A 288,358-nucleotide genomic window follows, 5' to 3' on the forward strand; every position below is an offset into this window, starting at 1 on the left:
AGGACTGACTTATTTCACCTGCAGTATAGCTGGCTAAGATCCTCTCTCAGAGTAATGCTGAGAAACTGGTAAGCTTCATTATTTTGGTAGATTTTTACTTTTGTGAATGCTTGTTAATGCCCATCTTATCTATCTCATGATGTTACAGTATCTTTATTTCTTATTTTTATTAGCCATAATGGAATGTCTTGACTGGACTTTAGGCTTCCTATGTCAGTCCACCCTGCAGATTGAAAGACATTAGATTCCTGTTCATCATTCAAACTGAGAAACAATTCTGAAATATTGCAATCATGTCACAAATAAGCTGTAGATAACATCCAGGAGCTGAAGGCATTATAGTTTATATGGACATTCTAAATGGAATGTGCTTTTAACATGCGTTTTCTCAATTAAAAAAAGGCATTTTAAAAACGTGTTTATTTTGAAGTGTGATCTCACTTGTGTCTTAGGATAGATTTATTTGTATGACCCTAAGGTACTTCCATGCCAAAGGGAACCTTTGCATCATGACTTGAAGTCAAAAGTCGCTTAACCTCCCTACTAAAATGTTTAGTTCCTAAATAAAAAAAAAACTCCAGATTCCTTCTTCTCCTTGTTCTAGCTCCATCTTCTTAGTGTCTGTACGTCCGTCTGTTTCCAGTCGAGCTGAGGGCACGAAGCAGCTTCAGGTTCCTTCTCTCGGTTCATTACAGGAGTGAAGAGTCAATAGAAGTGTTGAGATCTACAGTACGGTGCAGACAGGTCGCATCCCACATGAGAAAGCTCCAATACTACTAATACCACTACTGCTGCTGCTGCTGCTGCTGCTGCTGCTGCTCCACAGCCTTTTTGGTCTCAGTCAGTCTGTGCAGTAGTAGAGGCTCCATTTGGCCCGTGTATTATTATTATTATCATTATTATTATTAGTCATACATAGGAATCCAGTGTCAGGACAGGAGGACGTCACCTTTTTTTTTTTTTTTTTGCAGTTAAAGTGGCACAAACGCAGCTGCAGGAGGAAAAAAAAACAAAAACAGATACTGAAAAGTGCAAAGAGTCTAAAACTTTTTTGGTCGCTAGTTAGTTAATCTATAAACATCTATGTTTTGGTTTTATGAGACACATTTTGGTTTTGGTCCAGAGAGGTTGCAGGATCAGAGAAGCCAGTGACCGCAGCAGGTTTTTAGTTTGGAGATGAAGAGAAGCTGCTCCCCCTCCCTCCCTCCCTCCGAGCCGAGCCGAGTCGAGCCGAGCCGAGTCGAGCCGCTTCTGGCAGGGCCGAGCTGGGAACAGGAAGAGCGAAGGAAAAAAAGAAAAAAGGCTGATCTCCTGTGGCGTCGTCCGTCTACCTGCCGAAGATGTTCTCGTACTCGAGCAGGATGAGCTCCACGATCTGGTTCTGGTAGACCATGTGGACCGCCATGTTCCAGGTCTCGGTCTCGGGCCGCAGCAGCGTGGGGCCGAACACGATGGCCACGCTCTGGGTCGTCATACGGTTCTCCTCACCGTAGTCGATCACCCTGCAGGAGAGGAGGAGGAGGGGGGGGGGGGGGGGGGGGGGGAGGAGGAGGAGGAGGGGGAGGAGGAGGAGGAGGAGAGTTAGATGTTTCAGAAAAGACACGAGGACACGTGTAGAGACAAACTTTTAAAACAGACGAATCACGTCGTCTGAACGGACACTGTCTGTTACTTCACTGCTATTCTTTATTTTTCAAGTCAAACACATTAAAGTCAAGATGGATAGATAGATAGATAGATAGATAGATAGATAGATAGATAGATAGATAGATAGATAGATAGATAGATAGATAGATAGATAGATAGATAATAGATAGATAGATAGATAGATAGATAGATAGATAGATAGATAGATAATAGATAGATAGATAGATAGATAGATAGATAGATAGATTGATATATAATAGACAGATAGATAGATAGATAGATAGATAGATAGATAGATAGATAGATAATAGACAGATAGATAGATAGATACTAGATAGATAGATAGATAGATAGATAATAGACAGATAGATAGATAGATAGATAATAGATAGATAGATAGATAATAGATAGATAGATAGATAGATAGATAATAGACAGATAGATAGATAGATAGATAGATAGATAGATAGATAGATAGATAGATAGATAGATAATAGATAGATAGATAGATAGATACATAGATAGATAGATAGATAGATAGATAATAGATAGATAGATAGATAATAGACAGATAGATAGATAGATACTAGATAGATAGATAGATAGATAGATAATAGACAGATAGATAGATAGATAGATAGATAGATAATAGATAGATAGATAGATAGATAATAGATAGATAGATAGATAGATAATAGATAGATAGATAGATAGATAGATAGATAGATAGATAGATAGATAGATAGATAGATAGATAATAGATAGATAGATAGATAATAGATAGATAGATAGATAGATAGATAGATAGATAGATAGATAGATAGATAGATAGATAGATAGATAGATAGATAGATAGATAGATAGATAGATAGATAGATAGATAGATAGATAGATAGATAGATAGATAGTCACTTTAATGTTTGTCATGTGTTGACCTGTATGAATAAGTTCATCAGGTACATTGATGAACTGGTGCGATTGAGCAGAAAGTTACATCCCGACATCCCAGCTGTGTAACAAATGATCTTTAAATGTTAATTTGAAGGATTTCTAAACAGACAGCGTCCGGTCGGCTCAGTGACCTTTATATTACACGTCAGACTTGAATCACGACCTGGTGTTTGTGTCCTTCAACCAACCAGGAAGCTTGAATCCTCCCTTTCTCTTCTGCTGCTGAGTTACAGTGTTATAATACTGTGTAACGCTGCTGGTTTGGAGATGTCTGAAAATAAATCCTAATGATCGACCAATCACTGCAGCGACTCATCAGATGTAAAGTGTCTGTGGTTTTTCTGTTTAGTTTCAGTGTAGATGAAATATCTGTGAGTTTCAGAGTGTGACTGGATGAGAGATGACAAAGTGTGTGATGTGAGTGTGTGTGTGTGTGTTTTCTTACTTCCTGAGGTGTTTGAAGAGGACCTGCATGGTGTCGTGGTTTGGCTTGGGCAGCTGTCTGACCAGATCTTTGATGGAGTGAACCCTCTGCTTGTAGTCTGAGATCTCTGCAGGATGAAAAACAAAACAAAATAAAACAAAGTGTTTTTTAAAGTCTGAGTGAAGAACATGAATCATCACAGAGCTGTGAAACAACCCTTTAATGTCAGAGACTCTGTAAGTCTGGTCTGGTCTCCTCTGTGTCTCTAACCCTCCTCTCCTCCATGTGTTTGGTTACAACAAAGCCGGTGAGAAATCAATCCATGGAGCGGTGGATAACGTTATATATCATATATTTTAAAACGTAAAGGTGAAATCCAGCGATCTGATTGGTTGTTAACCGTGGTATAATGAGCATATACCACGGCTACTATTCTAAAGCCTTATCACAGCGTAGGATATCACTCCGCCTCAGGCACGTATGACTGGTATGAATGGAAGTTGTTGTCATGTATCCATGACAACGGACTGTTGCAGTCCATAGCAACAGACAGTTGATGTTTTTACGATGTTAAAAAATGTAGTAAAGTAGTGTAATTGACATGTTGAAGGTGAACTTTGACCTCCAGAGGGTTAACAATGGTAGAGGGGACTGAGCAGTGACAGAGGAAAAGACCAGATGCAGAACTACTTGGAGCTAACAGCTGGACAGCTGGGAACAGCTTTTTATTGAATAATCTATTCCTGGTTGAATAAAACTACATGAAATTGATTGCGTATCCCTCTTTCATATTGTCATTATTGGTAACCGTTTTATAAAAGCAATATATCACTCCAGTCCGTGGTCTATGCTCATTATACCACGGCTAGGGGCGTTGTTCGGCCCGACGTGAAGCGGAGGGACGAACAACGCCCTTAGATTGCTTAAATAACATATACGATGTTACAACATGTGTTTGTGTAGTCTTGACCGTCATGAACAAAAGATTCAGGGTTACGGAGCGCGTTTGTGTGGCGGTGCACAGAGAGGAGAGCTGGGACACCGGGCGGCGACTGAGCTCTACACTGATGTTACCAGGTTGGTTTTCAGCCGTGAGACGCCAGGTGAAGGCAGAGAGCCTCTGTTCTCACTCGTAACAAGTCACAAGTCGTGTAGTTAACCATCACAATTACTCCAGAGCTTTTTAATTAAGGTATAAATGTAGCAGAGCCACAGGAGAAATCCTGCTCAGTTCCTCTTTAATCATTATGTAGGAGTTTCCAAAGTCAGGACCAAAAAAAAATACAAGAGGAGTTAAAATCAAACGTTTCACATTTTATAAATCTCTCTGCGTTCAGTTTATACTAAATAAATAAATAAATAAAATCAGTAAAATAAAAAGTTTTTCCATGAGAAACTTTGTGACAGGAAGAAGTTCAATAACACGTCGTCGTTGTCGTTGCTTGGTGGTTTATGCAGCAGTAAATTTCCAGACCCAGTCTCTCTTCTGACAGAAAGAGGTTTCCACTGACAACACACTTAGTAACACCGACGCTGCTCCAGGTTCACACCGAGGGAACGCATGAATAAATAAAAGGTAGAGGTGTGTGTGTGTGTGTGTGTGTGTGTGTGTGTGTGTGTGTGTGTGTGTGTGTGTGTGTGTGTGTTAGAGCGCGGTACGTACTGATGGCGCTGACGAAGTCGTGGAACAGGGCGTAGGTGAAGAGCGGCTCGGGCAGCTCCCTCAGATACATCTTCAGAGCTCCGGTGGTCACGTGGATGTCCTCCCACTTCCCGTCCGTCAGGTTCACCTTCTCATCTGCACACACACACACACACACGCACACACAAAAACACACACACACACGCACACAAACTGTCAGGTCACATGTGTGAAAGTGTGTGTGAAGCGTCTGTAAACGACACAACGGGAAGAAACCACGGCGACAACAGCAGCTACGTTTTTGCTCTCAACACTGATGTGCGTACTTGATTTTACGAGACTGAAATAAACTCACTGAACTAAACTTGAGGGAACGACTTGCTCACAGAAAAGGTGAAACCATCCCATCATCAAGTCGGACCAGTTTTGACCAGTTTTCCCATCGATTTCCCCCTGTGAGCGGCTACAGCAGTAAAACACGGCTTATTAACGGACCATCGACGGTCTAATGATGTAAAGATGTTTGGTGGCTGCAGCATCGTCTGCTGACTGGTTGGTTTATACGACCGAGTGTTAGGGCCACACTGACAAACATAAAAATCACAAACTTTATTCTCGTAATTTATGACTTTTTTTCTCGTATTAAATGTGCGACTTTATTCTCGTAATTTACGACTTTATTCTCGTAATGTTATGACTTTTTTTCTCGTATTAAATGTGCGACTTTATTCTCGTAATTTACGACTTTATTCTCGTAATGTTATGACTTTTTTTCTCGTATGAAATGTACGACTTTATTCTCGTAATGTTATGACTTTTTTTCTCGTATTAAATGTGCGACTTTATTCTTGTAAATTTACGACTTTATTCTCGTAATGTTATGACTTTTTTTCTCGTATGAAATGTGCAACTTTATTCTCGTAATTTACGACTTTATTCTCGTAAATTTATGACTTTATTCTCGAAGTCTGTGTCTTTTTTTTTTCTCAATGTGGCCCAAATACTCTGTCGTAGGTATACGTATGTATTATGTTTCACTCATCGACCAAACAAAATGATTTAAATGTAAAACACCAAAAAAATCTAAAATCTTTGAATTCAAAGGAGCAGAAAGAAGAATTAAAAACCTGCCCCTCCTCTTTTACAAGACATGAATTTAAAAAAAACAAATTAAAATAGCTGCAAGTCAACACACCCTTCGATTAGTTCATAGGTTACAATTCGTTTTATTACCAAATTGATTTTCTTGTCATAACAAAACAAAACAGATCTAAAACTAATTAACACATTTAATTGTATTTCCTCAACACACCGGCTTTAATTGTTTATCTGAATAAATATAAATGTTGTTTCTCTGGTGTTACTGAGCCTTTGGAAAACCTTCACCTCTGCAGCACAAACACACAAACACATCTACAGGACAAAACTCTGTCACACGACCAGGGCCGTTGCTATGAATTCTGGGCCCCCTTAAAGAATACTAAAGTGGGCCCCTCCCCCTAACTTTTCCTTTTTTTTTCTTAGACTACGTATGTATTATTGTTTTTTTATTTAGCCTTCTTTGTTTTGATGCTAATGCAGCATTACACTGCAAAAACTCAAGTATCTTAGCAAGAATATTTGTCTTATTTCTAGTCAAAATGTCATTTCTAGTCAAAACAAATCTCATTCTACTTAAAATAAGACTCATCATATTAAAAGCAGCTTGTTTTTAGACACTTTTTACTTCTTTCAAGCAGATTTTCACTTGGAATAAGTAGAAAAAATCTGATAGTGGAGCAAGTTTTTCTTCCTTATTACAAGCACAAAAAACTTATTTTCACTGGCAGATGTTTCTATCTATTGTGAATTTAAGTGAAAATTATCTAAAAACAAGTTAATTTTTAGGTGATGAGTCTTATTTTAAGTGGAAAGAGATTAGTTTGGACTAGAAATGAGACATTTGGACAAGAAATAAGACAAATATTCTTGGAAAGATGTTGAGTTTTTACAGTGTACTATGAGTATTAGTCAGGGTCTTATGCAGAATAAATCAGTCATACAAAGATTAGACTACTGGGGTTTTTTATGGGCCCCACTGGGCGCTGGGCCCCTAGAGTTATCATCACCTTTCTCCCCTATAGATACAACGGCCCTGGACACGACGGTAGAAACCAGGTGACTCACCGTGATTGACAGCGAAGCGTAGTTTCTGTATGACGGCCAGGTTCCCGCTGACTCTGTACAGCCCGTCCACGCACAGAGCTGCAGGGCATGATGGGAAGAAAACAGCAGCTCAGTGTCAGTCTGTTATCTGATATAATATACCTGTTGTTGCTGTTAACCACTCCCTTCTTCTACTACGACTCAGACAGGGTTTATACAAGAATCTTGAAGTTAATTCTAACACCTTTTTAAGACTTTTTCAAGACCTTCTCAAAATTTTTTAACACCTCACCGCCACTTCGAGCTGTAACCATTTACATCAGTGACACTTTTAACTGAACAGTTTTAGTTTTTGTGATAAAGACTATAGACCACTATGATACAACAGAATTCAAAATAGGCTGGGATAATAAATCAGAGGCAAAGTTTATCAAAAAACAAAACATTGTTGTTTTTGTTTTATTGAGAGTGGAGCAATCTTCTGTTCTTTTTCATGAACCGGTTCATCTTTGTTCTTTAATAAAATGAATAAATTCACACACTTTTACAATGTGTTTTAGGATTCACACTCTTGGACAGCTAATTCAGAAAAAATACCTTCAATATTTAAGACTTTATAAAGTTGTGAAAAGACTTTTTAATACTTTTTAAGGGTCTTAATTTTCCTAAGATTGATTTATCACCTTTTAATACTTTTCAAGACCCTGCAGATACCCTGTCAGATGATAAAACAAACCAGAGTCACTTCCTGGTCACTCACCGTTGTTCTCCACGTGGTCGATGCACATCTTGACGAAGCTGGGCACCGAGCTGCTCTCCCTGTGACACAGACTGGACAGGCTGCAGCCGAACACCTGGTCTGGAGAGGACACACAGACACACACAGACACACACAGACACACACAGACACACACAGACACAGTCAGTCAAACAGGAAGACTCACTGCTGTTGTTGACCTGCGTTGTGTCTTTTCTCAGACTCAAACTAAGACTTTATTCTACTCTATTATAGGGCTGGGACGATACACTTTTCTCCTGATTCGATTCTTCTACGATTTTTTGGATGGCGATTCGATTTAAATTGCGATTCTACGATATTGCCGATTCTCTCGATTTTTAGTCTTTAGCATTTTTAACATTTATCTGCACACAAATACTGTAGGAGCCTATAAATGAACATACTCCATTATAAAATGAACTTAAACCCTTTTCAAAACCGGTACTCTCTGTATGTAAAAAAGACTAACACATTTTTCAAATTTTTTTTCCCAAAAAGAAAATCGATTTTTGAAAAAAAAAAAATCGATTTAAAAATCGTCAAAAAAGATATCACAATATATATGTGAATCGATTTTTTCTCCCACCCCTACTCTATTACTACTTTATTGTCCACTGAACTTAAATAAACTGGCACTGGGTTACAAAACAGACCCACATCAAACCATCAGTAGACAAACACATTATATTACACAGATAAAATCTGTATTTATATATATATACATACATAGCTATATATACATAAATATATATATTGTTATTGTCTGTGATATTTTGTAGTGATATTTTATTGTCGGCTCAGTTGTTCTTGTTCTTGTTCTTGTTGGCTGTACTGTTATTTGTTTTGTTCTAATTGTGTGTCTGTTGTAGGTGAATATGTTATTCTGGTCTGGTTTGAAAATATAACCTTAACCATATGGAGGTTTGCATTTAAATTTCGTTTATACCTTGGTATGAATGACAATAAAGGAATTCAATTCAATTCAATTCAATAGAATATATATATATATTTTTTTTAAAAAGTGCTCTGAAATGAGAAGAAAGTGCTATAAGCAGATCAGGTTTCTAGTCAGTTGTAGTACTGTTAAAAGTTAAATGAAATTGTGTTTATGTATGTATGTATGTATTCTGCATATGCGTTGTGTCTTTGTCTGGAGCAGAGCTGTGAAAATGAATTTCCCCTCGGGGACAATAAATCATGAATCTGATATAAAGAAATAAACACAAAAACTTTATTATGAAAGTTTGATAACACAAAGAAGATAAGATACTGCACTAATTCTTCTGCAGGGGATCAACAACAAACTTGGACTGTTTTACTTTATAAAAAGGACTTAACAGATATTATGTCTATTTTTTTCTCTCTCATAAACATGTTAGAGTTTTGTTCTTTGTTTGTTTTTATTTCTTTATTATATTTTTCCTCTTCATAGGATCAATAAACCTCCATCTTATCTAATCTGATCTTAAATGATTTCCCTGTTTTGATCTGTCCAGTCTCACTACAGAGCCGTGTGTTTTCAGAGATTTGACAATTCAAATAATTCACCTTCAGTTTTTTATCTCAAATTCAAAACCACCAGACCTGAATAAGATAAAGTTTTAGTGTGAAACTTGCAGCCTGTTCGTTACCTTTGATGTAGCCCTTGTCCCTGACGGCCTGCAGCGTGGGCCGGCGGGTCAGGAACTTCTTCAGCTTGTGTCTGGTCTTCTTGTTGTCCGAGGCGTCCATGCTGGCCGACGTCTTCATGGCTGCAGAGGAGAGATGAGACAAGACCTTGTTGTCCAGCACTCGGACCAACACGCTGATCGCCATGACGGCCGCGCTCGGTGTTTTGGAGTGAAGTGAAACTGATAAGCGGTTGTTTTATAGTGCAGATAACTCAACTCCTCCGCCTGGTTTTGGACTTTATGCTTTAAAGGGATAGTATCATTTTTTAAAAGTGTGGTTGTATGATCTACAAATAGCCCCTAAGTACTTTAATTGCAGTAGAAGACTCTCTACACTCCTCCCGTTAGCAACACCAGCCCATAATAGCCCTGCCCAGAGATTTACAACATACAGTGTTGTGAACAGACCCAAAGAAACGGCCTATTTTCACGGCCTAAAAGAGGTTTTACCTGAAAAAAAAAATACACAGTTCCATTGTTCACTATAATATAATTTTTTCCAGCCCTTCAAAGTGCAGGAAAAACACAGTTTTTATTTGGACCTAACCAACTCACGTATCCCTCCGCCCAGGGTTAGCGCCCGCCGATCAGCAGTTGGTTAGGTCCAAATAAAAACTGTGTTTTTCCTGCACTTTGAAGGGCTGGAAAAAATTATATTATAGTGAACAATGGAACTGTGTATTTTTTTTCAAGTAAAACCTCTTTTAGGGCGTGAAAATAGGCCGTTTCTTTGGGTCTGTTCACAACACTGTATGTTGTAAATCTCTGGGCAGGGCTATTATGGGCTGGCGTTGCTAACGGGAGGAGTGCAGAGAGTCTTCTACTGCAATTAAAGTACTTAGGGGCTATTTGTAGATCATACAACCCCACTTTAAAAAAAATGATACTATCCCTTTAATTAATGTGGATTCTGCTCATTTTTATTCTTTTTAGAGAAACCCTGCAATTAGATTTTATTTAATCCCAATTTATCATTCACTCTTGATTTATTATTATCAGTTTAACCAAAATGTTTATGTTGAAATGAACTTTTTAAAGACTTTAAAGACAGAAACTTCCTGCCTTCAGTTTAGACTGGAAACTCTTACACAAGTAAATCCTAAATCACTTTAGAAATCCTACACACTCCAGCCATGGTTGTGAAGTTAAAGATGTTTTTTATTTTCTTTCTGCCTCATGAGTCCCCCAGTGTATAAGTTGTAGAATTTGTTGACATTTTGTGTGTATAAAAGCAGCAACAACAACTATGTGGGTTAAACAAGAGAGCAAAGTGTGGACGGGTTGTGGAAGAAGTGTGTGTTGCATTTCTCTGTCCTCAGTTTGTTTGTACAGTAGGAATGTTGAATTAGAAACTAAACAGCTTTAATGGCTTTTTTCCCCCCCAAAAAACCATAATTACCACCGTAACCATGGTTACCGATCATAGGGTAGGTAAGGTAACGCAGCCGCCTGTTTCACACACAAACACAAACCTCTGGCTTTCTTTGAGTCTCTGTGTTCTTTGTCGGGTTTGTCGAAACCAGGTGATTCAGGCATGTCCTCTTCAATGGCCTCGTCTGACTCCCACGCCTAATACACACACACACACACACACACACACACACACACACACACACACACACACACACACACACACACACACACACACACACACACACACACACACACACACACACACACACACACACACACACACAAGGAAATAAGTGAGTGGCAGTAAAAACCTGGTCTTGCTGCACCTTTGGACTCTCAGGGCAGGAAAACAATAAATCTGACATGTAGGTTACAAGTGAAACCAAACCAAACAGCCAGTGAACTCCCAGATCGTTTCTCATATTATTATCATTTATATGTTGTTTTTTAACAAATAAAATGACGTGTTTTATCCTCAGTGTTTTAGTCGGACTGTCTCTTTAATAACCTGCGCCTGCTCTGATGATATGAAGCAGAACTTTATCTCCTGAACATCTTACATTTCTTCCAAAGTCGACGTTTTGTTATGGAACAGACCATGTTTTCTATCTGTAGCTACATGTTCCTATTGTTGCCTCTGGACCAATAGGAACTCGCCTGGTTAAATAAAGTTATAAATCTCCTAAACTGAATCTGATCCTGGGACTAGAGTATATATATATATATATATATATATATATATATACTAGAGCAGGTGGAGAAAGAGCGGCTGCTCACGTGCGTGCTGATGGTGTCCTGCAGCGTGCGGTACCAGTCGTTGATGAGGCCGTCGTTGTCCGACTGGATCAGCAGCTCGGTGCCCTGGCGAGTCTTCAGCTGAGAAACCAAACCACACAAACCAACTTACTGATCACTTCTCTACGCAGCATTGAATCAGTTTATTTCTCTACGCAGCATTGAATCAGTTTATATAAATGGTATCAACATCTACTCAGAGTGCAGCTAGAGGAGACTGTGTTGTCGCGTTTAGAAAAAGTTCTTTCAGCCAGTCTTTTCAAATTACACCTCCTTTAAACACTTTTTTAAAAAGTGGCTAATTAGTGGTCAAGGCTGTGAACATTAAATTTCCTGTCATGTTGTCTGTCAGTGTATTAATTGTCTAGTGTTGTTGCTGTTTGTGCATGGCTTCTAATGTGTCCAATGTGTATAATGTGATTGTGTCTTCTGTTGGTGTTGCTGTTTAATGTTGCTTCTGTTTTGTCTGTAGCGGCTGTTTGAGTTCAGTTTTATGTCAGTTTGTGTGTGTCTGCATGGACCTTCACTGAGCTCTCTGTCTTTTGTCCACTATTCAGCTTTTTAATCATTGAATGTATTATTTGTATGTTGATAATCCAAAATGTTGTATTATTTTTCTTTTAGGGTGACTTTAAACATCAGTCCAGGGACGACAGATGCAAAATAGCCTTTTGGCTAATTCTGGCATGTTTACATTTGTTTAAATGTTTTTATTAATGTGCAATGTCCCTGATCCTTAAACCTTTAAATAAATAAAATAAAATAAAATAAAATAAAATAAATGTGTTATCCAGGACGCATCAAGTATAAACTAGTGTTTATGTGTCATTTTTTACATGTTTACAACCAACATTTGATCATTTTTTGCTGCTAGAAGCAGAAACAGATGTCATTTCATTTTTAGAGGTTTGTGATGAAAAGGAAGTAAAACATCTCATCATTCTGAACTCTACTACACCTTGCATCGCTGATGTTATGATCTGTTATTGTTTTCTGTCTTTTTTAATTGTATTTTGTTTTGTGGTCCTGTTTTATTTTTGTTAGGTTGCTTTTGTCTTGTTGTTTTTTATGTTTGCTGGAGTGCAGATATCTGTCTACTTTATGTATACAAGTCTCAACATTAATTGTTACATAACCAAACATTTGCCACATACAGTATATACTTCTATAAAGTATTACTTATTATATACTCCCCTCAGGAAGGCGCTATAGAGCTGCCAAAACTACGAAAAATATTTTTAAGAAATCATTCATACCGCATGCAATCACAATATTAAATTCATAAATGCATTTCAGGACACTTTGGAGCTATGTATATCACCTTTTTACTCTTTTACTCTTTTATTCTTTTACTCTTTTGCTATGCTATTTATTGTGTGTTATTGTATTGTATTTTATGTGGTCTTATGCGTACTGTAAGTGGTGAAGCCAAAGACAAATTTCCACAATAAAGATATTGAATTGAATTGAATTGAATTGAATTGAATTGATCATACTGTAAATAAAAAAAGGAAGTAAAAATATCCTCCTGCAGATTTCTGAAACTACACAAAGAGATTGTTTTGTTTATCTTCCAGTGCTTTCAAGTTATTATATGAATAATAATAAACTGCAGAGCGGTCGCCCACCTCTAGAACGTTCTTCTTGCTGGACTTGGACGTGGACCAGTCCACCGAGCCGCCCCGCAGGTCCACCGTGAACTCGGGTTTGGACTGAGCTCCGAACTGGACCGAGACAAGAGAAGAATCACAGGAAGGAAAATTAAAAAAATTAAATTAAAAAAACACACAAAAGACCTGATCATAGAAACATTTTCTCTGTCGCTCTGTCAAAACACTTTCTCTCTTCTCTGTCCTCAGATCTAATATCTCACTGTTGTTGACACAGACACATCATTTATGAGATTTATGAAAGAATAATGAAGGAAACCAACTGAAAGATGTGTGTGTTGCATATAAACACTCAGCTGGTTTATTAGGTACACATTGATTTTTACAGATCTAACACAACAGTCCTGATTCCCGGTCCCTAATAAACCGACACCTGAGTGCATAACATGCCTGTGTGTTTGATACAAAAAGGGAAATTCCAATAAATCATTTGAAATCTGCCTCTTTGAATGTGTTTGCTGCAGCGATAAGATCTCAAGGTGAAGGAAAACGACCCAGTTACACAACCAGACCTCATTAGCATTTCTTCTTTTACCTTGAGAGCTCATTAACTGCAGGAATAAATGAAATAAAAACAAAAAAAACCAGACCAAGCAGAGACTAAGAGACTGAGGAGGCTCCTCTTCCTCTTCCTCTTCCTCTGTCAGTCCACTAAACATGCACAAGAGAAACCTGAGGGAACTCCTTCCTGTGTGTCGCGCTCAGAAAACAAGACCAACGCAGTCTGAAGTCTGGACTTTACAACAAGGAAACAACTCGCTCCAACCCGACACCGGCCACATGTCTAATAATAATAATGATTATTATTATTATTAGGGCTCAACTCATTGAATCAGCTGATCAGAGCCAGGAGGTGTGAACACTTTTCACTCTGCAGGTGAAATATAAACTGTCTGGGTTTAGTTTAGACAGGATGTCGTTGTAGTGTTTGATCCACCAGAGGAAAATAATGTTGGTGTTGTGTCCGTTTGTGGTTTTATCTTGGAGGCTGTGTGTCTTGATTTATTCGTTTTTTATTTATCTTATTTACATTTCCCGATGTAAAACTATACAACGTTGAGCCTGCAATACATATACATCACAAAGTGTTTAAAGGATCATTGCAAAAACCTGTGTGTGTGTGTGTACGTGAACATGGGAAATATCAGCTGATTAAAGGGGAACTATGCAAGTTGTGTTGCGAACCCTCCTCTCCTTCATGTGCAAAACAATCCATGGAGCGGTTTATTTATCATCTACCATGTTACCATGTGTGTATTTGTGTAGTCTTATTCCCTCATCAAACTCATCAAATACACAATCCAACAACTCCACAACGCTCTGGTGGACAAGTTGTGAGCTGCACATTCACCACGCTATGAGATAATAACACAACGTTACCACACAGAGTTGTTTTAGAGGGAAATACAGAGACTGTTGATGAAAAACTGTCCCTGAAGGCAACGTGCATCAGCGGTTTTGCATGAATTTCCCTCTACAACAACTCTGTGTGGTAACGTTGTGTTATTATCTCATAGCGTGGTGAATGTGCAGCTCACAACTTGTCCACCAGAGCGTTGTGGAGTTGTTGGATTGTGTATTTGATGAGTTTGATGAGGGAAACCAAGAAATCCCATAATGAGCCTCCTCTGTAGCGTAGCTCTGAGCAGCTCACGGCTCTGCTCCGCCGTTCTAAAAACAGCTTGCACCGACAATTAAAGGTAACAAACCTACTGCTACGACTATAGGGATTATGGCAATGGGCCAATTTGCCAAAATGTTGAACTATCCCTTTACCCTTATATTAGATATTACGGTATATCTTTTTAAACTTCTTTTATATGTGAAAATAAAGAACAAACAAAATAAAAATTTGGCTACAGTCCATCGGTTGAGCCCTAATAAAAATGATTATTATTACTGTTAATTATTCTGGCCAGTCTCGGCCTCATGCTGGTGACTGATAACACAGAGGAGGGGGGGTGGGGGGGTCAGAGCATGACAGACAGGACGGAGAGGTCGTGCAGAGGAAGAGGAGGAGGAAGAGAGAGAGGGTCTGTCCCAATATGCACACTCCATCACACTTACACACTTGGCGTGTGCGTTCATGTTCTTAGTGTCAGTTCAGTGTGTCCCGTTTCTCCAGCGACTGAAAGTGCAGCCGCTTGATTTGCACTTTACCCACACTGAAGGTCAGACCGCATCCCAGCGGTGTTTGGCCAAGTATAAATCCCACAATGAAATGATGAAATTCACTTTCTATCTCATAATTATGACTTTTAATGTCATATTTTATATTCATCATGCTCTGTTCATGATTTTATGTTTTTATTTTTTATTTTTTCTTGTTTGTTCTATGTACTTACAGAGTTGGGCTTACATGTTTATGATGTGAATCTTGCGCATAGAGACACTTTAGGAGTAGATGAGACTGATCCAGCAGCACTGGTTATTAAAACTGTTGCTGTGTGTGTTGTAGGGCTGACCTCCAAAAGTCGACGATTCGAGATTCGATTCGGAGGGGTCTGATTCGACTATGAACCTCGTAGTCGAATCTAACCAAGACCGTACCATTCTGACTATATGGGGGTGCCCACGGCTGCTGAGCATAAATTGTTACATAGAATGTCTTTTTTCGTTATAAAAAGACTATTTTGATACAAAATCTGCCTACTTTCTGTTAATAAAGAGTTCAAAATTATGTGTGCGTTTAAACGGTAGTCTTAGCTTCTTACTACGTATTAATAAATCACCCACTGCAGTTGCACAATTAAATGAGCGGAGGTTTTTTTTTTTTTTTTTCAAATGAGCGGAGGTTTTTTTTTTTTTTTTCAAATGAGCGGAGGTGAGCAGTAGGACCGTCAAAGTCACTGCAGAACACTCACGGAGTGGCAAAAAGACGAGGGGCAGAGCCGCCAAAGTTTAAAATCAAGGAAGTCTGACAGTCTAACTTTGTCAACATTTATCATGCATGACCTGACAGAACAGCAAAACATTGTGAGGATACATCTGACTTCAATCACGGAAAATAAATTAACTCCAGCGGTGATTTTTTTTTTTTTTCGATGGATCAGCTGTGTTTACCGTTTCAAGTGTTAATAGTTCTGATGGTTAGACGGATGAATTAGTCCCTAACACATCCTAAAGTTTGACATGTCAGAGTTTTTCAGAAGAGGAACTTGTTTTTTTTCCGACTTCCGAGTTGTAATGAACGCACCATCAGTGTCGGGAGTCACAGCTGTAATCTCGTCCCTCTGCAGCCTGTCTGTCTCTCTGCCGGTGCCGCGGTCACACTGTGTGTGTTACAGGATTGATTAACGTAATGTACGGATTGTCGAGTCCTTCTGACCTCCGTTTGTTTTGATACTACATGTTTTACCCGGTTTCTCTCTGTGTCCACGACCACCGCTATCCTTCACCACGTTGAGGGATGAGGGATGACTCACAGTCCGAGCAAAACATAAACGCATACCCTGGCTCACAATGGCTACTAAAAATCATCCAAAGTGTGGAAAATAAATAAAGGTATTTGTTTTACACCTACCATATTTTTGGGGTGTTTTAGCTCTTTTGTTTGAAACGGAAAAAGTCGCAAATTTGCTGCTATCTAAAAAAAAAAAAAAAAAAAAAAGGTTCGACGATCAGTCGACTACGGCAAAATCTGACGAATCAGATTCGACTATGAAAATCCTTAGTCGAAAACAGCCCTAGTGTGTTGTAGTTGTGCTAGTGTGCGCAACGGCACAGGCTGCACTTGTCAAGTTTGTCCCGATTGCTTTTAAATCTCCCCCCACACGCTTGGTCACTTAATTCATGCTGAACACTATATCTACGTTCAACCGGCAAAACGTCACCAAAGTGTGTGTGTAACCAAGGTAACCAAGCGCACTGAGCCAAGTGTGGAGGACTGGGACAGGCCCAGAGAGAGAGAGAGAGAAGCAGACAGAAGGAAGGAGGAAGCACATACAGAGGAAGAGGAGGAGGAAGAGAGAGAGAGAAGGAAGCACATACAGAGGAAGAGGAAGAGGAAGAGAGAGAGAGAAGGAAGCACATACAGAGGAAGAGGAAGAGGAAGAGAGAGAGAGAAGGAAGCACATACAGAGGAAGAGGAAGAGGAAGAGAGAGAGAGAAGGAAGCACATACAGAGGAAGAGGAAGAGGAAGAGAGAGAGAGAAGGAAGCACATACAGAGGAAGAGGAAGAGGAAGAGAGAGAGAGAAGGAAGCACATACAGAGGAAGAGGAAGAGGAAGAGAGAGAGAAGGAAGAACATACAGAGGAGGAGGAAGAGGAAGAGAGAGAGAAGGAAGCACATACAGAGGAAGAGGAAGAGGAAGAGAGGAGGAAGCACATACAGAGGAAGAGGAAGAGGAAGAGAGAGAGAGAAGGAAGCACATACAGATGAAGAGGAAGAGGAAGAGAGAGAGGAGGAAGAACATACAGAGGAAGAGGAAGAGGAAGAGAGAGAGGAGGAAGAACATACAGAGGAGGAGGAAGAGGAAGAGAGAGAGAAGGAAGCACATACAGAGGAAGAGGAAGAGGAAGAGAGAGAGGAGGAAGAACATACAGAGGAAGAGGAAGAGGAAGAGAGAGAGGAGGAAGAACATACAGAGGAAGAGGAAGAGGAAGAGAGAGAGAAGGAAGAACATACAGAGGAAGAGGAAGAGGAAGAGAGAGAGGAGGAAGAACATACAGAGGAAGAGGAAGAGGAAGAGAGAGAGAAGGAAGCACATACAGAGGAAGAGGAAGAGGAAGAGAGGAGGAAGCACATACAGATGAAGAGGAAGAGGAAGAGAGAGAGGAGGAAGAACATACAGAGGAAGAGGAAGAGGAAGAGAGGAGGAAGCACATACAGATGAAGAGGAAGAGGAAGAGAGAGAGGAGGAAGAACATACAGAGGAAGAGGAAGAGGAAGAGAGAGAGGAGGAAGAACATACAGAGGAGGAGGAAGAGGAAGAGAGAGAGAAGGAAGCACATACAGAGGAAGAGGAAGAGGAAGAGAGAGAGGAGGAAGAACATACAGAGGAAGAGGAAGAGGAAGAGAGAGAGGAGGAAGAACATACAGAGGAAGAGGAAGAGGAAGAGAGAGAGAAGGAAGCACATACAGAGGAAGAGGAAGAGGAAGAGAGGAGGAAGCACATACAGAGGAAGAGGAAGAGGAAGAGAGGAGGAAGCACATACAGATGAAGAGGAAGAGGAAGAGAGAGAGGAGGAAGAACATACAGAGGAGGAGGAAGAGGAAGAGAGAGAGAAGGAAGCACATACAGAGGAAGAGGAAGAGGAAGAGAGGAGGAAGCACATACAGATGAAGAGGAAGAGGAAGAGAGAGAGGAGGAAGAACATACAGAGGAAGAGGAAGAGGAAGAGAGAGAGGAGGAAGAACATACAGAGGAGGAGGAAGAGGAAGAGAGAGAGAAGGAAGCACATACAGAGGAAGAGGAAGAGGAAGAGAGAGAGGAGGAAGAACATACAGAGGAAGAGGAAGAGGAAGAGAGAGAGGAGGAAGAACATACAGAGGAAGAGGAAGAGGAAGAGAGAGAGAAGGAAGAACATACAGAGGAAGAGGAAGAGGAAGAGAGAGAGGAGGAAGAACATACAGAGGAAGAGGAAGAGGAAGAGAGAGAGAAGGAAGAACATACAGAGGAAGAGGAAGAGGAAGAGAGAGAGAAGGAAGAACATACAGAGGAAGAGGAAGAGGAAGAGAGAGAGGAGGAAGAACATACAGAGGAAGAGGAAGAGGAAGAGAGAGAGAGGAGGAAGAACATACAGAGGAGGAGGAAGAGGAAGAGAGAGAGAGGAGGAAGAACATACAGAGGAAGAGGAAGAGGAAGAGAGAGAGAGGAGGAAGAACATACAGAGGAGGAGGAAGAGGAAGAGAGAGAGGAGGAAGAACATACAGAGGAAGAGGAAGAGGAAGAGAGAGAGAAGGAAGAACATACAGAGGAAGAGGAAGAGGAAGAGAGAGAGGAGGAAGAACATACAGAGGAAGAGGAAGAGGAAGAGAGAGAGGAGGAAGAACATACAGAGGAGGAGGAAGAGGCTCGGTCTGAGCAGCCGTAGCAGACGGCTGCAGCTCGTCTCTTAGCCGGCGGCTTCCAGCTGCTCAACACGGACAGGAGAAACTCAGGGAGGGAGGGGCCACGGTGGTAGGATGGCTGCATGGGGGGGGGGGGGAGGGAGGGAGGGAGGTGACACCAAAAGGTAAAGAGATGGAGGAATGGAAAGAGAGGGAAAAGGAAACATCCAGGAAGGAAGAGAGAAAGTTGAAGCCAGACTTCCCTCTAGAGCTGCTGACACGTCACACACAGTTAAAAGCCTTTTAACCTCCTGTTGTCCTTCCATCTGTTCCCTTCCTCCATCCTTCCTTCTTTCCTTCCTTCCTTCCTCCCTTCTTTCTTCCTTCCTTCTTCCTTGAACAAATCTTTTCCCTCCCTCCCTCCATCTTTCTTTCCTTCCCTTTTCCCTTCCTTCCTTCTTCTTCCTTCCTTCAACGAATCTGTTCCCTCCCTTCCTTCTTTCCTTTTTGACCCAATTGACCCAATCTGTTCCCTCCCTCCTTCAATCTTCCCTTCCTTCTTTCCTCCCATCTTTCCCTTTGGTCCTTCCTTCCCTTCATCCTTCCTTCCCTTCGTCCTTACTTCTTCTTCCTTCCTCTTTTGATCCAATTGACCTGATCTGTTCCCTCCCTCCATCTTTCTTTTTTACGATTACGATTACAAAAACTTTATTATCCACTGAGTGGAAATTACACAATCCTTTTCCCCTTCCTTCTTCTTCCTGAATCTTTTCCCTCCCTCCCTCCATCTTTCTTTCCTTCCCTTTTCCCTTCCTTCTTCTTCCTTCCTTCAACGAATCTGTTCCCTCCCTCCTTCAATCTTCCCTTCCTTCTTTCCTCCCATCTTTCCCTTTGGTCCTTCCTTCCTTCCCTTCATCCTTACTTCTTCCTTTACTTTTTGATCCAATTGACCCAATCTGTTCCCTCCCTCCTTCTATCTTTCCTTAGTTTTTCCCTTCCTTCTTTCCTTCCTTCCTTCCTTCTTTCCTTGACCCAGGAGGACAACAGGAGGGTTTTAACAGACGAGGAGGAAGAGGAGGAGGAAGAGGAAGAGGAGAAAGAGGAAGAGGAGGAAGAGGAAGAGGAGAAAGAGGAAGAGGAGGAAGAGGAAGAGGAAGAGGCCTTTTTACATAAAGAGCAGCAACAACACAACACAGAGATGATGACAGACTCGTCCGGCGCTGAATGAACCTGAACATTAATCTCAGCCACAGAGTTACTGTCTGGTCTGATGATGATGAGAAATAACTTGTTTTTTCTTTTCTTTTCTTTTCTTTTCTTTTCTTTTCTTTTCTTTTCTCCACAAACAGACAAAAACAAAAAGAACAGAAAGCTTGTTGTGTGGCCTGACCCAGCTGGTTCCTCCTCCCTGTCCTTTAGCGAACAGCAGCGTTGACCCCTGCAGGACGGTCCAGGACGAAGTCCAGTTCTTCCTGCAACACATCGATTCAACCAAACTCATCAATAATCAGATATTCAATCATTTCTACAGGTGAAGTTATGTAAAGGTAAAATGACTGACTGGGCTTTTTATGCCTTTATTTTGAAAGGACAGCTGGAGAGAGAGCGAGAGAGAGGGGGATGAGTCCAAAAATGACTGACGTGATTAGGAGTCATTGTTCAAACAAAAACTAACTTTATGCAGGGTTTATAAGAGAATCTTGAAGTTAATTTCAATACCTTTTTAAGACTTTTTCAAGACCTTCTCAATATTTTTCAACACCTCACCGCCACTTCAAGCTGTAACCATTTACATCAGTGACACTTTTAACTGAACAGTTTTAGTTTGTGATAAAGACTCTAGACCACTATGATGCTACAGAATTCAAAATAGGCTGGGATAATAAATCAAAGGCAAAGTTTATAAAAAAAAGAAAGAAAAAGAAACATTGCTCCACTCTCAAAAAACAAAAACAACAATCTTCTTTTATTTTTTTATTTAATGGTTTATTTAAAAGGGACAGTTCATGGCTCTCAGCTGTAGCAGAATTAGCTACCAGCTAAATTTCATCTGTCGTCCCTGAGCAGTTTGTCCAGTTATGTACCAGTTCATCTTTGTTTTTTCATAAAATGAATAAATTCACACACTTTGACAATGTTTTTTAGGACTCAAACTCTTGGACAGCTAATTCAGAAAAAATACCTTCAATATTTAAGACTTTATAAAGTTGTGAAAAGACTTTTTAATACTTTTTAAGGGTCTTAATTTTCACCAAATTGATTTATCACCTTTTAATACTTTTCCAGACCCTGGGGACACTATACCCTGGTATCATTAACTGGAACCAAAATGAATGAAAAAGGAACAAAAACAACTTTGAACTCGGCGTCGGCGCCACTCACCGGACTTTCTTGCCGTGCTCTGTGATCTTCGTCACGTTCAGAACGCCGCACTTTTCAGACGGCTGCAGAGGAAAACACAGAAACAGAAACAAACGTTAGAGAGAGCGACATCGTTTCACAGACGCACACATCATCCATCACACACACAAACCCTGATCCACAGCAGGAGGAGAGAGGAAAAGCTGCTGCTGTCAAACACTAAAAACACTGTAAGAACACCGCCACCGCAGAAACAAAACACACAAACACAGAAACACAGAAACACAGAAACACAACGCCACCACAACACAACCACAGCAGAAACAGACTGAGACAAGAAACCAAAACAGCAGAGAGAGAAACGAGAGAAGCTGCTGGATCGTTAGTGAAGCCACCGCAGCAGCGTTCAGACCTTTTCTGATTAAGAGCAGAGATGTCACGATTACCTGTTTTCACAATTAATGACGGTATTTAACGCCACAATTAACTAATCATAAAGATTCCTACAGGAAATATCCTCACTTTCCAAAAAAGATTATTATGGGAACCATATCGGTAGATGAGCGTCAAAGTAAAGGTAAATGAACAGATACGGGGTTAAATTACGTTCATTTTACCAAACATAATATTGATTTGGTAGGAATTTAAATGTTAGTGTTTCATTTGTAATAATAATAATAAAAAAAGATTAAAATAAACTTAAACATTTGGTATCAATGACATTTAATGACTTGAATTTTTCAAACATTTCCCCCCGGGGGATTAATAATTGGTCCTATAATAATAATAATAGATAATTCAAATATTTTTCGCCAATAATTAGTAATGTAATTATATTCGGACTATATTTGATTTTACACATTCATCGGGTATAAAATTACATTATTGATACATAATAATCTTGACCATTTGTAATACCGTGATTATTTCTCTGACAATAATTGTACCAACCAAGAAAATCAAATCTATAAATCGTGACATCCCGAATTAAGAAACCAAACGACCCAAAAATCTGTTTTACCAAAATGTTTCTGAGTGATTCAACCAAACCAAGACCAAGACCCCCACAGACCGATCAACACAGTTTCTACTAGGGCTGGGGTTAAAAAAATCGATTTTCCGATTCATATCGATCTTCATTTGAAAGATCCGATATTGATTCATAAAATCCTTGGATCATTCCTTTAATGTCGCCATTGCACTGTTGCACTGTTTCCTTCTGGCGTGGCTAAATGTTAAATAAATGTGCATGAATGTAGCTGCTTTTCAGTCAATTTAATGTAAACATGAATATATTTTTAATAACACACCAGGTTAGAAAGTTGCATCTTTGTACAATCTGCAACATTAGTTTTGTGAAAATCTCTTTCATAACCAAGAAAACTGGTTATTAAAACTGAAATATCTCTAATAGTCTAGTAGTTTTAAGCCAAAATGGGGGTCAACCTTGAACAAATTGCAACAGAAGCAAAACTCAACTGATTTTGTGTCCTCAACATGTCCTGAGTGAGGGAAAAAAAAGACCCAAATATATCCCATTCATACGCCTATTCATTATTGTTCTCACATGAATAGGGTAAAATCTTTAACCTTTAGATATCTCCATGACAATTACCCAGTTGATTACTGACATTAAGACAGACAAAAAATGTATTACACTTGCAGTACATTTTTTGTTTGTCTTAATGTAAGTAATCAACTCAGTAATTTTCATGGTGATATCTAGAGTTACCGCCGAGGGCGCTGAGCGCTGTGAGCGCCCAACTCAATAGGGTTTGAATGAAAAGTAGAGGCCCAGAGCGCTAAAAACGCGTCTGGTGGACACAGCCCCTAAAGGTTAAAAATGTTTCCCTATGCATGTGAGAAAAATAATTAATAGGCGTATGAATGGGCTATATTTTGGTCTTTTTTGAAACTTTCTTTTTTCCCCCTCACTCAGGACATGTTGAGGATACAAAATCAGTTGAGTTATTCTTTTCTTTACTACATTTTATTTTTTGTCTCTAGAATACCTACTGTGAAAGCTACTGTTGTTGTATTACTGCTGCATTTTATCTCTCATTGGTTCATGGCTGACGGTATCACATGACTTGGTCACATGTCTCTGATCATCAGCCACACAGGATTTAAAACACCTGTGCAAATCAGTTGGTTCAGATCCTGATGAAGACTGTTTCTGTCGAAACGCGTTGATCCCTTTAATAAAGGATTTTTAACTACACCTCAGAGTGCCTCGGACCCATCAGTTTTGGACTGCCTTTTACTCTTTACCACTATTTGCACCAGGACGGTCTGCTTGCTGTGTTTTATCTTCAGTTGAGTTTGCTTCTGTTGCAATTTGTTCAACCTTTTTTCATAAAATGACTGGACTATAAATGGATCAATATCGAATCGAAATTAAATAAAAATGAAGTGAATCGGTAGCGACGCCCCCCCCCAGCCCTAGTTTCTACACAGGTTCACGTCCACAGCTCGTCATCGACCTGCGGAGGAACTCTGCTGGGAGGAGGGGAGGAGGAGAGGAGGAGAGGAGGGAGGGGGGGGGTGAGGGGGTGAGTACTAACAGAGGCGGGGGGCTTGGGGGACGAAGGGCAGGAGTCAGAGTCAGGAGAGGGGGGCTTGGGGCTCAGAGGAGGAGCGTCCTAGTGAGGAAGAAGGAGAAACAATAAAACACATCACATGATGATGATGATGATGATGATGATGATGATGATGTGTGAGGTGAAGACGACGGAAATCAGCAGTGAGATTATAACGAGGTGAAGTGTGTCGAGTGTCTGTGTGTGTGTGTGTGTGTGTGTGATGACCGGGAGGCACAAGTGGATTATTATTATTATTAATTAATTAATTAATTAATTACACGTGGATACAGATACAGATATGTTTCCCAGAATGCACCTGCACCTGCAGACCAATCATTTCACTCTTTGAATTCATCAAGTTAATAATTAATCAGCTGTTAGTGATAATTCATTATGATTTAAATGAACTCAACTCAGAGGAGAAATGAATTCATTCTGATGTCGTTCATGATGATCTTTCTAAACATGTTAAAAAGGGATAGTTCGACATTTTGGCAAATTGGCCCATTGCCATAATCCCTATAGTCATAGCAGTAGGTTTGTTACCTTTAATTGTCAGTGCAAGCTATTTTTAGAACGGCGGAGCAGAGCCGCGAGCTGCTCAGAGCTACGCTACGGAGGCTCATTATGGGATTTCTTGGTTTCCCTCATCAAACTCATCAAATACACAATCCAGCAACTCCACAACGCTCTGGTGGACAAGTTGTGAGCTGCACATTCACCACGCTATGAGATAATAACACAACGTTACCACACAGAGTTGTTTTAGAGGGAAATTCATGCAAAAACCACTGATGCGCGTTCCTGTCGGGGGCGTTGTGGAGTTGTTGGATTGTGTATTTGATGAGTTTGATGAGGTGAAACCAAGAAATCCCATAATGAGCCTCCGTAGCGTAGCTCTGAGCAGCTCACGGCTCTGCTCCGCCGTTCTAAAAACAGCTTGCACCGACAATTAAAGGTAACGAACCTACTGCTGTGACTATAGGGATTATGGTGATGGGCCAATTTGCCAAAATGTTGAACTATCTCTTTAAGCTTGATTGCTTTGTTTTTAATGTCTTGATTATTTCAATAAAACAAATTGCCTCGATGACGTTGATGTAATTACAGCATCGCTCTGTCCTGTTGTGTGATTGATTATTGATTATTCTCATGCTCATGGATGATTTCAGGGACAGACAGGGCTCTGATTGGTCGGTGCCCTGTCGGCACGACGACGACGACTACTGACTTTGTGTTTGTACGGGTGGAGTCGGGTGGAGAGAGCGCGGAAACGCCTTTTTTTCGACGGCCGCTGCAAAAGTAACAAGTCTACAACTGAAACTGTGACAGAGAGAAGAGCTGAACCTGCAACAAACTGACTCACCAGGGGGCAAAACAACAGACAGGGAGCGTTGTAAAAGGTTTGACAGCAGAAATGATCTCTAGGAAGTTGAAGGATTAAAACCTGGGTGGACAACCTGGTCAACTAGCTGCTGGAAAGCTACAGGGGACAGAACCCCTTTCTGGGGTCATTCTGCTGGAGAAATGATGTAAATGCAAATATTTAGGTACTACAATGGCATAAATAGTCATACAACTATAAAATTTGGCAGAGAGTATCTTGTCACATAGGGGGAGGCAGGAAAAAAAGATTCTGGGGTTTGTTGCAACTCGATTTTAAGATATCACCCTCAACATCCCAAAAAAAGTACTGTTCGCCCGACAAATTCTCATGAAAATTATTATTTTTCAGCACTTTATGGAGAATATCTATGCTTAACATGTATATAGAAAATGTCCTTAATTCATAAGCTTCCATTTGAGTCCAAGATAGCCTTTCTATCTCCAAAGCTCCACTTGCTGTGGCCAACGGTCTTCTCTATCTGTCAGTTCACTTTGGGGAGACCAGAAATAGAATGTTTTCTGATCAGGCCAGTTAACATGGAGTTTTTCACAATAGGTGTTGCGTTGTTTGGAGACAGCCTGTAGCTTTCCAGTAGCTAGTAGAAAGGCTATCTAGGACTCAAATGGAAGCTTATGAATTAAGGACATTTTCTATATACATGTTAGGCATAGATATTCTCCATAAAGTGCTGAAAAATAATAATTTTCATGAGAATTTGTCGGGCGAACAGTACTTTTTTTTATCTTTTTTGGGATGTTGAGGGTGATATCTTAAAATCCAGTTGCAACAAACCCCAGAATCTTTTTTTCATGCCTCCCCCTATGTGTCAAGATACTCTCTGCCAAATGTTATAGTTGTATGACTATTTATGCCATTGTAGTACCTAAATATTTGCATTTACATCATTTCTCCAGCAAAATGACCCCAGAAAGGGGTTTTGTCCCCTGTAGCTTTCCAGCAGCTAGTTGACCAGGTTGTCCACCCAGGTTTTAATCCTTTAAGTTCCTAGATGTCATTTCTGCTGTCAAACCTTTTACAACGCTCCCTGTCTGTTTTTCAAAAAACTGGGATTTTGCCCCCTGGGTAGAGTCACCTGCTCTGTAAAATGAGGTTTATAATAATAGAAATAATAATAATAATGATAATAATAGAATAATGAAACGCCACCTTGTCGCTGGGCTCCTGGACGTAGGCGCTGTGTCTCCACTTGGTCAGGACGATGGGCTCCAGGTGTTTCCTGTCCAGACTGCGGCTCTTCTGATCCGACGGCTGCGGAGGGGACAGGTTGTACTGGAGGAAACACAACCAGGAGGTTTTAATGTTTTTACCACATTAAAATGTTCTCAGACACACACACACACACACACACACACAGCCAGGTATCTGCTCTCAGAGGTGAATGTGTGTTTTATTGTCCCTAATGTTGAACTGATGTCAGAGGTCGGGGTGGTTCGATTCCACTGTCATATCAATTGAAAGACAAAAAAAATACTTAAAGAAAAAGATGTTACAGCTGAACGGTGAAGTGTTTTCTTACTGTTCTCATCTTAAATCAGTGTCAGTGACACCCCCCGTTTTGCAATTGGATAGAACTTGACCACTCGTTAGCCTAATAGCATAATTGCCTAAGTCATATTTGAACATTTTCGGGAATAAAAGAAAAAACACAATTTCTAGCAAGCAAAGTCAAAAAGATGACTTAGGCAGATAGTGATTTTGGACTCTAAAAAGTGTTCTGATTGGTTGAGGACATTGGTTGAGATATCTCAATTTGGCCGAAAAATGACTTAGGCAATTATGCTATGAGGCTAACGACCTTGAATATCCTGTTTTTGTGTTTGTGCATGTAAACATCAGATCCCAGAGAACTCTGAAAGAAAAGGGGAAACTGTGGCATGTAAACGCCTCATCCTGGTTTCTGACAGCCGCGACCGTCTGTGCAGGCGCAGCAGAGTGACGTGTCGGCAAAACAGAGAAAAAAAACACCACGAGAACCTGCACAAAGAAGATGCAACTGTCAGAAAAGCAGGACGCTGGTACTGAACATGTAAAGGATTTTGCTCTCCTCTGTGTGAGACACTTTATCTGATCACTATGTTCTTAATAGTGTTATCTTGGATCTTGTATTCTGTGTTTTAACGGTATTTCCTATATTTTATCTCTTATATGATCACAATTAGTGCATATTTTATTTATAATGATGCGTCTCTATGTCACTATATGTCTTTGTGTTGTATGTTTTTTACCTTTATGTGATTCTATGAGCTGCAATCCAAATTGCCCTTTGGGGACATGAAATAAACTGAACTGAACTGAAGGTGGATAATATGAATAACCAGGTTTCTCTATGTTCATGTAAAAGCAGCATCCTGAATACCATCATAACCGAGATACTGAGGTCCATGGAAACACACTGACTGGACGGATGGTGATCTGATCGGTCAGATGGGTTGCCACCACATTGAACACAAGTGTAAACGGTAACGCTTCCTGTATCCGCACACAACTATGTACACAGGCGGAAATACTCTATAATTCTACTATTTTTTTTTTTTATTATTCATATTTTTTGATTTACCTGCGCAAATATGTGATTGGATGTAGAGAGATAGATAGAGAGATAGATTGATAGATTGATTCTGAGGGGAAATCCAGTAGCAAGAGAAAAGGGATGTTGAAAAGTGAACTGAAGTGCATTAATAAAGAAAAGAAGATGTGGATGTGCAGTGAAGAACTTGGTGTCTGTTTAGTTTGTATGTCAGTGCATCGATGTGTGTTGGTGTTTTGGGACTGACTGTCAGATTGATTAGTCCAGATAAAATAAGTGATAATTGAACACGAGTGTATGAATGAATGAGTGCAGAAGTTCCCGCTCATTTCCATCACTCAGTCACAGCTGCTGCACCGTTGTTGTTGTTGTTGTTGTTGTTTTTTTTACCTTTGGCAGCTCCCACTCCGACCTGGAGCCGTCTGCACTGTAGTAATACGGCCTGCCCTGGTCGTCCACGTGCTTTAACCACTAGCACACACACACACACACACACACACACACACACACACACACACACAGACACACACACAGAGGAGAAACACAAGACTCATCACCGAGCCCTGATATTGACAAAATGATTTGTGCAGAAGCTTCAAACCTACTGACGGTAGGTTCAGTTCAGTGTTTCTCATCTCAGGAAACAGTTCAGAAATGTCATCAGCTCACATCCCGTCCAGATTTGGCCACATAAAATCAGATTGCAAAAACTTTTTGTTATCCATTTACATCTTTTCATCAAAATGCTTTTTTTTTGGCCACTGGTTTATGATGCTGCACAACGTCCCTTTAGGCATCAATGTGAATTGTGCCACTTTAATTTAAATTTATGCAATGAATCCATTTTTGTGGATATGCCTCTGCAATTACTCTGATTAAAAACTGTTTCTGGATGATGAGGAAGTTGCTTGGAGTGCGTCATTAGAGAGAGAAGCAGCAGCAGGAAACAGTTGCAGCGCTGCCTCGTCCTCTCCGCTGAAGAGGAGGAGGAAGAGAACAGGTGGAAACCAAACCCCCAGAGCAGCCGGTACCTTCTCGTTAGTAAAGTCGCTGACGTACAGCGTGTGTCCGTGCTCGTCCATCTCCTCCGACCAGCCGCGCGGCGGAGAGCCGTACTGGCTGTCTGACTGGCTGGAGTAGGCGCTGAAGCAGGTGTCCTCCTGCAGCCGCCCGATGGACAGAGACAGGAAGGGAAGGAACGACGGAGAGAGAGAGAGAGGAGTGGTCTGCCGGTGGAGAGAAGAGAAGGAAAGAGAGAGAAAGAAACAGAGGGTGGAGAGAAGAGAAGAAGTCTTTCACCATGAGGGGAAAAGGAAAGTCAGGCGCCCACAACCAGTAAATCATGAGACAGTGAAACCAGCACCAGTTCAACACAGACACAGACCAGAGGTGGACAGTAGTTGGACTTCGTTACAAGACTTAACTCGTTTTTTTTTTTGAAGATCTGTACTTTACTTGAGTTTTTATTTTAATCAGGACTTTTACTCTACTACATTATTCTGGATAGATACTCTAGACACACTTCAACCAATGGGCCTGAACCAGGATTTCAATATGCATGTTATGTTGTAATCCAAGACATTTTTCTAGAATGTAGAGATGGTTTATGATGGCTTTTAGCCTGATACCTATTCATAGCTCTTCACTCTATTAATGCACTGGTTTTATTTCTTCTTCCTTTTTTTCTTCTATCTGGGTATCTCTGTTTATGACGGTTAACTCCTGAGCCCCTTCAGAGCCCCATTGGTCTATGTTATGTGAATATATGGTTTATCAGGAGGTGTTTCATGATTGTATATGTGTGTTTTTTCTAGATTGTTTTAAGAAAAAATGAATTGACTGTGTTTCACCCTGTAAACTACAAGTCCCACCACCAGGGTGCACACAGGTGTACTGCATATCACTGATTGGATTGGGGAGTGTGTGTGTGTGTGTGTTGTTCTACCTGCCCGTCCATTGTCTCAGTGTATTGCTCTGATGAAGGTCGTCTGAGACCGAAAGCTCAGCCTTTAATAAAGTGAAATTGCATAGATCCCAGTGTGCGGAGATCTTTCCCTTCAGTTTGGACACTTTTGATGCCTCCAGCACCTTGGCAGAGAACCAGCCGGGTGAAGGCAGCCCCCTTTTTGCATCACTCTACTACATTTAAAAGTTAAAAATATATTCTTTTACTCTGTTACTTTGACGTTTGCCACCTCGTTACTCGTTGCAAATTAAAATAGAATTAAAATTAATCATCAAAGGATCACAAGATACTTTTGATACTTAACCCTCTATGGTACGCACTATGATGGCAGTGGGGGGAAAAATATTTGGAGTGTTTTTATGTCTCAAAATAGACTAAATAAACATAATCTAAAGAAATTTTAAAAAATTATTTATTTTTGGAAGTTTTGGGGATTTTTTGCCTGTAGGCAACATTGTACCATTACGGTTCATCATCTACTGTATTAGAAACACCGACCAGTCTCTGTAGACTTTCACCTTCACTGGCCTCATCCTCATCCACATTCTCATTCTCATCTTCCTCATCATCATCATAATAGCCTGATGTTTACTTTACTGCATCCAAAATCAAATGTATTAAGGATAAAAAACAAAATTATGATGAATTATATGTTTTTGAACATTATATTTACACCTGAACACACACTACCATAGTCTCATAATGCAATATTGATTCCATAATGGTCCACTGTCGCCTCAAGGCAACATTGCAATTTTCTATAATGGTACGTTGTTGCTTTGGGGCAACAGGTGCATTTTAACAAGTTTCTATTATTTAATAAGTAAATAAATTGCATGGAACTATTAAAAATTAAACTTTACTAATCTATTAGTGATAATATATTTTTTTCCAGATGAAAAAGGGCCAGGAAGTTAATGTATGTTTTCAGACCGTTTTAGTGGAGCAAAATGGCAAACCTGTTTCCTTTGGAAAAAGTCTGCAAAAAAGGGTTTCAGTGGCTTCTTGAAAGTCATGTGATAAATTAAAGCATTGTTATTGGTTCTCTAAGGTCTCCTCTCTTTTTTAAAGTATTACAGCATTAAATGGGATGAATTGTGGAGATGTGACAGGACAAGAAGTGGTATGTCGCCTGAGGGTAACATGGTACCATAGAGGGTTAAGTTCAGTCAATGTGAGCTACTTTAAGACTTTTACTCAAGTGATTTTCTTATAATAATAATAATAATACATTTTATTTGTAATGCACTTTACATTTATGCAATCTCAAAGTGCTACAGTGCAAGCTTAATTAAAAGGGACACAAGTTAATAAAAGTTAATAAAAAAAGACAATGAAAAGTATGTTATACTAAAAATCAGCAGAAAGCTTTCTTGAATAAATATTATTGGTGACTTAAACTTTTACCAAAGTCATTTTCAGCTATGATATTTGTACTTTTACTTAGTTATTTATTTCAAGTACTTTATACAGTACAGTACACCTCTGACAGAAACCCAGTAAACCCACAGGAGGCAGAGTGACAGTTACAGCTGTCGGCCTGTAGGTGGCAGCGCGGCACAACACACACTCAGGCTGATTCAGGCTGGTTATGTCACTGTGTGTGTGTGTGTGTGTGTGTGTGTGTGTGTGTGTGTGGTCACTGCAGTCAGCTGTGCACAGTCTGATCACGTCTTTTTAATCACACTGTTTTTTTCCTTTTTTTTTAGACACACGATTTAGTTGTTGATGGATAACGGAGCTGCACGTCACAGTGAAGATAAAAAGAAGATAAAAAAAAGGTGTGTTTTGTTTTTGATGATTCAGATCTCCCATAGCAACGTGTCTCAGCCAGAACATGAATGACACAGACGTCTCACTCTGTTGTGAAAACCACCAGGAGTCAGGAAGTAGAAGAGCAGCGCTGCCGTCGCTGCTGCGTTTTTAACATCTAATAATGTTCAGTCATTAACGTCTCTAATGACGAATGGAGCTTTAACATGACTCAGCAGATATTGATTGTGTGTGTGTGTGTGTGTGTTCTTGAAATTCTTGTCTTTTGAAAACCAGTTTGAGCTCAGAGTGATGACATCATTGTTTGATACTAATTAGTGTTGGACTGATTATCTGGATCTACTCCGTCCATCATGTTCATTTCTACTCAGTTCATCATTTCTCTCGTGTTGAATCTGTTTCTCCTCATGACTGAAGCTCTGCTCTGTGTCTCTGTGTGCAGCTTTGTCACAATCTCTTCTGTTTAATTACAGAACTGACATCAAGTTAAAGGGATAGTTCACCCTAGAATGATATTTCGCTCATTATCTACTCACCCTCATGTTGATAAAGGGCTGGAAGAAGTTTCAGAGTCCTCCGTGGCTTCTCTGAGTTACAGGGAGTCTCGGCATAGCAGTGCATGTCCATATAACGGTTGCAAAGGGACACCAGAGCTCTTCGTAAAAAAACACACACAAAAAAACATCCAAATACCTCCATGATGCTCGTATGTAATGTCCGTCTTGTGCTGAAGCCCCAAATTGCGTAATTGTCCCGAAAAAAATTAAATAAGTCTATATTTTAAGCTTGTTTGTAGCGGAAGCTTCTCGAAGCTCCTCTTCCTGGTCCGTCCAAATCTCGCGTGATTCGCAGTAACCGCACTGACGCCGGCGCAAATCACGCGAGATTTGGACGGACCAGGAAGAGGAGCTTCGAGAAGCTTCCGCTACAAACAAGCTTAAAATATAGACTTATTTAATTTTTTTCGGGACAATTACGCAATTTGGGGCTTCAGCACAAGACGGACATTACATACGAGCATCATGGAGGTATTTGGATGTTTTTTTGTGTGTGTTTTTTTACGAAGAGCTCCGGTGTCCCTTTACAACCGTTATATGGACATGCACTGCTACGCTGAGACCCCCTGTAACTCAGAGAAGGGACGGAGGACTCTGAAACTTCTTCCAGCCCTTAGTCAACATGAGGGTGAGTAGATAATGAGCGAAATATCATTCTAGGGTGAACTATCCCTTTAAGACTCTGAACGAAGTGAAGTTTAGTTTAACGCAGGTTGATGGAGAACAGATGAACTCCCGTCGGAGCAGCAGCTCAGACTGAAAACAGACCAGACTTTCACACGGTCGCATCGTGTTCACATTTCTGAAATGACAAAGACCCGAGCTTCACAAAAACTCATTTCTGACATTCTTACATCCTCCTGTGTGTGTGTGTGTGTGTGTGTGTGTGTGTGTGTGTGTGTGTGTGTGTGTGTGTTTATACACTGGAGGTGATGGATGGTGTCGGTGTCTGCAGCTGAACTTTCACATAAAAACAACTGAAATGTGAAGAACTTTTCCCCAGAGGACTTTTCCCTTCACATGACCTCATCTGGTTTGGCTACCTGTGTCTGTGTGTGCATGTTTGTGTGAGTGTGTGTGTGCATGTTTGTGTGTGTGTTTGTGTTGCCTGTACATGCATTGTTTTGTTTTTTTATTATTATTTCTGCAGCTTTTTTTCTTTTGACACCCTCCCTCTTATTTCAATGTCTGGTTCCTCACATCAACTGCTTTTAAGGAGTTTAAAGGAGTTTTTTTTGTTGTTTTTCTATTAAAATGTAGTTTTTTCTGCTGTTTATTCTGTGTCACCACACTTTGTTGTTTACATAATAATCCTCTTGGAAATCCAGACGTCCAATCATTTTGATACAGAAGCAGTGTTTTGGTTTCACTGATTATAAATATGTCTTGTGTTCATTTCTGCTTTTACCAGCAGCAGCTTCTCCTCTAGTTGTGTCATGTAGCATGACGATGTCTGCAGGGTTGAGCCTGAACGCGTTCAATGAACCATCGTTCCTGAACTCGTTCATATTTTGGGCGAACGTGAGCTGAACCTACTGGATTTCCGCTTGATGAACGTTAGTGTGAACGCGTTCATTCTGGCGTTTGTGAATGACGCTCTCTAAAAGTCTGACTTCGTTCAGGAGGGTGTCAGGTTTCCATAGAGCCTTCTGGGTAAAAACCAGCTAAAACACTGTAAACAGGTGTTAATATGCAGTGGAAAAACCAGCCAATCAGGCGACACCAATCAGCTGTTTGGATCAACGGCGGAGTGATACAGCGTGTGGTGAAGCCTGTCTGTGTGGAGGAATACTGACCCAGTCGGTTAGTAAAAGATAAACGGGGTTAGAGAGGGAAGTTCCAGTAATTTGACATATTTGAGAATTTTATAAAAAAGTAATGCAATAGTTACTTTTCCTGGTAGTTACTTTCATCACGTTCTAACTCAGTTGAGGAAAGTAAAGTAGTAACTATCACTAATACTGGTTCAAACTGCTAAAATAACTGCTGTCTGTGGTTCGATATGGGCTGAGGCAATAATTATAGGAAAAATAACAGCTTGTAGCAACATATTGATAAAAAGAAAGAAAAGAAAAAAGAACTAGTTCAGATTTGGAACCGTGAACTTAGTTCAAAATTTTGAATTATGAACTATGAACTTTCTTTTTTGGTGTTCTGTGTTCCTCCACTCTGAATGAGGAGATGTACGTCTGTGTTTTCAACGTTGTCTCCCTGTTGTCCATGTGGCTACTTGTGTGGCGGTGTGTGTGTGTGTGTGTGTTGCCTCTGTGCTGTTCAAGAGTTCACCTGTGTCGTTCTGTGTCTTGGGTTTCTCCTGTATTTTACTGTGATCTGTATTTTTCTGCGATCTGTATTTTATTGTGATTTGTATTGTGAGTTTTATGTTGGGACTACAGATGGAAAGTAGCCCTAGTGGCTAAATCTGGTACAACCATCTCTTCTCTGTTCTGAAATTGATTAATGGTATTGTACACTGTCATAAACTAAACTAACTAACTAACTAACTAACTGAACTAGTTCCTTTTAAAATGTGTGAACTGAACTTTGAACTAGTTAATGTAGAAAGTGAACTTTCCCAACGCTGGATGGGTGTGTACATCAGAGTGTTGTTGTGTAGGTGTGTAGTTGTGTGAGCCCCTGTACCTCGGAGCTCTCCCCCGCGCTGTGGTTTTCCCCCCTAGAGTTCCCGGTGCTGGTGTCCCGGGCCCGCGGCGGCTTCCAGGTCCTCTCCTGGGTGGAGCGGTTGTAGTAGAAGTGGCGTCCGTTCTGGTCCCTGTAGGTCTCCCAGTCGCCCAGCGTGTGCAGCGGCGAGCCGGCGGGCAGCGGCGGCTGGTGGGTCTGAGTGATCTTCAGCTCCTGCAGGTTGGTGTAGACGGGCGACTCGGAGCGGCCGCGGCCTGACGAAGACACGGTCTGACAGAGAGAGAGACAGAGAGAGAGAGAGATGGGTTTAAACTGCTGTTAAAACAGTTTCTCTTAGAATTTAATGAAATATGATTTAACATATTGAGGTTATTAAGAGGACCAGCTACAGTTGTAGTCTACTTGCCAGTCCATAGGGCCCCATTGTGAACCCGGAAATGTTGAGTACCCCAAAGTTTTATGTTAGAAATATATAGTATGGGTCCCCAGTATTCAGAAACTGCCGGATGCTAACTTATATATATTGGGGCAATTAGCACAATTGCCATAATTAGCATAAATTAGCATAATTTCCTATATGGGCAATATTTCAACAAAATTGACTTGGCTGATCTGGACAATATTGGAGTGGTTTCAGGGGTTATTGATGATGCTGAATCCATTTCTGACATTTTCAAAATTCAAAATGGCTGTCTAAACCGGAAGGGACCAGATTTAAGTGGGCCGATTTTGATGGATTTCATCTGGTCCCTTCCGGTTTAGACAGCCATTTTGAATTTTGAAAATGTCAGAAATGGATTCAGCATCATCAATAACCCCTAAAACCACTCCAATATTGTCCAGATCAGCCAAGTCAATTTTGTTGAAATATTGCCCATATAGGCAACTATGCTAATTTATGCTAATTATGTCAATTGTGCTAATTGCCCAATATATATAAGTTAGCATCCGGCAGTTTCTGAATACTGGGGACCCATACTATATATTTCTAACATAAAACTTTGGGGTACTCAACATTTCCGGGTACTCATTGTTGGCAAGTAGACTATTGTGGTTGTAGCCTTTTTCTTGGAGTGTATGTGTATGAGTTGTTGAAGTGCACGGTCGCAGTTACTTCAGACAGTCAGTGCTTATTATATGATCCATTTCTTTTTTATTTATTTACTTTGCGGTTGTACTTAAGGTATTGAAGTATTGAATAGAATCTGAGTAGAGACATGGTGATGTCTGTGTTGTCTGTCAAATGTCTGTCAGATGTTTTCTGTGGTTTGTTCATTATTAGGGAGCCTTGTTGTTTGTTCTTGTTGTGTCATGTATAAATGTGTGTTTCTTATGTGTATATGTGAATGTTTATGTGTATGTTGTGTGTGTGTCGGAGCCCAGGAAGAATAGCCGATGCTGTTGTCAGTGCTAATGGGGATCCTAATAAAGAAAAGAAAGAGAGAGGTAGACCTGTGAGTCATCATCGGTGAATCTGTTACATAATCAGAGAAAAGCTCCTGGACAGCAGCATGATGCAAGACAGGAATTCACAGGTTTGAGAGGGTGAATCAGCAGCTGGTGGACACTTCATCTGAAACACCTTCAGACGTCTGCACACCTCCTCCTCCTCCCGCTGCTTCACACTGAGCTCCACAGACTGCAAAAACTCTACATCTTAGCAAGAATATTTGTCTTATTTCTAGTCAAAATGTAATTTCTAGTCAAAATCTCATTCTACTTAAAATAAGACTCATCACATACACAAAAAGTAGCTTGTTTTTAGACACTTTTTACTTCTTTCAAGCCTATTTTCACTTGGAATAAGTAGAAAAATCTGATAGTGGAGCAAGTTTTTCTTTCTTATTACAAACACAAAAAACTTACTTTCACTGGCAGATTTTTCTACTTATTTCAAGTGAAAATGTGTTTGAAACAAATGAAAATTATCTAAAAACAAGTTCATTTGTAGGTGATAAGTCTTATTTTAAAGCAGAAGTAAGCGATCCGGTCGTTTTGGCTAACTTCCTGTCAGCAGATGGAGTTAGCAGTCCCCGCCCTCGTCCCTACGTCACCATCCCTTGGCTGCACACACAGAGAGGACTGCCCCTTTATGCCGTTCTCTCTCCTCATTGGATAAAGGTTGTAGGATACAAGGAAAGTTTTCTCCTCGGCTTACAGCAGAGCAGAGTGACTGACAGACCCGTGTTTCAAACACTGTTCCAAACACTCTATATAAGTGATTGCTGTCGAAAGATACAACTATTTAAGACTTATATTAACACAAACATTCCGCTTACTTCTGCTTTAAGTGATACAAGTTTAGTTTTGACTAGAAATGAGACATTTTGACAAGAAATAAGACAAATATTCTTGGAAAGATTTTGAGTTTTTGCAGTGCATGTTTGTGCTGAGCAGAGAGAAATAAAAGAAACTAGTGAAATGTCAATGATCCGTCTGAGAGTGCAGAGGAGCAGCTGAGTGAAGGAGGAGGAGGAGGAGGAGGAGGTGGAGGAGGAGGAGGAGGGCGACAGGGGAAGTTAGCGCTGCTGTTATGTAACAGAGAGTGGCAGCGACCCTTGTCAGGTAGAAATAGGGAAGTAAAACTGACGATCAAGATGCATCCTGAACACTGGGAGGACAGTTTGTCCAGACTCATCCTGACAGCCGACGAGCTGTGGAGGAAACCTCTGCTGCTGGAAACACTGCACTGACTCTATGGATCATTTTGAAACTGTAATGTGTTATTAATTAGAGGTTTTCATGAATATAAAACTAACCCAAAATAAAAAAGGTGGATCCTCATTAAATGGTTATCATCATTATCAATAAACGTGACAGATATTTCAATATCTTTATTAATTGGTCAACAACCAACAAAACCAACCAACCAAATTAAACCAACCCAAACCAAAGCAACTAAACCAAACCAACCACCAAATCAAACCAACCAAACCAACCAACCAACCACCAAATCAAACCAACCAAACCAACCAACCAACTCAAACCAACCAAACCAAACCAAACAAATCAAACCAACTAAACCAATCAAACCAACCAACCAACCAACCAAATCAAACCAACCAAATCCAACCAATCAAACCGACCAACCAACCAAACCAAACCAACCAACCAAATCCAACCAATCAAACCAAACCACCAACCAACCAACCAAATCAAACCAACCAAATCCAACCAATCAAACCGACCAACCAACCAAACCAAACCAAACCAAATCAAACCAACCAAACCAACCAACCAAATCAAACCAAACCAAACCACCAACCAACCAACCAAACCACCAACCAACCAACTAAATCCAACCAAATCAAACCAAACCACCAACCAACCAACCAAATCCAACCAATCAATCCAAACCACCAACCAACCCAACCAAACCAAATTAAACCAAACCAACCAACCCAACCAACCAAATCAAACTAACTAAACCAATCAAACCAATCAAACCAACTAAACCAATCAAACCAACTAAACCAATCAAACCACACCAACCAACCAAACCAAATCAAACCACTCCAACAGGGAAAACAACCATCATGATCTCAAGCCAAATGTTTAGCTGCAATCATCAGATGTTGGGATCAATTCAATGAATGAATGTAATGTAATGTGATCCTAAAATGATCACGTTTCATTTTCTGCCGACTGACCGTTGATTAAACCATCATCTCTAAAACACTTTTAATAAACAGAACATACTGTATAACAACATTATTCAACCCTTCATTATAGCGACTACAGAGCCGCGCGCTCAGATCACCAAGAAAATGAATGAATTACGTCTCAGGTCTTGTTCATATTATGGTCTGGTGGCAAATCAGGTCTGTTGGCAAAACAAAGCCTCTGACAAGTCACTGATCCAGTGCAGAAAGCTGAGAAACCTGACCAACAACAACAACAACCACCTTCAGTGTTTTCATGCAGAGTCGACTGGATCACAACAGTCGTTTTTGTCATGTGACCAAACATGATGATGGGAAAAAACAAAACAAAACGTGAGTTAGTGAAGGAGGAAATAAGCCAGTTGGATGTGGGTTCATAAATTACAACCCTATCGACAAGTGAACACAAAGTGAGTTGAGCAGCGTTTCACAGACACACTATCGCTCTTCAGAAAACCCTGACGCAGGATGACTGATCGGGTCAATGGACTCGCTGCTGGTTGTCAGGATTATATACAAAAGGCTGCGGAGCGCCAGAGAAAGAGAGAGACAGAGAGTCATAAATAACGCCGCTGCCCCGAGGCCGCACAACATCGGCTTTGTGATGTTTTTATTGCAACGGGATCAATGGGGATGAAATATGCAGAAGCAGAGCAAACAGCTGGACGATCCAATACTCACCACCACAGCACGACCAGGTCACAACATTAAGATGGTGGTGATGATGATGATGATGATGATGATGATGATGATGATGATGAGTGCATATTTTAATGCATAATGCGAACATTACATAATGCAGTATGCAATTTGACAGTTGTAAAGAACAGGTTGTAAAAAAACAAAACACAAAAAGGCCCAGAGGAAAAGAAGGAAACCTGTCATTCAGGAAAAGTCAGACTTCCACAGTAACAGCTCAGCAACAAACTACTAAAACTGTAGATACTAAAAGATAATAAAAATACCATTTACTGTACCTCTGGAGGTGAACAACTAGTAAACACATCATCATCCTCCTTGTCGGTCAGTGACAGGACTCTGAGGAAGCTTCTCCTCCAGCGGGTCACTGCCATCCTCCCCCAGCCGTTTATTATCCTCGATTCATTTCATTTCATGCAAGAAAACAAACGTGTGCAACCGTGGCGACGCTGTCTGAGGTCTGTCTGTGTAACACTGAGTGGACAACATGTGATACCAACGCCAGGACAAAACAAAAAAAAGGGGAAGTCCATACAGTCAATCAAATGTTCAGAGGCCGGTTATAAATGTTGCTGTGACATTTGTACGTGCCAGTTACAAAATCACACTTTCCTCTGAAGCCGCGGAGGAAAGTCTTCCTCTTCACGTGTAACTTCACTTGAGCGGCGGCAGGAAGCTCTATAAACAGGAAGTTGTATATTTGCTTCGCTGGCAGATAGATCGGCCGGTCGGACATCCTCAAATGACACTGACTGACAAAAAATAAAATTAGGGATGTCACAATTACTTGTTTTCACAATCAATTGCGCAACTGCACAGTTAATTGAATGTAAAGATTCCTAAATACCGTCACTTTCCAAAAACAGATGATGTCTGAACCGTATCGGCAAAGTAAAGGTAAATGCAGAGCACAGACACTGGTCCATTTACCTATCACAACATTTCATTGGTAGGAATTTAAATGCTAGAGTGTCATTTGTAATTTAAAATAAAATATTAAAATTAACTTAAACATTTGGTATCGATGGAAATTAATGACCTGAATATGACCTGGTCGGCTCGCCCAGCATTTCCACCATTAATTAAAATAACAAAATAACAATAGAGACAAAACCATATATAGTGTGGGTAACGTAGATTCATCCACATTAACGTGAGACTTTTTCATAACCAAATAGAAACTCCTCGTTGTCCCTAGATACTTGTAATATTTTGTATAAACAATGAGTAATGTAATTATATTTTGACTATATTACATTTTACACATACATAGTGTTGTGAAATTAATTGGTGCATAATAACCGTGATAATCCTAACACCGTGATTATTTCTCTGACAATTAGTCGTACCAAGAGAATGTATAATCGTGACATCCCTATCCTCAAATGACACTGACTGAAAAAAAAAACAAAAAAAATCCTCTCAGCATCATCACTATCAGACTTTAAAGTGCTGATTCTCGCCCCACAGGGCCGAGGCAACATGAGCCAAGTCAAACACCAGCTCTCATTATGTAACTAAAGGCAGCGGCCTCATTAAAGATGCACAAGGAGTCACTTCAGTCCATTACTACAGCAGCGGTGTCTTCCTGAGCAGCTGGCGGTCGACATCTGCTGTGAACAAACCCAACGCCTGATCAATACTGAGCTGCAAACCCCCCGCAGACCTCAGGCCGACCTTCCACCTTCCTCTGCTCCCTGTGATAAGCTACTACTACTACTACTACTACTACTACTACTACTACTACTACAGTACCACTACACTGGGCTGGAAGGAACAGGTGGACAGGTGGACAGGTGACTAAAATCATTTAGCTCTTTATTGAGCAAAGTGCATTTCAGAGCACATGAATGAAACTGAGGAGTTACCATGACAACTGCATGTACGGAAGTGAATAAAAAACTATCAAACTGCACAAAATGGAGACCAACAAAACGATATATTTGACTTCTAATGCATCTCTGCATTCAGAGCATGTTCACAAAAGTGAATAAATATCAAATTGCACAAAATAAAGACCCACAAAACAAAACCAGATTCACTGCATCAGGCCACATTAATAAGAAACTGATATCTTTGCATTCAGAGCAAATGGAGCAAATAATAAGAAAGTGAGGAGGAGCATTACAACTGCATGTGTTCACGTGTTATTTTTCAAGTTATTTTTCAAAATAAAAGACATGTCCAACATCAGATGTGCATTAAATATTATTTACTTTTTTGACCAGCTGTCCACGACCCATCCAGAACGGGTCTAGACCCACTTTTGGGTCCCGACCCACCAGTTGAGAACCACTGCCGTAGAGACAGGAAGTAGTCAGGGTGAGTGTATGTTGGGGGTTACAAAAATAAAAGTCCTCCTCAGTTTCTACAAAGATGAGGCTGGGTGAGTAACAGCTGTGTCATTTCTACTGTTGATGGAAACAGAGGAATAATAAACCGTAACACAAGTGAAGATCCAGTTCTTTGGAAATAAAAGTGAAAAAAAAACCTAAAAAAAAACTGAGGAATGTAAACAAAGAGATGGATTCAGTAGAAAATGACCAAACCCTGCTGTTCTCACTAAAACATGTCACAACACAACACAACACAACATCAGCCTACAGCTGCGTACAAACTAGAGCCAATAAAAAAAATGTTTCTGGATATTTTTTTTCCCCACTTTTAGATTTTGAAAGAAATGAAGCAAATAAGGGCAAAAAAACAAGAAAAAAAGACAGTATCAAGAATTTAAATCATAATAATCATATCGAAATGTAGGAAAATATGAATCCGATGCATCATTTGACACTGGAGAAAGTTAAATGTACTACAGGAGGCTGTGCTCATTTTAGATTAGATATATAATAGCACCGATATTGCAGTTTTGTAAAGATGCAAGACCTCAAACTTATTTTCATTTTTCAAATATTTTTCTTACCTTTTTCTCTGTATTGTATTAAAACTTTTATTCATTTGATCTAATTCCACATTTTATGCTTGTATTATACATTGTGTTCTTTTTTTGTTGCACTGAATCTCTCTGTATGCTGACTCTGATCCACAGACATGTTGCTATGGCGACACAATGTAATGTTGGTTGTCAATAGTTTTAATGATGTTCATTTGTATCTCTTCAAAATATAAAAAGCACCTTTAATTTTTCACTTTACACTGGATAAAAACGCCTCTTAACCACGGCGACGGAGCGTTGACCTGCTGCTGCTGCCGAGGCCTGGTTTCCTGTTTGAGGTCAGAACGGCCGGAGAGTGAGGCATGATGGGAAACGTCACGTGCTAGAGTGGTTTTTATCTCAGTGTCGTTCAGCCGCAGACAAAACCACAGCAGAGAGAAAGAAGACTGTGAGGTCTGAGGCAGTGAACGCATCACAGCATCACAGCTGTTTTTTATATTTTAACCCCAGGTCACGTCTGCTGCCTCCTCCTGTGGTTTTAGTTTCAGTTGTGGTTTCAGTGGTTTGTTTCAAGTTTGTTTCAGGTTTGTTTCAGGTTTGTTTCAGTGGTTTGTTTCAGTGGTTTTGTTTCAGTGGTTTGTTTCAGTGGTTTGTTTCAGTGGTTTGTTTCAGTGGTTTGTTTCAGGTTTGTTTCAGGTTTGTTTCAGGTTTGTTTCAGGTTTGTTTCAGGTTTGTTTCAGGTTTGTTTCAGTGGTTTGTTTCAGTGGTTTGTTTCAGTGGTTTGTTTCAGTGGTTTGTTTCAGTGGTTTTGTTTCAGTGGTTTTGTTTCAGTGGTTTGTTTCAGTGGTTTGTTTCAGTGGTTTGTTTCAGTGGTTTTGTTTCAGTGGTTTGTTTCAGTGGTTTTGTTTCAGTGGTTTGTTTCAGTGGTTTGTTTCAGTGGTTTTGTTTCAGTGGTTTTGTTTCAGTGGTTTGTTTCAGTGGTTTGTTTCAGTGCTTCACAGGTCATGTGACTCTAATCTTTAACAGTTTTCTCTGTCAGATCAGCAGCAGAAACACGGACGAGGCAGCGAGTCGAAGAAACACGTCCCCTTCCTTCAGAGGAGCATCAACATGAATGAGTTAGTGACTGATATACGCTGCCCTACAACGCAAGAAGGGGGTAACTCATTTTTTGTCAAAAATGAGATTTTGTCATTTTTGGGACATTAAAGGTTATAGCTACAACTTTTTCATCAAATGGATTAATTTAAAAAAAAAATACATCCACAGAATGTCTAGAGGGGTGCAGAATAAAAGTATTAATTTTACTGAATTTAAAAAAAATAGTATATAAATAATTGTTTAATAAATTTTGGCGGGTCCGAAATACATCTGGTCACGTTGGCAATGTCGGCATGGAACGATCTCTGTGGCAACAGCATTAGTACGTTGATGTCATGTGTAACTGGAAACCAGTGAAACAGAAGGTTGGAGCGAGAGCAGGCAGTGTGAGTTCTACACCTACTGGCCAGAAGGAATTAAACTTGTAGCTATCACCTTTAAAGGTCTGCTACATCATGCAGATAAATATCTTGACTCAACGTGATCTTATTTGGGATATATTTGTGGGTGGTTTTCACAGTAACTCCCAAAAACTGGGGTGAAACAACAAGAGAACACGGTAACTAGAGTTACCTTTTTCTTCCTGTGTATAGATGTTCAACACGTCCTACTGTACAACAAGCTACTACCATAAATGGGAAAAAGAAAGAAACTGTAATATGTGACATGTGAATGTTTAAATATCAATAAAGATACGTTCAAAAAAAAAAAGTCTGATAGACGAGTTATTACACTAATGTTAAAGCAGAAGTAAGTGATCCGGTGGTTTTGGCCAATGCTGCGTTCCAGGCAGGCTTTTGAAACCGTAAATTACAGCTTCAAGTCACAACTTACGACTTTGTAGCGTTCCAGGCAACCCACTCGTGTTTCTCCGACCTGTTTTACCTGTGAAAGTCACTATAACGGCCACTCGTAACTTCTGACCCGTGAACTCGTACCAGATCGAACTGGTATGACTTCACGGTCGGAAAAATACGACTTTCCTTGAACGCACCATAACAGTCCTCGTCGCTACGTCACCACATTCAGGCGCATCCCTTGGCTGCACACACAGAGAGGACTGCCCCTTTATGCCGTTCTCTCACCTCATTGGATAAAGGTTGTAGGATACAAGGAAAGTTTTCTCCTGGGCTCAGAGCAGAGCAGAGTGACTGACAGACCCGTGTTTCAGACCAAACACTCTATAGAAGTGATTGCTGTCGGAAGATACAACTATTTAAGACTTAGATTAACACAAATATATCACTTACTTCTGCTTTAAGACCCAGAGTGGGCTCAAATTCATTTTTCTTTTCTGTACAGCTTTAATAAAATATTGTTTAAAACAACAACTAGTTCCTGTTTTCTCTCTCTGGCAATTTATCGATTTGTTGTTTCAACCGAAATAAATAAAAGACTGGAGCGTCTCTGTTGCTGTGATCAGATGAGAGGTGAGAAGGCAGCGGCGTCCTTTAGATGGCAGCCTGACAGCAGAGAGAGAGGAGGAGCAGCTCTACATCTTCACCTCCTCTCCTCCTCTTTTCTAACCCGACACAGACCAAACCTGCTCTGCTGCATACCAACCACACACACCTGGGCCAAACAAACACACAACACCTGATAATATGCACACACACACACACACACACACTGGAGAGAGTGCAAACCTTTAGGTGCATGAGTTTCCTCTCCACACACACACACACACGTCTAAGTTTGCACATGTACAATATGCAAAATAAGCAGCAGCTTCTCTTCTGCTTCCTTCAACCTACAGATACTGTAGATACTGTACGTTTCACTGGGACAAAGCGCCGCCGCAGTGTGTGTCTGTGTGTGTGTGTGTGTGTGTCTGTGTGTGTGTGTGTGTGTGTGTGTGTGTGTGTGTGTGTGTGTGTGTGTCTGCCTGTGTCACTCTGCAGAACAGAAGTAGGAAACTTTTTTTTTTCCCTCTTTGCTTTAAAACCCTCCGTGTTGCTGACGGAGGGAGTTTTTCTTTTCTTTTCTTATTTCTTCTTCTTCCTTGACGAGGTCTGATCTGGGTTTGATGAGTCGGCAAAAAAAAGCCACGCTGAGTCATTTTCTAATTAACTCTGAAATCTGGACAACACGGTGCTGCTGTGAGATAATAAATGAAACCCCTGAGGAAGGAAGGAAGCAACGCCATCATCATCATCATCACCTACAGCTCCAACCATTACAACATTTCACTTTTCACTGAAAGAAAATTAAATCAGCTGCTATTCTATAGTATTTTCATCATCAAATCCACTTCCAATGTCATTTTCCAGCAACAATCTCAAATATTTGCAGCTTCCAGCCGCTCAGACACGAGGATGTGGATATCTTTAAGTGTATTTAACTTTTAAAAGTGAAGGTATTGGGCTCCAAAAACAGATTTCAGTGCCTCACTTGAGTTTATTTGTTCAAATATGTTGTTGAACTCGCTGCACACAGTTTGTCTGCACATCAGTTTTACACCGAGGCTGCGCTGACGGGGACGAATGACAAGTGAAACCGGTCGCGAGCTGTGACGGCACCTGATCGAAACAGGAAGCAGAGAGAGAGGCTGTGTTACATCAGAGAGGAGCAGCTGCTGATAAGATGACATCACAGATACTACAACACACACACACACACACACACACACACACACACACACACACACACAGACACACACACACACACAGAGGTCAGCTCTGTTGACATGTTCCCTCAGATTTTTATTTACAATCCAGTCTGTCTGTGTTTATTTTAGGGTGTGAGAAACTAAAAATGAAATGTTTGATTTGCTGAGAATGAACCAGGAAGAGAAAACCAAACAAAAAAAAGACCAAACATAAACACGACTGAGCTCTGAAAATAAAAAATAAAACCGCTGTCGAGTCTGAGGTCAAATCTCAGGACAGAAACACACTCTCACTCTGCAGCATGTCGACACAAAACGCTCCTTAGACAGCCAACACCGCCGCCGCCCAACACTGTTACGCAATCACATCTGAACAGACAAAAGGAAAAACACCAGGTGAGTTGGAAGTTCCCATAATGCAACAGGAGGACAGGACACAGCGTCGCCCACGTTTAAATAAAAAGGAAACAGAAACTGAACACTAGCTGACACTTCTCTCTGATTATGTATTTGAGAAGAAAAGAAAAGAAAAGAGCAACGGAGGTAAAAACAGGAGAGTTTGGTTTGCAGGTTAACGTCTGATTCACTGTTTATTCCCACAGATTCATGTGTTTAAATTAAAACCAGGGAAGAAACCAGACGTGATTGATTTGTATTCATTTCACAATAAGCGATAAAGTTCCCATGACTGATACACGTCTGAAACTGAGCTGAGAGGCCAAAATAAAGTTGTTTTAATGGACCGACAGTTCATAAGTCAACATATTCAGTTTTCAGAGTTATTATCTTTCCTGACTCATAAAGAAGCTGATTAATCATCAACTCCTCATTGTTTTCTGCTCAGGGAGGCACAGCCCAGATTATCAACCCTGTGATAGACAATACATATATTTACAGTCACTACGTTTATATGACATGTACATATGGCTTTAATCAGTCTATAACTGGACAACTGAAGTTCATGTAAATGCGTTAGTCTGAAGGTCTTGTGACTGAAACATCTGATATATTCTTATTCATGAGGTAAAAACAGAGACTGCTTGATGAAAAACTGACCCTGAAGGCAACGTGCATCAGCGGTTTTACATGAATTTACCTCTAAAACAACTCTGTGTGGTAACAAGCCTGTGCATATTCTCATTTTGTCCAGGTCATAGTATCTCAAAGGAATTTTAAATCGAAAGCAACTAATAAAATAACCAAGTCCAGTTGCTTTCGATTTAAAATTCCTTCGAGATCTGTGTGGTAACGTTGTGTTATTATCTCATAGCGTGGTGAATGTGCAGCTCACAACTTGTCCACCAGAGCGTTGTGGAGTTGTTGGATTGTGTATTTGATGAGTTTGATGAGGGAAACCAAGAAAACTGTCCTTTTTACTCTACACCTCTCTTTTAGAACTGATAATGGCGACTGCTGTGGTTTTGATGATGTGCAATGCTGCTTCGTCTGTACGTCTATGCCTGTATGTTTGTCACTGCTTATTGCTGCTTATATGTCTTATTGGCTTGTTGCTACACGGTGCACTTTTGCCCAAGACGAATTTCCCCTTTTGGGGACAATTAAGTTTATCTAATCTAATTTAATCTAAAATCCCATGAGCCTCTGTAGCGTAGCTCTGAGCAGCTCACGGCTCTGCTCCGCCGTTCTAAAACCAGCTTGCACCGACAATTACTGTACGTTCACACCAAAAGCTTCCAAAGCGTCAAAAACGCCGGAAGTCAATTCATTTTCAATGAGAGCCTGGCGACACTGAGCGTCCAAAGCGTCAACAGGCGTCGCCGCGCTTCCAAAGCGTCCAAAGCTTCACCAGATGAGAAGTTGAGCCAGGTTTAACTTTAGGGTAATTAGCTATGACGCGGTTCGGCAGCAACCTGTCAGAATAGAGATATACTCGGCTTTTCCTTTTTTTTGTATTTCGGCTCCACAATGACCAGCGCGATCGAACTTTGACGTCAGTCACGTGACGAGCGGCCAAAGCGGCTGAAAATATTTGCCGTTTTGGGACCTGTCTTGTCTGACGCCCACCCTTGAGCGTTTTTGACGCTTTGGAAGCTTTTGGTGTGAACGCACAGTTAAAGATAACAAACCTACTGTCTGCTATGACTATAGGGATTATGGCAATGGGCCGATTTGCCAAAATGTTAACTATCCCTTTAACTAGGCGTATAAACCTGCGGAAACGACGCATATCGCCACCTAGTGTTGAGGAGGCGACTCGATGTTCCCTGTTGCATGTAAACTGGGACGAGGACAGAACTCAGATGAGACGTCCAACTGGAGCGGTGACTTAGCGGTGCACTGTGTGTGATCCTCAGACTGTGTGTGTGTGTGTGTGTGTGTGATCCTCAGACTGTGTGTGTGTGTGTGTGTGCAGAGAGAAAAGCTTCTTTGTGCGATGTGGGCCAGGAGGGTCTCTCTCTGCTCCACACACAGTCACAGATCAGAGGGAAGTGAAGTGCGACCGCCCTCTTCTACATAATCATCCTGACTGAGGTCTGCAGGTCCACAGAGGAAACCTGGTCTGGTTCTGAGTCTAACTCCGACCCGCTCGTGTCTCAGCACGAGCTGCAAGTAAAGTGGGTCAGACCTGAAGAAGCAGCAGCAGCAGGAGAGAGAAACAGAGAGAGAGGAAGCTGTTTGACGAGGGAGAACAACCTGTGTTACCATCTAACTCTAGAAATAAACGTCTAAACTGCAGCTGGACTCACAATCTCTCTTTTTTAATTGTCAAAAACTGCGTGGCCCATTGAGCTTCATCTATAAACTGCAGCAGTGATTCACCCGACAGCAGCTGTGGGTGTTGAGTTCAATCACAAACAGCTCTGGATTAAAAAGAGGGAGCTGTTTGGTCGGGGAGATGAGGGGATGAGGGTGAAGGTTTCAGGAAAAACTGTGACTAAGGATCGATACTTTTGGCACTGAAGGAACTGAAGGTGGGAAGAAGCATCGTAATAATGTGACAATAGATGTAAATGGAAGAGTAAAAAGAAGGAAAGACACATTAAACAGTAACAACAAGTTAACTAAACCATGACTTGTGCAGGGAAAAATATTTTAAAAAATACCAATATCTGTGCATGGAGGAAGTCTTTTGCATACGAGGTGGAGCAGTGAGGTAGTACTGTATGCAAAGGGAGTCAGAGAGCAGTTTCAACGAAAGAGAGTTATCAAAGCAAAGTCGTATATCACCGAAACCCGTCATGTCGTATCGTTACATGCACCCGACGATATCAAGACACTTTTTGTTTTCACGATACCATCACATCCCTGAGGAAACTGTTCATTTAAGAAGAAGGGTGCTGAAGCTTCAGGCCACACCTTTGTGGTCAAAGTACATTTGTTTTGTTTTGTTTTGTTTTTATTCGTATTGATCCATTAAAGGGATAGTTCAACATTTTGGCAAATTGGCCCATTGCCATAATCCCTATAGTCATAGCAGTAGCTTCGTTACCTTTAATTGTCGGTGTAAGCTATTTTTAGAACGGCGGAGCAGAGCGGCAAGCTGCTCAGAGCTACGCTACGGAGGCTAAGGGAATTTCTTGGTTTTCCTCATCAAACTCATCAAATACACAACCTAACAACTCCAAAAGGCTGTCGTGGACAAGTTGTGAGCTGCACATTCACCACACTATGAGATAATAACGGAACGTTACGAGACAGAGCTGTTTTAGAGGGAAATTCATGCAAAACCGCTGATGCACGTTGCGTTCAGGGACAGTTTTTCAGCAAGCAGACTCTGTATTTACCCTGTATTTACCTCGAAAACGGCTCCGTTTCGTAATGTTCCATTATTATCTCATAGCGTGGTGAATGTGCAGGTCACAACTTGTCCACCAGAGCGTTGTGGAGTTGTTGGATTGTGTATTTGATGAGTTTGATGAGGGAAACCAAGAAATCCCATGAGCCTCCGTAGCGTAGCTCTGAGCAGCTCACCGCTCTGCTCCACCGTTCTAAAAATAGCTTGCACCGACAATTAAAGGTAACGAACCTACTGCTATGACTATAGGGATTATGGCAATGGGCCAATTTGCCAAAATGTTGAACTATCCCTTTAAGATAAAAATGTTGTTTATTGATGTGTGTACTTGATTTTACAAGACCGAAACAAGCTCAAACAATACAACAATACAAACTAAACTAAAACTATTTACAGAAGCAGCAGAGAGACGCAGAAAGTAAAAAAAAAAAGTGATTAGTATTGATGTAAATGTTGGAGTAAATGAACTTTTCCAGATGTGTGTGTGTGTGTGTTATTGGATTGGACAGGACATCATGACCATATGCTGGTGAGGACAGCAGCTGTCTGGATGCTGCTCTGCCCCCCCCTCCCCCAGGGGAACAGGCCGGGACACGACGCCTGGAGCCTCTTCACCTTCCTCTGTCATTTTACAACAACAACAACAACAACTGCTCTTTTTACCTCCAGAAAACTATTATTTTCATGCACAGAGCTTATAGGAGAGGGTGAGGGGGCAGCAGGCATCACTCTGCAGAGTAAGACTCCTACTTGTTGTTGTATTTTAGTTTGGTTTTTTTTTGTACAATGAAAAAACATGTGAAATGAAGTTTTCAGATGTCTAACATGTTTTTGAAGCCAAAATTAAAACGGATAAATCACTGTTTTTCTTGAGAGACTCTCTTTCACAAAAATGCATTTTTCTCAGCTTTCTGGAAAAAAAAGTGGTCTTTTTGGTGCAACCAGGCTCTATTCAACTTAAGATAAATCAAGAATGGAACAAGGTACAAACAAATGTTTTTTTCCCTAGTTAAATAGAGAGTCTCCTCTTTCCTTTGAGCTGTTCGGTGTTTTCAGAGTCATAGTACAAAATATCCTATGGGTCTTAAAATATTACTCAAAATGCCCCGAAACGCTGGCACACGGCACTGACTGAGCATTTTATAAAAGGGCTGGCACTCAATGAGTTAATGAAGTCTAAAAACAGCGTCCTGTGTGTGTAATAAACTCAGGCTTAGATATATAAGATCAGTGCTGCGGTGACATCATCATTTGAAGCCACAGAGCGGCGAGCGGCCATTAATCCTCTAATTCCATCTACCTGACCGGTCGCAGCTAATCACGCTTATTCTCCAGCGCTGTGTGTGTGTGTGTGTGTGTGCGTGTTGGCCGGGGGCTGGAGGGGTCTGCTGGGGACAGCCGGTATCACTTATACATACAGTATATATAAGTGTGTGTGTGTGTGTGTGTGTGTGTGAGGGGGGGTTATGTAAGCAGATAGCAGGGGACAGGTGGGGTCAGTGCTCAGGACACATAATGTAATGGATGTGACTCAGGAAGATGCAGAGTGAGTGTGTGTGTGTGTGACTGAGTTGTTATCTAACCAACGCACCGACACCGAGCTGTGAAACTCTGTCACCAGGTAGAAAAATGAATCTTTACATGGAGCCGTTTGTGACTTCTGCTACTGCTGCATCTTCAAACCTTTATTTATTCTCGAAAGGACATTGAGGTTTTACCCTCATTTGCAATGTCGTCGAGATCACAGCAAAACACAATGCACAGCATAGGATAAAACACAGTTACAAAAGTTAAATACAGCTGATTCATTACAAAATTTAAAAACAGTTCCAGACTGTGGTAAAGAGGTTTGAGATTATATTTTTATAATGTTGATGGGATGGAGGAGCACTGATTTTAAGTGTGAGTTGAAGATGGTTCCAGGAGGCAGTACAGGGGCATCATAGCAAAATGCAGATTTACCAAGTTCAGTTTGTACCCGGGGGACTTTAAAAGTGAGCCAGTCATTGGAGCGAGTCGAATATGAACCTTGATTTAAATCTAACAGTGTTGTAATGTATGGTGGGAGTTTTTCAGTAATGGCTTTAAAGATGAAGAGATGTCCGTGTCATCACATGTGTTGTCATGAACGGTCTGCAAAAGAAACGTAGTGAGTTCAGCGTCAAACTGTTTATAGCTTCTACTTTATTTCCATAATCCATAATTTTCTGGTAATAATGACTGTTTGTGAATTTTGCTTGGAAAACCAAGACGATGCAGTGGAAGTGATTTATTTTGTAATGTACAAGTTGAAGTTGATTTGTTTCATGCTCTTCTGAGAAAACCGATGTACAAATGTATCTGTCGACTGTAATGTTTGGTGTGATGTTTGATGTAGCCTACTGTCTGCTTTTTTTTGCGAATACAGAAACGATGTGCTGTAATTCGCTGTACTGAAGCTAATTCTGCCGACTTTGTTGTGCAGTCCTCAATAAATGAATCTAAATCTGGCTGAATGGTTCACATAATGCCGTCATAATCATAATCAGTGCTGTGCGACACCAGTCAGCTATGTGGAAACACTGGTATGATATGACTGTCTTTTTTTAAATTTTATATATTTGTTTGTTTCTTTTCAATGGACCTAGAGTCTAAGTAATAAAGAAGTTTACTACTACTACTACTACTATTTCTATCATTTCTTTTCTTTAACAGATGTTAGCATGCCAAGCTAACTTGCTAACCCTAACCAGGAGTCACTGCAGTGTCCATTATAACCTCTTATAAAGGGGAACTATGCAAGTCTGGTCACGTTTTCCCCACACAGCCCCCCCTACAGATAGTTTCACTGTCATAAAAACTCACCACAACTCATCACAATTATTCTGAAGCTGTTTAATTAAGGTAAAAATCTTGCATAGTTCCTCTTGAAAACACAACAAAGTGAGGCTCTTGTCTGGATCGGTAAGTAAATGCTCACATAGCAACAGCAAAACTTCCAACTAAGTCCTTTAAAAAATGGGATTTTTTTTGTTGTCACTGGCTGAGAAATGAAAAAAAAAAAAAAAAAATCAATTATACAGTACGAATTAAAACAACTGTATAATCCAAATGAGAGAGAGAGAGATTAGGTTTCTCACTATACTCTCAATATAGAAACGCTGGTCTGAGAGGGTTGTATCACCACATCGCAGCTCACAGCTTATTCAGACTCTAAATCACCAGATCTAAATCACCGCTGATGGATGTTTACATCTCCGTTATCTTAATCCGGCCGAGTTGAGCCAACACAGCTGAGGTGGATGAAGATCTGAGGCAGAGATAAACGGAGGCTCTTCATATCTGTGCCGCTGTCCCGTTAATGCCAGGCTCAACATCCTGATACATCAGCGTCTGTTTATACTGCGCCGCAAAACACTAAGTGTGAAAACACATGAAGAAACCTGACGGAGAGACACACGGTTTGTTGTGTGTGATACTATCAGTGATTAATCCTGGGATGTAGCTACACGCCTCAAAAACAGTTTGGAAACGTATTTTCAGTCAATCATTTCTCCCCTTAAAGGGATACGCCAACATTTTTTTTCGTGTCTTGCCTCACTCCTGAGTCCATGACCAGCAGATAGACACCATCCTTTCGACTGTGCGTGCAGTAACCATGGAGATAGAGCCGTATCGCCGTAATTAGCTTAGCTCAAACACTGAAAGTGTATAGGTAGTGTTAGCCTGCCTCCACCTAAAGTCGCTAATTAGCTTAGCTCAAACACTGGAAGTGTATGGGTAGTGTTAGCCTGCCTCCACCTAAAGTCACTAATTAGCTTAGCTCAAACACTGGAAGTGTATGGGTAGTGTTAGCCTGCCTCCACCTAAAGTCGCTAATTAGCTTAGCTCAAACACTGGAAGTGTATGGGTAGTGTTAGCCTGCCTCCACCTAAAGTCGCTAATTAGCTTAGCTCAAACACTGGAAGTGTATGGGTAGTGTTAGCTTGCCTCCTACCCGAGCTGAAACCAGCAGTCAGAAGCTGATTTCATTTTAGCTCTAAACTCTGTAAACATATCACTTTATCCACATTTCAAACATGTTTAGGTGAGAAAGTAGCCGTTTAGATCAGCAGTGTGTCGTTAATTTGTCTAAATACCAGCTGTTTACTATTTTGTTCAGACGAATTCAGCGTTACTCAAGCTAGCCGTTGTGACCAACGCACTTCCTGTTACTTTCACAAAATAAAACCCCCGTTGCCCTTTACACACAGAAAACCATGACGATAGAATTTGTACTTTTACTTTGAAACAGGAAGCTAACCTACCCTCGATGTAGCTAGCTTGAACCAAAATAAACCGTCTTTGCTTGAACCCTCCGTTTTGACCGATCTCGTCCCGTTAGCGGCATTTGACCGCTCAAGATGCCTTACCGGAGAGTTTTGTCAGCTCTAAGCTAAGCTAATTAGCGACTTTAGGTGGAGGCAGGCTAACACTACCCATACACTTCCAGTGTTTGAGCTAAGCTAATAAGCGACTTTAGGTGGAGGCAGGCTAACACTACCCATACACTTCCAGTGTTTGAGCTAAGCTAATTACGGCGATACGGCTCTATCTCCATGGTTACTGCACGCACAGTCGAAAGGATGGTGTCTATCTGCTGGTCATGGACTCAGGAGTGAGGCAAGACACGAAAAAAAGAAAAATGTTGGCGTATCCCTTTAAATAATACTAATCGGTGTTGTGTTTAATATCGTTGGAAAGCCTGATTCGTCACCTTTACAACGAGGTACAACTTGTAAGGATTGTGCACCCGTGGAATGAGCGACACAGCTAAACGTGTAGGTAGCGTAGAGTAGCCTAGAGGTTTTAATCTGATTTACATTCATCAAGTTAGAAACGACTCAGCTGAGAAACTTCTGTGTGTTCGCTGCCTTGCTCAAGAGCAGTGTGTGTGTGAGTGTGTGTGCATGTGTGTTTTATTTTTAAATCTATGTCCAAACCCAGATTTCTCCCCCCTGCTGCTGCTGCTGGTCTGGGGATTTGAACCAGCGATCACTACTGTGTGCTACTGTACAGCTGCTCTCCAGGGTTTGGGACGGGGCCAGAGCGCTGACCCAGAAATCCAAAAAAAGAGCAGCAACTATGTGAGCAGGAAAAAAAAAGACACCGATCTCCTGGTTTGACAGAAAAAGAAGAAGAAGAAGCTGTTGGGGCAACAGAGAGCAATTATGGGATGTCACGAGATAAATCTGAGAGGCTGTGAGGTCATTAACCAAGAGAGGAGGAGGACAAAGAGAGTAGTTCTGAAGAAACTTTTCATTTCTCTTCTCAAATATTTACTTTCCATGTGAAGTACTGGTGAGTTCATGTCTAAAATAACACAACTAAAAACAATCCAGCAAAAGAACATCCCATAATATATCAATATATTCAGGACGAGCTGCTCATTGCTCATCAACACATACAGCTTTTTGTTTTTCCCCCTATTTTTTTCTTCTATTCTTTTTTCTTGCTTTTAATTGTATGTTTAATGTTTTCAGTTTTTACTATTTTGGGTTTTATTTTAATTTATTTTAATGTTTTTTTCCCCCACGTTTCCATTTCTTACTGTTAAAACTAAACATTAGTTTTTGTGTAAAACATATTGAGTTGCCCCATGGTATGAGATGCACTATCTAAACCAGGGGTATTCAATTAAAATTCATTGAGGTCCAGTTACTAAACTTTCATCCAAGTGAAAGGTCCGAACCTTATAAAGTCCAAATGGTGTCTTATAAGCTATAGCCTACCCCTATGTCAAATAAATAAAATCAATGAAGTGCATTTTCATATCTATTGTCAATTTTCAACACAGGAAACATTTAACATAATGCACTTATAGTAAACAACTAGCTTTTTTTTTTTTTTTTTTTTTTTTACCATGAAAAAAGTAGCCCCCAGGCCTGTTATTTCAATTAAAGAGAACAAGACAGAATAAATAAGGGGTTTCCCTGTTTGTTTTTTTGTTTGTTTGGTGCTTTTTTCTTTCTTTTTTTTTTTGAGGCCAAGGTGTCAAAAGCATCTTGATAGCTGCATTGCATTGCATTGTCTCCCTCCATTAAATATGGAGGGAGGCTGAAAATCACAGGATGTGTCTGTTCTGTTCTGGTGATACAAGTCAGTAGTCCCGAAATAGGTGTTTCTCTTCTATAACACACATTCTACATCTCTGAAGCGATGTCTTCCCACATACGGGCTTCCTTCTCCTTCCAAACGGGGCAGAGCTCCGCGTGAAAAAGTTTACAGACCGAGGGAGAACCGGGGTCTGACACAACACCGGCGGAGAAACAGAAAACAAGCACGTCGCACCGAATACGCACCGCTACGGCGTCGCTCTCGGTTGTGAGCGCACATTAAAGTAATGGGCTTGTGCACGCAACAAGAGACCCATCTGAACGGCCCACACACACACACACACGCTTAACCAAGGCGGCGGCGGCGGCGGCCACAATCGCCCGGCGGCTCGCCTTTGACTTCAGCATCAACTTTTTTTTATTTTGGAGCAAGACATGCTGTCATCACTCCGTCTCCTTTCTCTGTCCCTCTCGGACGCACTGGCCGCGCAGGGTAAACAAACGATCTGATTGGCTCAATTGAGTGAAGCTGCCGTATTGACCTATAGCTGAGCCCGCTGTCCCGTCGGAAAAAAATGCTCCAGGAAAATGTTAACTTATTAGAGATTGGTCTCGGGTCCGGATCGAACCATCACTCGGTCCGGGTCCGGACCGAGGTCCGCCATTTGGTGATGCCTGATCTAAACAAAGCGGCCTTGCCTTGCCTTTTTTTTCGTGAGCTTTTATTCCCACATCGTAATGGGTCTGAATTAAAAAACTGAATTTAAAATGAGAAGCCAGGAAAAAATTTGGGGAGAAAAATGTGTGTGTGTGCGCGCAGGAGATTAACGCACTATAAAAACATTCACTGAGTCTCCACCGTTGTTTTCAGCTCTGACTTTGTGTAGATTTTTTCTGTATTTTTTGTATTTATTTTGATCTCTGCACATTATCATGGGTCAAGTCAAACACTATACTATGTTATTGTATGCATTCATTTAATGGAGCACTTTTAAAGGTCCAGTGTGTAACAATGGCAAGTTTTATTGGCAAAATCTGAATATACCAACCATGAATATACAGTCATTGACAAAAGTCTTGTTGCTGATCCATATTATAGGAACAACAAATAATAACTTGACTTGTAGTCGATCAATTGGAATTAGAAATGGCTCATATGAAAGGCAAAACCCTCTAGAATATTTTCATTTTACCAAAATAAAGTTTAATATCATTCATTGAGTTTTATCATTTAATACAGACAGAAAGGTCAGAGTTTGTTGGACAAAAGTCTTGTCGCATCGAAAAAAAATGTAAAAAATATTAATATATAAAATATTAATATGCTTTTTTTTTTACTACACAAACTTGCTACAATAACATCAAGTCATGCATGGTGCATGGTGCATGGTGCATGTTGCATGTTGCATGGTGCATGGGTGAGCGCGAGCATTTTACAGACTGGACCTTTAACCTTTAACATGCACTTTAAACGTGGACTGTGGCTCTTTTAATGGACTTGGTTTTATTCTATTTTTTGTTTATCTTGTCATGTTTTATCTGCAATGTGAGTGAATGTTTCTTGTCAGTGCGCCGTCAATATGGCAATAAAGTTTTGAATCTTGCGATGAGCTCAGCTGGTGATGAACCCAGAGGCTTTTGAAAGTGATTAACTCACAGTCTGAGAACATTTAACCTTTGTGTTTGGATTCTCAAACAGCAGACTCTCTGATTTGTTTTTGAAAAGCGACGAGGCAGATGGCTGCATATGTGTGTGTGTGTGTGTTAGTCTGTGTGTGTGTGTGTGTGTGTGTGTGTTGTAATCCCTCTGCAGCGGTCAGGGCACAGTCAGTTCATTTTCCCATTCAGCCGCACATGGAGACAAAACACAAACGGGCGTCGTCTCTCTCTCTCTCTCTGTGTGTGTGAACAACAGGTTGTTTTATTTCTCTGCTGGACACGGACGCTGCTTTCTCCTACGAACACCACCAGCTCTTGAACACACCACCACTCCCTCTGAGCCGCTGCTTCACGGTGAGTGGATGTGGGTGGAAAGTAAACTTCGCTTGTGTTTTGATTTCATCATTTCATTTTTGCATAGATTTTGTAGGAATGCTCCAATGGCTAAAAAGATCTCTATTGGAACATGAACTAACCACTTGTGCAATCCTGCAATAAAGTATATATACAACTGACTGTTGTCTGTAAACACGAGTGGAAATTCATGTCAAGTCAGGCAGGATTTACAGAACAGAGAGGTCGATTTAAGTTCATTAACCTCTGCACTGACCCCAAACCTCTTCCTCCTTCAATTCAACCAGATCACTGACTGAAACTAAAATCAATCTCATGTATTTACATCCCATAAATCCTGACTGGCTCCTGAGAGGAGCTGGTGTGTTTCCTCCTGTCAGATCAGATCACATCGCAGCAGCAGCAGCAGACACAGCGTCACTGTGGAGCAGCCGGACGCAGCTGGACGAGAACACAGCGCCGAGTCTGACTGACCGACCGTCCGTCCGTCCGACCGACCGACCGACCGACACTCTATGTGGTTGTTTAGGGCCACAGCCGTTAGGTGGGGGGCCACATGATCAGAAAGGTACCGGGGTTCATCAAGTCATTTAAACATCCTGAGGTCTGCACGTGCAGCTATGAGCTTTATATGTAATGTGAAGTCAATATTCAGCTTCTTTTATCTCACATTTGAGACATTTGGTGAAAATAGAACGGCAGAATGACAACATTTGTGCTCAAAGAGCAATCTGACAAAATGTCATTTTAGACTTGTTTTCTACACGTATCTATTACTGTATTCATATCCTATTTCAAGCACCAAAACAGTTCATTCTCATGACTGAAGGAGTGTTTTCACAAGGGATTTGAAATGTTTCAAAAAGCAGACCTCAAATTTCCAGCATTTGTCCTAAATTATTTCTCTCTACAGTGTTCTAGGACAAACTGGCCTCAGTGTGCTTACAGCGGAGGTTTAATATTTAGACATAAAACACTTGAGTATTGTTACATCTGCAAGTATCTTAAAAAGATACATTTAAGAAAATATGTAAAAGTGGAGAAAATGGCCTCAAACCTCAGAGGGCATAAACACGTCTGTATTCAGTTTTAACCAGTGATTTGGTGTTTGAGCTTAGAGTGCAGGGCCACAAACAAAAACCTTGTTTAGGGGGCCACCAACATCCTAGGGCCGGCCCTGGGTCCAAATGTGTTGGAGGTTGTTTCACGGGGCATGAATGAGGAGAACAAGGACGCAACACAGCAACAGTGTAACCGACTACGCAGATAAAGGAGGCTCGGTGGGGTGAGGGGGAGAAAGGAGCTCAGAAATAGTCTAAGTAGAGTTTATTTAACGCCTCGAGTCAGGCCGCTGCATGAAAAACAAAAAAGAGTCGGTCCTGAAACGTGAGTGAACTTAAATACTGGTCACTGAGCTGCTTCTCCTTCAGAATGAAACCAACCGAGCTAAATAAAAACACGGTCATGCAATTTCCTAATTATTTCAAAGAGGAGCTGAACAGAAAGTAAGAGTGTAATTTAGAGCTAAAACAGAAAGAATTCTGTTTTAATAGTTTTGAATTAAATAAATAGTTCTTATATTATTGTGTGTATATGCACAGGATTCATTTCACAACACTAACGCTTCTGAGTCTATGGCTTTTTCTTCTGTATTGCTCTCACCTGGTCTCCTTGTGTGTTCATGTGTGTAAAACCTCAGCTCTGTGATGCACTATCAGGTAATTCATATCCATTTTTTTCAGGGCAACCTAAACTTTAAGAATATCTACTCTGTAGTGGTGTCGTATGGATGTAGAAAAAGCTATTTGATCGGAAAAAGAAAGGAAAATAAAAAACGGAAACTTAAATTTCACAGTTTCAAAGTTAGCTGAACAGAAAATAAGAGTGTAATTTAGTACTAAAATAGGGACAATTCTGTTTCAATAGTGCTGAATTAAATAAATAACTCTTCTATTATCAGCCACATCATTGTACAGTATGTGTACACACAACCAGTTAGTAAGGGTGTGTGTGTGTGTGTGTGTGTGTGTGTGATAACTGGTCTTAATATTGAGGCTGATGTGAAATCTGTGTTATCACGTCTCAGGGTTCAACATTAACTCTGACGTAGAGCTGAGTCAGTGAAACATTGCCAAGTGAAAAGTGTTTCTACTGTATTTCCCCTGCAGTAGGGTTGTACGGTATACTGGTACTAGAGTGGTACCGGGGTACTGACGCATTTAAAACGGTACCATACTGCGCTTAGATGGGACCGGTACTTTCATTTTGCGCCGCCGCCGGCAGTGACGTCGCCACGTGAAGTCGCCGCATTGTAATTTGAGCCGCAGCGAGCAGTGAGCAGTCACAAACGAAGCAAGGTGCTTTTTTAAATTACCGTTACAGCGCCACCTGTCCATGTGCCTGTGTTGTGTGTGTCTGTGTGTGTGTGCGCGCGCTGCGCGCGAGAGAGACTGCCGCCACAGACTCGTTAATTAATGCAAACACTGCTGGTTAATAAGTTTCGTTTTTACCGCGCACCACCACTGGCATGCATGGTCTCCCTCTCTCTCTCTCTCTCTCTCTCTCTCTCTCTCTCTCTCTCTGTGAGTGAGTGAACACAGCGAAGGAGCGCTACGCAGAGATGAATTAACGGAACGATATTGCGTTGGTGATGGGGGGGGGGGCGTTCATGTTCATGTTTGAGTAACATGAACGTTTGTTTCATTATATAAACTACTGATAACAATTTCTCCCAAAAATTACAACTGGTCAAAATAACAAAAAAGGATGCAGTGTTTTCAGACCTCATGCAAAGAAAACAAGTTGATATTCACACCACTAATGTTTCAATTTAGGAAGAGTTTATTAATATAGATGGAATTTTAATCCTGCAGCAGCAGTGACTGTTTACTGATTAACTGATTATTTACTGATGCATAGGTTATAGTTCTAAGATTTTCTATTAAAATAAAGCCAATAATGACATTTTTTGTGTTCTCTTTTTATTTGGAAAAGTACCGAAAAAGTATCGAAAAGTATCGAAAAACATGTTGGTACCGATACCGGTACCAAAATGTTGGTATCGTGACAACACTACCCTGCAGTGTAAAGTCAAAGGAAGCAGGTTATTTAAAAATAAACCATCCAAACTAAAACAAACCCTGAGTGACCTTTTATTTGTGCTGTATGTGACTTCCCCTCCTGTAAAGTTTAACTCCAACCTCCTTTTTTTGGTTGTTTTTTCCACTTGCACTGTGTCCCCATTATTATTATCATTATTAATATTATTATTATTATTTCCTCCGTCTGTTGCTGCAGCAGCTGACTTCCTCCTGCTCCCAGGCTTCTGGCCCACAGCCTGACTCAACCAAACTGTGGGAGGTTTGTAAAAAAAAACACACACAATCAGCAGCAGCCCAGAGCGAGGAGTTGAAACTGGCACATCACAGAGCTAATCTCAGCCCAGCCTGCTTCTGGTTTCTTTTGTCTCACATCACAATGAACTGAAAATGTTCAGGTTTTTGTCCACTGCTTCACAGTTTTATGACATTTTATGGCCCAAAAATCCAGACTAAATGTAAAAATACTAGTTATCTGCAGCCTGCAGCCCTGGAGGGAGCTGTGAGACGAGATTTCAGTGTGAAGTTAGAATCAGAGCAGCCGGTGTTAGTGTGTGTTTACCGAAAAGTTGAGAATCTGTAATTCTTCCTGGAAACAATGTGAAGGACCTGCAGCGCCGTAAACACACACTTCTTCTTTTTATACATCAGCCTCGGTGCTTTCAGGTCAACTCTTCCTTTCCACTTGTGAACTCCTTAAAAAGCCACTTTCTCTCTTTTTTTTTCCTCTCGCTGCGTTAACGACGACTGTGAGGTCAAACGTGTGGGCGACGAGTCAAACGCCTGCAGGGCCGATGAAAGAGACAATATGATGACTCCACGTTGACATTAATGTTCCTATTGAAGAAGAAGTAGTGGCATCAAAAGCAGAGAAACGGACAAACACGGAGGACACAGCTCAAAGAGTCGAACAAGAAAATAAGTTTTCAATAGACCGAATCTCCTTGTTGTTTACATTCTACTTCCGGGTAGAAAACCAGCTGTAATGTGAATGAGATCAATAGTAACGAACGAGAGTTTAGCTATATATCATATTTTTCAGGCCCTATCACCGTTTAGACAAATCTGAAATGATTGAAGAAACATTACTATTTCTGTGTGTGTGTTTTGTGTTGCTATGTGTTGTATTTATTCAGTTTGGGGGAATCACAGTGTCTAGAAAGCATCAGTGGCTCAGCTGACAGGGACAGCTAACGGTAGCTAAGCTAACGGTAGCTAAGCTAACGGTAGCTAAGCTAACGGTAGCTAAGCTAACGGCGGTAGCTAAGCTAACAGCAGGACGTCAGCTGTTCAAACCCTCCCGTTGTGGGACACGACATGAAACTACTCCAGTTAGCTCAGTCATGTTGGAACTCAGATATCCGCTGGAGAAAATATTTTTTCATGGAGCGTTTATTGAGTCACTGAGTTATTAAAGTTAAACAGGTAGCTAACCGTTAGCCCGGCTAATCTATGATAACCATGACTAATTACAAAAATGTGCACACATAAATAGTAATGTTTGTCCAATCATTGGTTTTATAAACTTTACAAACATCAGATTAGTCTAAACGGTGATATAGTAACATGAAAAATGAGATATAGCGAAACTCTCGTCCGTCACTATTGTTCGAATGCTGGTTTTCTACCCGGTAGTTGTAAACAACAAGGAGATTCGTCCTATTCACGGTCCAGACATCATGAAGTCTGAAGAGAAAAAAAAAAAAAGCTTCATGTGTCTGAACAAACAATGGAAACAGTAAAGCGTCATCATGTGTCGGTGGCGCGGACGCAGCAGCAGCAGCAGCAGCAGCAGCAGCAGCGGACCTCATAAACGAGCTGCACTGGAAAAAAAAAAAGAATGAGTCACGGCTGAGACGTGACATAAGTGGCTTTTTCACCCTAACTCAAGGCCGAGGGCTTGGGATTACAGAGTGTAATCAAACTCAAACTCATCAAACTCATCAAATACACAATCCAACAACTCCACAACGCTCTGGTGGACAAGTTGTGAGCTGCACATTCACCACGCTATGAGATAATAACACAACGTTACCACACAGAGTTGTTTTAGAGGGAAATACAGAGACTGTTGATGAAAAACTGTGAGTTTGATGATGAGGGAAACCAAGAAATCCCATAATGAGCCTCCGTAGCGTAGCTCTGAGCAGCTCGCGGCTCTGCTCCGCCGTTCTAAAAATAGCTTGCACCGACAATTAAAGGTAACGAACCTACTGCTATGACTACAGGGATTATGGCAATGGGCCAATTTGCCAAAATGTTGAACTATCCCTTTAACTAATGACATTTCTATTGAACGAGGTTCTTCTGCAACCGAGGGATCAGACCAGTCAGGACGTTCAGAACCAGTTGAGACCGGTTCACCAGAGAGCGAGTGTTGAAGTCGAGACCCCCTTAACCCCAAGAACCGAGTCAAGACCCAGTAAACATGTAGTCAGATGTTCCTTTAAATAGAACAGAAATCACAAGTCAAACATTATAGGAACAATAATTAAGAGCCAGTGTAGCTCATTAGTACGGATCATCCCTTTATGAACAAGTACTTTACTACAAATTTATACAGCAATATTGTTACCTTATAAAAAGAAAGGGGAGGTCCTAAAATGCCCCGAAAATCTGAGACAATCAGTGCAAGTACATTTTTCATCTACTTGTGTATGTGCAAAGAGTAAATTTGCTGTTTTTTATTTTGTTTTTTTTAAAGGGATAGTTCAATAGTTTGGCAAATTGGCCCATTGCCATAATCCCTATAGTCATAGCAGTAGGTTCGTTACCTTTAATTGTCGATGCAAGCTATTTTTAGAACGGTGCAGCAGAGCCGTGAGCTGCTCAGAGCTACACTACGGAGGCTCATTATGGGATTTCTTGGTTTCCCTCATCATCAAACTCATCAAATACACAATCCAACAACTCCACAACGCTCTGGTGGACAAGTTGTGAGCTGCACATTCACCACGCTATGAGATAATAACACAACGTTACCACACAGAGTTGTTTTAGAGGGAAATACAGAGACTGTTGATGAAAAACTGTGAGTTTGATGATGAGGGAAACCAAGAAATCCCATAATGAGCCTCCGTAGCGTAGCTCTGAGCAGCTCGCGGCTCTGCTCCGCCGTTCTAAAAACAGCTTGCACCGACAATTAAAGGTAACGAACCTACTGCTATGACTACAGGGATTATGGCAATGGGCCAATTTGCCAAAATGTTGAACTATCCCTTTAACTAATGACATTTCTATTGAACGAGGTTCTTCTGCAACCGAGGGATCAGACCAGTCAGGACGTTCAGAACCAGTTGAGACCGGTTCACCAGAGAGCGAGTGTTGAAGTCGAGACCCCCTTAACCCCAAGAACCGAGTCAAGACCCAGTAAACATGTAGTCAGATGTTCCTTTAAATAGAACAGAAATCACAAGTCAAACATTATAGGAACAATAATTAAGAGCCAGTGTAGCTCATTAGTACGGATCATCCCTTTATGAACAAGTACTTTACTACAAATTTATACAGCAATATTGTTACCTTATAAAAAGAAAGGGGAGGTCCTAAAATGCCCCGAAAATCTGAGACAATCAGTGCAAGTACATTTTTCATCTACTTGTGTATGTGCAAAGAGTAAATTTGCTGTTTTTTATTTTGTTTTTTTTAAAGGGAGAGTTCAATAGTTTGGCAAATTGGCCCATTGCCATAATCCCTATAGTCATAGCAGTAGGTTCGTTACCTTTAATTGTCGGTGCAAGCTATTTTTAGAACGGCGGAGCAGAGCCGTGAGCTGCTCAAAGCTACGCTATGGAGGCTCATTATGGGATTTCTTGGTTTCCCTCCTCATCAAACTCATCAAATACACAATCCAACAACTCCACAACGCTCTGGTGGACAAGTTGTGACCTGCACATTCACCACGCTATGAGATAATAACACAACCTGGACCGGGTTAACTGGGTTATTGGCCGTTATTGGACGTCTATCTGGGACGTTTATCCTCCTAACGATGGACCCAGGTGGATTTGAAGCTGAGCTGAGGTTTATTCATGAAGCCAGCAGCCGGCAGATCTGGGATCAGAGAGGTTCTTCTTTATTTCAATCACTCTGACAAAAGAGTGTAAAACCTCCAGCAGAGCAGCACGATGCAGCTTCTCTTCTGGTGGGTTTAATGTGTGTGTGTCTGTGGTGCATGTTAAAGTTAAACCGCAGGAAAACAGGCCGACGCTGCAGGATTTTCTCACACACACACACACACACACACACACACAGGTCGCTGTGCAAGTGTTGTTCTTGTTTCTCTGGTTTCACTTCAACAACATGTGGACTTTTCCAAAAAGAATGAAAATTGCTGCAAAGTGCTGGATATAATAACTCCCAGAGCAGTTCTATTTCATTTCATTTCATTTCGCAGCCGTTTCCTGGACTAAGTGACCTATGGCTAAGCCACGCCCCCAAACGCGATGAGCCAATCACAGTGCGCATAGCTAGCCCATACACTCAGACATTCTCTGCTTCCACGTCCATTGAAATGCATTGCAGTTAGTCAGCTTTCATTGGTTTTTATATGTTTTTTCTTGACATTTTAAGTTTAAAATGGTCAAACGGTGTTCATGGGGCACATGTAGCTCCAACACTAGGTATCCTGAGAGGCGACGGGGGGATTTTTTTATCTTTTCCCAAGCCACATCTCAACCGAGAGAAGTGTCTGCTCTGGATAAAGTTATGCAGTAGACCACAACACCAACTAAACCTGGATAAACTTAACAAGGATGTCTACATCTGTTCTAAGTTAAGTCAACAACGTATTTGAGGCAACATATTGTCAGACATATTATTAGAGAGTGTCCGACTTTTAGGACCTTTAAAGCACAACTCACAGACTGGATATTAGACAAACAAACTTGTGAGCACCTGTAAACATGTGTAACTCGAGTTAAACATGTTCGCAGTTGTATGGCTATGGCCGGTGTGTGTGCAATGGTACAGCTTGGTAGATATTATGTGCGAATGTTTGTGACCGGCATGTCTGAATTAATAGAGGTATAGTTATTATGTGCGAATGTATATGTATATATACCATGTCATTCTTTAATTCTCTCTTTTATTTTTTACTTTAATCCGATGCGCTATACTATGCAATACACCTGGCACTTTAAACTGAGTGCACTTTAGGGCACCGTGCAATACAACTTGGTACCCATGTACTCCTGCACTTTAGCACCTGTCACTTTGGCCCAGCACTGTGCACTTTATTTCCCAAACTGTCCAGGTTCCATTACTGGCTTGAGTATCTGACTTGTTTTTTACCTTGTTGTCTACTTGTCATGTTGTGTATATAACTGTGTTCCCCTGTTATTGTATTGTATTTATGTCCTGGGACTCCGGATGGAAATTAGCATCGATGCTATAATCCGGCACATTTACATGTTTCTTATATGTACATTGATGTGCGATGTCCCAGTCAAATAAACAAATAAAGTAAAGTAAAGTAAAGTAAAGATGTTAGCCAGTATCACAACTAAGCATAAAGTCTGCTAGCTTAATGCTAACGTATAATGTAAAACTCCATAGACAGGCTAACAGAAGTTAAGAGAGTGGTCTGTGCAACTGTGTTTTTTATTCTTTTTATTTTATTTTATTTTTTTACAAGAGCTGCTGTGAAAAAGCAGCAGAAGTCTCCTCTCCTCTGTCCTCATCCCTCTCTCTCTCTCTCTCTCTCTGTCCTGTGTTATCTTTTACAGCTCACTTTGGGAACGCTCGCCGGGGGGAATCGTGTATCGACCTGTCTCTGCACAACTTGAAGAATGTGGTGCAGAGAGAAAGAAAGAAAGAAGAGAGGAGGAGGAGAAAAATAAATAAAATAGAAAAAATAAATGCACTCAAATACTTTTCACCTCCTCCAGCTACACAGACGAGAAGAGGCCACGTGTCCCAGGGTTCATAGCGGCCGCATGCCTCGACAGCGCAGAGGAGGAGGAAGAGGAGGAGGAGGAGGAGGAGGAGAGCGAAGGGCAGGTATGAGGAAGATCTACACTTCTGTGCAGAGAAGAAGCACCGACAAGGAACTCTCTAGCGTTCACTTGGACTCTTCTCTCTTTCCTCTTGTATTGTAAATCTGCATCCTTCCTTATGTGTACAGGAGACTAAACTCCTTGGGGTAACCCTAGACTGCAATTTGTCATGGTCAAAACACAAAGATATACTAGCACAAAAGATGGGGAGAAACATTTCCATAGTTAAGAGATGCTCTCATTTCTTAACAACAAAGTTGAAAAAATGAGTCTTGCAAACACTGGTCCTGTCACAACTGGATTACTGTGCGATGGTGTGGTCGGGAACATCGAAAACTAATTTAGGGAAGCTACAACGGGCTCAGAACAGAGCAGCTCGCGTTGCCCTTGACTGTACCTTAAGATCCAACATTAATGACATGCATGTCCAACTTGACTGGCTGAAAGTAGATGCAAGGTTAAAATCATCTCTAATCTCCTTTGTGAGAGACATTTATTATTTTAAAATCCCTGATTGTCTATATGAACAACTTTAATGGCAGCTCACGAAAAAGGTTGTAGTGTACCCATAAATGATCTATTTCCTGTGTGTGTCGCTGTATCTGAGTGTGTGTTTTGACACTGTATATGTGTGATGATTCCTCACAAAATCACATGTGTCCCTATATCTTATATCTGATTTCTGATTAGATGTTTAGATTATTGGCTATATGCTGTTGATTTTATATACTGTATGTTGCCTATGTAAATCTTTTGTTATGTTTGGATTGTGTATTTCTGAATTGTATTTTTATTTGTATCTTATTATTTTTATTGTTACACTGATCGGACCCCAGGAAGAATAGTTGATGTAAACTACATCAGCTAATGGGGATCCAAATAAAATCAAATCAAATCAAATAAAATGTGTGTGTTTTATTGCTGTTGAAACGACCTCGTGTATAAAAAGTTCCCATACAAATAAAGCTGCCTAACATAACATAAGGATTTCAGCAAACACTATTCAACTATACATGATCTATCACTGTAATAATAATAACCAGTTACTGCTGTAACTAATCTAATTAGCTGGATAGTAAATATTATACTATAATTAGAACAATATATTACAATATATATATTACTGTTTGCAAAATACAACAATATACCTTGTCTTTAAATTATGTTTAGGCCGTTCCTTTTTGCACTAGTATTGTATTTAAATGATATATTGTATTTAAGTTAAGAAGTGCTATATTTAAGTTAGGCTGTTCCTTCTTGCACTAGTATTGTATATTTTTGGCGTTTTAGACATTGTAGGATATATTTTATTATATATTTTCTCTTTGTATTTTATTTTATTTGCCCATTTCCTTTGGAGCGACCTTGCATAAGAATATCCTTTTCTATCTCCATCTAATCTAAACTAATGTCACAACTACACATTAATATGAGCTCTGTGTAACAGTGCTCATATTGTAACATTTTATTTGTAACATTTATTAATACAGAAAACTAGTAAATCCAAATGCATATTTGAATTATAATATCACTAAATTTGAGTGTAGCTCCTTCAGGTCCAGTTGGGACCAACAAAAGGAAACTGGTTATACTGGGAAGCTACGCTGTGTGTGTGTTCAGACGGATAAAATAAATCAATGAAAAGTGGAAGTGAAGTGAAGGGGGGATGAAGAGTAGAGTGGTACAGAGCGATCAGACAGGAGGGAACTAACTGCACCGGCCTCGGCTCAGAAACCGCTCCTGGCAGTTTTCCATCTCTGACTTCCACTGCAGGAAGAGGAGGCGACGTGCAGAGAGAAGAGGAGATATGAACTGCTGCCTGTGATTGCTCCAATGACCATGCAAATCTCACAAGGTCGGAGTGATAGGGAGGGAGAGAGGGAGGGAGGGAGGGAGGGAGGGAGGGAGGAGGGAGGTGCAGGGACAAATAAAGTCTGAGACAGTTATACAGCAGCAGTGAGAGGAAACTGAACTGAACCAGTCTGATTTTTTTTCAAAGGAGGTTAAATCTAGGGCTGCACGATTATGGCCAAAATGATAATCACGATTATTTTTGTCGATATTGAAATCACGATTATTAATCACGATTAGGGCTGCACGATTATGGCCAAAATGATAATCACGATTATTTTTGTCGATATTGAAATCACGATTATTAATCACGATTATACATTATGTTAGATAAAACATGTTTTTATTGCACTTTCTATTTGAAACAAACAATAGGCTATGTGAACAAGGCTTTCAGTTCAAAATAAAACGTAAAATAAAAATAAATAATAGCCTAAAATAAAATTTACCCAAGACAAAGGGCTAGCGAAAAATAAATGCCATTGCAGAGTGCAGAGGTGTCATTCTGTACAGTAGCGTACAGATACTTGTGTAAAAAACAAAAAATAAAAAATAAATCTGGTAGAAGTAGCTGCTGATTCAACTCCTTTACTCAAATAAAAGTAAGAAAGTACAGGCTCTGAAATGTAATTTCAAAGTAGGCTATAGGTAAAAATTAATTTTTGCCATCAATGATACACAGAGATGTGTGGGCAAGAGTCTGTCTAGCATGGACCAAAGCACAGCACGGGTGGTTCAGCAGCAATTTGGAACGAATTAAAAACATTTAATGAACAGACCAAGTGTTTTCACACAGGCAGCGTCCAGCAGGTCGGCCTGGCTCAACTGTGCTGCCACCAAACCGGCCATAGATCGCCGTTACCGGCCGTTATGATCACGGTCGGAACGTTTTATTTACACGACGTATGTAATTAACACCAAAACGGCCGCGTGGGGTGACGGGGTCTCGGTCCAGCTTTGAGACCACCCCGCAGCCCGACCTCGATCCGATCCAGAGCGAGACGGCCATAGTGCTACAGCCTTTAGAGGTGCTGACTGACCAGACACAGACACACGTCATGTCTACATACTGTCACCGTCTGCTGCCAACATCGCCTCACTCTCACTTCAGAGTGAGATCCATCCAGTCTATGAGTGAGACGTAACACCGGGCGCAGAAGGTGACAGCTACAGCAGCATCTGAAGCTGCCGACTGACCGGCCGGGACACACACTCTGGACTGTAAACAACATGTAAAGGGAGGATGCGCTCGCTTGTTAGTTAGGCAGCTTCATGGAGCCTTAACCTCTCGTTCGCCCCCTGGTGGTTGGCGGACTATTGGTTGAGAAAGCGCTTGATTTGATATGCAGCACAGCCCGTTTTTTTACATGTTAATAATCGTGACGATCATCTTAATTTAATCATGGCAGCCAAAATCGTGATCGTGATTAAAATTCGATTAATTGTGCAGCCCTAGTTAAATCTAAAGCAACTGGACTTAGTTATTTGTCTAGGAAGACGTTTCACCTTCATCAGTTCATGTAGCATCTGACCAGGCTGGGACTGGTCCAACTATCTGCTGTGGAGACTCACTATTTAACCTCTTGTGTGGCCGTTCACAAGGGTGATGATGTCACTGGTTCCCTTTTGTGCTCCAAGTGCCAACGACAGTCGTTTAAATGACTGCCTTTGATGGAAAGTTGGTTTGGACTTCGTTAGTGCCCTATGTTGTTATAACGACAGTCGTTGGAGTCACTTGCCACTTGTGAACAGTAGTTGTTCTTTGAGGCTAGATTGTTGAATCTCCTGGGAAGGGATGAAAGGGCAGCATTGTAAATTGGAGATAGGTGGTGTCTGAGACCACCTCCCCTGTTGAGGGATGGTTTATCTACTTTTACATAGATGGCTTCTTTAACTCCTCTTTCAAACCAGATAGTTGGACCAGTCCCAGCCTGGTCAGATGCTACATGAACTGATGAAGGTGAAACGTCTTCCTAGACAAATAACTAAGTCCAGTTGCTTTCCATTTAACCTCCTTTGAAATACTATGACCTGGAAAAATGAGAATATGCACCGGCTTGAACCAGTCTGATGTTTCTCCCCCCAAAAAACGAGTTCCATCCTGAACCAAAGAAGAGTGGATTTGCCAAAGCAGCATCAGGATGGTGCAACCAGGAGAAACCAACAAACAAAACACAACCTGCATTAGTGAAGGAAGCTGAAACTGTCTCCACAGGAAACAGAAACACAGACGCAGCTGAAAGCTTCAGGTTTGTGAGGATGCAGCCGTGAACGGATCAAACTCCTGCAGCAGTTTGTTGTTGTTGTGGAGACACACTGTTCTGCTGCTGCGGGGTCAGACAGGCTGGAAGATCGGCCTGATAAGTGTTTGTTGTCTCCAGCATCACTGATCCCAGAGCTGTGAGTCTACACAGACCAACGGGAACAACAGGTCGACACCCAGACCAGTTTTTAGACAACTAGTGAAAAGATGCTGCAGTAAAACACTGACAGAACTGTATTTACTGCAGGTAGCTCATCCTCATCTAACCTCAGGTCAAATAACAATAACAAACCATCAGTCCAGCAGATATCTGATCATCTAACCCAGTGGTTCTCAACTGGTGGGTCGGGACCCAAAAGTGGGTCTAGACCCGTTCTGGATGGGTCATGGACAGCTGGTCAAAAAAGTAAATAATATTTAATGCACATCTGATGTTGGACATTTTGAAAAATAACTTATTTTGAAAGGCACGGGTCACGTGAACACATGCAGTTGTAATGCTCCTCCTCACTTTCTTATTATTTGCTCTGAATGCAAAGATATCAGTTTCTTATTAATGTGGCCTGATGCAGTGAAAATACCTTGTTTTGTTTTGTGGGTCTTTCTTTCTTCTTATTTTGTGCAATTTGATATTTATTCACTTTAGTGAACATGCTCTGAATGCAGAGATGCATTAGAAGTCAAATATATCATTTTGTTGGTCTCAATTTTGTGCAGTTTGATATTTTTTTATTCACTTCCGTACATGCAGTTGTCATGGTAACTCCTCAGTTTCATTCATGTGCTCTGAAATGCACTTTGCTCAATAAAGAGCTAAATGACTTTTTAAAGGCTTAAAAGTGGGTCACGACTTAATGACCACGGGACAATGTGGAGCCCAGAGTGAGACTAGTTGAGAACCCCTGATCTAATCCACTTTATTGGTAGGTAAAACCAAAGTAAGCACACATTAACCGTCATTATTGTAAATATCCACCTTGTGGTCCTTAATACAACATACACTACTCACTAAAAGTTAGGGATGTTTGGCTTTTGGATTAAATTTCAGAGTGCTCCTAAAATGCACTATAACCTTTTACAGGTTAAGTTAATTTAACCTTCTCTAAACTTTTGAATGCACATGTCCAGTTGTTCAATGTTTCAGTCCTTATTGAATAACATGCTGTTCTCTAACAAGGTGATTCACCACTAAAAGTTATTGTTACATTGACATTGAGATGTTTGTTGTGCTATAGCCACCACTGTTGTTAGCTTTTGTTTGAGATAAAGAAATGACCATTGCATCCTTGAACTACCGAAAAGGCTTTAATGATAGAACATCACTGTAGCAGGAACTGTTTAAAGGGAGATTCTTGTCAAATATCTCTGAGTTGTGTATATGTTACCTTACTATTAGGTTGAAAAATGTATTTATAACACAAGCCATTACTCAACTTAATTTAAATTAAAAAACAGTTATGACACATTTTTTTTTTCAACCATGTAGCCTAACGATAGTACAGCCCTCAGTTGCCCTCCAGGGTATTTGTGTACTTTACCCATTTCAGTGTTGTATTGCAACTTGTGTGAATGTGCTTCCTATGTTTTATGTTTTTACTTAGTGCCTGCAAAGCAAATTTCCCTCAGGGGCAATAAAGTTAAAGTTGAAGTTGAAGTTGAAGTTACTGAAGGTGACTGTTCAGTTTTACTTCCAAACGAGACAAGTCAAACTTGTTTTGATGACCTGGCTGCTCTGGTGTTAGTACAATGTTCTTGTTACTCATTTATTTAAATCATTTTCATATTTTATATGAACAAAATACAGATGATGTATAGATAAGGGGTAAAAATGCAGTATATGGGGCAGAAACTACGGTGGAGAGGAGGGAAGTATGTCATCCACGTTAACTACACATGACCACTTCCCTCTTATATTATACACCAATATAATACAAGTATCATATATTATACACCACAATATCTACAACAAAGTTCCTCACAGCGTTATCAGTGTTTAGGTGTCAGGTCACAGCCATGCAGCATGTTATTATTATTATTAATGGTGGTAATAACTTAGATAGATCAGGGGCCGTATTCACAAGTCTTTTATCTCACCACTAGGAGTGCTCCTAACTCGCACTGAAAGTTTTTACCTAGGAGTTTTTTCTTAAAAGCTGTTCACAAAGCCGCTGAGACCGACTCTTACTAAGGATAAATCACTAAGAGCAGAGTAAGAGTGACGCCCTGGTGACGCCCCGTTGCTATGGATTACCTCAATTCTCGTGCACGAATTAGATTAGAGGCGCTCAACACGGTGATTCGTTGACAGCCCTAATATTATATATGGTGATCATAATAATGATGAGAAAAGTAAATGCATTACGCAAAGTTGTGGCCTATAGCAGGATTCGAACCCAGACTGACAACAAGTTTAGTTGACTGAAGGAGCTGCCTTATCACGTGAGCTGTTACTACTAAGTGACATAGTATGTGTCTAGCTCACCCACCAACTTTTAAAAAACATTTTGGCTCATCAGCACGACTGCATCGCAGCGGTCGCAGTCACCTCGGTCCGACCGTTGTGACGCCGATATTGGACAGTCAGTCACCGTCACTACTCCTGTTTTATAGCGTAAATGTTGTAGATATTGTTGCTGTAACAAAAACAAAACAAACACCGACAAAAAGGCACTTTGGGCATCACCCCCCCCCTCCCCTCTGCAGCAATTCGCAGTCCTCCATACATTTGCCTGGCTGCAGCCATTTCTGATTCTTTGTGAATAGGTCTTACTGAGTTAGGAGTCCTCACCAGGACTTCTAAGCTCTCCCAGACTTAGGAGCTACTTTTAGGCCTAAAATACTTTGTGAATTACTCTTATTTTAAAAAACTAGGAGTCCTAAATTTAAGACTGACACGCCCACTTTTTTTAGGAGTTGCTCCTAAATTCGGCCCTTAGGAGCTACTTTTAACCCTAACATTCTTTGTGAATACGGCCCCAGAAGTATTAGTTAATCTGTAGTTAATAAACACTGGCTCAGGTCCAGACATGGACTTCCATCCCATCGTCTCGGTCCTGGAGCTCTGACCTCGGCCGTGACCTTTCAGGACGACGCTCCTGCAGCTTCGTCTCCGCCTCAACACCTTTTACATTCACTGAAGACAGAAAAAAAAAAACCCCAGAGCTGAAGATGTTCCTTATATATAGTTTAGATTGAGTGTCTGGGTCTCGACCTCGTCTTTATTCTATGACTGTGTGAAGCGGAGCAGCAAGGACACGGAGCGGATTCAGCTCGCACTCTAATGATTACAAACGAGCAGAGTGAGTGGACAGTACAGGAGCAGACAGGCCGGGCCGGCACACAGGGAGGGTCTGTCACACTCACAGTCAACAACCAGCAGCGTGTGTGTGTGACTCGTCTTTGTATTATTCATCCAAAAGAAAAAAGAAAGAAAGAAAAAAAGAAAAAAGAAAAGAAAGAAAAGAAAAGAAAAGAAAAGAAAAGAAAAGAAAAGAAATCCTACTGTGTCGTCCTCGGGAAACAAACTGCTGGTTTCTTCCTATTCAGACCAGCAGCCTGAACCTGTACGACCGGTCCTGAACGCTAATGAACACACAGCTCACGTCCGACCAGTTCATCAAGACACAGCTGTGTGTGTGTGTGTGTGTGTGTGTGTGTGTGTGTGTGTATGTTGAGTTTTCTCTGTGGGGGTTGAAGTGTATTTTACATTTTTAAGTGCCACCACCACAACATGTTGTTACGTAGACCATGTGAAATGGAGCGTCACGCGAGTTTAACACTCAGCGGTGGTGAGTTATTATCAGATGTCAGGGAAGGTAATATTTTATTTTGGAAATGGAAAAAATGACATATAGAATCAGAAATCAATAACCAGAAAGTCTGAAAAGATGGAATAAGTGGACTGACTATATAAATAAATAAATAAAACTGAAGAGTCCAGCCTTGAAGAAATGTTTACTAGATCTCCGAAGATAATAAATTTGATGTGTGCTCGCATGTGTATATATTTTTGTTCTATCTTGTGCTTTTTTCCCCTTTTTTTTACTGTCTTTGTCCCACCGCTTTTCCCCCTTTTATTATTATTCCTTTATTTTTTCTTTCTTTTCTTTTACCGGGAACTTTTTAAAATTTTTTTTGATATTTTTCACTACAAATTGCATAGATTATGTAGGATGCTCCAATGGCTAAAAAGATGCGTATTGGAAAATGAACTATCAACTTGTGCAATGCTGCAATAAAGTATAAAAAAAAGACAGAGCTGTGTGTGTGTGTGTGTGTGTGTGTGGGGGGGGGGGGTCGTAGAGTTTTCTCTGTGGGGGTTGCAGTGTATTTTACATTTTTAAGTGCCACCACCACCACATTGTTACGTAGACGATGTGAAATGGAGCGTCACGCGAGTTTAACACTCAGCGGTGGTGAGTTATTATCAGATGTCAGGGAAGGTAATATTTTATTTTGGAAATGGAAAAAATGACATATAGAATCAGAAATCAAGAACCAGAAAGTCTGAAAAGATGGAATAAGTGGATTGATTACATAAATAAATAAATAAAACTGAAGAGTCCAGCCTTGAAGAAATGTTTACTAGATCTCCGAAGAGAATAAATTCTATGTGTGCTCGCATGTGTATATATTTTTGTTCTATCTTGTGCTTTTTTCCCCTTTTTTTTACTGTCTTTGTCCCACCGCTTTTCCCCCCTTTTATTATTATTCCTTTATTTTTTCTTTCTTTTCTTTTACCGGGAACTTTTTAAATTTTTTTTTGATATTTTTCACTACAAATTGCATAGATTTTGTAGGAATGCTCCAATGGCTAAAAAGATGCGTATTGGAAAATGAACTATCGACTTGTGCAATCCTGCAAAAAAGTATAAAAAAACGACAGAGCTGTGTGTGTGTGTGTGTGTGTGTGTGGGGGGGGGTCGTAGAGTTTACATTTTTAAGTGCCACCACCACAACATTGTTACGTAGATGCTGTGAAACGGAGCGTCACGCGAGTTTAACACAGTTATTATCAGATGTCAGGGAAGGTATGAGGAAGAGGGGGGGGGGGGGAGCAGGGAAGAAGGAGAGGAGGAAGAGGAGGAAGAGGAGGAAGAGGAGAGGCGTGCAGGCGGGAGGGAGGGAGAACAGTGGAGAGTCTTCCTCCTCCTCCTCAAACAATCTACTAATCTAATCTGAAATGGAATTACCCCGCGGGCGCCGTCCGCTCCAGAATGGAAGCTAAGGAGCTTTTGTCCCGCAGGAGAGGAGCTGACATTAAAACCAAGGAGAGCTGACAGCGTGCAGCCAACTGCCCCAGCACGACTCTGCAGCCAACTGCCCCAGCACGACTCTGCAGCCAACTGCCCCAGCGTGACTCTGCAGGTCCATCTACTCTCTGTGAAGCTTTGGTTAAAATCACGACACTCACAGACAAAGCAGCAGCTGATGAGGATGAGGATGATTTCAGTAGAAAAAAGTGCAAATTGTTCAAAGGCTTCAAGGAGGAGCAGCTGCTTGGTGACAGTCTGAGAATAAATACATTAAATAATAAAAAAAAACAAAAACTGCAGAGTCGGGTTTGAACTTGTAGCTACGCTCGTTTTTAAAGGGATAGTATCATTTTTTTAAAAGTGGGGTTGTATGATCTACAAATAGCCCCAAAGTACTTTAATTGCAGTAGAAGACTCTCTGCACTCCTCCCGTTAGCAACGCCAGCCCATAATAGCCCTGCCCAGAGATTTACAACATACAGTGTTGTGAACAGACCCAAAGAAACGGCCTATTTTCACGGCCTAAAAGAGGTTTTACCTGAAAAAAAAATACACAGTTCCATTGTTCGCTATAATATAATTTTTTCCAGCCCCTCAAAGTGCAGGAAAAACACAGTTTTTATTTGGACCTAACCAACTGCTGATCGGCGGGCGCTAACCCTGGGCGGAGGGATACGTGAGTTGGTTAGGTCCAAATAAAAACTGTGTTTTTCCTGAACTTTGAAGGGCTGGAAAAATGTATATTATACTACTGCAATTAAAGTACTTAGGGGCTATTTGTAGATCATACAACCCCACTTTAAAAAAATGCTACTATCCCTTTAAGCTCCGACTGCGCAACTTGAACTATTACGCCACAAGCTGCAGGAGTGAACACTTCAGCAAATACTTCTGATCCTCGCCTAAACATGTCTGAGCTCATTTATGACTGAACTTCAAATAAACAGGCCCGAAGCTATGAAGAAACACCACCCAAAGCCCGTTTCATTTCATTTCATTTCACTTCACGTGCGTCGATCGCCCAGTGGCTTCAGATGTCGGGACCAGAGGAGTGTGAGGTCGGGACGACGGAGCAGCAGCTGTGTCGTTTGCATCGTTTCCAAACAGCTCTGAGATGTTTAAATCTGTCTGCAGCTCTGATGTGCAACAACAACACGGTAGATTTAGATTTAGATTTAGATTTGGATCAGCTCGGCTCCCGTGTGAACGTTTCATCTGCTCTGAAAAAAGTGTCAATAATCACGAAGCACATGTCATGCACGGTTGTAAAATCTCTGCAAGTGCTGAGTATTTAAAATAAACACACAGAAAACCACCCCTATAATTTACACTGGCACGGCGCAGGTGCTTTTGAATCTATTCATCTCACAATATGAAGAATTTAAAGTGACATTCTGCAGGTTTATTTCCTTATTTCTCAGCCTGTATTCAGCGGACACGCCCGTCCAGGTAATGCGATCAAAGCGTTGTGTCATTCATCATGTTCTTATACGACACTGTCACACAGATTAAACAGTGTTGTTGGACTGGATTGTGTTATAGCAACAGGTGTTTCTAACATTCAGGGACCAAACTAGTGAAAACCTCTAAATACAATATACTGTAGTACAGCACCACGGTCATAAAATAATCAGTTAACTGTACGACGTCTTTTACACATTTATAACTTCAGCAAACACTGAATATTATGGAAGGTGGTAAATCTGAATGTGATCTCAGGCTGAGCTGCAGGAGTGGAGACGAGGTGTGTTTCACCCATGAGCGCCGTCTTGATTTAATCATAATTCTTGAGGAATTGACTAGTTTTTATTTAGTTTTTATTTAGTCTTAGTCTTTATTTTAGTTTTCTGGTATCTCATAATATACCCATCAGTCCTCATCACGTTAGTTGTTTTAGAGGTAATTTAGAGGTAATTCATGCAAAACAGCTGACAGTTTTTCATCAACAGTCTCTGAATTTCCCTCTAAAACAACTCTGTGTGGTAACGTTGTGTTATTATCTCATAGCGTGGTGAATGTGCAGCTCACAACTTGTCCACCAGAGCGTTGTGGAGTTGTTGGATTGTGTATTTGATGAGTTTGATGAGGGGAAACCAAGAAATCCCATAATAAGCCTCCGTAGCGTAGCTCTGAGCAGCTCACGGCTCTGCTCCGCCGTTCTAAAAACAGCTTGCACCGACAATTAAAGGTAACAAACCTACTGCTATGACTATAGGGATTATGGCAATGGGCCAATTTGCAAAAATGTCTAACTATCCCTTTAAGTTTTAGTTAACTATAATAGCCCTGGTGTGTACGTGTAACTAACTAAAGGTTTATTTCTGCTGTTTTGGTGGAAGCAGCAGCAGCTGAGCTCCTGCAAAAACAGCAACTGCCCCAAGTTGTGTAGCCTACAGTTTCCTGAAAAACTAGTCACACAATCTCATGTCGGCAGAGTTTATCATCTTTAATTTACATATATTTAATCATCATGTTGTGTTTTGGCTGCAGAAAAAAACACGATCCAGTGGCCAAGAGGGAAAATGTTCAGCTGGACAGCGACCAGAACAGAACCAGAGGCTAAAACAAAGCTTAAGCTCGGATGATCCCGTCATTGATCCCCGACCGGTTCATATCACATCTACATCATCTACACTCTGTTTTCTTGATCCCGTGACCTCTGATCTGTGTGATTGTAACATCAGCTGTAACCACCAGGCTCAGGGCCAGCGTACCAAACGGCTTCATGTAAAAAAAAACTCATTTACTGAAGATGCACTGACCCACTGACATCGAACCTTCAACTTACGACCCTCTGGATAAGCTGCAGCAAGAAAGTAGATCTTTGTAATTGAAGACTAAAACCGGCCTGACAGCATGCAACCGCCTCTGTCGAGCTGCAGAAACCAACAACAACACGATGTACGGACAACAGCTTCACACATTCTCAATGCTGAGGTCACACCACAATAAAACTGCAGAAATAAAGTGTATGTGCAGTTTTTAGAACAGAGGAAAAGAAAATATATTAAAGAAAAATACAAAATATAAGACAATGTATGAAAATATGGAAACAAAACTCAAGGCAGCGCAAATAAAAAACTGTTTTCTCTGTTTGGAAAACGAGTTTTCTGCTCCAGGACCAGAAACATGTCGACATCCAGGAGAAAACAGGAAACAGCCGTAGTGTCGGTCAGATTGAAGCAGCTGCTCATAAACACGTCGACTCACAGAAACACAAAAACCCTCGGCACAACGCTCTGACATCCAGCTCTAGTTCGACTTGGTCCTGGTCCTCAACGCCAGGGGCTGGGGGCGGGGTTACCTGACCAACAGCACCACCATTTTTAAAGATAAACATAGATTTTATCAATATTTTATTACGTCTGTCTAACTGCTGTGTAATCGATGCAAACACAGTCGAAGCTATAAGAAGCCAAGCTACAGCCGGTGGCTAATGTTCATGTAAGAATCAAGACGTCTCGCCGTCAAAAACATAGTCGCCATCCACTGTGATTACGATGAAGATCAGTACGGTAGCCAGTAATGTAGGCTGTAGCCGAGGACTTCTTTTAAGTATATTTTTGAGCTTTTTATACCTTTATTGGTTAGCACAGTTGCCCTGTTTTTCTTTTTTTTGGCCAAGTTTGGGCCGAGAATTAAAGCTACTGTAATAGGAGCGACTGGCCTTCAACACTCGCAGGTCGGACCGGGTCGGGTTTTCATTTTCTGGCCCGTTGAGAAATCTACCGTTGGGTTGGAAACAGTTCGAGCTGCTTCCATGTCCACGAAAAATGAAGTCAACTTCTGTTCATTGGTTCTGGTGAAACTGAACAAAATAACAACTCTGAGCTGAAATAGATTAGCGACAACACCCGACTGAATTATTGAGAGAAACGAGTTAAAAACGACATCTTGTCAGAAGCAGCATAATAATTAGCTGTTAAATATCTTTCTAGGATCAGATAAGATCCAGATTTATTATAATCTGAAAAAAAACAAATTAATTCCCCTGAACTTTTCCCACAACTACTATTATATATCATCTGTCTGTGTGCTTTCTGCTTTCTTCAAAGAGTCACGACAATCAGATAAAAAACCAAACATAAGAAGCGGGAGTCCTGTTCCCATGCTGCCAAGTTAATCATCTCTGACTCCGAGTGTCACCGGGGGGCAAAGTGCACACACACACACACACACACACACACACACACACACACACACACGCACACACACACACACACACACACACACACACGGCTCCTTTCTAACCGGCGAGTGAGAAATTACAGAGCTTGCTCCCTGTCGTGGGCCAGACAAGCATCATGAGTCCACATGGGCAGGGCCACGAATGACGAGCAGAAACAAAAACCTTTATTTACATTGGCCCCGGGAGATTATTATTATTATACGGTGCAAACGCTGCTCTGTCATTTAGCAGCTGCACTGATACACTGGCGCTGGGTTTTGCAGAGCAGCGATCTGAGTGAGTGAGTAACAAAGAGCTCCCTTCACATGCACGGGGAGAACAGGCCGTCTAGTTAGTATGTCGTTCATTTAGAGGCTCGTATGGGCGTTTACTTTGAGATAAAACACACAGAGAAGGAGGGAAGAGCAGAGAGAGGATATAGACCTAGACCTAGACCGACCAGCGCTGCCCCATGCTGGAATTTTTAATTTTTTTGAATTATAGTTATTTTCCCGCTACTTACTTTAAAAAGAGCCATGTGGATGTTCAGTAATTTCATGCACTTAAAGAGGAACTATTTAGGATTTTTAGCTTAACTATGCTACATTTTCACCTTAATTAAACAGCATCAGATTATTGTGATGGTTTAATAAATTAACTTGCCTTCTACCTAGCGCCTCTTGGCTGAAAACCAACCTGGTAAGATCAGAGCAGGCTTCATTGTAAACAAATGCACATGGAGGAGAGGAGGGTTAGAGACACAGAGGAGAAGGGACTGGATGGATCGACCATGAGCTTTATTTTCCAGAGTAAACTCACCTCCCAACGTGCAGCTTCTCATTTAATGTTTCTTTATTGTAAACACTTTCATCAGTATGTTCCAAGTTCATGGTGAATATCATCGTCTTTATAAGGGGTTCCCAAATCCTCCTCAGTAAAAAATGGCCAAAAATGAATCAGGGTGGAGCGTCGCAGGCAGAAACTAAACGTTCATGTTGCAGTCAAGGGGGCAGTTGTCGGTCTGAGAAGTGAAGCTCACTTCCGCGTTCAAAAAGCTGCAATCCCCTCGGCTGTCGCTGGGGGCTGGCTCCAGAAGGGAGCAACTCCAACTGAGCCCCATGTTAAAATAGCCGATTTTACAGCTTAAAAAAACATATTTACAGCCTGGTACATTTCATTTTTTTGGTCTCAATCGATAGTTTCTACCCCCGCACACACTCTGAGGGGGGTGAATTTTTTTTAAACTCTACCGTTTTACTATTATTAGGTTTAAAATTCTGGCCAATTAGGGCTCGGAACCGTTGAGTGACAGGTCCGGAGACCGCTGCTTCGAGGCCAGTGGGCGGGTGCTCGGCCGACCAACGGCCACACCGCTCCAAATATGGCAAGTAGAATCCAACATGGCGCGGTTCAAACCCCCGTAGTAGCGGCACAAAACAGACTCCCCCAAACCAATGGGTGACGTCACGGTGCTACGTCCATTCTTTTTACAGTCTATGGTTGCAGTGCATTAAATTAAATATGCCTATCGCATAATTGTGCAAAATAAACACTCATACAAAGTAATTTTGAAAATGAATAACACTATTGTTTATTGTGTTTCACTGTTAAAGGGGAACTATGCAAATCTGGTCGCTTTTCCACTGTGTCTCTAACCCTCCTCTCGGCCATGTGCATCTGTTTACAACGAAGCCGGTTAGAAATCAATCCATGGAGCGGTGGATAAGGTTATTTATCATCTACCATGTTACCATGTGTATATCTGTGTAGTCTTATCTGTCATAAACAAGAGATTACAGGTTACGGGGCGCGTTACGTTTGTGTGGCGGTGTCGCCATGGAGACGAGAGCTGGGACACCGGGTCGGAGGCTCTGATCTTACCAGGTTGAGACGCTCCATTCTCCCTGGAACTAGTTACAATATTGATCAAACCAGAACTAGGAGCTCCTGAAACTGCTTCTTAAAGGTAAAAAATGTTGCGTAGTTCCTCTTTAAGCTCTTTAAGAGGATTGTTGTCTCTTTAGAAGCTCACATGGGCGTTTAATTTGAGTCAAAGACAGAACAGGAGGGAAGAGGACGATGATATTTAAGGTTAACTGGAAAAATAGTGATGAGATTGTTCATAATAAAGAAGGAACCGTTAAAGGAGAAGCTGCACGGTGGTAGGTGAGTTTACACAGATGAAGCTGTTCCTTCCTTCCTTCCCTTCATCCTTCCTTCCTTCCTTCCTTCCTTCTTTCCCTTTGTCCTTCCTTCCTTCTTTCTTTCTACAAGCTACAGGAGTGAAAGTGAAATCAAAAATAAACACCACAGAGTATTGTGTCCTGTCTGCCACTCCTCCTCCTCCTCCTCCTCTTCCTCCTCCCCCCCCCCCCCATCATCTCTGCTCCCCCCCCCCCCCCCCCCCCCCCCGCTGCCCCGAGCCCGTCTCACCAGCCAGCTGTCCAAACAAATGTTACGTAGCCGGCGCTTATGTAATGAAGCGTGGCAAAGTGCTTAGCGCATCCTCTTAGCGACTTCGCCCTGTCGCATCATCACATGCCATCATCATCATCACCATCATCACCGGTCCAAACATCTCCGGGACGCAGCCGAACAAACCGAACCAACCGAACCTCCCGTCTGCTCCTCACGGCTGCAGGGTTTCACAGATTCAGTTTGAGGAAAAAAAGGAGAAAAGGAGAAAAGGAGAAAAGGAAAAGTCCGCGGCTCGCTGCAAAAATCGATGTTATGGACGAGGAGCGCTCACGCTGAACGAACACTGTAAATGCAAACAATGACCTGACTAAAGCTGAAATAGTGCATTTAACTCAATTCATACTAGTTCTTTAAGTTTACTTTATTACACAGAGTTTTCTGTACTTTTTACCTGCATACTTGTTTATTAAGTTTCATGTACTTGGTTTTTCTGAGTTCGTAGCACAGTTTGTGGTATGAGACTCAAGTAAACAGAGCTGTGTGCTCCAGTGCGCATGCCCACGCAAGCCGGTAGAGGCCATGCACAGTACAGCTGGTGCTTTCACGGAAGGATGGATCTAACGTTTATTTCGGTAAGTGTAAAGCTTTTGTTTATAATCTTGTCAATATAATTTAATTTTTGGAATGAGAATTGTTCGAATAAACCAGCCAACAGCCCCGACTTTCTCTTCCAAGACCGGTGGCATGTTAGCATCATGGTTAGCATGTGTGTGTCTGCGCGCGTGTTCACAGAGCAGACGTTAGAAAGTTCAAGAACGAGTCTGAAAAAAAGTGTTGTGACTCGGTCTAAACGGCGTGGTGCCAGCCCCCGTGTAGTGTAACATGTCCCCCCTGTTCCTGCACTAGCCCTGTTGTCTGTTAGCTGCTAAATTAGCTGCTAATGTAGCAGCTAATTTAGCTGTTTTTTAACGGCCATGGAGGGGGCTCCTCCGCAGATCATGGCCGTTGCCCCGGCAACGGGAGCCTCGACGTACTTTTCTAAAATATCATGATATCATGAGCGCCACACTGTGTTGCAGCCTCACTGCTGGCTCTGGGTGCAAATCCAATGCTAATCAGATATAGTAACATAACCAGCTAAATAGGAGAGACAGTTTAGTTTCAGCTGTTATTCGACTATCAAAGGATGATCATGATGATATGAATAATAATTGCAGTATTTTGATCAATGCTGATACCTGGCACTGAGTGACTTTACCCTGTTTGTTTTATTTCATGCAGTTGGTACAAGACCCTGGTAAACAAAACCAAATCAACAGAAGAAGAGAGACAAGGTGGGTACTGTACTGCTTTCATTTAGAAATTAAAAAATGCTGTCTGTTTTATGGCACTAATTTGAAAACATTATTGAAACAATATTAATCAGTTCATCAATTAATCTTTCTTGGATATGACACAACACATACTTATTTAATAATTTTCTTTACATTTGTTTTTTTCTCCATAGCCTAGGTGGTGTCTCTGGCAGTGAAGTTGGTGGCAGTTTGAAAAGAGGTACGCTCGGTCACCAACACTGTTAACTATGTTATCATGTGACAGTGAAATAGACCATTGGTGTTAAATGACTACCATGGTGGAGTAAACAATCCTTTGGATGTGTTTTTTTGTTTCTTAAGGTGTTTGCCGAGTTCTACAGAGTTGCCAGTGAAAACCTCAAAAAAGACCTCTAGGAAGCTCTGGACCACCATACTTCTCGTCCCACTGACCTCTTCAAATCCAGAAAAGGAGTTGTCGGCCAATCACCTGATCGCCTCCTCCCAATACACAAGTAAGTGTTGTAAGTGCTCCTGCTACCTCTACTACTACAGTGCAAGTAATTCTTAAAATTCAATGTTGTTACTCGAGCACATGCATACCTGCACCTGGACTTCTAACAGCCACAGTTCAAACACATGTCTTAAAGTTCTCAGGCACCGTGGCTGATTTCAAAATGTACAGGAATTTTTTTTAGTTCAAATTTTTTATGCTTTTTGTTAGGACTTTGTGCTGAAATGCGGCCATATCTTCATGCTCATAGTCTTTAAAGAGAGCTCTGTCAGACAATATTCCAGAGTGCTAGTTTCTTCTATGTGGTTTTAAAGTATGATTCCTGTGGACACTTTGATTACAAGAATGAACACACTGTAACCGTGGGTAATAACATCCTACCTAAATTTATTTGTGTTCTTTTATTTTGATTGCAGGATTCGGACACTGCAGATGACTTCACCCAGGTGCCTGTTGGGGTTCTTAGAATCATGACTGAGGACACGCCTCCAGTGATTAACAGCATTGCAATCATCCTTGAAGGAAACACTGTCATGGATGAGGTTCCCATAACCTCTCAAGCACTTTGTGTTCTGTTGGCGGCTTAATGTATGCACTCCATCTGGATTAAAGGTATGAAGAAAACATTTGACTTCATCCGTTGAACCTCGGACAACAAAAGCTCAGTCCAAAACTGCAAACATTAAAACATGCTCTTGTGGGCTAGATGTTGTGGCTAGAGATAGCTATACTGGTTGTCTACAGTGTGGTGTGTGAATGAGTGCGAGTATGATGGGGCTGAACAATTAAACAAAACATTATTTAATGTTTTATGCATTTATTTTTTACTGAATTGAATATTATATTTTACTTGCATCTTTTTTTTTTAAATTTTGATAATGAAACTGTGACAGAATACCAGTACTCTAGCTCTACATATTGTATTCTCCAGAAATAAGAAAATATGTGTGATACACAACACAGTGAGAACAATCACTCTCACGAAAAATTATGAATTTATACTTATATGTAAAAGAAAATGTATTGTCAATATAGCAGTGAAATGGCACTATTTTATTTGTTTTTATTTATTTATACAGTACAATGTCAAACTCCCACCCCCAATTGTTCAGCCAAACTCGACCTTTGATGGTCTCTTTCTAGACAAGTTTCAGAAGAATAGCATGTTGATTGTTGTTATTGTTGTTTACTGAAATAGAAAATAAACTATGGTTTTCATAATGACATTTTGTGTCTTCTTATTTAAGTTAACTAAGTTATGTTAAGTGAATTTATTTAAAATTAAGTACTGCTCACTTACTTTTGTAAAGTATATTAAGTACAGGCAACTTATTTTAACTGAGTTCTGTCAACTTAATTGAAGTGGATTACACTTAGATATCTTAAGTGTAATATATTACAAATTTCAAGTAATGCCCACTTGTGTGGATTTAACTATACTGAGATAAATTAAGTGCTCACAACTTAAAAGAAAGTAACGCTTACTTAGATAGAATAATTTCACACTACTTCACACAATTAAGTTCGTTTACTTACTTTTCCCAAGGTAATCGGTTTCCTAAATTTCTTTAAGTAAACTCAACTTGTTAGAATTTACAGTGAATGGATAATAAACACACGTAGTCTGCCTGCGAACAAAAAGCTGCACAATCAGCTGCTGCCACTGTGTGTGTGTGTGTATATATGTGTGTTACAGTGTGTGTGTGTGTGTGTGTGTGTGTGTGTGTGTGAGAGACAGAGAGACAAAGACAGAGAATGGGTGCAGAGACAGAAATACAGAGCCGAGAGGGAAAATAGTCACATAAGCCTGTGAGTGCGTGTGTGAAGTCAAAGCCTCTGTGGATAAGTTTAGAGCTGCACACTCACACACTGGGACGAACACACACACACACACACACACACACACACACACACACACAAACACACAAACACACAGCAACACACACAGACACGGCAGCATGCCTGAGAATAAACACATAAAACACACACGGCAGCAGCAGCAGCAGCAGCTCTTCATTTTCAGATAATTTAATTCCCTTTGCGGTGCAACAACCGGAGAGGAAGCAACAGCTGTGTGTGTGTGTGTGTGTTTATGTGCGTGTTTGTGTGTGCATGTGCATGTGTGTGTGTGTGTGTGTGTGTGTGAAGGAACGTCCTGCAGCCTGACACACGCTTTTATGAAGAAGGAGTTGTTGCGTTTTCCTCTGAGCTCGTGCAGCAGCAGCGTCACATCACTCAGATACAACAGCAGCTACAATAACCTGACGACTGCTGACTCAGCAAAAACACACAAACAAAAAAAAAGACGTGAAGTTTGTGTCTCTCAGACGCACACACACACAGAAGCACACACACACACACACACACACACAGACACACACACAGACACACACACACAGATGATAAAGAAGCCGCTGTCTTCTTACCGTGGTCTCGCTCTCCTCTGGGTACATGCTGTCCTGTGGCCGAGCCGCCGCCGCTGCAGACCAGCACCAGTGTGTGTGTGTGTGTGTGTGTGTGTGTGTGTGTGTGTGTGAGTGTGTGTGTGTGTGTGTGTGTGAGTGTGTGAGAGCTGAGGATGAGTATGATGATGATGATGCAGCAGCAGCCGACGACTCGGTCTATTCACAAACTCTCTCCCTGACTGACATCGTGTCACCGTGGCGACGCTCCTTCACTCACACACACACTCTTACATAAACACACACACACACAGAGAGAGAGAGAGGGAGAGCACAGTGATGCTCGCTCGCCCTTCGCTGAGCTGCCACAACACAACACAACACACACACAGCACAACACACACAGCTTGACCTGCGCTCCCATAATGCCGCTCTGCACAACACAACACAACACAACACAACACGCACACATACGACACAGGACACCCCAGCTGACATAATAACCAGCATGCACCACACACACACACACACACACACACACACACACACACACACACACACACACACACACACAGACACACACACACACACACACATATCCAATTGCAGCTCCCAGAGGGATTAAAAGGAAAAGCTGCGTAAAGTGAGGACCAGTGTGGCCCCTGCCCCCTCAACACACACACACACACACATGGACACACAGACACACACACACACACACACACACACACACACACACACACACACACACACACTTCTCCTCTTTGTTTCTAATCAAAGCAGCCGAACACGACGACACAGTAACGATTTAGACCGGATTAACCCCCGATGGTCAGAACGGCTGTTTAACCTCCTGTTGTCCTCCTGGGTCAGGGAAGGAAGGAAGGAAGGATGAAGGGAAGGAAGGAAGGAAGGATGAAGGGAAAGAAAGAAGGAAGGAAGAAGGGAAGGAAGGAAGGAAGGGAGGAAAGAAAGAAGGAAGGAAGGAAAGAAAGAAGGAAGGAAGGAAGGAAGGAAGGACGAAGGGAAGGAAGGAAGGAAAGAAAGGAGGAAGGAAGGATGGAAGGAAGGAAGGAAGGAAGGAAGGACGAAGGGAAGGAAGGAAGGAAAGAAAGAAGGAAGGAAGGATGAAGGGAAGGAAGGAAGAAGGGAAAGAAGGAAGGAAGGAAGGAAGGAAGGAAGGAAGGAAGGAAAGAAAGAAGGAAGGACAAAGGGAAAGAAGGAAGGAAGGAAGGACGAAGGGAAGGAAGGAAGGAAGGAAGGAAGGAAGGAAGGACGAAGGGAAGGAAGGAAGGAAAGAAAGAAGGAAGGAAGGATGGAAGGAAGGAAGGAAGGAAGGAAGGACGAAGGGAAGGAAGGAAGGAAAGAAAGAAGGAAGGAAGGATGAAGGGAAGGAAGGAAGAAGGGAAAGAAGGAAGGAAGGAAGGAAGGAAGGAAGGAAAGAAGGAAGGACAAAGGGAAAGAAGGAAGGAAGGAAGGAAGGACGAAGGGAAGGAAGGAAGGAAGGAAGGAAGGAAGGACGAAGGGAAAGAAGGAAGGAAGGAAGGAAGGAAGGACGAGGGGAAGGAAGGAAGGAAAGAAAGAAAGAAGGAAGGAAGGATGAAGGGAAGGAAGGAAGAAGGGAAAGAAGGAAGGAAGGAAAGAAAGAAAGAAGGAAGGACAAAGGGAAAGAAGGAAGGAAGGAAGGAAGGAAGGACGAAGGAAGGAAGGAAGGAAGGAAGGAAGGAAGGAAGGAAGGAAGGAAGGAAGGAAGGAAGGAAGGAAGGAAGGAAGGAAGGACGAAGGGAAGGAAGGAAGGAAAGAAAGAAGGAAGGAAGGATGAAGGGAAGGAAGGAAGGAAGGAAGAAGGGAAAGAAGGAAGGAAAGAAAGAAGGAAAGAAGGACGAAGGGAAGGAAGGAAGGACGGATAAAGGGAAAGATAGGAGGAGAGAGGGAGGGGAAAAGGAAGGAAAGAAAGATGGAGGGAGGGAACAGATTCATTCAAGGGAGGAAGAAAAAGGAAGGAAGAAGGGAAAGAAGGAATTGGGGAAAAGGATGGAAAGAAAGACGGAGGGAGGGAACAGATCGGGTCAATTGGATCAAAAGAGGAAGGAAGCCGAAATGAGGACAAAGGGAAGGAAGGAGAGAAGGAAAGGTGGAAAGAAGCAGCAGCGAGACTCCTCTGGGTCTCTCTCTCTCTGTCAGCGACGGGATTAAACGACGCAATAATCTGACACCGACACGGGATCAATATCAGATTAATCCTGATCTGATGATGTGCATCAGACCGCCATGATTTGACCGATCCACCTTAAATACAGTTCTGTTTCACTGATCTGAGGCAGAAAAAGGTCAACTGAAAGACAATAAAAGTGGAAAATTTACATAACAGAGCAAAAGTTAATGTGGTGTTAATATAATATTACTCTGTTAATGCAGGTTTAAGTTGGTTTTCTTGTTGTCACTTTGATTTGTTTTGCCTCTTTATTTTATAGTGTCTTATATATGTGTTTTCAATTTCAAAGTTGAGATTTTGGTATCAATGGAAAGATTAGAAAATAAGCTTTAAAATGATTCCCTAGTCAAAGTCATAGCTACATTTGATGGTTTTCGAGATGTGGCCATTTGAATTACGATCTTTCACTCTCTTATTCTGTTCTAAAACCTGAGAAAATAGCAGTTAAAGTTTTTGCCAGTGACTCTGGCATCTGTTCCTGTACCACGTGATTACACGCTCCCTATACGGTCCCTCGTTGTCATAGAGACGCCATTCAATGACCCTCGGAAAGCGGAGAATCTCACAACTCAGATGCTTTTTACAGCTCGTCTCTATCATAAACGGTTCAGAAGTTGTCATGTTTTGTTGACGTTTTGTAAAACATGTGCAAGCGTGTACGTTCGGTTTAGCATCGTTGCTACTTGGTTTAGCATCGATGCTACGCTCTGTTAGCGTCGATGCTACTCGGTTTAGCATCTGTTTCTGTATCCGTCCCTTCTCGTCATAGATGCAACATTCAATGACCGTCGGAAAGCGGAGAATCCCACGATTCAGATGCAGTTTACAGCTCGTCTCTATCATGAACGGTTCAGGAGATATTTCATGTTTTGCACCGAAGCAACACTCATTTTCAGAGGGTTTAAGTTGCAGGTCGACTTTAATCATCATTTACCTACCTGCCTTTTCTCAATTATCTGGACTGTGAAACTTTGGGAGATTGTTTTTGAATGTCATTGCTTTTAAATTAGGGTAAAAAAAAATGTTTGATTTTGATTTTGGTTTTCCACGTTATCAGCTGATTATCTAAAAATAGAACGTTGCGACATCCGACTCATTTTGATAGAACGGGTCACAGATGTTCTTTGATTTAGGATGATGATTCATACCTGTTGTAAAGATTGAATTTAAGTTTTTGTTGACTTGTCTTGTCTTATACATGTTGTGACTGTAAATGTATGTTTTAAATGTTCGGTTTTTTAAATGTGGACCCCAGTAGCAGCGCTCTAGTCTAGTCTAATCCTCACAATAAACCATAATAGCATATGACTCTGTTAAGGGAGCAGCTGTAGGTGGCCCCACCTCTATAAAGTCTGTGGTTGTATTGGCAAATCAAACAGGACAGATTTAGGCAATAACGGTTTTACCGTCTGTGCAGCGGGGATGAAGTAAGTAAGTACGTCCATGATTGCACAGATGAATCACTGGATTAGCCAAAAACACTTCCTGTCTGAGTTGTAAAAAAAAATGTGCCACATCATGACACATCCACAGACTAATGTCCTGCAGTGGAAGAAGAATATCTGTTGTGCAGCTAAAGGACGAAATAAAAATGAAATGTGTTTAATGTCGAGACGCTTGTGTTTTAGGAAGCTCGTCTCGTGTTTTTTACAGTGTTTGGTTGTTAAAATGTCGGAGCTACAGCAATAAATACAATACAATAAAAAAAAAAATCAAATTACCTTTATTTTCAATTACTTTATTTTATTTTTTTTATGTATATTTTTTGTTCATATGTTGTGCAAAGTTTTTATGTTATGTCTGTCCATTTCTGTATTGTGTTTTATTTCTTTTAACATGTCCGAAATAAACTAACTAAACTAACTAACTAACTAACAAACTAACTAACTAACTAACTAACTAACTAACTGCAACCAACCAATGAAGATGATGGAGATTCAGAGGAGAGGAAGAGGAGGAGGAGGAGGAGGAGTGGAGGAATTTAAAATGAAGAAAGGAGAAGGAAGGAAAAGAGAGAGAGAGAAACACAGTGAGGGTGTGAAACCCGGCTCGAGCCCTGCTCTGTTACACAACAGCCACACACTGCAAAGCTGTGGGTCGGCTGCCAGACTGCCTCAAGCCCTGTGTGTGTGTGTGTGTGTGTGTGTGTGTGTGTGTGTGTGTGTGTGTGTGTGTGTGTGTGTGTCTGTTCGTCTGTGTGTGTGTGTCTGTGTGTGTCCCAGGTTGACAAGAGAACAGAACAGCACTATGAACCCCTGAGGGTTTGCTTGGTAACATGGGCGATGAGCAGAGAAAACAGACACGACCACAGACAGAAACTGTTAAATCCATCACCAGAGATGAATGAACGCATCAAAAAAAAAAAATGACCTTCAAATATCTTAATAATTTAAAGGGTTAGTTCAACATTTTTGGCAAATTGGCCCATTGCCATATTAGCAGTAGGTTTGTTACCTTTAATTGTCGGTGCAAGCTGTTTTTAGAACGGTGGAGCAGAGCCGTGAGCTGCTCAGAGCTACGCTACGGAGGCTCATTATGGGATTTCTTGGTTTCTTTCCCTCATCAAACTCATCAAATACACAATCCAACAACTCCACAACGCTCTGGTGGACAAGTTGTGAGCTGCACATTCACCACGCTATGAGATAATAACACAACGTTACCACACAGAGTTGTTTTAGAGGGAAATACAGAGACTGTTGATGAAAAACTGTCCCTGAAGGCAACGTGCATCAGTGGTTTTACATGAATTTACCTTTACTTTAAATGTAGGAAAGCCAATAATGTAATAAAATTTATGTAATAAGATGCATAATACATTATTGGCTGGTTATTACGTTATTGGCCCAGTTAAAAAAACTTTTGACATTGTAATAACCAGTTATTACATTACATTTTCAAATGGTATTAAGGTTATTGACTCAAGCATTTTATTACATTATTGGCAAATTATTATGTTATTGACTTTATTACATTTAAAATAGTTTTGGTGTTGCTGCACGCCCAACAGTTCTGGTTTCCGCCTCTTCATATTCTACAGTATATTGTCTTTTTTTGACATTTCTGACAACAATGACTCAAAGAACCAAGCAAACTCTCTCTAGTTTAATAACAAGGAGACTAATTGTTAATAATAAAAACACGACGGCAGCGTGGCCTTTGTGGCTGCTGAACACCGACCCAGATGTGAGAGGACGTGGGTTTGTGACAGAAGGCCGAAAAAACCCAAAATAAAACAAAACAATGTGGCAGGAAACATGACGGAGGGAGATAAGAAGAAAAAAAGAAAGGAATATAAACAAAAGAAAAAAGAAAAAGCATGTGGAGGACGACAGAAGCAGCAGCGGCAGCAGCGGCGGTGGTGGTGAAGAGTGTATTCATAGCTCGGCGTCACTTCCACTCCCCTTCTGTCAACAGTCGACGTCACAGCGCCGCTCAGCAAAGCAAAGCAGAGCAGAGCGCCGTTTAATTGTCTCAGTGTTGTCGTTCATTATCCAGCAGCAGCAAAACAAAACAAAAACACACAGGAAAGTTTCTCCACAGCAGATTGTTGCCGTGTGAAAACAACTTGTTGTGTGATTTAACGTCGCTCTCCTCTGAACTGCTGCTGCTGCTGCTGCTGCTGCTGCTGCATATTATAACATGTGATATGATAAAAGCAGAAAAGCAGAATTAGCAGCAGTGCAGATGGCTGAGCTGCTATTAACCCACTGTGTGTGTCTGTCTGTGTGTGTGTGTGTGTGTGTGTGTGTGTGTGTGTGTGTGTGTGTGTGTGTGTGTGTGTGTGTGTGTCCACTCATGTGTGTGTCTTTTAATAACAGGAATTAATGAACAGAGATGACTGAGTGTGTGTGGATAGCGAGCAGCTGAGCAACAGGATGAATATATTACTTATTATTATTATTATCTGATATAATATGCAACATAAGCACGAGCACAAACACACAAAAAACAAAAACACACACACACACACACACACACACACACACACACACCCCCTGTCTGCCATAACTCCACTTCCTGTCTGAGTGAGTAATCAAAGAAATGAGGAAGTGTTTCCTCCAATCAATCAATCATCCTGCGGAGCGTCGTTAAGAGGTTTTAGTTGATTAGAGCCGTCAGAGAGAGAGATGGAGGTTCAGCCGGGGGGCGGGGCGGGGTGGGGGTGGGGGGGGGGGGGTGGGGGGGGGTTTAGTTTCCAAGTTGAAGCTAAAAACAGAGTGTAAAGGAAAAAAAAAACTTTCTTGGTAATTACAGCTCTTTAAAAAAAACTTTATTTTTCTAAATTACAGACTAACACACACACACACACACACACCTCCTTCACACAGCACCGTCACAGAGCCCGTCCACATGGAAACATGTCTCTTGACTGAAAACCAACCTGGTAAGATCAGAGCCTCCGACCCGGTGTCCCAGCTCTCGTCTCCATGGCAACACCGCCACACAACGTAACGCGCTAACCCGTAACCTGTAATCTCTTGTTTATGACAGATAAGACTACACAGATATACACATGGTAACATCGTATATATGATAAATAACGTTATTAACCACTCCATGATAGGGATGGGAATCGAAAACCGGTTCCTCTTCGGAACCGGTTCCAACTTGGATCAATTCCTGGAATCGTGTGCGTGTCTGCTTTAACGATCCCCTTATCGATTCCGTTTGGTTCAGAAACTTGCGCATTAATTGATTAATAACGTTACGTGACGTTACGTTAAAACCAATCATCATTATAAATGGGGGTGCTTAGTGTTTATATCCACATGTCACCGTTTGTTCTCACAAAATAAAGTTAGTGTGGTGTCTGTGTGGAGCGGAGCTGCTGACAGATGCAGCTGACAGTGACGTTTCCTCATCACTAACCTGTGAGCCAGAGCCACCCTCCGGTCCTCCCTCCCTCACGTCGTGAGGACAGGACAACGTCTCCTGAACAGGCTACATATTCGTTCTGTTTTTCTCTCTTTATTCTAACCACTTCCTTTCAGGTTTTGCTCGTAGCCACGTGAAACGGTAGCTGCGCCCTGTGTCTTTTCTCTCGCGCGCTCTCTCTTTCGCTCGCTCACTCCGCATAAAAACGAACGTTATGAAAACAATAACTAGTGAGAAGAATACAGATGCGTGAAAACCATGAAATGGAAACATTGTTAAATTCCTCCTGTGAGCACAGCTGGCCCACAGCCACAGTGGTCTAGTGTTAACCTGTCCAGGTAGGTCGGTCCTGTCTACTTTTTTAATGTTAGAGCCATTAATGCAGTGTTTTCAACCTTGGGGTTGGGACCCCATGTGGGGTCGCCTGGAATTCAAATGGGATCGCCTTAAATGTCTAGTAATTGATTAAAAATAAATAAATAAATAAATAAACTAATTATTTTTCACAATCTTAAACAACTATATTCTTTATACATTCACTTTCTTGAATATAAATCAAGATCAAATAAAATGCAGCATATACAAATATCTGAGCTTGCTCATCTTGATTGAGGGTCACCAGAAATTTGTGATGTCAAAAGGGGTCGTAAGCCAAAAAAGGTTGGGAACCACTGCATTAATGCAAACAAACCCATTTCTCTTTTATTCCCTCACCCAATGAGAATTGATAAGAGAATCGATAAGGAATCGAATCGATAAGCAATATCGATAATGGAATCGGAATCGCTAAATTCTTATCAATACCCATCCCTACTCCATGATTGATTGATTGATTTCTCACCGGCTTCGTTGTAAACAGATGCACATGGAGGAGAGGAGGGTTAGTGAAACAGAGGAAAAGCGACCAGACTTTCACAGTTCCCCTTTAACAGTGAAACACAATAAACAATAGTGTTATTCATTTTCGAAATTACTTCGTATGAGTGTTTATTTTGTACAATTATGCGATAGGCATATTTAAGTTAATGTACTGCAGTATGAAGGTTTAGTTTCTGCCCTCCATGTGCATTTGTTTACAACGAAGCCGGTGAGAAATCAATCCATGGAGCGGTGGAGAGCGTTATGTATCATCTACCATGATACCATATATATATATATGTGTAGTCTTATTTTAATTAATTTTAGTGTCTTGGATTCTGTAGATTCAAGTGTATTAAGACTTTATTTTCTCCAGCTGTTTTTTAAATATGATCTTTGTGCAGCTCAGACTGAACTGTAGAGGTCCAAATATTCTTATACTTCCCCTGTGTAAATGTATCCAAAGATTAACGCACATGACAGGAGAGGGAGGAGTCGCTGTTCATTTCCTAAAACTATAATTACACTGAGTTCTTACACACACACAGCAGGTAACGGTGTATGGGACGTACGCTGAGTGTTTCTCACGAGTGCTGCTGGATTATTATGATCCTGGAGCGAGGAGAGATGATGATGAGGAGGAGGAGGAAGAGGACGAGGCGGTGCAGCGAGGCAGCAAATTAAAACACACTGAGCCCCTGACAACCATTATACTCAGTGGCTGGAGGGAAACATCTGCTCCAGTGGCTCCAGTGTCCCATCTCAGCTGCTAACTTACTGTAAAATAAAATAAAATAAAACAGTTTTCAAACGTGCACCGTTTCTGTTCTTATTCTTATTCTTTCTTTATAACTTTGTCTCATGTGTTTCAGCCTCCTAACTAGTCCAGGCAAAATAGCGTTTTACGACAGACTAATTGTCACAGAAGGTTTTTCACCATCCATCATTTCTATGAGGTGTCTAGAACAACATACTAAAAGTCCTAAGAAATCCTAGTTGGGGAAATATGTTTAATTCTCATCATTATTTACTGTATAAAGTCTATGGTGCAGACAACAATACACCCCAATGGGGCTATTTTTTCCCTTTACTCCTATCACAATGAAACTTTACACAATGAAAGTATCCAATATATGTAACATTTTTTGTATTACAAGTTTCTTTGAAAATTAATTTGAATATGCAAATGAGCCTTACACTAATCAAATATGCCCAAAATACACCAGATTAGGCTTATTTTTTTTCTTTACTCCTACCACAATGAAACTTTACACAATGAAAATAGACATTAAAAGTAACATTTTTTGTATTACAAGTTTCTTGGAAAATACACTAATGGAATATGTATGGTGAAAAACCTTCTGTGACAATTAGTTCTATTTTTGGGTCCAAAATGAGCTAAATTGCCTGGAATAAACCCTGAACAACCAGACCTAACCTCGGCTAGACCCTGACCCGGCCTGAACCGAACTGAAATGAACTTTCAGCAAAAACTCAAACTCAACACTTCCTGAATCCTGAAGCATTTTCACACAAAATATCTCAACGTTTCCTGGAGCCACTTCACAGCAAAATGCTGTTATTCTTCTTTGAAGAAGAAGAAGAAGAAGAAGAGGAGGAGGAGGAGGAGGAGGAGGAGGAGGAGGAGGAGGAGGAAGGTTGGTGCAGACGTTTGTCCTTTTGATCACAGAGTAAATCGCCTCCCTGAGCTTTTTGTTCTCAGGTGTTTGATTCGACAGAGAAGAAAAAGCTGTGAACGAGCTGACTGGCTAAATTGTGATTTTTTTGCAAACTCATCATCACCTCGGTCACAACAGGAACAAGTTCACGGAGTTTCCTCAGAAAGACGCTGAATATTGTAGAGCAGAACAGACTGAGCAGCCAATCAGCTGCCAGAATGAACTGGAGATTAAATAAACAAAGACCCGTCAGCAAATGACAATGAGATGGAGACGTTGGTAATAATCTTTACATCATCCAGAGTCAGACTGTGTGAGATATGAAGCAGCGAGGCGATGGCACATTGACACAGTAGTGAGTGTAAACCAGACTCGATGTTGTAAGGACTGAAGCCTGGAGCGAGATGGGACGGCCGGGCTGGCGTGTTGAAGTGGACCAGTCAGACAAGTAGTGACAAAGTAGTGACAAAGTAGGCCAACGGTGCACGGCCCAGCGCAGCAGCAGATAAGAGGCTGTGTGAGAGGAAGAAAAGCCCCGACTTGCTTGGACAGACGTTGTTTGATGTCACCCGCTGATTTGCATATATAAATATCTAGACCCCGAATATAAGACGACCCGTCTTTTTCAGTCACTTTTTTTGACGGAAAAAATATCGTCTTATATTCGGGTCAATACGGTATTAGGGCTGAACGATTTTAGGAAAAGATCTAATTGCGATTTTTCTGGCAGATTTTTCAATTTCGATTTGTTTCACGATTTTCTTCAAATCATGTTTCAGTGCAATATACATAATGTACAGTAACATTAACAGATATTACATCATTCCATTCAAAATAAATGTCATTACTCTAATGCAAGAATGAAAACTAAAGTTAAGCATTGATTAGAAAATTATTTATTAAGAAACATGCACAAGTTAAAGACACTACTCTTTCATTTGTGGCTCAGCAGCGCACAAATATTTCCTTTTATAGCATTAAACAAAAAAATTCAAACAAAGCAAAAATAGTGAACACAGAAACTCTTAAAGGCTGGTACAAGTCAGGGTGAGGTGCATAACAGCCATTTCTGAAATTAACGAGCAGGTGGTGCAGGTTTCACTGATTGGTTAGCCTGACCTGTCCACGAGCAGCATGCCGCTTCTGATCGGTGAGCTTGGCAGGATGGCACGGAGACGGCATGCATGTGTGAAATAGTCGAAAACAGATCCTAGGTCAGTCAGGAGCACTGAAAAAAATCGCAGCTTTGACGATCACGTGATCGCGCTGTTTGAAATCGCGATTTCGATCAGAAAACGATAAATCGTTCAGCCCTATACGGTATCTTCGGTTTTAATGTGGTCTATCAAAGTCAAATAAAAAGTGAGAGAGAGTTTTAAAACCGCTCAACTACGACTAAACAACTTCAACTGATCCGAGCAGCAGCAGGTTTTGATCTTTTTAACTAGTAATACTCTTTACTTTACACCTGATGCAGAGCGGTTTGTTTGAGGAGTTCTGATAGTGAAATGTGAAACAGCCAGTGAGTGAGTGAGTGAGTGAGTGAGTGTGTGAGTGAATGAGGGAGAACCAGATCAACCTCACTGTGATATAATAATTACACTTCTGGATCAAGTGACTCAGAGTCTGAGAGAAATCACACATGGCTTCACTCTGAGACGAAGCTGGACTGGTTGTGTAGGTAACAAAAACCAAAACGAGCTCGACGACTTTGACAGCTTTGACCTTTTCTCCTGCCATTGACACAGCGCACAACAACAACAACACACAGGGAGGGAGAGAAGGAGGGAAGGAGGGAAGGAGAGAAGGAGGGAGAACGACTGTAGACTGAGCAGCTTTCACTCAGACAGCGAGCCGTGCATGTTCACTTTCAGATAACCTTTAACAAACTTGTGTCATCGGCTGACGTATCAGCGCTTTGTTTTGGCTGCACAGAAACAGTCTGAAAGAAAAACAACGACCAGCGCCAGCAGCAGAAAGAAAGGAAACGTACGTATATTTTAGTGCAGCAGTACGACGGAGTATTACGGCCACACTGGGAATAAAGTCATAGTTTTACAAGAATAAAGTCATAATATTTTATCCTGTTGTTTTAGAGGAGGAAAGTTGTTAAAATGAGGCCGTGGAGCTTTTCATGAAGTTGTGTGCTTCAGTATAGGTTTCACACACAAGGAGATACTTTGAACTTAAAACAATATGCAAGGAAATGCATCTATTCCACATACAGAACCAGAACAGCCTACCGTATCCATTTACTGGTACAATTACCACTTTTTTCCTGTTAATTTATGACTTTTTACTCATTAAATTGCCACTTAAAGTCTGTGAAAAAAGAATTTTCTCAATGTGGCCCTAATACTCTGTCATACAACAGTGTCTGTCTAATCTAATATTTTCTTTTGTACATTTTTACGCCACATCTGAAACTGATGTTGAAAAACAACAAAGTAGCAACCGCACACTCAAAACACTGTGCGTATATAAACTTATTGCAAGCTTTCAGTCATTGTGACCTTCTTCATGCCACATCTGAAGGAATAAACGCATTTTTAAACAGCTTTATGAGTGATTCAATGTAAAAATCATAGGGCAACATGCATCTAAAATATAAAAAACTGTGCAAAAGCGAATGTAAATCTCACATGTCCCGACACAAATAACTCTGTACAGTCGTTTGCTATGGAAGGCAATGGCAGTTCTATTTGTCTAAGGTCTTTACCCAGCCTCATCACTACATCCACTGAGGAAAAACTCCAGAGAAAAACCTTCTAAAAAAAGAAAAATTGGCAGAATTTCTCTGTGTGACACATATTAATGTTGGTATTTAGGTCAAATCTCCACAAACTCCCAGAGAAAAAAGGTCCCAGTCTTATACATGTACGTGTAACTTGAACACAACTCTAACCTCCTCCCTGCAGCCACACACACACACACACACACAAAAGAGAGGTCTACACACCCAGTGGCAGCGCCGCCACACACACACACACACACACACACACACACACAGACCCGGTTTCTATTTTCTCACTGGCTTTTGTTCAGCGGCGGACCGAGCTAACGAGCTCAGGGACAAACACCCCCAGTGACCGAGCTCACGGGCCAAAAGAGAAAAGAGAAAAGCTAAAAGCTAAAAGCTAAAAGCTGCCGTTGGCTCTAAACTCTGAGTGGCAGCGAATCAGCATCGACCAGCAGGAAGAGTCAAACTTACTGTCGCCTATAATGTGCTATAATAAAACAACGAGAGTAGAAGAAGACTATTGAACACTGGCCAAGTTTATTTTCTCTAATCTGATTATTATCATTCTGATCAGAAATTACAACTTCACCGTTTACATGGACGTGAAATAAAGAGATCTGATTAAAACCTTTGTGTACGTGCATCAAGCAGTTAATCGGAATAACGTTTTGCCAGATAAATTAGTTGAAAACAGCACTAAAAGAAGCTTTTCCTTCCATAAACAAACACATCTCACCTTCTCTCTTGTGCGCGGCCTGTTGCCTCCTCTCTGATCAACGTGGACCTGCATCGTGTGCTGCAAACGTTACTTTTGTTTCTGGTTTTCTCTTTAATTAAGCTGCAGCCACAGCAGTTTATACTTGTGCTGCTACAGTATATGCGAGGGGGTCGGCCACAGCAGGACCCTCACACAACAGCAACGGTTCATTTTGCTTCCCTTCCACGTGCTGCATTCACCTGCAGTCGGGCAGACGGCCGTCGGTAACAAACTTTTTAGGCACAGAAGTCGAGAGAAAGCCAGTAAAACGTGGGTCAGGTAAACAATACGACATCGCCATGACAACGTGTTGTCACGTGTATTGTTTTGCCTCGTGCTGACGGACCACTTGTTTACATAGAGGCTTGTTGATGCCGTTTCCTGCAGCGGCTGTCGTCCGTCTGCCGTCTGCCCAATTTCACGTGAATGCAGCATGAAAAATATGATTGAGTTGCTTGCGATATACAACCACAACGCTAGATGGGAGTAATAATTCCTACACAATGTACCTTTAACAAGCAAACATGAAAAGCATAAGCACTTTGCTTAAATGAATGTTTGGCTAATTTTTGCACAGCCTTCTTATTAGCTCGCATTTTTCTTCTTGCACATTGATTTGATCTATTACACTGTTTCTTATTGTCTCAGTGTTTCTATTGTCTTGATGTTTTATCTTAGATTTCTGTGGGTCTTTAATCGTTTCTGTCTGTTTCTCGTCCGTGCAGCAGTTTCCCTTTTTATAAACAAGCAGAATCTCAACCCAGATAAAAGAAGTTTGAACTTTGAACTTGGTTCATAAAGCGACTCGACCACGGCAGTGAAGTGTGTGTGTGTGTGTGTGTGTGTGTGTGTGTGTTTACCTGCAGGTGTTCGGTGGACGAGCTGCTCAGTTCGTCCCCAGACTCTGAGTCGTTGGTGGGTCTCTCCTCCCCGGCCGAGTCACAGCGCTGCGTGTCCACGTCCAGCGGCGCCCGGGCCACGTCCGGGGAGCGAGCCCTGGTCCGAGGCAGCGAGCCGCCATGGCCGCCGTGTCCTCTGTGGACTCCTCCTCCGCCCGCGGCGGCCTGGGCCTCGTGGTCGTAGTCGTAGTCCGTAGGCGTGGTGGGCTGCTGCTGCTGCTGGTGGTGGTGGTGGTGGTGGTTGCTGTCCCGGCGGGGGATCGGCGGGCTGGCGGCAGCGTGCCCCGAGGCGGCGGCGGCCTGAGACGATGGCGAGCGGCGGTAGCTGCTGGACTCGTGTCTGTGCTGGTTCTCGTGGTCGTGGTGTCCCAGGTCCAGACTGGTCGGCTTCACCCAGAGCGAACCGCCGCCACCGCCACGGGCCACGCTGCCTCCTCCTCCTCCTCTTCCTCCCACGGCGGCTTCCTCTCCGGCCGGCGGGTGCAGCGGGACGTGTTTGGGCGGCGGCATCAGCGCCTTGCGGACCTCGCGGACGTACTGCGCGGGCACGTAGAAGGCCTTGCTGCCCTCCTCCCTCCTCACCTGCCACCAGTCCTCGTTGCTCTTCTTCACCAGCAGGTAGCACTCGCCCTGCCGGATGGAGATCAGCCGGTCCTTGGACTTGTACTCGTAGTCGTACTCCACCTCGATGTAGACCTGCCCCGGGGCGATGGGCAGCTCCGCCATGACGGCAGCTACGTCCGTCCGTCCACTCCACCAGGCAGCAGATCACCGCGGCAACCAGGAGACGACCGTCAGCATGGCGTCATGAGCAGAGCTGGAAAACACACAGACGAGACGCACCATGTGAAATAAACATCAACATGTGGTGGGACGTTTCCAATAATCCAATAATCAATACGCTGGCGGCCGAGGGGCGACATGTTCAACAGGTTCATTCAGAATGAGTCTTATTAACTGTTTACATGTGATATGATCTTATCCGATCTGGTGTTTACATGTGTCTAAGGCTGCAACTAACCATTATTTTCATTATTGATTCATCTGTCGATTATTTAAACGATCAATCGATTAGTTGTTTGGTCAATAAAATGTTAAATATCAATCATTGTTTCTCAAACCACCAGACGACATCGTCCTCAAATGTCTCATTTTGTCCACAAACCAAAGAGAGACTCAGTTTATCGTCATAAAGGAACTGAAACAGAACAGAAATATTCACATTGAAGAAGCTGAAATCAGAGAATTTGGACTTTTTTTCTTAAAAAAACGTCTCAAACCCATTATTTAATTATCAGATTAGTTGACGATTAATCAATTAATTATTGCAGCTCTACATGTGCCACTGCATTTATTCAGAACGGACGTTTTACAGCCGTGTGGTATGAAACGGGCGTGTCCGACCAGAACACCCCGGCATGATGCACTGGTTCGCACCGTTTACGCAATTTTCATTTCTTTGGGTTTAAGAAAAGGTTTATTCCACTTCTGGGCTTGTTTTTACTGGTTGAGCTGTTTATATGGAGCATTTTCATTTGGTTTGGACATTAAACCAATTCTAATCAGTATATTTTTGTCTCCATGTGAACCCAAATAATGTAACTACAATGTCTCCAGCCTCAAGACTTTTGTCAAATTACAGCGACACACCAAAAGAATTTAAAGTTAATGTCAGACAATAGACTGTCATGACTGATTCATACTGCAAATTCCCAGAGCATTTTCCCCCAAAAAAACATTTCTGTGGAAAATGTCATATTGTCTTTTCAAACACAAGATATGTTTTTTTTAAATGGGTTGACTGGCGTTACAATGGAGGTGGCCTTTGTCAGGAAGTTGGTTTATTTTCCATTAAAAAACTCATTTTACACCGAGGGGAACAAGAACACAAACACAGAGACAGAGACATGTGACTGTGCAAAATAAATCGAGATCTTAAAGGGATAGTTCAACATTTTGTCAAATTGACCCATTGTCATAATCCCTATAGTCATAGCAGTAGGTTTGTTGTACCTTTAATTGTCGGTGCAAGCTGTTTTTAGAACGGCGGAGCAGAGCCGTGAGCTGCTCAGAGCTACGCTACGGAGGCTCATTATGGGATTTCTTGGTTTCCCTCATCAAACTCATCAAATACACAATCCAACAACTCCACAACGCTCTGGTGGACAAGTTGTGAGCTGCACATTCACCACGCTATGAGATAATAACACAACGTTACCACACAGAGTTGTTTCAGAGGGAAATACAGAAACTGTTGATGAAAAACTGTCCCTGAAGGCAACGTGCATCAGTGGTTTTGCATGAATTTCCCTCTAAAACAACTCTGTGTGGTAACGTTGTGTTATTATCTCATAGCGTGGTGAATGTGCAGCTCACAACTTGTCCACCAGAGCGTTGTGGAGTTGTTGGATTGTGTATTTGATGAGTTTGATGAGGGAAACCAAGAAATCCCATAATGAGCCTCCGTAGCGTAGCTCTGAGCAGCTCACGGCTCTGCTCCGCCGTTCTAAAAACAGCTTGCACCGACAAATAAAGGTAACAAACATACTGCTATGACTATAGGGATTATGGCAATGGGACAATTTGCCAAAATAAATGTTGAACTCTCCCTTTAAACTAAAAAAGTCTGCATGTACTTTAACCTAATGGAAACACAAAAAGGTAGTACAACTACACTACAGTTAATAAACTCATAACAGTCAGTAGGCTTTATATGTAGTAAATACGCCTCGGAGAAGACTCCTCTTCATTTCCTGTCTCTCTTATTACACAACACCGACCGACCGACCACAACAAAGGCACAGACGGTCTGGTCCCTCTCAGCCTAATACCCCCCTAACCCAATCAGGGCAAATGAGTGAGACACAAAGGGCTTTAATCCTCTGGACGTACAGAAGTCGGCTCAGACAAGAGCCCCGAGCAGCAGCAGCAGCAGCAGCAGCAGCAGCAGCAGCAGCACATAGTAAGAGCTAAGGGGGGGGGGGGGGTAGGAGGGGTAGGAGGGGGGGGGCATTAATGTGACTCACATGGTCGTCTTACTCTACAGAATCTCTGTTTCTCTGACCAACTCTCTCCTTCTCTCTCTTCCTGTCAGCTAATGACAGCGGCCGAGGCATTAGTCACATCACACACATACTTTCCTGTTGAAGTCACACATACACACACACACACATTACACACACACACACAGAGAGTTGCAACATGAGGTGAGGCTGCAAACACACCTTGAGCAACCTGAACTTTAGTTTTTTCTAAATGTGCAGAACTCCAGTGACACGTGAAGCAGCCGAGGCTTCGTTTCTTTACACTCTAGAGACTTGGAGCATAAACTTCAAAGACAAAGACAAAAACAGCTGAGCTGAAACTAAAACTAAAAGTGTTTTATTAATTTAACATGCTCTAGCTGCAAGTTACAAGTTCTATATAATAAGTTTCAGACTAGTTCAGATTTTAATCTTGTATCTTCAGCTGAAAGTGAACTCCTGTGGAAACATAAGAGCTATGAAACACACCACTACGCTACACCACTACACTTCCTACCAGTCGCCCTGTAAATCCAGTTACATATTAACCCACAGCTGGGAAGCACATAGACCTGAACCAGGAAACATCAACATTTGAAGTGGCAAAAAAAGGTGTTTTCTTTCATTTCAGCCACTATCCACGACTCTGTGATGTTTACATGAGAAGTTAAAGTTACTATTACTCACCATTAAAAGGAGGCGACATCAGGTGTAATGAGAGTCTGAACGGCTGAGATAAGAGATTTAAACATCACAGCAGCAGTGGTGAAGTGTGAATGTAAACGTGTGCAACTGATCAAATATTAGCTCCTAAATCACTGTAGAGGAAGAGTGTAGTATAAGAAATGTCAGATTGATCACGATTCATGTTCCTCATTAATAAAAACAAGACCATGGAAGAAAACTGACTTATTTATCTGTGTTTAAACTTAAAGTCTTGACTAATAAAGTTTAATTTCACACTGTGTTTATTATCTACTCCTCATGTATCAGTGCACATTACAGATGAATCAGTGAGTCCAGTAACAGATCTACTAGGGGTGGGAGAAAAAATCGATTCACATATATATCGCGATATCTTTTTTGACAATTTTTAAATCGATTTTTTTTTCAAAAATTTTTAAAGGAATTTTTTAAAATTTTTATATTAATGTGCATTTGTTCGCCTTTTTTACATACAGGTTTTGAAAAGGGTTTAAGTTCACTTTATAATGGAGTATGTTCATTTATAGGCTCCTACAGTATTTGTGTGCAGATAATTGTTAAAAATGCTAAAGACTAAAAATCGAGAGAATCGGCAATATCGTAGAATCCCAATTAAAATTGAATCGCCATCCAAAAAATCGTAGAAGAATCGAATCGGGAGAAAAGTGTATCGTCCCAGCCCTAAGACCTACTGATCCAAACATGACACAAACCGACTGGTTACAGGTTTTCTGAAGTGATCTGATCAATATTCTAATAATCAGACACTTTTTTACTTTTTTGTTCTTATTGTCATGATGCACAGTCACAGAGTCACAGAGTCACACGGTGGCGTCTTTCATCACATCTCGGGGTAACACTTTATAATAACTACACTGTTAAGCATTGAATTCATCATTTATAACGCATAAATACTCATTAATATGTAGTTTATAAATACAGTTAGTGCTTATCAATGAGTAAAACATTTTTAACTGTGTTTATAAACTACATACTAATGAGTAATCATGTGTTATAAATGATGAATTCAGTATTTATTAATGCTTAACTAATGCTTAATAGTGTATTTATTAAAGTGTCTGTATCAGCTGAGATTAACCAACCACACGACAAATAACTGCCCGTGTCGAGTGTGAGTCTGAGTCTGTGTTGTGTGTCTGTGTGTGTACATAAAGTTTGTTTTTCTTTCTCATTTTTCTTAGTTTTTTTCCTTTTCTCTCAGCGTTGGCACTTTGTGTTTAGTGTCGACTTCTTAGGTCATGTTTGTTACCCAGAAACTGGAGAGTTACTGTAGGGGGTGAGATGTTGGGGAGGGATGAGACGGGGTTTTTCTGTTTCTGCCTTTTTTCAAACAATTCTAAAATATGAGCACTGTTTTATGTCTTTTACTTGGACATGTTGTGATGTTGATGCTCAATAAAACATATTGTAAATATATATTTATATATTAGGGCTGGGACGATACGCTTTTCTCCCGATTCGATTCTTCTACGATTTTTTTTTGATGGCGATTCGATTTAAATTGCGATTCTACGATATTGCCGATTCTCTCGATTTTTAGTCTTTAGCATTTTTAACATTTATCTGCACACAAATACTGTAGGAGCCTATAAATTAACATACTCCGTTATAAAGTGAACTTTATACCCTTATAACCCTTTTCAAAACCTGGACTCTCTGTATGTAAAAGAGGCGAACAAATGCACATTGCACAATATTTAAAAAAATTCCACAAAAAAATAAAATAAAATAAAAAAAACGCAATTTTAGAAAAAAAAAATCGATTTAAAAATCGTCAAAAAAGATATTGTGATATTTATGTGAATCGATTTTTTCTCCCACCCCTACTATATATATATACATATATTGAGTATCTAATTCTTGTTTAAATCGGTTTAAAGTGCTGTTTGTATAAAAAGTGAGTGTGTGTTGCCGGCGGCAGCTGTCGTGTCAAACTTTCGTTGGTGCATTAGCTTAATAAAGATCTGTGATGAGTTGTGATTAGAGCAGCAGCACCTGGATTATTATGGGATAATATCACCACCGTGGATTAGCTGCTCTGCTCTCTGCTGCAGGCCCAACGCTCCGAGTCCGAGGGGAAATCTCACCAGATCTATCGGCTGCTCTGGAGTCAGACTGTGTCCATTAGACAAATGAAGCGGCCCAGACACACCGATACACACACACACACACACACACACACACACACACACACACAGACACACACACACACACACACACACACAGAGTGGAGCTGACCACACGGTGATGCATTATCCTGGGTGATGGGCGTATGGTGATGAGCGCTGGCAGGCAGCACTTCCTGTTTGACCCTCTGACCTCTTAATTCAGCCGACAGGAAGAACAACGCTTTCTTCTTCTATTTCCATCTCATCCTCTTTTTATTTCCATCTCATCTCATCCTCTTTTTATTTCCATCTCATCCTCTTTTCACGACTAGAAAACAAAAAACGAATCCAGACAGAAACGCAGAAACCCCACAGGACCAGGTGGTGAAGTCTGACCACGTCTTCTCAACTCAAACCAAACCAACCAGTAAAATAAAAGGTCTGAAAAAACAGAGGGAAATACAAAATACACATTCACCTCTATGCACTTCGGTTTTTAAAGGGATAGTTCAACATTTTGGCAAATTGGCCCATCACCATAATCCCTATAGTCATAGCAGTAGGTTTGTTACCTTTAATTGTCGGTGCAAGCTGTTTTTAGAACGGCGGAGCAGAGCCGCGAGCTGCTCAGAGCTACGCTACGGAGGCTCATTATGGGATTTCTTGGTTTCCCTCATCAAACTCATCAAATACACAATCCAACAACTCCACAACGCTCTGGTGGACAAGTTGTGAGCTGCACATTCACCACGCTATGAGATAATAATGGAACGTTACCACACAGAGTTGTTTTAGAGGGAAATTCATGCAAAACCGCTGATGCGTGTTGCCTTCAGGGACAGTTTTTCATCAAGCAGTCTCTGTATTTACCTCTAAAACAACTCTGTCTGGTAATGTTGTGTTATTATCTCAGTGTTGTTGAGTTTGAGTTTGATGAGAGAAACCAAGAAATCCCATCAGGGGTGCAAACTCATCAGGGGTAAAAAAGGTGACAAGATACCGACCCCCTAGGGGGGTCCGGGGGCATGCTCCCCCGGGGAAATTTAAAAACAAAACAACTTTAAAGGTGAATTTACAGTCAATTTTAGCATGAGACTAGGGTCCAGATTTACTCAGGTTTGCACAGCTTTTGCTCCTGTTAAACCTGCACAATCTGGCTCTCTGTGTTTGGTTTTGAAACATGTGAAGGGGGTCTTCAGCCTATGCAGGTTTAGCATGAGCAAAAGCTGTGCAAAACTTGGAGAATCTGTCCCTTGATGTCCATCAGATGAACCTTGCAAACCTTGCCTTCAAACTAAATAAAATTTAATACAGACTGATTGGTTCATTGTAAAACATTTATTTATTGATGTAAATGTGTTTTCTGTACGTAGGCTATGCTCCGAGGCAGCGCTGCTCTTTCTGTCCAATAACACACATGAAGCTTAAAAATGCCATAGGTTACATAAAACATATTAAGCGGCAATATGTATTTAAAAGATGTTCAAGCAAACGGTTCGGTTCACGGTTTTGTGGTCATGGTTTTCGGTTCGGTTTGGTATACTTTGATTGTTGGGAAAATCAATCATGTCTTGTATATTCAGGTTAAAACTGAAAGAATGAGGCAGTCTGACATTTGATACATCATTGTGACAGTCTGAGGTTAAAAGTAGTGAGATTCTGGCTGCAAGGGAGGAGACATTGATAGTTCCAACATGTTTTAATTTATTGGGAAAATAAAGTTATCTAACAAATGCTAAGAACAATTAGATATTCACTGAAATATATAACCTATACTTATTAATTGTGGTTCTTACAAAAAATATATCTTATAAAATATAAAAGCTAAAATGTCTCTTAAAGCTCTGCCCCTTTAATTAGTGCATACAAAATAATTTAACTTTAGCCTACTACTTTTACAACCACATTATTTACCAGCAACATAAAGTGAAACAGAGGCAGAGGAGTCCTGCCACAGTCAGTCAACCTCCTCCTCCTCCTCCTCCTCCTGCTGCTGCTGCTGCACAGGTTGCTCTGGAGCTAGTCTCGCTCGCCAGACCCTCCTCCAGAGAAGGAGACACTGGAGCTAATAAATGCTAAACGCGCTAATCGCTAATTGGCCGCGATCGCGATCATCACACACACGCGGTCCCATACAGCACCTATACAACACTGCCGGAGCATCTTCTAGCTCCGACTCTTTCACTCGCCATGCTCAAAAAGTCGCGTTAGTTAGTCTGTATTAAAAGTGAAGCTTCAGGTGTGTATTGCTGGACAGAAGAGGAGCGCTGCCACCACTCGTTGTCATCCAGATAAGGTGCATGCGCCTTAAAGAGACAGGTGCATTGGCTCGGCTCGGCTCGGCTTGCCTCGCCTCGCCGGACCCCCCCCCCCTCTCAATTTTTTTTTTATTGCGGATTTACACGAATCACACAAATGACCAATTTGGGATCCAAAACGGCGAATTTCGCCGGAAGGTGACAAGTTTGCACCCCTGCCCATAATGAGCCTACGTAGCGTAGCTCTGAGCAGCTCACGGCTCTGCTCCGCCGTTCTAAAAACAGCTTGCACCGACAATTAAAGGTAACGAACCTACTGCTAAGACTCCTAAGACTTCTACTGCTTTAAAATGTTTTTATGTTATATTCTTGTTCTGTTTTTTTTTAACAATAACTCTCATTCATAACAGTTTTTAAACTTATTTATTTATTTAAATAAATAAGTTTATACCTTTTAAATAAGGTCAATGCGTTTTACAATAAAGCAACAGTAAAAGATGAATTGAAGGTAACATAAAGAGGAAGAGCAATGTGCAAAAATGAAACCAAAGAGACAACAGAGGACTTGACTTGACTCTTATTCTGAGGCTAAATAAATAAATAACTAAATCTAAGTGCAGGAAACCTCTTGTTTTCCAGAGAAGTCAGGGAGCAGAGTTCCTCAGTAGGTGTGAGATCTGATCTGAACTCTGCTACGCTGCTGCAGCTCACACACTTTTTTTTCCTCTCTTTTTTTTTGCCGGGAACCAGTTTAGCCTCATAAATACTTTCACCAGCTGCTCACTCACTCACTGGCTCTTCTAAGAAACGATCTGGACGGTAAATTAGTCAAAGTGACTGGGAAAAGTCTGGGTTTGTGTCACCGCAGCAGCAGCCGTCCAGTTACAGTAGACCATAACCGTTGTTCTTCTCACTCTTTCACTCACTTGCCTTTAAAATCCTGCCAGAGGGTTTTTTCTTTTTTAGGTATAAACCACCAGACAGACGGCTCAGTCACTCTGACTGCATCATGACCAGCTTCCGTTACAGAGTTTTTCAGCTTCTTGTGTGCAACATGTTCACAAAATGTGGTCTGTGATGCCTTTACAGCTCATATGTAAACAACACAAACGCCACAAATATGACAGGAAGTGTTTCTGGGGAGTGGGTGGGAGTGGGTGGGAGTGGGTGGGAGTGGGTGTGGGGGTTTTCAGGTCAAAATCCAACCAGGCTGTGGAAACTGAAACAATAATCGATTCATTGGAGACAAAAATCTACAAAAATACATAAAAATACCAAGATATTCTCCGATCCTGGCGTCTAATGTGTAACAGTCGGATGCTTTTCTTTGTTGTGTGTAATGATGAAGTGAATATTTCTGTCTTTTTGGACTGCAGCTTTAACAAAACAAAGACATTTTCTAACTGTTTACAGGAAAATACCGCAGATTCTCTGAGATCCTGCATGGTGTCTAATGTGGAACAATCAGATGACGAATCAGATTTCTTTGTTGTGCCTCATAATTAAGTCCATATTTCTGCATTTTGGACATTTTTCTAACATTTTACAGAGATTAATCTCCCTGTTTACAGGAATATACAGCTGAATAATTAACAGCCTCATCGTTTTAAACCAATGACGCATCACTCCACCCTTCTCATTAGAGAAACAATCTCTTTCCCCGATAATATTCTTGCTTTAATGACCTGAAAGTGCCATTAACGTCTACAAATAATAGACGTCCCCTGTCCTGGGGGGTCGGGGGCTTGTGTCTCTTTCACTGATCCCAGTCTACAGCAGATTAAGATTCAGAATCAGCAGACAACACAAATCTGCTCAGAGTCCAATCAGCAAAATCACAGGAAGCAACTTAATTTACTGTGATGCTAATAAGATTTACCACGGAGGGGTCGAGGGGAGTGGGGAGTGGGGAGGGGGATGAGGGGAGTGGTGGATAAACGAACAAATGAATGAATGAAAGAAAACCATCCTGAGCTACAGGCTGTGAAGACCTTCGGGGCCGCGGTTCGATTCCCTGGGAGTGTCAGGACGAGACGACGTGTCGGAGGAAATCTGTAGTTGTCAGCACATGTTGTAGGAAACAGAAACACACCCTGGTGTTTGGTCCCGCCTCAGCTAAACGCAGCGCAACACACACACACACACACACACACACACACACACACACACACACACACACACACAGAGTTTACACTGGAGAAGACATGAGGAAGAGGAGGAGGAGGAGGTGCAGTCTCTTCTCATCAGGTCTCACATGACTCCAGTTAGTTTCTATCTGCAGAGCGTGGCCGGTCATTACTGAGCAGGAGTTATTTCCATCCCAGAGGAAGAATAAAGAAACATTTAACTCAAAGTGAAACTAGTCACTCGGCCTCGTTAAGAGTCACGTATCAGCAGCAGCGGTGTTAAATGTGAGAGACACAGATTGGGAAGCAGTCTCAGCACTTATTTAAGAATAGATACAGTGCCAGTAAATCAAATTGCCTATATTTACAGTTAACACCAACCAATAATAGACATAGCTAAGCTACTGTAACCACGACACAAGACGAGCAATAAGCTCAAGTATTGTGTTTTATCTGCAAATCTTTAAACTGTTGAACTATTTCTTTCAATATCTGGATAAGTTTGTTTTTTCATGTTGTTTTACTCTGTATGTTTTTACTGTATTGGTAATTGTACAGTATGTGCTGGACCCTAAGTGGACTAAGTGGACCCTAGTGGACCCTAGTGGACCCTAGTGGACCCTAAGTGGACCCTAGTGGACCCTAAGTGGACCCTAGTGGACCCTAGTGGACCCTAAGTGGACTAAGTGGACCCTAGTGGACCCTAGTGGACCCTAGTGGACCCTAAGTGGACCCTAGTGGACCCTAGTGGACCCTAGTGGACCCTAAGTGGACCCTAGTGGACCCTAGTGGACCCTAGTGGACCCTAGTGGACCCTAAGTGGACCCTAGTGGACCCTAAGTGGACCCTAGTGGACCCTAAGTGGACTAAGTGGACCCTAGTGGACCCTAGTGGACCCTAAGTGGACTAAGTGGACCCTAGTGGACCCTAAGTGGACCCTAGTGGACCCTAAGTGGACCCTAGTGGACCCTAGTGGACCCTAAGTGGACCCTAGTGGACCCTAAGTGGACCCTAGTGGACCCTAAGTGGACCCTAGTGGACCCTAGTGGACCCTAAGTGGACTAAGTGGACCCTAGTGGACCCTAAGTGGACCCTAGTGGACCCTAGTGGACCCTAAGTGGACTAAGTGGACCCTAGTGGACCCTAGTGGACCCTAGTGGACCCTAAGTGGACCCTAGTGGACCCTAAGTGGACCCTAGTGGACCCTAAGTGGACTAAGTGGACCCTAGTGGACCCTAGTGGACCCTAGTGGACCCTAAGTGGACCCTAGTGGACCCTAAGTGGACCCTAGTGGACCCTAGTGCAGAGTGAGACTTGTTACGTACGAACTGATGAAGCCCCTTGGCTAAGAGGCCAAACGTCTTCCCAGACAAATACAAGTCCAGTTGCCTTCGATTCAATTTGCCCAGAAAAGAAGGACGACCTGGATGAATGAGAACATCCACAGACAAGAAGAATCAGCCATTGCTCGTATAATGAAGTAACGGCTAATGTGGAATCTAATAAAACAAGTTGGGTTGCTAAGAGCTAACCATGATGTTGAAATGTCAGAAACTGAAATCTGGGTTTTCATTTTCACGGTTTCTCAATTCACAAAAATCAACTGTTAAATTGACGACATCACCTTTATGGTTCAGTCTCACCACTGTCCTGTGCTGTTTGCAAAAAAAAAAACCCATTGGAGTCAATAGAGGCTTTTAAATCTTCCTCAAAAACACATTTTTTCTCCCTATAGCATCAGTTGAGTTGACACATTTAGTCTTTTACTTGTATTTTAAATATTTACAGCTCATTTGAATTCTATTGCATTTACTTCATGTATTTTATGGTGTTTTAATAATGGTGTTATGTTTTTATTGATCTGTACAGCATTTTGGGTCAACTTTGGTTGTTTTTAAAATGCTCTATAAATAAAGTTTGAGATGAACAACATAGTGGAGAGTTTAACAACTTGTTAAGAGTCAGATATTTCCCTTCAGGAGTGGGTGGAGAACAAAATCAGAGCTAAAAGAGAAGAAATATTGGACTTAGATTGGCTGGATGTTTAAAAACATGGGATATTGTTGCCCTCTAACCAACTCTTTGCTATTAATTTCACCACATCAACTCATGTTAAAGCAGAAGTAAGCGATCCGGTGGTTTTGGCTAATGCTGCGTTCCAGGCAGGCTTTTGAAACCGTAAATTACAGCTTCAAGTCACGACTTACGACTTTGTAGCGTTCCAGACAACCCACTCGTGTTTCTCCGACCTGTTTTACCTGTGAAAGTCACTATAACGGCCACTCGTAACTTCTGACCCGTGAACTCGTACCAGATCCAACTGGTACCACTTCACAGGTCGGAAAAACACCAGTTACGAGCTACCTTGAACGCACCATAACGTCTTGTCAGCCGATGGAGTTAGCAGCCCCCGCCCTCGTCATGGATCTATTGGTCCTCGTCCCTACGTCACCACGCTATGAGATAATGACGGAACGATACGAAACGGAGCCGTTTTCGAGGTAAATTCATACAAAACCGCTGATGCGCGTTGCGTTCAGGGACAGTTTTTCAGCAAGCAGTCTCCGTATTTACCCTGTACTTACCTCGAAAACGGCTCCGTTTCGCATCGTTCCGTCATTATCTCATAGCGTGGTGGTTGTGCAGGTCACAACTTGTCTACAAAAGCGCTGTGGAGTTTTGGGATGTTAAATTTGATGAGTTTAATGAGGGAAACCAAGAAATTCCCTTAGCCTCCATAGTGTAGCTCTGAGCAGCCAGCTGCTGCGCTCCGCCGTACTGAAAATAGCTTCCACCTACAATTAAAGGTAATGAACCTACTGCTATGACTATAGCGATTATGGCAATGGGCCAATTTGCCAAAATGTTGAACTATCCCTTTAACACAAAAATATCACTTACTTCTGCTTTAAGTATAGCAAAACCTCTGCTGTATACTCATCTCTGGAAATAAAAATAGTCTATGTAAATGTCTGTCTGTCACTCCAGGGGTTTGGAAATCGCCAAAAAAACAGATGAACAATTAGTTTAATCAGGAAGAAGCGGAGGCGGTGGAGCAGAGCGCCGCCCGCGACCTTCACATGCATCCTCCTCCTCCTCCTCCTCCTCCTCCTTTCACACCAGATATAGGTCCACGTTCACACGTTGACCCCGAACAGCCTGAATCCAGCACAGCCTGTCCCAGTTACCATCCTCTGATTCCTCTCACCACAACTTCCCTCCAAACTCAACTCCCCCGAGCTTCCCCGGCTCGGTCTGTCACCACGGCAGCAATCTGTCACACTTCAGCTCACACACACACAGCTGCAGCTCGGCTCGCTAGTCGCTCCACGTACCAACAAGTGCATCTTCTTCACACAGGAGAGAGATAAGACGCACGAGACACAACAACATGAATGAAACACAAAGACAAGAGGACAACGTGTTTCTAAAGGCAGCCGCAGCGAGCAGCAGAGGGGGAAACACCTGAAAAACCATAAACCAGTTCACCAGCCGCATCACAAACATCTGAGGAATGATGTGATTCATCATGGTGTTCAAGCAGCTCAGAGCTTTAATCAGCAAATTAAGAATGGAAACAAAGATTTCTACCAAACATAAGTCATAAAACACAAAACTTGTCTATTAAAAACTGAGCTAATCCTCCCATTTCCCAGTCGAATGTTTTCTATTTCATCTTAATGAATGAGTTAATTCATGAATCAACCCTCTAAATGACTATGAATGACACTGCAGTTGTTGTCAGACACTCTGGGATTTTTATTTCTAAAGGGAATTAGTGACCGTGGTCTTTGATTTGGGTTAAATAAGTGCTCAACCAGATCAATCAGCAGTATCAGTGCTGTGATATATTGTATTTAGACTGAAAACAATGACACGCCAAAGTTAAGTAGAATAATAATATTAACTTCAGGAGGGAAAAAAACAAACATTGCAACATTTCACCTGCAGAAAATGACATTTCAGATGTTGTCAGGTTCATTTAACTTATTTATTTATAACAGGAACTGGTCATTGTGGTCGTTGATATGATCTTAAATAGCCGACTGCTGATCCAGGTCAATCAGAACAGAAAACTGTGACAATGAAGCGTCAAATAGTAAAATAACATTCATTTTAGAGGTTAAAGTGACATTTCACTGCTGACAGCCCATGAAGTTTATATTATTTAGACTGAAACAATGACACTCAACCCCTTTAAGCAGAATAACATTAACTTGCAGCACATTAAATGACTATCAGTGACATATTCAGTTGTTATAACAGGAATTGGTCATTGTGGTTGTTGATATCTTAAAACTATGACAGTGAAGCCTCTAATAGTAAATACCGGTAAATAACATTCATTTCAGAGGGTAAAGGGACATTTCACTGCTGACAGCCCATGAAGTTTCTATTCACCTGCAGCAAATGGCATTCCAGTTGTTTTTCCGGTTCATTTAACTTGTTTATAACACTAGGAATCAATCGGTCATTGTGGTTGTTGGTTTGGTCTTAAATACTGCTGATGCATCTCAATAAGGAACATATTCAGACAGAAACAGTAAAATAACATTCATTTCAGAGGGTAAACATTCCTATACTGAAGTTAAACCCTCAGTCAACAACAGTGCAGTGCAGTGCTGTAACATTTCTGCCTGTTAACCGACAGATAACCAGCTAACACACTTAACTCTCCCAGTGAGAATATAAACCTACACTGAACTGATGTTTGGGAATATTATGTTGTTTCCCTAGTAACGGATTAACTTTATAGTTGTATGGTGTTTGTAATTAAGCTCTTTCTCCTAATTTAATGTCTAAACTTTATGGGATGATGATGTTTTCTTATTATAAAACTTTAAATAAGGCTCCACATGTGAGATCTGAACCTGTGTTGTGTTGTGTTGATGTGTTTTTTTCCCCTAATGATCCTAAAACATAAAGTAGTTCTGTCACGGAGCTAATCTGTTAGCAACACCTATTAGCTGCTTTAGCTCGGTGTTGCTAACGGCAACATTCCAGAGTGTTAACGGCCGCTGCACGTTCACCTACCGCGGGCGGTGACGACACGACCCTCTCCTCTGCTTCCTCTCTCCTCTCCCGGTTCGATTCCCGTGCGCTCCGGTGTCACAGTGTTTCTCCAGCGGTCCGGTCCCTTCGCTTCTTCCCTCCCGGGCCGGTGTGGACCGACTTACTGACTAATCCACAGCGGTCGGTGCTCGTTCCCTCACGCCTACTGCTCTCCTCCTCTCTCTCGCTCTCACACAACTTTGGCAACTACCTTCTTCTTCCACCTCAGAGACCGTCTATGGAGGAAGATGCGCGGCTCTGATTGTTTTTCCTTCTCTCCCTCACCTTCTCTCTACTTTTTTTTTTAAATATGTATACAGACTTTATTGGGAGAACCTTGGTATCAAAACAGCACATTCAAACTTCCAGCATTATAAAAGTTCAGAACAGTATTAATGATGCATTTTAACAGTATGACGCACAAGGACCAATTTACTGCAATGGAAAAATATGGTTCATACCAAAAAAAAAACAGTGCGTAACAAGCTGCCAAAAAGGAAATCTACAAGTGAGAGTCAGACTACAGTATATTCACACCAAATCTACCAGTATAATCAGAACTAACCTAAGAAAAAACAACGCACAGGTGTCAGTTAAAAAAATAAAGCTTATATTTGGAGAAAACTGTATTCCAGCTCATGAACTGATTAATGCTACGTTACGTTACGTTACGTTACGTACCGCCCCCGAGTAAACTTTGGCGTTACCATAGCGACAAAGTTCTGAGTCAGTCGGAATGCCTAGCAACAGGACATAAAAAAATCCGTTGCATGTAACTGTTAAACTATCTCATAACTGTTGTTAGCTTGTGTCAACATGTGAGCTTTTAATGTCAAAAGAGAATCAGTAAACCTTCAATAACCCATTTAAAACATGGCGATGTTTTAGAGTAGTAAGTGGAAAGGTGGAAAGCAGGAAAAAAAAAAAAGTCAGAGTGAGCGCTCTGGCTTAATTTGTGCTCTCTGGCAGAGTCCGAAGCCCGCAGGTGTCCGAGACTCAAACTGAGAACTAGCGCCCCTCTGCGGTGATGGCGTGTAACTACAACTAGACTCAAATACCACTAGCACAACTACTACTTAATAAATAAATAAATAAATACAAATAATAATTTCAATTTATATAGCGCCCTTCAAAAAAAAAACCCCAAGGTCGCTTTACAGTGGGAAAATAAAGTCAATTTTTTTTTTTCTCATAATGTGTAAACTGGATCTGAGGAAAAGAAAAGAAAACCCCAACATTTAACAACTAGTTCCTACGGAGCCCCTAAAGGGACATAGAGAAAAAAGAAAAAAAAAATTAAAATTTCTGGTGCGCACCAGAAAGTTTTGCATGCGCACCAGAAGGTTTCAGGTGAGCACCAGAAACTTTCTGGTGAGCACGTGAAACTTTTTCTGGTGCGCACCTTTAATTTTTTTAATTTTTTTACTGGCCTTAATACTCCTTCGTAGATTTACTATCTGCTTTTTTTTACGGGGCTCCGTAACTTAGAGCCCCTAAAGGGACAGAGGAAAAATAAAAAATTAAACATTTCAGGCGAAACTTTTTTTTTTTTTGCTGGCCCTAATACTCCTTCGTAGATTTACTATCTGCTATGAGACATTTATTTTTGACACAACTGCAGTTAAAGGCAAAAGTTTGGGCACCTTATGGTAAAATGCATATTATAAATCTTCGTTTTAAACTGTCACAGTTTTCCAGCCTGGTGGAAGTTCACTGTGTCACCTCCTAATAATGGACCATTTATAAATATATTATGATAATTTTGATCACAATAAACCATTTACAAACACTCTAAGAATCACTTTTATAAGCCAGACTTCTGGAGTTGCCAGGTTGTGGAAAACCCTCCTACAGCACGACATTTTGTTAGCACTTAAATTTACCCCATTAGCCTGGAAGTCTGCATTTACAAACCCATTAACAAAGAGCGCCTTGCCGTGTGTTTATATTGTCATAGTATTTGTAGTTTAAAGGATGACGAGTAAAGAGCCACTGAGAAAAGTCTGTCACCTTTAACTTTTAATAAATTATTAATTGTTAAACCAGACGAATGGAGAGACGTCTCTAATTTATTAATAATTAAATAGTTTTCTATAGACATAATGATTTTCCATATTCTAGCAGCCTGTCCAATCAGAGCTTCTTACTGATGACTTACACCATGTGCTATAAAGAATAAGTGAACAGTTTATTAACCAGCAACAGAGCCTTTAATTACAGCTTATCAACCCTTTATAAACGGCGCCTTCTGAGATAAACAATGAAGAATAAACCCAGACTAAATGTACGTATACATAGAAATTGGTGTTATAGTTAATAAATTAACTCAATATTATCCATAAAAACAAAGACAGAAAAATGACATATGGTACATTAGTGAGCATGACAACAGTCCAGCATCGACTAACTCATAACCAAACACAATAAGGACAGAGGGTAGAAGAGTTTTCTCATCATTATTTAATCACACATACATTTACATCATGCAATCAATCCAAAACTGTGATCTCATTAACTTCCCCTCTCTGCCCGTTATCAGAGCGCCCTGCTATTTGTGCCCCAGTTCTCCAGGAATGATCCAGTACCTCAAAACTGTCCTTTAATTAAAAACTGACCAACTATTACACAGTAATAAAAAGAAGTGGATTCACTTTTTGTTTGTCTTTTTTTAAATTTAGAATCAATGCAAAATTCTTTTCTTTTTTTTAAATTTAGGAACACACCACAAGTATTTTCATTTCATTTTTCTCCCTCCCTCCCTCCCTCCCTCTCCCGCCATATTTTTAATTCAGGTTTTTTTCGGTGGAAGGTCAAAAAGGAGAAACATTTTGAGGTCCATGCTGCAAAGGCTTTAGCTAATCTAGAAGTTAAACACACACAGGGAATAAACCGTCTCGACAGACACCAACAAACACCGTCCTGTCACCGGTGCACGGGAGCGACCTCAGTTCATACAAAGTAGTAGTAATTTTTGTTGTTGTTTAAACTATTTAAATCATCTGCTGTCAACACACTTTTTCCATTAATAATAATAATAATAATAATAATAATGATGATGATAGGACTTTGGAAAAACTTCCTCCAGTCAGAAACAGCCACATGTGGAGTGTTTTTTTGTTTTTTTTTCAGAGTGCAGACATCGTGAAGAAGTGCTTTTAAACCCACGACGACGACGACGACGACGACGACAGGTTTTTACCTCCTAGAGAAAAAAGCCAAACTCCTCCAAATCCCCCTTTTCCAGCTAGATATGTTTCACTATAGCCTCAGCCCCCAAACGTACAGAAAGAAAGAAAAAAAGGAAAGAAAAAAAAAGCTTTTGTACAACAGGTTTCTTTAATTTATCCGTCTAAACAGTTAAATATAGTATATGTCGACTCTACTTTAACACATTGTACTTAATTGTGAAGTTTCACCATATTAACATCACACAGGGAGTTCAGTTCAGTTCAGTTCAGTTCAGTTCAGTTCACTGCCCGCTTCATCAGTAGAAACTCCTTTATATCTTTGAATATTGGCAGGAAAAAAACTAAAAAAAACCCAAAAACATTCCAGCTTTTCAGAAGAGGGAGCATCGAATCAAAAGAAGCCGTCTAACGCAGCGTTTAGTTAGTGAAACTGCAGCTCGTATAGAGAGGAGGGGGGAGGGGGAGGGGGAGGGGGATGGAGGGGGGATGGGGCAGGACTTTGACTTCATACGGCATCGCTGCCCCCAAACAACAACAACAACCACAACTCGACTGATGATGTACAGTGTATTTTACAGTATATTGCACTTGCACAAGATGTTAGTGTTTCTTATGCAGGAGGAAGAAGGGAGGAGGAAGAAGAAGGGAGGAAGAGGAGGAGGAGGAGGTGGAGGGTGTGTGTAGTTAGAGCGCTGTAAAAAAGAGAGTAACGACACCTCCACTGACTCCCGTGGTAATACATAAGGGTTTAAGGGTTTAGGGGTTTAAGGGTTTTGCGCCCCTAGTGGCAGGATGTGGGTGTTGCAAAAGCGCCCAGAAAACCCATTCACTCCAATGTGTGTGTGTGTGTTGTTGGCGCTTCCATTGGACCGATGTGTGTCGTTACTCTCTTTTCCAGAGTTCTAGGTGTGTGTGTGTGGGGGGGGGGGGGCTACAATCACAATAAAGATCTTTTGCCAATGCACAGGGTTAAGAACAAAACTGAACAAAAAACAAACAGAAACTGCAGTGGGAAATTAATTAAAAAAAACAAAAAACCCAAAACAACAGAACACAAGAAACAAATGCTAACACCTCCTATAGATTATTATCGTCCCGACTAGTTCAGTTAAATAAGAAGAATAAGAAGAATAAAAAGAAGAATAATGAGAAGAATAATAATGATGTTGATGACAGGAAAATTGTTTCGTTGTGCAGTTTTTCAGACCCTGCTTCTCCTGACTGGTTGATCAGCAGCAAAGGCCCCGACCCATCCATCCCATCCATCCATCCATCCATCCATCGTCTTGACGACCAACTCCCCCCTCGCTGCCTTTCCCCCTTCAAAATGTGCATCTACATACATGATGATCTCTACGGAGCTACGAGGAGATACAGTACGTTAAAACCAAAAGCCAGAAACACGTCGCTGCTGCTGCTCGAACGGGTTTACAACTACGAAAATAAAACAAAATGTGAGTGAGTGAGTGACAGCGACCGAGCACGGACAGGAGGAGCATCATATAGATACGTGTGTGTGTGTGTGTGTGTGTGTGTGTTATCTCAGTCTATAGCCTGCAGTGAATGTGCCTCAATGTGCAGAAGAGAGAAGGTATAAATAGCGTCCGTTATTAATTCATTAACACACACTGAGAGGAGTAAAAACATTTACATTTATAACTACTTAGCTTGGCTATGCTATAAAAAACAAACCCAAAAAAACAAACAAAAAAAAAGTGGAAGTTTGTTTTATCGACCGGATCATCCTCATCCTCTTCTTCCTCTTTTCTTTCCTTCCTACATTCTTTACCTCCTTCTCATGAAGTCACCAATAACGAGTATAGGTTTTTATTTTAACTTACTGATAAAAACACTGGGCCTCCACAGGTATTTAGTTAAATACATCTACAGTACACTGTCGCACATCTCTCTCGTGGCTTTTGAGTTGTTTTATTTTTTATTTTTCTCCATCCTTCTTCTCTTTATAGCTGTTCCCTGCTTTCTCTCTTTCTTTCTCTTTTTCAGGGAGGCTTGTGCAGTAGTGCCAATTTTTTTTTTACATCTGTACAACAAGACGGGACAGAACAGTAGTGCTCGAGTCGACGCCACCTAAGTCAATTCAGAACCGTACAGTTTTGTTTTTTGTTCTTTTTTTGGTAGTTTTTATTTTATCCTTAAAGAAGCATGTAAAATCTAGCCAGAGAAAAGTGGTGGTTAAGATAAGACTGATAACAGTAATAATGAAATGTACAGAGGTTAGAGGTCTATAATAGGTCAAGCTATTTCTCTCGGTAGGTAGGGTATCCTTTTATTCTCATTTTAGAAGTTTATTCCTTTATTTTTTTAAATACTTTTTGTTGTTTTTAATTTATAAACGGGATGCTACCGTTACATTCAGCTTGGCACAGTGCAGAACGACTCGCACGATGACGACAGATGACGACAGACTGTGCAAAACAAGAACAAAATCCCAGAAAAAAACCAAACAAAAAATAAAATAAAATAAAATCGAAACCCCGAAGCTACACGTTCGTTGCGTTGAGAGTCTCACGGGTTTTCGCGGCTTCGCTTTGATTCGCTGCGTTTGGTTCGTTGGATAAAAAGAATATTATTATTATTATTATTTTTGCCTTTTTGTAAATTAAATTTGTGTTTTTTTTTCCTTTCTTTTATTATTTCATTATTATATCCAGTTAAGATAAAAAGGAGATAAGTCGTGGTGAGAATCGAGGGGCGGGGGGGGGGAGAGAGGTGGGGGAGGGGGAGTGAGAGGGGGGGTATGAGGGGGGGGGGGGGGGGCAGTAGCTGTACAGGCCGGGAATATTTATATATTTATATTTATAATTCATTAACTCCTTCTTGGCTACGAAGCGGCGACGAGCAGCCTGTTCGCTGTAATGGAATGACAGGATGGCGAGGGGGCGAGGGGCAGATGGAGAGGGGTGGTGGGGGGGCAGATGGAGGGGTGGTGGGGGGGCGAGAGGGGCGGTTGGGGGGGGGTGAAAGTGGTGGCGCGATATTGGGCTTCTCCTGTGGTGTCGTCCGTCTCATCAGCCGCTCGATCTCAGCTGCAGAGAGAAAGAAGAGAAACGAACGAACGTCATCATCACCACATCACCAAGTTTTAAAAAAAAGAGTTCATTCATCATTTATGTTAAACATTCTTCCTGCAGTTATTACAGGGTTTATACAGGAATCTTGAAGTTAATTCTAAAACCTTTTTAAGACTTTTTCAAGACCTTCTCAACATTTTTTAACACCTCACCGCCACTTCAAGCTGTAACCATTTACATCAGTGACACTTTTAACTGAACAGTTTTAGTTTTTGTGATAAAGACTATAGACCACTATGATGCTACAGAATTTAAAAAAGGCTGGGATAATAAATCAAAGGCAAAGTTTATCAAAAAAAAACATTGCTCAACTCTCAAAAAAACAAAAACAACAATCTTCTTTTCTTTTTCATGAACCGGTTCATCTTTGTTTTTTAATAAAACAAATAAATTCACACACTTCTGCAATGTTTTTTACAACTCAAACTCTTGGACAGCTGATTCAGAAAAAATACCTTCAATATTTAAGACTTTATAAAGTCGTGAAAAGACTTTTTAAGGGTCTTAATTTTCCCAAAATTGATTTATCACCTTTTAATACTTTTCAAGACCCTGCGGATACCCTGTATTAGTATAAATTGGATCTAAACTACAAACACAGCTGTGAATGTTAAAGTCTGTTAAAGTATGTTTAACGTTTGTAAAAGTTTGAAAAGTTTAGCACTTTTACAGCGTAAACAGTGCAGCAATTAAAAATCAGATTTATTCGTCTTTTATTCATTTGTCGTAATAGTAATTAAGTATTGCCTTTTTCCATTATAATAAATGATGGATTCACTATTTATAAATGTGGTTAAATCTTTTTAACGATGACCTGACACTTTACTTTTTAATACTTTCTTCAGAAGTTGATTATCTAATGTTTAATAGTGTTTAATTATTACCTGATATTAAATGAGAACACTGTTTTTTTTTAAATTTCCCTTCGTCACTGTATTAAACTGCTTCCAGATGCAGCGTCGTTGCCATAGTTACATCACGTAAAAACATCCCAACATGATCTCCACAACTGAAAGAATACTAAAGTGGGCCCCTGCCCCCTGACTTTTCTCCTTCTTTCTTAGACTACGTATGTATTATCATTTTTTATTTACTTTGTTTTGATGCTAATGCAGCATTACATATGAGTATTACACTGCAAAAACTCAAAATCCTACCAAGAATATTTGTCTTATTTCTAGTTAAAATGTCATTTCTAGTCAAAACAAATCTAATAATGCTAAAAATAAGACTCATCACATTAAAAAGTAGCTTGTTTTTAGACACTTTTTACTTTTTTCAAGCGTATTTCAATTGAAAATTAGTTTGAAACAAGTGAAAACTGTCTAAAAACAAGTTAATTTTTAGGTGATGAGTCTTATTTTAAGTGGGAAGAGTTTAGTTTTGACTAAAATTGAGACATTTTGACAAGAAATAAAACAAATATTCTTGGAAAGATTTGGGGTTTTTGCAGTGTAGTCAGGGTCTTATGCAGAATAATTCAGTCATACAAAGATTAGACTACTGGGTTTTTTATGGCCCCACTGGGCGCTGGGCCCCTAGAGTTATCACCACCTTTCCCCCCTCCCCTAACGGCCCTGAACTCAACACTCACTTCTTGTCTGGTTTCCCGCTGCCTCCCCGGATCGACACCGTCTGGCTGTTCTGGTAGAAGCTTCCTCCGCTGCGGTTGATGTTGGGGTGGGTGGGCGACGCCACCGGCTGCTGCCCGGGCCGGATCGGCTTGGCTGCAGACGGAACGAGATCAGAGATCAGACTTCACTGGTTTGTTTTTCTATCTATCATCATGTGAAACCTAATAACTGAGCTCATGGCTTCTATCTGAAATATAAACAAGTCACTGAAATGAATCTGCGGAATCGGAGCTGGAGAACTCGGATATTAGTCGGACAAACGAGTTTCAATTGTCATGTAAACGTACTGACTGACAATAAGATGCGTCGTTATTCTACTCAAGAAGTCCCGTCACAAAATATTAATACACCTGTTAAAGTGTAGCTACATTATATAAACATTTCTTTCAGTCCATCAACTGGTCGGAAAAACGCTGGTTATCTGGAATAGAGTTGGTTAGTTTCAGATAAACAGGAGGTTAGACGGGCGAGTCCAAGTAATGTGACATATCTGAGACTTTTATAAAAAGCAATAGTTACTTTTCCTGGCAATTAATTACTTTTATAAAGTTACTTTTTGGGGAAACTAACGAGTACATAGACTAATTATTTTTGTAAAGGTAATGTGGCCAACACTGATGATAAACTCAGGGTTCCAACACATTTGAAATTTCCAAATTCCATACTTTTTCCAGACCCTAATTAAAAAAAAAAATTCAAATAATTTGTGATATTTGAGTAAATAGTTGTGCATTATGTAAAAAAAATAATGCAATTAATCATTTGTTTTCGTTCTTCTGAATGTGTATGGCATTATGTCACCAAATAATTTCCTGGAGATTGTAGCTAGGTACAATGTACAAAATAATTAACCCAAATAACTTCAGATGAGACCAAACCCAGATAAGTATTAAGAAAAACATATTTCCATACAATAATTTCCATTTTCCATACTTTTCCAGACCTGGAAATGTATAAAATCAAATTCCATACTTTTCCATACTTTCCATACTTGCGTAGGAACCCCGAATAGTTACTTTTCCTGGTAATTAGTAACTTTTATAATGTAGTTACTCAGTTACCAATTCTTTTTTTACCAACTCTGTTACTTTAAATGTAAATATAAGTAATTATTTAATTAATAAACTCTAACAGCACTGACCGATCTGGGCCGAGTGCCCCCTCCTGGCCATGTTCTTGGCCCTGACGGCCTCCTTGATGCGGTCGACCTCCTGCTGGTAGCGCTTGCGGTCGCGGGCGGCGTTTTCCTTGGCCTCCTTCAGAGCAGATTCCAGGGCCTTGACCCGCTCAGCCGTAGCACGAAGGCGCTTCTCCAGTTTAGGAAGCTCACAGCGCAGGTCTGCATTATCACGCACCAGCTGCAAGCGGACACATCACGGCATTATCACTCCACACACACTCATGGAAATATATGTATATTGTGTTTAGGGATGTCACGAAAAAAATTAATAGTGGTATTAAACGCCACAATTAATTAATCTTAAAGATTCCTAAATACCGTTACTTTCCCAAAAAGATGATGTTGGTATATTTTTTTATCCATTATTTTCCTTATCTTAATTTCTATTAGATTGCAATGTACCTTTTACTTGTACTTGTTTTCCTCGAAAAGCAATAAAAAAGTTGTTCACAAAAAAAAAGATGATGTTGGAACCCTAGCGGCAAAAATAAAGGTAAATGCACAGATACTGGTCCATTTATCTAACGTAACATTGAATTGGTAGGAATTTAAATGTTGGCGTGTCATTTTTTATTTTAAAAAAAAGGAAAACAGAACAAAAAACTATAAAATAAACGCAAACATTTGGTATAGACGACAATTTATGACCTGAATATTTCAAACATTTTCCGTGGGGATTAAGAATTGGTCAGATATTATAATAGATACTTGAAATATTTTGTGTAAACAATGAGTAATGTATTTATATTTTGGCTATATCTGATTTTACACATTCATAGTGTTGTGAAATTAATTGGTGCATAATAACTCTGATAATCGTAATACCGTGATTATTTCTCTGACAATAATGGTACCAAGAAAATGTATAATCGTGACATCCCTATACGTACATGTATGTGTTTTTGTGTGCAGGTGCGACTCCTGTACCTGTTTGTGAACCTTGGTGAGCTGCTCAAGATTGTTCTCAAGAAAGGAGATTTTCTGTTTCTGAGCAGCACTCCCACCTGTGTCGTCTGAGTCCATCTCAGCGCTCTGCAGGACAACAACACCACAACACAGAGGTTTAGTCCCGACGCAGCACACGACCACCTGACACTTCATGACTCTAACCCAGGGGTTCTCACTAGTCTCACTCTGGGCTCCACATTGTCCCATGGTCATTAAGTCTCGACCCACTTTTATAGAATTCAAACCAAGATTTTTTTTTTAAAGCCTTTAAAAACTCATTTAGCTCTTTATTGAGCAAAGTGCATTTCAGAGCACATGAATGAAACTGAGGAGTTACCATGACAACTGCATGTACGGAAGTGAATAAAAAAATATCAAACTGCACAAAATGGACACCAACAAAACGATATATTTGACTTCTAATGCATCTCTGCATTCAGAGCACAAAAGTGAATAAATATCAAATTGCACAAAATAAAGACCCACAAAACAAAACCAGATTCACTGCATCAGGCCACATTAATAAGAAACTGAGATCTTTACATTCAGAGCAAATGGAGCAAATAAGAAAGTGAGGAGGAGCATTACAACTGCATGTGTTCACGTGTCTCGTGCCTTTCAAAATAAGTTATTTTTCAAAATAAAAGACATGTCCAACATCAGATGTGCATTAAATATTATTTACTTTTTTGACCAGCTGTCCGTGACCCATCCAGAACGGGTCAGGACCCAAAAGTGGGTCTAGACCCGTTCTGGATGGGTTGCGGACAGCTGGTTGAGAAACACTGCTCTAAACTATAAACTATAAACTACACAGTTCACCTTTTTCACTCTGGTGGCCAAGTCCTGGACGAAGAGTTTCCTCAGGTTGTGGAGCGTCTGCAGCTCCTTGGCCTGGAGCAGGAGAGAAGACCACAGGTCAATTAAAAAATATCATATATAAAATTAAGTATTAATACGGTAAATTCTCCAATAGCAGCCCAGGCTTTTATTTGCTTCACCTGCCGAGTTGACCTATTAGAGACGGGCATCTACTATATGGGACAGGCTTTTATTTAATTTTGAAGTAAAAGGCGTCTTCGCACATCAGTTTTTTTCTGTTGGACTACAATCAGTTGATCTAGACTTATTTGTGAAAAGAGGAATCCTGCACACTGCGTCACTGGTTGCACCAATTTTTAATTATAGCATCCGTGTTTGCCTAAAGAACGAAACGTTGCTATAATTAAAAATTTGTGCATGTTACGCAGTGTGCAGGATTCCTCTTTTCACATTTAATTTAGAGGAAATCTGTCGGAAAATCCCCTCAAATGGTTTTATTGTTACTGTTTAAAAGAGTCGGAGCAGAAGGAAAGAGTCGGATACAGAGCAGCTTCATTTACAAGTCTAATCAGCACCGATGAAACTTCCTCTAAATAAACGTGTTGCGCCGGCCACAGACTGTATATATATGTATGTTTATAAAACGGAAAGGTGAAATCCGGCGATCTGATTGGTTGTTAGCCGTGGTATATTGAGCATATACCACGGCTACTATTCTAAAGCCTTATCACAGCGTAGGCTATCACTCCGCGTCAGGCACGTATGACTGGTATGAATGGAAGTTGTTGTCATGTATCCATGACAACGGACTGTTGCAGTCCGTAGCCAAAGACAGCTGATGTTTTTACGATGTTAAAAAACGGACTAAAGTAGTTGAATTCACATGTTTAAGGTTAACTTTCACCTCCGGGGAGGGTTAACAATGGTAGAGGGGACTGAGGAGTGACTTTCACCTGAAAAAAAGCGGAGGAAAAGACGAGCTGCAGAGCTAACTTGGAGCTAACGTCTGGAGAGGTGGGACTATTTTTTCACAGTGAGGCTATTTTATTCGATAATATGTATTTCTGGTTGAATAAAACTACATGAAATTGATTGCGTATCCCTCTTTTATATTGCCTTTATTCGCAACCGTTTTATAAAAGCAATATATCACTCCAGTCCGTGGTATATGCTCATTATACCACTCTAAGGGGGAACAACGCCCCTTAGCCGTGGTATAATGAGCATATACCACGGCCTGTCGTGATATATTGCTTAAATGTACAGTATACAGGCTCTTTGCTTGCTTTGAGAGGTTTTGTATGTTCACAAGAACTTTCAGAAAATAGAAACAGACTTCTAAATGAGACTCGGCTTTTATTTGAGAATTTACCGTTATGTGTGTTTGAGTGAATTTAAGCTGCTCATGTTAATTCCTCACGTGGACCACTCACCACTGTCTCTTCCAGACCCTTCAGGTCCTGTCTGGCCTGCTCCCTTCTGTCCTGCATCACCCTGAACAACAAACACAGACACACACACACACACCAACGTTTAACCACATGACATCACACACAGGTGGTTAAACCAGTGATTTACTGAAGCTGGCTGAAGTTGAGTTCGTACGTGAGCTCGTGCAGCTTGCGGCTCTTCTCCTGGTCGGTGGATTTGAGTTTCTCGTGCTCCACTCTGAGCCTCTCCTGCTCCAGCATGATCTTCTGGTTCAGACTGGAACGAACAGAAACACAGCCATGGTTAAAGAAAAGCCGCACTTTCATTGTTGTCACGGTTACTACTACTACCACTACTACTACTACTACTACTACTAGGGCTGGGACGATACGCTTTTCTCCCGATTCGATTCTTCTACGATTTTTTGGATGGCGATTCGATTTAAATTGCGATTCTACGATATTGCCGATTCTCTCTATGATTTTTAGTCTTCAGCATTTTTAACATTTATCTGCACACAAATACTGTAGGAGCCTATAAATTAACATACTCCATTATAAAGTGAACTTAAACCCTTTTCAAAACCTGGACTCTCTGTATGTAAAAAAGGCAAACAAATGCACATTGCACAATATTTAAAAAAAATTCCCCCCAAAAAATCGATTTTGGAAAATAAAATCGATTTAAAAATCGTCAAAAAAGATATCACGATATTTATGTGAATCGATTTTTTCTCCCACCCCTAACTACTACTACTACTACTACTACTACTACTACTACTACTACGGGTCCTGGTTGTGTTGAGCTTTGATTCGACTCTTGGATTCTTACTCCTGCAGCTCGGTGATGAGCTTCTCCTTGCTGTCCAGCTCGTCTCTCAGGCTGCTGATCTGTTTCTGGTGAGCTTCACGGTGGGAGTGGATCTGCTTCTCCACCGCCTCCTGGACACACACAAACACACAAACACACACACACACACACACACACACACACACACACACACACACACACAAAAACACACACACACACACACACACAACATTAACAAACCGCAACATGACAGGTTTGAAGTTTTAAACGGCTGATTCCTCTCTCTATATACAGTACAGGCCAAAAGTTTGGACACACCTTCTCATTCAGTGTGTTTCCTTTATTCTCACTGAAGGCACCAAAACTATGAATGAACACATGTGGAATTAACAAAAAAAGTGTGAAATAACTGAAAACAGGTCTTTTCTTCTTTGTCTTCTCTTTCTTCTTTTCTTCTTCCTCTCCTTCTTCCTCCTCCTCCTCTATCTCTGCCCCCACCAGTTCTAGTTTCTTCAAAGTAGCCCCCCTTTGCTCTGATTACTGCTTTGCACACTCTTGGCTTCTCTTGATGAGCTTCAAGAGGTGAACCTGACCTGAACATGGTTTTCACTTCACAGGTGGTGTTGCCTTGTCAGGTTCATTAGTGGAATTTCACTGAGAATCTACAATGTAAATAGTCATGAAAATAAAGGAAATGCATTGAGTGTGTCCAAACTTTTGGCCTGTACTGTCAGAAGTGTTTGTATACAAGGTCAGATAAGACGAGAGCTCAGATGACTTGCATTTGTTTGTTTTGCACAGGTTAGTAGTTTTATTTATTATAATTTTAGCATTTCATTACCTTTATTTGGTGTTATTTATTCATTTTTAAATTCACCATGTTTTTTGCACTCTTCAGCACCTTGTATGATATGGATGTGCACAGGGCTTGAAATTAGCGGTCGCCACTCGCCATTTGCGACCCAGATTTCTCTGTGGCGAGACAGATTTTTAGCTGTCTCGCCACTTGGCGAGCTAGAAAAAATTAGACTCCCAATCTGTTTCCAGGGTTTCCCCCAGTGTATTATGAACTTATAGTCACCTGACAACGTCACAACTTCGTCGCGCATAACGGGACACGTGACGGACATCATGCTTATCAGACCGCTGCTGCTTTACAGCTGACCGAGAGGAACGCACCGAGCCCGGTTAACGTGAGCCGAGCCGCGGCTCCAAAAGGCTCAGTCAGCTGCTGTAGCACAGCTGGTAGCTGTTAGCTGTTAGCTGTTAGCACGCCGGAGTCGGTGGTCGGACTATCCAACGGACGGACGGGGGGGTGGGGGGTGGTATTTGAACACTGTACAATCAGCGCGATATACAGTAGCGCATTTACGAGCGGCAAAGCGCCAACTGTCCATGCGCCCGTGTCTGTGTGTGTATGTGCGTGCGCGCGCGCGTGTGTCTGTGTGTGTGTGCGTGCGTGCGTGCGAGAGAGACGGCAGGTGGACTGACTGGCAGAGATGAGAGTTGGTGAAGCGCTGTTTAAAAATTATTATTATACTGTTCTTCCTTGAGTGGGGTGGCATTGTGGGAGGGATAAAAAACTGGGGGAAAAACGGAAGAATGGAAGTCTTCTCTGTCACGTTGTACTGTCATGTTGCTACCTGTGAAATTGCTTCTATTAAAGAAAGTCATCAAAAAAAAAAAAAAAAAAATATATATATATATATATATATATATTTTTTTTTTTTTTTTTTCTTTTTTTTCTTCTGTGAGAGCCTGTGGCAGGCCGCCACACATACTACTGTTATTCCAGAAAAGTTGAAAGGTCATCATCTACAGAGCACAATTGATTGAGAAGAACAGGATGACTGTTATATGGTACAACTATGACTGCTATATAACTTGACGTCGAAATACAATAGTGAAGCAACTTGTTGGTTTTGGCTAGTAAAAAATCTGTCTGGCGAGTAACTTTTTTGACCTACTAGCCACTTGGCTAGTAGGTCAAAAAGTTAATTTCAAACCCTGGATGTGCATATCTACTGTACGTTTGTTATTGTGTTGAACTGTAGGATAAATGTTGTGGCTGCAGCGTGGGCGAATGGCCCAGAACACATTTCTCACTTTGTGAGACAATAAAGTTAATCTTGATCTTGAGAAACAGATATCTTAAAAAATCTGGCAACCTTTTATTGAACATATAGAAACATTAACTTCTAAACAGCTGTGGACTCACTGTAAACCTTGAACTGGTTTGACTGTAAACCGATTGTAACGTCCAGGTACAATGTGTAAGATGTCTTAATGACACGTTTGTCACAATGTAATAAATATGTTTTTTTTTCTCTATCTTTTTTTGTAGATTTGTTTGTCTCTATTATTTATAATATAATACTTCTGCATACTGTCTGTTTAGTTACTGTTGTTATTCTTTTACCTCAGTCCCTTGTTAATTGTGTAATTAAGTGGGAATGAGTTGTACTGTTCTTGCATAATTAAAAACTCCAATCACGTTAGAAGTGAGTGTGTGTGTGTGTGTGTGTGTGTGTGTGTGTGTGTGTGTGTGTGTGTGTGTGTGTGTGTGTGTGTGTGTGCCGAATGTTTAATGGTGCAGAGGGACAAACCTTGACTTCATTAGCGGTCTGGATCTCATTCTCTTTCTCCATAGCATGGACTTTCTCTGTAAAAAAAAAAGAAAGAAAAGATGCAATGTCAAGAGACCAGAGAGGAGGAATTGATTCTGATTCTTAAACTTGTTTTTTTAACTTTTTTTTTTTATCAAAACAGATCAAACACAGCGACTCTTCTGACCGTTTAGCTCTGGCTCTGATCAGTCATGTTGTAAACATTTGTTCATCAGAAGTGTCTCCAACATTTAAGTTCAGTATCTAAGTTGACTTCATTAAAAAGTTGCGAACAACACATATGGTGAGGCCTCATTTTATCACTAACCCTAACCCTATGGAACCGACTGCCTGAGGACTTGAGGAGAGCAGAGGATCTAGAAGACCTACCTTTTTAGCCTTGCTTTTAACTGACTCGTACTATTTCTATTATTCTGAAACATGCATTTAATTTAATTTATCTTATTTTCTTATTTATTTGTTTACTATTATTATCTTTTTTATTCTATTTTAATTCATCCATTCTTTTCTCTATTTTATCCCACTACACCTGCCTATTTTACTTCATTTTACCTAGTGTCTTTCTCCTCTTCTCTTTTTATCTATTTTACCTCATTTGATCTAGTATCTCTCTTATCTTCTCATTCTATCTATTTTACTTCATTTGATCTAGTATCTCTCTTATCTTCTCATTCTATCTATTTTACTTCATTTTACCTAGTGTCTTTCTCCTCTTCTCAATTTTATTTATTTTACTTCAATTTATCTAGTGTTTTCCCCACTGCAAATGAGTGAATATTAGACAGCGTTTCCCCGATAAAGTCCAATGTTCTAAAATTATTGTGTGAATGTGTATGTGTTTGCGAATTTATGTACAGTATGTCTCCCTAACATGTGTTTCCTATGTTGCTTGTTTTTAACATGTGAAGCACTTTGAGCTGCCATGGGCATGAAAAGTGCTGTACAAATAAAGCCTGATTGATTGATTGAGGTGTCGACTGCTCCTCATGAACACGGTGGTGTTCGTACCCTGAGCGCTGAGCTTCACCAGCTCTTCGTTGAGAGAGTCCACGTTCTCCTCCAGCTGCCTCTTCTTCTGCTCCACGTTCTGCAGGTACTCGGTCAGCGACTTGATTTTAGCCTCGTGCTGCAGACGCAACAGAAAACACAAGGTTATTATTATCGGCCAGGAAAGAGAAACAACAACAGAGGCCTACCTACCGAGGTTTGGAGAATTTATACAGATAATCCTTCGTCTAACCAAAAGGCAACGGCAGCTTCTCTCAAGAGTCTGAACACCGACTGTCAGAACGACTGAGCCTTAAATACCAGATAGTTACAGGTACACAAACAGTTCGAGGTACATAAATACGAAAGACGACATCATCTACAACTAGGGCTGCAACTTACAGTTATTTTCATTATCGACTAATCTGTTGATTATTTAAACGATTAATCATTAGTTGTTTGGTCAATAAAATGTAAATAAAATGTTGAAAAATGTCAATCAGTGTTTCTCAAACCACAAGATTACATCATCAAATGTCTGGTTTTGTCCACAAACCAAAGACAGACTCACTATATTGTCTTAAAGGAACAAAGAAACCAGAAATATTTACATTTAAGAAGCTGAAATCTGAGAATTTGGACGTTTTTTCTGAAAAAACTACTCAAACCGATTATTCGATTATCAAAATAGTTGACGATTAATTCAATAATCGATTAATTGTTGCGGCTCTATCTACAACCCTTATTGATAAAACAATCATTCCTCTGTTTTTGAGATGATTTAACAGATTACAAGAAGATTACATCATCAAATGTCTGGTTTTATCCACAAACCAAAGAGAGACTCAGTTTATCGTCAGAAAGTAACAAAGGAACCAGAAATATTCACATTGAAGAAGCTGAAATCAGAGAATTTTGACTTTTTTTCTGAAAAAACTACTCAAACCGATTCTTCAATTATCAAAAAAAAAGTTGACGATTAATTTAATAATCGATTATTGTTTAATTAATCGATTAATTGTTGCAGCTCTATCTACAACCCGTATTGATAAAACAATCATTCCTCTGTTTTTGAGGAGATTTAACAGATTAAAACCAAAACTTTCCCTTACGCTTATGAATAAAAAAGAGAATATAGTTTTGTCTTTTCAGTCCACAACACTTCCTTCCTTCCTTCCTTCCTCTCCTCCTCCGTACCTGTGAGATGCGCAGCTGGCAGGCGGCCAGCTCCTTCTCGTTCTCGTCCATCTTCTTGTTGCTCTCCGACTGGGTGCTCTCCAGCTGCTTGCAGCGCTTCACCATCGTCTTCACCTCCGACTTCATCTTGCTGATGTAGAGTCGAGCCACCGTGAACTCCTCGTCGATCAGGCCGCTGCCGCCCTCGTGCTGCTGCTGAGGGACCACAGAGGAGAGAGAGAAGGTTTCAATAGGAGGAAGGAAGGAGATGGAGGGAGGATGATGATCGTCCGCCGCGTTGCCACGGTAACGGCAGTTACCTTGATGTCGTTGCTGCCGACCGCGATGCCGATCTCGGCCAAATCTTTGAGCAGTGACGACATCATCTCGGTCACTCTCTTCTTCTGGTGGTTGGACATCTCCTTCAGCTTCTGGAGCTCAGAGTCCAGAGACGACAGGATGGACTGAGGGAGAAGAAGACGGGATTTAGAAATAAAAAAATAAAAAAAACATGTTTGTGACCTGATCCAGCAGAATGAGTCACAGTGTCATACATTGGATGGTTTTCAAGATATGGCCGTTTGAATTATGGTCTTCCACTCTCTTTTTCCAATTGAAAACATGAGAAAATTGCGTTTAAACAATATAGAACGCCTCTGGTTTAAAGGCCAGTGACTCTGGCGTCTGTTCCTGTACCACGTGATTACACGCACCCTATACGGTCCCCTGTTGTCATAGAGACACCATTCAATGACCCTCGTAAAGCAGATAATCTATCGATTTAGATGCAGTTTACAGCTCGTCTCTATCATAAACGATTCAGAAGTTATTTTAATGTTGTGCTCGTCTAGAGGGTTAAAAGTTACAAGTCAACTTTAGTCGTCATTTACCTGCCTTTTCTCAATTATCTGAACTATGAAACTTTGAGAGATTGTTTTTGAATGTCATTTCTTTGAAATGGGCTCGAATTTGTTTTTTCCATTGGTTTTCCACGTAATCAGCTGATTATCTAAAAATAGACCGTTGCGACTTTGCGACTCACATTCTACTACAGTTAATATATTCTACGTTTTCATTTATTATGACCAACTGTCAGCAGCTGTTAATGTCCTTTTAACGGCTACGTTCTTCATTTACGCCTCACAGCGCTGAATGTACTTGTGTTTTCTTTGTGGCCTGCAGGTTGTGTGAGTTTAATTAGAGCTTTAGTTGTGTGTTGATGTGAATGAAGGACATTAAATTCATAACGAATATAAAAAGCATCGCGGTGACTTTGCTGCTCACCGATTTCTGGCTGAGCTCCTCGCTGATGGCCTCGAACTCCTTGGTCTTGTCCTCCACCTCCTGGCTCTTCTGGTCGTAGTTGACGGCCAGCTCCTCCAGCGCCTGCAGCACCTCCTTCACCTCCTCCTTCGACGCCTCGTTCTCCGCCTGCAGACGGTTCAGCTCCGCCTGCAGGTTCTCGTGGTCGCGGCGAGACGAGGCCAGAAGCTGCGCAGAGCAGAGCAGAGGAGGAGAGGAGAGGAAAGTGTCATCATGCTGTTTGTTTTTAAATGTGTTAAATGGTTTTAAACGTGAGTGAATACAGAGGTTCCTACAGCTTAAGCCAAGTTTAATTCAAGACTTTTTAAGACGTTTTTAATGTCACTTGAAATGAAATTCAAGACAGACACAAATGCAAAAAAAAAAAAAAAACGTCACCACATACATAGGGTTAGGGACAATTTTACCCACTTTCCTATGTGGTCCAAGATAAAGTGACTGCTACATGAATAATTGGGGGGGAGTGACATAATTTAACAGCTGTATAGTTGTGGAGAGGAGATGATAAACTAAAAAGGACACGTTTGCTTGTTCGTATGTTTCCATCCAAAGTGATTCAAATAACTGGGAAATGCGCATTAAAAGAAATTTGAGTTCTGTGTGTTTCCATTAAAAGTATGGATTTTGGTGAAAACTACAAACTCGCGTGAGTTTTCTGCAGCTGTCCTTTCAAAATAAATGCATAAAAAGTCCAGAAAAAAAAAAAACTGACTCGGGAGCTGGTGGCGGTGAGAAATTTAGCGTTGACGGCCGCCACTAACTTCTCTATGTCGGAATGTTACCAATTATTTTGAGACTTGAGACTAATTACAACCATAAAATACCACTTATTATGTGTTAACATTTTTAAGACCTTTGAAAAATTGATTGAAGACATTTTAATGCCAACTAAGGCCTTGTTTTTAGATTAATGAATTCAAAGCCTTTTAAGACTTTTTAAGGATCCGTAAGAACCCTGTTTTTGCTGATTTTACAACTGATCATGTCGGCAAAACAAGAGACTTATGGGAATTCAGAAAGTGAGAGAGACTCGGATCAATGAGACAGAACGATCAGTGTGAAATAACATATCTAATCAATTAAAATTATAAAACTGAGACAACAGAAAAGAAGTAAGTAAAATATAATTATGTCTCCACAGCCCTCATGTCTCTGAGGCCACTAAGATCAATAACGGCCCTTTTCCGCTAGCGAGACTCGGCTCAATATGTTTGTTTTTTTGCAGTAACTGTGTAGTGGAAAAGGGGCATTAGATCAACAGGTCACCCCCCCCCCTCCTCTTCCTGTACCCACCTCCTCCTGGTCGAGCATCTGCTGCTTCAGCTTCTCCGCCAGCTGACTCTGCTGGTTGATCTCCTCATCCTGGAAAGAGCAAAAGAGACAAACAGTACGATTAGTGTTCAGAGCACCGAGCAGACAGACAGAACGAGGTGAAACATCCTGGGAAGAAATAAAAGGGAGCGGCCATGTTGTTTGGTTTTTCTTTTATTCGTTTGTTTTATCTTCTAATTCAGCCTTGAAGGATAATTACTGTTTCTTACAATCTGGACCTTATGTCTAGCACAAAATACGATGATTTCCTCACCCAGATAACATAAGCCGAGAGCCGCGTATATCCGTATAATGTGAGTCTACAGGGCAGCGCAATGCAGCCTCTAAATAACACATTATCCGCAGAGAAACTCCTTCATTTCACCAATATTTTGTTATGATAGACTAGTGCCCGTGTTCTCGCATTATACGGATATACGCGGCTCTCGGCTTGATCTAATTTCGTCGGAACGACTTGTAATGACACCAAAGTTATCTGGGTGAGTAAATGATGGTATTTTATGCTAGAAATAAGGTCCAGACTGTAAAAAAACAGCAATTATCCTTTAAAACGTGCTGTCTATGACCCACCAGAGTCGTCCCGGTCTCACCTTGTCGTCCAGCTGCTTGTACAGCTTGGCCAGCTCGGCCTCACACTTGTCCTTCTCCACGTCCGTGAGGCGAATGCCGGGCACGTTGGGCGTGGTGGCCGGCTTGTCGTTGATGATGTTGTCCAGCGCCTGCACCTCGGCGTTGGCCTTCTCCTTGTCGAACTGCTCCTCCACCGGCACGCTCTCACCTGCAGACGGACGTCATACATACATGATCTCTAGGGCTGGGACGATATTGCTTTTTTTGTCCCGATTTGATTCTTCTACGATTTTTTGGATGCCGATTCGATTTAAATTGCGATTCTGCGATATTGCAGATTTTCTCGATTTTTAGTCTGCATTTTTAACACCAGTGAAACAGTTGAATGATTATTATTGTCTACAGACTATTACAGGAACCATATTTCCCCCCAAAATACACATCACATGTAAGTCAGTTTTTAAGATTTATTCAGCAGCAATATACTGTATATGTTTACTCTCTTTTCAAAAGCCTGGACTGGAGAAAAGAGGCAAAAATAAAAGAGTATAGAAAAAACAGGCTTCTGAAACCTTTCTGACAGAATGAGATCTAGACGGAGGTAAACTACTACTACTACTACTACTACTACTACTACTACTACAGGTACTACATAAAGAACAGAGTCTCATCACTGGTTCCTGGTTCCACTAAAGAAAGTGAATGTGGTTTCTACATTTTAACATTTATCTGCACACAAATACTGTAGCAGCCTATAAATTAACATTCTCCATTATAAAGTGAACTTAAACCCTTTTCAAAACCTGGACTCTCTGTATGTAAAAAAGGCGAACAAATGCACATTGCACAATATTAAAAAACTTTATTTTTTTTAAATCGTCAAAAAAAAATTGCGATACTTATGTGAACCGATTTTTTCTCCCACCCCTAATGATCTCTACAGTATGTGTGGATACGTGCATGTGCAGACCCTGATGCTGCGGAAACATGAATGAATAAATAAATGAATAAATCTTGTTGCTCACCGTTCCTCCAGCGGTTCAGCTCGTTCTCCAGCCAGGTGATGGTGTTCCTCAGGGTCTTGTTCCTCTCCTTCTCCCTCTCATACTTCTGCTTCCACTGCTCTGCCGTCAGCTCGATGTTCACTGTGACTGTGTTCTTGATAGTCTTTGCTCTAACAGTAGAAAAACAAAAAAACATTAACTTTATTCCACTGACCGACGCCACTTTTCCTCCAAAAACGGTACTTGATTACACCAGGAACAAACCGTGAGCCGTCACTGTGCTACGACTCCCATGTTAACCGTGGCTTTCCTACACTTTTTATGTGTATTTCTTGACCTCTAATTTAGATTATTAATTAAAACAACCACAGTAATATTATGACCAAAAAAAGACACATTGAGCTGAATGATGACTCGTTTCCCCTCCACTGACCTCTGTCCGAACATGAGAGTGGATTTGGTTTCGCACTCGTTGTAGGAGGAGGGCGAGCAGCAGATGACGATGGTGGTTCGACAGTTTCCACCCAGAGAGTCCTGCAGGATGCGGGTCATCTTGCTGTCTCGGTACGGGATGTAGGCCTGGACATCACACACACACACACACACACACACACAACAAACATACACACATCAATATACAATAAAAACGAGAGAAACGTGCTGCAGCAATTCAAGTGTGGAGTAAACTTTAGATTTTTTTCTCCTCAAGTTCGACGAAAAACACAGTTGACTCCAAAACAAACAGTGTTCAATAGAGGGGAGCGGAGCAGAGGACACACACTGTAGTCAGTCAGCGCTTTCAATCAGAGGCGGTCGTATCTGGAACAGTTCACCACTCACAATACGGGAATGTGATACACACACCACATCGAAAACACATCTGAAGAACTGGTCGAAAAGTAAATCAAACATGAACTCACAGTTAATCTTAATTGATATGTAACACTGAACCTGAACGCACTTTGTAATGTAAAGCGCTTTTAACTGTCGTTACAGCTCTTTATTGTCCTTGTCTCTGTGATTTGCTTTGTCTGTCGAGTCGACTTATCTCTGTTCTTCTGTGTTTTGTGTCTTTTGCAGTCAAGTCTTTTGTTTGACCTGCCAGGGAACAGCGGATGAAAAACAGCAACAGTACTAACTCTGGTGCATTTATATCCGCATTTTTTAACGCTGATGTAATTAAAGCTTTTGTAGTTCCAGGGGGGGTCCGGCTGGCAACGGGTTATCATATAATGGCGGCGGACAGAGTTCACTTTTGATTGGTCCAAAACACACACTATGAAACATCCAGATACCTCCATACTGCTGGTCCGTACTGACCCAAGTGTCCTGAAGCCGCCACATGAAAAAGCTGTTCGGAAAAAATTAATGTGATCTCTGTTTTTATCCTTGTTGTAGCAGTAGCTCCCAGTGGTTCTGTTGATGTTTGTGCGCATGCGCAAGATTTGCTGCGAGATGTTGGTTGGTCGTTGTAAACCACTGGATGTTTGATGTAAACACAGAAGAACATCTTGCAGCAAATCTCCTGCAGCCACTTGCAGCTGCTGCTACAACAAGGATAAAAACAGAGATCACATTAACTTTTTCTGAACAACTTTTTCATGTCTTGGCTTCAGGACATTTGGGTCAGTACAGACGAGCAGTATGGAGGTATCTGGATGTTTCATAGTGTGTGTTTTGGACGATTTTAAAAGTGAACTCTATCCGCCGCCATTATATGTAAACCCGTCACCAGCCGGACCCCCCCTGGAACTCCTTAAGAGTTTTGATGACTCTGAAAGTTCTCCAAACCCTTCCTTGGCATGACGGTGAGGAGAAAATTGGCGAATTGTTGATTTTGGGTGTAGTATCCCTTTAATGTGCACTGTAAATAAAACATTTAACAAGTTTGTTGTTATTGTTTATAGCGTTTTCTTATAACTTAATCGTCTGTCTGACTTGATTGCTCAAGACTGATAATTTCCTGTTGGGAAACTCTGCAATTGTTGCTAATTTGATGTTTTTTTTTGTGTGTGTGTGTGTGTGTGTGTGTGTGTGTGTGTGTGTGTGTGTGTGTGTGTGTTTTTTTAACAGAGGAGAGGGTTAAAACAAAGTGCGTAATTCTGATTCACTTTAATGTTCTTCCTCTGTCCTGCAACCAGAGAGGAGGTCGGTCGGATGTGATGTCTCGGGTTACAGCTCTCACGAGTTCAGCGTCGTTAGCAGCCAGTTAAACATCAACCTGATCCGTCTGTATTATATTATTATTGATACGACGAGGAGCTGCGGCCGAAGCTGCTGTATCTCTGCACAATAACTTGTTTGTTTCACACCGTCACAGCTATCAGAGCATCTGTCCGCCCCAGGTTGTTTACCCAGCGAAGGGGCACTAGAACAAACCGATCATTGATCAAAGTGAGAAGTGTGAAATTGGTGTGAGACAGCTGAAGGAAAACATTGCTCCGAGTGAAGTTTTCTTATCTGCAGAAGTTAAAAAGGAGTAGAAACGGCTCTTTCACACCGAGATAACTGAACAAGATGTTGCTTTTTCTTTTCTTTTTTTCTTCTTCCAGATGCACACGCTGAGCTCTGGGGCTGTGCAGCTGGTAAACACACACACACTTACTTCCCCCTCTGTCTGCTACATTCACACTAATTTGCTTCTTTTCTTTCTTTTTTTTTTTAAAGAAATCCACCTGAGGTCGTAACTGATCAAACATTTGCAGAGCGTAATGAGCTCATCTCGCCACGATCTGTAGTAAAGATTAAAGCTTAACAGAGCGACGTAGTGACCTCAATTATCCCATAAGGCCGTTCACTTTCCTCTCACTCTGCATATTTAATGACCGAAGCCCAGGACAGAGAGGGAGGAAGAGAGGAAGAGAGGAAGAGGAAGAGGAAGGGAGGGAGAGAGATACTGTACAGCATGAACAAATAGAAGTACTGACCGTTCCTTCAGCCAGAGCAGAGATGACGTTTCCCAAGGACGACAGAGACTTGTTGATGTTCTTGGCCTCGTCCAGCACCGCTCCCTCCGCTCCTGTTTTACTGACCTGAAAATCACACGGACAATAAAACCTCAGACTGAAGAACAGGCTGTGATCTGTAAACCCGGCCCGACTCAGTTACTAGAGTAAAACGATAAAAAAAAGGGGAGGAATGGGTGGAATAAAAGTATAAATAGTTGCCACTGTAATTTATCTCTTGATTCATTGCTTAATTACTAATTTTGGTTATTTTATTTTGATAAGACACATTTAATTTTACTTATTTATTTTAATGGTGAGGGTCTCGATAAGCCCTCCCAGGGTTTCTAACCTCTCCATCACTGATTCATCCTTTCTTTTATGTGATATACTCTTCGTTTGTAATGTTTTATTAAAGTGCAAACAACAAACAAACAAAGTACTGAATCCAGGGTTCGATTTCTGCCGAACCAACAGAACCGAACCCTACGCACGTCAACGTAATGAGGCCGCAAACGATTACAGGAAAGTTTACGAACGATATTCTGCTCAAATCGCTCTCAGCACAGCCAGCATCACTGTCATTACCACAAACTTAAAATGAGGTCCTCTAGCTTGATGCTAACATATAATGGAAAACGTCATAGGTGGGCTAATGGAAACTAGCATCGCTACTTCCGTAATTTTAAATCAACAAACTAAGTTACACATACAATAATACTTACAGGCAGATATTTTCTCTGCTCTGTGGAGATAATTTCACCTTTTGGTATTTTTGTTTCTTGTTTTGAATGAGGAAAAAAAACACTAAAACCTGAATCCTGAGTGACTTGAAGTTTAAATGTTCAGTGTTCAAATAGTGCAAAATAGTGGTGAAAGTTATAACCCATTGTTTTTATAGTTAGAATAAAAAAGGAAACACCCTGTGTGATGGTTTTTACTGCATTTATAATGTGTTTAGTGTATGGGCCGATGATGGGAGCAGGATTCAGTATTCGGTTTCAGATTCGGACGAATCTTAAAACAGTGGATTCGGGATTCGGCAACACAAAAGTGTGGGATGGATGTGACTCTTTTGTACCTTTTCGCTACCGGCAAGATCGACCAGGTAGAGCTTCCCGCTGAGCTTCTGCTCCGTCTGAGTGTTCTCCTGTTTGACGTTTATCAGGAAGATACTGTGACTCCTGGAGCTGTGCTCGTTCATGTCTGTCAGAGAGAATAAATTAATACACGCACGTCATCAGAAAAAATGAAAATAAAACATATCGGCCCTCTGATAATCAACGGGTTTATGACTCGGATAACTTGTGGCACGTTTCTTACTTGTGACTGCTACGTGTCTGTTGGATTTGCCTTCATCGATCGTGTCCATGACCTCCTCTGGGCTGCAGACGAATCTCTCAGTGCAGCCCTTTGACGTAAAAAACAAACAAAACAAACAGAAAGAAGAGAAAAGAAAACAAAGGAAGAACACAAGAGTTAGATGAATGAGCCACTCTGACTGGTTTTACAAGATCTGTGAAAGGCGGGTGGGTCGAACCTTGACGTAGGGTACTCTGTTTTTGTCTTCATGCACTGACAAATTGGTCTTTGACACTGGAGATGAGAGAGAAAGAGAGAGGAGGAAACATGTCAGAGAGGTCGACTTAACGCTGCAAACACAACATATTATACTGTGACAGAAATGCTGCGGTAGGCGCCATTGAATTTTAAATAATGCTCTTAAACTCCAACATTTAAATACATGGCGGGTGATTAAAACGTCTTTCTGGGAGTTTCAAATGTTAATTCAGACGTTAACGCAGCCATTGTTTGCACTTCTGCTGCCAGTTTCAGATTATCTGCCCAGATCAGTGCGTTTTAATTAACGTAAACTGACTAAAACTCTTCCACACTGGACAGTTTTAAATCATCAGGACTGAAAAACCTCTACTGCCCTGAATTAGACGTGTTATATAACAAGGATCATGCTTTTGTGTGTCCATATAGTCGGTTACAACTAAAGTTCACAGCTAACATGGTTCTTGTGACACAGATTCACATCAACTTTCTGCAAGTTTCACAGGTTTTCAGCAGCTCGTTCACACCTCCTGTTAACACAATTAATGCGATTAGGAGACACGAGGAGTCACGGCCACTCACCATCCAGAAGGTCCCGAATCTTGTCTAGGTAGATTTCAAAATATGAAACCTGCAAACAGAGGAAGCACAACCTCATCATTTAGTATCATCATCAGCTACGAAATCAATTATATTTACTACATTTGCAAAGTTTTTTTCTTCATTTGCACAATTTTATAGTTTTATACATTATGCATATTTAAGTTGGTACTCTTCTATTTTCTCTCTTTTCTTTATTCTATTTTAGCATTTTATTCATAACATACAGCAACATAAGAATATACAGTATATACATTTTCTTACTTTTCTGTGTTATGTATGTGTGTTATATGTACATAGTGTTCTTCTATGGCCTCCTATTATATTATATGTCTGCACTAGTGGATACTTGAATTTCCTTTGGGATCAATAAAGTATCTCTAAGACTAAACTGAGAATTGCTTTATTTACTGCAAATGAAGAGAGAAAAAAACCCATAGAAATAAAAACCTTAAATGTATCATAAATGGAGAGATAAAAGGGGAAACCAATGAGCTGCTCTGCTTACTTTGATATGAAACTCCAGGTTTTCGTCCATGGAGTAGATGTAGTTGAAAATGTCTTGAACTATCCTGGGGATGATTCCCATCGAGTCTGTGTCGTGGAGCAGCCCCTGCAAACCCAGAGGAGCGTTAGTTAATGCAACGTTTTCATGTCAAGTGGAAACAAACAACAACATCCATCCATCCAAAAACTGTGACAGTAGAGACGGTAGAGATGATCCTCACCTCCATAGTGTGTGTTTTGCCGGATGATGTCTGTCCGTATGCAAAAATCGTCCCGTTGTATCCCTCCAGAACATCTGTGGAAACACCAAACAGCTCGTTGTTAAAGTGAAAAGACTTAGATCTATATATATATCTATATATAGATATAGATATAGATATAGTATAGTACAGGCCAAAAGTTTGGACACACCTTCTCATTCAATGCGTTTCCTTTATTCTCACTGAAGGCACCAAAACTATGAATGAACACATGTGGAATTAACAAAAAAGTGTGAACTAACTGAAAACAGGTCTTTTCTTCTTTGTCTTCTCTTTCTTCTTTTCTTCTTCCTCCTCCTCCTCTATCTCTGCCCCCACCAATTCTAGTTTCTTCAAAGTAGCCACCCTTTGCTCTGATTACTGCTTTGCACACTCTTGGCTTCTCTTGATGAGCTTCAAGAGGTGAACCTGACCTGAACATGGTTTTCACTTCACAGGTGGTGTTGCCTTGTCAGGTTCATTAGTGGAATTTCACTGAGAATCTACAATGTAAATAGTCATGAAAATAAAGGAAATGCATCGAGTGTGTCCAGACTTTTGACCTGTACTGTATATATATATATATAGATATAATATATATATACAGAGATATACAAATAGTGAAACCTCACCTTTAACAATCTTCTGGGCGCAGGCGTTGTACACTTGTTCCTGTGTTGTATTTGACTGAAACACTCTGTCGAACATGTACGGTTTACTCTGCAACACAACAGAGGAGGAGGAGGAAGTGTGAGTGACAGCGACAACACAACAACAACAACAACAACAACAACAACAACAAGATAACAAAACCTCAGCGTTGTGCAACTTCATTAAAAAATAATATTCAAGTGACATGTTTCACAAACTCTCTGTCAGACGCAGCAGAAGCGTTTCAACAGGAGAACAACACGTTAAACGTTTCCTGAGTTAATATTTTGTGGCAGCTTCAAAACTATTGAAGCTATTTTAATATAAAAGGCTTTAATTAAAATGAGTTCAGACTAAAAATTATAATATGTTTTATATAACATGTGTTTATTGTTATATCTAGTCTTACGGATATATCATTTTTTTCTGCACATATTTATTTTACACACGGTTTGTTGGTCTGTTTTGAATATTGGTTGATCAAATATTTGAAATTATTATGAAGAAATGTAAATGGTTTGGCCTGATGAAGCTCTAGGACCGAAACGCTGCAGCAAATAAATTTAATTGTAAAAGACGTAAAAGTTTCTAACATATACAGTTTATTCTTGTGTTTCCCACATGAGCAGCACGAGCCACGACGACACACATTTCACACCAGAGCGCGTCTAAATCATCTCATTATAATTCACTAATAAATAAGATTTGGTTTCTCTGCCACGCACCCGTAATAATCATCTGTATATGTATATATATGAGACATTGTTATGTTTTTATCAATAAAAAAAATTCATTTTTTACACTTGCTGCCATTAATTCTGATTATTTGCACTTAGTTTATTCAATTTTAGTTAAATGTTCTACTACCTCTATTCTATTGCTTTTAAATATTTCATTTCATATTAATTGTATTTTTCTGCAACGACTTTCACTGTAATTACTTGTAATTATATATATATATGACAAATAAACTTGAAATTGAAGATTTTAAAGATAAGATAAGAGATACTTTATTGATCCCTGGTAAATGTGTGACTATAACAGCTCATCTTTATCTGAGAGCAGCAGCAGGCGACGTGTTAGAGCCTTTACACAGGAGGAGCGGTGACGACGTGACATGGATCAGTTTTTCCACCGTGTCACGCTCCAAACCGCCAGACTCGACGTCCTCGGTCTATTTCTTCCTCTGCACAGACTCTCCACCACCACCGACACCGTTTCATCCCCTTTGAACTGGACAGTGACGACGAGCAGCAGCAGCCACCATCATCATCATCATCATCATCATCATCTATGATCTCAGAACAAACTAAAAACAACGACATCTCTTTGGCTTTAACAAAACTTCAAAAGCACATTATTCCAGTCGTCAGCCAGAAATCAATAGGGAGTCTCACGACGCCGGCGACGACGACGACGACGACGACCGCAGGGAAATAAAAACTGATGTAGTTCAGTAGTTCTGATTTAAAGATGTGCAGTCTATAGCTCTAACGTATGAAATAATCTCTTAAATGCTAAGAAACGATGACAAATTTATCATAGAACAGCACAAACAAATAAATAATAAAATAATAAATTATTTTTCAGGACAACTCAAGCTTTTCCAGGACATTTGAATACTTTTTTTTTAAATTTTCTATGCGTTTTCCATGACTGGAAAGTTGGTCAACCATTTTCCAGGTTTTCCAGATTTTCAAGGATGCATGGCAACCCTGAAAATGCCTTCAATTTGCACCCTGGTTTGTAATCCTGCCACCCCAGCCCTCACCTCCCCGCCCCCTGACAGGCGGCAGGGCTCCAGATTTGCTGCGAGATGTTTTTTCCATGTTTCCATCAAACATCCGATGGTTTACAACGACGAACAAACATCTCGCAGCAAATCTCGCGCAAGTGCACCAACATCAACAGAGCCACTGGGAGGGAGCTACTGCTACAACAAGGCTAAAAACAGAGATCAAATTATTTTTATCAGAATAACTTTTCCATGTGGCGGCAGTTATGGAGGTATTTGGATGCTTCATAGTATGTGTTTTGGACCAGTGAACTCTATCCGCCGCCATTATATGAAAATCCTTGGCATGACGGTGAGTAGATGATTGGTGAATTATTGATTTTGGGTGTTGTATCCCTTTAACCGGGGCAGGAGATCAGGAAGCGCAGTGGACGGCGCTGAACTGGGTTGTTGCTAGATGGTGTACAGGGTTTCCCCCAGAAAACTTGTTAAGCCCGGTGGTAGGGTGGCACCGGCGGCCCATCGCCGGGCCACCGGTGCCCAAGCGTGTTTTTCTGTGACAGGGGCCTGACCCTGACCATTGACTGATGGCAGGGCCCTGTAGGTAACAGATTCATTAATGGAGCAGTAGCATTTAGAAGGCGTGATTCCATAAGGCCTCATGATCAATGTTAAAAGTTGACTGGAAATTTGAAAATATTATAATTTATCATAAACATTTGTTATTATAAGACATTTATGTAACATATTTAAACACCTATAGCAGAGTCTTACAGAAAGGCACTCTTGAAATAGCCTACTGTTCAATCAACCACAAATTATAGCCTAAAAAACTATTTAAATAAATAACATCAACTCTTTGCATTAAAAACTAAAAAACTACTGCCTGGTGTCTCCATTGTTGAAGTGTAGCGTTATTTCTCAGATTTTTTTTTCTTTTCTCCGAGATTTTTTTGTATCTGGAGTCACGTTACAGAGGCTACACATGACGTACTGTATAATACATCCATGACTGTACCACGCTCTTTTTCCGGTCAGTCGTCATGGAAACGTGACACTCACGGATCTACTGTTTAGATCAGAGAAGACAACGTGTGTGATCGCAAACGTTACGAGCTGAAAAATGAAACAATGGATCATTTTCACATCAGGTGAAAGCCCCGCGGCTCACAGGAGTCTGGAGCTCTGACGCTGCAGGGGACGACGTGCTAACAGCTAACAGCTAACAGCTAACAGCTACCAGCTACAGCAGCTGTCCAGCTGATTGAGCCTCTGGAGCCGTGGCTCCGCTCACGTTAACGTTTGGACTCGGTGCGTTCCTCTCGGTCAGCTGGTGAAGCAGCGGGCTGATGAGCATGATGTCCGTGACGTGTCCCGTTATGCGCGATGAAGTTGTGACGTTGTCAGGTGATGAAAAAGACACCTGATCACGTGTTTATGGAGCATCAAAACTGATTAAAAAAATTAATAAACGATGCTTAGCCTGGCGGGGGGGCAAGGAAGGCCTGGCGGCCCGCCAGGCTTATAATACACTGGGGGAAACCCTGGTGTACATGAGCTGCACATTTGGTAAGATTCTACGTCACTTCCTGCAGCTCATGTACGCCATCTAGCCACAACCGCTGAACTGGGAGAGAGGCCTCACTGAGTACATGTGTGTGTAAGAGAGGAGTAAGGGGGGCCGCGCCCGTCAGAGGAGAGCAGACATGCTTTGTAATGAATGTAATGAAACAACAGCAACGCATTAAGACGTATGTTATAGGTCCTTTTCCATTTAACCTAACCCATTTAGGACAACTACAATTGGTCGGGGGTCCTGTTGGGGGGAGGCAGGGCGCCCTGTTAGTTTTAATATCGTGCAGCCCTAAATGTTTAGACTTAAAATGTTACAGGTTCAGGCAGAAAATGTAGAGGAGCACATTGTAAATCGACTTGCAAAGCAAATATTCACATTTCCTTTTCATTCATGATCCTCTCACACATCGACCTGCTGACACCTGTAACGACAGAGTCCAGATTCTTTGAGTCGCCGTCTCACGTTTCACCAGCGTGAAAAAAAAAACAAAACAACAAATTTACTGGATGAACATGTGCAAGTAGATTTACTATTTTACAAAATGCCTCCATTTAGGGGCCGAGTCTGGAGCGCTGTGGCGGACGGTCACATCTAGAAAGGAGCAGACCTGCAGCATCCTATGACGTCGATAATTCACTCGTCTCGTTAGCTGCATCCTGGCAATTGTAGCCGTGGCCAAAACAAAGAGCGCCGAGACGCTATCGGTCCTGCCAGACGTCGTCAGCAAACAATAGGCAAACAGGTTTCAACTCCTCATTATTATTATTGCTGCTGCTGCTGCTGCTGCTGCTGCTGCTTTCCTCCTCGTTACCTACACTCGTCTCTAATGGGATTACTTGAAAATGTAATTACCGGTGAAAAGCATTGTTACGAGTTTTCATAAGTGCGCTGTCATGTTCATGCTTCAGAGTTGGCTCTTCAGGAGAGACAGTAACACACACACACACACACACACACACACACACAGCCCCAGGTTCCTCCGTCTCCATCCATACAAGTCTGGTTGTTATGATGCATGAACTCTAATTGGATTACGTTGCTACGCAAAATAGGTCAGTCGTCCACAACTGATCAATTCAGCTTCCTGCTTCACTAACAGTCTGAGAGGGGGAAGAAAGAAAGTTGGAGTTGATCGTTTCCATGTTATTTACTCATCTCTCTAATCCTTTTCTTCCCTTTTTATCTCTCACGCACTTCCACCACAACCCTGTCTTAGAGTAGCTCAGTCGTTGTCGTTGTTGTTATGGGATGTCCCAGACTGCAAATGTGACAGCAAAAGCATGAAGAAATGACTTGATCTTTGTGTCAAACTGACAGGGAGGTTAATGGATGGACGCATGAATAATTCACCTGCTGCACACTACCCGCGCTACGCTGGCGAGGCAAAACTGAGCCAGTTACAGTTCGACACACACACACACACACACACACAGGATCAGGAAACAACGTACAACATCTTCCTTTGTTTCTAGTCACAAATAAAAAATCTCTGGTGTAGCGAATGAAAAGCCAAGTCACCAAGCCAGGTCTCCAATGATAAAAGCTGCTGCTACACATCACACGGCGTGGACAGCTTCACCAGAAAGAGCCGAGTGGTGATGATGATGATGAAGAAGCAGCAGCGACTACGTTTACATGCGTTAATATTCGGGTTACGGTCAATACTCCGGTTTCTGAAACATTCGGAGTAACCCGTTTACATGCATTAGCAAACAGGGTTGTTCCTGTATATACATGGTAATTGTGATGAATTGAGATTTCCCAATCAAAACAGCGACGCATGGACGACATCATGAGGCAATGTGCGTCATTTCCACTTCTTCTTCCTGTAGCCAAAGCAGCAGCACGGTGTCGGCGGCACAGTTGCCAAGTCTGCTTCTTATAAGTGACTTTAGGCTTGTTTTTCTGTTAAGTCGCTTATAAATATTGGTGGTTGTGGATTGCAGGTTTTTGGGCTTGTTGTTAAATTAAAGTGTAGTCGCTTATTTAGGCCTATACTCTCGACTCCCCCACTCGCATCCCGAGATCGGCTTTCACCACACTGTCCTCCACCGATCGAGAGAATAGTCAGCCTACCGTAAATCCTCCAATAAAAGCCGGGTCTACAGGGCTCGACAGTGCGACAGTTTTGCTCGCATTTGCGAGTTGATAATAGCCCGTGCGAATAAAAAATTGCATTCAGTCGCATCAGTGCGACTCGGACAGAAACTGCATGCACCGCTTTGCATGCTGTTTAACGTGAGCAGTATCCCCCCCTCCCCGCCCCCCCTGCCTGTTTGGTGATTTTGGCCGCCGCATTGATTAAAGCTTGTGTACATCGGGGCCGTTCAGATGTAACGTCTTTTCCGCACATTACTTTCAAGGTAGACGCGCGTCATGCACGCCAAGGCGACACCGTAGCAGCGCACATTCGGTGCGAAGCGCTTTTTTTCCGTGCACGTTCGACCTGCTTCTCCCTCCGGTACACGGTCTCGGGCTGTGTCTCTCCTACTGTTTCACACGGAGCTCTGCCCCAGGTGAAGGAAGCCCTTAGGTGGTACGCGGCCTCCGAGGCTACCGCGGAGCTATCAAAAAAAAAAACGCTTGTCGCGGTGAGAACAGCTGACATGTGGTCACAGTCTCACAGTGCAACATTCATATAAACTTCAACCTCAAAGCTCCCTGTCTGACCTGTCCCTGAACATCACACAGGGGCAACATGGAGCTGCTTGTGTGACAGGTTGTTGAGGAAAAATGTTTGGTGTTTTTACTGTTCTCAAATGTAAAAATGGGTCATGTTGGACCCTCAGCCTTATTTAAGGCTTAAACAGCCTGCTACAACATTTTTCATTGTGCTCCTAAAAAATCTTAGTGTAGAGCCCTGTATGTAATGTTCAGCTTTTTATACTGAGGGAAATATAGGTTCACTGCTCATCAATACCCCCACCCCTGGGCCACATGCACACACATACAGCGTAAAACTAAAAACTAATATTGGTTGTAATAAATATTCTATTTTCTCACACATATTTGCATTGTTTGTCTTTCCTGATTTTTGTTAAGGCAAAGAGCCAGTTAAAACATTAAAAATTAGTCTACAGGGTTAGAATTATAGGCTAAATCTACTTTATTTGTTTGAAAATGATATTTTCACCAAAACTACAAAATTTTTATTGTGCTACTAAAAAATGTTGTGTGCTACTAAATTTTTCAGCATGGTAGCACAGTGCTACTTGGAAAAAAGCTTAGCGTCAAGCCCTGGTCTATTTCTATTTACCTCAAGCTCTTGTGAATGTGAACGTAGCCAACAAAACCTCTCATAGCGCACGATCGCCCATTTGAGCAGTTTCTATTCTAAGCTGCTCGATTCCTCATTGGAGTTCTCAATCGGCATCAGGTGTTGAAGCTCGGACCCGCTGCGGCACCAGCACCTATTCTCGGCCTGAAGGCAGTTCGGTCCGGCCTGTTGAGAACTCCGACTGACACACATTTATTTATATAAAAGTTTGAGAGTTGCTGATTAAACGCCTGTACGCCTGTCATTAATATAATATAATTTGTATTATTTACAACAAGTAGTTCCTGTACTCAAAAGACCAAGATTCCTTGCTATTCCTTTCGATGGGGATATCCCGATAGGCGTATACATGACCAAATATTCGGGTTGGAAAAGGAGACTTTTTTTAGACTTTTATTTATTTGCACATAAAAAATAAAACAAAACATTTACTTATCTCTCTTACTAGTAAGAAAGATATGAAAAATAGATGTGCAGGTGAGGTCTGAAACCCGAAAGGCTTATAACATGACCTCACCTTGATCTAACAGATAATTGAAGCACAGTCAAGAAATAATAATCACATACCTTGTGCTAGGTATAGAAATAATACAATTAAAAAAAAGAAAGGAAGGAAAAAGATGAAAAAGAAACAGGGAAGATGTTGGTAGTGAAAATAAAAGTAGTAGTAATGATAACAGCACTAAATAAATAAATAAATAAACAAAAAGAGGTGGGAAAAGAAAGCGAGACAAAAGAAGAGAACAGATGAATTAAGCAACCGAGGGGTCATTTTCGGGTTTTTAAAAACCAGTAATATGAGCATATTCCTGGTTTTTCAAAAGGGTTATTGGTGTTTACATGGCCGTGTGCAACAGGGTTATTGCTAATATTCCAGTTATGAAAGAGTTATTGACTGCATTAATGAGGCTTAGAAGAATAGAAGAAGCTCCACGCCCTCAATTGTTTTAAAATGGATAATAATTTATTTTTTTTAAAGTGAGCTCAGTCACCCTGGATAAGAGCATCTGCAAAACAACAAAGTGCATCATCACCACCACCACCACCATCATCATCATCATCATCCTAATAATTACCCTCCTCCCCACCCGCCGGAGAGATTGCCCAGCGCTGTGATTGGTCCAACAGCTGGTAACCCAGGAGAGAAAACACAGGGGGATTTACGCTGCTGCTGCTGCTGCTGCTGCTCTGAGTCATATCAGATCTGAAAAGCAGATGCAGCAGCAGAGGTGACACCACCACCACCACCACGACGGGCGGCTCGGACCGGGCAACACTTGTGGCTCTCTCACAATGTGCGCTCACTGTTATTTTGGCACTATATGGCCGACTGGTATTCTGGGCTGGGCAGGGCAGACGGACACACACACACAGACACACACAGACAGTGCTCTCGCTATTAGTGAAGAGGCCTGAAGTCAGTGTCAGCAAAAAAAACCATTCAAGAAAGTCACCACAGCTATAATAATAAGTCTTCTGTGTAGCACGGCGGAAAATGAATAGTCCTGTTGTCCTGTTGTCTGAAAAACTCACCACATAAATAAGTGGGGTTTTTTTTACTCGAAAGAGGATGTGATTCATCATTTTCACTTTTAATTTCATGGCTGGAGGTTAAGAGGATATGTTTCCATTGGCGCCATGTAGCTTTTCTGTCTTTTAATTTCTTTAGTTTGCTCCGTTTTTGTTTTGTTTCCTTTTGTTTTTCGCTGGTTTCTGTTTTTTGTCCTGCTTGTTTCTGCTCTGTCTTGCTTATATAATCCTAAAAGAGACTATTAAAAAAAAAAAAAAGATCACAAAGAAAAGGTTTATATTGGCTTGTAAAGTCCTTTAAAAGGAGGTGTTTCCACAGGTGTGTGTGTGTGGAAGACACCAAAGTCCACACAGAAGAGGACGGTTTGTTGCTGAAGAAACTAATGTTTAACCATGTCATGTTCTCTACACATGACGATGTGACTTTGGCCCGTTTAACATGTACAAACTTGATACATATACCAAGTATTTATGCTGCTATGTATTAGATAATTACAACAAGCATTAGAGAATATTATTTGAATCCATTTTCCCCTTGTGTGTGTGTGTGATCCTTCAACGCAGCAACACGTACTAGCATGAAACCAGGCTGTGTGTAAACAACTAAACAGCGTCCTGTGAAAAAACAGCCTGTGGGCGCATGACGACAAAGCATCAAAAAATGACTTCAGAGCGTTAAAATGACTTCAGAGCACGGTCGTCCTCTGGATTCATTAAAGTGTAGAGTAACGACGCTGGCACGGCATTAGTCAAAGGCATTTCCTTCTTTTGTTGTAGTCCAGATTGTGCCCATTGCAATTATCCTTATCATTATAGTGGAGGTGAGGGAGGGGCAGCACAGCGGCCACCTCACTTAAACTTTTAGGAGCACAAACTCAAGAAAAAATCAACCCACGAAGCAAATATTATTCACATTTCCTTTTCATTCATGATCCTCATACATACAGGCTTTTTACACACGAGCTGCAAAAAGGAGCGTTATCGCAGATCTTTCCTGCCAACGGCCGTCAGACTTTTTAATGCAATGTGATTTATTTTAACTCCACCCATTTTTATTTATTGAAATGACTGGGTGTGTGTGTTGCTTTTTATTCTACTCTATTTTATTCCTTATCATATTATGAAGTGCTGCTGTGGCAAGTGAATTTCCACGATGTGGGACTAATAAAGCTCATAATTATCATCTTATCTTATTTTTTTAAAAAAAAGAAAAGAAAAACAACAAATTAACTGGTCGCACCTGTTGCAAATAGATGAATAATTTACTTGCACTGTGTCAAATTTTAGAGGTAGATTTTAGCCCTGATGTAGTTGAAGCTGTTGGGTTATTATTAACTGGAAAATGTCGAGTCACTGAACCAAATTACCTCCATTAGTCTGCAGGTCATATAATATAACATTTCCTCTGCCACTGATATAATATGACCATTGTCAATGTTTCCTATTTCTCAACATTTCCAGCCTGTGTTGTCTTTTTAATTCAGGATTTGACAGGGCTCCAGACTAATGTTTTTTACCAGGAGCACAGAGGCCCCTCACTTAAAAATTTAGGAGTACAAGCAGAAGATTTAGGGGAGCACACTGTAAATCGACTCGCAAAGCAAATATTCACATTTCCTTTTCATTCATGATCCTCAAACACATTTGCCTGACACCTGTAATGACAGATTACAGATTCACTGAGTGTTGAAAAACAAACAGCAAATTTACAGGTTGCACATGTGCAAGTATGAAAGATTTACTTGCACCGTCGCAAATTTTAGGGGCAAAATGCCTCCATTTAGGGGCAGTCCAGATCCCTGTATACCATAAAATATACTAGTGTGATAAATGCATATAAAATGCACTTGATTTCAGTTGTTGGCCATTGATCTGTTCTCCAGCTACCAAACAGTTTTCTTGGTGTCCCACTTTGAAATACAAGCTGCTGGTCAGGACCTCCCATTTCTTTAGAATATTTTTTGCATAAATGTATAAAAGTAGTCATTCATAAATCAATGAGAGCACTTAAATCTCTATTGAATCCCTGATGATAATTTAGGGTCAGTCTGGAGCCCTGATGTAGTTGAACCTGTTGGGTTATTATTATTATCTGTAAACCGAATTACCACTACCTCTTTTAGTCTGCAGGTCATATAATATAACATTTCCTCTGCCACTCTTATCATTGTCCTATATTTCCTGTTTCTCAACATGTTCAGCCTTTGTATTTTATGTTTATTCAGTATTTAGCCCTGGTGTAGCTGAACCTGTTGGATTATTATCAACTGGAAAACGTCCAGTCACTGAACCAAATTACCTCCATTAGTCTGCAGATCTTATAATACAACATGTCCTCTGCCACTGAGATGATATATTACCATCGTCCATGCTTCCTATTTCTCAATATTTTCAGCCTGTGTAGTTTATGTTTATTCAGTATTTAGCCCTGATGTAGTCGAACCTGTTGGGTCATTATTACTAACTGGGAACAGGTCCAGTCACTGAAGGGCCAACCAAATTCCCATATTACCTCCATTAGTCTGCAGATCTTATAATATAACATTTCCTCTGCCACTGATATAATATTACTGTAGTCCATGCTTCCTATTTCTCAACATTTTCAGCCTGTGTTGTCTTTTATTCAGTATTTAGGGAGTTGTGTCTCCAGAAGGCTTGGGTTGGGATATACAGCCAGCTGGTCGGCTAGGCTAGCTCATGTTAGCTTTAATTAAGCTACAGTATTAAACACTAGCCAGCTAGTAGCCAAGGCCGGCTAATCTGTCAACTGACCACCAGCTGGTGGCCTGTGGTAGCCTGTAGCTTAGCCTGCTGCTGCTGTTAGCCACTGATACTAAATCAAAGCTGGCTTACGTTACTTAACAACTTACTGTGCGTTATGCTGACGCAAACTGATCACAATTAATAGCTTTAACCGTTACTGATGCTAAGTTATTAATATGTTAATGTCGCCGTTGGGTGATAGCGTCGTGCTTTAGGCTTAAGTTTATCATATCAGGGCTAAATAGCTTGTGGCGACGTGTGTATTTTGTGCCGTTGAGTTGTGTTTGTGTTTGTGTCTTTGTTGAATGACAGCAGCTTCCTTTTTAGCCTTTAGCCATGACAGGGCAACTGTGGTGACATTTCACGGCGATAACAGCGACAGGAGTGGCTTTTTATTACTCTCTTATTATCAGAAACGTTGAATTAAATTAAAACCTGCTGCATATTTTCAGTGAATATGGAACAAGTGGTTAAATACGGGTTGGGTGGATGCTTTTTCTTTTCTTTTCTTTTTTTGGGTGGTGGCAGTTTGAGGGCCAGCAGCAGGTCAAGCTAGCGTTAAGTTAGCAGCTGAGCTAGCTCCCGGAGCTAAGGTGCTAACCAACCGTAGCTACGAGACAGACAATCAAAAATGGCGGCGGGGCTCTCTGTCACTGAAGGTAACCCGAGTTCCCCCCTTGCTCCACGTTTTAATAAAACAGCAACTACATAACCAACTCACCGCGATAATGACGGTGTCCTCCCCTTGAAATTTTGGGATGTAGCGGTCGCCCCTGGTCACCTCGGAGCTGTTCAGGGGCCTGAAGCGGCACATCACTTTGATGGTGCACTCCGCCGGGTCGGCCATCTTCCACGGTTCAACCCGATGGAAACTGAATTAAATAAAAGTATATAATAATATCCTGGATGGATCCCCAGCAGCGGCGGCCGCGGGCGGGGGGGCGGGGGGGCTAACAGGGAGAGACCGAGCCCCTCTGTCCCAAATCTCTGTGTTTTTTAGATAATAATCTAAATAGAAATCCTTGTTTTCCCCTCTGAATCGGTTCCCCCCGTCCTGTTAGGAAGCCATGATACCGGTGTCGGTGGTGGATGAGCGGCTGGCCACCTCACCCCTCCTCCTCCTGCTGCTGCTGCTGCTGCTGCCGCTGTGGATGTGGATCAGCATGACGTCACCCCGGCGCTCCCCTCCAGTCCTCACTGTTATTGTTCTACCGCTGTGACCAGGGCCGGTGCTAGGGATTCTGGGCCCCCTTAAACAATACCCCCCCTAACTTTTCCACTTTTTTTTTTTCTTAGACTACGCATGTATTATCATTTATTGATTGATTGATTGATTTATTTGTCCATTCCACAAAACATTAAAGGGACAACGAGGAGTTTCTATTCGGTTATAAAAAAGTCTCACGTTAATGTGGATGAATCTCCGCTACCCACACTTGTTAATGGGCCCATTTTCGATAAATATAACGTTCTGTCTCTATCGTTATTTTGTTATTATTAGTGGTGGCGGAAATGCTGGTCGAGCCGACCAGCGTTTCCTTAATGAGAATAACGCAGCTGAATCTCCGTTTATGGTGGGAACTACGACGGTAACTGAACGTCTTTGAACCCCTGACTTTAATTATTGATGAATGAAAACATGAGTCTGTCTTGCGCCGGTCAAAGAATTTTACGGTGCGGAGGCTCATAAATGTAGTGTGAAAACGCTTCGCTTTTCCAAAACTCCTCGTTGTCCCTTTAACATACACAAACAAGTCAAAATTTCATAATCAATATGGGCGAAAGGGCAAAGGCAGAAGCAAAGCTTATTAATGCCTACCCTATTTACAAGAAGAAAAATTACAATAACAAAACAAAATTTGTGGGAAAATTACACTCGAAGAGAGTAAGTAAGGTGAACAGTATCAAAACGAAACAAACAGAACCTCCATTTAGTAATAATAATTTTCTTACTTTATGTTAGTGTTAAATATTTATTCAATACATTGATTTTAAACATTCTTTTAAATTGGGTAATAGTTGTACATGATTTTAGTTCATTGTCAAGGCTATTGTTACAGGCATATGCTAAACAGCTATTCCATAATTTTACTCCAGTAACAGAAATGCATTTGGCTTTAGAGTTTGTCCTTGCTTTTGGTTTGTTTAAAATGCAGGTCCCCCTGAGGTCATACTGAGACTCTCTAGTTGAGAACAGCTTTTGTATGCAGGGTGGAAGTAGGTTGTTTATTGCTTTATAAGTTATTATGGCAGTGTTTAAATTAACCAGGTCTTCTTTATTATTTAGCCTACTTTGTTTTGATGCTAATGCAGCATTAAACTGCAAAAACTCAAGTATCTTACCAAGAATATTTGTCTTATTTCTAGTCAAAATGTAATTTCTAGTCAAAACAAATCTCATTATACTTAAAATAAGACACATCATATTAAAAGTAGCTTGTTTTTAGACACTTTTTACTCCCTTCAAACATAGTTTCACTTGGAATAAGTAGAAAAAATCTGATAATGGAACAAGTTTTTCTTCCTTATTACAAGCACACAAAAAACATGCTTTCACTGGCAGATTTTTCTACTTATTTCAAGTGAAAATTTGTTTGAATTAAGTGAAAATGATCTAAAAACAAGTTAATTTTTAGGTTATGAGTCTTATTTTAAGTGGAAAAAGATTAGCTTTGACTAGAAATGAGACATTTGGACAAGAAATAAGACAAAAATTCTTGGAAAGATGTTGAGTTTTTACAGTGTACTATGAGTATTAGTCAGGGTCTTACGCAGAATAAATCAGTCATTCAAAGATTAGACTACTGGGGTTTTTTATGGGCCCCACTGGGCGCTGGGCCCCTAGAGTTATCATCACCTTTCTCCCCTAGACAACGACCCTGGCTGTGACCAATGTCTATCAATTTCTGGACTCAACTTGAACAATATATATAGTGTGTAAAATTCAAGATAAACATCTTCATTGACTGTAGAAGTGTGATAATGTATTTGTAGTCCATGTAATGGAGAAAATGACGTCACCTTTATTACAAACCTATGTATGGCAAATTTCACATAGGCTACACAAATGCAAATACTCCAAAACTCCACCCAACTTTAGAAGTTTCTTGCATGAGTTTAAAGAGTACATAAAATCCCTTACACTAATTGACACTAAACAAAGCACCACATCCACAGATACTGTATATACGAGAGGTTTTTTAAAACTAGAATAATGTATTTACATTCTGTACATTCTGTAGGCCTACTCCTTGTTTTTTGTTTGTTTTTTTATCGTTGTTTTTTCCCTTTCCTGTCATTTTATTTATTCATTTATTTATTATCCTCACTACTTTTTTTAAGTTTACTGGCATTACTAATAATTACGGAAGCCGAGAACGGCCACGTCCATAATATTTTTTTTATAATCGTTTTCTCGTGATAACGACTTATTATTTCGTTATCTCGAGATAACAAAGTCCGTTTTCTCATGATAACGAATTAATTTATTTCGTTATCTCGAGATAACAAAGACCGTTTTCTCGTGATAACGAAATAATCATAGAATGTGTCGTTGACATGGTTGCCTAGCAACATGTTTCCCCGGTGCAATCGCTTCTGTTTACGGGGTTAATATAATCAAAGACGGTTTATATAATACATCCATGGTAGCAGCTGGTTAGCCGCTGTATGTTCGTAGCAGGAGGCTACTAAAGCGAGTCTGTTGGAAACACTACACATCTACAGATCTAACGTAACAGAAGAGATGTTTTTCGTGGGATAATTGCCCAAAACCATGTGTAGAACTCAAATCAGTGAGCTGATTAATGTGATCACATCATCCTGATTTCAGCCTTCAAGAGCTGCCACTAACGTTAGTCTGCTCTGAGGAGCTGTCAACAATGAAGTAGCCTACCGGTAAGTTACACTTAACGTTAGTTTGTTGACTGAGCTGGGTTTATTTAAGGGGCTACAGGTTAGCATAAACACATGAGAGTAGACTACGTTATGGCAGCTCCAGCTAAGGTAATGTTAGCTAGTTGCTGCTCAGATAAAGCTCATGAACACTGCTGTCTTGCCAAATTAACATTAGCCTACATGTCAGTGGTCGCAGGCAACAGGTGTCTGATGGTTCGAGATAAGGTTGTGATTTCTGACAGCAGCAGCAGCCAGTAGCTAACGTTAGCTTAGCTGAAACAGGATAGATGGGACCACCGGCCGGTAGCCCCTTAAATAAACCCAGCACAGTGACGTTATTCAAACTAACGTGTAACTTACTGGTAAGTTATTGTTGACAGCTGGTGTGGACAATAATCACACCAGTGAGTAGGCTAGAGTAGAAAAGTTAACTGCCCCATGCTCGAGCTGAACAGTAGCCTTCTGTTGCTAGGCAACCATGTCAACGACACATTCTATGATTATTTCGTTATCACGAGAAAACGGTCTTTGTTATCTCGAGATAACGAAATAAATTAATTCGTTATCACGAGAAAACGGACTTTGTTATCTCGAGATAACGAAATAATAAGTCGTTATCACGAGAAAACGGTAATAAAAAAAATGTATACGGACCTGGCCGTTCTCGGCTTCCGTAAATAATAACCTTAGTTTACTGTGAATTATTTATTTATTTTGATGATACATAGGCTACCTCTATATATTGGTACAATGTACAATTGTTGGTATGTACAAGCTTTTTCCAATAAAGTTCATTGAAAAAAAAAAGTGTTATTGTTTCAGAGAGACACTCACTATGACAGCTTTTCTCTCAAATAAATAAATGAATTTAGCATTGTCATTCATATTACTGGGTAAATTACATAAAGTTAAAATGTCCAAAGCGTTAAAATGCTTATCAGCTCTTCAGTTTTACTCAAATTACTTTATGTAAAGTTGTCTGCCACTTTACATTGCTCTATTATTAATATCTCTACCTTTTTCTAATTTTATTTCTATTTATTTTAATAGACTAGAATAGGAAAAGTAGCCTAATTTATCCATTCCCCCTGGAGGGAAATTCAAGTTTGTTTTTTTTTATCCCTCCCATATTACTCATTTATTTTATGTTATTTATTTGATTAATTAATAGGACAGTTTTTGTCCTTTATTACATCTCTGTTATCAGTGTCATGTCATGTCTTATCATGTCTTGGGACATCTGTCATTTTGTATATTCTCTGTTCCTACATTCTTTATACTTATTGTTGAGCAATAACAAACAAACAGTGAATTCAATTTAATTATTAATTTTTCATCAGGTCGTTGTTCATTGCTTATCTTTGCATAATAAATCATCTAAAAACTGTGGGCAAGGCATCTAAGAAAATATAACATAATAAGAGAATACACAGAGTTGGGCCAATAGAGCCAGAAAATATGGCATTTAATTTAGGAATTGATTAATAAATAATTAACAATTCATCAAATCACAATCGGATTTATTGGCCAAGTATGCTGCATAGCGTACATACAAGGAGTTTGACTCTGGTTTGCATAGCTGTCTGACGTTCACATATAAGACGTATACAACAACAACTGAACAATAAGTTAAGAATAAGAAGAATAAGAATTATACAAAAAAAAAGTTGATAAAATAAGATAAATAAAGTGGCTAGATTGTAGGCCTACTGTACAGTCACGTGTAGTGCAAATAGACAATGAAGTAGTGCCATGAAAATAAATATATATTAACAATATTCATCATGTGAACACTAAGACTTATAAAAATAAGCCCTGTGCTCCTTAATTTGAATTTTTTTGAACCACAATATACAAAACAGGAACTCCACTAGGATGGAAATATATAGTATTAGACGCTTCATATTTGACTGAATGCTTGTGGATCACATGCATGGCTATGAGTAAAACAACATATTTAAGGAAAAGGAAACAGTGTCGAAAATGTAACTGCACTTATTTATTCGCTTTATTATAACCACTATAACCCCATGAATGTTGTTGTTTTGGTTTTTTTGCATGTTATGTGGAAAAGCCTTGAAACTCATACAAAAACTAATTCCTTCTCAATATCTCTGGGGTTTTCGAGGTCACCAGATATGCTTAAAGTGGAAATTTAGCACAAGATGACAGGAATTTTCCATCCGATGCAAAGCCACAAAAAGCTGTCATTCATATTTGTATGATGCATTTTAATATTATTTTGGTTTTGCTTCAATGAAGCAGTGGAGACAGCTGACAGTTTTCTGATGCCACACAAAGCAGGGTTAGGGTTAGACCATGTTTTATTTATGTCGCTCTGAGGGAATTGGAAGGAAAATATTAGTGCCATTGTCACGCCCACAGTGGGATGTAACTGTGGTCTGTGACTCAGCTGTCTTTAAGACTCTGGGAGCTGCAGCTGTGAGAAATAAAATTCATAATGTCTGACCTCATTCAACAGATGTCATAATGGAGCAAAAGCGGCAGCAAACCGCACTGAAGTGACTGACTGACTGGCTGAACACATTTTCTGGCCACTCCCTGAAACACACAGAGGGAGATCATTTTTCATATTGGGAGTGCTCAGCTAATCCAAATACCAGTTTTACTGGCCCACTTGTGTGTTCAGTGAGGAAGTAAAAGGGTGTGGCGGTGCTGCTGCTGCTGCTGTGTGAGCTCACATGCAGGGTATAGTGTGGTTGTCAGTAAGCAACAAGTCCCTAAAGACTACATTGTCTACTGTTCCACATACTGTACTGTACATGGGTCTGGAAGAATAAAGGGAAAGGTCATTCAGTAATATGATACACAGCCTTTTTCTTTACACAGTTTGCTGCTTTGGACTGAGAAGACAGGCTGTTAGGTGTTAATTAAAGGACAATTCCAGTCGAATTCAACTCAGGGGTGTATTTTCATATCATTTTAGGTCTAAAAGAATGAATCTGAAGATTTTCAGTTTAATGTCTCCTGTTTTGCGGTAGTTGTGTCTGTCCCCGCATCGCCACGGCAGCAATGAATGGGAGCGGATGTAAGTTCCGCTGTTTAGGCTGTTTCCAGCCCTCAAAGCCGCAATTTTTTTCCACAGACAGCGTCAGATGGAGACTCAAACATGCACCCAGAAGTTTCTTTACTTCAAGCAAGTCGACATGTTTGTAAAAGTCAATCTAATTCAAAGTCTCCCGGAGTCTCGCGCGAGCCCGAAGTTGCAGTGCTGGTGTGTTCAGGCGCAGTAGGAGCTACCGCTTGTGTCATAAACACAGGAATATCAACTCTTTACTTGCTTCAAGTGTACATTTTTTCCACAGACAGCGTCAGGTGGCGACTCAAACATGCGCCGAGAAGTTTTTTTTACTTGAAGCAAGTAAAGAGTCGATATTCCTGTGTTTATGACACAAACGGTAGCTTTTCCCACTGCACCTGAACACACCGAGCACGGCAACTGGGTCTCGCGCGAGACTCCGGGAGACTTTGAATTAGATTTAGTTTTACAAACATGTCGGCTTGCTTGAAGTAAATAAACTTCTCGGTGCATGTTTGAGTCTCCATCTGACGCTGTCTGTGGAAAAAAATTGCGGCTTTGAGGGCTGGAAACAGCCTAAACAGCGGAACTTACATCCGCTCCCATTCATTGCTGCCGTGGCGATGCAGGGACAGACACAGCTACCGCAAAACAGGAGCGATTAAACTGAAAATCTTCAGATTCATTCTTTTAGACCTAAAATGATATGAAAATACACCCCCGAGTTGAATTCGCCTGGAATTGTCCTTTAAAGGCACTGAATTGTTTCTTTGAGACCACCCCACCCCGCCCTGTCCTAACTCAGCATCTATCTACAGTAAGCCTATTATTTGACAGCTGTGTCTTTAGTAATTACACTCTCCTCGCACATAGATTTAATTATCTCTGCTATTGCCATTAGGCTGCAGGCATGGTTTTGTATGGGTAAGGTAATAAAATTCACCTACATCCTGTGAAATGCATGATTAGTGCAAAGCAAATACACAAAAAATATCATTGTTCAATATGTGAAAAGTTAAGTCAATATGTGATTTGAAAAGTCTGAAAAAAGTATTATCATTTCATCAAAAGTGGCCTTAGGTGGGTTGGTGGTGAAGTTAAAGACAATGGCAGATGTCTCAGTGGGTCGTAGTGGATCAAATATACTGTACCCCTTTCCCACTGGCCAAAAAACCTGTTTAAACCCGCTAACAATCGGCTTCTGGTGGCGGTGGGAAAGGCACCGAGCCTGTCACTCAACATTTCCGTGCCCTAATTGGCCAGAATTTTAACCTAATAACAGTAAAACGGTAGATTTAAAAAAAAATCCACCCCCCTCAGAGTGTGTGCGGGGGTAGAAACTATCGGTTGAGACCAGAAAACGTTCTGACACCAGGCTTTTAACATGTTTATTGAGGATGTAAAGTGGGTGATTTTAACATGGGGGTCTATGGAGAATGCTGCTTTCTGACACCAGCCCCCAGAGGAAGAAGAGGGGATTGCAGTTTCTTGAACGTGGAAGTGACTTCACTTCTCAGACCGACGACTGCTCCCTTGGTCGTGTCTGATGTCACGTACCAAAACAAAGCTCTGCTCGTATTCGAGACTTGATTTGATCAAAAGATCAAAGAACACTGACCAAAAAAGATTGAAAAAGAAAAGAAGTGACAGTCTGTTTAACTGACGTGTTGTTGTGCCGCGGACGTCGCAGACTGGCTGTCCTCCGTGGTCCTGGTGCTCCAGGTCGGCCAGACACCTCGTCTGCCTCGGTGGACTCACACTCCACGGCGGCGGCTGTGGCATCATGACGCGGTGTTTCTCGCACCGCGGATGAGAGCGGAGCGACTGGTTTATGATCAGACAGACATGTTGCTCATTTTGGTCAATGGGAAAGGAGCCAAATGCCTATTGTTAGCGGGTCAACCCGCATTTAAAAAACCCGCGTCGACCCGCTAATTAGAAGAACTTTACAGAGTAGACTTAGGCCCTGTCCCATTTCTCCCCCTTAAAACTTCCACTTGGTTTTGAGTGCCCTCAACCGTAAATTCCCCTCGTTGAGGGAAAGTGGCTGAAAATCTTTCCCTATGGAAACGGGACACCACTAGTGTAGTGAACGTAGCGAACGTGATAACATACGTCACATGTTTACAATTCTACCGGTGGAGCGTGCTACTATTTTCATTCAGGAGAAATGCCGGCGGTTCCAGCTGTTGTGTTGCCTGTTGCGTTGGCTGTGTTTGTTTATCTCAGTCTAAACAATTTTTGTAATTAGTCCTGGTTATCATAGATTAGCCGGGCTAACGGTTAGCTACCTGTTTAACTTTAATAACTCAGTGACTCAATAAACGCTCCATGAAAAAATATTTTCTCCAGCGGATATCTGAGTTCCAACATGACTGAGCTAACTGGAGTAGTTTCATGTCGTGTCCCACAACGGGAGGGTTTTAACAGCTGACGTCCTGCTGCTACCACCGTTAGCTTAGCTGCTGCCGTTAGCTTAGCTGCCGCCGTTAGCTTAGCTACCGTTAGCTGTCCCTGTCAGCTGCAGCCACTGATGCGACACCGTGATTCCCCCAATAAATACCACACATAGCGACACAAAACACACACAGAGAGAAATAGTAATGTTTCTTCAATCATTTCAGATGCGTCTAAAGTTAAACCCTAACCCTCCCTAGAGTAATGGGACACCCTACCCCTACACGTGAACGCACAAAATATAGGGTTAGGGCAAATATTTAGGGCTAGGGGGAGAATTGGGACAGGCTCTGGAAAATTCACTCTGGAAACCCAAAAACATATCGGTCACCAACGCAGCACGACCTGCAACCTGGTTTTTATTGTCCAGCAGCATCAGAAGATGACGACAGGAGGGGCGTCGTAGTTCAGTTAGTGTCGGCACCCGGCTACAGTCCTCGCTGCAGCCGGCCCTGTATCCAATCCTGACTCAGGTGGCTCTTTGCTACATGCCTCCCATTTCCTGTCTCTCTCTCGACTATACTATTAAGTAAAGGGCAAATATACTTTTTTTTTTTTTTTAAATGATAACGGGAGTAAATGAGCATGTGTGGTTGTTCAGTAAAGAGCAGAAACATGTGCCGAGGTTGGGGTGGCTAAATGTATCAACAAAACTGATCAGTGATGGGTCCTATGGTGAAATATTTGTCAATGATCACTCCAACCATGACGCGCCACTGTAACTATGACAACAGACACTGTTTAATGGTAAAGAATTGTTCTTTTCACCTCAACCTAACCAAACCATGAGGTTACATGAATTTGGAGGTGTTGTTTGATTCTACATTTTCATTACGCAAACCCTCCAATTACCAAGAATACAGCCCAGAATTAATGACCAACTCTAAGTACAAACAAAGTGGGACTTGATTGAAAAGAATATCTCTTGTTTCAAAGTAGGCTACTGTCATCTGTTTCAAATCAAGTGTGGTAATGAGGAGTGGATTTGCCACAACACCCCACAAACATAAAAGTCAAACAAATGAGGAAACATGAGTTGATAAGGATAACGTTATTATAAGCAGGTTATGAATATTAACAAAACGAAAACCAAACATTGACCTTTAATAGGCTACTGGATTTACGAGTTTTGTGTAAAATACACACACATATTTATGCACGATGGGTTGGGTAAAGTCAAATCAATAGAAGACACATTATATAAAGGACGACATTTCAGATTGTACTGTATTTTGAAGAACAGAATCACAGGGAATTACATTCTTGATCTTGAGATGAACAGAGAAAAACGGCAAAAGAGACAAAATCAGATGAAGGATGGAGACAGAGGACAGTGGGCAAATAAAACTGAATACATTCTGGTGGTTGCAGGAAACGTGGTCGGTCTGGGTAACGTGTGGAGATTTCCTTATCTCTGCTACAAGAACGGTGGAGGTGATTCATACAAACTCTGTATTTAGTAGAGTAGGCCTAGTGTTTATTTTTTCAGATATTGGACTTAAAACGATGAACTGGAGATGGGAAACTAGACGATATTGCGTAATCATTTTGTCATTCCCATGACAACATACATCTCTGTGCTTCCAACAGGTGCTTTTCTGGTGCCATATGGTCTGTTAGCTGTGGTGTGTGGGATTCCTCTGTTCCTGCTGGAGACGTTCAGTGGTCAGTACACCCAGGAGGGATTCATCACCTGCTGGAGGAAACTGTGTCCACTGGCACAAGGTGAGAAACCATCAGTAGAAGAGAAACAGACAAAATTTTACACATTTTCTTATACAGAATCAACTCTGGAAATAGAAGTACTTTTGTCCAAAACTGCAACAGCAAACTTCACACAAATATCTGACCCAGATCTAAATATTTTGGTTTTTATTTCTGTAAAAGACATTAACTTTTATTTTCTGTGTTGTAGGAATAGGAGTTGGGCTAACTGTAACAAAACTCTATGACTTCAGCTACATTATGGTTGAAGTCTGGGCTCTCTTCTACCTGGTGTTTTCATTCAAGTCCCAGCTCCCCTGGGCCAACTGTCAAAACACCTGGAATTCAGGTAAATATAAAACTCAAAAACCCATTGAAAATCTATGGTGGACTGAAGGTCCATGCCAGGCTGTTAACCAGCAAAAAAGATATGCAGCTGGCTATTATTAGCATCAGGGGGGCAAATCATTTTTACCCTGTTTGGTTTTTGTGAAATAATTCCATTTCTGTTTGCAAAATAAATTAATGCAAGCATCCAAAATAAAGCTATGATGTTTGGAAAAGTTTAAAGTTTAAATTCTTAAATAAAACATTGACAAAAAAGTGACATTTTCATAGGAAGCTAATCATTTTGTGTATGTAGTATTTCCAGTAGTAAACCACCTGTAAAAATGCATGCTGATCATGAAAACACTTCCAGAACTCTGATGAAGAATAAACTTGCCTCTCATGAGTCCAGTAGCTACTGTTTACTCTAAGTCCAGACATTATCTGTGCATTTGCAATAGTATATGTTTTTTTTGTTTCTTCTGTTTGTTTGGTCTCTGTGGGACTGAATACTCAAAGTCACTATAACGTGTTTGTTTTCTTTAATCAGTCAACTGTGTAGGTCTTCACAATCTGGATTCTTCTTCGCCAAATGTGACTGAAAATCAGACCATGCTGACCAACACCACCTCTGCTGCCACTGAGTTCTGGGAGTGAGTCCACATTCATTTCTAATTACCTTTTAGGGATTCAATATTAGTACATCATGATATACTATAATAACTCACATTAGATAGTAATTATTATGACAACCTTAAATAGACAGTAATTATATGGTTTAGACCAATTAACCTGTGAAAATGGTTCTGTCATGCAGAGACAGGTCTGATGGTGACGGTCTGATACCTACAGTATGTTCAGTTATTGTAACTTTAAACTTGTCCTCCAATCAGACGCCGTGTCCTGGCCATGTCTGGAGGCATAGAGCAGCTGGGCAGTGTGAGGTGGGAGCTGGCCTTGTGTCTTCTGTTCTGCTGGGTGGTCACCTACTTCAGTATCTGGAAAAGTGTCAGATCCTCTGGAAAGGTCCTGTGGGGATATTTGATATAACATTTCTCACATACAGATTATTATTATTATATAAGCATTGTTTTTGTTGAATATCTCAATTCATTCTAGTTTCAAATGACATATCATAACTTGTGTTCATTTGTGTGTGTTTGTTTTCCTGTGACTCTCCTTGCTATCTCTACTGTCCGATCATAATAAAAAGATGTTTTTTTCCCTAAAGGTAGCATACTTCACAGCCACTTTCCCCTACGTGATGCTCCTGATTCTGCTGGTCAGAGGACTGACTCTACCTGGAGCATGGGACGGCATCAGATTTTACCTCAGTCCAGACTTGAGCCGTCTGGCTGACATTGAGGTATTTCATTGCAATACAATTAAAGTTGGAGTGGATGGTTTATAATCCACTACTTATACAATGAATTAGAGTCTTGTTGTTTTTTAAAAAGTGTACTTTTTGTCATTGACAGGTCTGGGTAGAGGCAGGATCTCAAATCTGCTTCTCCTACAGTATTTGTTCAGGGATTCTCAATGTTCTGGGCAGCTATAATAATCACAACAACAACTGTTACAAGTAAGTGGAAACTACAAAAGAGTTACTTTCAAAATGTGTTTGTGGTATTTATATTATCTGCAGCTGAAATGTTCATACTAATGCGAAGGTGGTTTGTGTCTCTGTGACCTCTAGAGACTGCTTTTGGCTCTGTCTCCTCAACAGTGGAACCAGTTTTCTTGCTGGATTTGTCGTCTTCTCTGTACTTGGGTTCATGGCTCACACACAAGGTGTTAGTGTTGATAATGTAGCTGACTCAGGTAAATACAAAAGTTTACAATCATGAGAAACCAAAGATCAGACTCGGGTCTAAATACAGAAAGTAAATAAATACTCTTTAAATATCTCTTTCTTGTTAACGTCTAATTCCCAGGTCCAGGTCTGGTCTTCATTGCCTACCCTCAGGCTACAGCTATGATGCCTTTTCCTCAGTTCTGGAGCGTCTGCTTTTTCCTGATGCTGTTTTTCCTCAGTGTTGATACAAATGTAAGATGTTTTGATTCCTGGACAAGTAATAACTGGTCACTTTTGGTCACAAATAGCCCTACAACGTTTGCTCGTTTTATTTCTTTTCCAGTTTGTGATAGTTGAATCTTTTATCACATCATTAAGCGACTTGTCTCCGAAGCTCTTGCGTGCAGCAGGAAGATCTGAAATCTTTGTTCTCATCGCTTGTTCGTTCTTCTTCTTCATACATCTGATCTTGATTACAGAGGTGAACAAACAATTTAACTGAAGCATCTTCAAACTCAATGTTTCTTAAACTATTTCTAATATTCAAATCTTGTCTCTTCCTGCTACAGGCAGGGATGTACATCTTCCAGCTCATTGATTATTACGGTAGTACCAGAGCTTGCCACTACTGTATGTCTTTATCTGAGTGTCTGGCTCTGGCCTGGGGTTTTGGTGAGTTAAAAACTTATTGTAAACTAACTTTCATATGTTGTGATAATGGTTTTGATTCTGACTGACAAGTCATAAGGTTATGTTTCTTTCCTTTATATAGGATATGTATGGTAAATATTGTTCAACATTACACAATAAAAAGGTAGTTTTTTAAGTGTTTGCTGTGATTTTATTTTAAAGAATTGGTCAGACTGGTTGCAAAACCTGAATGTAATTAATATTGATTTTTTTTAATTTTTTTTGTCTCCCAGCTCAACCACAGTCTTATTTCAGCAGCAGAACTCCAGTATTTAAAATGTCTATGAATGTTTTAGGTGCTGACCGTGTTATTAAGAGCATTGAGGACATGACAGGACACAGACCATCTGTTTTCTTCAAACTGTGCTGGAAATACATCATTCCTCTACTGTCACTGGTGAGTCAAGTAAGGTTTAGGGTTAAGAGAATCAAGAGAAACAAAATACAGCTCTGACCTAATGGTGGTGCTAAAGGATTGAACAGAGGATCTCCTAGCAACGTCTGTACAAAATGTCACATTAATTTGTCCAGACCAAAGTGCTGGACTGACAGAGCGACACTACCATACCTAGTACCATACTGCTACTTACTTTTACACTTAAGACTATCTAAAACCAAAGTTTAACTCTTAATCCTGATCTTTTCCCTTTAAACCTCCACAGATTTCCTTCATCCTGTACCTGGTTGGCTACACACACCTCAAGGTTAACAACTACACTTACCCTGACTGGGCCTATGCACTGGGATGGACCATGACTCTGTCCTCTGTCCTCATGGTGCCACTGTGGGCAGCTGGACAGATGTGTTTGACACCAGGAACCTTCACACAGGTCTTCACACATGTTTCTGAGCCAAATATGTTCCATTTGAGTGTCACAATAGTTATAATAATAATGTTTAAACACACTAACTCACCTTGTTCATGTCTGTGTTTCAGCGTTTGAACGTCCTTTGTCGTCCTGCTGAAGATCCAGCCTGGCAGAGGAAAGAAACAGGAGAGGAGGGGACGACTGTTGAGCTGAGGACGTCTGCAGTAACAGCTTAATAATAACTGAAAAGTCACATTAACTACACACTTCAATCATTAGCTATAGGGTTAGGATTAGCTATGAATAACTCAAAATGCTGCTTACCTAAAATTTCTATGTAGCAGTTTTCCTGAACCTGCAGAGTTGCCTTTCTTTTGTCACAGTCTTTTTCCTCCATGTTCTCAGCTGTTTCAGTCACTTACCACTCTTCAGCTCTGACCATTTTGTGTGTGTACATCTACAGTAAATGTAGGGCCAAAAGAGGCAACAAAAAAAAAAGTTTTAGTATATCGTTGTCCAGGGATTGGGTCGTCGGGGCCCCCGCCCAAGACCACCACCCAAATCACACGGCACCGGTCCCTTCTGAACCCTCCTGCGGGTGGTGAGCCTACGGAAAGGCGGGCCCACGTCGCTCGTTCGGGCAGCGCCACGGGACCCGGCCACCAGGCGCTCGCCTGCGAGCCCCAACCCCAGGCCTTGCTCCAGGGTGGGGCCCCGGTAAAGCCAGTCCGGGCGACGTACACTTCCTTGATGTTTTCTTCTTCATGAGGGGCTTAGAGTAGGGTTTAGTATTGGATTCCAAGGGAGGCTGGAGACATTGAGCCCGAATGGACCATGTTCTCCACTTCCATTGTTGACGCGGCCGTCCGGAGCTGTGGCCGTAAGGTCTCCGGCGCCTGTCACGGTGGCAATCCCCAAACTCGGTGGTGGACACCGGAAGTAAGGGATGCCGTCAATCTGAAGAAGGAGTCCTACCGAGCCTGGCTAGCTCGGGGGACTCCCGAGGCAGCTGACGGGTACCGGCAGGCCAAGCGGACGGCAGCCCGGGCGGTCGCGGAAGCAAAAACTCGGGTCTGGGAAAAGTTCGGGGAGGCCATGGAGGAGGACTACCGGTCGGCCTCGAGGAAATTCTGGCAAACCATCCGACGCCTCAGGAGGGGGAAGCAGTGCTCCGCCAACACTGTTTACAGTGGAGGAGGGAAGCTGTTGACCTCGACTGGGGATATCGTCGGGTGGTGGAAGGAATACTTCGAGGATCTCCTCAATCCCACTGACACACCTTCCGTCGAGGAAGCAGAGGCTGAGGATTCAGAGGTTGATTCATTCATCACCCAAGCTGAAGTCACTGAGGTAGTCCGGAAGCTCCTCAGTGGCAAGGCACCGGGGGTGGATGAGATCCGCCCTGAGTACCTCAAGTCTCTGGATGTTGCGGGGCTGTCGTGGCTGACACGCCTCTGCAGCATCGCGTGGCAGTCGGGGACAGTGCCTCTGGACTGGCAGACCGGGGTGGTGGTCCCTCTCTTCAAAAAGGGGGACCGGAGGGTGTGTTCCAACTACCGGGGGATCACACTCCTCAGCCTCCCGGGGAAAGTCTATTCCAGGGTGCTGGAGAGGAGAATTTGGCCGATAGTCGAACCTCGGATTCAGGAGGAACAATGCGGTTTTCGTCCTGGCCGTGGAACGCTGGACCAGCTCTACACCCTCCGCAGGGTGCTCGAGGGTGCATGGGAGTTTGCCCAACCAGTCCACATGTGTTTTGTGGACTTGGAGAAGGCTTTCGACCGTGTCCCACGTGGCATCCTGTGGGAGGTGCTCCGAGAGGCCCTTTGCTGAGGGCTGTACGGTCCCTGTATGACCGGAGCAGGAGCTTGGTTCGCATGGCCGGCAATAAGTCAGACCTGTTCCCGGTGCGTGTTGGACTCCGGCAGGGCTGCCCTTTATCACCGGTTCTGTTCATTATTTTTATGGACAGAATTTCTAGGTGCAGCCAAGTGCCGGAGGGGGTACGGTTCGGGAGCCACTTGATTTCATCTCTGCTTTTTGCGGATGATGTGGTCTTGTTGGCTCCCTCGAGCCAGGACCTTCAGCACGCACTGGGGCGGTTTGCAGCCGAGTGTGAAGCAGCTGGGATGAGAATCAGCACCTCTAAGTCCGAGGCCATGGTTCTCGACCGGAAAAAGGTGGCGGAAGTGTCCGGGGAGAGGGAAGTCTGGGGATCCCTGCTCCGACTGCTGCCCCCGCGACCCGACTCTGGATGAAGCGGTGGACAATGGATGGATGGATGGAGTTTTAGTATTGTATTGTGTATTCATCACTTTATGCATTTTGTTGTTTTTTTATGTATCTTATTATGACAGCATGCAGTTTTGTTTCTCTTGGCTGTAAAGATACATTTTATTCATGGGCCAATAAAAATTAAGTTAAAAGTTCAAGAGTGGATCTTTCATTTTCTATCACATTGGATATAAACATAAAGAGCCATAACATTTGAACAGGTGACAGATTTCATATTTTTATATCTGTGGCCTGTGTTTAGAGTTCAAATACAAAGGCAAATCACCGTCATGGGACTGAAAATCCAGAGTTATACCTGAAGTTAACTTACAAACCTGCTTCATACTACAGGCCTCAGGTCAGAATCGTTTTTCTGAGAAAGAGAGAGAGAGAGAGAGAGAGAGAGAGAGAGAGAGACAGGCGGCTCCTTCCCGACCCAGGAAAATAGGCTATACATCATGAATTATCAGGCAACAATGAAATTCTGTGTAAAATCAGATGTTCGGTAGCAGTAAGAACCCCCAAGTCAGAATGGTACAATCTTTTTTTCACAACCACATTTTGCGACGATTTAACAGTGAGATTGGCAGTTGAATAAGACTTCAGAGAACAAAGTAAAAGGGAATGGTGTGCTCGACTCTTGTGTAAAGATGAACTGGGTGCCGGCTCAAAAATCAAAACGTGTCCGTCAGGCACTGTTGTGCGTTTAATAAATGTTTCAAGATTATTTTGTGAGTGCTGCCATTCAGTTTTTTCTAGTTGAATAAGACTTCTCAGAATCGAATCAACGAATCACTGACTATTTGGGATCACACCTAATAACAATTACAATTATTGTATGATAATTATAATCCCGTCACCTCAATCACGTGACAGCATGCATGAAAAAAAAACAAGATAAAATAAGCCTCATCAGTAAATTTGTCTGGCTTGTCATTCAGACTGGACGGGATGGTTGGATCGGCCCCGTGGGCCGTAAAATGCCCAGGTCTGCTCTAGAAGAAAGAGAAGGGGGCCAGTAGCTCTAATGTGGACCTTAAAGGACAATTCCGGTCGAATTCAACTCGGGGGTGTATTTTCCTATCATTTTAGGTCTAAAAGAATGAATCTGAAGATTTTCAGTTTAATCGCTCCTGTTTTGCGGTAGCTGCGTCTGTCCCTGCATCGCCACGGCAGCAATGAATGGGAGTGGATGTAAGTTCTGCTGTTTAGGCTGTTTCCAGCCCTCAAAGCCGCAATTTTTTTCCACAGACAGCGTCAGATGGAGACTCAAACATGCACCGAGAAGTTTATTTACTTCAAGCAAGCCGACATGTTTGTAAAACTAGATCTAATTCAAAGTCTCCCAGAGTCTCGCGCGAGACCCAGTTGCCGTGCGCGGTGTGTTCACATGCAGTGGGAAAAGCTACCGTTGTGTCATAAACACAGGAATATCAACTCTTGACTTGCTTCAAGTAAAAAAAACTTCTCGGCGCATGTTTGATTAGCCACCTGACGCTGTCTGTGGAAAAAGATGTACACTTGAAGCAAGTAAAGAGTTGATATTCCTGTGTTTATGACACAAGCGGTAGCTCCGACTGCGCCTGAACACACCAGCACTGCAACTGGGTCTCGCGCGAGACTCCGGGAGACTTTGAATTAGATCTAGTTTTACAAACATGTCGACTTGCTTGAAGTAAATAAACTTCTCGGTGCATGTTTGAGTCTCCATCTGACGCTGTCTGTGGAAAAAAATTGCGGCTTTGAGGGCTGGAAACAGCCTAAACAGCAGAACTTACATCCACTCCCATTCATTGCTGCCGTGGGGACGCGGGGACAGATCTTCAGATTCATTCTTTTAGACCTAAAATGATATGAAAATACACCCCCGTGTTGAATTCGACCGGAATTGTCCTTTAAAGCTTCAGATTACTGAGTTTAAATGGTGTTGTGGACGTTGGCCTTTGCATTTGTTTCTTCTTTCATACAACTACTAAACACTTACTTGGTTAAGAGTGATTTTTGACAGCTCTAAAAACTTTAGAATTTAGAAAATATCTTTATAGGAGCAGTTGACTTCAGACACAAAATATCTTCTGCATCAGCCACAACATTTAAACAGGTGACAGGTTTCACTGTTGTACATCTGTGGCCTGTGTTTAGAGTGTAAATACAATGTGACGAATCATCGTCATGTTATAAGTTATACCTCATCTTAACCAACCAACCTGCTTCATTCTATAGGCCTCAGGTCAGAAATGTTCTTTTGGGTTTGAAATATGAAATATCAGCCGTTAACACTGGGAAGACTGGTTTCATGTGTACAGAAGAAAAGTTGCTTTCCATGTGGGATGGGTGAAGCTAAATTAACATAGTACTATATATTTAATGTTTCACATATAGAAGCAACAAAGGACAGTTAGCATTACTTTGGAACGACAGAACGCATCAGGAGTTACATTCTTGATCTTGAGATGAACAGAGAAAAAGGGCAAAGACAAAATCAGATGAAGGATGGAGACAGAGGACAGTGGGCAAATAAAACTGAATATATTCTGGTGGTTGCAGGAAACGTGGTCGGTCTGGGAAACGTGTGGAGATTTGTCCACAGTAAATGTAGGGCCAAAAGAGGCAATCATAATTACAGCATGTTTGTATGTTTTTAATTAGCTACACCATTTCTATCTGAGAAAAAGATGACAAAGGGGAGACTAGATTAGATTGATCAGATATACACTGTTATTTAGAAGACAGTATTGTGTATTCATCACTTTATGCATTTTATTGGTTTTTATGTATCTTATTAAGACTGCATGCAGTTTTGTTTCTCTTGGCTGAAAGATACATTTTTCTCGAGGGCCAATAAAAATGAAGTTAAAAGTTGAAGAGTGGATCATTCATTGTGTCTGACGCTGGATATAACACTGACAGGTTTCATTGTTTTAATTGTTTGTTTGTTTGTTTTTTATCTCCGTAGCCTGTGTTTAGAGTTCTAATACAAATGTGACAGAGGCGACTCACCGTCATGGGACTGAAAATCCAGAGTCATACCTGAAGTTAACTTACAAACCTGCTTCATACTACAGGCCTCAGGTCAGAATAGTTCTTCTGGCTGTGGAAAAAAATACATCAGCCATCAACACTGGGATGACAGGTTTCATGGGTAATCCAAGTAGCTACTAGTTTCTGCCTAGTGGGATGGGTGAAGCTAATGAACATGTTACAAAATGACGTACTGTATTGCACATTATAAAGGCAGCAAAGAACAGTTTGTGTCACTTTGGAACAACTGAACACGATGAACAGACAAAAAGGGCAGAGACAAAATCAGATGAAGGATGGAGACAGAGGACAGTGGGCAAATAAAACAGAATATATTCTGGTGGTCGCAGGAAACGTGGTCGGTCTGGGTAACGTGTGGAGATTTCCTTATCTCTGCTACAAGAACGGTGGAGGTGATTCATACAAACTCTGTATTTAGTAGAGTAGTGTTTATTTTTTCAGATATTGGACTTAAAATGATGAACTGGAGATGGGAAACTAGAAGATATTGCGTAATCAATCTGTCATTCCCATTACAACATACATCTCTGTACTTCCAACAGGTGCTTTTCTGGTGCCATATGGTCTGTTAGCTGTGGTGTGTGGGATTCCTCTGTTCCTGCTGGAGACGTTCAATGGTCAGTACACCCAGGAGGGATTCATCACCTGCTGGAGGAAACTGTGTCCACTGGCACGAGGTGAGAAACCATTTTACACTTTTCACACCTTCTTATCGAATCAACTTCTGAAATTAAAGCTCTTGGAAACCTCTGCTCAAACAAATATTTGACGAGGAGCGGTGCGTGGCGCAGTGGTTAAAGCGGCCGCCCCATGTAGAGGCTACAGTCCTCAACGCAGGCGTCCCCGTTTAGAATCTCACTATGTGCTATCAAATAAAGGCAAAAAAAAAGCCAAAAAATATACTTAAAACAAAAAAGAATTTGACCTACTGTAGATCCAAATATTTTGGTTTTTATTTCTGTATAAGATGTAAACTTTGTTTTCTGTTTTGTAGGAATAGGATGTGGACAAACTGTGATGAAACTTTATGAATTCAGCTACATTATAATTGAAGTGTGGGCTCTCTTCTACCTGGTGTCTTCATTCAAGTCCCAGCTCCCCTGGGCCAACTGTGAAAACACCTGGAATTCAGGTAAATATACAACTAGAGAATTTATATTGAATTTCTATAAGACATCATATCATACTTCACTGATTATTTTTTCAAAAAAATATACAGAATGTTCTAAAATGTGATTTTTTACTTTGATAGGAACGTGTTATATTGTGTAAATACAGCTCAAAAATGTTAGATTGAATTTATTTTAATTTCCAGGTTGTAATGTGACAAAAGATTTCAGAAGGGTACGAAGACGTCACTGTATTGTATCCAGTAAACCACCTAAAATATGTGAATAAAACACTTAGAGAAATCTGATAAGAAATTAAGTTGCCTCTCAGTTGTCCAGTCTGTCAAAACATATCTCTGCACTGGCAAATTTGTAATTGTTTGTTAACACTGCACACCCAGACTGCACCATGTGTATCTTCTCCTTGTCTTGGTTGGTTCTTAAAGTCACTATAATGTGTTTGTCTCCTTTAATCAGTCAACTGTGTAGGTCTTCACAATCTGGATTCTTCTTCACCAAATGTGACTGGAAATCAGACCATGTTGACCAACACCACCTCTGCTGCCACTGAGTTCTGGGAGTGAGTCCAAATTCATTTATAATTAATTTTTATGGATTATTGACAACTCATAAAACTTTAATGACAACCTTAAATAAACAGTAATTAAATGGTTTAAAGAGGAGCACCAATTAGTCTGTGAAAATGGTTCTGTCATGCACAGACAGGTCTGATGGTGACGGTCTGATACCTACAGTATGTTCAGTTATTGTACCTCTTAAACTTGTCCTCCAATCAGACGGCGTGTCCTGGCCATGTCTGGAGGCATCGAGGAGCTGGGCAGTGTGAGGTGGGAGCTGGCCTTGTGTCTTCTGTTCTGCTGGGTGGTCACCTACTTCAGTATCTGGAAAAGTGTCAGATCCTCTGGAAAGGTGAAAATATTTCATATAAAATTTCTCACACATGCATTTCACAAGTATTATTTTTGTTGAATATCTAACCAGTTCTGTTTATGAGTCATGTGAAGGGTTAGGGTTCCCTTCACATGACTCATAAACTGTGTTTAATTGGGTTTGTTTTTCGGTGACTCTCCTTTCTATCTCTACTGTCTTATCATAATAAAAAGGGGGAAAAGCTTTTGAAAAAAAGAAAAGAAATTGTGTATTTTTCCCTAAAGGTAGCTTACTTCACAGCAACTTTCCCCTACGTGATGCTCCTGATTCTGCTGGTCAGAGGACTGACTCTACCTGGAGCATGGGACGGCATCAGATTTTACCTCAGTCCAGACTTGAGTCGACTGGCTGACATTGAGGTATTTCATTGCAATACAATTACAGTTGGAGTGGATGACTGATAATACATTAGTTACACAATGACCACAAGCACCACCCTTGCTAGACTCCTGTTTTTTTTTTTTTGGTCACATAACAGGTCTGGGTAGAGGCAGGATCTCAAATTTGCTTCTCCTTCAGCATTTCCTCAGGGACTCTCAATATTCTGGGCAGCTATAATAATCACAACAACAACTGTTACAAGTAAGTATAAACTGCAAAACAGAGTTACTTTTAAATGGTGTTTGTGTTATTTCTGGGAATTTCAGTATAAAATTATAGCTGCTGCGCAGCAATGGTCGGGGGACAGCGGACAAGCGTTAGACAAAGGTTTAAAATGCTGCGTTTTCACACGTATGTCTATGGGGGAATCGGTTTGTTTTCCCCCACGGCTCTGACCGGAAGTGACGTTTCCTTGGTTACCGACTCGGTGTATATGGTTGATCTGTTATGAATTTATTTTCAAAGTTTTGAAATTTAGATACATGCTGTAACACCACCATCACGACTATTGTCTTGTGTTACTAGTTGACAACATGTGGCATTTTGATATGTCATCATCATCACCCTTGCTGGGGCTTGAACCCACAACCTCTGGCACTAAGAACCAGCTCCGAACTCACTGAGCTAATTGTCTGAACTGAGCCCGGTGTGGCTTCTCAAATAGACTCAGGGAGTCACCGGGCAGGCAGCTGTTATCTAAACAAAAATCTGATAATACATAAATTGCATCTTGACAGCATAGAAATGTTGGTGATTTGTTTTTAATGATAAGTGTTTTGCATCATAAGAGAAAATCTGATGTTTAAAAATACCACTCTCACATTGACTGCAGTTGTTCCCATGAGAGCAGAATTTAAAATGTTCTCAAAAATTCAGTTTTTGAGATAAAATTCTGATATTTGCCAAACTTCATCAACCATGACTCCAGAATATTGTCAGTTTTTTTCAGGAAGATTGAAAATGTATTTTGCAAGAATTGGATGGTATATGTTTACAGTACTGTTTACAGTCAAACGTTTTCATGCACTGTAGGCTCAATTTTCGATAAATCAAAAATCTGTGCGGATTGATTGTGGAGGACTGTTTGAAGATGCACTCGGGCAAGTTTGGTGTCAATTGAGCAAAAATTGTGGGAGGAGATAGGTTTTATACGTTTTAGAGTTATTGAAAAAGACAGAGTGATGGACTTCATGATTTGTAATGAGTTGAAGTGGACAAAAGTTTCAGCAGTATTGAGGAGACATTTTGGTGACGTTTTAAAACTGTAGCCTGTACTGTTGCTTTGGTAGGAATTTTCAAAGTTTTTAAATTTAAACGCTTATTGTGCCGGGGGGGGGGGGGGGGGGGGGGCACATGTCTTGACTAAATCTGGTTAAAGGGATATTCCGGCGTAAGTTTAAGCCATGGTCCAACGCGCCGTAACACCGAGTTAGACCCCCCCTCGAGAGATGAAGTCTGCTAACCGCTAGCTTCTCCAGTTGTAGCAACTTTAGCAATGACCGCACCATAACAAACAGCGCAGTGTATGGATCCACTATCCACCGATCAAAAAGCCACTTACAGCCACAAATAATGCTCAGAACAGCACCAAACGTCATCAACAGTACAAACAGGGTCCCAGCCCATAATACAAGCATCAAACATCTGTTAGCTTAGCCTGGTTTCTATTGAAAAGAGACCAAAACAAGTCACCCACTCTCCTCCAGTTATACGCTATGCAGCAACTTTCCGTGTCTAGCACAGAGTCCAGGCACTGACAACACACACCGAGTCCGACTGGCAGCACAAACATCTGGTTTCAGCACAAACATCTGGTTTCAGCGGCCACCGACAGGCAGTGACCACCACACTGACCATTGATTCCCCCAGGTCCAGAACATAGACTCCACCAGCTCTCTCCCTCTGTCACTTTTAGCTTCCATTTCCAGCACATAGTCTCCACCGCAGCTGCCCCTCTTTCACTTTACTCCTCCATTTCCTTCAGCTTGTCTTCGGTAAACTCGGTCTCAAACTGATAGTAGCGCCCATCGAAATGAAACCAGTCATTGCTGTGTAGCCCGGGAATTAGAAGCACACAGGACACACTTACTGGGTGTGACAGTTGAAGTTCCTGTCACTATGCCTCCAATTGATCATGTGCCCTGGCTACTTGGCCAAAGGGATGTCCCTTTGGTTGACTGGCAAGCGCACATGACTCTTACCCGGTAGGTGTGGGTTCAATCCCCACCCAGGCCCTCTTCACCTTGCCACATGGGGTCCTTGTAGCCTTCTTATTTATTTCACATCAGTTGCAAAAAGGCTTATTTGACTGAATTTCTAAACTCAAAGTCATTCGTTCTCATCTGAGACTTAGAGAGAACCGAAACCAAAAGCATAAAAAGAAACAAAATAGCATAGGGGACAAAATACGGCAATGGGCTATGAAGGTCTACAGAAACAACAAAATACACACGTCATTAAAATCATGACACGGTCATATTAACTCGAAAATGTGCATTCAAAATATTACAACAGTCACTTACACGCCACGCAGCGTGGAACACGGGAGCTGGAGCTTCCTGAAGCTAGTCGTTAGCCCCGGTCGACGGCTGGCATGCTACCCTCTGAAATAAATCACCAATATCTCTAAATGAGACTATATTGTCACATTCTGTTACAGCGTCTCTTACAATGTGTGCGTATTTTACCTACCAATTGAACAGAACATTTGCATTTGAAATATGACATTTAAAAGAAAGAACAAAAGAAAACAAAAACACATTATGACACATTGGAATGCATTCACCCTTAAATGGAAAATTACACTTATTATTAATTTACCACCCGGCTACAGTTGTTCTCAAACTCCATAGACTCAGCCGTGTCCGTGATGTCTCCTTCACTAAATTACAGACAGTCTCTTCCGGCAACGAACGGCGTCCTGATCGCGCGTGTGACGTCGCGTCTAATCTCGCGCTTGTTTACGTAATTCTCTCCATTCATTTCCCTGTGAACACTCGATAATAACTTTTATAAACTGAGAGGCAAGATACATAGGAACTTTGGCTGCATTATATGGAGTAATACACACACATTCATCCTTGATCTGCGGGACTCTACTTCACTCGGTGATCGCCTCCACGCCAGCTGACTACCTGTACAAGCAGACATCACAGATAGGATATGGGGGAATCAAGTTTACAGAAGACAAGCTGAAGGAAATGGAGGAGTAAAGTGAAAGAGGGAGAGAGCTGGGGGCGTCTATGTGCTGGACCTGGGAGAATCAAGTGGTCAGTGTGGTCACTGCCTGTCGGTGGCCGCTGAAACCAGATGTTTGTGCTGAAACCAGATGATTGTGCTGAAACCAGATGATTGTGCTGAAACCAGCTGTCTGTGCTGAAACCAGATGATTGTGCTGAAACCAGATGATTGTGCTGAAACCAGATGTCTGTGCTGAAACCAGATGATTGTGCTGAAACCAGATGATTGTGCTGAAACCAGATGATTGTGCTGAAACCCCAGATGTCTGTGCTGAAACCAGATGATTGTGCTGAAACCAGATGATTGTGCTGAAACCAGATGATTGTGCTGAAACCCCAGATGATTGTGCTGAAACCAGATGATTGTGCTGAAACCCCAGATGATTGTGCTGAAACCAGATGATTGTGCTGAAACCCCAGATGTCTGTGCTGAAACCAGATGATTGTGCTGAAACCAGATGATTGTGCTGAAACCAGATGATTGTGCTGAAACCCCAGATGTCTGTGCTGAAACCAGATGATTGTGCTGAAACCAGATGATTGTGCTGAAACCAGATGTCTGTGCTGAAACCAGATGTTTGTGCTGAAACCAGATGTTTGTGCTGAAACCAGATGATTGTGCTGAAACCAGATGATTGTGCTGAAACCAGATGTCTGTGCTGAAACCAGATGTTTGTGCTGAAACCAGATGTTTGTGCTGAAACCAGCTGTCTGTGCTGAAACCAGATGATTGTGCTGAAACCCCAGATGTTTGTGCTGAAACCAGATGTCTGTGCTGAAACCAGATGTTTGTGCTGAAACCAGATGATTGTGCTGAAACCAGATGATTGTGCTGAAACCAGATGTTTGTGCTGAAACCAGATGTTTGTGCTGAAACCAGATGTTTGTGCTGAAACCCCAGATGTTTGTGCTGAAACCAGATGTTTGTGCTGAAACCCCAGATGTCTGTGCTGAAACCAGATGTTTGTGCTGAAACCAGATGATTGTGCTGAAACCAGATGTGCTGCCAGTCGACTTGTTTTCGTCTCTTTTCAATAGAAACCAGGCTAAGCTAACAGATGTTTGATGCCTCGTATTATGGGATGGGACCCTGTTTGTACTGTTGATGACATTTGGTGCTGTTCTGAGCATTATTTGTGGCTGTAAGTGGCTTTTTGATCGGTGGATAGTGGATCCGTATACTGCGCTGTTTGTTATGGTGCGGTTGTTGTTGTTGAAGTTGTTTATTTCAATCAATCAATCAATCAATCAATTTGTTTATTTCGGGCATGTCAATTTAAATCATCATCATCACACTTCATCATCAAATAATACAATACACATGGCCGAAAGGGAAAAGCGGGAGAAGCAAAAGCTTATCTAGTCCCGCCCCCATTACCCACAGAATAAGAATATTTGTCATACATACATATCTTTTTGCTTTTTTCTTCTTTTCTTATTATTATATATATATATATATACATACATACATACATATATATATATATATACATACATACACACACACTACATTTTGATGTAACATTCTTTTACTTATGACATTTTGACATAACATGTTACGGTAGTAGATAGTATACAGATCATAACATAATTTTTTTTTTTTTTTTTTTTTACATTTTGATATAACATACTTTTACTTATGACATTTGACATGACATGTTGGCAGCAGGCAGTATACAGAGCTGAAGTTTAGCTCTAGACAGTACATACAGATTACGTGTGTGTTTGCACATGTGTCCATATTTGTCCGTCATGAGTGAACAACAGTCTCATCTTGTAGCTTGGCATGTCACAAAGTCATAGAATGGTCCAATTGACAGAGAGCAAGTCCAGTGTACTGATTATTTGATGGTGTGGTGTGGAGTAAGAGCCCTTTTTTGCCATATTCTTTCAATCATCCATCTCCTCTGCAGCCTTTGCCGCGCTTAACTTGGCCATATCCTCCCGAGTTTTGGCCATGTCAGCTCGCGATATTGACACGAATTCACGAACTGCTGTGATGTCAGATCGTATCCCGACCACAGCACCTCGAGTAGTGGCGTTGTCCGCCCTCGCGTTGCTCTGCTCGGAGGCGATCTTCCTCATTTTCTGATATTGCATGAAAATACCGCATCCCAGGGTGAACATCCCGATTGTCATGAACGTGAATATGTACACGTCCTCGACATCCTCCACATCCAGTGCGGCAAGGCAGAGGACTCTCCACTTTTCCCATCCATCCAAGATGTAGCCGGAGATGAAGGTTCCGTCCGGGCATCTGGGTTCTCCAGAGCCCGCACGCCTGGTTGAGAACACTCTGTCAATGGCATTCAGTGACCAGCTCAGCAAATCCATCGTGGACCAGTTGATTGAACTCAGCTTATCGATTGACAGGGCTCAGTTGAGTTCTTCAGTACTCTGATCTCTCACAGTAGTGTCACAGCATGCATTAGCACCCCAATTTATCTGTACTTTGTTGATAGACATTATAACAACATCCTGCACAAACAGTCAGGCTTAGACCTTTGACATACAATTTTCTCTGGTTAAACGTATTGTTTGGGTACAAAATGTTTTTTGTTATGCTCCCATGCCGTCTCAGCACAGTGTCTGTTGACTCGTGTCTCTGACCTTTATCAGCCCTCCTGTGTTATTCTGTATCGGTTAATAGTTGAGTTGACATACTTTCTCTTGAAGACATTCAGTGTCTCTGAGTTTTTAACTTCATCTTCTAATGCATTCCACTGTTTGACACCTGTGATCGACAAGCAAAAGGATTTTAACGTAGTCCGAACCTTTCTTTGTCTGAGAATCTTGTTCCCTCTAAGATTGTGTCTCCCCTCTCTTTCTAGGAAAAGTATTTGCAGATTCATTGGGAGGCTTTTATTCGCGGCCTTGTACATCATTTGTATAGTGCGGTAATTTATCAAGTCATATAGTTTGAGTATTCTTGAATCCATGAATAATTGATTTGTGTGTGCCCTATAGTTGGCATAATGCAAGATTCTCAGAGCTCTTTTTTGAAGTATTAACAAGGGATGAGTGGAGCCTTTATATGTGTGACCCCACACCTCTGCACAGTATTGCAGGTGTGGAGCGACTAGTGCCCAATACAGCAGGTGAAGTGCTTTTTGATTTATTATTTTTTGTGCTTTCCAGAGTATGGACACACTCCTGGCTATCTTACTTTTTAGGTGTCTTATGTGTGGTTTCCAACTTAACATGTCATCAATAATTACTCCCAGTACTTTGTTCTCACTGACCCTTTCAATATTCACTCCATTTACTTGGATGTTAATACTCTTATTACAACCTTTTTTCCCATATAGCATGTATTTAGTTTTCCCTAGATTTAGTGATAATTTGTTTATATTGAACCACACATGAAGCTTAGCCATTTCCTGGTTTACTGTTTCCACAAGTTGGCTCAAGTCACCCCCAGAACAGAAGATATTAGTATCATCTGCGAATAATATTAATTTCAGAATGTTGGACACATTGCATATATCATTTATGTATAGTATGAATAGCTTCGGACCCAGAACTGACCCCTGTGGGACCCCACAGATTAAGTCCAGGCAAGTTGATGTGTTATCACCTATTTTCACATATTGGGATCTCTTGTGTAAGTAGCTCTTAACCCACTCCAGAACTATACCTCTAATGCCATATCTCTCCAGTTTAGCTATTAAAATATCGTGGTTAATGGTGTCAAATGCTTTTTTCAGGTCTATTTATAGTAGGATAAGCCCCTTGAGTTGTAACAACTCGTTTACGAGGGGGTCCTACACAAAAAACATCAAGACATAACACAACTCAGCACATGGTACTATGTTACTTAAAGCAGAAGTGAGTGATCCGGTCGTTTTCGCTAATGCTGCGTTCCAGGCTGGCTTTTGAAATCGGAAATTACAGCTTCAAGTCACAACTTACGACTTTGTAGCGTTCCAGGCAACCCACTCGTGTTTCTCCGACCTGTTTTACCGGTGAAAGTCACTATAACGGCCACTCGTAACTTCTGACCCGTGAACTCGTACCAGATCGAACTGGTACCACTTCACGGTCGGAAAAATACGAGTTTCCTTGAACGCACCATAACAGTCCTCGTCGCTACGTCACCACATTCACGGCGTCCCTTGGCTGCACACACAGCCCTGCATGCCGTTCTCTCTCCTCATTGGATATAAACTGTAGGATACGATAAATGTTTTCTCCTGGGCTCAGAGCAGAGCAGAGTGACTGACAGACCCGTGTTTCAGACCAAACACTCTATAGAAGTGATTGCTGTCGGAAGATACAACTATTTAAGACTTATATTAACACAAATATATCACTCACTTCTGCTTTAAGTCTTTTCTCTGGTTTGGCTTCTCTGGCTCTGAGCTGTTTGTGCCAGTTTTCACTTGAAGCTTATTATTATAAATGTCTACTGTATCAGAATCTGTGACCACTAGTTATCTGAGCTGACAGTCTGCTGTAGCTTGTAGAATATGTTTACATGTTATATCTCTATATGTATGTGTGTGTGTGTGTGTGTGTGTGTGTGTGTGTGTGTGTGTGTGTGTGTGTTTTAAAGTATTTTAGACTTTGTTCTTATTGGGAATGTGATTGTGTGACAAGTCGTTACTGTCTTTTGGTTTCTGGACGATTTATTTGGGTCATTTATTTGGGTCATTGCTAAAGTTGCTACAACTGGAGAAGCTAGTGGTTAGCAGACTTCATCTCTCGGGGGGGGGGGGGGGGGGTCTAACTCTGTGTTACGGTGCGTTGGACCATGGCTTAAATTTACGCCGGAATATCCCTTTAACATTTCTGTGAAGTTTTTTTCACTGATTATGCGTGGGAAGTAGGAAGAAGAACATTGAGGAAAACAATATATAAATGCAGCTAAAAATACTACAACATCAAATGGATAATCACCGAACGTCATACTAATATGAAGGTGGTTTGTGTCTCTGTGACCTCTAGAGACTGCTTTTGGCTCTGTCTCCTCAACAGTGGAACCAGTTTTCTTGCTGGATTTGTCGTCTTCTCTGTACTTGGGTTCATGGCTCACACACAAGGTGTTAGTGTTGATAATGTAGCTGACTCAGGTAAATACAAAAGTTTACAATCATGAGAAACCAAAGATCAGACTCGGGTCTAAATACAGAAAGTAAATAAATACTCTTTAAATATCTCTTTCTTGTTAACGTCTAATTCCCAGGTCCAGGTCTGGTCTTCATTGCCTACCCTCAGGCTACAGCTATGATGCCTTTTCCTCAGTTCTGGAGCGTCTGCTTTTTCCTGATGCTTATTTTCCTCAGTGTTGACACAAACGTATGTTGTTTTGATGTGTTACTGTACAATTAATAACTGGTCACATATAATCACAAATAGCCCTAAAACTTCTGCTCGTTTTATTTCTTTTCCAGTTTGTGATAGTTGAATCTTTTATCACATCAATAAGCGACTTGTTCCCGAAGCTCTTGCGTGCAGCAGGAAGATCTGAAATCTTTGTTCTCATCATTTGTTCGTTCTTCTTCTTCATACATCTGACCTTGGTTACAGAGGTGAACACATATTTTAACTGAAGCATCTTCAAACTCAATGTTTCTTAAACTATGTCTAATATTCAAATCCTGTCTCTTCCTGCTGTAGGGAGGGATGTACATCTTCCAGCTCATTGATTATTATGGTTGTACCAGAGCGGTTCAATATTGCATTACTTTATCTGAGTGTCTGGCTCTGGCCTGGGGTTTTGGTAAGTTAAAAATGTATTGTAAACCTAATATTCATGATATGCTATGAAAATGTTTTTGTTTCTGTCAAGTCATGAGGTTATGTTTTTCCCCTTTTATATCTGATATGTATGGTAAATATTGTTCAACATTACACTGTGTATGACAAAGACAGGTCAACTTCACTATCGAGGGGCTAAAAGAGAAAACTGACCATTCACTGCTTAAACTGAAAACACTCCTACCTGGTTCCATCATGGAGAAAGTTGTGGATTTCACCCAAAAGGCACAACTATCACAACACAACAAAAGCAAAGAGAGACAAACCAAGAAACTCCACAATTTACAATCTCGACATGTTGACAATAACACAGAAATACTCACATGGAGGCAAAAAACTGACTTTAAAGCACAGCAAGAAACACAAAACAGATGGGTTAAGAATTTGTCTGACAGAGAACTCACCCAACCTGAGAAAGAGGTCCTAGCCAAGGGCTTGAATTTTGCCATGACACCAAAAGAGCTACCTATAGTGGATTTGATTACAGCTACAGAATCTGCTATAAGGAAAAACAACTTAACCGGAACTGAGGCGGATCAGCTAAGGTTAAAAGTGTCAGCGACGGTGGCCGAGGCTAAGGTCCCCCCCTCTAACCTCACCTTTGAGGAGAGGAAAGCAGTGACGGCTTTGAGCAAAGACCAAAACATTACAATCCTCCCAGCAGACAAGGGTAGATGCACAGTTGTGCTCAATACAACTGACTACCAGGCTAAGATATCTACACTACTCAGCGACTCTAACACTTATGAAACTCTGAAACGAGACCCGACCAGTGGCTATAAAAAGAAGGTGATAGAATGTCTACAACAACTACAAAAAGAAGGGGTCATTGACAAAACACAATACTACCGGCTTTACCCCCAGGACTCAATCCCATTGCCTATATGGACTCCCCAAAACCCATAAAGAAGGGTCCCCGCTCAGGCCCATTGTCAGCAGCATAAACTCGGTCACTTACAACATAGCCAAACACATAGCTAATATCCTGACTCCTTTGGTGGGAAACACCCCACACCACATCCAAAACTCTATAGACTTTGTGGGTAAAGTCCAGGACATAAAAATGGAACCAGATGACACTATGGTATCCTACGATGTGACTTCTCTTTTTACCTGTATTCCAACTATGGAGGCTTCGGCCACAGTAAGAGAACGACTCACACAAGGTAACTCCCTGCAAAACCGAACAAAACTCAAACCCGAACATATTTGCCAGCTTCTGGATTTGTGCCCGAACACCACATATTTCCAGTTCAACGGCAAATTTTACAGACAAAAACACGGCTGTGCCATGGGTTCACCAGTATCCCCTATTGTGGCAAATCTGTACATGGAGGAGGTAGAGAACAAGGCTTTGAACTCCTTTGAAGGAACAACACCGAGCCACTGGTTCAGGTATGTGGACGACACATGGGTTAAAATCAAAACCAAAGAGGTGCAAGCTTTTACCGATCACATTAACTCAGTGGACAAAAACATCAAATTCACCAGAGAGGATGTCAAGGACAATAGTCTGCCTTTCTTAGATTGTGACGTCCATATGAAAAAGGACAGGAGCCTCCACATTGGGGTATACAGAAAACCCACACATACAGACCAATATCTACTTTTCGACTCTCACCACCCTCTGGAACATAAGCTTGGTGTAATCAGAACTTTGCAACACAGAGCTGATAACGTGCCCACCAGCTCACAGGCCCAAGGGGCAGAACACAAGCACCTGAGAGGCGCCCTCACAACTTGTGGTTACCCTAGCTGGACCTTTGTGAAAACTGCAGCTGCTTCCAGAAAGAAAACCAGCAAAGTGGTTGAGAAAGAAAGACAAAACAAGAGAAACAACATAGTCATTCCATATGTGTCTGGAGTATCAGAAAAACTCAGAAGGATCTTTAACAAACACCGTATCCCTGTGTATTTCAAACCCAGCAACACACTCAGACAGAGACTGGTACATCCCAAGGACAGAACACCACACACCCACAAAAGCAATCTGGTGTATGCAGTCCAATGCAACGAGGAATGCAAAGACCTCTACATTGGAGAAACAAAACAACCACTGCATAAACGCATGGCCCAACACAGGAGAGCAAACTCCTCAGGCCTGGACTCTGCTGTCCATTTACATCTCAAGGAGAAAGCCCACTCCTTTGAGGACAACAATGTCCAAATCCTAGACAGAGAGGACAGATGGTTTGAAAGAGGAGTTAAAGAAGCTATTTTTGTAAAAGTAGAGAAACCATCCCTCAACAGGGGAGGTGGCCTCAGACACCACCTATCTCCAATTTACAATGCTGCCCTTTCATCCCTTCACAGGAGATTCAACAATCTAGCCTCAAAGAACAACCACTGTTCACAAGTGGCAAGTGGCTCCAACGACTGTCGTTATAACAACATAGGGCACTAACGAAGTCCAAACCAACTTTCCATCAAAGGCAGTCATTTAAACGACTGTCGTTGGCACTTGGAGCACAAAGGGAACCAGTGACATCATCAGCCTTGTGAACGCCCACACAAGAGGTTAAATAGTGAGTCTCCACACCAGATAGTTGGACCAGTCCCAGCCTGGTCAGATGCTACATGAACTGATGAAGGTGAAACGTCTTCCTAGACAAATAACTAAGTCCAGTTGCTTTCCATTTAACCTCCTTTGAAATGTGTATGACAAAAATACAATTTTTTTTGTCTCCCAGCTCAACCACAGTCTTATTTCAGCAGCAGAACTCCAGTATTTAAAATGTCTAACAATGTTTTAGGTGCTGACCGTGTTATTAAGAGCATTGAGGACATGACAGGACACAGACCATCTGTTTTCTTCAAACTGTGCTGGAAATACATCATTCCTCTACTGTCACTGGTGAGTCAAGTAAGGTTTAGGGTTAAAGCAGAAGTAAGGTGAATGTTTGTGTTAATATAAGTCTTAAATAGTTCCATCTTCCGACAGCAATCACTTCTATAGAGTGTTTGGTCTGAAACACGGGTCTGTCAGTCACTCTGCTCTGCTCTGAGCCCAGGAGAAAACTTTCCTTGTATCCTACAACCTTTATCCAATGAGGAGAGAGAACAGCATAAAGGGGCAGTCCTCTCTGTGTGTGCAGCCAAGGGATGCGCGTGAATGTGGTGACGTAGGGACGAGGGCGGGGACTGCTAACTCCATCGGCTGACAAGAAGTTAGCCAAAACCACCGGATCGCTTACTTCTGCTTTAAGAGAATCAAGAGAAACTGACCTATTGATAGCTTTCAGTGACGTCACTTCCCAGGGACCTGGCGGTCAAAAGCAACATTCCAAAGTGGCCCCACAATGGACTTTCTATGGACAAACAACCAAGTAATGACTTAAATCATCTGCCAGCAGCCGAGAAAGAAAGATATAAAAACAGCTTTGAAGTTTTGGGCACTTGTGACCCATATTCAACACCAGCTGCTGTATACGAACTGTTTAAAATGACCAGTTCCCTGCCGAAGCTCCAGTTGGGCGATGTTTACATTTACCTGGTGGAGAATCCATCATCCTCCACCGCTTGCAACCAATATTTCCGGTGTTATGGCTCAACTGGTGTCTGATTAAAAGCCCCATTTTGTAATTTTTTGATCTTAAAATAATGTTTCTGAACTCGTTGAAGTGGTAGAAATGTACCTGTAACTTCCCTGTGTGGGAACACCGTCCTGGTACCGCAGCTCCGCTGAGCTCCACAGTCTGAGCTCCAGCCCACTGAGCCCAGGCTCCCTGCTCCTCTCACCCACAAACCAGAGCCCTTAGCTGGGCTGCACGGTGACCAGCTGCCCCCCCTTTACCCCCCGGAGCTTTGCTACGCACCGCTACCGACGGCAACGATGACGGCGGTCCGATAGCAGCGGGACCGGCGGCGGCGGCGATGGTAACCCGGTGGGACCGCCCGCCACCGGACACGGCAACAGCACCGCCCGCGGCGGCAGCGACACGGTAACGGGGGTCGGGACCGACCGCGGCGCGGCGAGGACGATGTTGTTATTGTATTTTCATAGTGTTAGTGTTTTCCATTAGTTGGTAACTTTAACATGACAGGCTTTGTCATACTGTGCAGTGTTGTGCAGAGTCAGAGTAGTGTGGCGCTGACTGACTGTAGATTGCCTGAACAGGTTCATTCACAGAAGCATATTGGCTGCAGTAACATGTGAACTGCGGCTTGATTTGTGAATTTGTGACAAATCTGCGGACGGAAGTGCAGCACAGCTGTTGTTCGGTACGGTAACCAGTTAAATCAGACACCAGTTGGGCCATAACACCGGTATTTTTGAAGCAGCAGGGAGCAGTGTGTGTTTTTCTGCCTTGTCCTAAGCCGCGGACAGCGGGGAAGTGGATTGTTTTGACCGCCAGGGGGGCGTTCCATACGGGCCGTGACGTCACATGAAAGCTACACTGTTAGATTTTTCGCTGTGAATTTACAATAAATTATTGGATAAATTTTGCATGACTTTCACAATAAGGTTACTGTGAAATATGCTCACAGCAATTTACTGTAATTTCATATCTGTGATATTACAATGCATTGTTGTAAAAGCACAACTGTATACTGTAACTTTACAGCTTCAATGACAAAGCAATTACTGTGATATTACAGTACATTACTGGGGAATTACAACCTTTTGCTGTACATCATTACAACAAGGCCCTGTACTTTTACAGTGTGTACTGTAAATGTAATGCACAAGTTCATAGTAATTTATTGTGAATTTACAATGTATACTGTGGAAGTCATATAAGTAATGCAGACAAAGTTTCAATTTACTGTTAGCCCAATGGCATATTTATTTACAAATAAAACATACATACATACAGTAAATACCAAGATATTCAAGAATTCAAAAAATTCAACAGTTATAAACTTTCCAAAGCCATCTTAAAGGGATAGTTTACCCAAAATTGAAATTTCACTCATTATCTCCTCCCCCTCGTGTGGACTAAGGGCTGGGAGAAGTTTCAGAGTCCTTCGTGTCTTCTCTGAGTTACAGGGGGTCTCGGCGTAGCAGTGCATGTCCATATGACGGTTGCAAATGGATACCACTTTTCTTCGTAACAAAAAGACATACCAAAAAACATCCAAATACCTCCATGCTGCTCGTATGTAATGTCCGTCTTGTATTGAAGCCCCGAAATGCGAAATTGTCCCCCAAAAAATTAAATAAGTCTATTCTTCAAGCTTGTTTGTAGCGGAAGCTCCTCTTCCTGGTCCATCAAATTTGGGCGAACCAGGATCTGTCCTCTTCCCAGTTCGTCCAAATTTGACGAACCGGGAAGAGGAGCTTCTAAAAGCTTCCGCTGCAAAACAAGCTTGAAGAATAGACTTGTTTAAGTTTTTTCAGGACAATTTCACATTTTGGGGCTTCAATACAAAATGGACATTACATACCAGCAGCATGGAGGTATTTGGATGTTTTTTGGTGTGTCTTTTTGTTACGAAGACAGTTGGTATCCATTTGAAACCGTCATATGGATATGCACTGCTACGCTGAGACCCCCTGTAACTCAGAGAAGCCACGGAGGACTCTGAAACTTCTCCCAGCCCTTAGTCCACATGAGGGTGAGTAGATAATGAGTGAAATTTCAATTTTGGGTGAACTATCCCTTTAAAATACAGAGAAATTGTACAGAAACGTGGAATTCACTACCTAGCTGTGTCACAATAACAGTAAGAGGATAGGAATGAGGCCTACATGGCAAGATACGAGAAGGGAGAGAGCAATGAAGGGATGTCAGAAAGGGGTAGTTTCCTCAAAAGGGTGCTCACATAAGGGTTCATTGTTGTCCACTTCTTGGTCTTTGGTCCACTTCTTCCTCGATGTCCAAGAAGCACCTGTTAACAAGCAAACATAGTTTCAGTTTTAAATAGACTTGTATTGCAGGCAGCATTTGTCAAGGCATTTTCCCATATCACACCCTAATAGACTTATAATCCAAACTTGTTGGATCTCCTTTGATCATTTGGAAAAACTAACCACATATTGGGATCTAAACGGTTACTTGCATGAAAAACATCAAGATTGCTGATCACTGAATTAGAAATCTATACTATAATATGAATTACAAGATCAAATCTGATCTTTATACAATACCTTTAGTGACTGTCCAGCGACAGGATACTCAAGGTTGAAGATGCAATAGCTGCTGAAGAAAGCAGGGTGGGCCCATCACATGTCCCTCGATGGATATCAGCCATCCAGAGGGCTTCATCATGTCACCTGAAATGAACCGATAAAACATCATGTGTTATGAGCACTTTCAAATATAAAGTGCTCCACAAATGTTCATTGTGGCCATGTAAATTCCTAGAATCAAAACAAAATACTGAGTTAGAAATGTCAATAAAAGATCCAAGAAACATTACCTTGAATGATCAAGCAGGCGGTGGTGGGGAGTTCTGCAGTATTGACGTCCACAGCAGTGGCACAGGGCTGTAACATAGTAACACACGATAGCAGAGATTTAATGTAGAATAAATATTGTTCATTGGTCAGAGGTTAATCATACAAGGTAATAAATTGCGTTAATCACTCATTTTGCATTTTAAATATTTGAATAAAAAATCTTACACTTCATCTTCAAGCATCAAATTCTCCTTTGGCTCTTTGAAGTAGGACATTAGGAGCAGCAGGATGCAGGCAGACTTGTCAGGGTCTGGATCACAGCAGGCCAGAACATCGCGGATCTGGGTGACATCGATGTCCGTCAGTAGGGCTGTGGTGGTAGAAAATTGACATGACCAAGTATAGAGGGGAAAATAAAAAACGTAAAATTAATTTCACACATATCAGAAAATTATTATGAAGTTGTTTTTAAATGTTATAGCTGTTCTTTAAGGTATATGTGATCAATACGGCCGAGGGGTCCCACTTTCATTAAAAAAAGCCCAAACCCAACTATATCTGACCAAATGTTGAGTCATCATCCTTTATAATCTTATCATATGAACACTTTGGTTCAGTAAAAGCATAATGTACAGTACATTATTTACGTATTCAAATTAAAATAGTAAGAGGCTGCATTTGTCTGGTCCAGGCTGTAACGTTAGTAAATAGCAAAGCTAATGTGAAAAGACAGCTATCACTATTAGCAAATGCAGTGAGAGAACGTTCGACAATTTCGGGCACTTGCTAAAAAAATATAAACTGTGTCATGCGATAAACGTTCATTTGAAAGTCAATATTATTATCATATTTAAAATGACATGGGTGTAATGCATGCAGCTCACCTTCTCCATTCAGTCCAGAAGAGAAAGGGAAAATGGCATCTTCAGGTTCAGTTGGTTCAGTGCCGTTATGTCATGTGACCAGGGAATATTTGAAAATACAATATTTCACTGTAATAATACGGTTGAATGCTGTAAAATCCTTGCATTTTTTACTGTGTTGCTGTGATATTACAGACATTGTTGTGATATAACAGGAGGTTTTTGATTGCAGTATTCAACTGTAAAATAACAGTTAAATGCTGTAAAATCAAAGGATACTGTATTTTTTACAGGTATTCATTGGGATATTACAGGGGAACTTAATTACAACAAGTTACTGTAAAATAATACTGTTAATTATTGTGAAATCCTGGTAATTTCTAACAGTGTATCAATTGGTGGCACTAAAGGATTGTAGTATCTAATAGCATCTCCCAGCAACGTCTGTACAAAATAAATTTTTAGACAAGACTTTTACACTTAAGACTATCGAAAATCAAAGTTTTTAGGTTAAACTTTCAATCCTGATTTTCTCCTTTTAAACCTCCACAGATTTCCTTCATCCTGTACCTGGTTGGCTACACACACCTCAAGGTTAACAACTACACTTACCCTGACTGGGCCTATGCACTGGGATGGACCATGACTCTGTCCTCTGTCCTCATGGTGCCACTGTGGGCAGCTGGACAGATGTTTTTGACACCAGGAACCTTCACACAGGTCTTCACACATGTTTCTGAGCCAAATATGTTCCATTTGAGTGTCATAATAGTTACAAAAAATGATGTTTAAGCACACTAACTCACCTTGTTCATGTCTGTGTTTCAGCGTTTGTATGTTCTTTGTCGTCCTGCTGAAGATCCAGCCTGGCAGAGAAAAGAAACAGGAGAGGAGGGGACGACTGTTGAGCTGAGGACGTCTGCAGTAACAGCTTAATAATAACTGAAAAGTCACATTAACTACACTCTTCAATCATTAGCTATAGGGTTAGGATTAGCTATGAACAACTCAAAATGCTGCTTACCTAAAATTTCTGTAGCGGTTTTCCTGAACCTGCAGAGTTGCCTCAGTTGTCTAGTACTCATTTGTACTTTCTTTTGTCACAGTCTTTTTCCTCCATGTTCTCAGCTGTTTCAGTCACTTACCACTCTTCAGCTCTGACCATTTTGTATGTGTACATCTACAGTAAATGTAGGGCCAAAAGAAGAAAAATAAAAATATGTTTTATTATAATTACAGCAAGTTTGTATGTTTTGAATTACACATTTTCTAGCTGAGAAAAAGATGCCAAAGGGGAGACTAGATAAGATTGATCAGATATACACTGTTATTTAGAAGACAGTATTGTGTATTCATCAATTTATGCATTTTATTGTATCTTATTAAGACTGCATGCAGTTTTGTTTCTCTTGGCTGAAAGATACATTTTACTCGTGGGTCAATAAAAATGAAGTTAAAAGTTGAAGAGTGGATCTTTCATTTTCTCTCACATTGGATACAAACATAAAGAGCCATAACATTTAAACAGGTGACAGATTTCATATTTTTATATCTGTGGCCTGTGTTTAGAGTTCAAATACAAAGGCAAATCACCATAATGGGACTGAAGTTAAAGTTTAAGAGTGGATCTTTCATTGTCTCTGACACTGGATATAACATTTAAACAGTTGACAGGTTTCATTGTTTAGTTGTTTCCAAGGGGGCAGTTGTCGGTCTGAGAAGTGAAGCTCACTTCCGCGTTCAAAAAGCTGCAATCCCCTCGGCTGTCGCTGGGGGCTGGCTCCAGAAGGGAGCAACTCCAATTGAGCCCCATGTTAAAATAGCCGATTTTACAGCTTAAAAAAACATATTTACAGCCTGGTACATTTCATTTTTTTGGTCTCAACCGATAGTTTCTACCCCCGCACACACTCTGAGGGGGGTGAATTTTTTAAAAACTCTACCGTTTTACTATTATTAGGTTTAAAGTTCTGGCCAATTAGGGCGCAGAACCGTTGAGTGACAGGTCCGGCGACCGCTGCTACGAGGCCAGTGGGCGGGCCCTCGGCCGGCCAACGGCCGCACCGCTCCAAATATGGCAAGTAGAATCCAACATGGCGCGGCTCAAACCCCCGTAGTAGCGGCACAAAACAGACTCCCCCAAACCAATGGGTGACGTCACGGTGCTACGTCCATTCTTTTTACAGTCTATGGTTTTTTATCTCTGTAGCCTGTGTTTAAAGTTCAAATACAAATGTGACAGAGGCGACTCACCATCATGGGACTGAGTTATACCTGAAGTTAACTTACCAACCTGTTTCATATAGGCCTCAGGTCAGAATCGTTCTTCTGCCATTACCACTGGGATGACTGGTTTCATGGGTAATCCAAACACTAGTTTATGCCTAGTGGGATGGGTGAAGCAAACACGTTGCAAAATTACGTATTGCACATTATAACGGCAGCAAAGAACAGTTTGTGTCACTTTGAAACAGCAGAACGCATCAGGAGTTACATTCTTGATATTGAGATGAACAGAGAAAAAGGGCAAAGAGAAAATCAGATGAAGGATGGAGACAGAGGACAGTGGGCAAATAAAACGGAATATATTCTGGTGGTTGCAGGAAACGTGATCGGTCTGGGAAACGTGTGGAGATTTCCTTATCTCTGCTACAAGAACGGTGGAGGTGATTCATACAAACTTCAAAGTGCTGGGTTATTTTTCATCTAACGGATTTGAAAATTATTAATGAATCAATCTGTCATTCCCATGTCAACATGTTTCTGTACTTCCAACAGGTGCTTTTCTGGTGCCATATGGTCTGTTAGCTGTGGTGTGTGGGATTCCTCTGTTCCTGCTGGAGACGTTCAGTGGTCAGTACACCCAGGAGGGATTCATCACCTGCTGGAGGAAACTGTGTCCACTGGCACAAGGTGAGAAACCATCAGTAGAAGAGAAAGAAAAATGGGAATGTTGTACTTTGCACATGTTCTTAAAATCTTAACTGTTTTGTCCAAAACTCTAATGCTCTGAAATTTGGCTAAAATAATATCTGACCCAGATCCAAAGATCTTTTTTTCATTTTCATATAATTTATAAAGCTTTTATTTTCTGTGTTGTAGGAATAGGATATGGACAAACTGTGACAAAACTTAATCACTTCAGCTACATTATAGTTGAAGTCTGGGCTCTCTTCTACCTGGTGTTTTCCATCAAGTCCCAGCTCCCCTGGGCCAACTGTGACAACAACTGGAATTCAGGTAAATATACAACTATCGAGTTTATACTTCCAAATTTCCAAAATAAATTAACATGTTATAAACAAAGATCTAAAAGATCATATAATTTGGTGAAAGAGTAGCCTATGATTACATTTTATTATTACCCTGTAACTCTGCCAACTTCAATTTCAACAAGAGATTAACTGAAACTTAATAGATAAAGTTACCAAAGCAGAGATAGACTTAAAGGTCCCATATTATGCTGTTTTTCAACTATTTCACATGGTTCTAAGTTGTCCAACTATATAGTATTCCTAGTGTATTGTCCCCAAATCAATCTGCAGCTCTACATCTCAGTAATCTAAAAGTGTCTCTCCAGAGCTCTGCTGAGAACGAGCCATTTCTGTGTCTGCACCTTGAAATGCAAATAAGATGTGTAAACCACGTCCACTCCACACCTGTCACAGGGAGAGGGTGTGGTTTTCACTACAGGTACATGTGCCAGTGTTGACATTGGGACTTGGGACAGGGGTCGGGCATTGATTTCCGAAAAAAAAAAAAAAAAAAAATTCTGAGACAGGCATATTTTTACTGTGGCAGAAGGAGAAACATGGAGAGACTCCTACTACCATCAGAAAGTTCTGTGTGAAACTGTCAAATAAAAAAAAAAAGTGAAACGGAGGAGCGCAGCACAAACTGTGCACTGTTGTATGGACTGATGAGAAGCTACTGGAGAATATTGAGGTGGTTTTGCGCCGGGAGAGGAGACTTCCTCGTTCAGATGTCTCTCATTCCGTGATGAGGAGTCGGACCGCTGCGCTGATGAGAAGCGGTATCATTCCAATATTCTCTGATCCGCGATTTCATTTTTAATGACAGGCGGCTGTTTTTCAGTCAATGATTCAAAAGGATCATCTGGCGGCTGCGGTACCGACTGCTCCTCCCGTATCTACCGCTTTATGTCAAATGACGGACGGGGGGGAGAGAGAGAAAGCGTGTGTGATTGGGATTGGGATTGGGGGGGGGGGGTCGCTGTTCCGGAAAAGTGTCAGCGGGCAGAGCTCACGTTTTTCCAGACTGGCCCAGGGGGAGTATAAGGAAGTATAAGGAAGTTGGAGTCACCTGAGTTCAGCGCATCCTGACGTCAAGTCTGCCAGCACTTCCAATTCGCCCGTTTGGAGACACGATCTCAAAAAAGTGTAGAAATCAATTAAGGGAGTGAACAGACTTTTTTCACCTCCAGGCGTCATAGAGAGGCCACGGGAACACATAGGACCACTACAAAACCTGTAGAAAGTGGATTTTGCATAATATGGGCCCTTTAATATTTTCAAGAATATAGAAAAAAAATAAAGATCATCCCAAAAATATAACATACAGTGAAATTCAGATATCATTTACAGTGTGTAAAATGTATCTATAATTTCTTCAGGTGAAAGTCCTACATTAACCCAGATTCACTGACACCTTTACTCCCTAGCTTACCTGACTTTTTAAAACCACTCTGGCAATAAGAGGCAATTAAAACACTTTGTAGCTAAAGGAAAGATATAACAATAAAGTTACACAACTTTCTAAATACACAATATACGATATGTACCTTTTTTTCCCAGTATATCCAGTAAACCACCTGTAAAAATATGTTAATAAAATACTTACAGAACTCTGATAATGAATTGACTTGCCTCTTAGGAGTCTAGTATGGTTTTCTCTAAGTCCTTACATTATCTGTTTGTTTACACTGTACACCCCCAGACTGCACCATGTGTATCTTCTGCTTGTCTGGTTGTTCTCTGAGAGCTAATCCCCAAAGTCATGATCATTTGTTTGTCTCCTTTAATCAGTCAACTGTGTAGGTCTTCACAATCTGGATTCTTCCTCAGTAAATGTGACGGAAAATCAGACCGTGTTGACCAACACCACCTCTGCTGCCACTGAGTTCTGGGAGTGAGTCCAAATTAATTTCCAATTACTCTTCATAAAGTTATAGTGTTCTCACTCAGAGTGTAGGCACATTGAATCACAGTAATTACCACCAGCAGAATGTTTTTTAAACGTGTAAGTTGTAAAGTTTTAGAAAGAAGACTCCGATGCACTTTGTGACTCTTACACACTTTTAGTTAGCTTTTCCAAACACCAGAATACAGCATAACTCTTATACAAAACCCGTGTCACACTCCCATGCTATCCGTCTTTCTCTGAACCTTATTTTTCCCTTCTTCCGGCTTAACCAACACAATACCAACTGAAGAGCGCCTCCTTCTGGACGAACTACAACATTGCATGCACAACAACATTACAACCCTCCTTTCTTCACTTTTTTTTTTTTTTAACATTACTCAAAGTCAGTGAGGTATGATGGTGGCCCTCTATTCATTCTGACTGGATATCTGCGAACAGGTGACTGTGACCCAGACAGGTCAGGGGCCACAGGTCCTGGAGTTTGTTCAGGAAGGATTTCAGTCCAGTCTATGACATCTTGTCCACTCCTTGTGATTGTTGCTCCACCAGACTCAGAGGGGTGATTTTTATCCGCCGGCAGAGTCTTAAAGTGAGATGAGTTTCTTGTGATGACATTGTCATTGCGTTTAGCTGTCACCATGGTACCTTTGACAGCAATGACTTCGTAAGGGTGGGGATTGTAAGCAGGGCATAACTTTCCTCCCTTCCTTTGACGACACAGGACCATGTCACCCACTTTCAGAGTCCGAGGAGCAGCATGGCGCCTCCTGTCGGCATCATGTTTCATCCTGTTCTTTGCCACAGCATCTGCCTGTCGTACTGCTGAATCAAACTGAGACTGGAAAGGAAGAGGAGCTCCAGGTAACTTGATTCTGAGCGGCCTCCCAAACAGTACATCAGCCGGAGCCGTCCCAGTCGAGCAGTGAGGCGTAGCCCGGTAATTGCGGAGGAAAGCATACAGAGTCTGTTTCCAAGGGCGGCCTTCAACATGTGCAGCACGTATTGCCTTTTCCAGGGTGCGCATAAAACGTTCGGCCTCCGCATTAGCCTGAGGCCAGAGGGGAGTGATCTTTCTATGTTTAAATCCCAGGTATGTTGCAAAATCAGCAAATTCTGAGCTTTGGAAGGGTGGGCCATTGTCCGTTTTGACCTCACGTGGAATTCCCAGTGTAGAGAATATTTTGTCAAGTTTAGGGATTGTAGCTCTGGCTGATGTGGATTGTAGAATTTCCACCTCTGGATATCTGGAGTATTCGTCAATGACCACCAGAAGGTAGTCACCAGAGGGGAATGGGCCACAAAAATCTACACCAACTTTTTCCCAGGGTGACGATGGCAGCTCAGACATGTGAAGAGGTTCTACTTTGTGATGGGGTACAACGGCCTGACATGGGATGCAGCCAGCGATCATGTTTTCCACCTGCTTGTCAATACCAGGGAACCAAACTTTTTCTCTGATCAGCTTTTTTGTTTTGACCAGCCCCTGGTGACCTTCGTGTGCAAGTGATATTGCCCGGACCTGCAAAGAGGAGGGAATAACAATCTTTGTACCCCGTAATACAACATCATTAGTAGCAGTCACTGTCAGTTCATCTTTGATTTTGCTGAATGACTTAAGTGCAGCACTGTCAACTCCATCGGCAAAATCAACCACCAGTTCAGTTAGTTTGCATGGGTCAAAGTAAGTCATGACAGCATCACTCGTTAGACTTTGTTTCATTTTATCAAGGGACTTTTGGTGTTCCTCTGTCCATGTCCAGCGAGTATTTTTTTTTGTAAGTTCCCTTAAAGGTTGAGTTATTGTGGCAAAGTCTTTGATGAAGCGGGCACTGTAATTTGCCATGCCGAGAAGACTGCGGACCTCGCTGGCATTGGTTGGGGCAGTAGCATCATGCAGTGCCTGAACCTTGCTGGGATCTGGAGAAAAACCTCCATCTGAGAATGTGTATCCAAAAAAATCCAGAGTAGATTGTGCGTATGAGCATTTGGCTTTGTTGAGAGTCAGGTTTTTTTCTTTGAGTCGCTGAAACGTGGCCCTCAAAGCTTGATCATGTGCAGCCCTTGTTTTGCCAAACACCAGAATGTCATCACTTAAGTTGATAACTCCTGGGATGCCATCCAGGGCTTGCTGAATGGCATTTTGGAATACCTCTGCAGCTGAGGAAACTCCGAAACTCAGTCTTTTGTAACGCCGCAGGCCCACATGAGTGGAGAACGTTGTGATGTATCGTGAGGATGGCTCTAGTTCCAGCTGATGATATCCACAATTTAAATCCAGCTTCGAGAAGAATCTGGCTCCATTGAGTGCTTGTATTACATCATCCACTGTAGGTGTGAGATGTCTTTCTCGTTCAATGGCCTGATTTGGTACTCTCATGTCAACACAAATGCGCACTGCTTCTGGGTCTTTTGGCTTTGGGACAGGAACAATTGGAGAAACCCATGGAGTGGGCCCATCTACTTTCTCAATGATGTCAAGGTCCTCTAACCGTTGTAATTCCGCCTCAAGTCGCTTCCTGACATGAAATGGTACTCTTCTGTGTGGTTGTGTGACTGGAGGAATGTCTCTTCTTATGTGCAGTTTGACCTGAAGGTCCTTTAATTTGCCCAGCCCATGGAACAGGTCAGCATATTCAGTGATAATATCACTTACTGCATTCACCTCTGTCTGATCAGAGGATATTGTAGGCTGCATGCGCTGATGTGGGGATGCGTGGAGTGTGTTAGCAACTTTAATTAGTCCCAGTTGACTTGCAGTGTTGAAGCCAAGTAAACTGCCATTACTGCCTCGAAGCACATAGAAGGTTGCATTGGTGAATCGTGACTTGGATTCTATCAGTGAGGTGAATTTGCCTATGGTAGGCAGTGGGGTGTGTGAACCATAGGGAAAAATGGGGACTGTGGATTTGGTGAGTGAAGGCTTATATCTCAGTCTCTGATAGGTTTTTTCATCAATGATGTTTACAGTCGCTCCAGAATCAAGCATCACTTTGATGTTGCAGTCACTAACCTTTATCTTTGCATGTGGGAGATGTGTTCTTGATTGAGTAACAGTGTACAGATATTCTTCAGAAGACTCTGTGTCTGCAGTGCTTGCTGCTTGAGATGTTGTGCTGCTATTTCCACTGGTATGCACATAATGCACTTTGTGTTCATCTCTGATGTTGCTTTGTGGTCTCCTAGAGCGACAGCATTTTGCAAAATGTCCTCGTTTTCCACAAGCATTACATATTTTCCCCCGTGCCGGGCACGGCATGCCTTCTCGGTGGGGAAAAGTACCAGAACAGTTGTAGCATCTTTTCTTTACAGCTCCTCTCTCCATCTCAACTGCCATAACATCTTCCCTTGAATGTCCTTGTGTTGCACATTGTTGCGTTGATTCCATACCTGATGCCTGAATTTCTGCAAGTGCCATGGTCCTGCCGAGTGAGAGGAGTTCCGCTAGTGTCATCTCCGGTTTCTGTAGAGCTTGACGCCGTAGTTTATTGCATGTGCATGTCTGAATGATCATGGTCTTGATCTCCCTCTCGACATCTGGAAAATCACAAGTCGCCGCTAACTGCCGTAGCCGTACGTGATATGAGTCCAGCGTTTCCCCTGCTAGTTGTGTAGCTTGTCTGAATTTATAGGTCTCATAGGCGATGTTGATTTTAGGAGAAAAGTACTCACTCAGTTTGTCTTTTGCACGTTTATAGTCTTTTGCTTCCCCAGTGTCAGTAAGTGTGTCAAAGATGTCTTGTACACCGTCTCCAGCGTAGTGTAAAAGCATTGCACGTTTTCTTGTATCATCCTTTATATCCAGAGCGACAATGAAGTTTTCAAAGCGCTGTAACCACTTCTTCCAGCGTACGGATGAGGTTTGATCTTCGTCGACGTCTAAAGCAGGGAATGACGGCAGTGCAGCAGCCATGTTCGTGGAGAAAAAAAAAATTTAAATCCTCGTCGCCAGTGTAAAGTTTTAGAAAGAAGACTCCGATGCACTTTGTGACTCTTACACACTTTTAGTTAGCTTTTCCAAACACCAGAATACAGCATAACTCTTATACAAAACCCGTGTTACACTCCCATGCTATCCGTCTTTCTCTGAACCTTATTTTTCTCTTCTTCCGGCTTAACCAACACAATACCAACTGAAGAGCGCCTCCTTCTGGACGAACTACAACATTGCATGCACAACAACATTACATAAGTAACAGGCAAAAGTGTCCTTTTTAATTACAAATAAAAAATATATATATATTTTTAACTATCACTATTTATAATTTTTAACACAATAAACATCAAATATACTATATATACACTTACAGTGGTGCCTGAGCAATATTTCTCAGCGGATGGCTACGAATAGCTTCAGAACATCAGCAGTTTTCAAAAACTGCAAAAAAACAACAACTGTAAAACAGTATACAATTTTTGAAATCTGCCTTGACAACAGCTGCCTGGCTGGTGGCTCCCTGAGTCTATTTGAGAAGCCACACACTGGGGATCAATTCCAGCCAACTTGCTCAATGACTTGGGAGCTGGTTCTTGGTGTCCAGAGGTTGTGAGTTCAAGCCCCAGCAAGGGTGATGATGATGACACATCAAAATGCTTTGGAACTTTCAAATTGCCTAATTTTGCCTAAAATTGCCCGGCCCCGACTATTGCTGCGCAGCAGCTATAATTTGTACTGAGTTTAAGTGGGGGCTACATTTTGGTGAAAGTTGCAAAACTGTAGAACGTATGGTTGCTTTGGTAGGAATTTTCAAAGTTTTTAAATTTAAATGCTTACTGTGTATTGTTGAAAGGTCTGTCAAGCTTTTAGCAGAAAACAATATGCCGAAGAAGCAGTGTGCATACGGGACTTGGAAGCCCGGCACCCGATATCCAAAAAGTTTAGAGGGTGGTGTTGAATTTTTCTCCTTCCCTAATCCCAAGACCTGAAGATAGACATTCCTTAATGCAGTGGCCAAACCACACCATCTTGTTTTATGAAAGGGATAATGCCCAACGAGGTGTCCATTATCAGAAATTAATGGACGACGCGGAGGCGTGAACCGGTTGCTTCCGCGAAATCCAACGAAGGGTCAACTATAAAATATAAATGTCAAGTTCATTCTTTCCTTGTCCTCTTAAACGTGTCCTCCAATCAGACGCCGTGTCCTGGCCATGTCTGGAGGCATAGAGGAGCTGGGCAGTGTGAGGTGGGAGCTGGCCTTGTGTCTTCTGTTCTGCTGGGTGGTCACCTACTTCAGTATCTGGAAAGGTGTCAGATCCTCTGGAAAGGTCCTGTGGAAATACTTAATATAACATTTCTCACATACAGATTATATGCATTGTTTTTAATATTCATTAACTCCAAAATGAGGGGTGCTCTTGCGCTTCAGCCAAACCAGTAAATCGATGCTCTCAGCCCAGGACAGATTATTGAGTCGTGGGAGTCAAGTGGGTCACTTTGCAGGGACAGAACCCAAATGAAAAGAGACTGGAGCACTCGATAAAATGCAGAAATATTTAATAAAGGTGCACAAGAACTTTCAACAAGTGAAACTAATGTTTCGATGTCAGCGGTTAGTTTCACTTTTATCGAGTGCTCCAGTCTCCAGACTTTTCATTTGGGTTTAGTCCCTGCGAAGTGACCCATTCATTAACTCCAGTTTAGGATAAAATATAATAAATTGTGTTCATTTTTGTTTGCTTGTTTTTCTGAAGGTAGCATACTTCACAGCAACTTTCCCCTACGTGATGCTCCTGATTCTGCTGGTCAGAGGACTGACTCTACCTGGAGCATGGGACGGCATCAGATTTTACCTCAGTCCAGACTTGAGTCGTCTGGCTGACATTGAGGTATTTCGTTACAATACAGTTACAGTTGGAGTGGATGGCTGATAATTCACCAGTCATACAACAACCTCAAGTACCATCCTTGCTAGACTCCTGTCTAATTTTTTTTTATTTTTTTATTAAGAAGTGTACTTTTTGTCACATGACAGGTCTGGGTAGAAGCAGGATCTCAAATATGCTTCTCCTACAGTATTTGTTCAGGGATTCTCAATGTTTTGAGCAGCTATAATAATCACAATAACAACTGTTACAAGTAAGTATGAACTACAAAACAGTGTTACTTTTAAAAGTATGTTAAAATTGAATATGACGTTTGTGTTATCTCTGGATCTAAATATACAGAAAACTATTAAATTCATCATCACTGAACATCATACTAATGCGAAGGTGGTTTGTGTCTCTGTGACCTCTAGAGACTGCTTTTGGCTCTGTCTCCTCAACAGTGGAACCAGTTTTCTTGCTGGATTTGTCGTCTTCTCTGTACTTGGGTTCATGGCTCACACACAAGGTGTTAGTGTTGATAATGTAGCTGACTCAGGTAAATACAAAAGTTTACAATCATGAGAAACCAAAGATCAGACTCGGGTCTAAATACAGTAAGCAAATAAATACTATTCCAATATCTTTTTCAAAGGAGGTTAAATGGAAAGCAACTGGACTTAGTTATTTGTCTAGGAAGACGTTTCACCTTCATCAGTTCATGTAGCATCTGACCAGGCTGGGACTGGTCCAACTATCTGGTGTGGAGACTCACTATTTAACCTCTTGTGTGGGCGTTCACAAGGGTGATGATGTCACTGGTTCCCTTTTGTGCTCCAAGTGCCAACGACAGTCGTTTAAATGACTGTCTTTGATGGAAAGTTGGTTTGGACTTCGTTAGTGCCCTATGTTGTTATAACGACAGTCGTTGGAGTCACTTGCCACTTGTGAACAGTGGTTGTTCTTTGAGGCTAGATTGTTGAATCTCCTGGGAAGGGATGAAAGGGCAGCATTGTAGATTGGAGATAGGTGGTGTCTGAGACCCCCTCCCCTGTTGAGGGATGGTTTATCTACTTTTACATAGATGGCTTCTTTAACTCCTCTTTCAAACCATCTGTCCTCTCTGTCTAGGATTTGGACATTGCTGTCCTCAAAGGAGTGGGCTTTCTCCTTGAGATGTAGATGGACAGCGGAGTCCAGTCCTGAGGAGTTAGCTCTCCTGTGTTGGGCCATGCGTTTATGCAGTGGTTGTTTTGTTTCACCAATGTAGAGGTCTTTGCATTCCTCGTTGCATTGGACTGCATACACCAGATTGCTTTTGTGGGTGTGTGGTGTTTTGTCCTTGGGATGTACCAGTCTCTGTCTGAGTGTGTTGCTGGGTTTGAAATACACAGGGATACGGTGTTTGTTAAAGATCCTCCTGAGTTTTTCTGATACTCCAGACACATATGGAATGACTATGTTGTTTCTCTTGTTTTGTCTTTCTTTCTCAACCACTTTGCTGGTTTTCTTTCTGGAAGCAGCTGCAGTTTTCACAAAGGTCCAGCTAGGGTAACCACAAGTTGTGAGGGCGCCTCTCAGGTGCTTGTGTTCTGCCCCTTGGGCCTGTGAGCTGGTGGGCACGTTATCAGCTCTGTGTTGCAAAGTTCTGATTACACCAAGCTTATGTTCCAGAGGGTGGTGAGAGTCGAAAAGTAGATATTGGTCTGTATGTGTGGGTTTTCTGTATACCCCAATGTGGAGGCTCCTGTCCTTTTTCATATGGACGTCACAATCTAAGAAAGGCAGACTATTGTCCTTGACATCCTCTCTGGTGAACTTGATGTTTTTGTCCACTGAGTTAATGTGATCGGTAAAAGCTTGCACCTCTTTGGTTTTGATTTTAACCCATGTGTCGTCCACATACCTGAACCAGTGGCTCGGTGTTGTTCCTTCAAAGGAGTTCAAAGCCTTGTTCTCTACCTCCTCCATGTATAGATTTGCCACAATAGGGGATACTGGTGAACCCATGGCACAGCCGTGTTTTTGTCTGTAAAATTTGCCGTTGAACTGGAAGTATGTGGTGTTCGGGCACAAATCCAGAAGCTGGCAAATATGTTCGGGTTTGAGTTTTGTTCGGTTTTGCAGGGAGTTGTCTTGTGTGAGTCGTTCTCTTACTGTGGCCGAAGCCTCCATAGTTGGAATACAGGTAAAAAGAGAAGTCACATCGTAGGATACCATAGTGTCATCTGGTTCCATTTTTATGTCCTGGACTTTACCCACAAAGTCTATAGAGTTTTGGATGTGGTGTGGGGTGTTTCCCACCAAAGGAGCCAAGATATTGGCTATGTGTTTGGCTATGTTGTAAGTGACCGAGTTTATGCTGCTGACAATGGGCCTGAGCGGGGACCCTTCTTTATGGGTTTTGGGGAGTCCATATTAGCCTCGTAAACCCGCCTCTCCCGGAACTGCATTTCATTTCATTCTGAGGGAGAGTCTGGCCTCATCCCCATTCTAAGCGTTTGGACTGAAACCCTCAGAAGGCCGAGCCAATCAGCGTCGCCCGCTGTGATTGACACAGCACGTTGGCCAATCAGGGACCGACTGGTGCAAAGCCCCGTCACTACACCAACTTGCTGATTGGCTGAATGGGGTTGTCTGTCAACGCTACTACTCCCGCCCCGCTCCCGCCCACCCCAGACGCTTAGAGCGGGGATGAGGCCAGACTCTCCCTCAGAATGAAATGAAATGCAGTTCCGGGAGAGGCGGGTTTACGAGGCTAAGTCCATATAGGCATGGGATTGAATCCTGGGGATAAAGCCGGTAGTATTGTGTTTTGTCAATGACCCCTTCTTTTTGTAATTGTTGTAGACAGTGTGCGAAATACCCATCAATATTCGGGGGGGTCCCTAACTCGCGATTGTTGCGCAATACCGTTATTTTTTTTTCTTTTTATAAAGTAGGACTATAACATTACAATAAGCCAAGAAAATTAGCCTATAGCCTAAAAAGGAGAGGCAAAGTTGTGCATTACAATGCAGAAAGTAATTGACGATAAATAGACGATAATTCAAATAAATAAAATTGGCACCACACTGGCGCACTTGAACAATGAATAAATGCCAGGTATAGAAGACTGGCGTGCGATCAGGGCAATGCAGAAACGAATAGACAATAAATAAAATACAACAATTAAAATGAATGAAAGACACCAAACTCGTGCACTCGAATAACAACCAACTGTATAAATCTGGAGATCGGAGACTGACGTGCAATTATGTGCACGACGAGATCCTCAGCCTGCAACTATGACCCATCATGTAGCCTTATCTAACCATCCATCTAGCAAATACGTTTAAACGCAGCATTGAACACATCCACAAATCACATTCGTGTAACGGGCCATCATGAAAATTGAAAAAGCACAGACAAATAGCTCACAACAGGCGCCTGGCCAAACAACACCACTGGGGGTTCAGGCCATAGTATGCTGAAGCAGGCTAGCCTCTTACCTCAAGTTATTTTCCTGCCTTATGTCAAGCCAAGGGTCGCGGTATTTCCATTACCCCACCTGCTTTGGTGTAAAAAAAAAAAAAAAAAAAAGAAAAAGAAAAAGAAAAGCGGCCAATCACCAGTGCTAGCAGCAGGGGCTGCGGCTACGTCTTCAGAGCACTCGGCCTCAACTTCACTTTCTTTGGCAGAGGGTGGGAGAGGAACGGGATCCTCTGTTCTGATAGCGAGTGGACTCGACTCCTGCGCTGGGCTGGCGCACATGGCTAATTTGCATAATGCGCAGGTGACAGGGTTCAGCTTAATGTTAAACGAATAAATGTTTTGAATTATGAATACTGGACATGGTGATCTTAAACACATTTCATTGACCACAATAAAATTATTGTATTATATTATTTATTTTTTTGACAAGATTGAGACCCCCCTCAGATTTTGCTTTTGAGTCTTTCAGGGGGTCTCAAGGGGTTAATCGGGGGGGTCCGACCCCCCCAAACCCCCCCGTATTTCGCACTATGGTTGTAGACATTCTATCACCTTCTTTTTATAGCCACTGGTCGGGTCCCGGCTTCATAAGTCCAGTTGCTTTCGATTTAACCTCCTTTGAAATACTATGACCTGGGCAAATGAGAATATGCACCGGCTTATTCCAATATCTTGTTAACGTCTAATTCCCAGGTCCAGGTCTGGTCTTCATTGCCTACCCTCAGGCTACAGCTATGATGCCTTTTCCTCAGTTCTGGAGCGTCTGCTTTTTCCTGATGCTTATTTTCCTCAGCGTTGATACAAACGTAAGTTGTTTCGATGTGCTACCTACCAAAAAATAACTGGTCACTTATGGCTATAAATAGCCCTAAAACTATTTGTTTTTTTCCCTCCAGTTTGTGATAGTTGAATCTTTAATCACGTCAATAAGCGACTTGTCTCCGAAGCTCTTGCGTGCAGCAGGAAGATCTGAAATCTTTGTTCTCATCATCTGTGTGGTCTTCTTCTTCATACATCTGACCTTGGTTACAGAGGTGAACAAATACTTCAAACTTCATCTTCAAACTCAATGTTTCTTAAACTATGTCTAATATTCAAATCCTGTCTTTTCCTGCTGTAGGGAGGGATGTACATTTTCCAGCTCACTGATTATTATGGTTGTACCAGAGCAGTTCAATATTTTATGGCTTTATCTGAATGTCTGGCTCTGGCCTGGGGTTTTGGTTAGTAAATAAAATTACAGTCAAACTCGTTTATATACATATCCTCCCACCTCACAGTCTTATTTCAGCATTATCTTTAAAATGTTTATGAATGTCTTAGGTGCTGACCGTGTTATTGATAACATTGAGGACATGACAGGACACAGACCATCTGTTTTCTTCAAACTGTGCTGGAAATACATCATTCCTCTGCTGTCACTGGTGAGTCAAAAGATTTAAGAGATACAACATTACAGTAGTTCTGACGAGATGGTGGCGCTAGGGGACAGCGAGACGCAGCACAGGTGCAACACCGAGACACTCTTATTGAGTAACCTACAGTATATTTAAAGTTGAGTAGAGTGCACAGATCACACCATAAACAAATACCATATGTTAACGGGGATGAAATCAGAAGCACCTGTGTGTAAAGGATGCATCGCCAAGCTCCTTGGCCTAGCCCTTGTTGGTGAGCATCTCTCTTTTTGTCTTTTCTTTTGAATTTTCTGAGATGAGAGAGATGCTGAGAGAATATAAACTCAGTCACTATTTGATGCCGAGGCTGTTTGTGGCTGGTTGAGAGAGATGTGAACTCATTAGTTTGCATCCAGTGACGGACTGGCACCAAAAAGAGGCCCTGGCATTTATGACAGAGGCCACACATTACACAAACACTATATACAGTATATATACTGTACACCAGTGCTTCTCAAAGTGTGGGACGCGCCCCACTGGTGGGGAACGGAGACTTAACAGGTGGGGCGCGACAAATGGGAAGAAATTTTCAATTTCATGCCTATCTTACTGTAAATGCTATTGACAACAAAGATAATTCACTCTAAACAAAACAGCCACACACAAACAAAATAGCTAAAATTATTAAAAAGCATTAGGAGACCGGGAGAAAAAATGTAACCTGGAACTAAAGTGCAAAAACAATGATTGACGTCGGGATGTTAATTGCAGCGGGACAACAAGGTAGCAGCAGCAGCAGCAGCAGCAGAGAATTTCTAACAGAGACCGGCTCTGGTAGCAGGCTGCTGGGTTCACACCGGACGCCGAAGCACGGCGAACAGCGCGGAACAGAGACCGCTTCCCTTCGGTGCTCAAGTACCGGTTGTGTAGTTCAGACCAGTGGTGGAAGTCGGCATCTGGTCAATTTTGTGCACGAGTCGCGCTCGATCGCATCAATCTTGGCAGGAAGTCACACATGAAACAACGAGAAAATCCGGTCAATTGTCAAAATAAAGCACTTTTCAAAATAAAACACAGCGATTGACAAATGTGATCATATTTGTGTGCGTTTTATAGCTTATGTCAGACTCGAGAGAGATGAAAACACGCACGCCCGCACACACGCACGCACGCACACTTCTCAGCTCAACACTGAGCATGACTTGAGGCAGTTTCAAGCCTGCAACCCCGAGGATGTGCAGTGCAAAACAGGCACATTGCAGCCACTAATGCAGGGAAAGTTCACTTGTTCATGTTTTTGTTTTTTGCACAGATTGCAAATGAAACACTGTTTCATTATTTGACTACTGTAGCCTACTTTTACTTTACTTTACTTTACGTTTTTGATCTGCACTTTTATTTTCTCTTTTTGAACTTTGTGTTATTTCATGTTTTTGATTTTGACTCATGAAATATAACTGATAAACTTGGTGCTAGTAAGTTCAATAAATTTTAAGTAATTTTTGTTGGGGCGACGGGGGGAAGTGGGGCTTGAAAATCCCCACTTGTTAAAAGTGGGGAATGATGAAAAAAGTTTGAGAACCACTGCTGTACACAAACACTATATACATATACAGTGTATATATATATATATATATATATATATACACTGTATATGTATATAGTGTTTGTGTGGCATGCATTGGTCTCCAATAGTAGGATTCAAACCCAGACTGGACCATAGGGTAAGCAGCCCTACCCAGGTGAGCTTTACACTATCCTTACCGCATTTAAAACTATGTTGTCAGTCTTTTAGAGTTGGCCGGCCGTAAACAACTTTTTTTTTCAACATCAGCATGGCCGCATCTTCACGCAGCTACCTACATGTCGTCACGCAGCCGCCTCACCGCAGCCACATCATTACGTGGCCGTTTGCCCATATTGCCCTATGGCCAGCCCATCCCTGTTTGCTTCAGTTTCAGCTGTGTTAATTCAGTCAGGTTGAGTTTCCATTACGTGTGCCAACGCCTTTGCTCTGACATCAGATGTGACGGGACAATTGATATATAGATAAAAATGTATGTGCTGATTCAGATAGTTGCATTGAATAATGGTTGCTGTGATTATTTATTGCACTGAAATGTGCCTGACATTCTGGAAACCTGCCTGTGAGGTTTTGGTGACGTGTGGGCACTGTGCACCAATCAGCCAAATTACCACTCGGCCAGCTTTGACGCAGCCTTTTAGCATGAAATTGTTACTGCACCAAGTTCAATCTGTCAAGACCTCCCGCTACTGCGCTGCCACACCCATCTTGGTGCACCTTGGTCTACCAAAATGACAAATTGAATGCACGTTTCCCCACTGTGCGCTTCGCTTGCGCCTGGTATGAAATTACAGCCCTTTAAATTAAACTCTTAATCCAGATTTTTTTCCTCCATAAACCTCCACAGATTTCCTTCGTCCTGTACCTGGTTGGCTACACACACCTGAAGGTTAACAACTACACTTACCCTGACTGGGCCTATGCACTGGGATGGACCATGACTCTGTCCTCTGTCCTCATGGTGCCACTGTGGGCAGCTGGACAGATGTGTTTGACACCAGGAACCTTCACACAGGTCAGTGCTGAGACATGTTTCTGAGCCAAATATGTTCCATTTGAGTGTCACAATAGTTATAAAAAATGATGTTTAAGCACACTAACTCACCTTGTTCATGTCTGTGTTTCAGCGTTTGCACGTCCTTTGTCGTCCTGCTGAAGATCCAGCCTGGCAGAGGAAAGAAACAGAAGAGGAGGGGACGACTGTTGAGCTGAGGACGTCTGCAGTAACTGCTTAATAACTGAAAAGTCACATTAACTACACACTTCAATCATTAGCTATAGGGTTAGGATTAGCTATGAACAACTCAAAATGTTGCTTACCTATAATTTCTATGTAGCAGTTTTCCTGAACCTGCAGAGTTGCCTCAGTTGTCTAGTACTCATTTGTACTTTTGTTTTTCACAGTCTTTTTCCTCCATGTTCTCAGCTGTTTCAGTCACTTACCACTCTTCAGCAGTCTGATCATTTTGTGTTTGTATTACATCATGTTTTTAATTACACCATTTATAGCTGAGAAAAAAAAATGACAAAGGGGAGACTGGATGAGATTGATTAGATATACACTGTTATTTAGAAGACAGTATTGTGTATTCATCACTTTATGCATTTTATTGTTTTTTATGTATCTTATTAGACTGCATGCAGTTTTGTTTCTCTTGGCTGAAAGATACATTTTACTCGTGGGCCAATAAAAATGAAGTTAAAAGTTGAAGAGTGGATCTTTCATTGTCTCTGACACTGGATATAACATTTAAACAGTTGACAGGTTTCATTGTTTTGATTGTATTATCTCTGTAGCCTGTGTTTAGAGTTCAAATGTGACAGAGGCGACTCACCGTCATGGGGCTGAGTTATACCTGAAGTTAACTTACCAACCTGTTTCATATAGGCCTCAGGTCAGAATAGTTCTTCTAGTTGTGGAAAACAAAACATCAGCCATCAACACTGGGATGACTGGTTTCATGGGTAATTAAAACACTAATTTATGCCTAGTGGGATGGGTGAAGCTAAATTAACACATTGCAAAATTACGTATTGCACATTATAACGGCAGCAAAGAACACTTTGAAACAACAGAGCGCATCAGGAATTACATTCATGATCTTGAGATGAACAGAGAAAAACGACAAAGACAAAATCAGATGAAGGATGGAGACAGAGGACAGTGGGCAAATAAAACTGAATACATTCTGGTGGTCGCAGGAAACGTGGTCGGTCTGGGAAACGTGTGGAGATTTCCTTATCTCTGCTACAAGAACGGTGGAGGTGATTCAGTAGAGATATTGGACTTAAAATGATGAACTGGAGATGGGAAACTAGAGGATATTGTGTAATCATTTTGTCATTCCTACTACAACATTCGTCTCTGTTCTTCCAACAGGTGCTTTTCTGGTGCCATATGGTCTGTTAGCTGTGGTGTGTGGGATTCCTCTGTTCCTGCTGGAGACGTTCAGTGGTCAGTACACCCAGGAGGGATTCATCACCTGCTGGAGGAAACTGTGTCCACTGGCACGAGGTGAGAAACCATCAGTAGAAGAGAAACAGACATCATTTTACACTTTTCACATCCTATAAAATTAACTTCCGAAATTAAAGTGTTTTTGTCCAAAACTTCAACAGCTGTTGAGAACTTCACTCAAACAAATCTGACCCAGATCCAAAGATTTTAACTTGAATTTTCTGTGTTGTAGGAATAGGATTTGGGCAAACTGTGACAAAATTTTATGACTTCAGCTACATTATAATCCAAGTCTGGGCTCTCTTCTACCTGGTGTCTTCATTCAAGTCCCAGCTCCCCTGGGCCAACTGTGAAAACACCTGGAATTCAGGTAAATATACAACTACGGAATTTATATTCTATATAATTTTATGTGCTAAACTTTAATTTTCACAAAAGCTGTGTAAAGTTTATTTGTAATTTCTTCAGGTGAAAAGTTCTACAGTAATTAACGGATAAGGATCAGGAATTAATGGACTTTGCAGAGGATGGTTGCCTCAGCGAAATCCCTTAATTCCTGATAATTGGACACCTCAAAGGGCATTATCTCGCTTATACCATAGTCACTGAATAAGCAAATATCAAGTATTTATACTTGAATGTGTTTTAGAGTTAAAATCCTGAGTTGTTTTTACAAGCCACGCCTGAGCAGCTATTTAATATCTTCCATCTGGAGGCATTGCCAAGGAACCCAGCAGTAGTTGATCAGTGGAGGGAAGTGAGATAATGGCTTAACGTTACGTTACATGATACAAAGGCCCAGTGCCATTTTAGCCACTTCCACTTGATCATGGTCCCAGCACTCGTTTTGTGTGTTCTTGTGTAAGGGTGGGGTGTCCCAATTCTTTAAAGAGGAGATAGGGAGATACCTCTTGAAGATCAAGTGAGAAGTAGAGATCTTACCTTACGAAATGGGACACCACTTATAGCCGATGTGTTCACCTACGTCACGCGGAGCTAAGACGTAGGAGCCACAACCTGTAGCCTAGTGGGTTTTCATTCAGGTTTGAAAATGCCAGTTCCAGCGGTTGTGTTACCTGCAGCGTGGGCTTTGATTATCTTTATTTGTTTGATGAACCAATGAAGAGGAAATGCAGAAAACCGAAGATGACTTTGCCGCTTTTCATTGAGCACTACGTTCGCAGTCTGCACCTGGCCTGGCTATGATTTAAAGGGATAGTTCACCCTAGAATGATATTTCGCTCATTATCTACTCACCCTCATGTTGACTAAGGGCTGGAAGAAGTTTCAGAGTCCTCCGTGGCTTCTCTGAGTTACAGGGGGTCTCGGCATAGCAGTGCATGTCCATATAACGGTTGCAAAGGGACACCGGAGCTCTTCGTAAAAAAACACACACAAAAAAACATCCAAATACCTCCATGATGCTCGTATGTAATGTCCGTCTTGTGCTGAAGCCCCAAATTGCGTAATTGTCCCGAAAAAAATTAAATAAGTCTATATTTTAAGCTTGTTTGTAGCAGAAGCTTCTCGAAGCTCCTCTTCCTGGTCCGTCCAAATCTCGCGTGATTCGCAGTAACCGCACTGACGCATGCTGACGCCGGCGCAAATCACGCGAGATTTGGACGGACCAGGAAGAGGAGCTTCGAGAAGCTTCCGCTACAAACAAGCTTAAAATATAGACTTATTTAATTTTTTTCGGGACAATTACGCAATTTGGGGCTTCAGCACAAGACGGACATTACATACGAGCAGCATGGAGGTATTTGGATGTTTTTATGTGTGTGTTTTTTTACGAAGAGCTCCGGTGTCCCTTTGCAACCGTTATATGGACATGCACTGCTATGCCGAGACCCCCTGTAACTCAGAGAAGGGACGGTGGACTCTGACACTTCTTCCAGCCCTTAGTCCACATGAGGGTGAGTAGATAATGAGCGAAATATCATTCTAGGGTGAACTATCCCTTTAAGGGATGGTAAAAAAAAAAGCACTTCCCCTTGCTAGGGTTACCAACTAGTGGTTGAGCCAGCGCAGTAATTTATAACTGTCATTAGGCAATTTGACCAGAACATCTTTGTGGGTGTCGATTATCAAATCACACCCTGCAGCCACTCAGAACTGAGTATTCACCCAGACAATGGTATAAACCAGATTCATTGTAACCTTTACTCTTCCTTACTCTATCTTAACTGACTTTTTAAAACCACTCTGGCAATAACAGGCAACGACAATATTTTGTAGCTAAAGGACAGACATGGCATTAAAGTTACAAGTGGCATCAAAAATATATACATTTCCCCACATTTACATACCTGCATCCCACCACCATACATATGTACATTCCCCACACTTACATAGGCACTCACATATCCGCCACCATATACAGTATATGCATTGCCCATGTTTACGGTCTTTTCATTTTCTTATTCAGTTCAGTTAAGGCATATGGGATGAAACTATATGCATTACTTTGTATTTCCAGTATATCCAGTAAACAGCCTGTAAAAATACATGCTGGTCATAAAACACTTACAGAACTGGGATAAGGAATTAACTAGCCTCTCAGGAGTCCAGTACTGTTTGCTTCAAGTCCACACATTCTCTGTGCACTGGCAATAGTATATTAATTGTTTATTTGTCCTCAAAGCCACAATCATGTGTCTGTCTCCTTTAATCAGTCAACTGTGTAGGTCTTCACAATCTGAATTCTTCTTCACCAAATGTGACTGAAAATCAGACCATGTTGACCAACACCACCTCTGCTGCCACTGAGTTCTGGGAGTGAGTCCAAATTAATTCCCAATTACTTTTTATAGGTTAAATATTAGTCTGTAATGATACATAATGACTCAGATGAGTAGAGTAACTATTATTTCAACCTTAAATAAACAGTAATTAAATGGTTTAAAGAGGAACACCAATTAGTCTGTGAAAATGGTTCCATCTGTGCCAGCAGCAGTGTTTGAGACGGGTGGTGACTGAAACTTAACTATGTACCTACAGTATGTTCAGTTATTGTACCTCTTAAACTTGTCCTCCAATCAGACGGCGTGTCCTGGCCATGTCTGGAGGCATCGAGGAGCTGGGCAGTGTGAGGTGGGAGCTGGCCTTGTGTCTTCTGTTCTGCTGGGTGGTCACCTACTTCAGTATCTGGAAAAGTGTCAGATCCTCTGGAAAGGTCCTGTGGAGATATTTTATATTAAATATTACATTTGGCATTTTAGAAACACAAACTCATCTTAATATGATCTCCATTTGTATGTTTGTTTTTCTGAAGGTGGCATACTTCACAGCCACTTTCCCCTACGTGATGCTCCTGATTCTGCTGGTCAGAGGACTGACTCTACCTGGAGCATGGGACGGCATCAGATTTTACCTCAGTCCAGACTTGAGCCGTCTGGCTGACATTGAGGTATTTTAATATGATACAATTACGGTTGGAGTGGATGGCTTATAATCCACTACTTATACAAAGAACTAGACTCCTGTACATATTGTTTTTTAAAAAGTGTACTTTTTGTCATTGACAGGTCTGGGTAGAGGCAGGATCGCAAATATGCTTCTCCTACAGTATTTGTTCAGGGATTCTAAATGTTCTGGGCAGCTACAATAATCACAACAACAACTGTTACAAGTAAGTGGAAACTGCAAAAGAGTTACTTCCAAAATGTGTTTGTGGTATTTATATTATCTGCAGCTGATATTATCAACAAAAAAAACAACTAAATACTGAGCATCATACTAATGCGAAGGTGGTTTGTGTTTCTGTGACCTCTAGAGACTGCTTTTGGCTCTGTCTCCTCAACAGTGGAACCAGTTTTCTTGCTGGATTTGTCGTCTTCTCTGTACTTGGGTTCATGGCTCACACACAAGGTGTTAGTGTTGATAATGTAGCTGACTCAGGTAAATACAAAAGTTTACAATCATGAGAAACCAAAGATCAGACTCGGGTCTAAATACAGAAAGTAAATAAATACTCTTTAAATATCTCCTTCTTGTTAACGTCTAATTCCCAGGTCCAGGTCTGGTCTTCATTGCCTACCCTCAGGCTACAGCTATGATGCCTTTTCCTCAGTTCTGGAGCGTCTGCTTTTTCCTGATGCTGTTTTTCCTCAGCGTTGACACAAACGTATGTTGTTTTGATGTGTTACTGGACAAGTAATAACTGGTCACTTATGGTCACAAATAGCCCTAAAACTTTTTATTTTGTTTTTTCTCCAGTTTGTGACAGTTGAATCTTTAATCACGTCAACAAGCGACTTGTCTCCGAAGCTCTTCCGTGCAGCAGGAAGATCTGAAATCTTTGTTCTCATCATTTGTTCGTTCTTCTTCTTCATACATCTGACCTTGGTTACAGAGGTGAACAAATATTCTAACTGAAGCATCTTCAAACTCAATATTTCTTAAACGATTTTTCATATTCAAATCTTGTCTCTTCCTGCTGTAGGGAGGGATGTACATCTTCCAGCTCATTGATTATTACGGTAGTACCAGAGCTTGTCACTATTGTATGTCTTTATCTGAGTGTCTGGCTCTGGCCTGGGGATTTGGTGAGTTAAACAATATATTGTAAACTAACTGTCATGATATGTTATGGCAATGTATTTGTTTCTGGCTGACAAGTCATAGATTATGTTTCTTTCCTTTATATAGGATATGTATGGTAGATATTGTTCAACATGATAAAAATGCAGTTTTTTAAAGTTCTGGCTGTGATTTGATTTTGAAGGATTTGTCAGACTGGTTGCATAAACTCAATGTAATTAGTTTTTTTTTTTTTATATCAATTTCTTTAGTCTCCCACCTCAATCACAGTATTATGTCAGCAGCAGAACTCCAATATTTAAAATGTCTATGAATGTTTTAGGTGCTGACCGTGTTATTAAAAGCATTGAGGACATGACAGGACACAGACCATCTGTTTTCTTCAAACTGTGCTGGAAATACATCATTCCTCTGCTGTCACTGGTGAGTCAAGTAAGGTTTAGGGTTAAAGGGATAGTTCACCCTAGAATGATATTTCGCTCATTATCTACTCACCCTCATGTTGACTAAGGGCTGGAAGAATTCTCAGAGTCCACCGTCCCTTCTCTGAGTTACAGGGGGTCTTGGAGTAGCAGTGCATGTCCATATAACGGTTGCAAAGGGACACCAGAGCTCTTCGTAAAAAAACACACTCCAAAAAACATCCAAATACCTCCATGATGCTCGTATGTAATGTCCGTCTTGTGCTGAAGCCCCAAATTGCGTAATTGTCCCGAAAAAATTAAATAAGTCTATATTTTAAGCTTGTTTGTAGCGGAAGCTTCTCGAAGCTCCTCTTCACGCGAGATTTGGACGGACCAGGAAGAGGAGCTTCGAGAAGCTTCCGCTACAAACAAGCTTAAAATATAGACTTATTTAATTTTTTTCGGGACAATTACGCAATTTGGGGCTTCAGCACAAGACGGACATTACATACGAGCAGCATGGAGGTATTTGGATGTTTTTTGGTGTGTGTTTTTTTACGAAGAGCTCTGGTGTCCCTTTGCAACCGTTATATGGACATGCACTGCTACTCCAAGACCCCCTGTAACTCAGAGAAGGGACGGTGGACTCTGAAACTTCTTCCAGCCCTTAGTCAACATGAGGGTGAGTAGATAATGAGCGAAATATCATTCTAGGGTGAACTATCCCTTTAAGAGTAACTGTGCGTTCACACCGAAAGCGATTAAATCGCCTGTAGTCGCCCTGGCCGCTCCTATCGCGTCGCTTGCCAGCTCTAGCAGGCCCTTGCACCAAGCGACCAAAGGGGCGGGACTTTCAAGCTGTGCTGCAGATGTGTCCATTCAGGCTCACTCGATTTCTCCGGCTGTGAGAATCCCAGTCCGCTATTGGCTGTCGCCGCGGTCGCGCCGCTGCTCATTTGCATAAAGTTCAATCTCTCCCAACTTTCATCGCTCTCGTCGCGTCGCTCCCATCGCGTCGCTCGCGTCGCTCCCGCCGCCAGTCGCTCCTCGTCGCTCCTCGTCGCCAGTGTACATTGAAAATGAATGGCAGCTGGTCGCCGAGGTCGCTCCGGTCGCTTTTGGTGTGAACGCCCAGTAAAAGAGATACAAAATACAGCTCTGACCTATTGGTGGCACTAAAGGATTGAACAGAGGATCTCCTAGCAACATCTGTACAACGTGTCATATCAAGTTTTTCTGTAGTTGATGAGATATTTCATTGCGGACCAAAGTGCTGCACTGACAGAGCAACATTGCCATACCTAGCACCATACTGCTACACATAGACAAGACTTTTACACTTAAGACTATCGAAAATCAAAGTATTTGGGCCCTAGTTTGCTGGCGCAGCGCAGGTGGCGCAAGGTAACGCAGCCGGTCTAATGCAAGTTTCGACCAGCGCAGCCTAGCGCAAAGTCAGATTGGAAGATTGGTAGATCGCGCTGCGCTGAGATAGGCGTGGCCGCGCAGCAGGGGGAGGCGTCACAGATTCAGCTTGGTGCAGTGGAAGTTTTGTGCGAAAATGTCCCGCCGAGGTTGCGCTGAAAGCTCGCCACCTCCAACCAGGTCTAATCTCAGCGCAGGGCGGAGACCAGGTCTACTCTCAGGGCGGAGACCAGGTCTACTCTCAGCGCAGGGCGGAGACCGGGTCTACTCTCAGCGCAGGGCGGAGACCAGGTCTACTCTCAGGGCGGAGACCGGGTCTACTCTCAGCGCAGGGCGGAGACCGGGTCTACTCTCAGCGCAGGGCGGAGACCAGGTCTACTCTCAGGGCGGAGACCGGGTCTACTCTCAGCGCAGGGCGGAGACCGGGTCTACTCTCAGCGCAGGGCGGAGACCAGGTCTACTCTCAGGGCGGAGACCGGGTCTACTCTCAGCGCAGGGCGGAGACCAGGTCTACTCTCAGGGCGGAGACCGGGTCTACTCTCAGCGCAGGGCGGAGACCGGGTCTACTCTCAGCGCAGGGCGGAGACCAGGTCTACTCTCAGGGCGGAGACCGGGTCTACTCTCAGCGCAGGGCGGAGACCAGGTCTACTCTCAGGGCGGAGACCAGGTCTACTCTCAGGGCGGAGACCAGGTCTAATCTCAGCGCAGGGCGGAGCGCAGCAGGTGCAGTGGAAGTTTGGCTGACTGACCTGCAGTGCACACACGTCACCAAGACCTCACAGGCAGATTTCCACAGTTCCAGACACATTTCAATGCAATAAATATCCACAATAACCACTATTTAATGCAACTAACGGAATCAACACGTGAATTTATATCTATATAGATTGTCCCGTCACATCTGACGTCAGATCAAAGCAGAGATCAAAGGCTGTCGGTGCGTAAAGGAAACTCCACCTGAATTAACACAGCAGGGACGAACTGGCACTGAAAAGCAGCTGTGGATGTCCCAAGCAGGACTGAGGGTGGATGACTGCATGTCGCTGCCGTGTTGAGATACCACTCTGCCCTTGTGATGATCGCTTTATTTATTTATTTATATACTTATTAATTCATTAGAGCGTGCGACCCATCACGCAGCCGTAATGAAAAACAAAACACAAATCATCATCTCTCTTAGTCCACCACAACAGCCTCGGTATCAGATAGTCAGTATATAGCCTTCTACAGTATACTCAGCATCTCATCACAGAGAAAAAAGAGAAAAAAAGTGACGGACAGAGAGAGAGAGAGAGAGAGAGAGAGAGAGAGAGAGAGGGAGAGAGAGAGAGAGAGCGTCCTTTACGCTGATTTCATGGTGTTTGTTCATGTTGTGATTAGTGTAGCCTACACCTCTCATCTTTCTCACACAGGGTTTGAATAAATGTGAGTTTCTTTATTAGTTTATTAGTTGTTGTTTCTTACATTGGGCACCGGTTCTCAGTGTATCAGATCAATCCTGGTTAAGTATATTAGTAAACTCATTATTGGTCACTCTGAGCTCGGACCTCCGGACCAAAACAGCTGTTTCCTCCTGGGAGAGGTTCGGCCTCTGGCGTCGCTGTCTCCTCCGTCCATGTCCAAGTATAAATTGACAAACTTGCAGCGCGCATCACCCGCCGCGCAGTTAAAGGTGAGGAGAGGAGCTCCTTTGATTGGTGAAGATCTGACTCGGCTGTGTCAAACCCACTCCACGCCTTTCTCTCCTCCTCCTGTCTCCCTCCCGCCCTGTCTCCTCCCTCTTCGCCGTTTGCGCCGGTGGGAGGGACGAGGGGAGGGGCTGCGCTGGTCTAAGTCTGACTGCGCGGCCCACCAATCTTGCGAAATGGACCTGGGCCACACCCCGTTGACGTGGCGAAGCTGCGCTGATGTTAGACTTCACCTAGTCTAAGAAACTAGGGCCCTTTAAGTTTAACTCTTAATCCTGATTTTCTCCCTTTAAACCTCCACAGATTTCCTTCATCCTGTACCTGGTTGGCTACACACACCTCAAGGTTAACAACTACACTTACCCTGACTGGGCCTATGCACTGGGATGGACCATGACTCTGTCCTCTGTCCTCATGGTGCCACTGTGGGCAGCTGGACAGATGTGTTTGACACCAGGAACCTTCACACAGGTCAGTGCTGAGACATGTGTCTGAGCCAAATATGTTCCATTTGAGTGTCATAATAGTTATAATAATAATGTTTAAACACACTAACTCACCTTGTTCATGTCTGTGCTCCAGCGTCTGCACGTCCTTTGCCGTCCTGCGGAAGATCCAGCCTGGCAGAGGAAAGAAACAGAAGAGGAGGGGACGACTGTGAAGCTGAGGGCATCTGCAGTAACAGTTTAATATTAACTGAAAAGTCACATCAAGTAGCCTACCTAATCTAAATGTACAGCTATAGAAGGGCATCTGTTCATCTGCCTTGAATTACACCATTTATAGTTGACAGATAGATGACAAAGGGGAGACTAGATGAGATCGATCATATTTTCACTGTTTGTTAGTGGAGGGTATCATGTATTAACCACTTTATGCATTTGATCGTGTAAGACTGCACACTGTTATGTTTCTCTTAGCTGCAAAACAAATTTTTACTATTGGGACAATAAAACTGAATTTAAAAGTTGAAGAGTGGATTTTTCAGCAGAGAGCAGTTGACTGGAGGGAGGCTCTAAAAGAAGAGGAGGAAGAGGGCAATAGCTCAAATATGGACACTGAATCTTGAACTTTGAATGAATGGTGTCGTGGACATTGTCCTTTGCCTTTGTTTCTTAGCCTGCAGATGAATCTTTCAGGCATCTACCCAAACTAACTAACCAGCTAATTACTAAACACTAACTTGGTTTAGGGTGCTTTTCTGTAACTGACAGTTCTGATCACTTTAGAATATAGAAAATACCAAATACACAAAATACCTGTAACATTATGTATCTGCCACAACGTTTAAACAGGTGATAGGTTTCATTGTTGAACATCTGTGGCCTCTGTTGAAAGTTTGAATACAAATGTGACGAATCATCGTCATGGGACTGAAAATCCAGTTTAATCTCATGTTAATTTACCAACCTGCTTCATACTACAGGCCTCAGGTCAGAATTGTTCTTCTGGCTGTGAAAAATTAAATATCAACAGTCAACACTGGGATGGCTGGTTTCCTGTGTCATCTGAAGAATAGTTTCTGCTTAGTGGGATGCGTGAAGCTAAATTAACACTGTAAAAATTACATATTGCACATTATCAAAGCAGCAAAGAACATGCAAGTGCGGTTCGAGATGATTGACCAACCAGTGAGAGATGGGCAAGAAGACGAGCACGGAAAGAACAATTTTTTGGTTCCCTTGAGAATCAACTTTTCAGGTTCAAGCAGGTTGTTAAGCAATTTTTAGTAGGCTACCATTGCGTTTATGGTTATTTATGTAAACAATACTTCCTTTAAAGACCTAAGTGCAGCAATGGTGTGTGTTTTCCATGGATGTATGGTGTTTTCATAGTAATAATAATTACTTTTTATAATGGCGGTAATAGTGATACGTTGTTTCATTTTTCAGCACGTTTATCCAAAAGCCACACCACTGACAGAGCATCATGTTTCCTTGACGACTGACCGGAGAAGATGAGCAGTAGCCTACATCATGTTTACGTGACCCCCCAATTGTAAAAATAAAACTCTGAGAAGTAACACGAAACTTTCACATCAGAGACACACGTCGTACGCAGTACACAAGTACGCAGGTTATTTGTAGCGCTGCTCATTTCATTTAATAAATGGGCTGTAGCCGAGCTAACGGAGCTAATGGAGTTAACGGAGCTAACGGAGCTAATGGAGCTAATGGAGCTAATGGAGTTAACGGAGCTAATGGAGTTAACGGAGCTAACGGAGCTAACGGAGCTAACGGAGCTAATGGAGCTAATGGAGTTAACGGAGCTAATGGAGTTAACGGAGCTAACGGAGCTAATGGAGCTAACGGAGCTAACGGAGCTAACGGAGCTAACGGAGCTAATGGAGCTAACAGGTAAACAGATATTTTACGTGGTATCAGATCGGTTCCACTGCCTCCGGTACTTGCTGATAGAAATGTCAGCATTTTTGGCAGATTTTTGCTTGCATCATCACAACATCCTGCAAATACATAGCCTACATAACATTTACAGGGGTTAAACCACCCCCCCCCCCACTAAGCGTTCCTTCGTCCAGTGCATTATTGTCGTCATTTTTGCCTCCTATTCTAAACCTGATGAAGGAACCTTGTTCTAAAAGTGTTGTTTCTTTGATTCTTCAATAAATGATTCTGCATATGTATAAACCTGAAGACGTAGCTACACTGCCTGCAAGCTATGAAGTGGTCAAAAAGCTGAGTCACCAAACAAACCCCTGGAAGGGGGTCTGGGGGCATTCCCCCCCAGAAAAAAATTGTGATTTTAACACATAAATGAAGCATTTTGGTGAACTCTGAGAAGAACATTCTGGTGTACTCTGTTTCAGAAAAAACATTGAGTAGGCCAACTGACTAGGGTCCCCTATCATTGTAAGGCACGTCACCGGGCTCATACGTGCAGGCAGGCCAGGGTTGCCAGATAGTGCGAAAAATATCCCCCACAATCTTACTTTTTTACTTCACTGATTAGCGGGAGAAATTACTGACCGGGAGGTGACCCCCACCCTCCCCTCCTGTGCTCACGCCGCCCCGCCACCTCACCCCTCCTCCCCGTTGAGAAACACTAGGTTAATACAACGGTCCTGGCTAGTTTTATTGGTTGAGAGCAGCGTTAGTAAACCACAACAAAAACACGTGTAGCCTTTTTTTTCTCCCCTCATTTTTTCTCATTGACGGAAATCCGTCGTGGCGACGGAGAACTTTCACCCCTGCATTTATGTTACATTCAGTGCATCTTTTGCGTACCACCTAGAAGGAGCCCGCGTACCACTACACAGTTTGAGAATCACTGTCCAAGAGGCTTCGACACACACAGGTAGCTGACACAAGCAAGAGCAGAGAGAGACGTGGTGAATGTGTCTGGTACTTAAAGCAGAAGTAAGCGATCCGGTGGTTTTGTCTAACTTCCTGTCAGCAGATGGAGTTAGCAGTCCCCGCCCTCGTCATGGATCTATTGGTCCTCGTCCCTACGTCACCACATTCACGCGCATCCCTTGGCTGCACACACAGAGAGGACTGCCCCTTTATGCCGTTCTCTCTCCTCATTGGATAAAGGTTGTAGGATACAAGCCAGTTTTCTCCTGGGCTCAGAGCAGAGCAGAGTGACTGACAGACCCGTGTTTCAGACCAAACACTCTATAGAAGTGATTGCTGTCGGAAGATACAACTATTTAAGACTTATATTAACACACCCAGCAAACCTGCACAGATCAGCTCCTCAATGCACACACACCCACCATGTGGAAGCCACACCCATGCTCTCTCTCTCACTCACACACACACACACACACACACCAATGTCATTCAAATAGCTGAGACAGGTCGACCCTGGTACAGTTTGTATCACTTTGGAACAACAGAACGCATCAGGAGTTACATTCTTGATATTGAGATGAACAGAGAAAAACGACAGAGACAAAATCAGATGAAGGATGGAGACAGAGGACAGTGGGCAAATAAAACAGAATATATTCTGGTGGTCGCAGGAACCGTGGTCGGTCTGGGTAACGTGTGGAGATTTCCTTATCTCTGCTACAAGAACGGTGGAGGTGAATCATACAAACTTCAAGGAGCTGGTTCTTTTATATATGGACTTGAAAAAAATAATGCTGATGATGAGAAAATGGGGAAAAGACTATGCTTAATGAAGTCTGTGCTCTAACTACAGGTGCTTTTCTGGTGCCGTATGGTCTGTTAGCTGCGGTGTATGGGATTCCTCTGTTCCTGCTGGAGACATCAAGTGGTCAGTACACTCAGCAGGGGTTCATCACCTGCTGGAGGAAATTTTGTCCACTAGCACAAGGTGAGATGAAACTATTTTTGTCCAAAACTCAAACGGCTGTTAAATTTGTTCACATAAATATCTGACCTAGATCCAAAAACGTTGTTTTTTGTTTTCGTGTAAGACATTAACTCTTATTTTCTGTGTTGCAGGAATAGGATATGGACAAACTGTGATGAAACTTTATGACTTCAGCTACATTATAGTTGAAGTCTGGGCTCTCTTCTACGTGTTGTTTTCATTTAAGTCCCAGCTCCCCTGGGCCAACTGTGACAACACCTGGAATTCAGGTACTTATTTCTAAAGCCAGCAAATGAGTTATATAAACACGGCATCATAGCATTAAATGAAATGAGGTGATATGGTGAAACAAGATGACTACAGTATGTTACACATACAGTATATTAACCTGTTGTTCTCAACCTCAAGTTCTGACTGAAGTTCAGCCAGAAGAGATTCACCTAAATAACAATACAGAACAATTAAACATACTTGGAAAAGCACAAGTGATAGGAACCTGATTTTTTCAAGCATATAAAGTAACATAAATTAATAAATATGTATAGTAAGGTTTCAATTCCAATGGTAGAATAAAGACAAATATTAGACATTTTGACTTGAGTAACTTGAATTTTCACAAAAGTTCTCACTTGCACCAGCTCACGTTTATGAAGGTTACACAAATCTAGCATTAATCTTCCATTTGTCTCCTTTAATCAGTCAACTGTGTAGGTCTTCAGATTCTGAATTCTTCTTCACCAAATGTGACTGCAAATCAGACCATGTTGACCAACACCACTCCTGCTGCCACTGAGTTCTGGGAGTGAGTCCACATTCATTTCTAATACATTTTCATGGATTAAATATTACAACATAATGGAGACCCATTTAAGATTCTCCATTGTTCTCCAATACAGCAAGAAACTGTATGCAGTGGAAGTTGTGGTCCTTGCAAATACTAGACTCTTTCCTTTTTTGACACCATACTGTAGTGCAGTGTATTGTACCTCTTAAACTTGTCCTCCAATCAGACGGCGTGTCCTGGCCATGTCTGGAGGCATCGAGGAGCTGGGCAGCGTGAGGTGGGAGCTGGCCTTGTGTCTTCTGTTCTGTTGGGTGGTCACCTACTTCAGTATCTGGAAAAGTGTCAGATCCTCTGGAAAGGTCCTGTGGAGATATTTTATATGAAATATCTGATATGGCATACGCATTTTAGAAACACATACTCATCTTAATATGATCTCCATTTGTATGTTTGTTTTTCTAAAGGTGGCATACTTCACAGCCACTTTCCCCTACGTGATGCTCCTGATTCTGCTGGTCAGAGGACTGACTCTACCTGGAGCATGGGACGGCATCAGATTTTACCTCAGTCCAGATTTAAGCCGTCTGGCTGACATTGAGGTATTTTAATATGATACAAGTCAATGTTCTGTGAATTTGTAGCTCAGAACTCTTTTTTTTGGATTCTGGATTCACATGTGCTGCGTGTCTCCATGGTACTAACCCTAACCCTCAATTTTCGATAAATCAAAAATCTGTGTGGATTCTTTGTGTAGGACAGTCTGAAGATGCTCTGGAGCAAATTTGGTGTCAATTGAGCAAAAATTGTGGGAGGAGATTTCTAAAGGTTTAAGGAGGAATGTTGACATGTCCTTGGAGTTGACTAAATCTGGCATGGGACTGCACCTTTGTGCAAAGTTTGGTGATTTTTTGCACATGGGAAGTTTCCTCGTAAGAAGAAGAATAAAGAAGAAGAACATGCAGGATAACAAGATAATAATAATAATAAGGTGGAATTGAAAAGTGCTACACAATCTGCAGGTTTTCTGTGGTTTGTTCTGAACAGGTGAGTCACTGAAGCAGCACTAATATACTTTTTTTTGTCACATGACAGGTCTGGATAGAGGCAGGATCACAAATTTGCTTCTCCTACAGTGTTTCTTCAGGAGTCCTTATTGTTCTGGGCAGCTACAATCGTCAAAACAACAACTGTTACAAGTAAGTATGAACTGCAAAACACAATTACACACTAAAAGCCAAATGGCACAACAAAAATAACAAAACAAATGAACATCATACTAATATGAGGGTGGTTTGTGTCTGTGTGACCTCTAGAGACTGCTTTTGGCTCTGTCTGCTCAACAGTGGAACCAGTTTTCTTGCTGGATTTGTCGTCTTCTCTGTACTTGGGTTCATGGCTCAGAAACAGGGTGTTTCTGTTGATAATGTAGCTGACTCAGGTAAATACAAAGGTTTAAAATGATGAGAGACTTAAAGCAGAAGTAAGGTGAATGTTTGTGTTAATATAAGTCTTAAATAGTTGTATCTTCCGACAGCAATCACTTCTATAGAGTGTTTGGTCTGAAACACGGGTCTGTCAGTCACTCTGCTCTGCTCTGAGCCCAGGAGAAAACTTTCCTTGTATCCTACAACCTTTATCCAATGAGGAGAGAGAACGGCATAAAGGGGCAGTCCTCTCTGTGTGTGCAGCCAAGGGATGCGCCTGAATGTGGTGACGTAGGGACGAGGACCAATAGATCCATGACGAGGGCGGGGGCTTCTAACTCCATCTGCTGACAAGACGTTATGGTGCGTTCAAGGCAACCAGTAACTGGTGTTTTTCCGACCTGTGAAGTCGTACCAGTTCGATCTGGTACGAGTTCACGGGTCAGAAGTTACGAGTGGCCGTTATAGTGACTTTCACAGGTAAAACAGGTCGGAGAAACACGAGTGGGTTGCCTGGAACGCTACAAAGTCGTAAGTCGTGACTTGAAGCTGTAATTTACGGTTTCAAAAGCCTGCCTGGAACGCAGCATTAACCAAAACGACCGGATCGCTTACTTCTGCTTTAATAAAAAATGTGTTTTTTTTAAATGTAAACTCTTTGAATTTTGTAGGTGCTGACCGTGTCATCAAAAACATTGAGGACATGACAGGACAGAGACCATCTGTTTTCTTCAAAGTGTGCTGGAAATACATTATTCCTCTGGTGTCACTGGTGAGTCCAGTAGATTTATCAGCTTCACTACAGACTAGTGACGAGTCTGCAGCCACACCTCCATGTTGCTTCTTCTCAGCATGAGCACAGCAGTGCAGGGGATAAAAGGGATGTCATTATTTTTTGCAAATATTTGCTTATGAGCCGAAAAATGTAAAATGTGACCTGATGGTGTTGCTCCAGGAAAGATATAAGATCTCCTCAGTTGTGCCTGTAAAAAAAAAACATGTCAATGTGTTGCTTCAAGATATTGAGTTATTACAATGAGGAGACAAGTGGTGAATCAACAGACCAGTGCTATGACACCTGCTATATAAAAAACATACAGTATATATTCTATAGATGTAATTTGCACAAATGTGAAATATTTCTTGTAAATTACAAAAACTGTTTAACTTTATACACTTTATTCTTCTCCAAAACTTCATAGACATCCTTCATCTTGTACCTGGTTGGCTACACACACCTCAAGGTTAACAACTACACTTACCCTGGCTGGGTGTACACACTGGGATGGACCATGACTCTGTCCTCTGTCCTCCTGGTGCCACTGTGGGCAGCTGGACAGATGTGTTTGACCCCAGGAACCTTCACACAGGTCAGTGGTTGAAGATGAAGAGTCAAGAGTGTTGCATTGAAGTGTTTCAAAAGAGATAACGTACTGTTTAAACAAACTCACTGACCTTGTTCCTGTTTGTCTGTGCTCCAGCGTTTGCGTGTCCTTTGTCGTCCTGCTGAAGATCCAGCCTGGCAGAGAAAAGAAACAGAAGAGGAGGGGACGACTGTGCAGCTGAGGACGTCTGCAGTTACAACTTAATAATAACTGCACGTTAACTGCGCACATCAATGATTAGGTTAGTTAAAAACTAAGTTTGAATGCTGGTTACTGGTGCTGGTAAACATACAAAGTTGTCTCAGTTGTCCCATCTTAAATAATTACTTTCTACTGTCTATTATCATGATCTCCTCTATGTGATCTTACATGTGTCAGCGACTGTAACTGTCTTGCTCTCAAACACCTGCATTATAAACATTACTATCTGAATGTATGAATGAACCAAGCAAATGTAATGAGAGTTTTTATATCGTATCACTTCATCTTTAATCTGACTATGCTTTAGTTTCAAATATGTATGCAGATTCACTATGCACATAATTATAAATAAGCATTGATTTATACGAGTCAGTTGTTTAGGCTTGTGTGAGTGTGTGTGAATCTTTTAATATCAATGTCATTGACATTTTGCAAGACGTACAAGAACTTACTGCTATACATACGTACATTAACAGTTTTTGTGCAACATGTAAGCGATTTGAGTGCACAGTAGGGATGTCACGATTATAGATTTTCTTGGTACGATTATTGTCAGAGTGTTACGATTATCACGATTATTATGCACTAATTAATTTCACAACACTATGAATGTGTAAAATCAAATATAGTCAACAAATAATTACATTACTCATTGTTTTCACAAATATTTCAAGTATCTATTAATATATGGCCAATTATTAATCCCCAGGGGAAATGTTTGAAATATTCAGGTCATAAATTGTCATTACGTATCACTTTTTGTTTTTTTTTGATAAATACAATTTACACTAACATTTAAGTTCCTACTATTCAATGTTACATTAGTTAAATGGACCAGTATCTGTGCATTTACCTTAATTTGGCGCCACATCTGCTTATATGGTTCCGACATGATCTTTTTTGGGAAGTGACGGTATTTAGGAATCTTTACGATCAATTAATTGTGGCGTTTAATACCGCGATTAATTGTGAAAACAAGTAATCGTGACATCCCTAGTGCTGAGTGAATTTAAGAAGACTGTTTTCATTGGAACAAACTGAACTTAACTCAGTTAGCTGAGGGTGTTGTCCTATATTGTAAAAAGTTATAAACAAACCGATAGGCCCCATGGCATTTGGTATTTCCTCTCATAAATTTTCTTAAGCTCATACTGTGATAGAAAATTCTGGTATTCAACCCATACTATGTTTTGCATATGTTGTATAATCATGTTTGTAACTGAACTTCTCACTTGTGATACGTGTCGCTCATTTAACCCCTTACTGTGACAGCATTGTGACTTACAGCGGAGGGTCAAATGGGAAATAGGTTAAAAGTTGTGAGGCAGGGAGGTTGCAACAACAAAGTGTCTTTATGAGGGATTGTTGTGTTTAGTGATGACTGTTGGCAGAACCATCTGGAATGCCATATATTTTGACTATTGATGTGTTTTGGGAACTATAAGGACCGCAGGTTTGAGAACATCTTGCTCACTCACCAACTGACTGACTGTTTATGCGGTTGTGTGTGTGTGACTCCATTCATGAATGCTTTATTAAAACCGAAGAAGAGGGCTGACGTGTGAAGACTTTGTTTTCAAACACTTTATTGAATAGACACACACACTACAGCTGAGAAGGTCAGTTTGCAGCACTTCATGCTGACAGAAACACACAAGAAGTTCTTGAGATGAGCAGAGGACAAGGACAAAGAGAAAATCAGATGAAGGATGGAGACAGAGGACAGTGGGCAAATAAAACGGAATATATTCTGGTGGTCGCAGGAAACGTGGTCGGTCTGGGTAACGTGTGGAGATTTCCTTATCTCTGCTACAAGAACGGTGGAGGTAAATAATACATACTTTGTTTTTAGAAGAGCTGTGTTAATTTTCATATAGAGGAAGTGAAAAAATAAATGTTCATGACAAAAGATGGCTGGTGGCCAAACTTCACAGCCAAAGCAATACATTAAAGGGATAGTAGCATTTTTTTAAAAAGTGGGGTTGTATGATCTACAAATAGCCCCTAAGTACTTTAATTGCAGTAGAAGACTCTCTGCACTCCTCCCGTTAGCAACGCCAGCCCATAATAGCCCTGCCCAGAGATTTACAACATACATTGTTGTGAATGGACCCAAAGAAACGGCCTATTTTCACGGCCTAAAAGAGGTTTCACCTGAAAAAAAAATAAACAGTTCCATTGTTCACTATAATATAATTTTTTCCAGCCCTTCAAAGTGCAGGAAAAACACAGTTTTTATTTGGACCTAACCAACTGCTGATCGGCGGGCGCTAACCCTGGGCGGAGGGATACGTGAGTTGGTTAGGTCCAAATAAAAACTGTGTTTTTCCTGCACTTTGAAGGGCTGGAAAAAATTATATTATAGTGAACAATGGAACTGTGTATTTTTTTTCAGGTAAAACCTCTTTTAGGCCGTGAAAATAGGCCGTTTCTTTGGGTCTGTTCACAACACTGTATGTTGTAAGTCTCTGGGCAGGGCTATTATGGGCTGGCGTTGCTAACGGGAGGAGTGCAGAGAGTCTTCTACTGCAATTGAAGTACTTAGGGGCTATTTGTAGATCATACAACCCCACTTTTAAAAAAAATGCTACTATCCCTTTAAGGATCTGATTTCAGAAGGCAGTGCGCTGTAGGTGCCTTGACCCAAATCGGCAAACAAATATCACGTGCAATTAGAGACTAATGTTAAAGATTTTAGCTGTACAGTAGATTTGTGGTGGCCAAAGTAGATAATAAATCTGTCATTCCCATTACAACATAAGTCTCTGTGCTCTAACTACAGGTGCTTTTCTGGTGCCATATGGTCTGTTAGCTGTGGTGTGTGGGATTCCTCTGTTCCTGCTGGAAACATCAAGTGGCCAGTACACCCAGGAGGGATTCATCACCTGCTGGAGGAAACTGTGTCCACTGGCACGAGGTGAGATGCCTACAACAGAAGTGAAAAAGAAATAGTTTTACACTTTTCATATCTTTTTATAAAATCAATTTCAAGGGGCTCTAATTCCGTAGACCAGGCACACTGCAAGTTTTGTGTGCCATGCATAGACTGTAAAAAGAATGGACGTAGCGTCCGTGACGTCACCCATTGGTTTTGGGGAGTCGTTTTTGTGACTCAAATATGGCGGCCTGAACAGCGCCATGTTGGATTGGCCGGCCGAGAACCCGCCCACTAGCCTCGAAGCAGCTGTCCACGGAGCTGCTCGGACCTGTCACTCAACGTTTCCGCGCCCTAATTGGCCAGAATTTTAACCTAATAACAGTAAAACTGTAGAGTTAAAAAAAAATTCACCCCCCTCAGAGTGTGTGCGGGGGTAGAAACTATCGGTTGAGAAAAAAAAACGTTCTGACACCAGGCTTTTAACATGTTTACTGAGGATGTAAAGTCGGCGATTTTAACATGGGGGTCTATGGGGAATGCTCCCTTCTGACACCAGCCCCCAGAGGAATTCGAGGGGATTGCAGTTTTTTGAACGCGGAAGTGAGCTTCACTTCTCAGACCGACAACTGCCCCCTTGGTGCCATGTACCTTTTATTTATTTCGGGCATGTCAGTTAGATCAATCATCATCACACATCATCTTAGTTCAAGTAATACAATACACATGGCCGAAAGGGAAAGCGGGAGAAGCAAAAGCTTATCTAGTCCCGCCCCCGTTACCCACAGAATACATTATCTTCATCAGACTTTTTTCTTATGACATTTTGACATGTTACAACAGTAGGTAGTAGCACAGAGCTGCAGTCGAGCTCTAGACAGTCAAAACAGACTACGTGTGTGTCTGCACATGTGTTTAAAACATTTTTCTATGTCAACCCATTGTTTGGGTACAAAGTGGTTTTTGTTTTTCTGCTGATTTGTGCCTCTGACCTTTATCAACCCTCATTGTGGATCTTTCTGTACCGGTCAATGGTCAGATTTACATACTTCTTTCTGAAGACACTTAGTTTTACTGATGGCAGAAGTACTCCTCTTTAGTGATGTTAGGTCTGACACTGAAGCCCCGGGGGCTGTTATATTAGCACTGCGCCTCGCCTGCGCTGGGTAAAAAATTAGAGCCCAAGATATTAAAATGTTTTTGTCCAAAACTGGAACAGCTGTTGAAAACAAAATATCTGACCTAAATCCATTTTGTTTTTTATTTTCTTAAGACATTAAATTAAGTTTTAAATTTTCTGTATTGTAGGAATAGGATGTGGACAAACAGTGACGAAACTTTATGACTTCAGCTACATTATTGTCCAAGTCTGGGCTCTCTTCTTCCTGGTGTTTTCATTCCAGTCCCAGCTCCCCTGGGCCAACTGTCAAAACACCTGGAATTCAGGTAAATGTTATACTATGGAATTTACCTTGAATTTACAATTGTTTTCCATTGTGTTTAACAATAAAGTCTGTCTAAATCTAATTTCTTAGATTTAAAAAACACAAAACTGGGTTGTACGAACAGAACATCACAGCAGCAGTGGTTAGATTAAACAAAACCATCTTCTGTGGTGAGACAATAAGTGCAGTAGAGATCTAGAATTTCTTTTGGTGAAAGTCCTGTGTTCAAATCACATATTACAAACACTGTGACCTGCTCATTAACTATGTGCTTTTTAGCTCTTTACTCTGCACTTTCCTTATTTCCTGAGTGGGAAATCAATTAATTAATTTATGGAGATGTTAACATGTTTCTACTGCTTGTCTGTTTTGTCTGTATTGGAGTACTCAAAGTCACAATCATGTGTCCGTCTCCTTTAATCAGTCAACTGTGTAGGTCTTCACAATCTGGATTCTTCTTCACCAAATGTGACTGTAAATCAGACCATGTTGACCAACACCACCTCTGCTGCCACTGAGTTCTGGGAGTGAGTCCAAATTCATTTCTGATTAATTTTTAAGGGTTAAATATTAGTACATAATGACAACTCACATTAAACTATTATGGCAACCTTAAATGAACAGTAGGGTAATTATATGGTTTAAAGAGGAGCACCAATTAGCCTGTGAACATGGTTCTTTCTGTGCCAGTAGTAGTAGCCTACCTAAGGCAGTCAAAAGAAAATATGCAAGACTTTTATTTGTACTGTAGTGAACTGTATCACATTCAGGGCCGGCCCCTGGCATAAACCCTCTATGCGGTTGTTTAGGGCCACAGCCGTCAGGTGTGAGGTCGGCACGCGCATTTACGGTCTTGATATGTTTTTGTTTGTATTTCGGTCATTTTACGCCCTCGACAACCTACAGTATGTTATTCACAGCCAGGGTTTGAGAGCCAATAACAAATATTTTTGTTTGAAGAGGAAAAAAAGCTAATTTCTCATTTAAAAAAACTGATGAAGCTTTGAAGTCAATATTCAGCTTCTTTTATCTCACATTTGAGACATTTGGTGAAAATAGAACGGCAGAATGACAACATTTGTGCTCAAAAGGCGATTTTACAAAATTTCATTTTAGACTTGTTTTCTACACTTATCTATTAGTGTATTCATATCCTATTTCAAGCACCAAAAAAAGTTCATTCTCATGACTGAAGGTGTGTTTTCACAAGGGATTTGAAATTTTTCAGAAAATTTGGCCTAAATTATTTCTTTATACAGTGTTCTAGGACAAATTGGCCTCAGTGTGCTTAGAGCGGAAGATTAGACATAAAACACTTGAGTATTGTTACATCTGTCTATCAAACACGTCTGTATTCAGTTTTAAGCAGTGTATGTGATTTGGTGTTTGCGCTTAGAGTGCAGGGCCACAAACAAAAATCTTGTTTAGGGCCACCAAAATGCTAGGGCCGGCCCTGATCACATTCTTTCCTTGTACCTCTCAGACGGCGTGTCCTGGCCATGTCTGGAGGCATCGAGGAGCTGGGCAGTGTGAGGTGGGAGCTGGCCTTGTGTCTTCTGTTCTGCTGGGTGGTCACCTACTTCAGCATCTGGAAAAGTGTCAGATCCTCTGGAAAGGTCCTGTGGAGATATTTCACATTTTTAAACATATGGCATTTTAGAAACAAACACTCTGAATTCTTTGAATTAAAAATCTACATTGATAGTTATGATGAGAAATGATGGGGTGCCCCTTTTTTACATCTGGTAGAGCATGTACCATGTGAGCTTTGTCTTAAAGGAACTTGGGGCAGGATTTATGAAAAAATAAAAGTGCATTTTAAGTTTTTTAATGCTAATGGGTGATGAAGGGTTCAAAACCAAAAAGTATGAGCCCACCCATGTATCTATCCATTGCCTTGAACAGGCCGTGTGCTGCATAATGTACTGAAATTCGTGGTCCGAATGCGGAATAAGCATTCTCTGCGGCTTTCAGCTTCGGATACAGGAAGAAGACAAGCGCAGTGGACCCAAACTAGTATTTAGGTAGTAATGGATTCTGCTACGGCCAGAAAACGACCCACCACCACACAAAGAGCACTAAAAAGTATAAATATAATATACTACAGTAAAGTTACACTAAAATAAACATTGTTAGTTTACTTACTTTGTCGCTTGACATGATGCTGTTCGCAGTTGTAGGCTATCAACGTCATTCCTTGGAGATCTTGCAGTAAACAGCGAGTAAAGCAGTAACAGTGTTGTCCCAGCATCAGCTGCCTTGAAGAGCTCATGCAAGTTCCTTTAATGGCAGCGACCATGGGGGTCAAATCCAACCTGTGGCCCCTTGTTGTGTTTCAACCCCCTGTGACTCTCCTTTCCATCTCTACTGTCCTATCATAATAGAAAGGGGGAAAAGGCATTAAAAAAGACAGAAATTGTGTATTTTTCCCTAAAGGTGGCATACTTCACAGCCACTTTCCCCTACGTGATGCTCCTGATTCTGCTGGTCAGAGGACTGACTCTACCTGGAGCATGGGACGGCATCAGATTTTACCTCAGTCCAGACTTGAGCCGTCTGTCTGACATTGAGGTATTTTAATATGATACGTTCACGGTTTGAGTGGATGGCTGATCACCCACTAGTCACATAATGACCACAAGCACCACCCCTGTTTGACACCTGTTTTTTTTAAAAAAAAGTCATGTGATAAAATGTTTTTGTCACATCATAACAGGTCTGGGTAGAGGCAGGATCTCAAATCTGCTTTTCCTTCAGCCTCTCCTCAGGGAGTCTCGTTGTTCTGGGCAGCTATAATAATCACAACAACAACTGTTACAAGTAAGTATGAACTGCAGAACAGAGTTACTTTTGGAGGGTAACTAAAAATACAACGCAGCTACAAAATCAAATGGATAATCACCGAACGTCATACTAATACAAAGGTGGTTTGTGTTTGTGTGACCTCTAGAGACTGCTTTTGGCTCTGTCTCCTCAACAGTGGAACCAGTTTTCTTGCTGGATTTGTCGTCTTCTCTGTACTTGGGTTCATGGCTCACACACAAGGTGTTAGTGTTGATAATGTAGCTGACTCAGGTAAATACAAAAGTTTACAATCATGAGAAACCAAAGATCAGACTCGGGTCTAAATACAGAAAGTAAATAAATACTCTTTAAATATCTCTTTCTTGTTAATGTATAATTCCCAGGTCCAGGTCTGGTCTTCATTGCCTACCCTCAGGCTACAGCTATGATGCCTTTTCCTCAGTTCTGGAGCGTCTGCTTTTTCCTGATGCTGTTTTTCCTCAGTGTTGACACAAATGTAAGATGTTTTGATGTGTTACAAATAATAAGTGGTCACTAGTGGCCACAAATAGCCCTAAAACTTTTTGTTTCATTTTGTCTGTAGTTTGTGTCAGTCGAGTGTTTTATCACATCAGTGAAAGACTTGTCTCCGAAGCTCTTCCGTGCAGCAGGAAGATCTGAAATCTTTGTTCTCATCGTTTGTTCGTTCTTCTTCTTCATACATCTGACCTTGGTTACAGAGGTGAACACATATTCCCATTGAAGCATGATCTACCAAGCCAATGTGTCTAATCCTATTTCTCATATTCAAATCTCGTCTCTTCCTGCTGTAGGGAGGGATGTACATCTTCCAGCTCACTGATTATTACGGTAGTACCAGAGCTTGTCACTATTGTATCCTTCTATCTGAGTGTCTGGCTCTGGCCTGGGGATTTGGTGAGTTAAAAATGTACAATTCAAACTAAATTTCAAGATTTCAGTCTTATTCAACTGCAGTTCTCTGCAATATAAAGTGAAAAACTGGATATGACTTTAAAATGTCTATGAATGTTTTAGGTGCAGACAATGTTATTAAGAGCATTGAGGACATGACGGGACACAGACCATCTGTTTTCTTCAAACTTTGCTGGAAATACATCATTCCTCTGCTGTCACTGGTGAGTCAAGTAAGGTTTAACAAATATAAAACATAGCGTTTGTGCTCTAATTCAAAATTCAAAATGAATATGAAGAATGCTTGAACAAAATTGAATGTTAATCTTGTATTTGTAAATTCAACTCTAATTCTGTTTTCATTCCTCTTTTAAACCTCCACAGATTTCCTTCATCCTGTACCTGGTTGGCTACACACACCTGAAGGTTAACAACTACACTTACCCTGACTGGGCCTATGCACTGGGATGGACCATGACTCTGTCCTCTGTCCTCCTGGTGCCACTGTGGGCAGCTGGACAGATGTGTTTGACACCAGGAAGCTTCACACAGGTCAGTGCTCATATCATTTTCACATGTCATAAACAAGCATATATATATGTCCGCAGCGAAATTTGAGAACAGTTCCCAAAGAAATGATGAAAGAAACTTTAAAGTACATAAATATCAGACATGAAAAATAAAAACAAGAGGGAAAAAATAAATATCTAACTTACTACGTAGGTAAAGAAGGGACAGCATGGCTTTAACTTATCTCATTCTTGTCCTGCTTTCCAGCGTTTGTCCATCTTGTGCCGTCCTGCTGGAAATCCAGTTTGGCAGAGGAGAGAACTGGGAAGAGAGAGGACAAGTGTGGAACTGAGGACTGCAGTGACGTCTTAGCGAGCTGCAAAGACAAACTGAATAGAAATTACAGCTATCATACACCTACACACCTAATATATATAAGGTTTAGTTAGGTCTAAATCATTTAGTCTAATTAATAGCACAATGATTCATTAGTTGTTTATTTCATTATTTTCTTGGCTATGACATCCATGACATAGCTAAATAGGAACCAGGCTGTTGCTAAGGAACATGTTCATTTTCTTGACATGCAGCTTGAAATATTTTGTCTCCACACGTGGGCACTCTCTTTCACATCAACCTCTTCTGACTACAATACAACATTTTGAAATGCTTCTGGAAAAAAACAAAACAAAACATGACCTATTCATCTTAGTGGTGCAAAATTTGTCACAATATTAAGACCAATACCAGCCGTTAATGTAATGGCAATGTGTAACACGCATCAAGCCAAAGCACTGCTGTATGTATGCATTGAATATACAAACAGTGGTATGCAAAAGTTCGGGCACCCCTGGTCAATGTTTCTGAACAGTTCAGCAAGATGAAATCTCCAAAAGGTATAGAGGCTATAACGTTACAACTGACACTTCCCTTTACATTTTAAACAACATCATCTTTTGTCATTTTCAAAATGACAGAAAAGATAAAGGGCCTGCAGCAAAGGTTTGCTCGGAATATTGCAAAAGAGTGTTTCATGTTTATCTTTATGCCTTTCATTTCATCTTCCACTTGCCTCACTGTTCACATTAACAGACATTTTGACCAAACTTTTGCATGCCACTGTACTATGCTTTATGGTTGTTTTAACAGCCTACCGGTTCATGGAGTGAGGCCAATCTGAACTCTGTTACATGATTGAAGATGGATGTAGTAGCCTTGGCGACGGCGACATCAGCTAAGTTACAAGTTCAAGTAACAATCTGTGTTTTCATGGACAGCCATCAAAGAATGGAACAAGCTGCCTGAAACCCTGAAAAGCAGATCAAACTATTTAAATTTCTCTCATCATTTAAAACAACGGCTACTGGAGAACCAAAGTTGCCAGCATGTTTAAAAGCAGGGCACTTGTTACTCAGTTAGTCTTTTTAAAAAAATGTATCTTAGTATTTCTCAATGCACCCAATCCCAATCCATGAAATTATCTTAAAACCTTATGGAATATGAACTATGGAATTCTAAAATGTTTTATATATTCTGTATCTTGTAAGACTTAGCTTTTCTCTCCATTGATCATATAGGATAGGGTAGCTACACCTCTCTCAGGTGTGTTGCATTTGATTTGGTCTTTTTAGATGTGGAAACTGTTTATTTCTCTCTTTTTTTGTATTGTCTATGTGCTGTCCGTCTATTTGTGTATCACTCTTGTATAGTAGTTTGTGGTCTGCGTTTCTTGTCTGTTAGCCTATATGTTACATGTTGGGACTGCAGATGGAAATGAGCTATAAGCTAAATCTGGTGCAACCATCTTCTCATTTTCTGTAAATGATTAATGTCATTGCACAATGTCCCCTAAATAAACTAATAATAATAAAAAAATCCGACCGTTGGGGTTGTTGGACCCGTCGCCATCTTGGCTCTGCCTGACTCCCGCCTAAACCGAAAATGAGGGGAGTTGGTGTGTCCAGTCTATGGTCCAGTCCACACTTAGATTCTTTTAATGCTATTTTAAAAAAGTCTCGCAAATATGTGCAGTCGTTTGCCTAGTTGAGCCTCTTGCTTGTCAGTTAGGCTAATTAATGAGCTAAGCTAACAAGCTAGTTATGGAAGGCCACACACCAACACCTGCTAACGTTAATTAATAAAAAATATTTTCACTCACCTCTAATAGAACAAAAGCGCTGACTTTGACTCACCTTATATTTTGAAGCCATGTTGTATTTACTCTCCAAAAGTCACCAACTGTACAAAAGGCAGGGCTACTAACTGATTAACTTATGACGCCCAACGACCGTTAAACCAGCCAGCCGCTAGACCTTTTTATTCACCACTTTATTTTCCCATGATCCATTGCGTCACACCACCCCGGAAGTCGGTTGTTTACGTAGCAACAGCTAGCGGCTAACGTAGCAACCGGACATCCACAATAGAGGCTGACATTTTATCGGGATTCCCGCGGGAGTCAATTTATTTTGAATCACGTGATCGGGACGTGACGGGAAAAAATGTAAACGGGAGTGAACGGGACCGGGAGTCAAAGCGCGACATTCAAAGAAGCACAAGCCAGGATGGTGCGCTCAAAACGGTCCAAAAATTTTAAGTGTGTGGACTGATGCACACTGCACACCCTCAGTGATCACTGTCCTGGCTCCGTAGAGGTGTACCTAAATCAACATACCGGTAGGGAAACGTTTTCGGCCAGTCAGACTGACTCAGAGGAGTCAGCTGATGCGGCGGCGGCGTAATCTCCACCTCGCATTAAACAGCTGATGCACACTGCACACTGCACACCCTCAGTGATCACTGTCCTGGCTCCGTAGAGGTGTGTAACCTGTGTAAATCAACATACCGGTAGGCAATTAAACGTTTTCCGCCAGTCAGAGGAGTCAGCTGATGCGGCGGCGGCGTAATCTCCACCTCGCATTAAACAGGTGATGCAGACAAGCAAAAAATAAAGAAAGAAAAAGAGAGAGAGGGAGAGAGAAAGGACGAGGAGGGCGTTCATTATCACTAATTGAAATAAGTTAACAAAACAAGACGGTAGATGTGTTGACGCCACATCTACCGTCTTGTTTTGTCTGTCATTCAGCCTGCAGTGCGCTGAGGGAGAGAGAGGGGAGGGGGGATCTATGATGACTGTGTTCATAGAAAAAATCGGGAACAGGACGGGATCGGGAGTGATTTATTCGGGATTTGAACGGGACAGGATTTTTTTTTTACTTTGTCACGGGACCGGGGCGGGATTGAAAAAACACTCCCGTGTCAGCCTCTAATCCACAACTGTTGCGATTGGCTTTATGGTCGTTACAGGCTCCATTCATAAAATCTTTAACTTTCCTTGAGTTGTTTGTGCATCCAACAACAGCACATGTCGTACCGGAGGACATTCTATGAACTTGTAATAATAATAAAAACACTTCTAAGACAGACTGCTAGGCTAGCTCCATTCTGCTTGAAGTGAGACAGAAGTGCGAAACCGACTTGTCGGTGAATTGAGTGTCATGGCGACGCCCAGCGGCGTTCTACGGAAAGTGGTGAATACACAATAGTGACATGAGTGTCACTCAAATCGCCGTGGCCACGCCCCACATCCAGTAGCCCCGTAACCATCAGCTTTTAGTTTCTACATTTTGGTTGATGACAGTTATTTTAAAAAAGACAAGCAATTCAAAATGTCACATTGGGCTCTGACACATTGTGTTTTTCTTCTTTTTTTCCTATTTTTAGCTGCAAATGAAATATGTAAATCAAACATGTTTAATTGGTGAATTGAAAATAATCAATGTCATGTACATAGGGACTTATAATAAGTAGTTTCTTCAAAATAAATATAAGATGGTATTAAAATCAGAATTGTAGGTGGTTGACAGGAACTCAGTTTGAGGAGACAAAACAGAAGATAGTTATTATGACTTTTTTTTTTTACTGTATCTTTGCTTTGTAGTTACTGTATTCTTCCATAATGTAGATTCAATATGATCGATATATTTACATTTTTCACTTCCAGTAGCCGACTGTAAATTGGCATGCATGTGTTTCAGACCCAAAATGCAGATATGTAAACTTTTTTTCCAACAATGTTTATTAAGTAGGTGTATTCACATTCTAAATTGGTAATTGTAACACCAAACATCTAAAATGTTTGTCATCCTGAACATGACATGAGCATGTGCTCAGTCAGTTATGATCACTAGCAGAAAGTTTGAGAGTGCTTTGTTGTTCCTCAGTGCCAATCCAAGTGCCCTGCTGCTGTGTGTTGTCATTTCTTTTGGAAAAATCCCATAATAGAAGCTTGTTTAGTTCCTTTGTTTGCGTTCGCAGAGGATTTCTTGTGACTTTTCTTCTCATCCTCTTTGCGACTTGCTGGTAATTTGGCTGGGAAAGGATTCTTTATGGCCTGTTTGGGCGCCTGAAAATCATCTTCTCCCTCAGAGTACGACTCACTCTCGTAGCCTTTTTCTGTCACTGTGGAAAAACAAACATAAACCAGAGTTATTCAATTTGTAAGTTATTTAATTCCACACACACAGGTAAGTGAGATTTGTGTAGTTATGGTGTTTGTTTTGTTTTATTTCAGGGGACTTTGGATAAATGTGTCATATGTTTTACTACCTGTAAAGCCCTATTACAGTTTTTCTCAATTGCTAAAACACTAAACCCTGTTGTCTGAACCAAATTCTCAGTTGCCTGAACCCACTGATTGAATCAGTCTCTTTTGGCAAAACCATCAGCACTTTTCACCTGTTTAGACACATCTTACCAACACATTTTCATTGTGATGCACCTGTGTTGCATAATGCTGAGCACAGGTGGCAAAAGTCAAACACAAGTAAAGCACAAGTTTCACCGGTTGAACACAACAACTCAAAATTGATCACACTTATGTCCAATGATGTGAGGGCACATTTATATACTGTAAGCCAGTTCAGGATGAAGTCCTGTGGCCTGATCCAGTACAGAGAAATGATGCTGTGGCTGAGTTATACACTTCTCATTTCTATATTTTTGTACTTTATTTTTACGTAGGTTTACTGTATACAAGTGCTAAATGCACAAGATTTCTGTTTGTCTTTGTACTGTAAGTGCTACGTGTAAATGCACAAGATTTCTGTTTTTTGTACTCCTTTTTTTTTACTATGTACAAGTGCTACGTGTAAATGCACAAGATTTCTGGTTTTTGTACTTTACTGTATTTTTTTACGATGTACAAGTGCTAAATGCACAGGTTTTTTGTTTTGCAAGAGGAGAAGATGAGAGACGGCAGGGTGAAGGAAGAGAGGATGAGGGAGGGAGGGAGGGATGAACTGGGAAGAAAAAAGAAGAAGGAAGGAAAAGGGGATGAAATGGATGTGGGGAGGGAAGGAGGCGGGTGAAAGAAAGGGAAGGAGAGAAGTGCTAAATGCACAGGTTTTTTGTTTTGCAACATGCATTTAGTCTACAGTGAACGATAAACATTTATTTCTACAGCTTCATGTGCTGTAGTGTTTAGTGGCTGCTCAGTAGTGTTTTTAATTTTGATTGACTCGGGGCACGATTTGACAACATAGTTCAGTTTGGAGCACAGATTGAACTGTTTTGAGGTGAAAGTTTGGTTTTGCAAGAAGAGTCTGAGGCTTTGTGCATGTAGCTTGAAAATTGGGGTTTGTGTTCACAGTTTAGAGAAAAGGAGAGAAGCTTTCGAGAAATGTGTCTTAGCAATCGAGAAAAACTGTAAACAACATTGTAGTTTTAGACTTGACATGTGTTCAAGTGATTGGATAAATCTGTGGTGGTGTTAATAAACTAACAAAGAGTAAAATGCCATTAATTGATTTTTGAATTTGAATGATAATGATTTAATTTTTCTCTGAATATTCACACACTGAGATGCAAGATACCAACTTTGTTGTTTTCACTTTGTGTAGATTTAAGATTTCACACATTTAATCCACAGGACTTTTCTCTTTTCTGTCTGATTTTCATACCAATGCATCCTTCGTCGTCCACGAAGGTGCGAGATTTCAGGACCCGCCTCCTCTTCCTGGTCTTGGTTTCAGAGGGAACCTGCTGTACAGTAACAACCTAAGAACAGGGATGTTCGATCAGCCACTCAGTACACACACGAAGAAAGAAAGAGCCGTCAGAGACTATTGGTAGAATATACAGATTGATAATCAGTCATTACAAACTTACGCGTGAATGTGAAACAGGTTCGACCTCCATTTTAGGACTTGGTGGTGATGCCTCTCTAGTTTCCTTCTGCTGTGGAGAATCTGGAACGACTGGACAAATAAACAACAGAATGATGATCTTAGTTGTTTGTTTAAGTTTTCAAAATATAAAATGACTGAAAAAAAAAAGACGGAAAATAGAATAAAGTGGCAGTAAACAGCTCACCATCTTCATCACTGCTGTCTGGTTCAGGTTTCTTAATTCTTCGCCTCTTTTTCTTCTCCATCTTTTCCTCCTCGCTGTCAGAATCTACTATTCGCTTGGTTTTGCTTTAAAAAAAGAAGAAGACATTTATTTAGACAAGCTTTAAGCAATTTTAACTGTGATAAATTGAGTCCAACATTGTTCCAACAAACCATTTTTACTGCAATTTAAAGAAGAAAAAAAAGTCATTGCCTTCAACACATAGACAATACATATTAAATCAAAGCAGCTGCTCTCTTCTAATTTAACAAGCACAAGATTATTACTGTTTGATAATCTGAGAAGAATATTTAATCAGATTCCCCACATGAATGAAAACCAGACACATTCAAACCTTCTGGAGTCTTTCTTTGTGTCTTTGGGCGACTCCTTTGCAGGGGCGTCTTGTTTTTCTTCAGGTCGTGAACTCGGTTTTTGTTGCTCAGCTGTGGTGGATGACTGAGCTGCTTCTTCCACCTTCACAGATTTCTCAGGTTTCTCTGAAGCAGTGGGAAAACAGAAGGAAAAAAAATCAGTAATTGGATGGATTTGGCAGCAGTCTGCACTCTGCTACGACTTCTGGCCTTTTTGTTACTTGCATCAACAAATACGAAGTTGTGTGTAGCACAGAACTTCAAAAGCAGTCAGTCAGTCAGTAACTTTATACTAAATGTACTACACAACGACAGAGGTAGACATCACAGAGCAGCAGATAGTGAATTTAATACACACAATATACTCGTAATTGTACAAAGATTCACTAAATCAGACGTGGAGCAAAAACCTGCATCTTTGTTCTTCTACATCACTGATAATATTACTCACTTGCTGTTTGATTCCCAAAGAAGTTCATCATTGGATTGGCTTTTGCGGCCGGTTTGCTCTTAGGTGCGTCAACCTAAAACACAAAACACATTTATAAACACCTGCTTGTCTCTCGCTAACGCTCTGCTTTTCTATTTTTAGTTTTTTTTATGGATGAAGACCGAAGCCGTACCACAGGTGCATCTTCTTTCTGTTCCGACTTGACCTCTTGCTTGCTGCTGTCCTGGTTTTTAGGAGCAGCTTTATTTGCAAACATTCCCATGATGCCCTTTTGCGGCTTGGTGGACGGCTTAGAAGCCGCATTAGCCGCTCCGTTCATGGTCGGCTTCTTCACCACAGGCTCTGGCTGCGCAGCCCGTTGCATTTCTCTGCTCTGCTGCAGCTCCAGAGACGACATGGGCACAGCACTGGCACAGCGGATCGCACTGTATCTACCAAACAAATGAGAGCAAAAATATTCAGCTAAATATTGACAATCGCACAATCCAACAGGAAGCTTAATCCATTTTTTTTTATTGTCCGTTCTGGTCAAAATTGCATTTAAAAATACAACTTTCTATTAATATGCTCAACATACTTGCTGCAGTTCTTGAGATTATCTTTCACAGCATCATAGTCAACGCTGTAGAGGGGGCCGCTGTCTTTCAGTAAAGCTTTCTGGACGCTGTAGACGTGGACACTGACTATCAAGCTCATCTTGGCTTTGAAATCTGCAAAACAAAATCAGAGGTTAGATGGTTGTGCTGCTGCAACCACAGGTGACTCCCTGAATAAACTAATGAAAAACACATAAAGAAACGCAAGGAAATGAATGCCCGAGGACTCTCTATGTAAATTGTCATATTGAAAACAGAGGCAACAAGATTGAAAAGCACATTATCGTTAGGGGAACAGTCTTTACACACCATCCAGCTGGTCCTCTCTGACAACGGACACCTTGTGGCTCTAAAAACAAACAAACACAGTGTCAATGAAATACAGCAAATCAGCTGCATGAAGAACTGCAGTTCTGTATGTCTAGAAAAATTCAAACATCTTGCATGTCTCTTTACTCACCGTTTGACCATTGTCCACAAACTTCCCCGACACAAGATAGGTGGCGTGGAGCTGAGCTGAGCTTTCCTTCCTCTTGTGATCCAGGTAATGGAAGAGCATCCTGAAGACAGGATTCACATTTTAATTTAATCTTTTTATTACAGTACACATTAAAATGATACTAAATGGACAACGAGGAGTTTCTATTTGGTTATAAAAAAGTCTCATATTAATGTGGATGAATCTCCGTTACCACTTGTTAATGGTCCATTTTAGATAAATCTATGGTTTTGTCTCTATGGTTATTTTGTTATTATTAGTGGTGGTGGAAATGCTGGGCGAGCCGACCAGCGTTTCTTTACTTTCGGTTTCGTGGCGAGTCATGAGAATAACGCCGCCGAATCTCCGTTTATGGTGGGAACTACGACGGTATGTGATCGTCTTCCAACCTCTGACTTTAATTCTTGATGAATGAAAACATGAGTCTGTCTTGCGCCGGTCAAAGAATTTCACGGTGCGGAGGCTCATAAATGTAGTGTGTTGTCCCTTTAACCCATATTAATCAATACTTTGACAGAATTAGTGTTAAATAACTGCTTTGTTTTCAAATTAAATGATTGTTTTAACAATCTTTAAACAAAAACCTTAACAAAACTCTTGCTTGCAGAAGCTTCTTTGATGTTTTGTGATACTTTTCTTTGTCACATAAATGAGTAAACTTAATATAATATTAATTCATACCTACAGCCAGTCTTTTTTAATTCTTATGCAAATGGTAGACGAGCTGACAGAAAAACTCATTTCCCTTTAGGATTAACAAAGTCATTCTCATCTTATCTTATACATGACAAAACAACTGAGAAATGTATCATTACAAACAAGACAACCTGATGTTTGTCAAGCAAAGTCTGGCTCATTTAAAAAAAAAAAATTTGACTTCGTTCATTTGCTTGTTTATGTTTTTCCAACAGTGTGAAGAGGAGGATCACTCACTGTTTTGCTGTGTTGACATGGACACCAAGTGTTAGACTCAGCCATTTATAGGTCACCTGGTAAAACAGAAAACACCACATGTCATGACATGTCAGGAGACAAAGTATCTTGGGCATGTTCTTACTGAAGATTGGCATGATGATAGAGATATTTATAGGCAGTGCTCTAAGCAATATGCTCAAGCTAATATGCTCCTTCGTAGGTTTAGTATGTGCTCAGTTGATGTTAAATGTTCCCTGTTTAGATCTTTCTGTGTACACCAATGTATACAGCTCACCTCTGGTGTAGCTAGAAGAAAAGCAGTATGCGGCGGCTCATGTGGCCTACAATGATGGACTGAGGTTGTTGCTTCAGGTGCCCAGGTGGCACAGTGCGAGCCAACTCTTTGTTAATTTAAATGTACCCAACTGTGAAGCACTTCTAAGAAATTTAATGTATCGTTTTATGTGCCGCCTGGATGACTCGGGGAACAGCATTATTGGGGCTTTGACCAGCCCTGATAGGAGCTGCTATAGGTATTCCTCCAGGCTTAGAAAACACTGGTGGGATAGCCTGCTGCTTATGAATTATGTGGAGAGTTGATTCTCTGTCTGTGTGTATGTCTTTTTCTCTCTCTCCTTCTTAAATCTGTTTTAACGTGTCTGTTGTTGTTGATATGGACCGCTTGTTGTGTCTGCAATAAAGATTAATAATAAAGATTAATAATAATAATAATAAACAACATGATAATAACACTTCCGTTGACGTAAGACAATATAATATATTGAAATTAAGGCTGAAATTAACGTTTATTTTTTACCAGTTACCCCACAGTACAGTACTGTAGGCTACATTAACTTAACGTTGACATAACAGTCTAAACAGAAGCTTATAAACGACAATTATTGGGACTTTTTTGTTGAATTTAAGCACCATTATCTACATGTTTCAAAAGCCGAATTATTCTTATTGCCTTAAACAATCGTATAAAGCAGTAAGTTATATTCTAGTTGGATAAATTACCTTTAAAATCAAGGAAACGTCTAACAGGCGGTTTTATGAATGTGATTCAACGGCTCGTCGTCTCGAGGCTAAAACTCGGGTCCTACGTCACCAAGCCGCCGTTACCGCGGCAACAACGGCGGGTGGATAAAGACGGTAAAAGGGTTTTACTTACTATTTTGTCGTGGTCGTTGACATATTCGTCGATATTGTCCAGATAAAGCTCGTCCATGTCGCTGGAGTGACTGAACCGATGCGGATTCAACTGCGCGGGAGTTTAGTTTATTTACTTCCTGTTTGAGGTCACGTGTGTGTTCCTCCTTCCGGTGAGGGCTGCAGGTCGTCATGGCTGCAGGTCGTCATGGCGCCATCTACAGGCCGACACCAGCTACAGCACCGAGCCAGGGCTTTATCTACAGATATGGATGAAGGCGGATTAGTCTCAGTATTACTTCTTGTGTAAACAACAGATTAACAGATTATGAGGTAATGTATCAACATAGATAGATAGATAGATAGATAGATAGATAGATAGATAGATAGATAGATAGATAGATAGATAGATAGATAGATAGATAGATAGATAGATAGATAGATAGATAGATAGATAGATATTAGGCTATCTTTTAGATATTATAGATAGATAGATAGATAGATAGATAGATAGATAGATAGATAGATAGATATTATTATTATTATTATTATTATTATTAATCTTTACACATGGATAGATAGATAGATAGATAGATAGATAGATAGATAGATAGATAGATAGATAGATAGATAGATAGATAGATAGATAGATAGATAGATAGATATTATCTTTTAGATATTATAGATAGATAGATAGATAGATAGATAGATAGATAGATAGATAGATAGATAGATAGATAGATAGATAGATAGATAGATAGATAGATAGATAGATAGATAGACTGTAGATATAGGCTACTGTAGATACATAGATAGATACGGTAGATAGCTAGATAGATAGATAGATAGATAGATAGATAGCTAGATAGCGAGCTAGATAGCTAGATAGATAGATAGATAGATAGATAGATAGATAGATAGATAGATAGATAGATAGATAGATAGATAGATAGATAGATAGATGTATTATCCACCTGAACATTTTTGCTTTAATATCTTGAATTATCTTGTGTTTTTCATGGTGTTTTCTTAGCCTAAAAGTTAAGGGATAGGTCAGAGGTAATTCACCATTTGGATAGGAACTTCATCTGTGATAAGTAACAGTTTATAGTTAAATGGAATAAATATAAATGAATTCAGATGTTACAAGAGAGAAAAGGCACATGCATACATTTACAGCAAGATGTTTAGATTAGGTGTCTAGTAGTAGTGTGGAATGTATCCTGAGAAATGTGTTTCTTGTCATCTACCCATCTCTGTGGGTCATAGTTTTTGGGGAAACTTGACACTGTATCTATGTTTAAGTTAGCTTGGTCAAGAGGTGTTAGATGTCAGAAGGCATAGGTTAGATTCTGTTTTTAGATCCTGTCTTTGTCTGACCATCTTGGACAGACATATCCTTATATTGGAAGAAGGTGGAGAATTAGAAAACGTATATAAGGTTTAGAGCTTTAGGCCAAGAGAGAGAGATCTCATATTGGACCAGAGATGCTCCAGGATTCGACATTTTTGACACTGTTCTTTTTCTTGTAATAAATTCTTTTTGAATGCAAGAAAAGACGTGTCGGCGGTGATCCCTTCTTTTCATCAACACATCAATATACCACAATAGATAGATAGATAGATAGATAGATAGATAGATAGATAGATAGATAGATAGATAGATAGATAGATAGATAGATAGATAGATAGATAGATAGATAGATAGATAGATAGATAGATAAGGCTAAAAAGATTTAACAAAAACAAAACAAAAAGAACACGGCAAAAGATCTTTTTACAATACACACTTTACAATTACACACCAAATAAGGTCCAAGCAACAACCAAATTCACGTGACAAAACATTTGCTTGTTACGTAATACAGCACGCAGCATCGACGGAAGATGTTACGGTAATATGGACCAGAAAATAGAAAATATCACACAGAGAATTAACCACAAACTGAATTTTTTATCACTTCTCACCACTGATCATCAATTGTTTTGTTTTGGAAGCAGGCTGGGCACATAGAATAAAACAATTTTTCACAGTGTCTCATTTTGTCAAACAAATCTGTGTGAAATGATAAATAAATGAACATTGTAAACTTCAACTAAGGCTATTTAGAAGTATGCTGATGTTAATGAGCCGTGTGTTGTATGTACAGTAAGCAATAAAGCAGGGCAGGATATCAGATTTATGGTGGATTTTTTTTTTTTAAAGTACTTTTTTGATGATATGAAAACACCTAAAACATGACAGCTGTTTCCCCGGGTGTGAGCAGCATTTCATCACCTGCAGGTGTGATAATGTGTCTGCACTGTAAGAACAGCTTTTAGTGTTACATCTCAGCATTTTGCACCTCTTTAAATACCATTAGCAAGCACGGCATCTGTTCAGCTCTGGCCTGCACACATACTATATGCTGCACATCAGACATCACTTAACCTTCATGATTCCTATACATATATAACATGCTTCTGTCCTGTCCTCAAAATCTATCACAAAAAATAAAAAAATGTATTACATTTCAGCACTAGAACTAGGCTGGAAGACTTTCAATACAACTTGGCTTTTAGAATAAAATTAATGAGCAAGCCATTCAAAGTGACTCCCAGTTTAAGACAAGTTTATAGAAACAAAATGGACTTTCATCAAGGTTTGTGAAGTTTATTTTCATGGCACATTTAATGTCTAATTGTTCAGACATCACTTGTAGGTAGTTTAGGTTGTGTTGCCTTTTCAAATACAAAAAAGAAAATGCTGACTGTGGGTTAAGACAGAAGAATTACAAGATTATAAAATGGCTCATAGATAATTATCAGAACTTTTAATGTGTTTTAAATGGAGAAACTAACCGGCCAGGAAATGGAAACGGGCGTCATCGTCGGCTGTTATAAATGGAGTAAAAGCGTTTCCTCTGCAGGCTGCAGGCCAGAGAGCGGCAGCAGTTATTAGCACATCCAAACACAGTCAATTTAAATGTTGAATTTTAATGAGCTGCTGCTGTGACACAGATACTCAGGAAGGACAATGTTGATATATTAAACCCTCAGTTCATCAATTGTAGGTTTTCCAAACAAATCACTGGTCAACATGAGGGCGACTTCCTCCCAGCTTCACCGCCTGTCACCATTTGTCTGCATCAGGTGAAGCTCATTATGACTGGGAATGAGAACGGTGGAAGAGCTCATACATCACCTGTAAGGATGAATCTTTTTCACTATAATTCAGGAGCATGGATCAGATAATGAGCAGAACAACAGCTACAGCACCTGATGGCTCACTGCTGGAGTTCACATCCTTCACCTTGGGGTGTCTGTCTGCATGCAAGTCATTTGTGGCCAAGGCAATAATGCAACCTCTGTTAAATCAAAGCTCATCCATCTGTCCTCAGCGTTGATGGCTCAGTGGTAGATTTACCAGCAGCTCCTTGGCCGGCAGCATATGCCAGCATGGGATGATTACAATACAACATTGTAAAACCATCTGGCAGTCACCGACAATTGTCTGTGTTGCTGTCACAGAATCAGACCCAATGCAGATGTTAATTTGAAATTTAAATGGTCCCTTCACCCAAATTACAAAACACAAATCTGACGACGGTTTTCACTGGGCAGTTTTCTATCAAAGAAATAGTCCTAAAGTCTGAGGAATGATTTCTTTATAAACCTAACTTCAGGGGCAGGCCTCCAATTTTAGACACAAAGGATCAATTTATTCTGTTTGATAATGTTTTCCTCTGACTCTGGAGAAGGCATTTTTATAAAGTTTCCCTGGTGCTGCCATCAAGGTTGTTGAAAGAAGGTTTAAGAAAGAAAGAAAGAAAGAAAGAAAGAAAGAAAGAAAGAAAGGTATGGTTGTTTACCAAAGCACACAATGATGCTATCATGTTGCATTATGGGAAACATAGAAGTTTTTGAGTTTTTGGAGCTCGACTGAGACCATAAGGTTTTCTGCTTCTGCAGCTTGGTTTCATTTCAGTTTTGTTTTTCCAGTAGAATATGAACCAGACCTGCAGGCAGGTACTGGATGCTGTGGGAACTGTGGGAACATCGACTCGGGGATAATACTGTAAAGTAGCAAACACACAAACAAACCTCCACTGTACTGAGGCGGAGGCATCTCCATACCTGGGATTATGAAACCCCAAACTCTAACAGACGATGAGGTGGTAAAAACAGGTTGTTGTGATCATAGAGCTACATTTTGTTGGAGCAGAGGGAGAAGGTGTGGTTGACACACAGCAGCATGAAGTGCGACAAAGTTCATATCAGGTAGAGACTGCGTTGTATGGAGCAAGAGTGTTTGATTCCAACATGAAACCAGCAGCTTATGATTTTTGTTATCATGACAAGAAAGAACATCCAGTTTGAGGAAGAAGCCTATACTTCTTTGAACACACATCAGAATCTTTACCCAAACCTCAGTAGTTAGTAGTTTTAGGCCCCGTCCAGACGAATACGCGGCTTCACCGAATCTGATCTTTTTCTTTATCGTTTTGAAAAAAATCTCCGTAAACACGGCATCGTTTTACAGAAATACCTGCGTCCACACGGATCCACTGAAAACGACCCAAAAACCCGGAGTCGGCCGTTGTTGTTGTCCATAGGCTGTTGTGTAGCTGCTGTAGCAGTGTGTGTGTGTGTGTGTGTGTCAGGTTACAGGTAGAGCGGCGGGGGGCATGACATCATCGTTTCAGAAAAAGCCCTTATTGGCCGTCCAGACGAAAACGCTGGGGCGGCGTTTTCAAATTTTCCCACCCTGGGACCCGTTTTCACCCCCCGAAAACGGCGTATCCGCGTGGACGCGAGGCCGATCCGATAAAGTATTTATCCTGATTCGAAAAAAACGGATTCGTGTGGACGGGGCCTTAAGCAGTGTCCCAGTTCGGGGGCTATACGGGCTTATGTCACAGGCCTGCCCCAACTCGACGGCTCCCCATATCCGACCTTCTCTTTCCTGTTCTAGGAGGACACACCGCACCTATCATTCATGGCCTCGCGTATCCTCTGCGTGCGGGATATTATTATAGCCACCCAGAATGCCATAGTATGCCCACTGAGCAGGGCTCTGCTGGCTGCATAGTCCAAGGCAAAGAGCTATAAAGAGCTGTTGGAAGCGTAAAAAAGCCGCCACTTCCAAACAGTTAACTTTAGGACGTTGATTGCATTTGGTCGCAATCAGGAAATTCATGGAAGCCTGGACCGTCATATTTACCAAGGGTGGACGCAGCTGTTGGAGGTGCTTCAGAAGCCAGCGGCTCTGTAGACCACGTTGGCTGCATCCTCCGATGGATCCAGCCCCTGAAATGGGACACAGCTTTAGTGCCTAAAGAGGAACAAAGCAGGATTTCTCCCGTGGCTATGCTACATTTTTACCTCAATAAAAAAGCTCTAGACTAATTGTGATAGTTGTGATAGTTAACTACAGCTGTGCTCCTATGGGTGATACCAGAGGGTTGGACAGAACAACCTCTACACTGTGGGCCTTTATGTTGGATGACTTGTTGGGTTATTTATGTGGAGTGGTCCTTTAAGGTGGAGCAGCAAACACACATCGTGCAGGAAACATAATGTAATGCACAGACAAAGTACAAACAGGAGTTTGTAAAAGCCTGTAAACAAGCAGAGTGTCACAAAAGTGTGTGTGTGATGCTACGGACACAAGAGACGTCTTTAATTATTTGTGAGACAATATCGATGCTAATTCATGTTGTGCACTTGTCTCCTCAGACTGTTTTTTGTCTCCTCAGGTTCAATATTATTAATATTTGAACAGGTGAGAGAAAAACAAGTGAGCAGCAAACCATCCAACACTTGTTGTGTTGTTAATGATGTGACAGGAGGAGGTGGTCCACCCCTGTGATACTCCGGTGTACACGGGATGATTAGTCTGATTCAGCTGCGCTCTCTCAGATGATCTTTTACAACATTTAGACCGAGGCCGCTCCGGGTCTGCAGCTCGCCGCGTTGCCGAGAGGCCGAGAGTGTGACAGCCTCTAATGGAAATGTCAAACAGAGGGGCAGCGACGGCAGCAGAGAAGGGAAAAATATTCCCCAAATGGTGAAGGAGAGAGAGAGAGTCACCGTTTCACCCCGAAGAGGCAGATTAAAACCAAATCCACAGACTGATCAGGGTTGGTTAAGGTAAAGGAACAAAGTCAGTCAGCTCCACTTTGTTTTACTTCTTTTCTTCAACTTGCAACCTCAGACTGGTGGATTCTTCGGTCACCTCATGTTGTGTACCTTTGAGAAGCCTGCGAGGGATAGTCAGGGGTTATTTGGTGTGGGGTTCAGTCAGAGACCAACAAAACAATCCAATATGCATATTTTAATTAATTATTATTTATTATAGTGGCTGTGAGAGCTGAACCCACTGCAACTCAAGAAAACACCTGCAAAGACACAAAGGTGCTACAAGTTCAGAAGAACTTCATCAATTTGACAATAAACACTGTGCAAAGCCTCACAACAAAACAGAAGTGTTTCTGGGGACACAAAAACTTGAAGGACCCAGCTAAAGACAAATGCTAAGCTAACGGTGCTATTCAATCAATCAGATCAATCACGTATTAACTTATATTAACAAAACAAACCAAACCTCATTTGTCAAACTCCACTTACAGGTTGCCGTCTTCACAATGTCTCCAGTGTGGCCCCACAGGCCATCACTGATTTGTGTCCCTGAAACACAGACTTTGTGTTGTTTTGAGATTTTGCACAGTGTTTGTTGTCAAACTAGGGATGTCACAATTACTTGTTTTCACAATTAATCGTGGTATTAAACGCCACAATTAATTTATCATAAAGATTCCTAAATACCGTCACTTTCCAAAAAAGATTATGTTGGAACCATATCAACAGATGTGCGCCCAAGTAAAGGTAAATGCACAGATACTGGTCCATTTATCTAACGTAACACTGAGTGTCACTTGTAATTAAAAAAAAAGAAGGTTAAAATAAACTTAAATATTCTGTGTCAATGATGTAATTATATTTTGAATACATTTGAATTTACACATTCATAGTGTTGGGAAATTAATTAAAGCATAATAATCGTGATAATCATAATACCGTGATTATTTCTCTGACAATAATCATACCAAGAAAATCTGTAACCGTGACATCCCTTTGTCAAACTGATTGAGTTGTTGTCTGAATTTTCACTTCCTTTGTTTCTTTTCCATGTGTTTTCTTATAAGTTGCGGGCGTGTTGAGCTCTCAGGGCCACCGTAGTTTTCAATGCTTTAGCTTCCTGTCAAAACAGAGCGGAGCTGGGCTTTTGTTGATTAACGCCAGACCTACTGTAGGTATAGGTAACACACTGCTGACACGTGACCCCATGCATGTCAAATAACCCAAACTAAACTGTCTCTTTAAGGCCCAGCAGAGTTAGAAAACACAGTTCAACACGCTAAAAGACAGAGGTGCTCCAGATGTGACTAATACTTCACAGTATCATGCTGAATATGTCATGTTAAGGGAAAACTGCTCGACACACCTGGAGGTGTTGATGAGATCCCAGTGTTACCTGCAGATGTTTCACACGGACAGTTTTCACACCATGGAAGCATAGAAGCATCGTCGCCACCATCACGTCATCGCATACGTTTAATTAAAACTTTTCTGGAGCTCAGCAAACTCTTCAGTACAGAGGCCTTAAAAGGTTTTACATCAAATGTCACTCATTATGCTTATTATGATTCCGGAACATGCGCTTCAACTGGGAGCAGCAAAGTCTGGTAGCTCTGAGTTTTTGAGTTTTTACTCAACATTTGCTTTATTTTTGTTGTGTTTTTTGTTATCTACTGATGGATGCTTCTCTGGGGAGAAGAGATTCTTCAGAGATGAGCTTCTTTCATTGAAAATGGACAGATCTGGAGGACACCACCATCCTGTCCTCAGATGATCTGAAGAGGTGCTTTTGTGGTGGTTGTTGTGCTGCTGCTGGTGCAAAGTTAAAGGCTTGGAGGTGGAGATGTCCTATCAGTCCTTTCTGAGGTCAGTCATCATTGGAAATATCAACTCTCTGCCCAACAAGAGTGATGAAGAGCTGGAGATATTGGTGAAGACTCAGAAAGTAGACATTTATTTTATTTTTTCGAATCATAACAACACTTGTGTACATCCCACCTAATGGCAACTGCTTAAGTTCCATCTGAAGTTCTCCATGAAGTTGTTGCTAGGATACAGACTAAACATCCTGAGGCACTAGAGCACTGAAGAAGGAGGAGGCAATTCTGGACGGCCTGGATCATCCACTTCATGGCACCTTGACTGACCAGGAAAGCAGCGGTGGTGGACGGCTCCTCTCTCCTTGCTGCAAGATGGAGGAATATAGTAGTGGGGCAGATAAGCAAAATGATTTGGCCCCTCCACCAATGATCCTGATCCACCCAGCTGCCTCTTCACCATCGGTCCTGCTCCACCCGGCGGCCCTGCTCCACCCGGCGGTTCCTGCTCCATCCGGCGGTTCCCAGCGGTTCCTGCTCCACCCGGCGGCCCTGCTCCATTCGGCGGTTCCTGCTCCATCCGGCGGTTCCCAGCGGTTCCTGCTCCACCCGGCGGCCCTGCTCCATTCGGCGGTTCCTGCTCCACCCGGCGGTTCCTGCTCCATCCGGCGGCCCTGCTCCATCCGGCGACCCTGCTCCATCTTTCTTTCTTTTTTGTGTCATTGTCGTGTGAGCTACTACACTAATATGAATTTCCCTCCTCGGGATGAATAAAGTATTCTCTACTCTACTCTACTCTATATATGTGCAAGTGGCTCAAGGCACCATTAACTGCAATAGCATAACACACCACTTACCTCCTGATCCGTCAGTTGTGGAGTTGCATTGTGTGTAGGAAGAGTGCATGTTAGATTTCTGTGTGTGTTTCAGCTTTATTATCTTTCGTGTGAGCTCTGAACCACCAATCTGTAAAATCTTAAGACCAGATTCACACTGAAGCAAAGCACAAAGTTACATTTTTCTGTGTGAAAGCCCAAGAAAAAGCAGCTGTATCCCTTTGGAAATGAGTCTGATGAAATCTTGGATGTCTGGTCTGGGTTAAACCTTGATAATGGATTCTTTTATCAGTGATATCCCAGCGTAAGAAAGTAAATGCAAAGTGTTTGGCAGAGGGAAAAAGAGTTTCTTTTATTCTGATGTATTAAATACCTTTTATGTTGGACTGAGAAACCTGCAGCATTTTCTCCTCCGCCCCCCCCTCCTCGGTCTCTGATATCACATTTTGACTGCTGGGGCATCAGATCCACAGAGAGATTGTTGCTTTTAGAGAATGGCATAAGAAATGTATTAGATATCTCTCATGCTGCCTGCAGATGCATTTCAGGGGCCTTTGCCCTCCAACAAGGTTTAAGATCCCCTGAACAGAAAAGCCCGAGTCAAATCCGCCGCTGCCGACTTCCTCCAGCGTGCACGGCAGCGGCTGCACCGCCCGTCACAGCAGCACTCAGGGAAGCAGACATGTGTGAAATAACATGTGGAGCTCAGATCTGTGCAGGAGCTCAGGGCGGAGAAGCAGCAGAAGAGACGCTCCGTGGAGCCTCCTGCAGATGTCTGGTTCAGAGACTTTTTTTCCATGTCGGGAGCCCCACGTTGATCCGCTTCAGACCACACTGCAAAAACTGAAAATCTTTCCAAGAATATTTGTCTTATTTCTAGTTAAAATGTCTCATTTCTAGTCAAAACAATCTCATTCTACTTCAAATAAGACTCATCACATAAAAAGCAGCTTGTTTTTAGACACTTTTTACTTCTTTCAAGCAGATTTTCACTTGAAATAAGTTGAACAATCTGATAGTGGAGCACGTTTTTCTTTCTTATTACAAACACAAAAAAATTGCTTTCACTGGCAGATTTTTCTGCTTATTTCAAGTGACAATTAGTTTGAAACAAGTGAAAATGATCTAAAAACAAGTTAATTTTTAGGTGATGAGTCTTATAGAAATTAGTTTTGACTAGAAATGAGACATTTTTACAAGAAATAAGACAAATATTCTTGGAAAGATTTTGAGTTTTTGCAGTGCACAGACCACCAGCAGGTTGGATGTTCTCCTCACAAACACCAGCTGAGAGCACGGTTGTCAGTGCACACAATGTACAGTCAGAGCTGTGATGGTCTTCACTGTGGGTGGGTGGACAGGGGGCAGTATCAGTGGGTGAAGGGAAATTTATCATCAGAATACGTTTTATAGATTCTCTAAGAAGGCAACTGAGGAGAAGTGAATGAAACACAGCTGTTAGTCAGTTTGTGAAGGAAAACAAACTCCTGACAGTTGAATATTTAATAGAACATGGACAGAGAACATCTACTGACTGTGTTGTCGCTGTTTGCATCAATGTGAGCAGGTGATGTTCAAATGTACAAGCCCAGAGTGAACTGGAACCAGAGACATGCAGTCAGCCGCAAACAAAAAATATATAGACAACAGCATTTATTTACAAAAAGCTGAAATATACACAATGAAACATGGGTGGGACAAATTATATTATAATAAACACCAGGGTCGTTGCTAGGAATTCTGGGCCCCCTTAAAGAATACTAAAGTGGGCCCCTCCCGCTAACTTTTCCTTTTTTTTTCTTAGACTACGTATGTATTATCGTTTTTTATTTAGCCTTCTTTGTTTTGATGCTAATGCAGCATTACACTGCAAAAACTCAAGTATCTTAGCAAGAATATTTGTCTTATTTCTAGTCAAAATGTCATTTCTAGTCAAAACAAATCTCATTCTACTTAAAATAAGACACATCATATTAAAAGTAGCTTGTTTTTAGACACTTTTTACTTCTTTCAAGCAGATTTTCACTTGGAATAAGTAAAAAAAATCTGATAGTGGAGCAAGTTTTTCTTCCTTATTACAAGCACAAAAAACTTACTTTCACTGGCAGATTTTTCTATTTATTGTGAATTTAAGTGAAAATGATCTAAAAACAAGTTAATTTTTAGGTGATGAGTCTTATTTTAAGTGGAAAGAGATTAGTTTTGACTATAAATGAGACATTTGGACAAGAAATAAGACAAATATTCTTGGAAAGATGTTGAGTTTTTACAGTGTACTATGAGTATTAGTCAGGGTCTTACGCAGAATAAATGGAGTTTGAGCCAAACCCTTTGATCTTTCCCGGCCAATCAGATCCCGTGACCTTGGCTTGCGTCCATCGGCTTCATTGTCCGACGACGACGACGACCACTTGGAGACTTCTTCCCCTCTGAATCATAAAGAACACAGTGTGGATGTCACAGACGGATTTAGACGCCCCACAGCCCAGAGTATCAGGCTCTGTCCATCACCCCCCCCCCATCCCTCCTCCCCAAGGGGACCATCACCCCCCCCCCCACCGCCCCCCATCCCTCCTCCTTTTGCATCCGCTCCAACTCGGCCCTTTGTGGCTCCTGCTGATAAGGCCGAGCTAATATCTGCTCACTCTCTGGCTGCATGGGAAATGCTGAATGCTGAACACAGGCTAAGCTGCTGTCCACTCCACCAGGACAAAAGAAACTGGAAAGCAAACCCCCCCCCCCCGAGGCTATTGTCGCTCCACAATAGACAGTGTATATGCACGGCTGAAATCCAAGTCAGGTGCTTGAAACAAAAAACAGGAGACAGTGAAAGGGCGACAGATCGGCTTAGAGCAGGGGTGTCAAACTAATTTTAGTTCAGGGGCCACAAACAGCACAATTTGATCTCAAGTGGGCCGGATCAGTAAAATAATAGCATGATAGCCTATAAATAAAGAGAACTTTGAATTTTTTAAAACTTTTTTAATACATAATTAATATGTTTACAGTTAGTGAACACCCCTGGCTTAGAGCCTTCAAAATGTCACAGCTTCTCCTCCTCCTGCTGCTGCCGCCGCTGTTGATGCTGCTGCTGATGCTGCTGCTGATGCTGATCCTGCTGATGCTGATCCTGCTGATGCTGCCGCTGTTGCTGCTGCTGCTGCTGCTGCCGCCGCTGTTGATGCTGCTGCTGATGCTGCTGCTGATGCTGATCCTGCTGATGCTGATCCTGCTGATGCTGCCGCTGTTGCTGCTGCTGCTGCTGCTGCTGCCGCTGTTGATGCTGCTGCTGCTGATGCTGTTGCTGATGCTGTTGCTGCTGCTGCTGCCGCTGCCGCAACATGCTGCTGATGCTGATGCTGTTGCTGCTGCTGCTGCTGTAGCTGCTGCTGTTGTTGCTGCTGCTGCTGCTGCTGCCGCGTCCAGACTCTGGCCATGTCCTTGAGGGAGATAATGAGGAGGAAGCAGGAGGAAGGGGATTCAATTGGCTGCAGAGTAGTGAAAAGGTCATGGGAGGAGGTCAAGACTGCGACAGGTGGATGTGGGAAACCAGGAAGAAATAAAGACAGAGAGGACGTCCACTGTGGATGAACAAGATGATTACCAGGTGTGGAAGGAAGAGGAGACACGGTGGGAACAGGAAGTAGCCTAGCTAATCCCAACACATTAGGGATGTGGAGATTCACCGATTCATATCGGTGGTCCGATATAAACGTGTGCGATGCGACTGCACCGGTAGATTCAGGCTACATCGGACATAATTTATGGTTGAATTTGCGATGCATCTCTTCTAGCCTTCTACATCGGTAAATTCCATGGTTAAATCGATCATTTCATTTTCCGAGGCAACCTGAACGCACCATCGTGAAAGCCGTGCCCCGTGCGCAGCCTCCTGCCCTGCTCCTGCCCCTGCTCTGACAGGCAGCAGCAGCAGCAGCAGCAGCTGTAGTCAGAGCCGCCAAGAAAAGTAAACAGAGTGAAGCGGCGGGTCAATACTCGGGCATCACCGGCTGTAACTAGGAACTAGGAGCAGGGCCGTGGTAGATGTTCTGGTTGTAGTGAGCTGGGAAGCGGTGGTAGCCGCGGATGCTAACCGCTAGTTAGCGGTAGCGGTTAGCATCCGGACAGCTAGCAGGGCTAGTACAGTTTAATAGCTCTCCTCTACTCTGCTGCACGGACCTACACAACTGAGCTCTGTCACTGGCTGGAGAGAAAACACAGACTCTTCACCCAGAAATGTCCTGTGCACAACAAAACATCTGTGACTTGTCTCTTTTATGTTGTTTTGTGAAGCACTTTGTAAACTTGTGTTTTTAAAGGTGCTATATAAATAAAGTTAATTTATTATTATAATATAGCAAAAGACCAAACTGCAGAGGTGCCACCACACAAGATTAGCCCATATGATTAAGCTGGATTTCATTTCTACCATTTATTTCCTCTAGACTATACCTTTCAAATATGATTTATTGGTTTGCCCTGTAAAAATTAACCAAATATAGGCTACATCCCTCAAATTGATACAGAGAGTAAAGCAGAATGGTATTGAGGTAATAAACTTGATGTGGGAAGAAACTCTCATATCACAACTGTATCAAACATCATATCGAACCGAATCTCTTTGTAATTAAGTCATATCGTTATCAAATCGCATTTGAATTGCATCGCATCGTGAACAGGAGTGAATCGTATCGCATCGTATCGACGGGAGCTTCAGTGTATCGTTAATGTATCGTATCGGTGGCAGCGTATCGAGATGCGTATCGAATCGGCCTCAGTGGTGGAGATATACAACCCTACAACACATGAGCGGTAATGAGCGGTACACGGTAATTTTCTGAACGTGGTTGCATCAGCAGATGCGCCAGGTGTTGCTGTGACGGAAGCAGACGCGTCAAGAATCATGTAAACAAACCGGACACATAAAAATACAGTAAGAACAACCGGACACTTGCGGGAACATTTGAGGATGTGATTCTGCGTGGTTGTTTTTCTCGGACAATAAACTGTTAATAATAATAATAATTCATTTAATTTATATAGCGCTTTTCAAAAACCCAAAGACGCTTACGAAGACACAAAAGAAACAGGGTAGAGACATACAGGGGGAGACGAGGGAGAGACAGTACTCAGTGACACATTAATGAGCGAGGTGATGGAGAGACCGGCTATGGGTAGGGGAGGTCGTAGGCTTGGGAGAAGAGGTATGTTTTTAACCGGGACTTGAATGTGGGGAGTGAGGGTGAGTCGCGGACAGATGGGGGGAGAGAGTTCCAGAGTCGGGGTGCAGTACGGGAGAAGGCTCTGTCGCCGAAGGATTTGAGTTTAGATATGGGTGTTGTCAGGGAGAGAGTGGAGGAGGATCGGAGGGCACGGGTGGAGGGGTGGTGGGGAATGAGGAGGTCAGACAGGTAGGGGGGGGCCAGGTGGTGGAGGGCTTTGAAGGTGAGGAGGAGTATCTTGAAGTTGATGCGCTGTTTGATGGGGAGCCAGTGGAGAGAGTGGAGGACGGGAGTGATGTGTTCACGGGACCGGGTGTGGGTGAGGAGGCGGGCAGCAGAGTTCTGGACCAGTTGAAGTCTATGGAGGGAATGGGAGGTGATGCCGGTGAGGAGGGAGTTGCAGTAGTCGAGGCGGGAGGAGATGAAGGCGTGGATGAGGGATTCGGCAGCAGGGGGAGAGAGGCAGTGTCGGATTTTGGCGATGCGGCGGAGGTGGAAGTAGGAGGTCTTGACGACGGAGCTGACATGGTGATCGAAGGAGAGGGTGGGGTCCAGGATGACGCCAAGGTTGCGTGCCAGGGGGGAGGGAGTGATGGTCGAGGTGACGATGGTGAGGGAGATGGGTCCGGTTTTGCTGAGGGTGGATTTGGTGCCCATGAGGAGGAGCTCTGTTTTATCACTGTTGAGTTTGAGGAAGTTGTGAGTCAGCCATGTTTGTATTGTGGAGATGCAGGTTTCGATGTGGGTGAGGGGAGGGTTCTGGGAGGATTTGGTGCTGATATAGATCTGGGTGTCGTTGGCGTAGCAGTGATAGTCCAGGTTGAGATTGCAGATGATGTGACCAAGGGGGAAGAGGTAGCAGATGAAGAGGAGGGGGCCGAGGACTGAGCCTTGGGGGACGCCCTGCGTGACCGGGGAGAGGGTGGATGTGTGGCCGGAGAGGGAGACGAACTGTTGTCTGTTGGTGAGGTAGGAGGTCAGGCAGTCGAGTGCAGTGCCCTCAACACCCTGTTGGCGCAGCCTTTGAAGGAGGATGGAGTGGTTCACAGTGTCAAAGGCTGCGCTAAGGTCTAGTAGTAACAGGATGTTGAGGGCACCCGAGTCTGCAGAGGTGAGGAGATCGTTGGTGACTTTGACAAGGGCGGTTTCGGTGCTGTGGAGTGGGCGGAATCCAGACTGGAGGGGTTCATAGAGGTAGTTGGACTGGAGATGGGTGTGGAGTTGGGCGGCGACGATGCGTTCCAGGGTTTTGGAGAGGAACGGGAGGTTGGAGATGGGGCGGTAGTTAGAGAGGTTGGCTGGGTCCAGGGTGGGCTTTTTGAGGATGGGAGTGATGGAGGCGAGTTTGTAGACAGTGGGGAAGTGACCAAGGGATAGAGACTGGTTGAAGAGGGTGGTGAGGTGAGGGAGGAGGACAGGGAGGCAAGCCTTGGTTAGGGTCGTTGGAAGGGGGTCCAGAGAGCAGGTGGTTGTCTTGGATGCGGTGATGACGTCCAGGATGTGGGAGGAGTTGACAGGGGAGAAAGCAGTGAGAGGAGGGAAGGGGGGGAGGTCAGGGAGGGGGGGCGGGGGTAGTGGGGGAGGGGAGGTGGGGGAGGAAGAGTTACTGATGGAGGCAGTCAGGGAGCTGTTGATTTGGGAGACTTTGTTGTTGAAGGCGAGGAGGAAAGATGCTGCCTTCATGTGCTATGGTAATTATGGTAAATACCAAAAGACGACTTGAAAAGTGCACATGAACACCATCTCATGTGGTATTTTCCACTGGGCAACTCGTAGAATTTTTTGATGCCCGAGTTGCCGAGATGAGAATAACCTTTGACCTTTTCAACATGGCGGCGAGCATCGCAAGATTCGTTAATGGTAAGCAAGGCAAGCCTTTAGAAAACAGTTAGCAGCTATTCACTTTATGTATGCCTGCATGTACAGTAAAAAACGCTTTTAAAAAGCTAGCCAAATAGCCAGTGCTAAATCTCCATGAATATTAATATTTACCGTTTGAGTTTTGAAAATTCATCTTCTTGCTGTAAGAGATGAACTAGGCAATCCAAGATTGTTTTACCCCATACATGTAGATGTCGCACGTGTATATCTATGATTTTACCCAAGTAACAAGTCTGAATCTGTGTGTCCATGACCATCTTTATTTTCTCTGTACAACAACAACAGCACATGAACACAACGCACTGGTAAATACCAGGTCACAAGTGGAAAATACCATCTGTACCATAGCACATGAAGGCAGCAACAGTTACAGAGGTCAGGGGAGGAGGGTGGGTTGGTGGCCGGTGGCTGGAGCAGTTTGTTGACGGTGGAGAACAGGATGCGGGGGTTCCGGTTGGTGCTGTTGATGACGGATGAGAAGTGGGCGGATTTGGCAGCGTGGAGAGCGTCGCGGTAGGAGGAGATGTGTTGTTTGAAGGCTTCAGCGTGGACAGTGAGGTGAGTTCGTTTGTAGAGACGTTCAAGTTGGCGGCCAGTTTGTTTCATGATGCGGAGTTCCGGGGTGTACCAGGGTGCGGAGTTGGTGAATGAGACGGAGGAAGTTTTCCAGGGGGCAAGGGAGTCCAGGGAGTCAGAAAGGATGGTGTTGAGCATGATGGCGTAGTCGTCAGGGGAGGAGGGGACGGAGCCAGGGGGAAAGGCAGAGGATATGAGCTGGGAGAGCATGAGTGGGTTAACTGCCTTGATGTTGCGGTAGGAGATGGTGCGTTTTTTGGGATTGTGAGGCGAGGGTAGAGGGGCAGAGAAGAGGATACAGAGGTGGTCAGATAGTGGGAAGGGAAGAGGATGGGGGTTGGATATGGGTAGGAAGGAGGAGCAGATTAGGTCCAGGGTGTGGCCTTTGGTATGGGTGGGGAAATTGATGTGCTGGGTGAGATGGAAACAGTCGAGGAGAGAGAGGAATTCGGACGTCAGTGGGGCTTTGGGCTGGTCGATGTGGATGTTGAAGTCACCGGTGAGTAGGAGGCGGGAGGAGAGAGAGGATACAATGGTGAGGAGTTACGAGAGTTCAGAGAGAAAAGATGGGTGTGGCTTTGGGGGACGGTAAATGAGAACTGAGGTAATAGAATTGGGGAGGGAGAAGGCGAGGTACTCAAAGGATGCGATAGATGGGAGGTTGAGGTTCAGTTCAGTGATGGGTAGGGATTGTTTATGAAGAGCGGCAACGCCTCCCCCTCGCCCGGAGAGGCGGGGTTTGGCGATGTAGCTGTAGTTGGGGGGAGTGGCTTGGTTGAGAGCGTAGAAGTCCAGGGGCTGTTGCCATGTTTCACAGAGGAGAAGCAAGTCAATGTTATTGTCCAGTAGTAGTTCAGATATAACAGGTGATTTGTTGGAGAGGGATCGACAGTTCAGCAGAGCGAGGGAGATGGATGGGGGAGCGGAGGAGTGATAGTCCAAGGAGGAGATAAGACGTGAGAGCAGCTGAGAGTAGTCCGGGTAGCATATTAGCAGAGGCTAGCAGCTGATTAGTTAAAAAGTGGTGGGCAGTGAGATGTGTGGAGGCAGCAGTGGACCGGGTGTTGACGTTGGTGGAGTGAGTGGCGTTGGTTGCCCCAGACCGTACCCGCGTGGCCGGCAAGCCCCACTGTGCCATGTCGGCACACAGCTAGGCTACGGCTGACGAGCTGGCGGGGAGTGGAGGCTCCCCCCCGAGAACGCCGGCTGGGAAGCCAGACAGCTGGGGTGAGGTTGTTGGTGAGGGACGCAGCGGGTCAGTCCGGGTTGGCACAATCACCACCACAAACACACAAGCGTACTCACCCGAGACCAGAGCGAGCGGTCGCACACTCAGAGCCGGGGGACAGATGTATCCAGTGGTAGGGTTTAGCCAGCGGTTAGCTAGCTGGCTAACGTAGCTAATAGTCCATGGATGAGGGAAACAGATGAGTGCGAGCGGAGCTGTAGAGATGCACAATGAGCTGGAGAGGCACGGTAACAGCAGAACAACACAAATAAAACAAAAAGACGAGCACACTGGGAAACGGAAAACAAACGTTGGACACGGTCCGGGACAGAAGCGGCAGTCAACAGACCAGACGCCGGCGTTGCTCTAACCCGGAAGAGACGGAGACACACAGATCACGCGAGACGTGTTGAAATATTGGAAGTTTGGTTTGGTCGACTACTGACACTGTGTCCCGACTGTGAGCTGTGGCTATTAGCTAACCTCGTAAGATCGTATTTACTATATATTCTACTACAGTTTCTTTATTAGATTGATTTAATGCTGCCTGTTATTGTTGGGATGCTGCTGCCCAACTCCTGCTGCTCAGGCGAGGCAAACGGAGCGAAGGTCTGAGGAGTTTATTGGTAAATAACCTAAAGAAATCCTAGCTAACATGCTAATTAGCTTGCTCTTGTTCTCTGACAAAACACGACCGCATTGCATTGTGGGATACGGGAGTAGAAAGTAGTGTACATCGCTTGTTCACTCAATTTTGCAGTGCATTGTGGGTGTTTTGTCGTCCACTTCAGCCACGGAGAATTCGGACAACACTACAAAATGGCGAACACACTAGTGCACTACGACCGTGGGGCAATTTCGAACACAACTATGGCGTCTGGTGAGTGTTAGTGAAGGTATCGGCAGCGTCAGGCTTCACACCGTCACAGGGTTTGAGTCTCCTGCAGAGAAGAGAAGAGAAGAGAAGAGAAGAGAAGAGGGGATCTTCAGAGACACCTCGGCCTCTCACTCCTCTTCCTCCTCCTCCTCCTCCTCACCTCGCTGCCTCGTCGGCAGATTCAGGGCTTCGGGGCGGAAAGAGAGATGCCGACAACTTGTGGAGCAGAATGAGACGCAGGGATTTAGGGAGGAAATAGATTTTAGGCTGCGTTCATGAGATTGCTGTGTGTGCGTTTGTCCTCCTCTTATCACTCTCATCTCTCGAGTTGTATTCATATTTGTGCAAACAGCTGATTACCATTTTAACGGGAACAAAAACATTATTGCAACAGTTTTGTTCTTTCGTGAGTTGAAGTTTCTCTGAGCTTCTTTTTCTAAAATTAAGTTCGCAAATTAAAGCCAAGTTAGTGTGTGTGTTTGTCCATAATTTTGAGTATTATTTCAGAACAACATTTTTCCAACTCGTCCTGCCAACAGGGTTGAAGCCAGGATTTCAAAAAGCTCTGTAGTGCTGTCCTGTTTTGTTCCGCATAAACAGCTGCTCTTCCCTTTTCCTCATCAGCTCAGTGTGAAATTTAACATTTGTGTGAAAATGGAGTAATGTTCCTGCTGCAACACCGGCACAGAAAAAATAAACCCATCAGAAGAGCTGTCTGTCTCTTTTTAGCAGAGGTGGCAAAAGTACTCATATTCTGTACGGATAATTTCCGTTTTTTACAACCTGGACCTTATTTCTAGCATAAAATACGATCATTTACTCACCCAGATAACTTTGGTGTCATTTGGAGTTGTTTTGACCAAATTAGCCCCAGTGGAGCGGCGCGTATATCCGTATAATGCAAGAACACGGGGCAGCGCAATGCAGCCTCTAAATAACACATTATCCGCCGCAAAACTCCTTCATTTCACCAATATTTAGTTATGATACACTAGTGTTATTCCCCTCCGAGCCCGTGGTGACATCAACATGCTGCGCCTGTAGGTTGACTACTAACCTCTTATCTGGATGATGTCATCTCCGACCGCTGCCCGGCGCGGCTAACTTGCTACGGCTAATGCTATGGTTCGTTTCTGCGTGTTTCCGACTTGTCAGAACAAAATGAGCAGCTGGATGAAGTTCAGCTTCCACAGGCTTCCTCTCCTCAACCTGGACTCACTAAAGCTCCGGCTAGTTGAGATAAAAATGGACCCGAATGCCGAAGCACAATGATTATTATCAGAATGAGCCGGGCAGCGGTCGGAGATGACATCATCCAGGTCAGAGGTCAGCAGGTCAACCTACAGACCCCGGATGTTGATAACAGCTAACCCCGGACTCAGAGGGGAATAGCACTAGCCTATCAGAACTAAATATTGGTGAAATGAAGGAGTTTTGCGGTGGATAATGTGTTATTTAGAGGGGAGCGTGCCTATGTTCCCTCAGCCCTATGTTCCCTCAGCCCTATGTTCCCTCTGGACTCTCTCTACCTATCTGGACTCTGTCTATCTGGCCTGTCTAGCCTCTACCTGGTCTTTTTACTAAACTTAACCAACTCCTTTCTTCATTGCCTAAACCCAACCAATGGTGGGACCAAAGGGCTGTGAGAATAGGGCCTAATTTTCAGTGACGACAAAAGTTAGAAATGAGGGAACATAGGGCTGAGGGAACATAGGGCCTAATTTTCAGTGACGACAAAAGTTAGAAATGAGGGAACATAGGGCTGAGGGAACATAGGGCTGTGGGAACATAGGGATGACCCCATTTAGAGGCTGCATTCTGCTGCCCCGTGTTCTCGCATTATACGGATATACGCACCGCTCCACTGGGGCTAATTTCGTCAAAACAACTCCAAATGACACCAAAGTTGTCTGGGTGAGTAAATGATCGTATTTTATGCTAGAAATAAGGTCCAGGTTGTAAAAAACGGAAATTATCCTTTAAGTAGAAGTACAGATACATGTGTAAAGAAATACTCGGGTAAAAGTAGAAGTACTGATTCAACTCCTTTACTCAAGTAAAAGTAAGAAAGTACAGGCTCTGAAATGTACTTTCAAAGTAAAAGTAAAAAGTAAAAATGAATTTTTGCCGCTAATGAAACCTACATCATTTGATAATTTAAAAGTTCAGCCAGAATAATCAAGATTGAACTGACCAGAGGCAGTGTTTCCCAACGTTTGGGCGGCCACAGACTCTCAAAAATAATAATAATCATTTTTAAACAGCGTTTCATCCTCTCATCTCTGCCAGTCAGTCCACCTGCCGTCTCTCTCGCGCACGTACACACAGACACGGGCACATGGACAGGTTGCGCTTTGCTGCTCGTAAACGGTAAATGCACTATATCGCGCTGATTGTACAGTGTTCAAAATCCTCCATGCAGCTGCCTCCATGTCGCTGCTACAGTACAAGTTGGTAACTCGGTTCTCTCTCTACGGCCCCCTCCCTCTTCTTCTCCCTCTTTCCCTCTCTAGTTCGTCTTTTACCGGTGCTTTTACGTTGTGTCAAAAAAAAAAGAAAAAAGTAACGAGCTTGTTTTTACAATGTAAGGAGTAGAAAGTACATATTTTTGCGTATAAATGTAGGGAGTAAAAGTAAAAAGTCGTCAGAAAAATAAATACTCAAGTTAAGTACAGATACCTGAAAAATCTACTTAAGTACAGTAACTAAGTATTTGTACTTTGTTACTTGCCACCTCTGCTTTTTAGCCTGGATTTGTTTATGTTCTTGCAAATGCACCATGAAAATGTGACCAATTATCCAACAGCAGCTTCTGTTTGCAGTGCATCCACCAATGTGCAGATTACTATAACACTGTGTCACTTTGATCCTGAAGAAAACTTACAGAAGTTCTGAATCTACTGTTGCATTTTCTCTCCAAGTTGACAGCAGCAGGCCACCTGGTTAAAACACTGTTTATATGATTACAGCTCCTAAAAGTCCCAGTGTGTATATATTGTATTGTAAGGTTTGGATACTGATGTGGATTTTAAGATGTTTTTAGATGTAGGCTACAGTGCTCATATAGTTTATTGTTTATATATTTATGTTGCATGGGGCTGTTTTACATATTCATGTTTAAATATCTAGTATCTAACGTCTGAGGAAGATCCGGTGGTGCTCGAAACGTCATGTAGCCTACCTTTAGTAAATTATTACATTGGAGCTCCTTTGGTGTTGCGGACTTTTCTTTACCTTTATGTTATGTTTTTTTTGGTCCAGCACCCACCCAACATTGGGCAACTAGGATGTGCGTGCTGTTTTTTACTTCTATTAAATATCTAGTATTTACAGTACATATTCAAAAAGGTGAAATAATCACCTGTGAATTAATCTTTTAAAAGAATAGTACAGTAACCTTCAGAAGCCTCCAATTGGATATAAGTGACAAGACGGTTTGGAAACAAGACGCTCCACAACGAGTCAGTTTTCTGTCTCTGTGTTCCATGGGTTTCTTCATGACTCCGCTCCTTTAGGAGACCAGCAGCAGCAGCAGGTCTTGAGTCTATTGACTCCAATGGGAGAAGTGAACGTGAGCTCAGATTATGGTTGATTCTTTTGCTTGATAGTCACCGAAGTAAAAATTGGACTCATTTTTCACATCTCTTCTGAACATTTAGATTTGAGACGGACAAATCAGGAGCAAGTAAACTTTGTTCCAGACCTGTTTCTGTCTCAACAACCCACTCTCACCAGATCTGCCACTAGATCCCCTATTAGTCTACTTGCCAACAATGAGTACCCGGAAATGTTGAGTACCCCAAAGTTTTATGTTAGAAATATATAGTATTAGTCCATGAGCCAAGACCCCAAAATTGGCCTCCCGCAATCGAACGGGTGGGCAATTTCTAGTTTGTTTTTTTGACTTGGTAGACATCTCTAGTGAACAGTTTGGTATGATAACCATTGCAAACAGGTAGCTTAGTGGTGGTTATCATGTGTTGAATAGGTGGACCGGTAGAGTGGAAACTTGAAAACTGTGTATAGCGCTTGTTCGGTATTATGCTGTTTGTTGACCACTCAGTGCCTAAATCACTTAAAGGATGTTTTTCCCTTTTATCAAGACCCTACTGTAATAATAATAGACTCACCTCAGGAATATGTGAATGAAAATGTGATAAAAATTAGAACATACACATGAAATAGCCAACGTTTTTAGAGTGTTTTACTTTTCATGCAATAACAAGAACAAACAAATATTTTTTTACACAATTAAAATCAACTAAAGAGCTTGCTCCTTCTGTCACAAATAATGTGGAGCATACTGCCAGTACAGTATTTCAAGTGTCCCTCTGTCAATGACCTACTGTACGCCTGGCCAACAGCCTGAACGAGTTCTACTGCTGCTTTGAAAGACAATGGGACAGACATGATATCCCCCACACCTCCGACCACCAGCCATCGATCAGCAACAGCTCCTCCACACCTGGATCACCTACACAGCCACACACCCAAGTGCCACCCTCCCCCACACCTCTCACACCTCTCTCCATCATAGAAATCAAATCAAATCAAAGAAGGAGAGGTGAAGAGACTGTTTAAACGGCTGAACCCGTGCAAAGCTGCAGGCCCAGCCGTAGCCGTTTTCCTACTAACATCAGCGGGTCGACGCAGGTTTTTTAAATGCGGGTCGACCCGCTAACAATCGGCATTTGGCTCCTTTCCCATTGACCAAAATGAGCCGGGTCTGTCTGTCTAACCCCCGCATAAACCAGTCGCCCCGCTTTCATTCGCAGTGTGAGAAACACCGTGTCATGCCCCAGCCGCCCGCCACGGAGGACAGCGAGTCTGCCGCGGCCGCCTTATGATGGACGTCCGCGGCACAACATGTCAGTTAAACAGACTGTCGCATCTTTTTTTTCAATCTTTTTTGGTCAATGTTCTTTGATCTTCAAATCCCAGTCTTGAATGCAAGCAGAGCTTTGTTTTGGTAGCCTACGTGAGACGCGACTGGTGCGATGATGTGGCATCACGTAACGCCCAATGTCATCACATAAATTAGCGGGTTGAGCCGGGTCTGGTGTTCTCACTGCAAGCCGATCAGAGCCAAGCTGATTGAAGGTGACAGGGGGGCATACATCGGCTCATTTCTCCGACTACCCATTCTACAGTGTTAAGGTTAGGTTTAGGGTAAGGTTGAGGGTTAGGGCTACTTAAGTTGGAGAAATGGGAGGTCGGACTAATGGACGCAAAAATAAAGAAATGTATGGTCGGAGAAATGGGTAGTCGGACAGACGTCCCGGGTTGACGCGGGTCGGTGCGTTTGTGGGTTTAAACTGGTTTTTTGGCCAGTGGGAAAGGGGTATAAGTCTCCCCCTCCACCCTGAAGCACTGAGCCAATCAGCTCACTCCGGTGTTCACACACATTTTTAACACCTCACTGGAGACCTGTCATGTGCCAGCTTGCTTCAAGGCCTCAGCCATTGTTCCAGTTCCCAAAAAGACAAGGATCACAGGCCTTAATGACTACAGACCCGTTGCTCTGACTTCTGTGGTCATGAAGACTTTTGAGTGCCTCGTCTTGACCCACCTTAAAGACATTACAGCTCACCTACAAGCTAACAGATCTGTAGATGACGCTGTAAACATGGCCCTCCACTAGCACCTGGACTTCCCAGGATCCTACGCCAGGGTAGGCTACAGTTTGTGGACTTCAGCTCTGCCTTCAATACGATCATCCCAGCTCTGCTCCGTGACAAGCTCTCCCAGCTTAATGTGCCTGACTCCATGTGCAGGTGGATTACGGACTTCCTGACTGACAGACGGTAGTTCGTGAGGCTGGGGAAGCATGTCTCTGACACCCGGACCATCAGCACTGGATCCCCCCAAGGCTGCGTCCTTTCTCCTCTGCTGTTCTCCCTGTACACCAACAGCTGCACATCTGGACACCAGTCTGTCAAGCTCCTGAAATTTGCTGACACCACCCTCATCTGCCTCATCTCTGATGGGGACGAGTCAGCCTACAGGAGCGAGACGGACCCTCTGGTGTCATGGTGCAGCATGAACAACCTGGAGCTGAACGCTCTGAAGACAGTGGAGATGATAGTGGACTTCAGAAAGGACCCACCTGCCCTCCCCCCTGTCATCCTCTGTGACTCTACAGCGACCCTGGTTGAGTCCTTCTTCTTCCTGGGCACCACCATCTCAGCTCAGCTCAGATGGGAGCAGAACATCAGCTCCCTCACCAAGAAGCCTCAGCAGAGGATAGGCTATACTTCCTGCTGCAGCTGAAGAAGTTTCACCTCCCTGTGAAGATGCTGGTGAACTTCTACACTGCCACCACTGAATCCATCCTCACATCCTCCATGTCAGTCTGGTGTGCTGCAGCTACAGCCAGAGACAAGGCCAAACTGCAGCGTGTCATTCACTCTGCCCAGAGGGTGATCGGCTGCAGCCTCCCATCTCTTCAAGAGCTGTACATCTTCAGGACCCGGAGACCAGAGCCAGAATGGCTGCTGACCCCTCTCACCCTGGACACAAACTCTTCCAGCCCCACCCCTCTGGCAAAAGGCTCTGGTCCATCCGGACCAGGACCTCACACCACAAGAACAGTTTCTTCCTCTCTGCAGTCAGCCTAATGAACAATGCCCCAGTTCCCCCTAAATAACCCTAAACCTATGGATGTAATATGCTATAATGTTAATGTCATCTTTACTCACTACATCTTAGCCTTCTTAACCTTGGATGTATATATAAACCACTAAAAATTTTCCCTGTATAATGTGATTTCACAAAAGTCCTCTGCTACTTCCTGCTAACAGCAGTATTACGTAAAGCCGATTTTCCCCCTCGCTCCCTCATGCACCCAGTGGAATTAGCGCCAACTAGTGGTGCAAACAAATATTATCTGCAGGGCCTTTCTGCAACTGCAAAGGCGCTCTAAATCATCAGTAGTGGCACACAAATTATGAAATGTGCAACATCGGAGAATGGCCATAATTGGTGTATATGGCATTTTTATGGTCAAAATAGTGAATGCATGATAAATATTGTTAAGCTACTCTTGTGCGAAGGTTATCATACCAATTAATAATCTGGACATATATAGGAATAATAAAATAGCAACAAGAATTTGCCCACCCTTTCGATTGCGATTGGTGGTCTGGCTCATGGACTATATGGGTCCCCAGTATTCAGAAACTGCCGGATGCTAACTTATATATATTGGGCAATTAGCACAATTGACATAATTAGCATACATTAGCATAGTTGCCTATATGGGCAATATTTCAGCAAAATTGACTTGGCTGATCTGGACAATATTGGAGTGGTTTTAGGGGTTATTGATGATGCTGAATCCATTTCTGACATTTTCAAAATTCAAAATGGCTGTCTAAACCGGAAGGGACCAGATGAAATCCATCAAAATCGGCCCACTGGCGGTTTAAATCTGGTCACTACCGGTTTAGACAGCCATTTTGAATTTTGAAAATGTCAGAAATGGATTCAGCATCATCAATAACCCCTAAAACCACTCCAATATTGCCCAGATCAGCCAAGTCAATTTTGTTGAAATATTGCCCAGCAAACACGGACGGACCCGGACCTGTTCGAGAGAGCCCGATTGGGTCGTTATGACGTCAAATCACAACTAGTCCGATCAGGCCCAGAATATGACCCTATCACAACCAATTACTTGCGCACGGATCGAGGGGGTCGTGATCGAGTCATATAATGACCAGTCAGAGACTATATGACCATATCTCTAAATATATTAGGCTAATGTATTTATTTATTCATGTGATGTGGTAAAAAACGTATTTGCGACATACAGTCAAAGATAAACCGTCTTTGATACAGTCAAAGATATTCAATATTTGATATTGATTGCGACCGAGTTTTTTTTTCAATCAAACTTTATTAACATAAACAAACATGACATTATACAAGCGGAAACAACAGTGAAGTACAGGGAGTGCGTAATAATAAAAAGAATCACACAAAAGGAGCACACAACCAAGTCTTCTTGGTGAAAATCATGGATGTATGGTGAAAATACAAAAAAAGGTGAAGTGGGCGTGATCTGACCTACGACCCAGCACGTGATGCAATTCTCCAACACGCACACACGGTGCTGCACGGTGCTGCACGGTGAACGTCGATCAACAGGATTCAGCAACTCAGCGCGAGTAAACCAGCTCTGTAAGTAACCTTTTCATGATTTCGGAGTTTGATTGAAGTAAAAAATAATACTGTTGAAAGTGGTAGCCGAATTAAGAAGAGTACACACACACTCAAAAAAAACTAGGCCACAAAGGCCTGCTAGCAGCATTTGACCGCACTCAGTCCAACACAGCGAGGCTGAGAAAATAGTCATAAAGTTCCTTGACTATACTGTTTTTTATGTTGAAATAAGCCAAATAGCAGATAAGAAAATACACACCATAATAACTAACTATTTCGTTATTTTCTCGCCGAATTACGAAAACTAGGTTGTTGACTAGGTGGCGAAGGCCTGCTGCTAGATGCTAACAGCGTTAGCGCTTGTTGCAGTTAAACTGGGCCCCTCCTCTCGGGCTGTGTGGCCTCCTGCCCCTCACAGCAGCAGTTCATGAGTCATTTTAATGAACTGATTCTAACTTATTCAGTACAGTCAAAAGAACTGCTGTGTGTCTCAAGCAACGCCATGTAAGTTTCACATGATGGCCTCTCACAATTACAGACACTGGCTTAATTTGAAATTGTTTTTTGCATAAGGCACAATATGTGAATATGTGTATTGTTTGTTGTTCAACTGTGAATTGTGCTTTGTCAAATAAAGCAACGTTTGATTAATGTAAGTAGTATGTAAGAATTAGCATGGAGGTTTATGTAGAAGGGTAAACCTTTTCAGTGTACCATAACAGTAGTACTTTATTTCAGTGATCGCAAAGGCAAGATGGGTGTAGCTACATGCAAAAGTTATACTTTTCATTTAACTCTAATGTCCCATGCAAAAAAATTGTATACTTGCTGAAAATATAATGTAATTAATTACTTTTCACATTGTGCTTATACTATAGTGAGGAGATCCCCAAGGAAAAGCCAGCAACCAACCGCTTCCTTGACCTCACCAAGGAAGAAGGCGGCTGTTGGCTTGCCAGGGGGCACATCACCAGGGAAGAGGGGCAGCCAGAGGCCAACGAAAAGCACCGGCCTTCCCAGTGTCCCAAGAAAGTAAGTATAGCCATGCATATACAATGAGTTGAATTGTATAAAAATGTAATGTTTTTGAGGTGATTTGATTGCATCAATAACGAGATCCCCTCCCATCTGTTGTCTGTTACATCCTTATATTGTACTCAAGTGCTCAACTAAAATATTGAATTGCCATACTTCCTCAAATAGTAGCCGGGGCCTTTATTTACACAACTGCTCAGTATACCTGGCCTTTTTTTCTAAATACCTCAGTTTCTTTTTACACGTCAGTGACTAATCTCATCGTTCAGTAGCTCATCTTAATCTTTCTCACGTGCTGGTCTCCTCGCTGCGTGGTCGGACCTAGGTCTCTGTCTCCGTTGTGCACACTGTAGCACTTTGCTCCCATTCAGGTCAATCAGAGCATTTTCACAGCGTGTACAGCAGTCCGAGCAGAGACCTGTCGTCCTGCGGTGCAAGGCTGTCTCTCTCTGACGCAGAGGATGAAGTTAGCTTCACTCCTGTCAGTCTTCACAGATAGTCCAGAAAAGTTGAGAGATTTTCTGATCATATTCTTGTCAGTTTGTTTGTTTTGACCTGGCCTTAATATGAAAACCAGCTATTATTTAAGGAAATATGTTAAAGACACACATTTTAGTTGTAATAAGATGCATTTTCTTTGGAATTACTTTTCAGAATTTCAACGCAAAGTCATAAGGAAACTTCTGGATATTGAGGACATCCTTCACGGCCAAAGCGTCCTGTTGCAGGTGGGACAGGTGTATATGGTGGTGGTATTGCTGGCAGTAGCTAGTCTGTTGGGTGGTCTTTGTCTTTTTTGCTGCATCCGGACCGTCCTCTCCACCTCAAGTGTTTGGGTCCCATTGAGGCACAGGCCCAATTCCAATCCAACCCCTCATGGACTCACTGACTTAGAGGCGCGTTCACGGGAAGTTCATGAGTGTGTGAGGGCTGTTCTGTTGTCAGATCATCAAGTCAGTGAGTCAGTGAATGAGCCCTTTCTGCCCCCTTACCGTAAGTCAGCACCGACGCTGACTTTGGGTAGGGGAATTACCCACAGTTCATAGCGTTGTGAAGTCAAATACAGGGGCAGCCTTCTGAACGTGAGTGTAAAAAAAAAAAAAAAGTAAATAAACAAATGCAGTCAGAAAGCTCTGCTGCTCTCTTTATTGTTAATGTACAGGAGCGAAAAAGAAAAGTAGAAGAAGTTAACTGTCAGTATTAACGTGTGCAGTTTGTGATTATTGATGATGATTTGATCAGATCTGATCCAGGAACATTTTGTTTTGAGTCTGCCCCCCTCACACACCTTGTGCGTGTTGAAAGTACCTCACAGACTCTCACACTCTGACGTCACATAAGTCAGTGAGGGTTCAACCCTCGAGTAATTAGGGGGTGGATTGTAACTGGGCCACAGCTGCCATCAGGTGTTTTGGTGGACGGCCATGCTCACCAGTTCTCCGGGCTTGACGTTGCACTTTTTAAGTGCTGTTTTCATCTGGTCTTTAAATCGCTTCTTCTCTCTTCAGTACATGAAATTCTGATGTTCTTTATGCAAACTGAATAAAAACAATGCTACATGAAAACTCAGCTTTACCATCATTTTCCCAGTTATTGCCTCTTGTTCTGAGTTTTATATTGTTTTGTCTTTCTTCTATTTCAGATTGCTCACAAACAGCCTGATGGCATGAACATGAGGGGGAGGGGGATTAAGATGGCCTTCTGGCCTACGGCTCTACATGCTGTTGTCTTGGGTAATTACAATATTGTTTGTTATTAATGTTTTTACTTTACTAGAATTAAAGTTTTCAAACTCTGACATTGTTATTGATTTTGTATTACAGATGCCATCAAACACTGGGACAAGTCAGCTGTTGTCATCAGCTGTTAAAAAACATGCCCCAGGAAGGTCTGGTGGAGGGGGGTACGACAAAAGGAACCCGGCAAACAATGTGGCTTTTGATACCCCTTAAATGGCGTCATTTGCAACCCTCTCCTCTCCCCATAACACTGGCGAAAGTTAAATAAAGTTTTATAATGTTGAAGTGAAGGTTTTTTAAATAAATGTTTAGTTTCATATTTTTACACAAGTGAGTATTTTTAATTGATTTTGTAAAATGTTGTTTGTTTCATTAGTGTTGTTGTGTTCAAGGTTGTTTTTGTTCATTTGTTTAACAATAAATAGTTCAGTTTGAATGTGTTGTGTCTTCAATATTGTTTATATTTTTCAAAAAATATTGTAGCTACTGAAATTAATGAAATGCTACATTTTGTAAAATATGATTGGTCATCACGTAGCCTATTGCATATTGCCTTAACTTGGACAATAATAGTGTAAAATGAAAAATTTGATTTGGCACTTTTCTCTCGCTCTGGATGTTTTAATATGACGCGAACGTTATTGCTTTTCAGCAACGTTTAGTAATAGGCCAGATCACAGCTGATTAGGGGGACATTTGGACGTCACTTCCAGGACGTGGTCACCAGGACGTCCTCTCGACGACATAAATTTGACCGGTAAGTGGTCGGTCAGGGTCATTAAAAAGCCGTCGAGGTGACGTCCTGGTGAAGACGTCCTGGAAATGACGTCTAAAACATCGCCAATTTGGCCTAGTCCGGAACGTCACCGAATGACGTCAGCTCGACGTTAACTGGACGTCATTTGGCTTGCTGGGTGCCCATATAGGAAATTATGCTAATTTATGCTAATTATGGCAATTGTGCTAATTGCCCAATATATATAAATTAGCATCCAGCAGTTTCTGAATACTGGGGACCCATACTATATATTTCTAACATAAAACTTTGGGGTACTCAACATTTCCGGGTTCACAATGGGGCCCTATGGGCTGGCAAGTAGACTATATTTACAAACATTCACACATTTTCGTAATGCTGAAATATGACTGTTAGCTGAGTACATAGGCCTATAATGTTATTTATACCATGGTCTGGGTGAATCCTCGATTCTGATTGGCTGCGGGGTGTCCATTAAAAAGTGATAATGGACACCTATAAAGACGTTCCGGTCAAATTGCCTGATTACGTTCTAAATATTACTGCGCTGGCTCAAACGCTTGTTGGTAACCACGGCAACGGACACTCGGACCATAACAACTTTTTTCCAGCGCATCATGGCACTGGAGTCTGTAAACACACAAGCGGTAAGAAGTGCACTGGCCGTCTGAAATAATACTTTGTGTCACGTAACATTTGAGCCGTCACATCACCTCCCTCCAGTGATCAACTACCAGGCTCTGGCAGAGTCATTGACTGTACGCTGCGGTCACAGCGGGTCCCTCTTTTTTTTTTCTTTTATCGCCGACGAGTGTTATTAAATAGTCCGCTCGGCTCAGCCGCTTAAAAAGACGTATGATTTTAACGGTAAAAACAGCATTAAATCATGACTGAATTATTTAATATGTATTTTTCTCGTAAGTGACCATGGTATAAGCGGGATAATGCCCTTCGAGGTGTCCGATTATCAGAGATTAATGGACTTCGCGGAAGCAACCGTCCTCCGCTTCGCGTCGGACGGTTCACGCCTCCGCGTCGTCCATTAAAGCAGCACGGCCGTTTCGGCTAATGCTGCGTTCAAGGCAGGCTTTTGAAACCGTAAGTTACAGCTTCAAGTCACAACTACGACTTGGTAGCGTTCCAGGTAACCCGTAGCTCGTGTTTTTACCGTCCTGTTGTCTGTGAAAGTTCCCTATAACGGCCACTCGTAACTTCCGACCCGTGAACTCGTACCAGATCGAACTGGTATGACTTCACAGGAAGGAAAAACACAAAGTACGAGTTTCCTTGAACGCACCATGAGTTAGCAGCCCCCGCCCTTGTCAGGCATCAATTGGTCCTCGTGCTACGTCACCACATTCACGCGCATCCCTTGGCTGCACACACAGCCCTTCATGCCGTTCTCTCCCCTCATTGGATAACACTTGTATCCCACAAGGAAAATTTTCTCCTCGGGTTACAGCAGAGCAGAGTGACGGAGAGACTCGTGTTTAGGCTGAAATACTTCATGTAAGTGATTGCTGACGGAAAATAGGACTATCCCACTGAGCAAAGAGACGTCCAAACGACGTCTTTTCTAAGTCATTTTTGCACGTCTAATTTTGGTCCCCTGATGGTGCAGACTGTTACTCCAGACGACGTCTTTTTCCGACGTCTACTGAACGTCCAGTATTGACGTCCACAGGACCGCCGTATAAGGGCTATTTGTTGTCCAAATGTGGTCATTATAGACGTCTTTTCTGCGTCAAAATTTAAACCGACATCCACTGAACGTCCACAGGACCGCCGTATGAGGGCTATTTGACGTCCAAATGTGGTCGTTTCGACGTCTTTTCCGCGTCAAATTTAAACTCATTTTAGACATTGTTTTTATACTGCTTCTAGGCTCTGTGCATAACTGTAGTCCCATTTCAGAAGGTGTCAGACTGTTCCAGTTCACTTTCCTATAGCTTCATTTGGTTTTCTCAGCAGCAGATTACCTGGAAATGCATACAAAGGTGTAATGCATTTCCAGTTCAAACCTGCTGCTGAGCCAGATGAAGCTACAGGAAAGTTAAAGCAGATATCAGTGGCTACGGCCGTTTCGGCTAATGCTGCGTTCAAGGCAGGCTTTTGAAACCATAAGTTACAGCTTCAAGTCACAACTACGACTTGGTAGCGTTCCAGGTAACCCGTAGCTCGTGTTTTTACCGTCCTGTTGTCTGTGAAAGTTCCCTATAACGGCCACTCGTAACTTCCGACCCGTGAACTCGTACCAGATCGAACTGGTATGACTTCACAGGAAGGAAAAACACAAAGTACGAGTTTCCTTGAACGCACCATGAGTTAGCAGCCCCCGCCCTTGTCAGGCATCAATTGGTCCTCGTGCTACGTCACCACATTCACGCGCATCCCTTGGCTGCACACACAGCCCTTCATGCCGTTCTCTCCCCTCATTGGATAACACTTGTATCCCACAAGGAAAATTTTCTCCTCGGGTTACAGCAGAGCAGAGTGACGGAGAGACTCGTGTTTAGGCTGAAATACTTCATGTAAGTGATTGCTGACGGAAAATAGGACTATTTAGGACTTATATTAACAAAAACATTCCACTGATATCTGCTTTAACAGGAAACAGATCCTCCACCTCCTGTAAACATATGGGACTACAGTTATACACAGGTTTACCAATAAATCACAATTCAATCCCCATTCATTTATTTCCATCTTTATTTTCTTAATCACTGGCACAAACATGTCATTCTAATAAAGTTATTGGTATCTGTTGAAATCAACACTGCTGGTAAAATACAAATAAATACATAAAGTTACACAGCCCACCTTGCTTGGGTCTGTAGCACAACAACAAATATAACACAATAAAAATTAAAGTGCTAAACTCAATGTGTTTTGAGAAGAATTACAAATCAGAACCAACTACTGCATACTTAACACAGAAAATACATGTACAAAAGTGATACAAAACTGTGACAAGATTCTCCACAATGGATAATCAGTCCTGGGTGACTGCTGTGTATCCCTCTCCTCCAGCATGTGTCTTTATGAAGTCCTCTCTGGCTGTGTCATCAAAATGTATGCCTCCATCTGCACAAGAAGAAGAAGAAGACAAATAATTAGAAATATGTAAAGACAACCTGCAGCCTGTGTCTCCACTACCAATACTGGATTCATACAAAACCATCTCAGCAAATGTTAAGATATGACATATGGGCTTACCTTGTATTGCTCTATAAACCTTTGTCTTCTCCCTTGATATTAGATGTCACCATCAGGGCATTAGTGAAGAGCCTATAGGGGAAAAAAACATTTATAAATAAATGTGAATGATACAGTGCTTTGCAAAAGTATTCATCACCTTGAACTTTTACTTTACACATTTTGTCATGTAACAACAGCTTTAATTTATTTTATTGGGATTTTATGTGATAGACCAACACAAAGTAGTGCATAATTGTTAAGTGGATGAAAAATACGTGTGGTGTTACAGATTTTTTTTTTTAAATACATGCAAAACTCTGGTGGAAACTGCACAACACACCATCCTCACTGTGAAACAGCACCCAGGAAGAGTAGCTAGTGGAAGCTTGTGTGTATGACAGAGCCCCGGAGGAGCTCCGTACAGCAGAGTATAGGAGGGCTGTTAGCACTGTTAGCTGTCCTGGATGCTAGTGAGTGCAAGCAGTGGATGCTATCCGCTAGCCCGATGCTAATTTCCGCTAGCACGATGCTAACTTCCGCTAGCCCGATGCTAACTAGCGGTGGCGGCTAGCATCCGTGACTACCACTCACATCCCAGTTTACCACAACAGTCCTCATACTCATTACAGCAAATAGAGCAGACACCGGGGCCGTGAAGGTGCACGCCGCAGCGCGTCTTGTGTGAATGACACATCGGTTAAAATGGGCGCCGGAAAGAAACTGACACTATAAATGCATACAGTAAACATAAAATCAACTAAACCAAGCAAACTTACCTTCCACTTAGTGGAAAACGATGTTGTTGTAACCAAGGCGTTATGTTGACCACAGTCTGCTTCTGCAGGAGAAGAAACGCGCCAGTTGCTTGGTGTATTTCCTCAGCCAATCAGAGTGGCGTTTGCTGGTGCCTCAGCCAATCAGAGTATGATCACATGCTGCCTCAGCCAATCAGAGTGCCTTTGACTAGTTTAAATAATAAAGCCTCTTATCAAAGACTGTTCAAAATTATATTTACTTCTCCCTACTCTTATGAACCATGATCGGGTGAAATTATTTTCTGAAGCCATAATCTCCCACAAATTTCATTTCAAAATATATAAATTAAAATATTAATTAATTAATTAATTGAAATAAAATGAAATGAAATTGGAAAAAAAAAACAGTAGGAAAAACAAAGATGTAAAATAACAAAATATCACATGTACTCAAGAACAACAATGTCTTAAATGAGTTTAAATTGAACATAGAAAATATGTCTACAATGCCCACATTTGGACGTCATCTGGCGTAACAGTCTGCACCTTCAGGGGACCAAAATTAGACATATAAAAATGACGTAGACAAGACGTTGTTTGGACGTCTCTTATAATGTTAAATCACAAACAATATATATTCGTATTTATTAATCATGTTGATAACAATATTGTTATTTGTCCACTACTACTATTACTAAAACTACTACAATCATTAATCATGTCAATTTCCTGCACCTGTCTTAGACGTCCAAAAAAAGTGACCAAGCCTGACGTCCAAATGTTTAACTGCATATTGACGTCCAAGTGGGGTCATGATTAGACGTCCAAATAGTGGACCTAGTTTGGACGTCGTTTAGGCGTCCAGAATTGGTCTTGGACCGACGGACGCAATATAGACATGATCTGCACGTCCATCAGACGTCCAATGTTTGGTGGGATTTAGGACTTATATTAACAAAAACATTCCACTGATATCTGCTTTAATTTCTGATAATGGACACCTCGTCGGGCATTATCCCTTACATATATTACCGTATATCAAAATATTATAACAAAATATAAATAGCTCACTTTCCTTCTACTGACAACTTTTATCCATCCACACTCACACGTTCACAACACGAGGTGGTGGTGCGGGCGACCATGCCCTCTAAGGAGACAGGAAGTTTATACCATTTCATATCATTAGTGCAGTTTATAATGAGCCATCTTGTCATGGTAGAGGATCTTTGATGTAAGAAACAGGAAGTGACAAAGTGTGGAGTAAAGTAAAACTCAGTCTGACTCCATCCATCTCTTTATTTTAACTAAAAGTGATCCATACCACGACACGGTGAACCCTCATGTTTTAATGTAATAGAAAAGGGAAAACACTGGAGATGGACTATGATGAAACATATTCTGAGCTGAAAACCTGAAACACACTTTATTAGATTCTCATATTTTTGGAAAACGATGAAAGCGTCTAATTCCCGGCAGAACCATTTTCCCCGCCTCATTAACTCCCGTCCCTCCAGCCGTGAAGGTTGAGTGTCAAGCTTCGCCGAGTCGCAGCGAGTCTTAGTTTATTAACATTATCAGCCGCTGGTTATGAATGCTGGTCATCTGTCTGCTTGGCTCTAATGTAATACTAACATATTTGTTTAGATTTCATTAAGATGTGGCGCCTGAAACATCCTGGGAGAGATGAGAATGAAAGGGAGAGATAATCTTAGTGGTGGACAGTAAATACACACACACAGACACACACACGCACACACACACACACACACACACACTTTGAGACTTTAATACCACATCTGCATGACGATCACACTCCCCACAGTGAGCTGCATGTCAACACACAGAGCGTTGACATGCAGCTCACTCATCCAGACGCCTCATCAGATGAAGAAGGGAGAATCTGATGCACGCACACACACACACACACACACACACACACACACACACACACACACACACACACACACACACACACACACGGTTTAAATCTGCCATTTGTGTCTCCCATTGTGTCTCATGTGGCATTTATGACTTCACGTGTTCCAGTGTGAGTGTAATTTACACTTAATGATCGTTAAGTCTTTTGTCTCCAGGGCAACACGTTCACATTTACTGCATTAAATGAGGTGCAGCTACTCTGATTGATTCATCTAAGCCGATAAAAGACTGGAGAGTATTATTTAGCATTAAGAGGAATATAGCTACTGTACTGGAGTCTGAGGAGAGACGAAACCAAACGCAAACAAACTAAAACTTGTGTTTAATTAGCTGCTGAACCGATGGCGATATTGTTAATGAACTGTTAAAAAGATTTTGTTTAGATGGAAGTGACAGTGATGGAGAATAGAGCATGACAACAGGGTTATTCAGTTTGAATATGTTTTTCTGGTACAATACCCATGAGCCTCAGTTGGTGTTATCATGGAGAGACGGTGAATAAGAATAAGTGACATGGATCAGAGTTCGAACTTCATCTAACATCATCAAAATCATCCAGATTCAATTTAATAATAAATTACAGTAAATGCTACAACTTCTCTAGTTTCTATAAACAGGCTTGAAATCTGACTTTTTCTATACTGTAATACACACTCTCATGTCCATAAGCCTTGGTTTAATCTGAAAAAAGAAAATGTGTATGTTACTTATAAAGCAAAGGACAACTGAGAACTCTTTTTTTTGTTTGTTTTTCAATCAATCAATTATTGTTTTATGGTCACAATTTAAGATAATTTCACTGTTGTAAACGACAAACAAACACGAGGTGATGATTTTGCAGTCGCACTTGATCAGACCACATTATCAGAAGACTCCCATAAGAACAGGATTAAGAAGAAATAAGTGACACTTATAAGACACAACAAGTAGCCTACCATAGATCAACTTAAAGTGAAGTAACAATGCCACTAGGTCCAATAAAAACAGTTTTATGTGATACTGACTTGATACTTTGCTGCAGAGGTGTTGGATTCAGAGTCGGTCTGCACTGCTTCAAACTGCTGCAGCTCTAACGAAACGAGAACATTATTTAACCTGAATGCAATTTGCAAATTTTTTTTTTGAATATTCATTTTTCTGAATGGATTATTAAAAACCAAATTGACCCTGACTAAACTCACCCCGAGTCTTTTGAAACTCACGGTCTCAGTTCTGTGTTTAATAAATGGTAATTTAATGCTCCGCTCTCCCTCTCTGGAAACTGAATCTTGGTGACCTCTGATTCATCAGCTCAACCTCCGTTTGTGTGTTGAACGTCGTTGAACGTCCTGAAATGAAACAGTTTCTCACACGTTCCTACTGTGAGACGCCACCACTCGAAGTGCCGTGGTCGGGATGCGCTCCGACATCTCAGCAGTTCGCGACTTCGTGGCCATAATGCGAGCTGACGTGGCCAAAACTCCGGAGGATATGGCCAAGTTAAACGCGGCGAAGGCTGCAGAGGAGATGGATGAATGAAAGAAAATGGCATAAAGGGTTCTCACACCATCCCAACAAATAATTAGTACACTGGACTTTGCTCTCTGTCGATTGGACCATTCTGTGACTTTGTGACATGTCAGGCTACAAGATGAGACTGTTGTTCACTCATGACGGACAAATATGGACACATGTGCAGACACACACGTAATCTGTATGTAGCTACTGTCTAGAGCTAAACTTCAGCTCTGTATACTACCTACTGCTGTAACATGTTATGTCAAAATGTCATAAGTAAAGAATGTTATGTCAAAATGTAAAAAAAAAAAAAGCAAAAGAAAAGAAAAGATTATGATAAAGATTTTTATTCTGTGGGTAACGGGGGCGGGACTAGATCAGCTTTTGCTTCTCCCGCTTTCCCTTTCGGCCATGTGTGTTGTATTAATTGAACTAAGATGAAGTGTGATGATGATGATTTAAATTGACATGCCCGAAATAAACAAATTGATTGATTGATTCATTCATTAAACACTTCTTATTTATTCCTTCTTTAACTTCTTTTCCTTTGTTTCCAACGACGGCTCAGTGCTGCTGCCCTTCAGCCGAAGGAGTCGATAGGACTCAAGTGCCTTTTGTTTTTTTGTGTGTGTGTTTCTATTGACACACAATCACAGGTTGCTAATTAGACTAATCACTAATTGATTGGCAGCCAATCGAGGAGGGCGGGTCTTATCTCAATGAGCCTGTCAGAGACAGAAGGAAGGAGGAAGAAGAGGAAAACATGTTTGTTGCAACTTTGATGTATTTATTGTTATGTTTTATTTGTATTTCATAAGTTTGAATTAATTCTCATTTATCAATTTGCAACCTGTTGCGAAGATGAAGCTGCTCCAAAAGACCAACGTCGTCATGACTGAGCCAAACTGAAGTTCATATTAAAGTTGCAGACGTCACATCCACATATTGTTCATTTCAGCATGTTTCTCTAAAATCCTGATGCTACTAAAATGTTTCATTTATTCATTTATTTATTCGATATTTGATTTGTTTCTGCTCCGAAAATAAAGTAAAGATGAAATCCACCACTACCATCAGTCTGTTCTGTCTTGTCCTGACAAACAGAAACACTATGACCTGAGTCATGAGTGACATAAAATCAAATATTAACTCTGTATTGTGTAAATGATTCGTGTTTTATCACATAATCCCACAGTGGTGAGTTATTATTTGATGTATTGA

At 41.6% G+C, this 288,358-nt stretch overlaps 11 protein-coding genes and 1 long non-coding RNA gene across 16 annotated transcripts; 8 read left to right on the forward strand and 4 right to left on the reverse strand.

Annotated features, from left to right (window-relative positions):
- Positions 1-683: 683 nt before the first annotated feature.
- LOC146970094 (rho GTPase-activating protein 12-like) lies at positions 684-116,525 on the reverse strand. Of its 2 annotated transcripts, XM_085804282.1 has the most exons (19): positions 116,332-116,525; positions 101,018-101,873; positions 34,946-35,215; positions 29,038-29,232; positions 28,397-28,477; positions 26,626-26,748; positions 25,303-25,365; positions 24,054-24,131; positions 21,511-21,572; positions 20,519-20,600; positions 13,094-13,189; positions 11,448-11,546; positions 10,730-10,826; positions 9,219-9,338; positions 7,570-7,668; positions 6,831-6,908; positions 4,686-4,820; positions 3,044-3,149; positions 684-1,502 (listed from the first exon to the last, which is right to left on the reverse strand). In XM_085804282.1, the coding sequence occupies exons 2-19, from the start codon at positions 101,780-101,782 to the stop codon at positions 1,328-1,330; spliced, it is 2,724 nt and encodes a 907-aa protein (XP_085660408.1). In that variant the 5' UTR covers positions 101,783-101,873; positions 116,332-116,525; the 3' UTR covers positions 684-1,327. The 2 variants fall into 2 exon arrangements, with proteins under 2 accessions (XP_085660408.1, XP_085660409.1); XM_085804283.1 differs by lacking the exons at positions 24,054-24,131; positions 25,303-25,365 and having other exon boundaries at positions 116,332-116,524.
- Positions 116,526-121,464: 4,939 nt separating this feature from the next.
- LOC146970095 (kinesin-1 heavy chain) lies at positions 121,465-157,027 on the reverse strand. Of its 3 annotated transcripts, none has more exons than XM_085804273.1 (26): positions 156,578-157,027; positions 144,957-145,044; positions 144,307-144,380; positions 144,087-144,191; positions 143,561-143,609; positions 142,959-143,014; positions 142,742-142,829; positions 142,500-142,624; positions 141,401-141,505; positions 138,907-139,052; positions 138,495-138,643; positions 137,490-137,677; positions 136,861-136,929; positions 135,529-135,735; positions 134,565-134,708; positions 134,266-134,457; positions 133,090-133,207; positions 132,061-132,116; positions 129,476-129,585; positions 128,819-128,920; positions 128,647-128,707; positions 127,214-127,285; positions 126,371-126,475; positions 125,405-125,621; positions 124,224-124,356; positions 121,465-122,584 (listed from the first exon to the last, which is right to left on the reverse strand). In XM_085804273.1, the coding sequence occupies exons 1-26, from the start codon at positions 156,701-156,703 to the stop codon at positions 122,581-122,583; spliced, it is 2,889 nt and encodes a 962-aa protein (XP_085660399.1). In that variant the 5' UTR covers positions 156,704-157,027; the 3' UTR covers positions 121,465-122,580. The 3 variants fall into 3 exon arrangements, with proteins under 3 accessions (XP_085660399.1, XP_085660400.1, XP_085660398.1); XM_085804274.1 differs by having other exon boundaries at positions 134,266-134,454; positions 156,578-156,961; XM_085804272.1 differs by having other exon boundaries at positions 134,266-134,460; positions 156,578-156,961.
- Positions 157,028-166,515: 9,488 nt separating this feature from the next.
- On the forward strand, positions 166,516-170,928 carry LOC146970096 (sodium- and chloride-dependent GABA transporter 3-like). The gene is made up of 13 exons (XM_085804608.1): positions 166,516-166,684; positions 166,841-166,975; positions 167,166-167,351; positions 167,832-167,934; positions 168,157-168,307; positions 168,513-168,647; positions 168,760-168,863; positions 168,978-169,102; positions 169,216-169,418; positions 169,646-169,748; positions 170,063-170,217; positions 170,408-170,596; positions 170,704-170,928. Exons 1-13 carry the CDS (start codon positions 166,525-166,527, stop codon positions 170,809-170,811), a joined length of 1,857 nt encoding a protein of 618 aa, XP_085660734.1. The 5' UTR covers positions 166,516-166,524; the 3' UTR covers positions 170,812-170,928.
- A 5,997-nt stretch (positions 170,929-176,925) lies between these two features.
- LOC146970097 (uncharacterized) lies at positions 176,926-178,279 on the forward strand. The gene is made up of 3 exons (XR_015038027.1): positions 176,926-177,023; positions 177,798-177,930; positions 178,176-178,279. It is a non-coding gene; the product is annotated as an uncharacterized LOC146970097 (long non-coding RNA).
- A 91-nt stretch (positions 178,280-178,370) lies between these two features.
- Positions 178,371-187,295, forward strand: LOC146970098 (sodium- and chloride-dependent GABA transporter 3-like). The gene is made up of 5 exons (XM_085804609.1): positions 178,371-178,391; positions 178,430-178,533; positions 186,519-186,643; positions 186,757-186,869; positions 186,965-187,295. The coding sequence occupies exons 1-5, from the start codon at positions 178,371-178,373 to the stop codon at positions 187,121-187,123; spliced, it is 522 nt and encodes a 173-aa protein (XP_085660735.1). The 3' UTR covers positions 187,124-187,295.
- LOC146970099 (sodium- and chloride-dependent GABA transporter 3-like) lies at positions 187,195-195,473 on the forward strand. Its single transcript, XM_085804276.1, has 4 exons — positions 187,195-187,293; positions 190,085-190,185; positions 195,090-195,257; positions 195,366-195,473. The coding sequence occupies exons 1-4, from the start codon at positions 187,197-187,199 to the stop codon at positions 195,471-195,473; spliced, it is 474 nt and encodes a 157-aa protein (XP_085660402.1). The 5' UTR covers positions 187,195-187,196.
- Positions 195,474-197,028: 1,555 nt separating this feature from the next.
- On the forward strand, positions 197,029-213,226 carry LOC146970100 (sodium- and chloride-dependent GABA transporter 3-like). Its single transcript, XM_085804277.1, has 14 exons — positions 197,029-197,203; positions 197,316-197,450; positions 197,640-197,777; positions 199,583-199,685; positions 204,833-204,965; positions 205,392-205,526; positions 205,673-205,776; positions 205,937-206,061; positions 209,670-209,782; positions 209,873-210,010; positions 210,097-210,199; positions 210,300-210,400; positions 212,806-212,973; positions 213,086-213,226. The coding sequence occupies exons 1-14, from the start codon at positions 197,047-197,049 to the stop codon at positions 213,191-213,193; spliced, it is 1,761 nt and encodes a 586-aa protein (XP_085660403.1). The 5' UTR covers positions 197,029-197,046; the 3' UTR covers positions 213,194-213,226.
- Positions 213,227-214,048: 822 nt separating this feature from the next.
- On the forward strand, positions 214,049-223,165 carry LOC146970101 (sodium- and chloride-dependent GABA transporter 3-like). Its single transcript, XM_085804611.1, has 14 exons — positions 214,049-214,223; positions 214,339-214,473; positions 214,649-214,786; positions 217,092-217,194; positions 217,459-217,591; positions 217,691-217,825; positions 217,944-218,047; positions 218,192-218,316; positions 218,430-218,542; positions 218,635-218,772; positions 218,861-218,963; positions 219,281-219,381; positions 222,779-222,946; positions 223,058-223,165. The coding sequence occupies exons 1-14, from the start codon at positions 214,067-214,069 to the stop codon at positions 223,163-223,165; spliced, it is 1,761 nt and encodes a 586-aa protein (XP_085660737.1). The 5' UTR covers positions 214,049-214,066.
- A 3,201-nt stretch (positions 223,166-226,366) lies between these two features.
- Positions 226,367-230,574, forward strand: LOC146970102 (sodium- and chloride-dependent GABA transporter 3-like). Its single transcript, XM_085804613.1, has 11 exons — positions 226,367-226,523; positions 226,643-226,777; positions 226,909-227,046; positions 227,477-227,579; positions 227,788-227,920; positions 228,026-228,160; positions 228,654-228,757; positions 228,875-228,999; positions 229,657-229,757; positions 230,188-230,355; positions 230,467-230,574. Exons 1-11 carry the CDS (start codon positions 226,367-226,369, stop codon positions 230,572-230,574), a joined length of 1,407 nt encoding a protein of 468 aa, XP_085660739.1.
- Positions 230,575-232,178: 1,604 nt separating this feature from the next.
- Positions 232,179-239,490, forward strand: LOC146970103 (sodium- and chloride-dependent GABA transporter 3-like). Its single transcript, XM_085804614.1, has 11 exons — positions 232,179-232,397; positions 233,354-233,488; positions 234,755-234,932; positions 236,375-236,507; positions 237,328-237,462; positions 237,608-237,711; positions 237,842-237,966; positions 238,080-238,207; positions 238,701-238,841; positions 238,993-239,160; positions 239,386-239,490. The coding sequence occupies exons 1-11, from the start codon at positions 232,241-232,243 to the stop codon at positions 239,488-239,490; spliced, it is 1,509 nt and encodes a 502-aa protein (XP_085660740.1). The 5' UTR covers positions 232,179-232,240.
- Positions 239,491-243,187: 3,697 nt separating this feature from the next.
- Positions 243,188-249,674, reverse strand: pold3 (polymerase (DNA-directed), delta 3, accessory subunit). Of its 2 annotated transcripts, none has more exons than XM_085803854.1 (12): positions 249,518-249,674; positions 248,362-248,417; positions 247,390-247,489; positions 247,239-247,278; positions 246,911-247,043; positions 246,506-246,764; positions 246,334-246,406; positions 245,864-246,008; positions 245,491-245,594; positions 245,287-245,375; positions 245,079-245,160; positions 243,188-243,579 (listed from the first exon to the last, which is right to left on the reverse strand). In XM_085803854.1, the coding sequence occupies exons 1-12, from the start codon at positions 249,572-249,574 to the stop codon at positions 243,374-243,376; spliced, it is 1,344 nt and encodes a 447-aa protein (XP_085659980.1). In that variant the 5' UTR covers positions 249,575-249,674; the 3' UTR covers positions 243,188-243,373. The 2 variants fall into 2 exon arrangements, with proteins under 2 accessions (XP_085659980.1, XP_085659979.1); XM_085803853.1 differs by having other exon boundaries at positions 243,191-243,579; positions 245,079-245,175.
- A 13,702-nt stretch (positions 249,675-263,376) lies between these two features.
- Positions 263,377-267,085, reverse strand: LOC146970105 (uncharacterized). Its single transcript, XM_085804618.1, has 4 exons — positions 267,056-267,085; positions 266,548-266,745; positions 265,743-266,358; positions 263,377-265,016 (listed from the first exon to the last, which is right to left on the reverse strand). The coding sequence occupies exons 1-4, from the start codon at positions 267,083-267,085 to the stop codon at positions 263,437-263,439; spliced, it is 2,424 nt and encodes an 807-aa protein (XP_085660744.1). The 3' UTR covers positions 263,377-263,436.
- Between the last annotated feature and the right edge of the window lie 21,273 nt (positions 267,086-288,358).

The sequence above is a fragment of the Trachurus japonicus genome, chromosome 17 (genome assembly GCF_045865225.1).
Source record: "Trachurus japonicus isolate A0001 chromosome 17, Traja_1.0".
NCBI classification, from domain to species: Eukaryota; Metazoa; Chordata; class Actinopteri; order Carangiformes; family Carangidae; genus Trachurus; species Trachurus japonicus.

What these genes read in the sequence shown, in the direction of transcription:
- LOC146970100 (XM_085804277.1), top strand. Translation starts at nt 197,047, where the DNA reads ATGAACAGAGAAAAAGGGCAAAGAGAAAATCAGATGAAGGATGGAGAC. An exon ending in CTGCTACAAGAACGGTGGAG is followed by an intron (nt 197,204 to 197,315) that starts GTGATTCATACA and finishes TACTTCCAACAG; the next exon opens with GTGCTTTTCTGGTGCCATAT. An exon ending in TCCTCAGCGTTGATACAAAC is followed by an intron (nt 209,783 to 209,872) that starts GTAAGTTGTTTC and finishes TTTTCCCTCCAG; the next exon opens with TTTGTGATAGTTGAATCTTT.
- LOC146970102 (XM_085804613.1), top strand. Translation starts at nt 226,367, where the DNA reads ATGAACAGAGAAAAACGACAGAGACAAAATCAGATGAAGGATGGAGAC. An exon ending in TGACAACACCTGGAATTCAG is followed by an intron (nt 227,047 to 227,476) that starts GTACTTATTTCT and finishes TCCTTTAATCAG; the next exon opens with TCAACTGTGTAGGTCTTCAG. An exon ending in GCCGTCTGGCTGACATTGAG is followed by an intron (nt 228,161 to 228,653) that starts GTATTTTAATAT and finishes GTCACATGACAG; the next exon opens with GTCTGGATAGAGGCAGGATC.
- pold3 (XM_085803853.1), bottom strand. Translation starts at nt 249,574, where the DNA reads ATGGACGAGCTTTATCTGGACAATATCGACGAATATGTCAACGACCAC. An exon ending in AGAAAGAAGATGCACCTGTG is followed by an intron (nt 246,407 to 246,505) that starts GTACGGCTTCGG and finishes TTTGTGTTTTAG; the next exon opens with GTTGACGCACCTAAGAGCAA. An exon ending in ACAAAGAAAGACTCCAGAAG is followed by an intron (nt 245,595 to 245,863) that starts GTTTGAATGTGT and finishes CTTTTTTTAAAG; the next exon opens with CAAAACCAAGCGAATAGTAG.
- LOC146970096 (XM_085804608.1), top strand. Translation starts at nt 166,525, where the DNA reads ATGAACAGAGAAAAACGGCAAAAGAGACAAAATCAGATGAAGGATGGA. An exon ending in CTCGTTTTATTTCTTTTCCA is followed by an intron (nt 169,419 to 169,645) that starts GTTTGTGATAGT and finishes TTCCTGCTACAG; the next exon opens with GCAGGGATGTACATCTTCCA. An exon ending in AGAGAAACAAAATACAGCTC is followed by an intron (nt 170,218 to 170,407) that starts TGACCTAATGGT and finishes TAATCCTGATCT; the next exon opens with TTTCCCTTTAAACCTCCACA.
- LOC146970098 (XM_085804609.1), top strand. Translation starts at nt 178,371, where the DNA reads ATGACCACAAGCACCACCCTT. An exon ending in TGACCACAAGCACCACCCTT is followed by an intron (nt 178,392 to 178,429) that starts GCTAGACTCCTG and finishes GTCACATAACAG; the next exon opens with GTCTGGGTAGAGGCAGGATC. An exon ending in CACAACAACAACTGTTACAA is followed by an intron (nt 178,534 to 186,518) that starts GTAAGTATAAAC and finishes TGTGACCTCTAG; the next exon opens with AGACTGCTTTTGGCTCTGTC.
- LOC146970099 (XM_085804276.1), top strand. Translation starts at nt 187,197, where the DNA reads ATGTACATCTTCCAGCTCATTGATTATTATGGTTGTACCAGAGCGGTT. An exon ending in TCATTCCTCTACTGTCACTG is followed by an intron (nt 190,186 to 195,089) that starts GTGAGTCAAGTA and finishes AAACCTCCACAG; the next exon opens with ATTTCCTTCATCCTGTACCT. An exon ending in CACCAGGAACCTTCACACAG is followed by an intron (nt 195,258 to 195,365) that starts GTCTTCACACAT and finishes TCTGTGTTTCAG; the next exon opens with CGTTTGTATGTTCTTTGTCG.
- LOC146970101 (XM_085804611.1), top strand. Translation starts at nt 214,067, where the DNA reads ATGAACAGAGAAAAACGACAAAGACAAAATCAGATGAAGGATGGAGAC. An exon ending in CTGCTACAAGAACGGTGGAG is followed by an intron (nt 214,224 to 214,338) that starts GTGATTCAGTAG and finishes TTCTTCCAACAG; the next exon opens with GTGCTTTTCTGGTGCCATAT. An exon ending in TGAAAACACCTGGAATTCAG is followed by an intron (nt 214,787 to 217,091) that starts GTAAATATACAA and finishes TCCTTTAATCAG; the next exon opens with TCAACTGTGTAGGTCTTCAC.
- LOC146970105 (XM_085804618.1), bottom strand. Translation starts at nt 267,085, where the DNA reads ATGGCACAGTGGGGCTTGCCGGCCACGCGG. An exon ending in TCCCCAATTCTATTACCTCA is followed by an intron (nt 266,359 to 266,547) that starts GTTCTCATTTAC and finishes CATCTCACCCAG; the next exon opens with CACATCAATTTCCCCACCCA. An exon ending in ACCCTCCTCCCCTGACCTCT is followed by an intron (nt 265,017 to 265,742) that starts GTAACTGTTGCT and finishes CTCCTCTCACTG; the next exon opens with CTTTCTCCCCTGTCAACTCC.
- LOC146970095 (XM_085804272.1), bottom strand. Translation starts at nt 156,703, where the DNA reads ATGGCCGACCCGGCGGAGTGCACCATCAAAGTGATGTGCCGCTTCAGG. An exon ending in GCAAAACACACACTATGGAG is followed by an intron (nt 144,192 to 144,306) that starts GTGAGGATCATC and finishes CTGGGTTTGCAG; the next exon opens with GGGCTGCTCCACGACACAGA. An exon ending in GGGGCACTCGGCCCAGATCG is followed by an intron (nt 124,357 to 125,404) that starts GTCAGTGCTGTT and finishes TTCCGTCTGCAG; the next exon opens with CCAAGCCGATCCGGCCCGGG.
- LOC146970094 (XM_085804282.1), bottom strand. Translation starts at nt 101,782, where the DNA reads ATGGCGGAGCTGCCCATCGCCCCGGGGCAGGTCTACATCGAGGTGGAG. An exon ending in GCGACTTTACTAACGAGAAG is followed by an intron (nt 28,478 to 29,037) that starts GTACCGGCTGCT and finishes TGTGTGTGCTAG; the next exon opens with TGGTTAAAGCACGTGGACGA. An exon ending in CGACCACGTGGAGAACAACG is followed by an intron (nt 6,909 to 7,569) that starts GTGAGTGACCAG and finishes CATGCCCTGCAG; the next exon opens with CTCTGTGCGTGGACGGGCTG.
- LOC146970103 (XM_085804614.1), top strand. Translation starts at nt 232,241, where the DNA reads ATGAGCAGAGGACAAGGACAAAGAGAAAATCAGATGAAGGATGGAGAC. An exon ending in ACTGTGTCCACTGGCACGAG is followed by an intron (nt 233,489 to 234,754) that starts GTGAGATGCCTA and finishes TCTGTATTGTAG; the next exon opens with GAATAGGATGTGGACAAACA. An exon ending in CAAATGTAAGATGTTTTGAT is followed by an intron (nt 238,208 to 238,700) that starts GTGTTACAAATA and finishes TGAAAAACTGGA; the next exon opens with TATGACTTTAAAATGTCTAT.